This window comes from Hyperoodon ampullatus, assembly GCF_949752795.1.
Source record: "Hyperoodon ampullatus genome assembly, chromosome: 4".
In the NCBI taxonomy this organism is placed as follows: Eukaryota; Metazoa; Chordata; class Mammalia; order Artiodactyla; family Ziphiidae; genus Hyperoodon; species Hyperoodon ampullatus.
This window is the reverse complement of record NC_136917.1, coordinates 104,993,488-105,281,845: the sequence shown is the minus strand read 5'-3', so window position 1 is coordinate 105,281,845 and position 288,358 is coordinate 104,993,488. Positions and strand designations below refer to the sequence as shown.

The 288,358-nt window shown below is 38.8% G+C and overlaps 1 protein-coding gene across 1 annotated transcript; it reads right to left on the bottom strand.

Moving 5' to 3' along the window:
- Positions 1-54,528: 54,528 nt before the first annotated feature.
- MEF2C (myocyte enhancer factor 2C) lies at positions 54,529-199,723 on the bottom strand (the record flags this gene model as incomplete). The annotated part of the gene is made up of 11 exons (XM_079702527.1): positions 199,503-199,723; positions 146,331-146,526; positions 127,649-127,852; positions 93,994-94,053; positions 93,713-93,850; positions 84,059-84,245; positions 81,479-81,526; positions 63,686-63,858; positions 61,138-61,267; positions 60,408-60,543; positions 54,529-54,850 (listed from the first exon to the last, which is right to left on the bottom strand). Exons 2-11 carry the CDS (start codon positions 146,382-146,384, stop codon positions 54,529-54,531), a joined length of 1,452 nt encoding a protein of 483 aa, XP_079558653.1. The 5' UTR covers positions 146,385-146,526; positions 199,503-199,723.
- Between the last annotated feature and the right edge of the window lie 88,635 nt (positions 199,724-288,358).

Below are 288,358 nucleotides of genomic sequence, written 5' to 3'. Positions count from 1 at the left end.
CAGATCTTTCTGGCAGTACCGAAGAGTAAGTAGTCCTCCAGGATACTTTGCCGCGCAAAAGATTCCTCCTTGTATGTAAATGTGACCTGGTTTCTGTCTGTGTGTGCGGCTAGACATCCAAACGAGAGCTGTTGCTTTCAAAGTTTATTCCGAACTTTTTTTTTTCCTTTCAGCAAGTAATCTCCGGCAGCGTTAGCCAACAATTCATCTATTAATATCAGAAAATAAAGCCAGCTATTAAGGTGCAGCAAGCGGTTAAGAGTAAGCAGCAGCATCCGTCCCTTCACAGGCCTCTATTTGCATTGTAAATTGCTTCCTTCTCACGCAAGACTCTTTAGCCTCCCTCTATAGAGACGTATAAAGCCAACGGCAATTTCCAGCGCAGGTTAAGGAGGAAGGGGAAAAAAAATCCCATTCTATAGAAGAAGTGACAGCTGATTCAAGGATCTGCTCCGGATCCTTTTGGGTTAGGCACCATGAGCTTTTTACCAAGCGGTGGCAGCTTGATTGCACATATCTTGTGTGTGTGTGTTTTAGGGGGAAGATCCTCGATTTCACAGGGCTTCTAGGCTGGGGAGGAGAAGATGCCGTCTTGCTGGCGTGCTGCTGCCCCGGCTCTGAAAGAAGGAGAAAAGGGCCATCATTGGAGGGGCTTTCACTGCCAAAATGTGGACCAGCCCGGCAAGGTCAAAGGTTCGAGACCGCGGGAGACCAAGGTAATGATGATGTTATGAGAAATCTCAAGTACACGGTTATTGATATGCATCAGTGATCATCCAACTGCCCCACGCCTGCTGCCCGAGCAGAGGTAGCGGCAGCAGCAACGGCAGCATTTCAACAGCCCTATTTTCTCAATCAACATCTCTTCCGCTAGCACTACCGCCTGCTCCTGGAAAAGCAACCCGCGCCCTTTTACCTCCTCGGTGCTAGTGCAGATCGCTCTAATATCCAAAGACTGGAAGAAATCTCTCTCTAAGGACAGATAAAAGCATTTCAGATCTGGGGAACGTCTTTACCTGCATTTCTCTTCTGGCAGATTGCATGGGCGGACAGATGGAAGGCACTTGGCGATTGCTTAAAGCAGGGCCTTGCTTTCTGGGGCTGGGAATCAGATCTGTATTACGCAGTGAGTCGATGTGTGATTACATTGACAATTTGCTCTGGTGGTGTGTTTTTAATGGCTTCACAGTTCAGGCATGTTTTGTATCTATGTACCGTGGCGATAGGGCGCGTATTTTGTTCTGTAAGTTCAAAGTGAATGCTCTAAGCAAGCCGACTTCATCCTTGTTTTAAAAAAATAACTCTGTATACAGGGTGTGCCTTAGAATGTAGCACAGGTAAACACTGCAGCAATAGTTTCTAATGTTGTACACAACTCTGCTGTAATAAAAATGCTGAAGCTTTGTCTGTGGTTTCAAACATCAATTTCCATACAGAAGGGCAAAATGTACTAGTCTTCCTTATGAAATAATTTTAAAAAGGATTGTTACCTCGTTAAAAAGACAGATAAAATACCTGGATGTTTTAATTCTGCCCCTGCAATCCCCTTCCCCACCCCCACCTTTCTTCTGTCTAGAGAGGAATGTTGTTTTATTAATTAATTAGCCTCATTCTTTTTCTTAGGACTTTTCAAAGTGTGAATGTGACCACTTAAAGGCCTCTTTTCTTCTTCTCCTTCGTAATGGGTAATCTATGTCTAATGCACCTATGCCATGTACACTTCTAGTAGTCAGATGTCCCTCAGCAGAACATCTGTCCACATAAAATGCATATCCACCATGGGTGAACTTTATGGACTGTTATGAGTTATGTTTGGTGGTGTTACCATTCTTTAAATATATGCTACAAGCAAATGTCATAAATCTTCATATTCATTTCACACATCACTAGTTTATCACAATACTCTCATTTTCATAGGTTGACTATTTCCCCCATCACTAAAACACTTTCATAATATACACTCTTTCATTAATTCAGTAATTTATTCATTTAAGACATGAGTGTGAATATGGTTATCAAATTACAGAGTGCACATATGTAAATCCTATAGAAAGACTGACAAGAAAACAGAATTGCTAAGAAAAGCCTCCAATTAAGAGTTCAAACAACAATATTACACCAATTAAATATGTAACTTAGTAACACGGATGCCAACTTTTCCTTAGTTTTTTAGTAATTTACTTTTTTGGTGAGCATTCTTGTCCTGATTATTTAGAAAAGACTAAGCTATGGAAATTGCTCATCTATTTTTCTTTTCAAATTTTGAAACAAGGAGTACAATCAGAAATGGCTGCATTGGGTTGTATAAAAAACATACATGCAAACTACGAACTAAATCAGAGAAACACACACCCATAGAGTTACTGTTCCTTCTTGAACTATGAGGCACAACATAAACTACTGGATAAAAATTGAACACATCACTGAGGCACATGCCACTTTTGACATTATGTAAAACCCTAATGAGCTTTGCTTCCTTGGAAGATTGAGAGTATTTTGGCCTTGCTTTCCAAGACCTAGAAGCAGAATCATTAGTGATTTGGCATGTACTACATAAAAGAAGCATATGATCAGATGAATTCAATTCCTTAAATCAAACCCCAAGAAATGTCAGATATTTTTAGAATATCTTTTTGCTTTATATATGTCTGCATGGGGGCTGGTGAAAGTAGAGAGATGTGAGGCAGGTATGCCTGTGTGTGTATCACCACCATATTTGTGTGAATTTGCAAATTAATGTGACTACATTTCCACATTTAACAATTAAATGCATTTTTAGAACCCAAGTAACTATCATGAAAGCCAAGACACTGAACATCTGAGGTGCTTCTACAATTAGAAGCTACAGAATATACTGTCTTAAAATAGCATCTTCTGTGGCAATGCCACATAGTCATATCAACTAACTCCAGGACTGGCCCCTTACCTGTCACATATATTGTAGATTCATTATGAGAGTGCCAAAAAGTGAATTTATCCAATGTAATGATTATGGGCAGTCTGTTCATTAGCCATACATAGCCAATTAAATATTTTACCTCTCCATCATCTTTCAAGGTATGAAGAAATAAAAGATACATAGCAAGGCTTAACACTGAGCACCTGAGTATTCTGAATATTGCCAAGGTTTGTCATATACATTTCAAAGACTGTATCATTATCTAGGATGTGAGACAAGTTGAAACAATTATGTTACTCTAAAGATTCTTAGCAATATCTGCCATACATTGCTGTGAGCAACTATTAACACCTACAAGTTTTTATTTCAGTTATTTTTGCTTTCAAAAAGCTATTTAGCTGAGCTACAGAATACCCTTTTTGAAATCTGCATATTGAAGGATATACTGAATTCATATGGCTTGCCTACTCATTCTCTAATAAATTCCCATTAATGGCCAGTAGATTAGGACATGATTGTCATGCTTGTTTTCTAATCTTTTTATAGGTCTCCAGATAGTTGAAACATGAAACATCCTGGTTTCCTTGGAAATAAACAATCTCTGCTTCAGTTAAAAGTGAAAAGTTATGATTTTCCACATATTTAGATCAGAATTATGCTAGTCCATAAATGCAAATACATCAGGTTTGGCACTAATATTTAGAACACCTCTCTGAATCCTGTTCAGACCTCTGCAGAGTATATAAAGAAATTGGCCTATCACCGAATTCCCTTTTTAATACTGAGTTTGTATGATTCTCAAGCATGTAAACCACAGTCCACTAATACAGTCAAGATTACCATTTTCCACATAAAAGTCATTTAATTTATAGCGATTTGTATAGTTCAGGCAAGGTACTTGACTGGCTTATTTTCTAATAAAAGTGGCCTATTATTTCTTCTGTATCCTGAATTTCTTTTTTATAAGCAGTTAAGGTTATATTTGCATTATCCTTGATAATATAATATACATAGGCTACCTATCGGGAGAAAACTGCACATACTGGAAACTTAGATTTTTCTGGAATTGTTTCTATTGCCTGAACTGGGAGATATGCAATACACTGCAGGTCTGTCACCCAGTAAATAATATTCTGTTTTTATTTTGTACATCGCTTTAATTTTATCAAATGTAAATTTTTAAATTACCTTTGGTTGGTTGGATTGTCTATTCATTTTATGCTTCTTTGTAGTCTCATCTGAAAAACAGTCAAGAAAACAAATGATCACAGTTTTATATGTATATATACACACATACATATACTTATATGTATAATCATGGCTTCATTTACAGTACTGCAATTACCAGGATTCCTTAAAATGCCAAGAGATTCCAGAAAACCCCAGTACAAGATATCCTGTACTTCAGCACCCACAGAGTTAAATATGCTAATTTGCATTTAAATGGAGACATGCATGATAATGGGAATGCAAAATATGCAGAATCTGGAGGGGTTGGGGAAATTAATTTTTTTCTTTCTTCTTTTATTTTTAGCTTGGAAGAAAGAGGGACTCTTAAGAAACATTAGGGATTTGAACATTGTAACCTGCCATACAAAAGAGGAGGGAGAGTTCTTCCATGTAAGAATCTCAAGACTGGAACAAAAGTCATATTTTTTAAATGTTTAAGGCACTGAATTTCCAGGCCTTTCAAACAATGGGAATCCCTGGATAAATATCTAATCCATTAGAAATATGCAAATAGTTTACTGTAAGGCCACAGCACGGTGAGATGTGCATTCATATCTATGGCTCCTGATTGGCTATTTCCTCCAGTAAATCAATGAATAATGTAAAACCTGATTGCTGTAAAGTGGTGGATTTTTTTTATTCCCTTCCCCCATCCTTCCTTTACTCAATGTTCAAGAAGTCTTACACTCCCGAAAATAGGTGCGTTTCTTTTATGATTTTTTTTAATGCTTATTGTTATTTTGGAGTGGCCGGGGTGGGGCTACCGGTTTTGCAAAATGAAAGTACTGCACTGGTTCAATTACACTGACTACGGGAGCTCATTTCTCGAGACAGCGCCCGAACTACTGGTGCCAAGGTGGGGAAGGAGGGTGGCCGGCAGAGGTAGGCACCACGGTAGGGAGGAAACTGGATCCGACCCCGCCGCTCTAGGCCCAAGGCAGCCACAGCTCCCAAAGGGCCCCCGGCCGTGGCCGTGACTTGACAGAGCCTCCGGACTAACTTCTGATCAATTCCACTGCTGCCCTGACCCCTCAAGACAGTTCCCCATTCAAACACCGCGGGTACATTTGCAAGAGAAAACGTCGCAGACACTAATGCAAATACATTGCCTGGGTTCCCACCGCCCTGGGTTCCCTCAGACAATTCCAAGCCAAGGAAGGAAGGTCTTGCCTCCCTCAGCAGGGCCTGGGCTCCTAGCAAACCGCTTTGGCTCAGATACCAGAAGAGTCAGAAGCTGAAACGCTCCAATAAGTAATCGCGATGGTTGCATCTTGATGAATCTGAACTTGGGATAACACTGTAAAGCGGCCTCTCGCTTCCCTGAATCCAAAAGGCAAAGAGAAAAAGGAAGTGGAAGTCCACCAGTTCTAGTTAGCTACAGTATATAAGTTTCCACCAGAATCCCATCAGACCCTCACTTCACTGCCAGGTAACTGCAACTTTGAGGTGGTTAAAAGAATTGTTCAAAATGCGAATCCTGAATCCAGGAACGCAAAATACAATTGCACTTGGCTCTAGGTTTAAGAGGGAAAAGTCGCACTATCAACAACACAAAATTACATACAAAATTCCCCTTTCCAACGCGAAAATTTCCTGGAATCGTTCTTCAATTGGGGTTCGGGCCACTGGATAATTAACAGTCTTGGTTCAGACAACTCACGAGATCAACAGGTTTAGCATCGAAACACACAATCAATTAGCTGAAGCAAAGCCCCGGACTGGCCCTCGGAGCGGCCCGCAGCGGGGCTCTGCGGGCACCGGCTCGCGGGCGAGGTGAGGAGCGCGGGCGCCGGGCCGCGGCAGGCACTACTGGCCGCGCGCCGCCGGCCGAGTTGCCGCCTGCGGGCCGCCACGATACTCACTCGCTCTCGTCCCTGCGCCAGGCAGTGTTGCCCCCCAATCCAGCTGGGCAGGAATCAAGGCGCCGGCCAGAAGACAAGATCCAGAATCACAGGGCAGCCGCAGTACACAAACAGCCTGCTTTCGGCGTCTCGAAAAAAGAAAAAAAAAAATTTCAGACCATCCCTCTCCTTCGCACATTTAAAACTGCCGCTCAGTTCCACACGGTGATTCTTGCTTGATTGCGTCTAAAATAGTTTAAACGGATCTTCCCTTCTGGGGAGAGGGAGAAAGGCGCAAAAGACGAACGAGGAAATAAAGCCAACTTTTCCCCCCCACGCCAGGCACTTGCTCCCTGAGCCTCGGAGTGGAGAGTGAAGTGGTGTGTGCGAGGCTCGGCAAGTTTTTGGGGGGGCTGTCCAAGGTCTAGTCCAGCCCCCTCTGCCGAGGAGGACGTGCTCTGAAACTCAACCAATTTCCCCACTGCTTTTGTTACTGATGAACTGAAGCCCTATTGTTCATCCATTGCCACGGTCTTTTTCAGTCCCCACACTACGTTCTGCGTTGCCAGAGATAATGAATTTGCACCCAAACCTCTCATAGTCCCCTCCTGACAGACGGAACAAATTAGAAATGTCTCGTCTGAAGGAGGCAATGGCTACATTTTCCTATTGTAGGAAGCAAAGCACACATTTCTTTGGAAACTTCTTTTGCCTTTTCTGCCTTTTATTTCCTTCTCCCTCTTTTTCTTTTTTCCTCCAGTTTTTTTTTCCCCTTGATTTCTTTAGACTTTTTTTTTTTTAAAGAATAGCCCTGTCTTGTTTTCCCAATGCATGATTTTTATGTAACTTGTGGATCTTTTCTACCTTCCTTCTTTCCTCCCCTTCTTTCTTTTTAAAGGACTCCTTTGCAATTTTATTTACAAACTTGGAGAATGACCTTTTGACTTGCAGACTTTTTTTTTTTTAAGAGAGGTCTTTTGGTTCAAGTCCCCCTTCCTCACACCTCCTCCTCTTTTTGTTGTGGTCCTTAAATGTGTTTGGCTAAAGACAGCAATACATTATAAGGATTTTTATTCTTTAAACTCCAGAGCTATTCAAAAGGTACGAGGGACGCTCCATAGGGGTTAGCTATTTGAGGGGGAAGAAAAGCGCGTGTGTGTGAGTGTGTGTGTGTGTTCCAGGGAAAGAGGCAGAGAGATGTGGGAGGGTGTGGGTGGGAGTGTGCAGGGAGAGAAGGGTGGGAGCCCTGAAGAGAAGGTGGGCTTCCTGGAACGCGAGCCGGGAGGCTGTCAGGGGTGTAGGCGCTAGGGGGAGGTGCGAGAATCCGTCTCGCCGAGGGCGGCTTGCACCCCTGGGCCTGTTCGCGCGCCTCGGCCGGCCGCAGCCTGAGCGCGGGTGTCAGAGCGCGCGGGCGCCTGTTCCGAGCCTGCGCGCGTGCGACAGGGGGCGGGAGGGGGGCTGTAAAAATTCTGACGAGTGGCCCGTATGTAAATGCGGTCCGGCGGGAGCGGGGAGGAGGTAATGAGAGCCGCGGGCGAGCAGCCCCGCCGGCGGCCCCCAGCTTTCCCGCCAAGTGCAGCGGGAGGACAGACAGCCATGCGTGTCCTTGGCGGGAGGGCCCCCTCCCGCCGCGCGCGCCTGCCCCCGCGCACACGCACATACTCCCATCGCCTGCGTGGGGCCCGGTGGCCACGAGCATGTCAGGAAAACAAAGCTAGGGCTGCGAGGTGGAACGAAGAAACGGCAGTCTTGGCGGCCAAGGGCAGGACTGGGAAGCCAACACCGCGGCCTCCGGCGCCCCTTCCTTGCCAGCCCGTAGCCCGGCCCTCCGCCCCCGGCTCTGCACGGCCCTGCCCCAGAAAAGGCCGAGGACCGTTTCTTAGCTGCCTAGGAGAGGGTGGCAAGCAGAGGCAGGGGCGGATGTGCGCAGGGAGGTGCCAGCGAACCCCGCCGGGTGCGCGGGCACGCACACACGGGCGCGCGGGGCAGGGGTGGGGAGTCTGAAGGCCTCCCTGCCGCGTAGCCAAGAGCCACTACCTCCTCGCAAAGGCTGCCGAGCTCCAAGTGAAAAGTACACCAGGCTAAATCCGGCAAGACAGCGCCCGGGCCTGCGGCCACCGAATCGCTCGCATCTCAAGCCCCCCTCCCCAGACAATATAATCGAAAGGGCCTGGCTGTTCAGAGACAGCCTTCTCTGACCCCCTCCCCCTTCAAATGGGTGTAACTCGAACTCCAGCCCAGGATCTCTGGCCTAGATGGCCCCGAAGATAAGTCCCAGAGGTGGCCGTGGAGAGACACTGATCTCTCGCTCGTCTCGCTCACAGCGCCTGCCTCGGTGCTCACCAGCCCAAGCACCTCCCCAACACACACACGACACTCGCATCACATTGTAACTCACGCTCCAGGCATGGCTGTTAATGACGCCGACGCGCTTAATGAGTGCACAGGTAAATAGGTACCGAAACGAGAAGCCCCCACCACTCGACTGGGCGATTTACCTCTCCCTACTGGAAACACGTGTAGCTTATCGTGTTTTAGGAGTGATTTGCTCTTGTCTGAGGTCTCCCCCTCCTCTTCTTGTGGAGAGAAGCCAAAAAAAAAAAAAAAAAAAAATCATGTTCCATTGTCAGAGTCTTCTTTCTGATAAGCTACCCGAGCATTGGTCTAAAGCATTTGGGGAGCTGATTGATTTGGTTTGTTATCTGTTGTTTTTGGTTTGTTGTTTTGGGGTGTGTTGTTTTTCTGAGGGAAGCAAGAGAACGTGTGTTTGGTGGGGCTGGAGGTGCAGGACAGGAGCCTGCGGTGCGGCCTGAAGGCTGGCGAGGCTGGAAGCCGAGCAGTGGAGAAAGAAGGCGGCGGTTCGTCCTCCCCCGGGGTCGACACACGGGTTCCCTTGGGCCCCTCGGGCCTTGGATCTGCCACCGCCGTTGCCGCCGCCCGAACGAGCGGGCTCCGTCGGCTGCCGCTCCGTGTTTTCTCCCATCCCGGCTTCACGTTCAAGGTTTAGCTGCGAGGTCACGTCCATTGACGTCAGCTCCCTGTCTCCCTCTACGTCCGGCTACATTTACATACATCAAGGAAATTAGGGCATTAAAAAATATGCAAATTCTGCGCGAAGAGGAGCCTGTGCATTCCTGGCGCGATCGTCTTTTATTGAAGCTTTTAATTAAAGGGGCCAGTTGGCGAGCCCCTGAAACAACCGCCAAAACCCCCAAAAGAGAAAAATAAACGCTGTAGCCTTCGGGAACGGTTGTTTCGGCTCCTGTTCTGTGGGCGGTTGAGGACCGCCGGCTGCCCGGCTCGGAGAAGAACAGGTTAGAGGAGGCAGCTCCAGCCCATGCATAATCAGGGCTCCGCGGCGCCTCCATTCTTTCCTCCTCCTCCTCTCCTCCTCCTCCTCCTCCTCCTCTCCTCCTCCTCCCGCTCCTGTTGGTTCCAGCGTGTATTATTTTTAATACTGATGCATATGTAAAAGGTATATTTGCATTTTTTAATTCGCGAAAAATTCAGGTTTATCGTTTTATTGATTCTCTCCCCCACTTTTTTTTTTTTTTTTTTTTTTTTTGCTATCTTATTATGTCTCTCTGTCTCTCTTGTCCCTTTCTATCTGTCTTTATTTTTTGGCAAGTGTCTGCTGCTGTCTCTTGCTAGATAATATGCACAGTTGCCTCCCTGCTTCTGTTTATTTAAGGCTCCAAATATGCACATCTGTCATGTATGTAATGCCAGCTGTATAACCTCCTGGTTTGGTCATAAAAGAAAAGACACATTTTTTTTTCTTTCCTGACATACCCCCCTTGATCGGCTGTGATGCCCATCTCTCAAGGCTCAAAGTTTGATTGTCTAATTAACTTCATATTAGCAAAACAGTTTGGGCCAGTGCATTTGAGATAATGTATGTATAAAAGAAAGTGACCCCAAAGATTTCTAAAGAATTTTTGTGCTGATTAACTGAGAGGTGCAGCATTCACCACCCTATTGCTTTCTAGCATTTCTTATTGCAAAAAAAAAATCTATTTTAAAATGTGTAGAAACAGCAACGGACAGCCTTCTGCAAGGAAGACATTTTCAACCATGTTGTATGTTGTACCTTATCTGCTTCATTCAAAATTTACTGAATTTCATTTTTATCTTAATATGACTGGAAACAAGGCATATTATCTTGATTCAACAGCATCCTTAGTTCCTGACTTTGGAATTAAAACAAATAAAACAGTTTACTGTATGAAGCCAGTTGATTTGCCCTAAAATACACAGGCCTTGAGTTAGATTTCAAGCAATGGAAATCTTATTTATAGGGTCGAATTTTTCCTTCTGGCAATATGTCTATTCAGCACAATGGCTTCTGAAAAAATATATATGTATAAAGTCCACTTTTAAAATTTCTCCAAAGCTATCATTTTAAGAAGACTGAATCCACAACTGCACAGCCACAAAGAACAGCAAGAGGCACACATGCAGCTTATTCAATTAAACAAATCCGAGTACATGCACAGGTAATTAGTTTTCTTATGAATGACTTACCTGCACAGATACTCAGGGCAAGACTCACCCTCCCCAATGGCTTTCATGTATAAATATTCACATGTATTTTCCCCCATTTTAAACCTACAGCTCTATGCCATCTTTCATGCTGGACTATCCAGCATCCATTTTTAGCACCCTTAATTCTTATGGCATTTCCAGCCTTACCCTTGGCTGTAGTTTTTCCAAGCCTACACCAAAGTGCTCTTATGATATGTTACCCAATAAAAAGTGGTCAGATGGCTACACGTAAAACATTTAAAAATGGAGATGCACTTATCCTTTAGGTTTGTCCCTACTTTGCCATATATAGCAAGATTACGTTCCTAAAGTACATTTTCAGCACATTTTGTGAATAGTTGCAGGATTCTACAACCGGTTGCAGAATTGCCAGTTTCTGGGTGGCACCCGGCTGAGTGAAACAATTCAGCAGGTTAAATGTCTCTTCGAGTTTGGCTGCAATCCAATCGCGAGTGGCAGTTTGTTCCTACCTGGACTCTGGCACATACCTGCCCGCCTTTATGCAGAAATCAGGACAAACACACCAGCCACGTTGCAGGGCATACAGTGGCGGTGCATATATTTAGATGGTAGTAGCAAGGAATGTTCTTGTAGGGATGTCTGTGCATGCATCTGTGTACAGACGCGTGTGTGTGTGCGCGCGCGCGCTCGCGCTGTGTGACAAGGGACACAGAGAGGTACACCTCTTATCTCTGATCTCTCTGTAATCTCCTTTTCTGTTTCTAATCTCCCTTATTGGCGCATGGTAGTAACCTGAAGCCTCTGAACCGTCACCGTCACTGCCGTGTGCGCGCTGTAGCTTACCCCAGGGGCCTGCGGCTCGATGGCTCACTGGTTCGGTGGATGTTGTTGTGGAGGGCGGGTAGCGCCGCTGCCGCTGCCACCGCGGGTCCGGGTGCTCTGTCCCAGCCCGGCAGCCAAGCGCGCGGTGCCGGAGCCCCCTCCCACCCCGCCCTCACCCCCATCCTCCCCTCCCCTCTGCGCCTCCTCTCCTCCCCGCCCCCCCCGCCCGCCACGCATTACCATATGGAGGCCGAGTCCCTGCGAATCACAGCAGCAGCGGGCGGTATTTGAATAAGGCCCGCAACCCGCACAGACCCCTACTCTCCCGCAGGCAGCGTGCCCAGCACCAAGGGCCAACACTCCGGCCGGTAACCTGTCAGCGGCTGACACCTCCCCAAAGTGCCCTGGGAGCGCGGGAGGGAAGGTGTTGGGCCTCCCACTTGCTACTTTTATGTTAACTTGGCTGATAGGATCTGACAATAAATAAAGGGAGGGGGAAACAGAGAGAGAGACACACGGAGAGATGGGGGGGCGGAGGGGAAGAGGAGAAGGGAGAGGAAAGAGGAGAGGCGTTTGAGGGGGGGAAGGGGGAGAGACAGAAGCTGAGGAAAGGGGCAAAATCGGGGAGAGGCGCCCAGAGTTGAGTGAAAGAGGGAGCAAAATGGGGAGGGAGTGGGGAAACGATGGGAGGGGGAGAGTTGCCCAAATATCTGAATTTGGACTCTCTGAGCTAAAAATACCACCTCACAGAACTTCACAACCTCCAATTAGACACGTGTTTCTCCCCTCCTCCCACGTCACCGAATGATTAATTTGCCATCTCAATCAGAAATAATTATTTAGAATTGTATAACAGATATAGGACTTGAAGAAAGGAGCCAATTTTGGGAAACAGCGAAAGGCATGACATTTAAAGATGATGTTGGCCACCTCACATTAAAAATTTAAGGCTTGCCTTGAAGACTCAGGCACTTGCCCAGCCTTGTCTTCTGAGATAGCGAGACCGAGGCCCAGAGTCAGAAACAAGAGGTTTTCCGAAATATTTTGGACTTTAAGTAAGAATTTTTCTTTCTTCCTCTTTGGCATTTGATGGTTACATTTTTCTTCTACACGAACTGATTACGTTTACCAAAAGAAAATGTAGATAAAGTGTGGGTCTTTTAAAATTTTTACTGCAAAGTATCCCCACATCTTAACTGAGGATATGATTTTAAACGTTGGTTTAAATACACAGCCAGTTCCATTTTGCATACTAATTCCTTCAATAACTTGAGATTCCGAACTTAGCGTTTTCATTACGGTCCCCCCACCTCTCTATCTTCAAATCGGAGCAGGGATTTCCCAGTACAAAATAATCGGAATCATAATAAAATCTCCAGTCACCTAGAGGATGTACCCATTGTAAATATCCTCTCGGTATTCAGAAGCCAAACTCCCCTCCTTTTGAGACACACACAAAAAGAACGCTTCTGATTAATAATCTCTCACGCGGCACACCGAGGCTGAAGGCAGGGAGCCGCAGGACGCCAAAGAAGGGGGCAGAACTCTCAATACCTAGAATTTCAATACAGATTCCAAAGACGTGCTAACTGCTAGGTTTCCGAAGGGGAATAATACTTGGCAAGCAGTGCTTTCGGTGAAGACAACCGCCTCCAAATACTGACTCCTTCCTGGGTCGGGGGAGGGGGGAGGTCGCGGTTACCCGGCATTTCTGCATACAGACGTGCGTACAACATGGTATGTAGCTCATGCATGTGGCCAGGCCCAGGTTTCTTTCTTTTCTTTTTTTCTTTCTCTTCTTCCTTTTTTTTCTTTCTCTTTTCCTTTTTCTTTCTTTCTTTCTTTCTTTTTTTTTTGAAGGCAAGAAATCGAAACCAATCCACTGTTTCTGTGGCTAGCTCCCACGAAGCTGGGATTTCAACCTCTTGTTTATTTTTAAAGCCAGTGTGGCGCCCCGGTTGAATGTCCGGATCGGGATTTTACCAGGATGGCCCCAGTGCCCAGTCGCTGCCCACAGCACGTGAAAAGAAGAGAAAGGAGGGAGAGTTGGTGGCTTCGAGCCGCTTCCGTCGGGGCCCCGCGTTTTGCCCCAACAGACTCCTCTTCCTTCTCTCCCCGAAGGCGCTCTCTTAGGCCGGCCAGTGTCGCTGCGGTCTTGGCCAGGTGAGAGAGGGGACGGTCCCCGGGGGCAGCAGCCCTCTCTCGGGAGCTCTGGTGGGTCTGTGAACCCGCCGGGCGCGGAAGGCTGAGTGGCTCGGGGGTCCAGCGCTGGGCTCCCGGCTCCGGCCAGCAGGGGAACAGCGACACCTACTGGCCGCGTGGGCACCGAGTCGGGGCCGTCGGGGCGGCCCTGGGCTGGGGGTACCCGGCGGCTTGGACTCTGGAGGCCGCAGGAATCTGCGCCCAAGGCTCGGCCCCGCCCTCTAGGCCTCGCTTACCCCGGGGAAGGCAAAGCCTCCCCTTCTAGAGACCCCTAGGGGGACTGCAGGACGGGCCTGCACACTCGCGCGGGCACACACGCCCTCCAGCCCGAGGCTCTTTCTTCTGGGGAACCGAGGGACCCGCAGACACAGTTGGCCACCGTCTCCCGGTTGTAGGAGAGACCCAGCCAGAGGTTGGAGCCCTGACCTCTCCGGGTTCATGACCCAGGCCTCTTCTCCACCACCCCCATTTCAGTGCTGACTAAAGACGGTATCTTTACAAATTAGGAACCGAGGAGAGTTCATTATCCTCCCTTAAGAAGGGAAATGTACGAGTCAAGGACACAACACGCGCAGTGGCTGGCGCCGAGCGGCCGGCCGAGCCCTCCTGCTAGCTAGCCTCGGGTACGTTGAGCGCACCCTCACCGCCGCCGGCGATTGAGATTTGGTAGTTTTCTTTCAGAATTATGATCTTCTTAATTACACAGGAAGTAAAGGCAAATTTGGGGTGATAGTGATATTTTGAGACCTAAGGGCAGATGACTAGATAGATAGATAGGGAGAGAGAGAGAGATCCTGCTAAATGTAAATGTGAATGTTTCGATTGTTAGCTTCGGTTGGGAAGGGTGGGAGACAATGCTAAGGGAAGGCGAGGCCCGAGGAAAACCTAGCAAGGATGGGGATGAAAAGAAACCAAATCGTGTATTCCAGATTTCCTTTCTCTGCTCAGTCTTTTCTATCAAGGAAATAACTATTTCCTATGCAAAGGAGAAGTAGGTGGTCCCACACTGTGTGGAGGAGGGAGGGCTCTTCTTCCCCAGATGCCTCCGTTTCCAGTATTGGGTTCTGAGGCTCACCTGAGCCTGAGAAACCTGAGTGTGATTCAGGTGTTAACTTGCTTAAACATTAAAATATATTCCTTCTCCTAGAAAGATTGGGCTATTTGAACTAATTTGAATCCTTGAGATTTTCCATTTAAAATACTACTCATTTAAAATTCCAGAATTAAAAAAAAACTTTTCGTTTAAAGTATAAGTTCATCTTGGAAGTTATTTTCCTTAGCTTTAGATACTGGTTGGAACTAGGGTCTAAAGTGTTTTGAGGAAAAGGGGAGGAAGGTCTTGTTAGGGCTAAATTTTTGTCTGCATTCTCTACAATTACAAAATTTTGCTAATTCTGTTTTGTTTAAATACAATTGGAATCCCTTAGGGACCCTAAAGTCTAGAGTTTTAGATCAAGATATCTGCTTTAAAAAAAATCTCTAAAATGCTTATGAAGGCTGCTCTTCAACTCAGTTTTGCAAGTATTTTTTCTTTTTTATAAAATTTTTCTTCAAGTGTATCTGAATGTGTTCTGATAATGTATGAATTCACATCCCAGAGCAGGCCCTTAGCAGTATGTATGATGTACGAATAAATCCATATTACTAATAATGAATAAAACAGAGCTATATTCTAATGACATTCTCTGTCAATGAATCCTGTACCTCACTGAATATCAAAGTCAGCTTTTTCCTGGTACAATGGAAATCGCCATAAAACAGAAAATGATTACAGAAAAATTAAATTACACTGGGCACACAACAAGCAAGTGTTAATCAAACCCAGTTCAGAGGTGTCTTTGGGTATTGAAAGCACCTTGAAAAATGGAGGGGTTGAAATGTTTTCCTTTCTTAAGAAGCACTAAGTTTCTAGAATGTAGTTTTATTTGTGACCTGAAGATCTTATCTAGAATGGGTTCTTATTGTTGATATTCTTTGGTTTTATTTACTCTAAATATTGTTGATTTAACATTAAAGAAAATAGAAAAATAGAATTTAAGTGTCAAAATAGTGGAATTTCTCTGTATACCTAATCACCCCCAAAACATAAGCATGTTAAACCCTAATTAAAGGACTATTTGTTCATTTTGAACAGAAAATTAGGCCAGTGAAATTGTTTCTATTCACAAGAAATATGAATGTGTGCATATTATTATATTACATGTTGCATTTTATATAAAATGGATATATATAAAAATATATAAACCATGGATGTCCATGAATGTTACAGTGGATTGTTACAGTGTGTGTGTGAAGTAGGGTGGAGACAAGGCTTCTGATTCTGTTTAGGTCTCCTTTAATATATTTCTCTTTAAATTCCTCCTATTTAGCAAGTAAATTAAGGAATGAAGACAGGCTAAACTGTCATTAGACTGTGTCTATGTTCCTTTGTCACACCTGCCCTCCCTCTGGGCTCACCTTGGAGGGTGTGTGTGTGTGTGTGTGTGTGTGTACTTCCTTTCCTGCTTGTTGAGAAGCATGAAGGAAGGAAGGGATGCAAGGATGGGATTATTGATCAGAAAGGCACATCATTGAATGTAAAATGAGATGGAAATATTTGAAACCCTGCTAGATCCCAGCTAGATGGTTATCTGGGGTGGGGGGACTTGTGTGTGGTAGCTGGCAGGCTGATCGCATAAATCACTTGGGGAGCGGGGAGAGGCTCCCAGCGCCTGGAGTGGCCTCCCTTTCAGCTGCGGTGAAACACGCAGGGGCTCAATGACGTTTGGCTTCAGGGAGTAGAGCTCCAAGGACACATGTGTGCATCTGGTTGGAGACAGGTGTGTGTGCACACGTCTGTGTGTGCGCGTGCATGCGTGCAGTGAGGAGTAGGTACTTCATCAAAAATTCATTGAAAAAATATTGACCCTAAAATTCTGCCATATCATCAATTGGAGTCAGGCACCAAGGTCACCAACATGTCCAGGTTCACTCATGGACCGTGGAACATTATTGCTTTTGATGGTACGAATATGGCTTCTTTCATGTCTTTGGTTCTCTATGGTACTTCCTTAGAGTGGGGCGAGGCTCTAGCCTCCCCCTCCTCTCCTTTGGATCCCCGCAAACAAAACCATTCTACCACTTGAGCCATCTGCCGCAGGTGTAATGGATGGCAGGGGGCCGACCTAACCACACTTCAGTCTCTTCTAGGTCGTCCCCGCTCTGCACCAAACAAATGAGTCCTGTTTCGCCACTAGGGTGCCGAGGTGGATGGTGGATGCCGGCCCCCGCCCCTGGCAGCGTTCAGCGCTTAGAAACCAGAGCCAGCTGACAACACACGAAACACACAGGCACAGAGAAAACGCCGAGCCAACGCGCGCTCCCTGTGCCCCCTCCCTCTGCTCTGTACACACGGAGGACACGCACACAGCCTTTACACATTTAAAAGCCCTCGCGACTTCCTCTGAATTCTTGGTTACTTATGACGGCCTTTCCCACTGCACATTGCCCCTGGGGTGTGTGTGTGTGTGTGTGTGTACGCGCGCGCGTGAATGTGCGTGTGTGTTTAAAACGCTTATTGGTAGGTCATCAGCAGCTGATCAGACATAGTAATCCAATAATCTTTTTGAATGCATACAATTTTTCGTTCCAGGTAATTTTTTAAAAACAGAAAAAAGGAAATCTGTCGATTTCCTGTGCAAGTCTTGGGTTCCCAGTTTAGGTTCCAGGGAACCGCAGAGCTGCGCAGCACCCGCCTTGCCAAACTTTCCCTTTCCAAGATTTGAGCGAGGCGCAAATGTCCACTTCATGACAGAGCAGGGGCTGATTTGCACGCTAGTGTGTGAAAGAGGGGAGCTTGGGGACGCTCAGCATAGGGAGAGAAATCGGGTAGCGGTAACCCACTGTCCTGTAGTAGCTTGGAACCCTGGCGGGACGCACAGGGTGCCCCAGGACAGGAGCCGGAAGTCCAACCTTCCCAGGCGCAAAGCACCCTTTTGACCCCGGCCCTCTGATCGGATCCCTGCCGGCCGCACCTCACCCCGCCCGCCTGCTCGCACCCCACCCCCATTTTATCCTCATATGAGTAGCCCCAGGTAATGGTGCCCATCTCCCGGGCCTGGGCTCTGGCCAGAGGCTGGACCACGCCAGGAATCGAACTCCGCTGTCCCCAGAGTACTTACCTCGAGTAAGGCCCTGGCAAATGGTGGCCCTGAAGCGTCAAGTTTCCTCTCCCAGCCGTTGTGCCAGATTCTCCTTCTGCCTGCTGCTCATCTCGGCGGACTCTCTCTCTCTCTCTCTCTCTCTCTCTCTCTCTCTCTCTCTCTCTCTCTCTCCCCCTCCCTCCCTCTCTCTCCCTCTCTCCCTCTCTCTCTCCCCTCTGTCACACACGAGGATTACTTGTGACTTTTAGAGGCAAAAGCTTGCTTATTCAGAGACGCGAGGGAGGGGAGACGGAAGGGAGGCGGGAGGGAGGAGAGAGAGGGGGAGACAGAAGTAGAGGGGGATGGAGGGTGTAGAGGGGGATGGAGGGTGTAGAGGGGGATGGAGGGTGTAGAGGAGGTGGAGAATCAGAGGTAGTGAAGGCGTAGGTAGAGGAGGAGGAGGGAGGGGAGGGGTAGGGTGGAGTAACCGAAGACGGGCTGGGATGGGACGGCGAGGAATACATTGCTCCCCACCCAGCTGCAGTGCGACGCCCCCAGCGTCCCGGGGGAGCAGGTGCGTCAGATCGCGGCTGGCTCAGGCGGGGCAGTACAAAAGCGCCGCGGGACCCCCTTCGCGGGCTTCTATCCCGCCAGAGCGAGCGCCGGAGGCCGCTCCACGCTCGAGCTCGGACCGCGGAAGGCTCTCCTCCGCCCTGACGGGGGTGGCTGTCTAGGGGCTCCAAGCTCCACGGAACTTAGATTTCATTCCTGGGCTCCTGACCACCCTCGCCCTCGTCTCAGACAAGAGCTGAAAGTCCGCGCAGCCCTCGTGCGTCCTCGCCCTAACTGCCGGCGCCCACCTTAGCCACAGCCCCTGGGCCGGGCGCCGCTCATCCGGGCGGCTGCCACACTGCCCGGGCTCAGTCAGCCTCAGCCCTGTGTCTCTGTTCACATCTGGGGCTCCCCCTCAGCTTGTTATTACGGAGGTGTGTGTGTGTGCGTGTGCGTGTGCGTGTGTGTGTGTGTGTGTGCGCGCGCGCGCGCAGCGCGCAAGCTCCAGGCTAGAAAGAAGGTGAAATCCCGGCACGAAAAAGTAGCTTCGGTCTCCTGCAGCTTGGAGCCCCGCGACCTAGTCCGATTATAGCCAGTATATGAGATTACAGTCTGCAGCAAGGACCAAGGCGGGAGCTCACCGGATCATTTCAACTGAGTTTCTATACAGCAAGGATAGTTTATAATTATTATTATTAAATAAGAAAATAGGTTTTAAAAAATAAAGAATAGTTGCAGAGACAGAAGGGGGTCATGTTTGGTCATGAATGAACCAAAAGTGGTTGAAAAAAAATTTTTTTTGGACAGGAGCATCCATGATGCATAAAGGTGGAAGCCAATTCATTACGTGATGGGATTAAAAAATAGGAGCATGCTTTTCGACATAGACGACCCATTAGTTCTCTGTTAACTGCATTAAGCCAGCCCCATGGAACGATTACATGGCCGCCTTCAATGTGCAAACACGGGGATACTACAGAGGATGCGCACAAGCGTTTATAGAACTCTGTGTACACACACACATACACACATACACATTTATAAAGAGAAAAACTTTGAACATCAGCACCCTAAACTCTTAAATACGTATATTTTCTCAAACAACTATCCCTTAAATATGGTAATTTTCCTCTGCCTTTCCTTGCTGACCTGTAGATGCAATATTATAGTTATACTGTAGGCTACTCGGATCAACATAATTCTGCTTACATTTATCGTGGATGACACGTCATAAAATGCCAGAGGGGGAGAGGAAACCATGAGGGGAGGGGAGATGGCTTTTATTCACAATTATATTCTCCCCTAGCTGTTTAAATAATAGCAATGATGTCACGGTAACCATCCTCCTTCTCCCACTCCAGTGAAACTACTGGTTGGTTTGGTGAACAATGCATTGTATATTTTAGTTAAGGGATTATTATTGCTATAGAGTTATATAGAACCATCCTGTGGCATTAAAAAAAAACTCTGAACATTAAATTATTGGAACATTTGGCATGTTTTAGAACCCGTTTACCTGTCACATCTTGTTCCAGAATAAGGATTATAAAACGTTGTGCCCACCATAGTTTTGAAGGAAAATGAAACAAACGAAGTTGTTCTTTAAAAATTGTTAGTCATAGGCAAATAAAAATATTTCCCGTCATCAAAACGAGCTGGTGTGCAATCTATTAGACAAGGATCATATTTTACTAATCCGAAATGGAGTTTTAAAAATTCTTTAGGAAAGCGGCGATAGGAGGGGAAGTAAGAAACACGCAGCCCCTAGCCCAGCCTGCACTCAGGGGTCGCTGGGCCAGGAACGCACGCTCGCGCACAGCGGTATCCCAGCCCTCGCGCACCCGCGCGGTTTGGGGCTTGGTTTCTGAGAATGAGTGCAGTCTCCGTGGATCAGCCACCCGTTTAGAAATGGGTATTTGTATAAGGGCAACGTTCAGGCTATAGTACAATGGCATGATAGAGATAGAACTCATTTTTTTAAAATCATTTAACAATTGCTTAATAATTAAACTGCTCTGCTTATTGAATACCATTTTGGCTCTTTCTTTGAAATTATCAGCCACAGTTTGCTTCTGAGACCTTAGGATTGAGTTTCTGGCAGAGGGGGTGAGGCTCAACAAGGCATAGCTTTGAGGTACAGAACGATTAATGTGAAAGAAAGTAATTGATTATCTAATAGGTAAAGGAGGAAAAAAGAAACTTTGGGTCACGTTTAAATAGCGTTTACCAGTTTGCAAAACTTTTCTTTTTGCAGTTTAAACAGCGAACTTTATAAATTACATTCCTTTTCTTATTCTTTTAAATCATCTATAACCTCGGAGATTTTATCTTTCTTGCTAGCAAAATGCCCCCAAAGGCTTGAATTAGACGTCAAGTAGCCCCAACGATGTCTGGCCTGCCCCTTTTGAAGGTTTGGGACCCTTTATGAGGACTCAAGAAAACCCCAAATCTGAAACTGGTTCGGCGGTGACTGCATTGAGTTTAAGTTATCAGTCTTTTAAGCACCGCGTGATCAGACAGGAAAGGTAACTTGAAAACACAACCTGATTCTGGGCAAAATCATTTTGTCCTTTTGGCGTGAAAACATTGTTTTATTTCCAAGTTCCGCCCAGAAGCAGACGGCTGCATGTCAGGGCTGGTCCCTATCCGGATCAGGACAGGATCTTCAGCTGGCAGATGAGATCCGGCAAATGGGATTCATGAAGAAATTCTTGTGCATTTAAAAAAAACGGGGGGGTGGGTAAGGAGGTGCTGCTTCCTGATTCTTTTTGCTGAGAGCTCCTGTGATAACAATCAGTGGTGATCACAGCATCAAAGAAAGCAAGCATTCACTACTAAACAGTTTTGAACATGATGTATTTAATGGGGCTAGTTTAAACTTTGTTTTTAAAATTCTCCTGCAGATATTACTCTTCTCCCTGATTATCTTTTACAAGATTTTCTAAAATCTCATTTATAGGTAGTCATTGCTGGGGTCCTGCTACAATTAACAACACAGAGATACAGGGGCACTTTGGGGCCATGTAAATATCAGTGTAAAGGGTCTGTCCGCTTTACCTGGCAGCTTTACCTAATAAATGGGAGTGACTCCAGAGAAAGAGACATATCTTCATTTCTGTAGTTGCAACTCAAGTCTTTATGAATGTGAGTTTCTGGCTGAACTCATCAGTCAGGAATTAAGGAGTTGGGATACTTATCCCAACTCTCCTGTAAATCTCCTGTAAATAGCCACTTGGATGCCCAGCCTCTTCACATTTACTGTCACAACTCTCCAAGCCTTTGTTTTTAACCTTCTTATCGCTTTTAATATGAATTAGTCCTGTCGGGACTAAACACACAGATTCAAATTTGGCCTTAGAGTTGGTCACTTAAACATTATTCCCTATTTTATCATCCCAAATTAAGCCCACTCCCCAAAATTGAGCATTTGGCTCTTTAAGTCTCAAATCCTTCCTTAGGTCTCTAAGGGTTAGACCAGTCCTTAGCATCGAATTCCATGAAGGCAACTATTTGGTATCCACAAATAAACTGAAGGCTTGGGGAGGGAGATGCCACCAATCCTAAATTTTCTTTCGTTTCTGTCTAATAAAATGGAGGCGGACTGTATTAAATTCCCTCTACAGCTTACCAAAATTGGTAAAATGTTTTTTAAAACTCTGAGCAAGAGTCCCATGGTCTTGTATCTTAGAAAGGGTCCCGAACTGGCTCTTTTTGGATGATTTTTAGAGACCTGTGCCGGCGGAAGCAGCTCTCAGGCAAAACTACCCAGATAAAGGCGGAGCTCCCTGTTGCCTGCCAAGGTATTTTACCTAGAATCTTCTGATTTTGCGTCCTAATTCACACTCAGCCACACTTGCAAGGGGATTGGTAGGCTAATAAAAGTCGAATAGTCATGGGGTGGAACCCCACAGTTTCTACACGAGGGACTTTGGCCACAAAACAGAGAGCGAGCGGGAGCAATCAGCCCCACTTCCCTTGCGCCTGGACTTCAGGCCACGCGAAGCTGCGGCGGGCGACCTCAGGTGAGCGCCTAGGGAAGGGGGCGCTGGAGGCTCGTCCCAGCCCCCAGGCCTGCCTCGGGCCCCTCTCCGGGAGCGCCTTGACCTGGACCGCCATTCCTTTTGGTCTTTTCCTGCAAAAAAACACCTGCTGCCGCAGATCAAGTACACCTGATACCAGACGCAGTCAACAGAAAAAGGAAAAGAGAAAACCCCACCCTCCTTAATTCCGTTTGGTTAGAGTCCGGGCTGCCAAATCCATTGCATAATGCCAGCTCAAGCTGACACCTGTGCGGTGCTGCAGCTAGATCCGGTGCTGGCGGCCTCGGGCCTGGAACTGGGGCTCAGCAGCGCCCCGGCCAGAGGCCAAGGGGAAGAGGAACGAATTTCGGGCTGGAGGGCGGCGCGTCGGTCTGGGGGAAAGGTGGGGGCTGGATCCTGGTGGGGAGCCTTCAAGGGTGGCTCCCCAGTACATCCGGGACGCGAAAAAGGCAAAGCCGCGGTTTTGAGGATCCCAAGTCCTCAGAGGACATCCGACGCCCCTTGCTGCTCCAGGCTAGGGTGGGCTCCCTGGGGCGCCCCCTCCGGCCTCAATAGACGCGGGCTACTCACCTGCTGCGGGGCCCTCACTCGCGGCCCGCTCTCGCCTCCTGGGTACTATTCATGCCCATCTTGGGGGTACTCAAGGCGGGGCCTGATGGGATGCCACTTTACCCTGAAGGCGGACAGTGGCTTCATTAATCGGCCATCACTAAACCAACCCAAGAGAAACCCTATCCGGCAATGAGGGCGCGTCGGCATCTTTTACCTATAGATGAGCAGTTTGGACAAACGGTGGTTAAAGCACTGAATCCTGCTCTCCCAAAGACCTGACTGTCCAGATCTTTGGGGTCTGCAGCAATGCCTCCGTGAAAAAAGATGAGTCCCCAAACTGCTAGGATATCCACAATCCTCCTCCCCAGACCTCCTGCTCCCCAGCTAAGGCGAAAGACCTCGGACTGTGTAAACACCTCTGTCAGAACTTGTACTAATGTTTCCGAGAGTTTTCTACAAAAGAATTACAAGCTCCTCAGGTGACCCTTCCACCCACCAGGACACAGGGTCAAAGGAACTTGTCGTGGCGGTTTATAAATATCAAGGACTTGGATAGTGCTATTGGAATAAACCCGGGCTTCCTTTCATACCGTTCTTAGGGATTTAGTTGAGCCCCTGGAGACATGACTCAAGTCTCCCTAGTTCATAGTGGAAAATGCTTTTGGGGCTTTGGTTGGGGTGGGGGGGGGAAGCTAGACCTCAAGCTCCGTGTGGATCTTTCAAAAACAAAAACAAAACCTCGCTCACTCAGCAAAAAGCAGGGACCTTCCCTGGACATCGGCAGGCTCCCCCTTCCTAGCGGGTTAAAATCACCAGGATCGACTGATTTCCTTGCGTCCTTCTCAATGCCCCCCATCCCCACTTCCCCAGACAGAATCAATAGGCATGAGAAACGTCGTCGTTTGTTTCTTTCCTCTACCGATTTCAAAGACATCTGGACTTTTTTTTTTTTTTGGTACTCTACACCCTAAATAAATATTCCTTTACATTCGTGTGCCCCTAAGACGGTGTAGACATGGGCCCCTCTCCCTGGTGGCTACCGAGTTGGAGAAATCTGCCCAGAGGATCAGTGGGCTGGAGGGGCCAGAACGCGCGCTGCCCAGCCTCCAAAAGCTGGCGCGCAGAGCCGGTCCCGCCGAACCTGCGCTCGCGGAGAATGCTGTCTTCACAGCAATTTAGCAATTCCCACCGAACAAAAGTTAAAGCGTGACGGCACTATACCTTGGCCCGGGTTACTCAGGCTCCTGTCTCCCATTTTGGACATGCTGGAAGTGTTGGGTTTGGGGAGGTTTGCTTTGGCTGGGTTTGGATTGCCTATATAAGCCCTGCTGGAGTACCGTACCGAGGAACTCGCCTTGATGGACTCGGGTGTTAATTAACGCGCGGCTAATTTGAGCTGGAGGAGCGGGAGGCGGCCGGCCGCGCCGCGAGCCGCGAGGGGCCAGTGCCCTCTAGTGGACACGAGGGGATATGCAGCTCGGGCGAGTCTGCCCGTGGGGCTCGGTAGCCGAGAAAACTTCTGCCTGCGTGGATGCCTGGTGTCTCCTCGGAATCCAGCGACGAGGAGGGACATTAGTCCCCGAGTTAAGGGAGAAAAGGCCCTCAGCAAGTGATGTCGAGCGAGGGCCTTAGCTCTTCTGGTGTATCTGAAATCTAAACCAAACGCGGTTAAAAACACGCGCGCGCGCGCGCACACACACACACACACACACACAGAGTTATTTACCGTTCTTTTCGGCAGCGGAGGGAGAGCCTATGGAAGGGGTTTGAGAAATGGGCTCCAAGAACTTTGGTGAGGAAAACAGGGCTTTCAAAGCTTCGGGGGTCTTCAGCCAGTCAGGGAAAGGAGTCAGAATGTGCTTCTGTAAACAAAGTTCATCAGTACTCCTATCACCTATTTCTGCTTTCAAGAATAAAAATAAATAACGAAGACGCTTAGTTGGCTCAACAAGAGGAAAGCAAGAGAACAAATGATGTGTTGAACAGCCCATATGCCTCTGAGTTCACACCCTTCAGGCAAATAAGACAACACCACAGAAAAACTAATAACAATAATACATAAGAGCCTGTTCGCATAATAAAAATAAAGAAAAAGTCCAGGAGGATAAAATGACCTGTAACCCCCACCCCCACCCCCTTCATTTATTTTATCAGTTACTAAACTAGTGCAGAAGTTGTTTTGGAAAAGATGGTCCTCGCGCTGAGTGCGTCAAAAGCAAAACGTGGGCCTTGGTAATTCAGACCGAACGTCCCTTTTCTGAATAAATGGAATTCTGTATTTTCTCTTTCCCCATTCCGAGCACACCGCAGCAGAACACAGAAGCTGGAGAGGCCCCAATAAAATCCCACCGCCTCGGAGCTCGGAGTCCCGCCGTCTGGCAGTGGCTGAGCTAACCTTGCCCACCGCTGTGGCTGCCCGGGCCCTTCCTCCCGGGTCCCGCCCTTAAGGCATTTGAGGATTTTTTTAGTCTCCTTTCTCTCCGCCCCCCACCCCCGGGGCACTCTTTCCCTGAGAGCTGAAGCCAGAGTTACAAGTCACTCGGAGAGGGAAAGTGGGGATGATCCCCTCCCCCCAGGGTAGCCTCCAGCAGGTCGCGGGTCCTGCCTCCCTCTGTGCCAAGCTGTTAATCGGGTACCCGAATCTGTCCTTATGGACCGGGAGGCGGATCTGGGGAACCCGAGGCATTTCCTTTTCCCAAACCGTGTGCACAGTCCGCTTGGGGCTGGTTTCACACCGCCAGTGACTGAGAATCCGTGCCTGGAGCGCGGTAGTCGGGTGGCGCCGGCATGTACCGCAGGAAGCGCGTCTGGGGCCCTCTGTCAGGGGACAGCAGTCCTAGGGAGGGACAGCGGGGCCAGAGGGACAGCCACTCCTGAATAAAGCTTGGACCACGGGGGAAGGAAGAGCAGAACTGGGCACTGGGCGGGGGAGGAGAACAGTGTTATTTCTGCAAACTTTCCCCTCTCCCCTTTGTGTCTTCGGAAGCGTCCTGGAAGTACGTCGCAGAGGCCCTGAGCCTGCGGAAGGAGTAAGGCCTCTCTCCGCAGGGCTGTGTCCGGCTTTCCCAGTGGACTCTGGCCGTGGGGGGCTCAGCTCCGCCCGTCCCCTCCTCTCTGGGCCAGAGAGGTTGAGGGTCCCCTGTGAATTTGCCCTTGTGAGTGGGACCGTACAGAGTCGGATGTCAGCCACAGGGTACAGCAGTAGCTACCTTCCGAGCAAGGATGTCAAACTGCAGTGCTGGGTAGCGGGGTGGTGGTGGTACTGAACCCCAGCATGGAGAGAAATGCGTGGTGAAAGGGACCCCATGGGGGCCGAAGAAGATTTCACTGCAGGCCAGAGAGGAAGGCTTGAGAGCCGGTTGAGTGAAATACAAGCATTTTAAGTCTCCAAAATAAAGTATAACTTATAACAAAAATACAACAATAAAATAATAGATGTTGATAGATAAAAGCGAATGGTAATAGTTTAAGAAATGATCTCTTCAGTAAAGTAACCAGGTAACAGAACAATTCTCAACTTTAAAACTCCCAGACGTGACCCGCACAGCAGAGGTGCTTCGGTCGGTAGGCGATTTCCTCGACCTCCCCGCCACCGCGCCCCAGGAGCTCCCTGTAACTCCGGGGTGAGAAAACCCCACCAACTTGGGAATCAAATAAGAACAAAACTTGGAGCGCCCCAAGCAAGGACCGACTTGCGTTTCTGCCCCCTTCGCTTAACCTCTGTGCCCCCGGGAAGTGGCGCGAGTCACCCTCAGCACCACTTGGGGCTCTCAGAGCGGAGCTCCCGTCCGCTGGCCAGGCGACCGCACACCTGAGGCCAAAGCTGGGGACCTATACCTAGCTTCGAGCAGTCTCCAAAACGGAGTCCTGCCCGGCTTGGGCCCTTGTCAATGTGGGGACTTACCTTGGCCACGTAGCAGCCCTTTTCGCCCTGCCATTAGAGGCCAAGCCAGGGATCTCCTCAGCGTAAGCTGGCACTTACCAAGGGCTCACCTGAGCCCACCAGGCCCCCAGGGACCCCGTCTGAGGCCCAGATTCACCTTTGTTGGTGGCGCTCACAGGAGCCCTCCTCAGCCAACATCTAAGAGGGCGCCGATGAGGAACAGCCTCAGGCTTGTCCTGGAGAGTCAAAATAGCGAGCTTCGGGCGCTCGGCGTCGCCCTGGACCCTTTCCACCAGGGTAGAGGCGACAGGGCTTACTTCCCGGTTTTCAGTATCCCAGCAGCCCGTTCCTGCTGTTAAAGGGGTCGCCCTCTTCTCAAACGGTTCGTGTTCTGGATCTTTTCCCAGTAAGATTTAGAAAAGAATGAACTTGAATAGTTGGCCCCTAGAACCTCCGAGAACTTGGCCAGCGGGTGGCCACCCTCTTATTGCTCGTCCTCCCCCGGGTTCCCGACCGCTCGTGGGATGGAAAGACCCAAACGCAGGGCAAAGCCCCCTCCCCAACTCCCGCGCGCTCTTCCGCCTCCCCGCTGGGAATCGGAGCGACTGTCTCTCCCCAACAGTTTATTTGGGAAATGGTGGGGGGGGGGGGGGGCAAATCTAGAGTCTTGGATGTTAGATGGAGAGGGGGTCGCAGGCTCAGAGCGCCCGAGGCCTGGTGAGCCCCGAGGCCAAATTGCAGGTGGGCTCCCGGAACCGGGGCCCCGAGCAGGCAGCCACGCCGGCGCTCCGCGCAAGGGTGGTGCTGAATCCTTCTCTCCCGGATCCCGGCTCTCAACGTTTCTTTCTTGGCTAGAATTATAGATTTTACGTGTGGAGTTATTTAAAAAATAAAATTGAACTACTTAAGCGATTCTCTATACTAAAAAGAACCCGAAAAGCCTCGCGGTCTTTTTTCCTCTAATCTTTTTCCTATCTTTCTTTCTCTGAAATTGCAAAATTTTAGCACCTGGGCGGAGGGTAGGGCGGATGAACCGCCGGGAGACTGAGGCGTGGGACCCGAGGTCTGAAAGTGAACCTTTCACTACCTGTTTTACCCTCAACGTCTCATTCCATCTTAAATGACGAAGACGACGACGATCATCTGAGCGGTGACACGAGTCTATTTTGCTGATCCTCCTTTCAGTTTGGGAAAATCTTGGGAATCAAACGGCAGGAACTTCGATTCCTGTCCTGGAACTTTTGAATGAGGGAGGATACCGACTGCCCCGCTCGGACTTGGGAGACTGCACCTTCGGAACCCCTGGGACCCGCCTCCGAAACTCCCTGTGCGCATTTAACCCCCATCCTGACGTTGCCACACCACTGACCCTCCAATCTCGTCCTATTCCATTTCCTCTACGTGCTTTTGTCAGCCCATCCCTGGAGATGCTCCAGGCAGAACCTCCCTAGTGGAACTCCACGGTGCGGTTCGAAGACGCTTAGGACAGCCCCGGGGAGGCTGAGCTTTGGGCTGAGCCTCGGGGCGGACCTGACTTTGGAGCTTAGACGGGGTGCTCAGGACCTTGTGCTCTTCTGGACTAGGGCACCTGGGTGGGGAGAAAGGTGGGGCGGGTCTCCAGCAAAGGTTAGGTAGAGGCCCTGAAGAGCACCGTTCTACCGCTCCTGTGAGCGTGGGCGAGTGATAATCTCCTTTTGGCCTCAGTTTTCCTATCTGCTTTAGATGAACTTTAAGGATATTTATTCTTACTAAAGTGATTCCCCCACCCCATATATCACTTGTCCCCTCGCGCCCCCAATCATAAACCTTTTTTTTTTAAGGGTTAATTTAAAAGAACTACAAAACTGCATGTCAGGATTTACCTGCCCATATACTTCTGTTGATGGAATTTTTTTTACTTGATTTTTATTTCTGTGGATTAAAAAATATATATCTGGAAAGTATTTGGCTTATGAGTTAAAATAGTTACCATTTATTTAATAATTTTAAAACTCTAGGGATTGAGCTAAATGCTTTATCTATTTTACTCGCGTGAAGTCTCACAACAACCATGTAAGATAGTTTTTCTTCTCTCTTCCTCCCTTCCTCCCGATTTGAAAACTGCAGTGCAGAGACACCGACTGACTTTCAGGAAGGTACAGGAGCTAGTGAGTGGCAGAGGCAGAGTTTGAACACACCAGAGGTCACCAGGGTTTTCAGGTGAGGCCGTATTCCTCCAGTATTCTCCAGTATCTTCCAACCAATGGTTCTTGGTGCCCACTAAAAGGGAAAGCTGTGGTTTAGAAGTAGAAACTGTGGGTAGCTAAGTGGAGCTGACTTCCACTACAGAAAGCCTGAAACAGGCTTGTGTTCCCACCCCACTCAGTGCTCTTCACAGGGGCAGAGTCAAATCCTGTGTGGTGTTAATTCTAGTCCTATCCTTTGCCAGTCCCTCAGACCTCTGCCAGGGACGCAAAAAAATATTTTGCTACTCTCCTTGGTGGTTTATTTTAAAATGTGAGGTTAGAATTGTGAAAGACGTAATTGAATGACATAAAGAGGGAAATCAAGTACCAGAAATAAAGATTATAAAGGTGTTAGTCCCTCAAAGGTTGTTGGTAATAATACCAACACAGAGAGGAAATTAAGTAATAGTTTAATGAAATGTCATGTTTTTTTTTTTAATTACTTTTAATTTTATTAGTTCTGATATGGAGAACCTTTGTATTCAAAAATTTTTTAAATTTAGTGTATCTTTGTATTTTATGTATCTCATTTAAGACAAATGAGATAAAATTATAAAGAGATTCATCCTATACATTATGACATGAATAATAAAGTAAAATTTTAAATAAAGGGGTCAAAATATGCATGCAAAGCACTCATCTGGGGAGATTATGTACTTATTTGAATAAAGTCACTTCTCACAATATATCTAGATTCTTTTCCTTCTCTTCCTTTTCTTCTCCTTCTCTTTCTCTTACTTTTTTCCTCTCCTTCTCCTTTTTCCCCTCCACTTCCTCCTATCCTTTTGCCTTTGGAATCTATTTCTGAGACACAAGAAAATAAGCCTCATTAGTTTATTTTTACTTCCAGTGGTATTTTTGCAAACATATAAAAGAAGTATCATCTTCTGATATGCCAATTTGAATACCTTTTCCAACTGCTGCAGATACTCAGAACAATATGTGCAATCTCAGAGAAAGTCTGCAATAGCAGCTATTTTTTAAGATGTTGCTTCACAGTTACAATAGATTTACTATTAGGTTAACATTAAAATAGATGATACTACAATATTAAAAAATAACATTTTAAAGCTGCCATTGTGATGTATTTAGTACTGCAAGCACTTTTAAAATTAAGGAAAGCACAAAGTCTTATAAGACACAATCAGCAGTGGACAGAATCACAACACACAGACAAGGACATTGCACTACATTATAGCTCTAGGGAAAAACATTCACTTGCTTTGTAGTCGTACATATTCCATTGTAGCAAGGAAACATTTATGCTTTCTTCCAAAAATACTCTAGAACCGCTATTTAGAATGGCTGAAATTTTGAGTGTAAAGTAACTTTGTCTCCATGTATTTAGCTTTCCTTCCTTTTCTCCTTCATCAGCCAAACTTAGTTTTCCTTTCTTCTAGTCTTTTTATTTATTTTTTTTCACATTTATTTATTATTTATTTTTGGCTGCATTGGGTCTTTGTTGCTGCGCGGCTTTCTCTAGTTGAGTCAAGAGGGGGCTGCTCTTCGATGTGCAGCTTGGGCTCTAGGTGCACAGGCTTCAGTACTTGTGGCTCGTGGGCTCTAGAGCGCAGGCTCAGTAATTGTGGCCCATGGGCTTAGTTGCCGCGGCATGTGAGATCTTCCCGGACCAGGGCTCGAACCCGTGTCCCCTGCATTGGCAGGCAGATTCTTAATCACTGCGCCACCAGGGAAGCCCTCTTCTAGTCTTTTAGGTTCCCATTCTTTGCCTTCCAAGACAATGATTAGATCACAAGATAAAATGAATCCATATTGCGTTGATGATTATAAGTGTGTTAATGTCCAAATCCTAGGCCACAGTCCCTTCAAGCTTCCCAGTTCAGAGTTAATTCTAATGAATGTATTTGGAAGGAATACTCTTGCTTTTGCCATCTGACTTCAAGTGATGGCTGCAGAGTCATACCACATAGGCTCCGTTTTCTAAGGCTGGCCTGTCTTCATGCTTAAACTCATCTGTGCAATTACGGAGGAAACCCATTAGAGAAAGAACTGGGACAGACATCTCTGGAACATAAGACTGCTGAGTCAAAAAATGGCAAAGACAGGATTTGAATTTAGACAGCTTGGAAGACCAGTTTCTAACTCTCAGACATTAATTTTAAAAGAGCATTCAATGACATTTTAAATTATTGGGCTTGTGTGGGAAAGAAGACTGCTCTCCTCCTATGTTAAAACTACGTTCACCTTTCTGTCCCCAGAACACTTTACTCTTAGTCTTTGAAGTTGCTGTTCCCTAAGTCTGGAACTCTTCCCCCAGAAATCAATACGGCTGCATCCTTCTCATTGCTTTCTCAGGAAGCATTCCCAGGCCAAGTCTACCCCATCAGTCTTTCTCTGCCACATTCATATTTTTTAAAAAATCTATAACATTCTGAAAGAGCTTTGTTTCTCTATTTATTTGCACTTATTTTCTTTGTCTACCTCCCTTTGTTAGACTATACACCCCAAGAAGTCAGAGAATTTGCTTCCTTTACTTGTCACATGACAGGTAACTCTCTAAATATTGAATAAATTATTAAATATGTTTTTCTGTATTTTAAATATGTTTTTTGGATGTCTCTATCATTCGCCATTCTTCACTATAATATCCACAAAAAAGTGCCTGTTCTGGTTTGCTTTTCGAGTAATACAATAAACTTCCTCACCAGAAACTAAAATGCTATGGGGGAAGGCAGAACCTTGTTTAGAAATTAATGCAGAGAAGTAGCTAGTTGGAAAGAATCCTTGCTATATATGCCATGTCTCTAGAAGTCAGTTTCATGTTGCATGTAGATTATACAAAGTATCAAGAATATATTAATTGTTAGCTACTTGCATTCATTTATTCATTAATTCAACAAACACCCATAGAATGGCTATTCTAAGGTTGGTACTATGCATTCAAAGACAATTGACGTGGTTCCTTCCCTGGCAGGTTAGAGCACTACCTTGACAGGCACTATCCTTTTAGGCAAAAAGACAGAACTGCAGGGAAAACGAATTGCAGTGCATCTAGTCCTTTCTCCATTCACTTTCACTCTCCCCTTCTTTAGACACTCTTTATATCAGGCTCTCCCTGTTCCTCAATCATTTGTAGAAAAAGTATCTGATAAAGTTTTGTACTGAAGTGTAAAAGATTTACATTGGCTGTCTCCTAGATATACTTACATTGTATCCAATTAGAAAGTAAAGGACAAGCCGTTTAATTATGGACTTTCCAGACCAGAAAGGAAAAAATCGTTATTTTTAAAGCCAGTGTCCTTGAAATCACACTACCTAGGATACTGCTTACTTTGATTATTTGTAAACTTTGAGAACTTAACACTGAACAGCAAAAGGAGTTTTCTGTAAGATCTAACAGGTAAGACTCCATGGAGATATATATATATATATATATATATATATATATATATATATATATATATATATATATATATATATATTTTTTTTTTTTTTTTTTTTCTGTACGTGGACCTCTCACCGTTGTGGCCTCTCCTGTTGCAGAGCACAGGTTCCCGACGCGCAGGCCCAGCCGCTCCGCGGCACGTGGGATCTTCCCGGACCGGGGCACAAACCCATGTCCCCTGCATCGGCAGGCGGACTCTCAACCACTGCGCCACCAGGGAAGCCCCATGGATATTTTTAAAACCAAGTAAGTTTCCGCAATGCTTTTAACATTTGAACAGAGGATACTTTTAGTATGCTCCTTCTTCTTTTCTTCCTTTTCCTTTTTCTTTTCCTCCTCCACTTCCTCCCTTCCTCCTTTCTTTCCTACCTTTTCCCTTCCTTCTCACCATCCTCTTGATGCTCCTCCTCCTCTTCCTTTTTTATTTTTGCTGTCTTTCTTCTGGAAATCCAGAAGACACAGGAAATACTGTAAAAAAAAAAAAAAGTTGCTTCTCCTAAAACAAACAACAGACAAATAAAAAAAGGAAAATTCTATCTATTTCTATAACTTACCTGTAGCAAAGATATATTATGGAGAATAGCTGACTTTTACTAGGTTTATTTGTGATCATTTAATTCAAAATGTCATATAAACCCTTCATCAAGAGCAATAAGGTGTGGAAACTTACCACTCAAGTACATATATATATATATATATATATAGTAAATTTATTTATTTTTGGCTGTGTTGGGTCTTCGTTGCTGCAGGCGGGCTTTCTCTAGTTGTGGCGAGCGGGGGCTACTCTTTGTGGAGATACGTGGGCTTCTCATTGCGGTGGCTTCTCTTGCTGCAGAGCACAGGCTCTAGGCGTGCGGGCTTTGGTAGTTGTGCTGCATGGGCTCAGTAGCTGTGGCTCGTGGGGTCTAGAGCGCAGGCTCAGTAGCTGTCGTGCACGGACGTAGTTGCTCCGCAGCATGTGGGATCTTCCTGGACCAGGGCTTGAACCCATGTCCACTGCATTGGCAGATTCTTAACCACTGCGCTGCCAGGGAAGCCCACTCAAGTATATTTAAAATTATAACTTTGAGCCTTGTCTTGCACCCTTCGGGTGGTTATAACAAAATACCATAGACTGGGTGGCTTATAAACAACAGAAATTTATTCCTCACTGTTCTGGAGGCTGGAAAGTCCAAGTTCAAGGCAGATTCAGTGTCAGGTGAAGACTCACTTCCTGGTTCATAGACAGTGGTCTTTTCAATATAACCTCACAAAACAGAAGGAGGGATCTCTCTGGGATCTCTTTTATAAGGGTGTTAATCTCATTCATGAGAGTTCTGCCCTCATGACTTAATCACCTCCTGAAGGCACCATCCCCAAGGGATTAGGTTTCGACATATGAATTTTGGGTGGATACAAACAGTCTACAGCAGGCCTATTCCCCTTTCTTTAGTAATAATAGCTCTTTTCCTTTGAGGATGATATCATGCCACCTCTCATTTGGAAGACTGGTGATAGTAACTTCTCTGTTGCATTAATGTCTTTTTCAACATTAAAATAGTATTTCTAACAGTTCTCCTGATGCATTTTATTTTTTAGAACATGAGTTTGCAGAGAAACAGAGTGAAACATTTTTTTGAGCACTCTGGTCAATATTCAGACAATTTCTCCCTCTAGTTTGCCAAGCAGATTATTCCTTTGTATGTTTTCTTTCAAAGTCTCACATGTTATATAGGCTAAACCTTTTCAGTGTCTAGAAATTTGGAGGTTATAAGCCATTTGTTTTGTTCAGGCTTTGAAGGTGAACCAGATGAATAAACTGGGGTGGGAGGAGGGTTGAAGGGAGAGAGAGAGAGATGTTCAGGCCTCAGTCAGCATGACCAGGCAGTCAGTGGCAGTGGAGGAATTGCTTGGCAGGGATGGTCAGTTCTGGGGATCTATTCAGTTGTGGCCCTCTCTCCTTGGTACCACTAGGATACTCAGCAGTCTCTCCTAAGCCTAGGGACTTGAATTATTCATTAGTCAAACGTAAATTATCATTTAGAGGCAGGTGACACACATGTTTTCTCGAACAATTATTATCACTAATCATCATTTTCCACAGTAATTTGTATGCTCTCATTATTAGCCCTTGATTTCTATGTAAATCCTTTTCATAAAACTGCCACAAGATGCAAGTTTTTTTTTTATTGGCTCTCTTTACCTCTTGATATGTTTCTTGGCATTTTTGCACCTTCATCTGGCACTTGATGGTTGGGTTTTCGGATTAGGCTGACTGTTGACATGCCCAGATAAAACATTCTTTCATTGAGCATATTGCATTTGTAGGGGAAGCCACCTTCTTTCACCTTCTGCCATATTGTACCCATATTTTCTTTTACATCAATTGTCCAAACATTGACTCTCACATTTTCCCCTTTTTGATGTTCATTGTGCACCATATTTGACACTTTAACTACTTTTACTAGTTGTCCATGCCTTGTCACAAAGACCGAAGCTGACACAGGCTTTGCCTAAACAGTTGCCTTGAATAAGTACATTTGCCATACGGATTTCCCTTTCAAATCCTGTAGAGTATCTTGGAGAGTTTCCTGTTTCTCTTTTATTACAGTTATATGGGTTCTGGGACCTAACTACTTGAAAAGAGCTATCTTTCTTTGTAACATTTATTTTATATCTCCTAGATTCAATTTTTAAATGAACTTCAGAAAGAATTCTTGAAATCACCTAGTTTATGGCAGCATGGGTCCCTGTCCAGTTCATAAGGAAATGATGGAGATTTGCTTATAATTCCACTGGCTTGTGAAGCTACATCCTGATCTAATATAATACCCATAAGTCTTACTTTTAGAATAAACCTCATTACACTGGTCAGGGGAGGGGCAGACACTCTAGAAAGTGTCAGTGCCTTAATTCCCAGAATTTATAGGTTAAGGCTCATAGACTCAGATCATCTCATTCAAGTCCTGGTTTCCTGATTTATCAACTGGGTGACTTTGTGGCAAGTTACTTAACCCCTCTGTGCCTCAATTTTTTCTCACCTGTGAAGAAGGTTTAATGATTATGCCTACCTCACAAGGGCATTGTGAGGATTCCCTGAGTTAATGCATGTAAAGCACTTAGTGTCTGGCATATAGTAAGCACTTGAGTAGTGTCAGCTCTTATTATTATAATTATTATTATTATGGTGGCATGAATTTGTTTCTTGGAACAAGAGAGGGTAGAGTCTTGGTGAAATGGGTACAGATGTATAGGCTTTTAACCCCCAAAAGTCAGGTAAGAATGGCCTGAAGCAGAGGCATTTCCTGTAGAGAGCAGGCCTAGGTGGCGGTCTCTAAGAGAAAGTGCTGGGTGGCCCCAACATCGTGACATCACCCCCGCTGAGGGCATCGTGCCTGGCCGTTCACAAGTGTTCAGGACAAGTGTTCTGACTAAGCCCTCTCACGAAGCATTGCCTATTAAAGACTCAGAGGAGACGGAGATTTAATGAAGGGTTTAGTGTCTTTACCTAAAGAAATTGTGTGGCCTTAACAAAGCTATGCTTTTCAGTACTCCTTTCTGGGACCAATGCTGTGATGACACATCGTTTATGGATATCTCCAATTGGTTTCCTACATTAAAAAAATACTGTCTCAGTTTTAAGATTACCAGGCTCTTGCCTGCCACATTTTTAATTCATTAAGCCTGTATTCTGGCTCATTGTTGAGTCTTGTCATTTTGGTCAGAGATGTAACTGCAGTGCTGCTACATGAGCTTGATGGTGTCTTTAGATAAAATACAATTTTCTTAAACAAGGAAGAGAAGCAGCTGCAAGATTAGTGATACAAAGACTGTAAAGTGAGGGTTTTCACTCCAAGACCTATCCAAACAGTTATCTGTGTCACCACACACATGCATGTGTGCACATACAGACAGAAATACAGGCAGAGGAAAACACAGGATTACGTTCCACATTGTTATGGAGCTTTCAGAAACACGAAGCCTCGGGACTCAATATTACATCAATGCAGAATAGTGTCACAATATCCAGCCTGCCCCTCATCCTTTTGACATTTCTGAAGAAGAAAAGGACCTCTGGCTGTTCACCCAGGCGCTGAATGAGAGGAACATACACTAGGTATACCCAAAGGGATTCACATTCTAAGCTGGGTTAAAATAACTTCTATGACTCCACATGGCAAATTAATTTTTCTATGTAAAGTAGAAACAACAGAAAAATTTGTCATCCTAGAAATGCAGTGTTTCACAGACCCTTAAATCATTGCCATCACAATTTAAAACTCAATTCCAGCATGCTGAATTGAAAAAGAAAAACTGGAAATAACCAGATAGAAAAGATATATAAACACAAATCTAAACATAAGAAACAACAGTACAGTCATTAATATACAGCAGGTATCTTTTCCTTAATCTGATGCCCTTGTTTTGGGAAAAAAATGTTATTTAATTGAAGTAAAAGAAAATAACTTGTAGTATTTTGGACACTAAAAAGTCTTGACTTTGGGGACTTCCCTGGTGGTGCAGTGGTTGGGAATCCGCCTGCCAGTGCAGGGGTTTGATTCTTGGTCTGGGAAGATCCCACATGCCATGGGATCCCAGCTAAGCCTGTGTACCACAGCTACTGAGCCTGCGCTCTAGATCCCACATGCCCCAACTACTGAAGCCTGCACAATCTAGGGCCCGCGTGCTGCAACTATTAAGCCCGCCTGCTGCAACTACTGAAGCCCACACACCTAGAGCCCAAGCTCCACAACAAGAGAAGCCCCTGCTTGCCACAACTAGAGAAGGCCCTCACACAGCAAAGAAGACCCAACACAGCCAAAAAAAAAAAAAAGTCTTGACTTTGTAGTTATGTTTCCTTTCTTACTTTGTAGTATATATTTTGTCTTTACCTAGAGATCTGCTTTGATGATATTGCTTATGGTATAACCCATGTGTTAGTATTACTGCCATCATGTAAACAACTTGGTTAAGTTGGCAGAGGATGGGAGTAAACCAGCCAGGATGTCTGGTTGGACTACTGTCCAGTAGGAGTGGTTGGCTTGGCTCTTTGCCACAGCAAAAGATGATATTTCTAACTCTTCATGACATTCTAGTTTCAAACTGCCTTGAAAGCAAGTTCAGAAAAATTATTTTATTTGTCAAAGCACCTCTACTACCAGTGTTCTGTACCCAGGATTTAAAATCTATTTGTTTAGTGAAGGGAAAAACAAAGAGAGCATCCCAGCCATCTCTCAGTCATGTCCTTTGATCCCAAATGACTGAAAAGACTATGATTTCTTGTTCAAGTCATCATCTTCCTCAATAAAGAAAAAAATTCATGGTCAAAGTCTGAATGAAATTACATACTCAGTTACCTGAGAACTTTGTAAAGCTCTTCATTATGTTGGCTCTATTTCATGAATATATGTATTTTGTAATGCAAGAATAAGAAATTCATCAGTCCATTATTGCAAAATCCATAAAATTCGCCATTAGAAAATACTGACCTGTAGGAAAAAATGCAAATGAGCACATGATGACATGTGATTGCTTCTTTCTCCTATTCCTACTTAAACTTCATGTTGATGTGTCATAATAGTGAACAAATTATAAGTTATCTAGATAGTATCTGGTCTTTCAACTTAAGATTACTGAATATTCTAACTTGCTTTGAGTACATTTTTTTAGCCACCTTAAAGAACTCTGGCTTCTTTCTGCTTATAGATATGACTTATTGCTAGTATGGCAGGCATACATTATTAAATTAGCTAGAATTCTCTCAGAAAATCCCCCAGGGGGTCTGTGTAAAATAAGATGCAACATACAGGAGACTGGATCTGTAAGTAGAACACAACTGATAATTAAATGACTTGGGTTATGTGTAAAGTGTTAGAAAGGAAGAACGTGTTTCCATGGAATTATTCATTATTATGAATGGAGTGACCATCTCTTGCAAAGCTACGTAATCCTGAAATATCTGTGTATGATTAAGTTTATTTGAAAATTCTGCATAAATTAACCAGGAATGAGACATTACTAGCTACTCAAATAATGGATATAAGAAATGACACTAACATATCTGTAAGATTATAGGACTACAAATAAAATGGGAAATGTGATAATATTTCTCCTCAAAAAATTCAATTTAATTTTACTTCCACACAGATAAAAATAAACACTGTTGTATTAGAAATTGTTTGTTTTGAGCGTAAATGAAAATATTATGTTAGTGTACTCTTCTTTGATTGAGCTTAAGTCCTTATGTTTCAAAGAGCTTGTTAAAGTCAGAAAATACTATCATATTTTTAAAATTATGTATTTTAAAATTTTTGAGTATAAAATATTTCAAATGTTAAAAAATGCAAACAGGGGGACTTCCCTGGTGGCACGGTGGTTAAGACTCCACCTCCCAATGCAGGGGACATGGTTTCAATCCCTGGTCAGGGAAGATCCCACATGCCGCGGAGCAACTAAGCCGTGAGCCACAACTACTGAGCCTGCGTGTCTGGAGCCTGTGCTCCGCAACAAGAGAGGCCGCGACAGTGAGAGGTCCACGCACCGTGATGAAGAGTGGCCCCCCCTCGCCGCAACTAGAGAAAGCCCTCGCACAGAAACGAAGATCCAACACACCCCAAAATAAATAAATAAATAAATTAATTAATTTAAAAAAAAGAAATGAAATAAAACATTATAAATTAGCAATCCCTCAACCTTCTAATCCCTTTTCTATTCTTTCTTTCCAGAGATAACCACTGTCCAGAAGTTAGTATGTGTTTCTCCTGTGCATTAAAAAAATTCTTCTACTACATATTTATATCTAAAAATTTGCTTTTTCTCCAAAAATTATGTTTAGAATTTTCCCATGTTGTTACATGCAAACTAACTGTCCATCAATAGAAGAAATGAAAAACTATGGTTTATTCTCACTAGGAATAGTATTAGAAATAAAAATGAATAAACTAGATCTGAATGTATCAGTATATTAAGCTATTTTTAACCAACTGAAAGAACTCAAAAGTTATGTAATACTTTATGTTACTCATACCATATATTTCTTAATTAAATAAATATTTGTTGAAAGTTAATTCTATGCCAGGTACCATTCTAGCTGCTTAGGATGTCACAGTGAACAAAACTGATGAAGCCCTGTTTTGGCTAGCTTGCCACCTGGAATATGTATTGGTTAGGTTGGCTATGGTCACTGTCAGGAAAAAGAAAGAAGTATCATACCCAGGAATGGTCAGAGTAGAATCCTAAATTTACAAAATGTTTCAAATCCTTACAATATCTCTAAATGTAAATCTTATTATTTCTATTTACAGATGAGGCAACAACCCAGATAGGTTAAACAAATTTCCACACAGCTCATAGTTGACCAAGAGGGTATTCAGATTCATTGGCTTCAACGTTTGTAATCTTTTGACACTATCATGCTGCTGCTTTACCAATGTCCACAACACTGTTAATGAGACCATAAGGATTTAAGACGTTTCTTAATCCATAATAAATTATATCTTATTCCGAAGGACTTAAGATATTACTTATTACATAATAAAATAGCACTAGACCAAGACTGGAGACTATTTAAATCTATATAATAGTTTATAATAAAATGAGTATTGGTGGTTTTGTATTTCTGTGGGACACTTCCTTGCCTGCTCACCTTTTTTACACATGTGTATCTTTACATCCTTTTCTTCAGTGTGAAGAAACACTGGGAGGTAATACAAGAATCACTCTTTGATGTTACCCAGGAAAAATAGAGGAGTTAGTGACCTTATACTTTAGGCCCAAATATCTACTTTGTAGAATGAGGATTTCTTTCCTTTTTTTTTTTTTTTTAAATTTTTATTGGAGTATAGTTGTTTTACAATGTTGTTAGTTTGAATGAGGATTTCTTATGCTCTTTCTGCTTGCCCTCCAACACTGACTGGCTGCTTGGTTGTGCTCAGCCTTGTGGTGGTGATAGACAAAGGAAGATGAGCAAAAGCCAAGTTGAGAAGTATTTGGTCTCATTGAGCTTATATTCTAAGACAGATATGCATGTAGACAAAATCAAAACCTCTTTTCTGCTGGTTTTTTTTTTTTTTTTTTTTTTGTGGTACGCGGTCCTCTCACTGTTGTGGCCTCTCCCGTTGCGGAACACAAGCTCCGGACGTGCAGGCTCAGCGGCCATGGCTCACAGGCCCAGCTGCTCCACGGCATGTGGGATCTTCCCAGACCAGGGCATGAACCCGTGTCCCCTGCATCGGCAGGTGGACTCTCAACCACTGTGCCACCAGGGAAGCCCATCTGCTGTTTTATTGTATCAATCTGGTTCGTGTTCATGAACTATATACACATTATTTATGTGTGTGCATATGTGTGTGTATGTGCAGGCATGTGTGTGTGTAAGTACCAAATGTTAATCAGTTATATACATGTATTTGATTAAATGCACAAAAACAAAGTCCCAATACTTCTTGAAAAATATTTTATGTTTTAAAGGTTTGGGATCTTTTTTTCTTACTAATTAAGAGAAGAATGCAATGTCCTCCCACTGGTAGCTCCAGAGTACTTAAGCAGACAGGCCTTGCACTTAATTTCACTAAGGGCACCTCAAAATGCACCTGGGCCTTTTACTTTCATTTGTGTTTTCCTGTATTTAACCCTCAAGAGATGGGTAGATGCATGGTCAATTTTATAGGAAAGTGGTTTAATATTACTGGTTGCACTGACTATCACTTTGGGTTCTACACATATTGCAGCTTCAAATAGTTTCCCCAGGAGAAAAACAAATGAAGTCTCTTTTTGAATGGTTTAGAGAAAGAAGATTAAACATTCTAGCTTTCTTTTTTTTTTAACTTTTTTTTTAAACATCTTTATTGGAGTATAATTGCTTTACAATGGTGTGTTAGTTTCTGCTTTATAACAAAGTGAATCAGCTATACATATACATATATCCCCATATCCCCTCCCTCTTGCGTCTCCCTCCCACCTTCCCTATCCCACCCCTCTAGGTGGTCACAAAGCACCGAGCTGATCTCCCTTTGCTATGCGGCTGCTTCCCACTAGCTATCTATTTTACATTTGGTGGTATATATACGTCCATGCCACTCTCTCACTTCGTCCCAGCTTACCCTTCCCCCTCCCTATATCCTCAAGTCCATTCTCTAGTAGGTCTGTGTCTTTATTCTAGCCTTCTTATTCTTTTATTTTCTGAGGTTCAACATTATATTTAGCAAAACTTGGTAAGAATATGGTATAGGAACCCTCGATAGCAAAACAGTCATTTAATATTCTGGATTACATAATGCCTCCCTCCTTGAAGTAGTCAATTTATTTGATGTGCATTGTTATATTACATCAGTCTCAATATAATCATATTAATTTATCTCTTCAATTTTAGCATTTGTGATCATTTGATCGTGACTGAGCTGAAGTTTACCTCCCTTTATCTATGAATATTATTAATATTTGTCAACGAATATTGTGGGAAAGTAGGTTCAAGGTATGCAAGAGAAAGAATAATTTTGGGCAGCTTACCTTGATTTGAATCGAGGCTGGATGAAGTATGATTTTTTATATTGAAGGAGGCCTTACTACAGCTCAACAGGAAGCACCATGGAGTGAGAGCTCCCACTACTATCAATACTTCGTGTATAATATTCTGAATATGAGATTTCCTTTCACACAATCATTTTTTAAATTGAGGTAAAATTTACATGGAGTGAAAACGCAGATCTTAAATGTGTAATTAAGTGAATTTTGACAGTGTCCCAATAACCCCAGAAAGTCCCTTTGTGCCCCACTTCCAGTCAGTCCCCCCACCCACAGTCAACCACTGCTCTGATTTCTATTACCATAGATGAGTTCTGTCTGTTCTTGGTCTGCATATAAATAGAATTATACAGTATGACCTATTTTGTGCTCAATGTCTTTCATTCAATATAATCCTTACATACATTTTAATGAGTGATGTTTAAATAATTATTATCACAATTAGCACCAACATCGGTTACATTCTGGTGTATATAATAACTAGTTGTGTATAATTTTATAAATACAGAAGTTCAATGCATCTTGTCTCATATTTCTTGATTCTATATTTCACAGTAACTTTCTCTTCTCAGATTTTACAAAATGCATTATTAAAGGCAGGGAGAAAACTGGCCTTTAGCAAAGTAGTTGAGCTCTCAAGGGCTGTTGTATATACTCTCGTATTGTTGTCAGTACCTTTAAAAAGGATTCTGGAGAGGATGCCCGACTGAGGAAAAATAAACCATTTTTCTGAGTTTTTTTCTTAATAAATGAACTCAAAGGAAAAATACAAGCACTCACGGAGAGTTTAGGAGGAGAAGCGCTGAAAAGTATTATCCTTTTATCGTAGTAGAGCTTTGTGGTAGAGAATAGATTTTTTGATTTGGCCAAATAATTTCTTTAACATGTTTTAAAGGTAAAACTTTGTGCATACAAAGAACATAAACCAAGATATTTAATTCGGAGGACAGGAAAGTGGGGTGGAAAAGTTAGATTATTTTTAGCCTTCCAGCTCATACTTGGTAACTTAGCTGATGAATTAGGAAGTACCAGAAAGTGGTATGGGCTCCATGTCATTTCAGCTAATGGTATGGACAGAGAGGTTAGCAAGGGTGACATGTTTTCTGTGTTCTAATACTGTTGAGTTGTGTTGGTCACTTGTGGGAGCAGCTTGCAATGACCAAGAGCCAGGCAGCTGTAAGTTCAACAGAAATCCAGTCAGGATCCCTCGACTTTGCAGTCTTAAAATTAGATGGCTTGGGCTTTCCTGGTGGCGCAGTGGTTGAGAGTCCTCCTGCCGATGCAGGGGACACGGGTTCGTGCCCCGGTCTGGGAAGATCCCACATGCCGCGGAGCGGCTAGGCCCGTGAGCCATGGCCGCTGAGCCTGCGCGTTCGGAGCCTGGGCTCCGCAATGGGAGAGGCCACAACAGTGAGAGGCCCGCATGCCGCAAAAAAAAAAAAAAAAAAAAAAAAAAAAAAAATTAGATCGCTCAATCGGATAAACAGATTCTTGATTAGGCAGAAAAAATTAAATCTTATGGGATGAATTCTGAAGTCCGTCAAAAAGAAATGCAGGTAAGCGGCTGGGAAAATGGCAAAGAAAACCCAAATATTCTTAGGAAATAATATTTGTGATTTAATTATGGGAAGCTTGTTGCTTTAGTAAGTCTTTTTGTTTGGCTAGTGTAGTCAACAGAGGAGCAAACTCCTAATCTTAAGGTTTCCTCCCCGTCAGCTGAAGGTGACAGTTGAAAGCTTCTGCACCTGGAGAATCCTAAAGGCAAGCTCACCTGTCCTGAGGTTTTGAAAATTGAAATTGAAATTGCACTGAAATTTTCCAAGGGCCTCTTCAGTCAGCAGAGAGCTTTCTGTAAATCCACTGTGTGGCATTTACTTTTGTTTGGAAAGAGTTTTTTTCTAAACTAAAACCTTTCTCTTTTTGAATATAAGTAACACATCCTACAGTTCAAACATGAAAACAATATTTAAAAGTCTGTGTTGTCAAGTCTGGATTTCACCCTGCTCACCCCTTCCCCCAAACCGCCATCACTTTGAAACTACTTTGTTGTTTTCCTTGTATATACTTCCAGTATTTCTTTATGCAAATATAAGAACATTTTGATTGTCTACTTCTCCCATTTTTCTCTGGAATCAGCCTCTCACTGTTGTGGCCTCTCCCGTTGCGGAGCACAGGCTCTGGACGCGCAGGCCCAGCGGCCGCGGCCCACAGGCCTAGCCGCTCCGCGGCATGTGGGATCCTCCCAGACCGGGGCAGGAACCCACATCCCCTGCATCGGCAGGCGGACCCTCAACCACTGCGCCACCAGGGAAGCCCTATGATTGCTTTTTTTAAATCTAACAATATATTCTGGAAAATTTCCATGTCAGTACATAGAAGTTTTGTTTGTTTTATGTTTCTTTTTTTTTTTGTGGTATGCGGGCCTCTCACTGTTGTGGCCCCTCCCGTTACGGAGCACAGGCTCCGGACACACAGGCTCAGCGGCCATGGCTCACGGGCCCAGCCGCTCCGCGGCATGTGGGATCTTCCCGGACCGGGGCACGAACCCGTGGCCCCTGCATCGGCAGGCGGACTCTCAACCACTGCGCCACCCGGGAAGCCCCTATGTTTCTTTTGAACTACTGCTATGTTTCTTTTGAACTACTGCTGTTGGACCACGCAGGCCTGCAAGCTCTGTACTTGCCCAGCCTCAAGACCTAGGAAAGAGCCCAGAGTCAGCGAAGAACAATCAGTGGTTTAATGATGGGGGAACTTACATGTCTGAAGCAAGGTCCTGGAGCAACACTCCACCGTGCATGCGGCACACAGGCGGGCAGGACATGGGGCAGTCTTCGCTCCAGAAGGGAGGGAGGAGGTTACCAGTTATAGGGGGAATTGACATCAGGTGGACTCATCGGTTACCAGGGAAACTAGCAGAGGGGCAGGCCCCTCACCACCCCTTTGATAAGCTCTCAAGGTGAAGATGTTTGGATCTAAAGATTAGAACAATCACTGGCTGGGGCCGGGAGCAAGTGTGTAGGCATTTACTGATTAGGCACTACAGTTAAGAGGGAATGATCTTCCCTCTTGACTCACTGATGTCAGGTGAGCCGGGTGGAGGTGAAGCAGGGACTGCTTCAGCAGGAGATGTACGGAGAGCAAGAGAACAGCCATCTTGGGTGCCTGATCATACAACTGTATTCAATATGTTGATGTACCACAATTTATTTAAACACTCCTTTATGGATGGGCACCTTCCCAATATTTTAATCATAAATGCTACACATACCAACTTGTGCATACAAACAGGTTTGCATTTCCAAGCAGACGCTCTTGTAAAGAGAAACAAGTGTACCATATGGAATATTCGTGGAATAAATGCTTGAAGTAGGTAATTCTCTTTCTGTAACAATTACTTGTAGAAAAGTCTCTGTGTGTTGATATATTTGGCACCACTAGTGGGAAGTTTGTGGATGAACACCTGCAAAGCACTGCTTTCTCCATAGGTAGAGTGTGTGCTTTGGCCCTCAGCAAAGGGGCGTACCAAATTGTCTTTGGGGAGAGGATGTGGTATTCCCAAGAAACAAAAGAGCACATTGTCATCATCATAGAAGAAATCTGAATTTTGTTGACTTCTTTTTACTGTTATTTTACAGAGTATGGTAGCATGTATTTTGAGTAACTTTTGGGTCAAGTAAGGATCTATTCACTGATTAACACCTATGAAGGTCTTAACTGGGCCTCGGAGCAACCCCGTGAATTAGTCATAAATGAGAAAATTGGTGCTTATAGAGGATAAATAACTTGACAAATGAAATGCTACTTAGCTTGTGAGGAGCAAAGCTGGTCTGATTCTCAACCAGGAGACTAGATGACCTCTGGAAAAACTGCATCTGTGGGCTTCCCTGGTGGCGCAGTGGTTGAGAGTCCGCCTGCCGATGCAGGGGACATGGGTTCATGCCCCGGTCCGGGAAGATCCCACATGCCGCGGAGCGGCTGGGCCCGTGAGCCATGGCCGCTGAGCCTGCGCGTCCGGAGCCTGTGCTATGCAACGGAAGAGGCCACAACAGTGAGAGGCCCGCGTACCACAAAAAAAACAAAAAACAAAAAACCTGCATCCAGTGTCACTGAGCAGGCAAAATAAGAAAATAAAAGTCAACTCCATCACAGAGAAGCTACTCAACATCCATTATAATGGGTCTTGCCCTCACTCATGCACCAGCTGCAATTTCTTTTTCCTCAGGTTGCCTGGCCATTGCAACCTCCAGGCCCTGGTGCTCTCTTTGTGGAGAGGAAGGTGGGGCAAGGGAACTGACTTGGACCTTGCATTTCTGGCTGTGGAGAGTTCGGGGAAAGTGCCTTCTTAACAACTTTCAGTTTAGTGTGGAATTGCCCCACTAGTAGTTCATGATTCCTCCCTTTCAGCCTGGCCCTTGTGCCAGTTACCAGATTCAAAGGGGATTATCATCTCTGTTTGGCCTAGAGCAGAGGTTGGCTGCTAGAGATGGGTGCTTTAGGGCTGGAGGTTCTTCCTCAAGTGGGAGCCGGTCAAGATTGGGGGTGTGATGGAGCCGACGATCTGGCAAGGTTGCTGCTAACACCAGAAACCACGTTAGGGCCAGAAACTATGAACATTTTCCTACCTGTTTTCCTAACTATAACTCTCAGGCAAAAGTCCCCCAGGAAAGAGGCTGTACCTAGAAGAGGAGAGGTTAAAGGAATAGCCTCATTTTGGGTGATGGAGACATTTGCTCTCTGGAAATAGAGACAGTGGGAATTCAAGGGAGACACACAGTGGGGAAGTGAACTTGACTTTCCACTTTCATCACTGGATCTTGCTTAAAGTCTGTCTGTAAGGAGAATGTGTAGGAAAAATGCCGTAAAATATGCAAACAAAATGGGAAAAGGACTTAGTTCACAAAATGAAAACTCAAGATGCCCTGTTCTGGGTGGTTTGCCTTTATCAAATTCAATAACTCTATTTAATCCAGACTCCCAAACGTCATTGAAATAAAATAACCACATCCAAATTGGACCTAAGGAGCACAAAGTGTAATCCTCTAGGCTTTGGTTAGGATGGTTCATGTCTGTGCTCTGCCCCCTTAGGTCTCCCCTAGCCCATAAACACGTTCAATTTCTACCTGGCCTTTTAACAACCTTTCCCTTGATCCTTGACCCTGCTAGCCCCTCGTGCTCTCTCTCTTCTTCTTTTTTTTTTTGGCAGTACGCGGGCCGCTCACTGTTGTGGCCTCTCCCGTTGCAGAGCACAGGCTCCGGATGCGCAGGCTCAGCGGCCATGGCTCACGGGCCCAGCTGCTCCGTGGCATGTGGGATCTTCCCGGACCGGGGCACGAACCCGTGTCCCCTGCACCGGCAGGCGGACTCTCAACCACTGCGCCACCAGGGAAGCCCCCCGCTCTCTTCTTTTAATCACAAACATTGAAAAAGATTAGTTCATACTCACTGCCTGAAATTTCACAACATCTCTTAGATGGACTTCTGTGGTCTCTCCTCTCTCTCACACCATTTTATTGAACTAGTTCTCAGATATCACCCTTCTTTGATCTTCGTCCTCTGGAACCCCAGTAAAGCACTGCGCACTGTTGAACGCTTCTTTTTTTCTTTTCCTTGAAACCCCTCCATGCCTTGACCGCACTCTGCGGTTTTCCTTCTCACTGCTCCTTCCTGACTTCGTCCTTTTCCCTCTGTAGGTCTCCCCTCTGCAACATTCCCTTCCAAGCCTTCTTCTCCCCTCTCCCTTTGCCCTTTCTTCCCCTTGACACGCTTTTCAAAGGCATGGCTTCTCCCTGTTAGTAACATGCAAAACTTTACCTTCAGATTGACTAGTATCCTGAGCTCAAGTCTCTATTTACAAAATTCTCATATTCTTCTTGGATTTCACTGAACCTCCACAGGCTGAAAACTGAATTAATTACCTTCCTGACAAAGCAGTGACCTCTCCATATCCAATTTGAACATTACTATGATCCTAATCATTTAAGCTTAAAACTATAAACAATTCCTTATCTATCATTACTCCTACCATAAACCTAATCATTTGCTGTACTTTAACAATTCCATCTCTTGTAATCTTTTTTTTTTTTTTTTTTTTTTTTGCAGTACGCGGGCCTCTCACTGTTGTGGCCTCTCCCGTTGCGGAGCACAGGCTCTGGACGTGCAGGCTCAGCGGCCATGGCTCACGGGCCCAGCCGCTCCGCGGCATGTGGGATCCTCCCGGACCGGGGCACGAACCCGTGTCCCCTGCATCGGCAGGCGGACTCTCAACCACTGCGCCACCGGGGAAGCCCCATCTCTTGTAATCTTTCACTTAATTCTTTAAACCCCAGACTTCTTAAATTGCAATTATATAATCAGACCCCAACCAACTCTTGCAGTCTTGTGTCTTACTGCTCCCCTTGGGAGCTTCCCGGCCTCTGTACATGGAGGGTAAGGAGAGACCAAAGAAAAGAGGCAGACCACTCCAGATTGGTGGGTGGCAGGTTTAATAAGCAAGGAAACTTACACAGAAGGCTTTTCTTGAGTGGCTGCAATATAAGTGGATCTCTGCACCCACTCACCAGAAACTTAAAAGTTTTGTTTCTTGGCTAAGCAGAGTGGCTTTCCAGATCTTAGTTCCCCGACCAGGGATTGTACCTGGGCCCACGATAGTGAAAGCACCGAGTTCTGACCACTGGACCGCCAGGGAATTCCCTTAAACGTTTATATAGAGGACTTAATGGGGGGTTCAGTCATGTATACTGTCCAGATGATCTCAACACCACCTTGCTCTCTTGAGGCTGTGTTCTTGAAAATAGCTCCCACTGTGGGAACAGTGGGCAGAACGTACATTCCAAAGATGGGTGAGAGGGTGAGAGACCTCTGATTGCCCGAGTCCTCCTCTCCATGATCTCCTCCAGCACCTACACATGCTGTAGTTCAAACAGGGTGGGCCATCATTCCTGCAAATTTGTCTCTTGCTTTTCTATCCTTGTGCCTTCGTAACTACTATTTCCTCCTTGTAGGTTGCTCTCACCCAGGACTGGAGTTGTAATTTGCAGGGTTCACTGCAAAGTGAAAATGTCCTTTTTTAAAGAGCAGGGAAAAAGTGCCTCTAAAGTTCCTACAATTCAAGCCTTCCACTTTTTTTTTCTGTTAATCACCTCTGTCCACATACATGGTCTATTGTCCTAAATGACTTCACTTACAAAACACAGGCTCAAAGATTAGATTTTCAAGATGGTGACAACAGAACATGAAGCTAAGTGGAGGGCCACGTGTGACTGCAGAGGTCTTGTGCCCACAAATCAGCCCTGTCCTCATCCATCTGGGCCTTTCTCCATCCTACCCACCTCCAAAGACAAGTCAAAGACTGCTTCTGCTGGGCAGATTACGAAGTGCCTATTCTCGGGGCTTCAGCTCTGTTCCAAAGATGGCCAAAGTGGTTCCCTTCTAGCACTTTGCAGGTGTCTCTGAAAACATTTCCTTTTTCCTATTAGCCTTTTAATCTCCTATTAGGTTATACATTTATTAATAGAAAGAGCTACATCTTGATTCATCCTAGAATCTACCACGAGATACACATAATAATTGCTTAATAAATGTTTGCTGAAAATGGATAAAGAGAACAAAGAGAAAAGCACTGCTATTCTGAAGCCACAGGCAGTGTTTCTGCAGGAGGCATTCTTTTTTTCATCAGAGGAGGAGTCACTGCTAATGCAAAAGCCCAGTTCTCCAGTCGGCTGGCCAGGGCCTCCTTGTTTCCTTTTCAGTTCCTAAATTAGTCTCTATGTTGATCTTTCTAAGGACATTTCCTTTAGAAATTATATCAGTAATTAAATTTTGGTAATGGATATATTTTATAGTTTCTAAAAATAGATGAATTCACTAATTTCCTCAAATATTTAGATAGAAGCCTATGTTTTCAACCTCTTTTGGTTAAGTAGACTATTCTGATGAAGAAAAAAGAAATAAGTCTGGAAGTGCTTTTTACACACTTTAGTTTAAAAAATATTAAACATGGGGATACCTTGCACAATGAGTTTTGGAAAAGTCTGTGTAATTCAGCAAGTTATCAAAGATCTTCACGGAACTGCTTTGATAACAAAGTTGAGCCACTTGATAAGAACCTTGAACTTCCCACACTGGCTGGATACATATATCACAATGAACTTCCCACACTGGCTGGATATATATATCACCCCAAGAGCAGGGAAACAATTCACACTCTCCCTCCCCACCAAAAAACAAATATCCCTCTTTTTGAGTATTTTGAGTTGAAAACTGAGAAAGCTCACTTGTGCTTGTGGGAGAAGCTGCTTTAAAAAAACACGATAAAGTGGAATAAATTTAAACAGCAAAACATTAATTTAAAAAAATGCACCACAGACACTGCATCACTAAGAAAGCCAGTAACTTTACTGAATTGTCTGCAAAATACAAATTATACCTTATTTCCAGCAGGAGAAACTTTTGAAAATTCCCCACTTTTATTCACTACAGACAGCTGAATTAAGTCCCTTGAGATACACAGATGTGGTTTAACTTAGTTATAACATCTTGTCATCTAGTGGCGACAAAGTCCAGCTTATGCCGCTGTGAGCCTCTATTTGAATATTTGTTGCAAATGCTTGTATGCCCTCATTTACAAGCTATTTTAATTACTGTCATTTAATGGAAACAAGTCCCCAGAAAAAGAAAAAGAAGAAAAATGATACAGCAAACCATCTGAAGCAATCCAAGTCCTATGCCTACAGTGACCCAGGGCTGCTTCGCTCCAAGAGAACACTGGTAATGCATTCAAACCACAACAGAATCCATCTCTTAGCTGACCTCTCTGAATTAAACTGAGGTATGGATCAATTTGAGGTATGAACAGGGAAGGCAAAATGCAATACCCGATTATGAAAATAACCAAAATGGACAAATTTAATGTAGAAGATATGTGGCTTGGATTGCTCCACATCTTTGGTTAAAACGTATTAAGAAAAGCCTTTAATTACATCTTGTAGTCTGAAGCATTCTAACAGACACCAGTATTCCATCAATCTTCAAAAGATCTGTAGTGGCAGGAAATTAACGCCATATAAGTGATGACATCACAGCAGATGGCACAAACGGGAACAGATGAAGTACGCCATGCTTAGGCAACAGCATTTATTGAGGGTTCAAGTGGCTGCTTCTTCTTTAAAAAAAAAAAATCTTTTTTTTTTTTTCTAAAGAAAGAAATACAAAGCATTTACTCTCTGGAGTAAAAAACAAAAACAAAGATAAAGGGGGCAAAAAATGCTATCTCTAAGTTAGAAGATGGGTATGTAAGAAAAATAAATACATAAAAGTGTGAGAGGGCAGACATTTTTTTAAAAAGTGTATTGGAATTTTTTTAAATTTTCACCTTAGTTAACCTTAAAATGATCTGAGGATGATAGGTATTTTTATATTCATCATTACAAAATGCTAAATTCCACCTTTGGGAAAAAATAAGCCATTTTACTAAAAAACACAATTTTAAAAAAGGTTGAAATGAACAGCCTTCCACGCACCAATGCATACAGGTTGTGCAGCTTGCGTATATTGCATCAGTTTTACCAGTATTTAAGCTTAATATTACCAAAAAATCTTCTAAAATAGGATTAGATATAACAATAATTGTAAGCTGTGTAAAATGCCACTTATGGTTCTTTTACTTGCAATGAAGAATGTTGCCTAAAATGTTACTCTAGGATGGGTTATGTAAAATAACACTCCCTCAGGGCTCTGCCCTAAACTCCTTAATACAAAGGATTTACCATGATAAAAACCCAAAACCATACTAGCTTTGCAAATACAATAAATGGTAAATTACAGATAAGGTATAAGGGTAAAGATAGACAGTGATTGTTTACAGAAAGTGACTCATCACAATCAAAATTGTGCTTCTTCTCATTAAATCATCTTTAAAAAATTCTCAGATTATCCCTTTGCTATCTTGCCACCACTTTATACGAATTCAGTAGTGGGAACAAGAGATGACTGGCATCCATTTTCAAGTGATTCTGTTCTTTTCATGTTCTTATAAAACTATTGTCAGAACTGCTATAAATAGCCAAGGCTTCTGCTGGTACTTTAGCTTACTTTATCTTCAGCATTAGAAAATCACTTTTTCTTTCTTGCTGAGGCAAATTGCAGGTAAAAAATTAATATGGCTATTTTTTCATATTTTCACATAATGACCCTTTCCCACCCACTGGTAAGTTATTGATAAAGTGTTTTGAAATGACAAAGAACATTTGTGACATTTGCATATTTTGTACACATCAAGTTATAAGGATGGGTTGTAAGAATGGGATCAAATTTATGGCGAGGAAAATAATTTTCTTTTTTTTCCCCCTATGTGTGAATGTGTGTGTGTGTGTGTGTTCAGGGATGATTTTCTGTTTTTCCTCTGCATAAATGTTTTTCTTTCATGTTCCATGGATACCTGGAGTAGTGGGATATATGAAATGATTGATTTTTTTTGTTTGATTTAGTATATAAAACATTAGTACAAGGCAGGCTAGCATCCTATATGGATACAAACAAAGGTGCATTGTGGTCTAATTGTGGATTTCAGATCAAGTTAAGAAAAATATAGCCTAGTTAGTAAGGTCTCTTGGCTTTTGCCACCCAGCGGCAGTCTTTTGCAATGAGAAACACATAGCAACTATGCAAGAAAAAGAAAAAACTGGATAAGAAATGTCCTACACCTGATATAGCAGTGTCGATCTTACTGTCTATCTTCTTTGCTGTGTATGTCAATGTGTATGACTGGAGATGAATCGACAGATCTTCACATTCCAAGAGAAAATCATTCCTAGACTGAAATCTCTTTTAAACAATATATATCAACTTTCTTTTATGGCACTCACTTTTAAAGGGTCTGAAAATTAATCCCTTATAGACGAATATTAGACAAGAGTCATCATTATTTTTTGAAAATTAAAAAAAAAGGGACATAGAGAGGTTCTTTAATGGGATTTCTTGAAATGGCTATTAAATCTCTTTATTGAAGAAAAAATAGATGACATACATGCTTTATGCAGAAGTGACATTTGGGGGTCCTGACACACTGGGATTGTTCAACAGTCCTATATTGCTGACAAGATTGTTAAGGGTCAGGCAAAATAATTAAAAACGGATGACGAAGCAACTATCCCTTTACCTGCTTCCTTCTTATCTAGCACCCAGTCTTTCACATTTTTCTTCTGTGGGAATTTATAACTCATGCATAGAGTAAACTCCATATCACTTGTTTCTAGGGCTATATTGGCGGGACATGTGCCCCGACACAGCTCTCTATTCTGGGCATATTTCTTAAAAGCGTTATCAAATTTTAGGCTGAAAACCAACCATATCATTTAGGATATGGGCAAGTTTAGGGTATGCACTTACTGAATTCCAAGATGCCTGGTGAAATGGTGAGATCAGAAAGGGGCCCTGCATTTGATAAAAATGCAAAAACAAAAACAAAAAAAATAGCATGAAAGAAACTAATTAGTATATACAATGGATGTCAGTTGACCCAATTGATTGCTAATGGATTAAAAACAATTTAGGGTGTTGCAATGTGATATGTTCTAATCCCACAGGTTATCCTTTTGACAGCTGACCTTGAACTTATAAAATGTATGCAGAGTAAAAGAAAACAGAAAGAAAATAGTTACTCAAATGTGCAACTGCACAAATATACCCCCCTCCCGCTATTAAGATAACAAAACTTCTGCTATTACCATAATATTATATATATTAGAAAGCTATACACAAGCATGTTAATTTCACAGATTTTTTAAAAGATTCTTAATATTTTATATAATTAGAAATACACATTTCAAAAACAAAACTTCTACAAAGAGAAAACAGTTATCTTGGTTAGCAAAGCATGGAGTTCTTCATGGCTTAGGGTAGTGCTTTCTATACAAAAAGTCCTTTTTGGTTTTTTTACAGGACTGTTTAAAATATTAGCGAAGCTATCAAGGGGGAAAAAAACACATTTTGGCTTAAGTAAACTACAAAAAGCCACAAATGCTTTGCAAACTCTGTCTTACCTTTTATATGAAAATAAGCAAAATGTAATGTACATATTTTTATATTTTTATTTAATAAGAGATGCAGACCCAGATTTATTTATTTATTTAATTAAATACGTTAGCCCTCAAACTCCACATTTTTAAAAATAGGTATGGTCCTCTTTTAATGGTCGTCGATCCTTTCTCATGAGTGCCATACACCAAGGATGTGCCTGCAGGTTTGTGAGCGTTCTCGGGGTGGGTGTTAGGTGACCTGATGTGTTCCTAACATTTAACCATGGCCACCCTTTGCCGGGTCTGTCCAAAACATCTATACACTTTTCTATATGTTGCATAACAGCTGCTCTCTCTTTCAGTAAAGATCTGCCGCTTTTGGCAAATGTTTCCTTTTGTCTATTTACATGTAAATAACGTTGAACCTGCAACATGACACTATCTATTGTAACATACATTTTGCAAAGGAGCACAACAGTGAAAAGAAGTTAGCCTTAAAATCTATTTTGTACAAGTGTTCTGTTGTACAACTCAAGTGCTAAGCTTATCTCAGCATTTCTGTTTATCTTTATACTGTATCACTGAGGCAATTTAAAAGTACTTTTACAAAACAGAGTACCTGACTTTTTTTTTCCACACACAGCACATATAATGCATATCGACCCCCCTTCCCCATTAAGGTATAGCACACACACACACTGCAAGAAAAAAAAAACTATTAAGTAATAATCTGATCATGTTGCCCATCCTTCAGAGAGTCGCATGCGCTTGACTGAGGGACTTTCCCTTTCGTCCGGCGAAGGTCTGGTGAGTCCAATGGGGGAGTGGAATTCGTTCCGGTGATCCTCTCGGTCGCTGCCATCGTACGAACTGCTACAGCTGCTCAAGCTGTCAACAGGAGATCTCCCCGCCTCGTGGCGCGTGTGTTGTGGGTATCTCGAAGGGGTGGTGGTACGGTCTCTAGGAGGAGAAACAGGTTCTGACTTGATGTTGAGGCTTTGAGTAGAAGGCAGGGAGAGATTTGAACTCTGAGATAAATGAGTGCTAGTGCAAGCTCTGTAGGAGGAAAGGAAACCCAGTTACAGATGGAGGAGGCCTGGAGCCCCCAGGAACTCACAATTACATAAAACATCAGCTTAAAGATTTGCATCGACAACAGAGCATGCCCAGAGGGAGGAGAGCGTGTTTGAAAGCACCTGGGGGCATCGCCTTCTTAGAGCAATTGGGATGCCTTTGTTGATTTGCCCCGTAATAATTCCAGCATTTAACTAGTCCAGGCCTCATGAATCATACCTCTAGTCTCTCACAGCCTCCCTAAATGTACGGGTTACCGGTTCAGGAAGGTTTTAACAAGACACGCTGGAAAAAGCATTTTCTCTGTCCATGGAATTTCTCCCTAGGCTAGTTCCAAAATGTAATCCAAGACTTAACAATAGGGCTTAACAATATAGGGCTTAGGTTCTGAATTAGACTTCTTTGATTTACTAATGCCTGTGTTTGAAAATTATTGTAGACAGCTTATTATGGATATAAATGTTTCCCTGAATTTAATATGCACATTAAGTTGCATAGTCTTCAGAGAAAGTGAAGAAAGTTCAAATTTCAAATAAATAGAATCCATAAAATGCTACCTATAACCGTTTCTGGTGAAAAGCTTGGGATGGGGAAAGACGGGGAAGGAAATTTTAAGTATTGGCTTAAAAACACTTAAGAATTCCTATCCCACTAAAACTGAGAAAGAATTTGACTTTCTTCATCCCTTCTCAGTTACATGGGATGAAAATACTGTTTTTTTCCCCACAATTACCTCAATATTATTATTGCTAGTCTCTCCCTGCTGGGATACTAAGACCACTCCTCTAATTTATCATTGTCATTAGTTGATGAATCTGGATTTGCCTAAGCAAAGGTTGTTGTAAAAAAGGACCTAGTGTGATTTTACTGGGTTTATAACCCTTAATCCTCATGTATTCCAGGATAGCGTAACTTGCCCTTCTTCCAAGGTGTGGGAGAATTTAGATACTTGGAAGTTCTGGAGGGAAAAGCATTAAGCTCTTAAGTGTAGACTAGCAATCACAATGACTTTGATCAGGATAAACCATAGTAATATTGCTGACATCAATTTTAAGATGCTTGTACTGTTCTTACATTCTGAGTGCACTGATATCCACGGCTAAGAGTCAGTGTTACTTGTCCATATTGTAAAGAGGGAACAGAAATCTCTTTTACTGAGGAGAGTCACAGTAAAGAATCATCCATACAGACACACCCATTTTAAACAGGAAAGCAAACCCACCTACTCATGTATGTGATTATGTTACTTTCCAATGGAGAGAATTAGATGGTATTAAAAATGTCACTGTAAGCAGTGAGAAAATGGGCATATATTTCAGAGGAAAAAGTGGAGTAACTTGGGGCTGGGCTTTTGGAAGATGCATTTCAGGTTCAAGATATATAGAGATAACAAAATTAGAAATGAGTTTATCTCTGAGTGATGTTTTATACAAAAGCACCACCTACTGGCAAAGAATTACTTTCCTTCTCTTATTAATAGATGAGCTAATGTAGAGAATAACATAAGGGAGAATTGTTTGTTTCCCTAATAAGGCTCTCTTTCTCTCTCTTTTATGATCTTACAGAATTAAAGCAGTCTTAGCATTTATATCAAGATACTACACATTGAGTGTATATAATTTTCAATCACCTGTTTATACTTTTATTTATTTGTTTTTATTTTACATTGTATATTATTATACTAATTTTCTAAGACTTTTAATTAAATAATCTTTAAATCAAAAAGATATTGAAATGAGGAGGGGAACACCTGTATTTCAAAAGGATCCATAATGGTGGACTATTTTATCTTGGTTCAGAGTTACTTAATGATTCATTTTGATGTCACAGGAAATCATCTTTTGATTTCTGGAAGAAAGAATTTTCCTGGCTCTGGATAAGAAAGACTATTTCACTAAAATTTAATTAAATGCTTCTACTATGAATCACACAACTGTTTAATAATGAATGTCAATTAGGGGTCTGAAAATAAAGTGGCATATCAATAAATACTTTTGCCTGCCCTTTGACATTTAGATTCAGAGGCAGGGTGACACGGAAAATCAGAAAAAAACAATTTGGTGAGTTGAACCAGTATAAGCAGTTAATCTGGATAAACTGAGCAAAAAATAATATAAAAATGCTGTTTCTTTAATACAGCTTTTGGAAGCTGCTTTTTCTACTTATTCACTCCATTTCCCAAAGTCAGCTAGCTTGTATAGATTTTGCTATATCTCTTCCCCACAAAAGATACAACACTAACTGTTTATCCTTTCCTACAAACAAATAGGCTAGCCCCTAAGATAAGATAAACTTAGTTGGTGGCATTTCATTTGACAGTGAAAGCGTTTATGAAGCATTTTGAGTAGTTCTGGGGACACTAAATCCACAGTAATGCATTGTAAGTGATATCTTAGATTCAGCTTCATTATACTGTGCTATGGGATTCAAAACAGAATGAAGTTTAATTGGCTAGTCTCCATTATCAAAGAAGTATGTTCTTGAAAAAGGAGCATTAACAGCACTTCGCTGTATATATACTAGATTCAGATATAAGCATGTTGGTCTACTTTTCTTGAGAACAAAATTTTTACAGACACAGATAATTGTGAGATACTTCCTATGCGTAGGTGATGAGGAGGTAGATGGGGAGACAGAAGCCAGATATGCATGTTCCCATATCCAGTCCTGCTGCAAGCTCCCAGCTACTACAGATGCCTTCCTTCCAGCTGGGGAAACACCGATGTTCCCCATATTGTTGAGAAATGAAACATGACTGGATAGCTTTATTCAAATTTCTTACTGCCCCCGCCTGGAAATTAGACTATCAAACTATATGTAACCTAACCTTTTAAAAATCGTCTTTACTTAAAGTCATCTCTCAGTATGTACTGAATACCCACATCAACAAGGATGATGATGGAAATGCTTCTAGAAAATAGGTTGTCTTTTTTTTAGGTGGTAGGAGAAAAATACCAAAAAGTTTGAGGGTCATTTTCTCAAATATTAGTATTCAAATGACTTTTGCTAACCCCTGATGGCAAGTTCCTTCTGCCAGCCTGCTCTGCCCCCTACACAGGTCAGTTTATGCTGTTTATCTAACTTGTTTAGATAAAATCAGATACTAGATAGTGCTAACAGTATAGCTTTAAGGAGTTAAAGGTATTTCTATGAACAAAATATGAAGAGCTATTTCCTACTTCTTTAATTTTGAGAAAGAATTGTGGCAACCCTCTTGGGCTGCGAGGAATTTCTACTTAGGTGGGCTGAAAGATATTTTACTCTGCTTTGAACACTGTATCTATCCGAAAGAATGTGAGTCCACCACACAAGCATTTGGGACTACTTTGGCCTGGAAAAATATCAGTTTTTAAAAACTGATTTACATTGTAAGGAATAAAGGTAGCTCATATAATTTATTTTACATAAATATTACAACTTTGGATTTTCTTTTTAATATTTAATGGTGTGAGCATAGGCTAGCTCATTTGAAGGAATCTCCTTTTGAAAACTACTGTGTGTGTGTGTGTGTGTGTGTGAGAGAGAGAGAGAGAGAGAGAGAGAGAAAGAGAGACAGAGAAAGAGAGAAAGAGAGAGAGAGAAAGAGGAAGGAAGGAAGGAAGGAAGGAAGGAGGGAAGGAAGGCAGGCAGGCAGGTGGGCTAGAATTAGAAGGCCTGGAAGGGGTATCTATTTGAGGGATAAGGGAAGTGATTAAGTGCAATAAAAACACATAGACTAAACTCAGAGTCAACTCATGCACCATGAGAATTGGTGTTGAAAGAAACTGGAATTAAACAAAATGCTTCATCCTTGGCTGTTGTAATTCAGTTCCTCTCTAGTCCAGGGCTGTCACTTCTTTCTCATTTACTGAAGCCTCTATTAAAGGCAGCAGAGAATTTCATTCTTCCCATGTAATAGAAGAGAATTTAAAAATTGTAGTGTAGTTAAGATACGTAAATACATGTGTTTTCTATGTAAAAATGCAAATTATCGGGTGTTACTGAAAAGAAAGCCATAGTCGGAGAAAATAATATGGCTTTTGACATTAATAATTTCTAAGGAAAGTCAGTCCTATAATGGATGAATTTTGTGAAAAACGAGAAGTAAACAGCTACCTTTATTTTTGACAAGAAGCACGAACAGTGGATTCACTGCCGAACCACAGAAGCACAATGCCACGTGTATGTATTTTAAGATTGCCTGTTTGATACGATGTACTTAGTGACAACTGCCTGAAAAAGTTATTGCCATAAATGTCTATTTGGATAGTTAACATTTCTGGGAAAATTTAAATGTTATTCTAAAAAGAGACATTCTGTTGCTGTTCAACATATAACATATCTTCAAAGTTAATCTTTCAAGAAAGCAGAGCAACAGTGTCAAGTGAATTTATTTTATTTTTTACATGAGAGGTTAGAGTTTCAACAATAGTGATTAGTGAGTAAAATGCATATAAGCAAATAGTAAATGGGTGAAGACTCCACAACCAGAGCAGTAATCTATGTGAAATCAATTCCACGTGAAAGCTAGTGGTGCCGGAGCAGAGTAAGAGAGAAGTTGTGATAGCAATCAGTGATTTTTATTCTAATCAGAGTTTTATTCTCATTGTCTCCTTAGAATATGAACATAGAATTAGCTAACTATTTTAACTAACATCTCAGCAGAAAAGTAAAAGTGGGGTAGGCATACCCCACTTTTCTAAAATATAAATATAAAAATATAAAAACAGTTTATCTTTAATATTTTATATCCTCCTAGTAATTTCTTTTGAAGATTAATTGAAGTTTTGGAGTTATTAAACTGAAAGTCATGTCTTTGGTTCATATTTTAAACTTAAAAAAGGTTTTACAAGTAGTATTATTTGTGAATTCCGGGCCTTTTAAGATTTGAACTTTCCTATTGATAAATGACAGGAGTTATTTCTATAATAAAGACATAGCTCAAAAGTACCACAAGGGGGCAGAAATAGACATCTTCTGACTTCAGAAAACAACAAAAATTATTTTTATACCCAAATTTAGATAATTAGTGTATGTATGCACATATACATATATTTACATTCATACATCTATGAATATACAACTATATTATGAGTACATTATAAATATATGAAGTTTGTATATCAGTGGAATAGCTGACCCTCTGAGTATTAGGCTATGTTCATTACGTTAGCATGAACTATGTGGTTTATGCTAAGTGAAAAGGATTCTCAAATATCTCAAAAATTTAAAAAACTAATAACTATAAATGTTTTCTTATGTCCCACATGAACTATGTGAAAACTTAACTGAAGAAAAACTTATCGTTGACAGAAGTGGAAACAAATATAGCCTAAAACAACTGGGAAATAACATACCCTACTATCACAGAGTTCCCCCTCCTCATAAAGAAGAAGGAAAGTAATATTTAAGCTACCTGAAAGGTATTAAACTTCCATATTTTGATAAAGTAGAATTTTACATCCTCTAAAGGGACATTAGAGCACACAGTTAGAGACTGCCATTTGTCATTTACCAATGCATTCTAAAAGTGTATTATGAAAGAAGTAATATTGCTTACCCCAGTTGACTGAGGGCGGATGGCGGCATATTATGTAGGTGTTGTTGTTGCCAGCCAGTTACTGAGCCAAGATGAAGAGCGCTGGCGGTGTTAAACCCAGACAGAGACGACAGGTCTGCGCTACTCAGAGAGTACTCTAGAGAAGAGAATAAGAGAGTCAGGGAAAATATTCAATTTGGAAATTATCAAGTGGTGAATAATCATTTTCAATTTTTAAAATATTCTATTAGTAGTATTTAATGATTGTTATACTTTTTTTTTGCGGAAGGGAGGGAAATAAAACATTAGGGACAATTTTAATTTAAAAGAGATATACCATATACCAAAAATTAAGTATTCCATGAAAATGTCAATGTAATACAGCCTGCAATTCTAGTTTATTAGAACTACAATCTGGTATCACAAGTAGGTACATAGTATTTGATGACCTAGAAATGTTTTTTAAACAACCTTGAGAAAGTGAGCTATTACATCAAAGAAACAATAGCTCATTTTCTTGAAATTGTTCTTATATATTGAATTCAGATTGGGTTAATAAAACTTTTGTTCACTAAGAAAGAAACGTGTGGATATTCACTTTGTCTTAGTAATGAATAGGTAATGGTATAGTGCTCTGGACTCCACAGGTATTAAATCAAGCTTCCTAGCAGACTAAAGAGTAATATCTTTTTCATCTTGCTTTTTAATAAAAAGCATTTAATGTATTATTTGAACATGGCAAACTACTCACCGTTACCATATGTTGTTGAAATGGCTGATGGATATCCTCCCATCCCTTGTCCTGGTAAAGTAGGAGTTGCTACGGAAACCACTGGGGTAGCCAATGACTGAGCAGACTGGGAGTTATTTATCCTTTGATTCTTTTAAAGTAAATAAAAAGATATTACTTATAGAATTTTTTAAGAGTTAAAAATACTAGATTTCAGTATTAGTGTTGCACATAAAGAGAACTTGGTACAAATCTCATGAAATTAATCATTTAACATGTGTCTCTATGAACTCTGCCAACCCTATCATTTACAATCCTTCAAGAGACCAGTTGTTGCCATAGTAACCCATTACATCAGTATCTCCTAGGCAACTGAACTAGTAACAAGTACCATAGCTTTATTATGGGTAAAAACAGACTATGTTGAAAACTGATGAAATATGTATACTGTACTTCTATTGTTTCAGTTTTTATTCAAATGCAAATTTAAAAAAAATTAAAATCAACCATGGTGGTTTTTATGCTCAGTTGTATACACACCAGAGCAGATGGGTAGAGGGTTCATGCTATATTTTGACCAGCAGGTGGTGCTCTGACCACTTTTTTTCAGATTCTTCTAACCTTCCCTCAAACTAGATGGCAAAGCAGCTAACGTATATAATTTAATTCCTTAGAGCAAGGAGATTAAAAATTCATATAAATTTAAATATCTTGAGAATTTAATTCTTAGAAAAATAAGCATATTCATGGTTTTAAATAACTAAGGATATTTTTGTTTGTTACAATTTTAGTATAAATTAAATCCTAAAATAAACTGAAAGCATGGCTTTTACTTACAGGGGTTGACACAGAAAAATAGATAACCTGATATCTCACCTATGAGTGATACTTGAAATGAATGGCATTTAAATATAATCAATATTGACACACACTAACTCCTGAAATCTTTCCATTTTACTATTGCTACCTCTCCACCTAACAGTCACTTTGGATTTCTCCTTGCACGTGCCATTGAAGAGAAGCACCCTCACCACTTACCAAAAGCAGGTCGACATCCTCAGACTGAGAGCATGCGGAAGGAGTTTTATTAATTAGTGTCTGTAAATATTTATAATTGGGCAAAATCTTTTCAACAAAAGGAGAAGCATCTTCTGATAGACACAACAGTTTAAACAGTTTTAAAACTCAGACTCTAAAGATAACTCCTACAAAGACATTCTTTGTTTTCTTTAATGAGCTGTTTGTCTCAAACATGAAGACAATCTATCCAGTTTTCAGCACAGGTCAGTGTCTCAACGTTCATTATTTCACCACCACATTTTGAGGAAAAAAAAAAAAAGATTGTACTTTGAAACCCCACTTGCTGGAGGAAGGGGGAAACCGCACCTGGCTGCCAGTGAGAGACCTGACGGATGGCTCACAAGAAACCCTGGGAAAGCCTCAGTTTTAAGGGACTTGGAATAAATCTGCTGATAGAGACAGCCTGCCACGCATGGCCCACACTGCTTGGCTGTGGCCCTGTGGGAGGTTTTATTTATCCAGCCTTTTCCGAAGGGAATGTTGCACATTATGTGAATTTTGGGGGGTTGATATTCAAAATTAATCTGCACTGTGCCATAATAAACTAATCAGCTTGCAGGACTGTTTTACCCTGAAGCTTGCCACAGAGCAGAGAAAGAAAAAAAAAATGTGTTTGCAGAATGATCTAAATCTGTCTACTGAATCTTGGTTTTAAATGTTCTCGCTCTTAAGCAAAGCTAATTTGGAGAACACGGATGTAAGTCTCTTTGTTGCTGAATGTGGTCCCACAATGTTATCTTCACCTTAGTCCTTCAGACCCAGGAGAAAGAAAAATGATAGCTTCCAGGGATATTATTTATATTTCATATTTATTTATTCTTATAAGTGCCACAACTTTTTTTGATGTAAAATAAAAATATAATCTTTGTTCTCAAAATGCCTAGAATTTTAAAACAATTTATTTTTGAGAGGTAACTATTGGCATAAAATGCATATTTGGAAAGATGAATTGAGGCAGTGCATAGGCATGTGATGCATTAAACATTATCATTGCAATACACCTCAGAAAAGGATTGCTAATTAACGGGAGAAAGTTCATTTAGGAATTTTGAGAAAGATTTTTCATTGTCAGTACCTTAAGGACATACTTATTTAGTTCAATACTGTAAAAATCTGTTATGAAATACCTCATTCTGTGAGTGTGGTTCTACCATTGGTCAAATCAAATCATATGTGTCATAAGCAGAGTACTAGGTAATGATTTTTTTCTAATTATAAATTGCAGGCCTTAAAAGGAAATGTTTTCTTTGCCCCAGAACACCAGCCGTATAGTGGAGTTTTTTGGATGTTGGGTTCTTTTTTTCCACGGAAAAGGGAAAGTGCACACTAGTTACCAGAAATAATAGCTAAATCCAACAGGGCCCCAGCAATAGCACTGACGTGTTAATTTTCTGGGAGCATGTGAGTACTTCATAAAGTTAGACAAATACACAAATAGCAAAACATATACAAAACAGCAACATTTATTTAAAATGTAATTTCACATTACCACTGATGGCATCGTATTCTTGCTGCCTGGTGGAATAAGAACTCGGAGATCTGGTTTACGGTTATTCATCCCTAAATTCATGGGGGGAGGAGATTTTGCTTGCATATTCTTGTTCAAGTTACCAGGTGAGACCAGCAGACCTGGTGAGTTTCGGGGATTGCCATACCCGTTCCCTGTTAACACAAAACAATGAGAGGACTGAGGAAAAAAAAAAAATCTAGACTCACAAAATGTTTCTAGAGAATACACTACATGAGATTAAGGATAAAGGATTACCAGGGTGAGACAATAACGTACACTGAAAGTTCACAGGATGACTGACAGCCTCCACATCAGGAACCCAATCAGTTATTTAACATTCCTCTGAAGGAAGATTAAAAACTCTTAGTGAGAAGAGACCTAATAGATAGCAACTTGCCCAGAAACCAGCATATAATTTTTTTCTATTAAAAAAATTTTGGGGGCTTCCCTGGTGGCACAGTGGTTGAGAATCTGCCTGCCAATGCAGGAGACACAGGTTTGAGCCCCGGTCTGGGAAGATCTCACATGCCGCGGAGCAACTAGAGCCTGTGCGCCACAACTACTGAGCCTGCGCATCTGGAGCCTGTGCTCCGCAAGAAGAGAGGCCACGATAGTGAGAGGCCCACGCACCGCGATGAAGAGTGGCCCCCACTCACTGCAACTAGAGAAAGCCCTCGTACAGAAACGAAGACCCAACACAGCCAAAAATAAATAAATTCATTAATTAAAAAAAAATTGGGAAGAAAGTCAGACAGTCAGTCGTTCAGGGTCTAAGAAAAGCACTGTATTGGTCCTGCACTTTAATTGACTAGCTCGGCGGAGGTCTGGCCAGCATGACTCACTCTTCTGGTTCAACGATTTGGGTTTTATTTTGTGTATCTGTGTGTCCTTAAGTGAAGAAAGGGCATACCAGCAAGACTATAATTTCTAGGACATGCAGGAGGAGTAGCAGCCTCTCACACGCTTTGCTATTCGGTTCCCCTTGTCTTTGAGCGATTTCTCCCTATGGCTTTCTTCCATCTGGTTTGCTCTCCTCACTAAGCTCAGTGTACGAACCTGAAGCCCTGCTTTCTTGCTCACACAGAACTTCAAAAAGCAGGACTCCTTCTCAGGAGCCAAAATGAGGGGATGATGCCTCCACTAAAGTGCCGATGCACGGGCACAGGAGTGGCCATTGAGTGGGAACCATCCTGAAAGGGTTTTCTTTGATCTCTGATGCTTAGCCCTCCACTAACAGACAAATGGCTACCTGAAGGTGTCCATTTGTCATAATTCAAAATATACTGTCCTGTGACAGGCAGAGCTGCGGAGGGAGCTGATGCAACCTGAGCTGAACCGGAAAGTCCCCTGCTGGCTTCCTCTACCATCTCTGATTGGAGAATAAGAGAAACCACCTAGGTGATTCAACAACCCGTGCTGGAAACCTACCTAGACAGTTGTTTTCTAAAGCTCTCTAAAGGAGACAGTCAAATGATGTCATCAAATGATGACAGTTGTTACCGTCGTCATTATCATTATCGTAAAACACAAGTATCTATTACCCCAGGACGAATGGTACTGTGTGCTACCCAGTGGGGATGCAGAGACAAGCCCCCGGTCCTCAAAGGCCCTGCAGTCCCTTTGTGGCAATCCAATACAGACACGCATGAAACATACGCACCAAGACAAGGCAGCCTGGGGTGAGGTGCCACAGAGCAATACAGATTAAGTGCTATTGGGTTCCCAGGAGGGGAGAGATTATCCAAACAAGATTCATGGAAGAGGCAAGAACTGATGTGTGTCTTGAAAAAAGAGAAGAGGTAGTAAGATCTCTGGGCTTGTGACCGGGCACTGGGAAAGGTCCAAGGTGGCAATGTACAGAGGACGGTCAGGGACAGACATTGTGAGCATCCTGGTGAGAAGGGAACCCATGGAAAGAGGGGAGTGTCAGAGACCCTGAAGGAATATGGAGGGTTGGGCTGTGGAACCCACAGAAGTTTAGCCTGTGAATTCTAGGCTAACGTGTCTTGGATTTAAATGGTGGAAATGCAGACCCCTGAAGGTTGCAGAGCAGAGGTAACACAGGCCTTTAAGTGGACAGAGAGATCTATTGGTATTGGGATATTCTGTCATTAGGAAGGCCTGATACGTGTGATCCAGTCTGGAAACTTCTATGATGACCTGAGCTATGATGAGGAATTGGGAAGGCAAAGCCCAGGTATATTTCAGGAGATATTTATGGGTACATCTTTTGAATTAGAATCTATTTGAGGCACACTGTGTAGAGCACACTGGTTCTTCATACCCCATTCATTTACTTGTCTCATTTTATGCACGAATAAACGGGCTGAATATATAACAAATAACTACAAGATTAAATCTGTCAATTGGATTATGCATAAAATTCTCCACTTTACTGGAAGAAAAAACCCACAAAATAAAACAAACAATCCCTCCCCCAAAGCGTGTCAAGTATAAAGTAGTTGCTTAAGAAGTGTTGGTTGAATTTGTATGTAAATTACTCTTCTATAATAAACTTCAAGAAAATTAGCTAAATTCTCTAAAGCCAGCTAAATATGTCAAAAGCCCAAAACATTTTTTTTACAGTTAACTTGGATTGTTTTCTGTGGCAAAAGTTATTTTATGAAACAAATGCAATTTACCTTTTTCCACTAGGAGAAATACAAAGGATATGTTCACTTAGAAAAACGCTTGATCAAATGGAATGCTCACAGGAGTCTTAGATTTAAGGTGTCTTACTGAATCATTATCGTGACTATGCTAGGGCTTTAGTTTTAATTAATAGATTCCACTGGATAAAAAGGGAGTGAGAAAACCAAGACAAAGTTTGCTCTCTACTTTCCTGTCAGCTGAAGCTCAGACTGACAGACACGCTGAATGCCTATGTCACTTATCTATTAAGCCTGTGTGAGATCTGGTTTAAATAAACAATCAAATGGAAAATTAGCTGGGTAATTTCAAAAGAAAGGGGGAAAAAAAAGTCAGTTAAGCAGTGCAATGAAGCTTGAACAGATCTGAAGAAACTAAAACCCCGGCGTCGTAGATGCCGATACTGGTTTGCATGGAGGAGTTATTTTGCTAAAAGGAAGTAAAACCACTTTATGAAATGTGTTGTCCTGTGATATGACGAGCACTGGGCCAGTGTGCGAAAATGGAAATGCTGCACGAAGGCTCTGAGAAAAGCTTTTTTTTTTTATTAAAAAAACCAAACATCTTCTACAGTAAACTCTGAGAAATTCCAACAAAGCCTACCCCTTTTTGCCCACATTTTAAACAATGATTTGGGGCAGCAGTCGTGGGGGAAAAAAAGCAAACATATATTATAGTTTTTCACCCAATAAATGCCTCAAAACTTAAAAAATTGATTGGAAAAGCATTCTATTTTTCCCCTTGGAATATTTCCTGTTGTTTGGAAATTATGCCATTTTAGAAGATTAGTCACATATTTTAAGGTGTTTACATACTGAAGGTAAAATATTTTGAACCACGATGACACTTCTTAGATTCATATTTTTAGAGCATAAAGTTATTTTTGAGAACAAATAAATTCTGCCTTTTACCGGTGAGTTTCTGCTGTTTTTAGCATATTGTGCCAGCTAGCATTTTGGAGCCGTATAATAACCATTTCTGTTTCCAGCCACCAAGTTGTTATTCTTTTGGCATAATATAGATTCAGGAATGTGAGGCTGTGGATCCTAAACCAGTGATATAGAAACCTATCATTTGAAAATCAGTGATGAATACATTCGTGTGGTTTACTGCTAAGAAGAGCCTGCATTTAAACTGGCTCGGAAGCCGCAGCCGCCTCCCCACTCAGGACGCTTTGGCCTTGGTTGAGGCTGCTGTCCTACCTTAAGATAAATTCGCCCAAAAGAGCAGTCTCTTTCAAAGTCAGGGGTCGGGAGGTGGGAACCGCCACCCTTCAATAACCTTCTGAGATACAAATTCCACCTTCCTTCATGTTTTAAAATTACCCTCCGCCTGGGACAATTATCAATTTGGATGTGACTGCATGCAGATGTCACATTCCCCTGACCACTTAAAAGCCCCAAAATTATAAAGCATGAGTGAATGGATTTCCTGATTATAGATTATAAGAAAACGAAGAACAGACCAACTTTAGAGTTCGTTTGTTTTATCGTTTCGTTTGATTAAAAATATTGTTTCACAGAAAACAATTTAAGCATTCACGATACAATTTGTATAAAGGATAATAGAATCTACCTCTCTTGGTTACAAGTTTCTAAACACCCATACTAAAACTACTGTAAATACACAAAACTTCAAATGTGGTGTTAGGAGAAAAAAATTTTTTTCTTTCCAGTTAACTTGAAAACACTTGCTGCTTTTTCTTTTCTTTTTTTTTTTTTTTTTTAAATTGACTCCTATTTTAAGAAGTTGTAAATTCAAAGAACATATTCCTGGCTTAAGATGTTGTGAGGAGGACATTTTGCCTTGTCTCACAGAGCTCAATTGAGTATATAGCTCTCTTTGAGCCCAAAGTTCTGAAACTTTCTCTTATTGGGATGTTTAGACATTATGAGTCTTTTCACGTCACTTTTTTTTTTTTCTCTCCTGGACTTTCAATTATAAATACAAGAATATAAATCTAATAAGCGCAAAACAGAAACTAGTCCTCATGGAGCAAGGCTAATTTTTTCGTTGGCACGATCTGTTTTTGGAGTCTCTCAAGTAGCCATCTTTGACTATTCATTCCCGCTTCCTCTTCCAACTCCATATCCAATTAGTTTCCAAACCTTGCTAACTTTTCTTCAAAAATGTCTCCCTCCATTCCCATTGCCACCATCCTAATTTAGGCTTTTGCTGCCATTTGACTAGGTCTTTCCATAACCCCCTGTTTGGGTTCCTGGTCTCTAGTTGAAGGGTTCTTCACCAGGCCTTAAGATGGGCTGCCGGAAGATTGTGAGCTCCTTGAAGCTGTATGCAAATTTTTGTGCATATGTGTTATAATAAATCTAATGTACACTCCCAAGATTTTCTTTAAAAATCTTTCTCAAGTGTTGCTTCTCTCATGTTCCTTTTTCAGATCATACTTAACACTAGTGGGTCAGTGCCCTGGCTTGGCTCTCCAAACTGTGCATAGTTTGACCCACTCTATCTATCTAACCTAATTTCCAGTGGCCACAGCCAAGCTCACCATCCTCTGAATAAGCCTGAGTCTTTGCTCTAGCAGTTCAATAACTGGCAGTGCTTGATTTCCTGTTTAATTCAAATTCATTTTTAAGGATCGGCAAAGGCCCAGTGCTTTCAGGATACCTTTCAGTCAACCTCGGCCCACCTTGAACTCACTCTCCTCCAAAATCCTGCATAATTAGAGGCTAATACTACACAGAGCACTAGTCCGTTAAGCGTTTCAAATGCTCACAAAACACATATGCAGATTATGCTGGAAAAATTAGAATTATTCAGGAATGGGACTAAAAGTCAAGTTATGGAGGGAATGTGGGATGAGAACTGAAAACATAATGTGTAACTTGCTAATTTCAAACATCAAGGGTCTCTCCTCTTTATGCTACTTGAGACCATTTTCTATTTTAGATAATGATTACACACTGATGACCAAGTACACCACTGAGACAAACTGTTTATCAACCATATGATATAAAAGTCAGAAAATCATTCAAGTGCCCACCTACTAAATTTGTTAATAGAGAGTTCATTAAAGCTTCTTTTTCATCTATTGCACCTGTTAATCATTTCAAAGCACATTACCTTAGCTGACTGCAAGCAGCAGACTCAAAGTAGAAATTTTCCCTAATGAAAAAAAACTCTGAGGTACTGGATCTTTTCTTCTACACTGTCAAGTGTTTACTGCCATAGGTTGTCTCTGTATCAAGATGAATTTCAATAATAATTTACTCATACAGACCTTTCTACCAAAAGATGGGCTGAATGTTATCCTAGGAAAAAGAATGGTAGAAGGGTGGCAATTAAGAGTGCACAGGATTTTATTAGGTGGTTCAGAGAGAGACTTCCTGGAGAGAGGGAATTCATGACAGATCTCAGAGTCACGACTGTGTTTGAGAAGGATGAGTATTCCTATGGAAGTGAAATATAGATCATTTCAGAGGATGCAGTTTTCAGAAGTTGAAAAAGTAGGCTAGGCTAACGCAAGCCTGTCAGATCATGTTAACTTTCTACTGTAGACTTTATAATAAACTTTTACTAAACTTTATACCATAGAAAATGAACAGCCAAAGTTGTTTGTGAGTAGGAAGTGGCATCGTTAGCTGTGTGTTGGGAAAACAGCAAGAGTGGCAGTGGAAAGGATACATTACAGAGTTAGACGGTTATAAGGAAGCTAGTTAGGACACATCTGCCAGGGAACACATGAGGAATGAGGTCTGAAGGAGGCAGCAGAGTTGGGAAGATTTACAAGGCAGATGGGCATCGAGGACAAAGGAGGATTAAGTAGATAAATCCAGTTCCTAGTCATGAGGTCTCCATTAGAGTTCCTTCAACTATACTGAGCCTTGGTTTTCACACGCTAAGTAATGATTTCATTAGTGAGAGAAGCATAACAGTCATCTGAATCAGAGACTCCCACCTACTCTCCCAAGGCAGCTCACCAACACGACCATGCAATATGAACAACAGCAAGCATTTTATATAGTACTAATTACCAATAGTATTAACAACATCAAGCATGCATCTTAAGTACCCAGAACAGTACAGGCACCTATGCAATGTGTTTTGTTATTATGCCTGGATATAAAACACCTTTTTTTTTTTTTTTTTTTGCGGTACACAGGCCTTTCACTGCTGTGGCCTCTCCCGTTGCAGAGCACAGGCTCCAGACGTGCAGGCTCAGAGGCCATGGCTCACGGGCCCAGCCACTCCGCGGCATGTGCGATCCTCCCGGACCAGGGCATGAACCCGCGTCCCCCGCATCGGCAGGTGGACTCTCAACCACCGCACCACCAGGGAAGCCCAAAACACCTTTAATCCTCAAGACAACCCTGTGAGGTGCTAAGAGTATCTTTGTGTTACATAAAGAGAAAACTGAAGAACAGAGAGGTCCAGTAACTTGCCCAGCGTCAAACAGCTATCAGCTGGCTGAGCCATGGTTTGAACCCAGCAGTGTGTCCAGAGTCCATGCTCTGAAGCACAACACGGCCCTGCTTCTGGGAACTGGTCATACTCTGAGATTTTGAAAACCCTTCTTTGTCAAACCTCATCCTAAAATTACAGGAACACAAAGGAAGAGAGGAAACAAAGGGCGAGACCAGGGACATGAGACTCAAAGGGACTCCTAAGTCAGCAGTGATGTGGAACATGGTCAACCTGGGCATCAAAAATAGCAATTCTGGTTCAAAAGACACTGGCCTTACATAAGGGGCACAGAATGGTGATGTTCCAAACCATATTTCTAGTCTCCTTCTGGATAAATAAATATTTACAAATAGGAAATATTGGGTTTAGCTACACTAAATGCCAGAGCAGCTGTTTAACTTTCAGCATGCTATTTTGAGTGGATGATTAAGTATGCTTTTAAAGGTAGATTTTGTAATACTTTAGTCAATAATCTTCTCCCCTGTAATAGAGGGTAAAGATGTTTACCTACCTACGGTCTATTTAAGAGACCAGCTTCATCAGAACCACTCAACATGACAGGGAAACGCCCAGTATTTTATAGTATCCACTATTAGATATCTGGAAAATAATTTCTCATACACAGGTTATAAAAATTACTTTGTTTAGTACTTTGTTAATGGTATCTTATTTTTGGGAATTTGGAGCAAACTGCCACAGGAAAACATTAAGTTGAACATACAGCTGAACCTCTGATGTATTGATTTTCGGTTTTTACTTCAGCAAAATGCTTTGCCCACTTAAGGTTTTTTTTTTTCTTTCAGCAGAACAATTTTGAATATATTTACAGCATACAATCTTGTTAAACTAGAGATGTTACATATATGATAACGTTCACTACTATCAATTAATTTTTTTTTTTTTTTTTTTGCTGTACGCGGGCCTCTCACTGTTGTGGCCTCTCCCGTTGCGGAGCACAGGCTCCGGATGCGCAGGCTCAGCGGCCATGGCTCACGGGCCCAGCCGCTCCGCGGCATATGGGATCCTCCCGGACCGGGGCACGAACCCGTATCCCTGCATCGGCAGGCGGACTCTCAACCACTGCGCCACCAGGGAGGCCCTCAATTAATTTTACATTTGACTTTTTCAAAGTTTTAAGGTAAGTTAGTTTCCAGTATCAGGACATTGTTTTGTGTCTCAAATAAACCTACGGCTTTTCATGTAATTTTATTTGTACATAGTAAAATTGCTCATACAACCCACTGCTCTACTGGAAGCAACACACCTAAAATAGTTTTTAGTGGGAAAAAATTATGACCTTCTAGACTTCAGTCTTATATTCACTTTGCCCTGAATGCCTGAAACGCTGTTAAAAGCACTACCAACTATAAGTTATTCAGCTGTTGTAAATCACAATCAGTTTTTTGGGGGTTTTTTTTTGTTTTTTTTTTTGAGGGGAAAGGAGATCTTTTTCATGGGATGGCTCTAAGGGAAAAGGCAACCACAAAACATTTGGAGGTCAAAAATCTGGGAATGATGAAAATTTCAATATGCCTACTGCGGAATGGGGGCAAATCAGATTTCTGATTCTTATCCAGCTAAAGACTCCTGATTACAGATTCTTAAAAGTAAAATCAAGTCTCCAATCTATCGGGGGGTTTCTCAGGGAAATAATATAATAACGTATAATGTGAGACTAAGAAGAAACTCCTGTGAAACCTCAGTGCCTTTTGTGGTGTATTCTTAGAAAATACCCCAAGAATACACCCGAGCCAAGACTATTCTTGGCTATACCAGTTAGAGGGCAGCAGACGTTCTAAAAAGAGACTTGTCTCTTCTGCTTGACCATGTCACCCTGACGCTGAACCATGCCTTCATGGATTTCCTACTTACCCCACTTGTCCTTGATGTTTCTTAGATGTGTTTTGTTTAGTACCTTTTGTGAAATTAAATCTATCTGCCAACTAGAACTTTAAACATTCAGCACATACAATGGGCTCTGGATTATGAGGCAGACGTAAAGAATTTTTACTTATTACTGAGTTGTTTTCCTAAAAATTGGAGTCTGTGTTATAAAGCAGGTTTGTGTTGGCAGACCACTTTCATTTTTCCTGAAAGTCATGTGGGTCAGGCATTATCATCCCAAGTTTTGACAGATGAGGAAACTGAGGTTCCGGGAGTTTCTGAGACTTGTCAGTAAGTGGGAGAGCTCTGATTTGAATCCAAAGCACAAAATGCTTCCACTACGTTATTACAAAAGCCAGATGCTTCAGATTTAGAATGCATCCTTGAATTGTTCCTTCTCTTGGAATAAAGGCTCCGCTTGCAAATAAGAAAGAAATCGACAATTTGATGTTTCCCATGCACAAAGGCACTCTATCGTTCTGTTCTTAGTACTGACTTATTGAAGGGATAGTTTTTCATCGTACCACAAAAATGATATGGAACCTTGCTATCTTAAAAAAAGTTCCACTTAACAATGAATGATAGATTTATGACTCACTTAATTGTTCACTTCTTGCGATTTGGGGGCTGTCTCTTTACTAAAAAATGAGGGGGTGTCTTCATTATTGACACAATTGTTCATTCTTTCAGTCATTTTTATAAACAAAAATATTGAGACAGTTCAAATTAGAGGGAACATGACAGAAGAGAAAGAATAATTACTTGTGGTTTTAACATTTACACAACTGCTGCAAACACATCAGAAGATGATAATGTTGAAATGAAATGTGTTGCACTGCATCGCACTGTGCTCCCTTTCTGCCTCAGATTTATTACTATCTCCTCCCTACTCCCACCCTTGAGGGTAGGGGCCGCGGCAGGCATCTCTGTCAGGCCTACTAGTGCACTACTCACACCCTGCACATTTAATAAATATTACTGGGACTAGACTAAACTAAGCTTTATTTTTTGCTTAGGAAGTCAAGAATATAGATAATTATAATACTAACAAGAGCCAACATTTATTAACAAGCACTTACTCTAGGGCAGAAACTGTGCTAGGTGCTGCCTTGTATTGATGATCTCATTTAATTTTCACCAACAATCCTGCAAAATGGGAATTCACAGACTTTCCAAGGGTGATGTCATCTCTAAAGTAGCTTGTATATCATGTATTTTTCTTGGTGATTTTATTAGTCTGAATATCTGCCTCCAGAATATTTTCCCAAATTACTGCTTGAGCAAAAATTTTGCTCCATGATTTCACAGTTTTCTCTGAGTTGCTTAATACTAAAGGTTTCTTTTCCATGATTGTTATGTAAATTAATGTTATCATGTTTGAATATGTAAATTAACCACAGCTTTAGATTTGCTATTATTACTATATTATAATAACCTAATATAGCAGGGTTCTTTGCCTTAACTAGAGGTTGTAAGTGGAGTCTAAGGTCAAAAAATCATGAAAGGAGGGAATAGTGTTTAGTAAGACAGTTACTAAGTAGGTATTAAGTTCAGTTAAAATAACTGAAATGGAGCAATAATAAATAAACCTAGTGAATACTTAGCACCATATGGACACATCTATAGATGATAAATTGAAACTGTTTAGCCAAGGTTTTGGTACAATATAGTTTCCTTTAGTAGAAAGTTAACTAAAGGAATATATCTGATTTGATCTTTCAAATATGAGACTGTTTCATGACTATACACTCTTAGAATTGAAATTCAAGTGAAAGATTCTATATAAGTCTAACTAAAATTTAAGACTGGCAAAGGTTGTCTAAAAACAGCAAATTATACTCTTGGCTGACAGCCCTGAAGCCCCGAAAAGTCCCTGGTAGGTAAAACATTGATTTCCAAGAGGGTTTTTTTTAACCACATCCCTCCGTCAGGATCTGTTGTCTATTGATGTACAGTTTCATATCACTAATGATTTTGAAAAGAGCTTTTCCTTCTGTATTATCTCCAAATAAAATCTTATGGCGATGTCAAAAACAGGAAAGAGAGAAACCAACACTGTGTGAGGACAAAGAAAAATGCTAAGAGAAAAAAGACAAATGTTGAGTAAAACTAATATTTTAGGAGGAAATGTTAACTTCTTGAATCAATATTAAAAAGACCAAAGTTTTATTATCAATCACACTCTTAGGTTAAAAATCAATGGGATATGAGTGAAGAGACCAATTTTCACATTGCTTTGCTGAATATAATAGAAAGACAGGTGATAAAAAGGAATACAACTTGTGAGGTCAGACACCATGATACGCAAAAGGCTCTAAAATCTGCTGAAACACTCTCTAGGGAAGTTACAATTTGAAATTTTGTTTTTCCCTCTGGAAATCAAACTCCTTAAGAATTAAGTCAAACCAAAAGGGTTGAAAGCAGATGGTGCCCTGACTTAGTCTGTAACATTCATCTGTCTCCTCTTTGACCTGCCTCTCCCACTTCAACGCTGTACCCTAGAGAATGGTGTCAAGGTACTGCTTTACCTATCATCTTCCAGGTCTTGTACACGGGAAGTGGACACTGATTTTCTTGGCAGTGGCTGATTATCACGTGCTGTAGATTCTCCAACTAGAGGACAGTATTTCTTTTTCCTTTTAATAAATCTAGATAACCTTGGTTTGGGTTTAAAATATCATTGTTACTTAATTGCAGAGATAATAATAAAGCAATGCTGTTGGATTTTTATCTATGTTTTGGGTGAATTCCCAAGGTAAAACTGCAAATGAGTTCAGAATTTTTATTCAGGACAATTTAAACTAACATAATACTTTTTTTTTTTTTTTTTTTTTTGCGGTACGTGGGCCTCTCACTGTTGTGGCCTCTCCCGTTGTGGAGCACAGGCTCGGGACGCGCAGGCTCAGCGGCCATGGCTTACGGGCCTAGCCGCTCCGCGGCATGTGAGATCTTCCCGGACCAGGGCACGAACCTGTGTCCCCTGCATCGGCAGGCGGACTCTCAACCACTGCACCACCAGGGAAGCCCTAAACTAACATAATACTTTAAAAGAATCCAACTATTAATTCAGATGTTTTCCCATTGGCTGCTTAACAATTTTTTAAAATGTAATATAAAATTATATTTTTATACTAACAAAAAAAGTTTTCTTATTTGAGAGTAAATAAATGGTATCAACCTCCTTTTCTTCAATATTGCATTCTGAATTTGTGTTTTGTTAGACAACAAAAATATAAACTTGTTGAAGCCAATACTTTTAAACCAAATTTTTAACCACTTCACTGATAGTTTAAATCATTGAGGAAGAATTGCAGAAGTCTGTTTGTTTGATAAGAAAGTCAGCCAAGAAATTTTTGATAAGTATTCTCAAAAACAAATACTTGCAAAGCAATAGTACTAGTATAGAATAATTAAACATTGTATGACCTTTTCCTCTTCTCATTTAGTTCTATTTTATAATATGCTAAATTTTTCTTTTCCAATGCTAAATGAATTACAAAAAACTCATGTTAGGAAAGTTTTGTGACTATATGATCATAAAACACTGCTTGTAAATGGACTTGAAAGACTTTTGTGTCTTATCCTTAATGTGAGTACTAAGTTCAGAGGCTCAGTTATGACCCAAAGTCTTAACTGGATGGAGTCTTTTCAGAGTCTGGAAGCCAAGTCTCCTTACTCAGCCACCGCTCAGTGGTTTATCCACAGCAGTACACTGCCACCACCAAGTCTCCATGTATTTAGCTGATATAAATTAAGCATTCCAGAAGTGACAGTGCTTGACAACCAAATGCATAAAATAGTAAACAATCAACATCAAAATAAGGAAACAGCTGTTACTTTCTTTTTATATAAAATTATATCTAATTTACAATAAATGCCAATTAAAATTATTAATCAATATACATAAATATCCTTCGCCTTATTGTCAAATAGCTACGTAGACTGTAGAATTCTCCTAAATTTTCAAAGAGGTTCCTAAAGGGTTTTTTCTGCTCCCCTACCTCCCTTTTTTGGTCTCAATCAGGAAACAGTATATCCTTGAGCACAGTGGTACTTTTGACTCAATAAAAAAGCAACTATGTTATCCAAGTGAAAACAAAGGGTACCAAGAGGGAGGTGAATAATCCAACACAAGGCATGGCTGTGCTAACGATTATTTCTATTAACTCTAACAAAAATTCAGTTGAACCTGATCTTAAAATCATCTGTAACCACTAAGATTAGCATGTTAAAAGCTTTAATGTACAGAGATATGACAAAATGTAATTTTAAAAGCAGTGACTTTTCATTTTGTCTCTTGAAAGGAAAGGATTAAATAGTGGATGAATAACTGTCAACTGAAACCTACAAGTGTCACTATTACTAATGTATTATAATGACTTGCTGTATGTTTCACTTACATCAAGAGCACAACCCCATCCTGTGTCTTCTTTATCGTCACTTGCCTTCATCTCTGAAATGACTTCAACTTAAGCAATAAGAGGGTCACTATTTTAAGAGGGAATTTGTGACGGTCTGAGGTACCAACCTCCATTTCATTTACTGCTATATATCAGCTCTGTAGGTTTTCCTTTAAGTAAGTTAAAGTTAGTAAAACTTCATTGGTCAATAGTGCTCAGCCATTTAATTAAATAATTAATGCACTATTCATTATACACAGTATCAGAAGAATACATTATTTTTGTGAATTACAGATCAAGGGTGTATCTTTTTGTATTTAAAATTACATTATTTCTTTGAAGTATTCTTTCTTTTTTTCCACATAAACAGTATTACAAATTTATGTCTAGAAGATCAACTTTTCCTTTATTCAGCTAACAAAAATTTACTGAATATCTGCCAAGTCCTCTCACTTATTTCTTGAGCTGGGAATACAAACTGAATAGGACACAGTTTGCCCCTAGAGGGATGAATGTCCAGGAGAGAGATGTGTGCCTAGATATTGCAATTACAATGCAAGGAAATAAATAACGTAGGCACAGGCTGCCAAGAGAGAATCAAGGAGAGGTGCATAATTCCTTTTGGAAGAGTCAGGAAAGGATTGCCTGAATGGTTGAACTGAATTCTGAGGGATGACAAGCGGTGCTCAGCAGCATGAAGCAGGAGAGTTCTAGGAATGCATACACAAAGGCAAGAAGCCTTGACACTGTTTGGAAAATGGCAGCACAATGCAGTTAAGAGCATGGACTCTGGAGACAGACTGTCTGGGCTCCACCTTGGGCCATTACTTAACCTCTCTGTGCCTCAGTTCCCCCAACTGTAGAAAGGGCATTAATATGAATATATACATTAAAGGGCTGCTATGCAAAAAGATGAGTTAATTTTTGTAAGTCACATAGTAAGAGCAATTTAAATGTTTGCCATTATTAGAGCGGGAGTGCAGGGTTTTTTATGGCAGTGGCAGAAGGTAAGAAGGTTGAAGACTGGAGAGTAGGGATGGGCCAGAGATAAGAGGCTCATGGTTAATTCTGAAAGAGCTGGGAAACCATGGCTGGATTTTGAGTATCTGAACGATGACCTACAATTAGTTTAAGGTTTTGATAAAGACTCATGAGTCACGAGGAGACTAGAGTGGGATGCAGTGTGAAGCTGGGAGATGAATTAGGGATCTCTGGAAATAGTTCTGGAGTTTTCCTATAACCCTGAACCAGGGCAGTGGGATAGTAATGGAGAGAAAGGATTAGCTTTAGGAAATACCTTCGAGGCAAAGTTGGTAAGATTTGATTACTCACTGGATGGTGAGATGAGGGAGAGGTACAGTGCAGGGAGTGGATGGGAAAGATGCTATACTTTATGATTGAGCTGAGAGCTCTTTGATCTCTTGGTATTTATACGAAAACAATAAATGCCAAATTTAATTCCTTCTGAGGACTTCCCTGGTGGCACAGTGGTTAAGAATCTGCCTGCCAATGCAGGGGACACGGGTTCGATCCCTGGTCCGGGAAGATCCCACATGCCACGGAGCAACTAAGCCTGTGCGCCACAACTACTGAGCCTGCACTCTAGAGCCCGAGAGCCACAACTACTGAGCCCTCATGCAACAACTACTGAAGCCCACACACCTACAGCCCGTGCTCTGCAACAAGAGAAGCCACTGCAGTGAGAAGCACGTACAATGCAACGAAGAGAAGCCCCCGCTCGCCAAAACTAGAGAAAGCCCGTGTGCAGCAACGAAGACCCAACACAGCCAAAAATAAATAAATAAAAAAAATTTATTTTACAAATGTATTTCCTTCCCTCATGAGACTATACCCTTTTTACAAGTTGAGATGACTAGATTTTGAAAAAAAATTACAGGCCAAAAAATATTTAACTTAATTGTAGAGTCTTGCCACTTGACCTCAGACTTTCTAACTTTATCTGAGACTTTGAATTTCAGTGACAATATTCAAAATTTGGAAGATATCTTCTGGCCATTTTGCTTTAGTTTTCTTTTCTGAAAATGTAGAGACATTCTGGCTGGCCTTGTTTCCCTCGGTATTATGTGATTGTCTGACATCAGCACTGATATATTCATCTCCGACATATGATACTGGCTGGCATGAGAAAGAAGGGGCAGACGGCTGAGTCTGTGGGCAGGACATAGCAGCTAAGCTCAAGACTCAGTGGCATGTGCAACAGGTGTTCTGTGGAACCAGGGTTAGAAAGGGCTTCTTCCTCTATTTTTAAAAAGCGGGGAAGTAACTCTTTCATAACTATACAGAAACTGTGACAATTATATGCTCATGGCTACAAGATACAATTAACAAAATACAAGGTTTATTATCATCAAGGTGGAGCAACTGAGTGTTTCTTTTATTTCCTTCTATTTTTGAAGTAGGAGATTCTTGTGCTACAGCAGAGGTCCTGAAGCAGGGGGAAGAATTTGCTAAGCCTGTAAGATTTTTTTTTTAGTTCAGTGACGCTATAGCCTATATGTGGCTAACTTTTATGCTTACAAGATTGAGTGTCTTCTTTGTCCCCGGAGGGCCATTTACCCTTAGTGGACTGTCAGGGAATTGACAATGACAGCATAATTGAACAACAACACTTATTTTCAACATAGAATTCTAAAGCATTCTGGCTATTAAGCAGTAACAAGAGGCCACGTTCATCAAAGATGAGTGACCCATCCCCCCCAACCCCACGCGTTTTTGTTTTTTTTTTACTACTTCTAATAACTTTCATCACCACTACTGGCTGTTCCCACATGAGCAAGCAAACTGATGCATCGAGATACTGGATAAAATATCATAACATTGAAACCATTTTTCTTATTTATCTTTTTCTTGGTCTTTGAGACAATCCAGTTTTCAGCCCCCATCACGCTCGTTAGCCAGTGTTTGGCAGAGACTTGAATCCAAGCTACAATGGTCTAGCTTTGATCTGGTTCTGTAACTTTCAGGCTACAAACCATACAGTATTTTTTGAGGGAAAAAAAATGAGCACTTTGCTTCAATGTCCAGCAAAATAGTATATTCAGTCTACTCATTAATTTGAATCTACCTAATTTTTAAAAGCTAGATAAAATAGGAAGCTAGTGCCATTGATTCTGTTTGTTAATTCACTGTGTAGTTTTAATACTTTTCCTTCATTACTCACTGAATTAGTGAAAAGCCAACGTCAGGAATAAGAAACATTACTCCCAAATGGATATTTTTATATGCCAATTTTTTTTTTTTTTTTTTTTTTGTGGTACGTGGGCCTCTCACTGTTGTGACCTCTCCCGTTGCGGAGCACAGGCTCCAGACGTGCAGGCTCAGCAGCCATGGCTCACGGGCCCAGCCACTCCGCGGCATGTGGGATCTTCCCAGACCGGGGCATGAACCCGTGTCCCCTGCATCGGCAGGCAGACTCTCAACCACTGCGCCACCAGGGAAGCCCTATATGCCAATTTTTTAATCTTCTTTCTTATAATTAGCAGGCTATTATAGTTGAACCCAGCAAAATATTTTAATTAGGCTGTCCATAGATATTTCAATAAACTTGAATTTTTTTGACATTTCAAACATAACCTTATGTTATCATGCCTGCCTCCTACTATTTTAAATGTAGAGCATGTTCCAGCTGCAGGAATTACCACGGTTACTTGTTGTGCCAATAGTGAATTGTAGTTAGCATCAGAAAGTATTGTCCTGTCTTACAGCTGCATTGAAAATGACATCAATATCTCAATAATCACAATTATATGAATTAATATGGAACCCTGGAGAAGTGTGACTATGAGACAATTGGCCATAATGGAAGAAGTTCTCAAGAGCTGAACTATATTTAAGGGGCTTTTTCGAGCGGTACACTGTGTTCATATTGTCTAAGAACTCATTTTAATGCCAAATGTGGTTTTATTTTATTGACAGTATTGTTGAAGGGTTATAACCTCACTCCTTCCTTTTCTTTATGTAGTCTCCTTTTGAAGTGTACAGGAGTTTGGTACTTTGTGTAGAAAGTGATTCACATTTAATGTGAAATGATTAACAAAGAACACGATCAGCAAGGTTTTTTTTTTGTTTTTGTTTTTGGCAAGGCTTGTTAAAGGTACTTTTGTGGCTACAGATGGTACCTAGGATTAAATTGATTTGATCAGAACCCCCAATCCTGATTATGTTGACTAGTTGAAGTTTTATTAAGGAAAGGTCTAGTTAATAAATAGTCTTCTGAGTTACTATCCAACCACTCCTGCTTCATAAAAGTGCTTTAGAAATTCTTGGGGCTATTTACCCATGCCTCTCACTGATCTCTCAACTTGACTTTGTTCAAAAGACTCTCTTCTGCAAATCACCAAGTAAAGGAACCCTAAACAATGAAATGTGCTCTAGTACTGAAGTCTCCACTCACCTGCACTGGTGCCTGCACCGGATGTGAGGTCTCCACCCATCAGACCACCTATGGATGAAAGAGGAAGATCAAAAGGAGAAAGGCTAAAGGCCCACAGAGCAACACACTTTACCTTTAGCAACCTTAGTATTCTGTCCTCACCCAAGAGTCCTAAATTTGTCAAGTATTATCTAGGTCAGATGGCTGATATTCGTTTCACTGTGACATGCTGTGCTCAAATATTAAAAATACATTCAATCACAGACTGACATTTTGCAGAATCTTTCTTTCTAAGAAAGATTACATTTAAAAAGCTAGCCTTTAGGACTTCCTGGTGGCGCGGAGGTTAAGAATCTGCCTGCCAATGCAGGGGACACGGGTTCGAGCCCTGGTCCAGGAAGATCCCACATGCCGCGGAGCAACTAAGCCTGTGTGCCACAACTACTGAGCCTGTGCTCTGGAGCCCACGAGCCACAACTACTGAGCCCACGTATCACAACTACTGAAACCTGTGCGCCTAGAGCCCGTGCTCCGCAGCAAGAGAAGCCACCACAATGAGAAGCCCGTGCACCGCAATGAAGAGTAGCTCCCGCTCCTCGCAACTAGAGAAAGCCCACATGCAGCAACGAAGACCCACACAACCAAAAATAAATTTTAAAAAATAAATGAATAAATTTTAAAAAAATCTAGTCTTTGAATGGTCTCTAAATTTTTATATTTCCAAGTCTAGTTTTCCCTAAGGTGATATTTTCTAGAAAGTGAAGGAAAAGAGTAAGGTTTACTCTATGCTCAAATAACCATATATTTGATGTTTAATTCTTTGTAAGTGTATTTTATACAATTAATTCTGTGCAATGCTAATTGTCTAGAACTTTGGTCATTTCATGAATCTTCTAACAGTGAATGATCTCATTTACTATCTGGATTTTACTTACTAACGCAATAAAACAGGTTTTACTGACTACAAATTTAGAAACATATGTCTATTCACTGTTAGCTTAAGAAAGTAGGTTAAAATTTGGCAGTGTTTATTTATGAGAGTTGGGATGTTTCAAAAAGATACTGAATATAATAATTATTTTTATTTTTTAAGGAACAAAATTTAGCCAAAAGAACAGAATATCAGCTAGATTATTCTCTAATTGCTATAATTATTATTTGGTTCTGGGTTTAGAATTAGAAGAAACTGTTCATTACATTTTAGGAAAATGTTTATTATTTCCAATCAAATAAATATTTTGGAAATAAACGATGAGATTTTTAAAAACAAATGAGCATGAGTTCATCAAATAGAAGATTCAATAGCATTTGAGTATGATCTGAAAGGAATACATATGGCTATTGAAAATGCTTATGAAAAATTTCAGCATATTCAGAAGTAGAAAGAATAGCATAAGTTGTTTATACACATCTCTCAGATTCAAGATTTATCAAGTTTTTTTTAATGTGGCTGATTTTGATTGTATTCTCCACATGAAGTTTCTGTACTAAAAAAGTAACACATGTTTAATTCTAATTAGAAGGCAGATAGTCAAGTATTCTAAAGGAAAAATTCTGTGAATAAATCGACATTAAAACTTTCCTATTAAGTGCTTTTAAAGAAATAAAATGTAAATATATAATGATTTGCTGTATGTGATTTAGAAATACAATGACTTTTTGGTGCTTATTTTAGAAATATGAAGGAATTGTTTAGTTATATTCAACTCACATTTATTTAGTTCTTACGGTGAGTCTGACAAATCAAGAGGACACTCTTCCCTTCAAGGTTCTGTAAGTTCAGTGGGGAAATGGACACATACTCAATACAGTACATCATATTGTGTATCATTTGATCTGAGTACTAAAAATGGTCGAACTTTTCCTGAGCGATGATTTTTCTCTGGGACACTGTGAATTGTATAACGGTAAGCATCTCCTAGAAGTGTAGACACACATTTGTGGCAGGTGTATACGTCCTTGTGATGTGCTCTTAACTACTGACTTAGTTTTGTTTTTAATTCACTGTTCTTATAAATTATGCTATCCTATCACATTTCTTTCTCTACCTTAAATCCTTCTGTGCTATAAGTTACTGTATAAATAAATAAATATTGACCAAAATAATAAATAACTGAGATTATTTATACAGTTATAAATAATATATATATAATATATATATATAATAATATATAATTATATATAATAATAATTTATATTATTTATACAGAGGACACACAGGAAGGTTTCACAGAAGAGGTGATATCTGGCTAGGAGGAAGAGGGAAAAGGGCATTTTAGGCAGGAGAAGAGGAAAAGCAAAAGCATGGAGACAGGATATTTGATGTTCTGTTTGAGAAAGTGGTTAAAATATAGCCAGATGAGGAGATTGGCGACAGATAGGCTCAACGGATAAACTGCAGATTATGAAACATTTTGAAAGATATTCTGAGTTAGGTTTTATCATGTGGAAGACCTAGCTGGGGATGGTTATTAAGCAATGAAGGGACATAAGACATAGAAAACTGGAAAACGTGACATCTTGTAGGTAAAATAGCCTTTTTTTGGCCAAGGGTGGCTCCTTCCAATGGTTTGTTACCATTGCGTTCTTATGAGAACATACCTGTGTTACCCGCACTCGGAGGTCGATGTGTTACACCAGGAGACATACTATTCCTCTGCAGAGAAGGGTGGGCCAGTGGCAAAAGGTTGGGGTTCCCCAGTGAGCTGACGGGGTTGCTGTATACCAAACTGTTGTGGCTGGACACTGGGATGGAGACTGGCATCTCAAAGTTGGGAGGTGGAACAGCCTGTAGGAGCAGGAAAAAAAACCCACGGGTAAACGAAATGAACAGAAACAGAGCCCTCCAAGTACAGACAGCTTTTCGTTTTCTAAGAAAAATTTCAAATTCCAAACTGCTTGGTGTCTAGAAGACCATTAAGAAGAAGTCTCAAGATGTGCCGGATCCTAAATTGATTTCTTTAATGTGCTTAGAATGCCTCTTTGCAACTATTAGAAAACGTTTCACTTTTGTTTCAAACAAAGCCCCGTTTCATTAAACTCCGTTGTCTTTGAATTCCGTTCTATTAAGTAGTGATTGTTCATCTGTGATATCTGAATCTGGTGCCAGAAATGACTGCAAGATCAAAGGTATATGATTGTGAAGACTTCACAGAGAAAAAGGATTAAAATGCAAACTGGAGCCTTGGGTTTAATTGCTTATTGAAGCATATTTATGCAGAAGTTTAATGATATAAAATCATCTCCAGGCGTGTGAATAGCACATATACTTTAATTATTATTTTTAAAAGTCTGTCTTTTGAAAGTTAACTCTAAAGATAATAGACATTTTAAGATATAGGATTCAACAGAGCATGTATCATTCAATAATTCATATTTTAACCTGATAGTTCAGAATGTACATTACACTTCACATTTTGGGATATACTGACACTGACAAATGGCAAGACCTATATCTTCAATGAGAGAGTTGCAAGCATTTAGTGAACTGAGGTTTTGTGGATGTCTAGTTAGAGTAATTCAAGTCCCAATCATTGATTTTTTGGTATTATTTTGGCAATTTAATCCAAACATGCTTATTTTTCTGCTTGCATTAGCTAGATAGTCACAGTTGTAATTCCCTCCCTCTTTTTCTTCGTTTTTAACATTATAAATGAAAATACTGTTTCCATATATTGCCAGAGGACTCATGATGTCAGAGCATACAGCATTCTTAATATAAAATGGATATATGTATGTGTATGTGTGTGAATCTAATATGTATACTAGGGTTTATATAGAACATTCCCTCAGGGAGTCTCTAATAAGCCACTGTACAAATTTAAATACATAAGTGCATACGGCTCAAAGTTTTCTTTTTTTACTATTTTTTTCCGTAATCCTAACATCAAGTTTTGTTTTGTTTTGTTTTGTTTTTCCTGGTTCATTGGCTGGCCTGCATCATACATTGTGCTCTGCAATAGTTCTTTGTTTATCCTGGTGACGAGTACAATACTGTCCTCTTTCTATGCTTCTGCTCCCTTTTTCTTTATTTTTTCTATTTGTCTTTTCTTCCCTGATCTGGACATGGCGATACTGACAAGAACAAACGTGTCATAACTCTTTTCTTTTACATGTCTTCGATTCTTCATTTTTTAGAGGGAAATAAAAATGTTCAAGTGTTATGTTAACACAGTCATTCTTTTTATTAGGCTTTATCTGTTGTAAACAGGGTAACAAAAACAATTTTGGATAAACACCATGATATAATCGAACATGAATGTTTGATAAGACATCAAAGAATGAATATATCCAATTCCCAGAGTCTTTAAACAACAAAAAAAATTAGTGTATAAAATAAATGTCTATACAGTCAATAAAATATTGCATTCTTTTATTAAAAGGCCAAATAAGAATTACTCTAGGGCTTCCCTGGTGGCGCAGTGGTTGAGAGTCCACCTGCTGATGCAGGGGACAGAGGTTCGTGCCCAGTCTGGGAAGATCCCACATGCCGCAGAGCGGCTGGGCCCGTGAGCCATGGCCGCTGAGCCTGCGTGTCTGGAGCCTGTGCTCCGCAACGGGAGAGGCCACGACAGTGAGAGGCCCGCGTACCGCAAAAAAAAAAAAAAAAAAAAAAAAAAAGAATTACTCTAGCACACCTAAGAAAACGAAGTAGGCTTCTAGGTTTTCACCATTTGCCCCTCCACCCTCTTCACTGCTCTGGGCCCAGGAGGCTGATGCTCCAGACTGTATCCACCAGATTCCCCTGGCCCTCTGGCTTTGGCTGGGCCAGTGGAGGCACCGTCAGAAGTACAGAGAGTAGGAGGAGAGAGGTCAGGGTGTTCTTGTACTGTAGCATCCCTCTTGCTGGGCCACAGGATGGCAGAGGCTGCATTCCCCTAGTGAAGGTCACGCCCCTTTTGGGCCCTCTCTCCTACAGACATAGATCTTACTGTGCTCCGGTAACTTCTTCCTCCTCTTGCGCCTTCAGACCTAGATGTGGTAATAGCTTCTAGGTTGTAAGCCCTAATGTACTTCACTATTTCTCGAGTTTCCCTGATCTCTACCCATCTGTAAATAGTCCCTTTATTAAACTCTCTTCAATTACCCTTTTGAGTTTGCCATCTGTTTCCCACTGGAGCCATAATAGTAACTCTAGATCTAGAATAGTGGTACTCTCTACAGGTGGACTATCTCCTTAGGGAGCATTTTGGAAATCTGTGGGTGTCACAATGATTGGGGGGCATGGCTGGTATTTTCCTGGTGGGTAGGTATGCTGTATATTCTATTACATGTAGGACAGTTCTATACAACAAAGAATTGTCTCTTACCCCATCCAACTTTCAAATGTCCCAATGGACATTCATGTGGGTGAAAAACCTATTTAATAATGATCTGAGTCAGAACTAACTTTGTTCTGCACACACAAGGTATTTTTTATACACCGAAATGCAGATTTTATTATACACTGAAATTCCCAGAAATGCAATTGCTGTGTATAGTGAGGGAATGTTTCACTTTGTTTGGTATGGAACTTTATTAAAAATTATTCAGCACTTTGGAAAATCATGTCATCCATGACAATGCTGCTCTTGGGACTTTTGTTGTAAATACAGCACACTGCTTTCTCTTAACTCACTCTATTAAAAAATTTTCCTCACCACTTCACTGAAAATGCTCATGTCATAGTTGTGAATAACCTTCAAGTTGCTAAATCCAATGGTAACTTCTCAGTCCTCAACTAGGACACAGATGGTCACTCCTTGATAAATTTCCTCCCTTTCCATGGCCCTGAACTTTGCCTTCTATCTTTTTTTTTTCCGGTACGCAGGCCTCTCACTGTTGCGGCCTCTCCCGCTGCGGAGCACAGGCTCCGGATGCGCAGGCTCAGCGGCCATGGCCCACGGGCCCAGCCGCTCCGCGGCATGTGGGATCCTCCCGGACCGGGGCAAGACCCCGTGTCCCCTGCATCGGCAGGCGGACTCTCAACCACTGCGCCACCAGGGAAGCCCTCCCTCCTATCTTGATAGCTGCTCCTTCTCAGCCTTCGCTGCTGGTTCTCCTCTTTTCCCTGCTCTCTGAATGTAAGAGTACCACAGCCCTTTTTCTATCTCTAGCTCAGATCTCTCTCCTGCCTCCAGCCTTGCATATCCAGCTATACCCTCAACATTTCTACTTAAATGTCTGATAGACATCTCAAAACTAGCTCCAATGTAACTCTCCCCACCTCCAGCTGATGACAGCTCAATGCTTTTGTTTGCACACAATAAAATCCTTGGAGTCATCCCAGAATCTTCTCTTTCTCCCACTCCCCACATCCAGTCTACCAGGAAATCCTACTGGCTTAACTTCCATATAGTCTCCAACCACCTCTCACCTTCTAATGGCTGGTTCTAGCACCATCATCTCTTGCCTTAATCACTGCAGGCACTTCCTAATAGTCACCCACTTCTATCCTTGCCCTCCCATCTATTTTCAACCTTGCAAACAGATAGATCCCTTAAAAGCATAAATCAGATGATGGCACTTCTCTATTCTAAACCCTGTGAGAGCTCCCATCTTAGCTGGAGTAAAGCCCAACTTCTTCCAATGTTCCACAAGGCCCTATAAATTCCAGTTTTTGCCAGGCTCCATTACTGATTTCCTATCATCTTCTTCCTCCCTGCCTCATTCCTGTCTCATTTCTCTGGCTAACTCCATCACTTCCTTCAAGTTTCTGCTCAGAATCTGGTCTTTTCTATAAAGAACAGACTTGTGGTTGCTGGGGATGGGGTGGGGGGTGGGGGCTGGGGAGTGTGGAGGGAGGGGTGGGAGGGAAGGATTGGGATTAGCAGATGCAAACTATTACATATAGGATGTTTAAACAACGTGGTCCTACTGTATAACATAGGGGACTATACTCAATATCCTGTGATAAACCATATTGGAAAAGAATATGAAAAAGAATATATGTATAACTGAATCACTTTGCTATACAGCAGAAATTAATACAACATTGTAAATCAACTATACTTGAATAAATTTTTAAAAACATCTACTCTTCACAAGGAAGCCCACCCTGACTACTCTACTTAATCCTGCCCCTGCTTCCCCATCTCCTGATCTCTTTCCCTCTCTCTTCTTTTCCTATTTTTACAAGATCAATTAAGGTGTTGGTCAAGAACCTTCCCTTCCATCAAGGTACTAAAGGTCTTTTGCTATGAAGTAATACATACCCTAGTCTACTTCTTATTATATTAATTGAATATTTTTATTCAAAGGAGAATGTTTAGGAAGATACTATATTAACATAAAAAAGTACAAGCTTACAACTCACTGTATATTATTTTCTGAGCAGACACTATACTATAATTTACATACATGATATGACTCAACCATTTCAACATCCCTTCCCTATAGATATATAATCCTTCCTTTTTAAATTGGTGAGATTAAGTAAGTGGCCCAAGGTCATCTAACTAGTGACTGAGCCTATTGGTTTTGCTACTAAATCACTGTGCAACACAGTATATGTTTTTGGATAGAAATAAAATATTTCAGTCAGAAATTATACTGTGAAGTGAGTATGGGCTGCATATTCGTAGCTTATTATTTATGAACCACAAACATAATGAATTAATTGGATTCTCACGGAACGTAGCTGAACGTCCACGTTGGGGTGCATGCTTATGCCCACTGATGCCAGGGTGTGACGGAGGGCTTGGGGAAAAATACACCCTAAAGACTCCTATCATTCATATTTACTCAGATTTGGTATTTTAAAGCTTTCTTTTGGTTACAAAGGTTTTATTCTGTATTCACTATTACTACTTATAAATGTTTACCTGGGAACCTAAGGATCTGCTGTAAAACTACTTCTCCCCTGAATATTCTACAGAATATCGATTGTGTCTCAGTAGAGAGCAAAGCCAATACCTCCCTCCTCCCCCATGCTTATGTCCACATCCAAAATAAAGAGGATGATTAATAATCATTTAACAAATTCTGAACCACTCTACTAACCAATTTAGTGAAAGTCTCTCTACTCCTCTCTTCTTCTGACCATCATCCCCAAGAGTTATTCAGTTTCCAGAATTCTGGACTGTAAACAATTTGATGAGAGTTATTATAAAACTCTCTTGTGATTGGCTAAACAGAAGTCAGATATAATTCTGATATCAGGGCATACTTCAAAAATTCACAATTCATAAAATATGGTGACATCTGTTGCATTCTATCTTTTGCTTTGTTTCCTTATCTGTATCAGGAACTGGCTAAATAATTTTGAAATCAAATTATAAGCTTAAATAAGACCATAGTAGGTGTTTTAGGGAATGAGAAAGAACATCAGCCTTTGTATCAGAAATCTCAGCTGCAGTCCAGGTGGTGTAATAAAAAGCAACTTAACCAGGCAAGTCATTTAATCTCCCTCGAACTTATGTGGGACCTGAAGTGGCTGCATCCATAAAAGAGACCAACCAGCTCTAGATGCTTTAGGAAATGCCAAGGCTATAATAATGTACCCATGCCTATTAGAAATTGGCATTTTTCTTTTTCTTCTTGACTTTTCAAAATTAAGGAACTTAAAAGCACCTAAATTTTTAAAATTTTTGTCTAAAAAGCGAAAGCCAATAAGTCATTAAAATCTCCAAAGTTGCAAAGATTTCAGGGCCGGGCTTCAAATTTTAGAACCCTCAAGATAGGAAGGAAGAAGGAATTTGGGGTGATTAAAATGCTATAGGTAGGACTGGCTGTATAATTTGCAGGGCTCAGGGCAAAATGAAAATGTGGGGCGCTTGTTAAAAAATTACTAAGAATTTCAAGATGGTGATAGCACAGCATTTAACCAAGTGTGGCCCTAGGAGAGCAGGGCCCTGCGTAACTGCACAGGTCACATGCCCATGACACTGGCACTGGCTTTTTCATAGAGGCATGAGAGCTAAACAGTTTCTAGTTTCTATCCCTGAACAAACTGATCATGGTTACCAAGGTGAGTCATCGTGGTCAGAAAGGTATCAACTCTTATCCAAACCCCATGATTTTCCCAAACTTACCACAAGGAAAAGTCCAATAAAATATTTTTAATAAAATATTTTTACTTAATAGGCCCTCTTTCATTCAATGTGAATGACTGAACTGAATCCTTTTTTTGGGCCACTACTGACACCCTTAACTTTTTTTCTTTTTTTTTGCGGTATGCGGGCCTCTCACTGTTGTGGCCTCTCCTGTTGCGGAGCACAGGCTCCAGACGCACAGGCTCAGCGGCCATGGCTCATGGGCCCAGCCGCTCCGCGGCATGTGGGATCCTCCCGGACCAGGGCACGAACCCGTGTCCCCTGCATCGGCAGGTGGACTCTCAACCACTGCGCTACCAGGGAAGCCCGACACCCTTAACTTTTGATCAACCATTACCAGGCTGCTGAGAACTAGCAGAGAAAAGAAGCACACAACGCTGATGACTAGTGACTGCCGTGTGCTGGTATCCAAATCCCCTCCAGGCTGCCCCACGACTCTGGCCTGTGCTCACTCCCCCCTCCATCCCCAGTTCCTCACAATATCTACACCCACGTCACTCTCTCCCAAGCCCCTGCTCCCCCATCTCAATAGCTATAGAAGCCGAGTTCAGTATAAAAACAGAGGTCATTAGGTGGTCACCCCCTCAATTTCCCTCTCCCACCTACCACCCTGACTACATCTGCAAGTCCTTCCCGTTCCCACCCAGCCCCCTTCCCTTCCTTGAGAAGCTTTGCCATTTTATCCCCATTGCACCTACACGTCCCATCTTTTCCTTCCTTCAAGCGTTCCTCCTCTACATATAAATCATCTCAAGTGCTTTTCCTTTTAACTCCCTCCTTGATCCTAGTTACAGTATTATTTCTCTCTCTTCACAGCCCATTATTTGAAGAAAATGCATCCGTACTGTCTATTTCCACTTCCTCCCTTCCTCCTGGTCTCTCTCAACCAGTCCTGCATTCGCCCCTCCTTCCCTCAGCCCATTTCCTAATTCCTGGTTCCTCAAATGGAGCTGTTTTTTCTCACTGTGAAGCCCAGCATGAACCATGGCAAACCCCACATGAGGAAATGCTGGTCAACATGATTCCAAATCATCCATGAATTATTTCATGTAATTGAGGAATAAGGGCATAAATTAGATTATACTGACAGGTGACTGCAATGTTAAATTTTTCTATTTTAAAAGGGAAACTCTTCAACCGGGGTCTTTGAAATAGAAAAACAGTCTTGTAATGTTTTTAAAGAGGTAGAGACACTCTCTCCATACAAAGGGCAGAGTGTCCTTGCCCTGCTGTAAATGTTTTAGCAGCTGTGGAAACTTTCAACAAAATTTACTTCCAGCAACTGAAAGCGATGTGCGAAAACTGGGCTTTTCATCGTGGAGACTGAAGCACTTACTGAAGAAACGAAGACTTGGAGGCACAGCCTGGAGCTGGGTGGCTCCTTCTCACAGCTCTGCCTGTAAACTCTAATGTGGTTTTCCATCCCCTGCTGCACAGCACTGCACCTCTTAAGAAATCATGTATCCTGATTTTGAACTCTTTACACGACAGGATGAAATATGGTGAGGGAATCCGGGTATGCATTACACCTCTTTCCCCCTAGAGCATGGGTGAAAATGATCCAATGTGCAAACACGGGAGTTCTCCCAGAACTTTGGGGGTTAAAGCTCCACACACACATGGCGAGTGATTACCAGTCTTACATACACCACCCTTTTCCTCACTGTGCTGTGGATTCCTCCTGAGACACCTAACGTGCTTCACCTTAACATCTTACATTCACAAATCTGCCCAGCAGCTCTAAACTAGTGTATTATATCGTGGGAGAAACTCAGGCCATCAGAACTAAAAATTGGCCCAAAGGAGCTGTTTCTTTCCTCCTTCTGGGCAAGACAGAATCCCAATAGACTTCATTTAAGAATTCTGGGTATAACAAGTATGCACTGCTGCATCTGATAGGAAATGTTTCATTTGACCAAGTGCCCACTGTGGAAATGCTGTATGTAGTACTCGGTTTTAGGAAAGCCTTTAAGAATTCACAGCAGTTAGCTGTCCTTCATGATACAGTGTATTAATAATTCTGATTCAATAAAAGATTGCCTGTTGACATTATTTCATTTAACAAATGAAGCAGACATATATTTATGAGGACATGAAGTTTAATATGCATACATTTTATAAATAAGTTTTTAAGTATTCAATTTAATCCATACAGGTTGATGTGCATCTACTATGTGTAAAGCATTAATTTATCTTGTGAGTGCCGTTGTGGATTTGGCCTGGAGCTTTTGTCCCCAGATACCTGCATTGAGGCCTGTTTGCAGTCTCTCTCAATCCTCAGGTTTAGGCTGTTTCCCTAACTTACAACAAATGTACTTTTTTTGAGAAAGGGATTAATTATCTACTGAGGAGCTTGTATACAATGACAGTTGGGACACTAACAGAAAGTTACTCAGAAGGCACGTGAACCTTGAGTTGTGTCACTTTATGTCACATAATGAACATCACTTGACTGATGACAGAATAGAACAAAAGGTATGTACTTTCCCCCTCTACATATGGGCAAACAAAATAATACATGCAGAGTTATTTCTCTTAAATATCTGGCAAGGCATACGATTGATTGTTAGGAATTTTTTGACTTGGTTAAGACAAAATTTAGCCAAATGTTAAAGCATGGAAAATGTTGGTATAGGCAAAGCGAATATTCTGACAAAGCTTTAAAATCACCCCATCACACAAACATGTTGAAATCTTACCATTAGGTTGTCATGCAGTCTGTTTCTCTGCAGCGAGCATTAGCTTTAACCCTTCAGTGCTGCTGCTGAATTTCATGTTTAGGGAGAGGGCTGAAGCTTCATTCAGGAATAAGCTTGTACTTGGGTGATGAGCGTCAGTTTACACGAGAGAACTGCAGTTTCACCCGTGTATCTTTACAGTCAATCCTCGCTCAGAAGGAGACTTTAGTGTTTGACGAGTGCCTGGTGATTTGTGCGGACTGTGTGTTTAAGAGATTATGTAAATTCAGTGTGTGTCGCACAGATCTTTCTCTTCCTCCTGTGAACTTGCTACCTCTGAATGAACTTCTTGATGGCACATCTTTTAGATGACATAGTTTCAGCAACCCTTAGGGTTTGCTTTCTAAGTGACTGCCCTTGGGATGAGATGGCTATTTTCTGGGTTTGACTTTGCAGTGTTTCTTAGAGAAAGCCCTCACTGAAAGGGTTAAGGTATGTTACTGCAGCAGTTATCAGCAGACCAGCCATCTACCTTTGGTACTTACAGGAATTTTATGGCTCTTGATCATATTATCAAATTCTTCATTAATTTTTTTGTATTTTTCTTCAGTGCGTGGGGTGAGTGCATAAGAGGAGTCGGGATCGGGGCTTTCACAGCCTTTGTTTTCTTTCTTGTTCAAGGCCTGCCAGGTTCAGAGAAATATCAAGAGTAAAAAAAATGAAGGGTGTTTTGAGTACTTACACACAATCTTTGCCTGCTGATCATTAGATCAATATCTTCGTTAATTTTCCTGTACTTGTCCTCAGACTCAGGGCTGTGACCTACTGAATCGTCTGCATCAGGATCTGGGCTGTCACAGCCATTAAGGCCCTTCTTTCTCAACGTCTGAAATACATAATTTGGAAAGTTCAAACCTAGACAAAGGCTGTAAAACACATGCAGGGGTGTCACAGACGTTCAAGCTTGCCAGTATTTTAGGTTATTACATTTGCTATATTACATTAGGGTAAAGAAAAACCGTAGAAAGACACCATGAGTCATTTCAACAGTGCACTCATTACTACTTAAAAAAAAAGTAAAAGGGAAATATTCCTTCTGCAACCAAATTCGATGAACAAAGATGGTATGAGGATTGAAGTTTCATGATCTGGAATTCATATGTGCTCCAAACATCTAGTGACAGACGATCACAGAATATAAATAAGGGGGCAAATTGCAACACTATTTTCCCACAGAAAAATTAGAAGTTAGGACATTACACAATGATTTCAGAAAATGTGATCATGACAAAAGCAGAAATGGTGGCAACAGATCCTTAGTTTGAGTTTAACATAATGGTTGGCACTAGAAGTGTCCTGCCAACCCTTTGGATGTGCACTTGACAGCAAAAGGTGGTAGGAGAACCCAGCCAACATTCTCATGAAGTACCCATTAAGAATGTTCACACCCTGTGATCATAAGGTGAAGCGCCTTTGTTTAGTCTGGTTAGAGTTCTATATGTGTGAAAACCTGTATTGAAATTGATAATACTGAGAAGTTGTCTGCCTAAACAGAGACTGGAAAGAAAAGGTAACAGAGCTGAGCTTAGGGCTTCATTATCATGACCTGAGTAAGGAAGCCAAAGAACACTGCACAGAGGTAACCAAGTCAGTAACTACTGAAGTAGCATAAGTTCCTCCTGGCTGCAGCTGAGGAGGGTCACCCTGAGACTGCCTCCTGACACATGAAAGTGAAAAGTCAGTGCCTCTTCTCGAACCTCCTGTCTCCTGAATGCATGTCTTGGTCTAGTTTCAGCTGTCACAGAAGGATAAATACTCATGTAACACTGTAACAGGAAAAGTATGAGTCAGGAGTTTTACTTTCTTTTTTTCTTCTTTTTAAATTGATGGTTGTCAACTTAGTTGGACATGATCCTATTTTACAGAGATAGTTATGTTTTTAGAAATTATAAAACTTCTGATTAATCAATCACACAGCTTGCCATGTTAACTTTTAATAGACTAGCAACATTTCTGAATTTTCCTGGTACTACCCAATCGTTTATAAAGAGCTGTGTACCTAAGTGTCTCTTACCAATGGAAAGTTCAGCAGAGCTCATCTTTATTAAAGACCGAATTCACATACAAATAAAGCAAAAGCTGCGACATCAAGCTAAGGAACTCAAAGCTGAGATAACACTCCATTTTTAATTCATGCAATTGGGGAAAACAAAACAACATGAGTTAAAAAGGGGGAGTCGGTCTTAAAAATTTAAACTCCTTGGCTCTTACTGATGTGTAACAAATGTAACATTTAAAAAATTAGTTTCTGAGGCACTAAAGATTTTCAGTTAAAATCAAACTGAGACCATTTTGAATATGTCTATGATACACTGTGGCTCTGTAAATATTTATTAATGTTATAGTGATACAATATAACAAATAAACATATGGTTACAGCTTATTATGTGGTACAATGTTTGAATATTAAAATGAATATTTTGACACACGGTGATAAAATATACATTTACAATCTTGGGGAATTTATAACTGGTGGGGCCACCTGGCTCCCTATCATGGATCTACAGCTATCATTTTTCACCCAGAATACGTACTCCTAGAGGGTTCCTACAATAATACTATAGAGGATGTCACAACACGTTAGAATAACAATTTTATTTGCTAACTTAATTTCCTATATCTTAAACTCTTTTATTAGCATTATCTCAATCACAAAAGCATTCTTCCGGGTGATGACTATTTGTATTATGATGTGGTTCTGCTTTGATCTCCACATATCCTTGAGCTTTTAAGAATAATTTCTGAGAGTGTCTTGCATCATACTCCACGAATTTCTCATAAAAATTCACTTATGCAGAAAAAAATATGTAAGATCAAGAACATATTATCTGATATTTTTTCAGAATTTATCTACTGATATTTCTCTAGGGCATGTTAAGAATATTCTTATATAAACCCCTCATTTAAGGTCTTATCTGGTATAACATTAATTTACAGTCTTATCTAGACAGTAGATTTTTCAATGTGCACCCGAATCTTTTATCCAATAAATCTTCTTGTGAAAACTATAGTTGTTTTGATGTGCAGATTTTTGACAACAGAACGCAAGGGTTAGGAGAGGTCTATCAACTGTCATTACAATCCATCTGGCACATACATGTGTGCTAAATATTCTTACAAAGCTTTCAGGGGTAGATATTGTGTTTGGTTTATAAAAATTCAAACATCAATTATACTTTATTGAAAGAGCTCCACAAATATTAACTCATTATCTCTCACAAATCTTCCATGAAGATTTCAGGAAACCTTATGCCAGGTCTCAGGCCAGCATGGCCCAGCACAATGGCCCAAGGCTCCCGCCTCCTGCCAGGCCACTGTGCGGTCACTTTGCCCCTGCCTAGGCTTTCCCACACTTGTGAAGTGCAGAGTGAGAGATGTGGAATAGACCTCTCCCACTCATATGTAACTACAGCAGTGGACTGAACACTGAAGTAAATTAGGTAGAATTAAAAAAAAATTAGGGTGTGGGAAAATTGTAAGTATAAAAATATGGCTAAAATGTTGATAGTTCTTAGATGTCAAGTTTTAGACCAAGTGGGAATGCTTGTTGTTCAATAAAACATTTCTCAGTTTATAGGTTAAAAAATGAATTAGATCAATAGCTCCTTTATACCTAAAGACTTATATAAACTATTAAGTAAACAAAGCAAGTGGCATGAAGTCACAAAGGAAATCGCAGTGATGGGAATAAGAGGGGAACAGTGGCTCATTTTCTCCCAGTAAATTCTTCTTATATCTGACTACATCATCCTACAATGAATATCACCACTATTTAAGTAATGAAATATCTCTACCATTTAAAGGCACTTACAGTCTTATTTTAAGTTATATTATGTTGTTTAAAAGAGGAGCATTTTGAGAAATACAAACACAAAACCCAAGAGCATATTAAGCTCTAAATTCCCATAATCACATAACCAGAACATTGAAAAAACTGTTCAAAAATATTACTCTCAGCTGAGAGCTTGTAGAACACATTTCTGCTAAGTACAAATTATTACAGTGGAATTATAAAGCTCTGAAAACGGAAGTAATGGCACAAACTTTACCATAGTTTGAATGTGGAACCGTTAGACTAATCTTATCTTTATTATATAAAAAATCTACAGCTGTTTAATTATGACAAAAGAATTAGTATTAGATTCAGCCAAGTCTGTCTTTATCACAGTAATAAATAGCTAATATTAACTAAAGGGATTACTAAATGGATAAATAAGCATTATTCCCTACGGCCTTTTTCTAGTAAAATCACAATCTCTGTCACTGGCCTTTGAAAGAGTCTCTGATCTTTTATAAATGTTACTGGTCAGGTAATGTAGGCACTTAAATCATTATTCTTTCACAGGGGCTAGAAGTCCTGGATGTATATATTTTAAGTGTCTCTCAGCTGACTATGTTTTGAGAGATTTATTCTGTATGTCAAGATAAGGCAAGAGATCTACTGAAACCACCAGCTTCCCTTGCTTCATATCTAAAGAAACTCTTCCCTCAGAGAACTCTGTAAATCTGGAGTCAGCCTTCCATGTGAGAGTGACACTTGTGGGGTAGATCATTGACTGCAGAGGCTTCTGGGATGTTTTCACAAGGCAGCGACTGTCATGCAGTGAGCTGAGAACAGCCTTTTCTGAGAGAAGTAATTAGATTGACAGAAGGTGACATACTCCAAACAATAAATGGGAAAAGGAGTGCAGACAGGTAATCCAAAAACCACGTGGAATCTCCCCTCCCAGACATGTGGACATATGGACACTGCATTATTACATTTGTTCATTGGGAAAACTTGAAATACATATAAACTGACAATGATAGGTGACAGGTGCCTCAAAAATTCTAATGAAATAGATGTAGGGAACAGATTCTATTTCATTACTGAAAGGAATATAAATGACAAAGAATGCCACATGGAGCTCTCATATCTTGTCTTAGACATTATGTTATCAACTAGAAAATCCCTTCTGTATACAATGGTTAAAACTGGCTTCCCCTTCCTAATTTATTTCTTGTTAGTAGAAAAGAAATATCTAATTATTGGCCTTTTTCAATGTATGAAGACTATAATATTTTACATTGATGCTATTTAAGTAAAATTTAGCTTCTTTCAGAGACCCACCATCACAGATTAAATGCTTCCAATCATTCAATTTCTTTCCAGGTCTGCAGTCTTAGTTCTCAAGAATATATTATTTCCATCATCTTTCTTCTTCTGTGCCTCCCCATTTCACAGCAGAAATTTCAAGTCCCCTTGTGAAAAAACCCAAAATACTCTTACTAATTTTTGTTAAAATTCAAATAATCACCCTTTCTTGCACAGCTAGCATTACCCTTCAAAGGGCTGATGTATCAAGAACACATGCAGGAATTGTTATTATAAGTTGAGTGAATGTCCTGTTCACACAAAAGCCAAGAAAAAAAAGACATCAACTTAGGAAAAATGGCATCCTTTCTCTGATATTAAATCATTTTTGTGCTTGTCTATCACAGCTTTATGAAGATAAGTGTCTACTCTTCACAAGCTGAATAATCTTTAGAAAGCAGTGAATCCACACAGGCACAGGAGGTGCAGTTGAAATGGAGACTACCCTTCACTGAACTTTCTAAGTGCATTTCACAAATACCCTCCCACCCTGGTACTGATACTCACAACACTGCTGCTTCCAGGCCCTTCAGTATCTGTGGAGTGGCTGCCACCCTAAGGACTGTGCTCAATGACTTACTTCATTTAAAACACGTTCAGCAAATAATTACTGAGAACCTACTATATACCAGACACTGTTTTGTGCACCTGTAGAGAAGCAGGCAATACAAATTCAAACTAAAAGCTCTGACCTGACCTATAATATTGTATGTGTTTTGGTGATTTCTAGCACAGATTACTTAGGCTGGGGGAAGATCAGGTGCCAAGAAATTCCTCCACAAGTTTTCATAATCAAAACTGTAAGCATTGTCTATACTCTTTCCTTGTTCCATCATTCTTCTTTGTTCTTAATATAGAAATGAAAAGGCACATTAAAATACTGTGAATTTAGTAAATCAGTAGGTAGACTTTAGTTAGACAAGCAAATCGTAGCTAGTATAGAGTATGCAAAAATTAAATATTATCCTAAATTATCCATTTGTGGTGAAAATTTTCATAAGAAATCAAAAACATAAACCTTAACAACACTACATTTCTCTAGGTTATTAATGCTCATTCTAACCAGATATTAACTCCTACTCGGGTAAGGCTGGGGAGAGCTGGAGAGTTTCACTGTTTTGTTTTTGTTCCTCTCCTCAAAAGACAATCTTCATATTGGACTTGAAATTTTTTTCACTGAATAATTTTTCATCTTTAAATACTGGAAATAAAAGACTGATTGAAGATTTGAAGACTTTTAATGTATAGACCTAAAGAAATATCCAGCCACTCCTCCTAATGGCCACAAATTCTTTCATGTAAGTATTTAGAGGGTGATAGTTGCTAGAATTACTGATACTCTAATACTGGATGAGACCACCAAGGACCATCTGGCTCTTCCCCATGCCTTCCAGAGGGAGGATAATGTTGCACGAGCGCTGGCTTTTCATATCTCATGCCCTTGCTCAAGCCAGGCTCTCCTACTGGAATGACCCCACCAGTATCTGTTCCCTGTATGCAGACAGTCCTCCTCCAAGGGAGAGCTGACACATCCTCTCCTCTCTGTAGACTTCTCTGATCACCAGGAGTGAATTAATTTCTCCCTAATTCATGCACTCATTTATTGTATACATTTTTCTATTAGAGCTTTTATCACAAATTATTGTTTATGTGTTTGTCTCCATTGCTAAATCGCTAGGTAATTAAAGCAACTTCCTTTATTCATTTTTTTTTTTTGTGGTACTCGGGCCTCTCACTGTTGTGGCCTCTCCCATTGCGGAGCACAGGCTCCGGAAGCTCAGGCTCAGCGGCCGTGGGTCACGGGCCCAGCTGCTCCGCGGCATGTGGGATCTTCCCAGACCGGGGCACGAACCTGTGTCCCCTGCATCAGCAGGCGGACTCTCAACCACTGTGCCACCAGGGAAGCCCCCTTTATTCACTTTTGAAGTTGCAATATAGAACAGAGCCTGACACACTGTAGGTGCTCAGTAAATGCTTGCTGAATGAACAGAACACACATTCCACTTCAGTGATACTGCACGCAGAGGTTTTGCGACTGGACAGAGGCTATTTGGCTGGCTGAAGGTGAAAATGGTAGTGGGATCTAGACCTCTTGACACATATTACTAAGTGCTACTATGTCAGGTGTTGTCTGTGGTCCTCTGGATGTTAAGAATGCTTTTTCTGAACATATGATCAAGATAATTTGTTTACTTGTTTTTCTTCCCATGAGTGAGCTCCTGGAGGTTAGGCATTGTTTACTAGTCATCTTGTATCACGAGGACTTAGCACAGGGCCTGCCATGAGGCAGAAGCTTAATAAATGTTTGCAGTATTAATTCCAGACTGAATGGATGGATGAATAGAACAGGAAGAAATGCTAGAGGGAGAAAGTGTAGTCTCAGTGTAGGAGTTTTGCAACTGTAATTTTCTTTTTTCACATTTTATATTATTATTTCACACTGTTAAAAGTCAGTTATTACTTTAGTGTTTTTAAGTAACTGTTACAAAGTGACTATTTTCTGAAATGTACCATTTTAAACTTAGAAAGCAATGCAGTAGAGGCATAATATGTACTAGGAATGAAATTGATCATAACTTATCAGGAGATTTATATCATTAAACACTTAAAATCTGGTGTATTGGTCTACATATGGAATGTCAGAAAAACTGAGCATTCATGAAATCTTTAAGGGAGAAAAGCCATTAGTCTATCATCTCAGTGATGAAATGGGTAGCCGGAAAAAGGGGTACAGAATTCAGCACAGAAGGAGAAAAAAGGGAGTGGTATTTTAGGCAGCATGTATAAGGTTAGAAAAGGAAAAGCAGAAAGCTTAAAGAAAGGAATACAGGGAAACTTTTGGGAACGTGAGTCAGATACTATAAATTTGAAATGAGTATGTTTCAAAATTCTTGGGCAAAGTTCATTTTTTTTCCCCATTCCTGGATACTGGTTGTCTGCTCCACTGTTCTCTCTGGCTTTCACATTGGTCTTATTCTGGGCCAATATTAGCCTGGAGGATTCATGGAAAATCAGGGTGATGCTAGGGCCAAGCAGATGATTCAGGCTTCCCCAGGATAGGTCAGTGGTTTTGCATTTTTATTAAGGTTTCTTCCACCACACCTCTTTTGGAACCTGGACAGGCATGCATCAAGGAGGCTGGCCTAGAACAGGACTGAGAAGGGGAAGTTTGGCATGAAATGTCTCCTGACATTGTGAATCCAGGAGACATCTGAAGTGAACTATGAAACAGGGAACGTTTTAATATACAATGACTGAAATGCATGCTCAAATATGCAGGTAATCCTGATAATCTCTATAAAGCAGGCTAAGAAAATAAAGTCTGGAATACAAAACAAAAATCTGAGATATTAAGGATCAAACTGTAGATGAGTTTGAAAAATGGATGATGTTAGTGATTTCTTAAATAAGGAAGGAAAAGATAAGGCAGAATTATAAATTAAACAAAGGTTGAGAAAGAGAGGAGAGAAGCAAATGAACAAAGACCAGGAAGCAGGATTTTTGAAAGTACAAAATATGAATGCAATTCATCTACTAACCTTTTTGGACTATGGCATTTTACTTGCAAATAGGTTACAGGGATAAAAAAGCAGATCTTGGGGCACTGATTCTTTAAAAATAACATGTTGAAGCATAATTTATAAACCACTAATGACTTATTTTAACAAAAGAAGATGTATATGTTATCTTGAGTAATGACAGTCAGGTCAAATCATTATTTTTGTTTCCCTGTAGCTCTTATCTAGCTGTAAATGCCTTTTTATTCAAGTTGGGCCAGTGCGTGATTAGTCATTTGAAAAGGGAGTAGCCTTCACTGCCTTATTTATCAGTCAGCTCAGGATTATACTTAGTCACCCTCTACTTCCTCATTTCTGTAGGATTCCCATGATCTCTGCTACATCGTTGATTTTCCCATTTATATTTTTGATTCCATCCTCTCCTTTCACCCATTCCCCTCCCAATGTTCCTTTCCTAGGAAGCATCACAACTTAGTTGCTGGAGCTGGAGACCCAGAAATCACCTGAGACTCCACCATCTCTTGACTCAACCATCATTGTTTTTCTACTTGGTCTCCCATCCTTAGTCTGTCTGTCCCCTGACCCCCACTTTCCAGTTAATCATTCTTCCTTCTTTTGGCAGGGTCTTATTAAAATGCAAATCTAACTGTATCACTGTTCTCCTTATAAACCATGGTGGCTTCCAACAGCCTCACCCACTAGTTTTCACAGGAAGCCCTCCGCCTGCCTTGCAGACACGATTTCCCCTCTTCTCCCCCAGCACTCCAGGTTTTGCCAAGGGGGAACTTCTCACCAGTTCCCAAGTTAGGGAGCCCCTTTAATAACACTGCTTCGATATGTATCATTTATTCTTGTCTGGAATATCCTTCTTTACTCCTCTCTGCGACACAAACCACAGTCATCCTAGGACATCTATTACCTAAGGCATCACTTACTCTGCGAAGCTTCTTCCTAACTCTCCTAGGCACTTAGAGACTCCCTTCTCTGTACCCCTAGAATCCTTACCTTTTTGTGTTTTAAATATTATGTGGTGCTTTATATTGTTATTTATCTTTTAACATGTCTGCTTCATCACTTGACAGTGAGTTCTGTTAGGGTTGGATATTTCTGGCTCCTGAAAGAGGGTCTGATTAATATATGTGGGCTCAATATATGTTCTCAGTAACTGTTCATCAGATGAATGAATAAGCAAACAAATTTGACAGTCATACTTTCTAACGGTGACAGACTAACTGAAATGAGTTGGGTGGTCTCCTCAGGTGACAGTGTTTTTTATTTTAATAAGATCGGTAAGTCAAAATTCAAGGAGCATGAGTTCTGGTAGGGTAAAGCAACCTCTGTAATTACTTCATGACTGTGGCACAGGATATCTCTGTGGAGAACAGAGGGAACAGTGGAGGTAACATAGAATATTGTATACGGGACACAAAGGGTCGGGATCCTTTGTGTTTAGAATTGCTGAGTCCTGGGAACCACGGGCTGATCCTTTCCATGCTCTCAAGTCTTTTGTGGCTATTGGTGCTCTAAGTTACCACCAGGAGGACATACACACAGTGAGAACCAAAAATACTGCAAGAGGTGCTTCTGTGCATTCCCTTCTCTGTTTCTAGGTTTTCCCTCAGAAACAAGGGCACTACCTTTGATGTAAGTTTAAGAATCTTTGTTAGTTGGGATCCATAGTTTATCACTAGCTTATCAGAAAAGAAGAGCGCTCTGTGTACACTCATAAAAGGCAACACAAAATAAAATAACACAAAATAAAATGATTTGAGGTTGACAACTGACTGACTCAAGTCCTGACAATTTTGACCACACCTGAGAATGGTACCTGAGATAGCCAAATCTCACTTCTGAGACAGCCAGCCGCTCCCAGATGAAGGTTAAGTTGCTTCCTTTCCTAATACCTCTCGCCCACCCTGAGCCTCTGCCAGGCTGAAGAGAGGTAAAGAGCACCAGTGGGCTTGGCCCTGGCCCACTCTCTCCTGAGCTGGCCCTTGGCCTGAGAGGGAAACCCTCTCTTTGTCATTCATTCTTACTGTTGTAGTTGCCATGTCTTAGGTCACAGGCCAGCCCAACATGCACCATTAACAGGCTTTAGCCTGAGATATCACTGAAAATACTTTACCAAGTTTTTTTTTTTTTTCTGTACCTCAATTTATTAAATGATGGGGAGAGAGATTTTCAAGGACCAATTCTGGATTGCGAACACAGATTTTATTTATGGTTTTCTCACCTTCTTCCCCATGATACCTGACATTCAAACTTTTTTCCTAATTGACTTCTCTCTCTCCCCAATAAACTAGCCTGCTCTCCAATGAGTGGCCATAAGCCATTCTCTATTGACACTTCTCAAGAGAAAAGTTTTGATTTTGGTTATTCTGTAGTGATTGGGCAGCAACGATAGGAAAGGGCCTCTTCTACTCCAGCTCCCCAGTCAGTATACCGTGTGAAGAAGAGCCTAAATACCAATTCTGAGGGTTCTGCCTGGATCTGTGATATGCCATCTGGAAGACCAGTATTGACAACTGTGTTAGCACATGCTGCTCAGTACCTATACTGCTCTGATATGTCAAAATGAGGTATCAGGGGCTTCCCTGGTGGCGCAGTGGTTGGGAGTCTGCCTGCCAATGCAGGGGACGCGGGTTCATGCCCCGGCCTGGGAAGATCCCACATGCCGCGGAGCGGCTGGGCCCGTTGGCCATGGCCGCTGAGCCTGCGCGTCTGGAGCCTGTGCTCCACAATGGGATAGGCCACAGCAGTGAGAGGCCCGCGTACCGCAAAAAAAAAAAAAAAAAAAAAGAGGTATCAGGACTGCAGAGCATTGTATGAGAACAATATGCGAGTCACAGCTACTGTGGCTGCCTGGGGAGGGAAGAGTCTCAATGTGTTAGAACACACCCCCATGAGAGCAGAAACTTATTTTTTCACCTCTGTATCCACAACAACTTGAATGTGCTCAGCACATGGATAACACCCAGTAAATATTGTTGTTAATAAAAGAATAATGGAATCCAAGGCTGCAGCATCAGAGGCTCTTATTTAAGATGGAACCACAATGGGATCTGAAAACACACACAGGGAGCAGTTGCTAGGTTTGTACTCAGGGCGTAGGCTGCTTTCACCCCTACCAACCACTCTCTCTAATTCCACGTATGAATTTAAATTATAAACGGAAAGAATCATGAACTAGAGAGTTAAAGGAATCAATATGTCTCTCTTTTATGCTTCCTCAGAACTTTGTAATTAATAGTTATTTTATAATGTTGCTCTCTGTAGTCTTGTTTTATTTTATTTTCTAGATTATAAGATTTCTGTAGACAGGAAGTGTCTCTTGAGCGCTTTCTTTTTATCCTTGGCAACCAGTGCAGTAGACAGTAGAACGTTGCAAGAAATTGGTTAACTCTTTTGGATGGGTGTCATACATGGGAATACCTCTAAGGAGAGCCTGGTGACATATAATAAGGAGGCTCAGAAAGATTAAGCAAAAGCTAGTGGGGATCCAAGCTTTTCCTTTCCTTTAACACTGAACCTTCTCTCTCTCCATTCAACATTAGCAATTTTTGTGAGGTCTGTCAAAGGCTAGCGACCTTGGTCTCTAGCCTTACTCTTATGACTTGCCTCTTTCAATGTAGAATCCCCTGGAACTTGGTTAATACAGTATTAATATTTTCATTTTATTGGCTAATATACTGGAAAACTTTCTGCTTAACAGAGAGTGCCCCAAATATCATATGGGTGGGATGGTCACTGGTCAGGGACTGGGCCAGCTACACCAGGGGCTGGAAGGACACCACGGGGCTTCATCAGTCTTGGTGTGTGGACAGGAAAGCAGGATGTACTCCCAAGGAAACAACAGGCCAGCACTGGCAGCCGGAAGTCAAGATGCAGGGAAGAAAGGCTCCTTATAGGTTCCAAGGGTTGTCCTGGAAGTAAGGTAGTTGTGCTAGATGTTGGGTTTGCAGGATGTTATCAACTGGTCAGGGAACACAACTCTACCTGTCACACTCACATTAGGCATTAAGAAAAAGTCCCTCAGACTAAACCTCCAAATGCACAGCAGTACACTTACAATGCTCCCTCCTTTCTTTTCTGCAAATACGTTTATTTTGGTTTATACCTCGTATCTCTCTCGCCACATTAAAAACTACTGTGGGGGGGCTTCCCTGGTGGTGCAGTGGTTGAGAGTCTGCCTGCTGATGCAGGGGACACGGGTTCGTGCCCTGGTCCGGGAAGATCCCACATGCCGTGGAGCGGCTGGGCCCGTGAGCCATGGCTGCTGAGCCTGAGTGTCCGGAGCCTGTGCTCCGCAACTGGAGAGGCCACAACAGTGAGAGGCCCACGTACCGCAAAAAAACAAACAAACAAACAAAAAACAAACCAAAACTACTGTGGGGAAGGAAAGGGTCTAATCTATTTATCTTCTATAGCTGTTATGTCACTATCACAAACCTAACATGTGGATTGGCAATAAGTGGTGGACTTTACATTCAATTACCTTGGGTAGGTGTCCAATGAAGAAAAGTTTGTTAAAATTGTACTTCTTAGTAATCAAGGAGCGTCAGATAAATAAAAGGTGCTTAAAAATAAAAGTGCTTCAAAATCCTCAGGCAGTTGCTCAGTTCTAGCCCTTTTAAGGCTTTTGTTGTATTTACAAAACACACTGCTATCATTCTAGTCACGGTCTTTATTTAACTAACCCGCCCTGCAGTCTCAGTGTGGTTCCCTCTATGGGGTCACTATCCGCCTGCCTCAGTGTCCACACAAGACTGGGCTCCTGGAGGGCAGGGCTGTGCCTTTTATCTGGGAATCCCTAGGACCAAGCAGAGCACCTGGCACCTAGAATTTCATAAATTAATATGAATTTTGAGTTCATTAATCAAAGGGCCTCTCTATTTGCTTTCCTAACAATATAATTATTTCCGGATGGTACCAGAAAAATAACCAGAGCATCTATGGGACAGACATCAAAAATGCCAGTAGCATTTCAAAGTCAGGACTCTTTATTCAACTTTCCACAGGGACTTGCCCTCTAGTTTCCTGGCTCTTTTGTTATTGGGGGTTGTTATCTCCTTGACTCACATTGTAGTTCCTGCTATTTTATAGTTTTGATGTGAAGGGCCCTTTCTCATTAGTGTAGACAATTATGAATTGAAGGTAATAATTAGAAATAAATAGGTCATAGGTCATCTACAAATGGATTCCAAAAATACCTAAGATACATTCCATTATGGCAAACTAGGATCTTCCCTTCTGGATTAAATATTTACAAATAAAATAAAATTCATAAGAAATGTTTTAGAAAGCCTAGTATTATTATCAAGTGCTGATCAAGGCCTACGTACGCTGTCACCTTATTATTTTATGTGCAAATTTAAATTTTTGTAAATTTATGTGTCTAAATTAAATGACCTAGTAATTAAAATCAAACTCATTTCAATTCACTTTCCTTATGCTATGAATGTGATCTATATATGAATCTGTGGGCCCAGAACCTTGGACCAACTGGTAGTTCATAAAATCACATTTCCCATGATGTCATACATTGCACAGATAAGTAACATTCTTAGCTTTTGTATTCGGTCACCTTGCATTTCACAAGACGCTACAAAAGCTAGAGAGAGTACTGAGAAATGAAAACCGGAAAGGCAAGGAGAGTAAATATTTAAGGCAAGTAATGACAAGAATGAAGGAGAGAAAGAGAGGATAAATAGGAGATAGATAGAAAATACATAGTGGGAAAAGAGGGAGGGAGGGAGTGAAAATGAGTGAGAGAGACAAGCTGAAGGTGTTGTGAAAGAGAGAGGGAAAAAATAATCAAGTGAGCACATCAAGTGATCCCCCTTGGTATGTAAGCTGGCCTATCCTGGTATGCGGGCTCAGCACTTTATGATCTAACATAAAGCTTTATCACGGACCATCAGCCAGTTTACTCATCCTGATACCCACCCCTGGCAGCGGCTCAGCACCTGTTGTCTAACTCAGTGAGGCCAAGTGGCAGCTGCCGGCCTCACAGACTGCTCTGTCCTCTGGCCCCAGACGGCCTTCTCTGATGAGTCTGTGTGGCCTTGGGCTCCAGGCCCCTGTGGCGGTAGCTGCTTGCTTTTGTAGCCAGGATGGCTTTAATAACTTCAGGCATTATCACTGGAAATGTACTGCAGCCTGATTTTTAAGTTTGGTATTTCAACTTCCGTAACTTATGAATTCTCAGTGATTTTGTTAGTTCAGTGGTGAACTAAGATTTTTCATTTGTGCAATAATTTCTTCCATATTATTCATTAGGTGATTATAAAGACATTTCCTCTTCTATGGCGTGAAGAGGAAATTAAACCAGTCTTCCCGTACTATCAAAATATTAATTTTCGCCTTAACTGAATCTGTTCCTCAGCAATAACACCTACCATTTATTGAGCATATACTATGTGCCAGGGACTGAGCCTGTAGCTTGGCATGGATCTTTTTTTAATCCTCACAGCCACTCCTCCACTATGACTGTCATTCTACGGATGAAGAAAAAGAAGGGCGAAGTGGTTCAAGAACTTGCTGAAGTCCACCAAGCTAGTTAGTGGTAGAAGCAACTTAACCAACTCATGTCCAAGCTCCAGAATTAGCTCTCTTAGCTATCTCACTATTCCGCCTCTGCAAATTCGCCCCATTATAAAGACTGCCTAAATTATGCCTATGTGTCCTTTGAACACTTACTCTCAGGTGAAATTGGTTAATGTTTGACAAATCTTATTTTTCCCTAAAGGGATACATTTGTAATCGAATTCATTTTCTGATGAATGAGCTTATCTAAAATGTTTTCCCTGTTGTGCTATTGGAATATCCACTGCAGAGAGGGGAAGGCCCCTTCAATAATATTTTGGATGCAGCTACCTAATTAAAATGAAGGGGAGATTGTTGAAAACCTAAGGAAAGAAAGGTGACAATTTTTTCAACCCCTATATTTTTAAGATGAGGAAGGAAGTCCTTTGCAATAACGTTTTGGCTGTATCTACCTGGGTGAAGTGTAGGTTTGCTGCAATCATTAAAACAATACTTCGCAGGAAAAAGTTTCTGTTCCTAAGGAAAAAAGGTTGCTTTATATTTTTTGGTGCGTATATTCTTTAGATTCACACTCTGCTCAGCCCTTCCCTTCAATTTGCTTCAGTAGATAAGTGATGCAAGGCTGGTAACTGTGAGATGACATTGTTGTTGGGTTGGAGGGGGGTAGGTTGGGGAAAAGAGAAGAAATGCATGTTTTTATGGAGAAACTATTGTTTCTCTCTAGGCAAAGCTACAGGATCAAGGAGAAATCTTGTATGCGTTATAAAAATTCTTCTTTTAAAACATGGGTACATAAGCTCTTTCCTTTCCTTTGTCTTCAAAATGATACTGATAACCCCGTTACTTTATAGGCCGGATGGGAGGAAAAGTAAAAGGAACGACTGTAAAAGTTCCCAATTTTTTCCAGCAGTTACAGGAAGACAGAGCAAGCAGTGAGATCTCCTTAAGTGAAAATTTCCCAGTCCCAAGGAAAAGGGGAAAACTGCAGGAGAATTTCAAGAACCACAAGACTTGGGTTTTGCATCTTGTCAGAAAATCCTCACTGTTAGTAAAAGCCTGGGGAAGGGCTGGCACGGACCTGACTCAGCAGAGAAATGCCACCCACAGTCACCCACTCTGCTTCCGTAGTGGCTTAGCTGCCCTGTTTTCTCTGGAGGATTCCCCAGCCAGGCCAACACACACAAGTCTCTCAGATGGGAAACTGGACTTTTTGAAAATTGAAATTAAACAAAGTTGCATGACATTTAAAAGAAGTTTACAAAATTATGATACGTGGCTTTTTACACAGGCTTAAAGTCAATTTTCTGTTGAATAAATAATATTAACCACATATTAACCACCTAATGGTTTAAAAATGCCTCAAACAGCCATCACCATCATTCTGAATAGAGTCCCACTTCTTTTTAAAGTCCACTGTTAAAAGATGAGGGGAAACAGTATCATTACAAGAGGAAGCAAAACACAGTCCAAAATTTGTTTCCATAAGATAATGCACATAATGGACTAATGGTCAGAGGAATCCAATCTATACGGAGGTGGAATGAAGTCAAAGCAGATGTCTGGGAGAAGTTAGGAAGCGCCCCTACCCCAACTTATTACATTACTCCATTGCTGAAGCTAAAGGGACAGATAGAAATCAATGAAAGTTTTGTTGATCTGACATAGGAACTGGTACACAGGAAGATGGAAGTTATATATCTGAGTTCATCTGCTAGAAAAACTGCCAGTCTCACATGCACTGCATATGTGTGTGTGTGTGTGTGTGTGTGTGTGTGTGTGTGTGTGTGTATGCACTATACCATGAAGCTAAGAATTCTGAAAGGATCTTCAGAATTATTTCTGGGTAGATGTATTTCTGCATAGCTGTTTTAATCTTTTCCCCCCAGAAGGAAATATTTCACTTTCATAATTTAAATTCCACAAAAGTTAGGTTGTTTTATTTTAGGATGTTTGCTAACTGAATGATGGTGTCTAATGGAAAACAAATTTCTTTCCCTAATCATAATATAACAAATAGTTTGCCATCATATAATTTACTATATTTTTCTCTGATATAAATAAAATATCTCATGTTTGTAGGAACTCAATCATGGAAAGCACTAAAATGTTTCCCCATTTCTTCGAATGTTGATTACCATGTGCTTTGGCCTCAGTAACCAGATATCAGGTGCAGAGTTCAGAACTATAAATTTGTTGCACCTCCTATAGGTAATATTAGGGCTCTGCTGGTTGTCTTTCCTCAAATCACAATTCATCTTTGCTAGGTCTTCAGGGTGCAAAATAGGTGTGATTCAGAGGAGAGTGTCAGGCAAACATCAGAAACAATATCCTTTCCCCAGTAGCAATATACATTGTGGGTATGTGACTGGAATATTTAAAACACCTGTTCACTTGGAACTAAGCCAAATGTGTAATACTTTAGAGTGCTTGGCTCACTTCCAAGAGCACGTATTGTTACTTCCATCAAAATACTGAGGGAGTCAGGGCAAAGATACAAGCTAGAAATGATGTAAGAGAGATATATTTTATTGCTGACAACATCATCATAATAAACACTGTTGGCTGGCTAGTATTTTAATGAAATCAATTATTTGTTTTTGCATCAGAAAAGAAACTAGTAGTGTAGGGCCCTCTTGTCTTAGCTTTGCTAATTACTTTCATTGCCTTAAAACCTCAATCAAGCTCACCCCCTCATGCCCTCCCTCCGCCCCCCCAACCCCCCTTCTCTCTTTTCACTCTGTTCTTCCCTGGATACATAGTAGTTCAAAAGGAACACCAGGGAATAAATTCTATCCTAACTCTATTTACAAGAGTTCACCAACAGAACTTGGGCAAGCCCCTCTATCTGACAGGGTTCCACCAATTTTTTTCAATTGTTTTGGCTTTAGTTAATAGAGTTACTTGTGACTCCTAGTTTTTCCCTTTCTTTTCCTTTTCCCTAGTTTTAAAATCTGTATAGTGAAGATCTTATCTCTGAAGAATTTCATGACTTTATTACACAAGTATTACATGTAACAATTTACAAAGTGTGACATTTTGTTTGAATGTAATCACAAAACATACTGAAGAGTCAATGTCCAAGGTATGAATGTGTGTGTGTGTGAGAGAGAGAAAGAGAGAGAGAGAGAGACAGAGAGAGAGAGTAGAAAGTTAGAAAATATTGCCTACATTTACACATACAGGAGGAAGGAGCAACAAGAAAGGAAGTAACATGTTTACGGGCATCATGCGCCCAACATGTGCTAATGGCTATATATGTACCTTATATAAGCTAATTCTTATTAAAAAAAAACCAAAAGCAAGATTTGCTATCCCTGTTTTACTGCTTACGAAGCTAAACTTCAGCAGAGATTAAGAAACTTGCCCAAGAGAATGGAGTTTATGAAAGCGGGAGAAACCCACTTGTCTGACTCTCTAGAACTTGCACCTGTTCCTTCTCCCACACCATGCGCTGTCTTACAGACCACACTGGAAAAGAATATATGAAAAAAGAATGTCTCTACGTGTATAACTGAGTCACTCTGCTGTACAGCAGAGATTGGCACAGCATTGTAAATCAACTATACTTCAGTAAAAACAACAACAACAAAAAGGCTGGACTTTTAGATTATAGACGTAAAAGTGTAAGGATAGAATTTTTACATTTGGCGGTATTGTATCCAGAATCCTGACCTCTTTATGTGGTCATTCAAAGTGCACATACTTCATTAGGAACTTCAAAATTTATAGATTTTGATTTCTTCTTCAATTTAATCTAGAGAAGCTAATATAGTTTAAATACACCTGCTGAGGTCTCTATAATTTGCTCCTTTGAGACACTACAGCTGACATATCATCTTCAGTCAGAGAAATCCGTGTGCATGTTATCAGTGCAAACTGAAATTACATGCGTATTTCAAAAACAACTTTTTTATATTATAATCATAGATGCTCATAGGATGACATAAATGGCTTAAAATATTTAAGTATAATGAAAAGTTTTAGGCTTTGTAGCATGTACACATACACGTTACTTATAAAAATTAAAATGCTTTGGCACGTCTACATTTTACAATTATATTGCTTCTATCTATTTACATTTTCCAGTAGAATCTTCCTCAAGAATTGGCTGTCATTATGCTATTCTACTGCTTGAGACCATACAGTATCATTCTCATACCTCCCGTATTGCACCTAATTCTGCACCAGACATTTACCTGTGATTTACCTGTTTCCTCCTCTTTCTCACTTCCCTTGCCATTTTTCTTACTTCTCCTTCTGTATGTGAACCTTCCATTCTTATCAAACTAATATTTTTCATGCCCTTGCTCCTTTCTTCTTGTGGATCTTTGCATAATTGGTCTTTTGAAAGGTTTGCCCCCATCCTCTTCATCAATTCATAACCACCGTTCTGCACTTGACTTCTTTGTGCCTAAAAGTGACTACCTATCATAGCCATCTTCCCTGACTTTTAAAATATTCTACTTCCTATAGTTATTACTTGATTACAAGGTATCATCAGCATAAACCTTACTATGGGCCAGACCCTGTTCCAAGCATTTAAAAAATGTTCAATCATTTAATTGTCATAATAACTATGTACTATTATTAAACCCCATTTACAAGTGGGGAAATTAAGACGAAGAGTGCTTAAGTGACTTGCCCAGGGACATACAACCGGTAAGCAGTGGAGAGGGATAAGAACTTAGGCAGTTTAGCTCCAGTTTGCGAACTGATTGAAGCTCCCAAACACTACGTTATATGCTGCCCCCCCCAATATCTCATAATGCCTGTTATGCTGTTTTGTCTGGTTGATTCACATGTGTATTTTCTACCTTAGCTAGACTGTAAGTTTTGTGAGGTCACAGATCATGTCTTCCAAACATATCTCTCCTAGCATCACTATAAAGTTCTGTACATCCTAGGAGTTTAACAATTATTGCTAGAATAAAAACATCTACAGATAAAAGTGGAAGTAAACTTCTAAAATATACATATTGGAAGCCCACTTTTAAAGTTGGAGGTAAAAATGGAATTAAAACCTTGCATGCTTTGATAATTCACAAAATAAATCTAATGTCATTGGTTATCACTAATGAAATAGCCATATTAATTTCTTTGCTATTGTATTTAATAGTTTTCAACTGTCATTATAAGCATTTGATGCATAGAATAAACACAACTTCTCGTGTTTAAACCATTCTGCTTGTGTTATTTTGGCTTCTATTACAGGTAACTAATACTGTAGACATTGCAAATCCTCAGTGATTAGGAGGTAGTCAAATCAATATTGGTTACAAAATAGATAAAGAATGGATGCAAATTTTATAGCAAAGAAATAATTATTAATTTATATCTGCTCACTGTAACAAAAATTTGTCAGCTTTTTCTGAAGTTTAACAATGCTTGAGCCAAGACAGATAAATTATACATGAAAATATCCCTATGTAAGGTAAAAATGCTAATAAAACAATTATATTATTTAATGTTTATGAATGTTATACAATCTGTTCTATGTAGTAATTCATGCACTGGTCTCTCCATATGATAGTCTAGCATAGTTATTCTAGCTCGTATCACTGTTATCTAGCAATATTAAAATGATTTTTTAGCAATTAAAATAGCAATATTTTCCATATTACAAAGGCCTTGCTAAAAAGTCAGAAGTGAATATATTATCAAAGGTAATTATTTCCAAAACTGAATTTATCCTGCATAGCACAAATGACTCAACAATGAAAATTTTGTTTAAAAAGTGTGCATATAAAAGGCTTTGTCCCTGGGATGTAGCTCTAAGTGGCTCACTATCTAGGTTGAAAATGGCTATGCAGGGATGTATGTCCTATTTTTCCATGCCTGCAGTAAAGATACAATATGGGAATTCAGCTTGGTAATTACTAATACACCACACAGACACAATTACACCCTGTATGCGGCATGAAGGAATCACTTGTGGTCTGCATCCATTACAAAGAGCAGTAGGGGGCCACCATGCAAGATGACAAAATGCTTTACAAGACGGAAGGAGACCAAAAGAGTCGATGTACACAGATACAAGGACCTTGATTCTTCTAGCAATGATTTAAGTCTCTTTCCATCAATTATCGTCCTTTGTCTCAAGAGTCTTATCACCAGCAGCATTACAGGAACTGAACATAACAATGCTCAGACCCGTATAACCCCATGAACTGTGCTGACATTTCCACACCCTGTTGCTATGTTTGACCTGGTTATTCAGATTACTGAAGCAAAACAAAATGGAAAAAAAAAAAAAAGCGTTACCATTGCAAAACTGGCTTATGTATTTTTTTTTTTATGGCTTACGCAGAATTCCATTTTTCTAAACTGAAAGCCATCCTACTCTCAAAGTGTTCTTTTTTCAAAGTAGTTTCTACTCCATTTAAAAAATTAAAAGTGAAAATCTGCTTGGATGAAAACTATAGTTGTAAGAAAGAGACTAAGTATTGGTATATCAAGGGGATATATACTTAACAAGAGAATTTTGCATCTAGGGGAGCTAAACTAAAATAAGTCAGCTGCTCTCTTTAGCTACAATGAGTCACAGGATAATTTTCTTTCTGCGAAACTCTAAAGTTTCAAGTTTAATTGCAAGCAGTAAGCGGTTTTTATTATAACAGTTTCCTCCTAATTATTACACTATGTACATTATTTTACAATACTTTCATTTAAGATGCTCTTTTAAAATACATGTTATAAATATGAATTTTTAAGACCTTAGGAAAGTTAGTTAGTTATGGCAGTTTGTCAGGTTCTGTGAAACAAAGCCTTGTCTTTCAGAAAATGTTTACAACCTATGAGAAAGAAAAAATGTGTCCTGGGGCTAAAATGTTTATTGGCACCTAGAAGTCTGAAGGGAGAGTCAGGCCTGTGGTTTTTGGAGGGCACTTTATCATCGCCCGCATTCTCAAAGGTTTCTCTGAATGAATAGAACTGGATTACTCAGCCTTCTATTCCACGCCTATTCCTCTCCATTTTCCTTGGCTCGAAAGAGAGCCAGGCTATTTTTAGTTAGGCAGTTTTCTATTTTTAGACAACTACCAGTTAGAAGACATTTGTTAGGAAAAAATTTTAACACACACACACAAAGGGAGGAGGGAAAGAAGCGTCCCTTCACATATTGTAAAGCAGCCTTCAACCTGTAACTCCAGGCATTTCAGCTGCTTTCAATCTTGGAAAAATAAAGAAAAATTCAGAGTTCAGGGTTTTAAAAATAAACCTTCCCTCTGGCAAACAGACCAAAATACAACAAGCTGTTACTATGAGAAACAGTGACTGCAAAAACAAAGAACATTCTCCAATGATTAAACTGCGAGAAGAGTTGTAGAACTATTAGGTTATAAGAATGTTACACAGGCATGTAACAATTTCCCAGCCTCTCAGCCAGATGTAGCATGATTTAGAATTTAAGGAAGAGGGGTGGGGGGAACCTCATCTGTAAAGTTCAGAGGAGGATGTCCAATGTAACTTTAAGGTTTCCTTTCTCAACACCAGAGACCCTTTTATCAAACTTAAAGGTAATATATTGACTGCATTTTTCAAACATTTGTATTCTATAGAATTTCCCTAAAAATTGTAACCACGTTTACAGAGAAACCATATATTAAAAAGTCCAATGCCAATGGGAAACAAAATTAAAGGCTGCTACATATATCGGACTGGCCAAAAAGTTCGTTTGGGTTTTTCCATAAGATCTTACAGAAAAACCCAAATGAACTTTTTGGTCAACCCAACACATATACACATAGATATGTGTGTGTGTACACAGGCATTTATATATCTCTATATCATTACCTTTATTAGTCTCACTTTTACTTTAAATGGGAATAAATGACTTGCAGATTGGCTTAGCCTATCAACCTACTCTACTTATCAAAGTTGTGCTTTCATCTGTAATCCAGCATGAGGTGGATGCTGTCAGATGCGCACAGTTGTAATTACTTTCATTTCCTTCAGTTATCCCACTGTACTCTCAGTCTTATCGTGGTTCAGACTGTTGGGTAGGAGAGTCACGGTGCATCACCAGTAACTAGCACAATGTTTGGCACACGGCCTTCACATTCATCAATATCTGCTGAATGAGAGAACAAATACTGTGCACGTTGTGTCCACAGTGGGGTAGCTGCCCTGGAGGGCAGTGGTGTGTCATAATCAGTGCCGCATTTCTTTTCTTTTTTTTTTTTTTTTGCGGTATGCGGGCCTCTCACTGTTGTGGCTTTCCTGTTGCAGAGCACAGGCTCCGGACGCGCAGGCTCAGCGGCCATGGCTCACGGGCCCAGCTGCTCTGCGGCATGTGGGATCTTCCCGGACCGGGGCATGAACCCGTGTTCCCTGCATCGGCAGGCAGACTCTCAACCACTGCGCCACCAGGGAAGCCCAGTGCCGCATTTCTTAATGCACTCAGCACAACGCCTTGCACATGGGGAACATTTCACAAATGCTTGTGGAAGAAAATCAATTCATTGGCCTTTATTAGATCTTCTTAATTTATATAAATGCTATAGTTACTTAAGAATGCAATATTTATTAAATGATATACCTATTAATATAAAATTAATATACCTATTAATTTGTTTCTTCTTTGTCCTTTGGTAAAACAGCTTTAATTACCTGAACTTTTCCCTTGATGTTGAAAATAAAAACACCTTATCTAACAGTTGACACTGGGCTCTGACATCTTTTATAGCCTGTAATCATCACCACAGCCCTGTGAGGAAGGATGGGTCAGGGTCGACAATACTCAGAGGAGGAATCTGAAGCCCAAGAACGTTAAAATAACTCGCCCCACGTTAGAGAACTAATGTGTGGTGCCACAACTGGAACTTAATTTCTTTCCAAATTTGTGGGAATTTTAAAGTTCCATTTCCCAAATGTAAAATTTAAACTCTCATGATAATGCATCAACAAACATTCTTTAGGAGAATCACTCTGCAGCTTTCTTTTTCCCCATGTGAAATTAATTCAGAACCACCACACTGAAGGAGAACCCAATCACGAAGCCCAGGTGAAGATAAAATTCCTCGCATACGTAATTAGGAAACATTAGAAGAACCTGTGCACGCCTGCGCGTTCCCTTCCTGGTGGAAAAATTTAGAGTTGACCTGTCTTGCTTCTGCTCCCCTATGTCTCTTTCCTGTCCCTTCCTCCATTTTTTCTTCTTCCTCGGGTTAACTTCAGCTTCAGTGTTCCCTCCATCCTCTCATCTCACTCCACAGAAACCCATTTACTTTAACAAATATTCTGTTCCTGGGAGTAAACGCTGAATGACCCAGCTTTCCTAATTAGTTCTCTCTGCCCTGGCACAGACCTTGACACCCAGTGGGGACGCAACCAATGCCTGCCGTGGAAATGAAAGATGGAATGGCTGGGTGCAGCCTCTCCAGTTTACGGGTCCTTTATTAGGCTGTATCCATCAACCATCATGCTAGTTACCTCATGAATAAGAACACTAGATTTGCCAGTTTCACCCCTACATCAGGGCTGCTCAATAGAAGATTTCCGGGGGTGATGAACATTTCTGTACCTATCCTGATCAATACGGGAGCCACTAGTCGCATGTGGCAATGGAGCACTTGAAATGTGGCCAGTGAGACTGAAGAACTAAATTTTTAATTTTATTTAATTTCAATTAATTAAAACGTAAATAGGCACACGCAGCTAGTGGGTACCTTAATGATTAGTGCAGATGTTTCATTTCATCTGAAATCTGGTTATATTATCCAAAGAGAATTCACATGATAGAAATGACTGAATATGTAATTGTCAGCCATAAGCATTAAATATACTACTTATTCACAAATGTGTACAAGTAACCTTGAAAAGGGTTTGGTTACTTTTCAAACCAAAAGTTTACTTTTCAAACCAAAAGTTTAGAGAACAGAGAGTGGGGAACAGAGAGTGGGGTTGGATTTAAATTTGCAGCTCATTCTCAGGGTAACTCTGATCTTAGTTTTTCTCCCCTAAATGGTTTTCTTGAGGTCATAGTGATGGCACTTGTTTATGACTAAGGAGTAATTTGCATGGTATTTCAAAAAATAAAGTTTTTAATTCAGAAATTCTTGAATAAGAGTTACTATTCGTAACTCATACATAAAGTTTTTTGTAATAATGTTTTATCATATGTGAGGGAAAAAACCAAATACCCATTGTAGGGTTTACTGTCTACAGCATTTCTTATCCTAAAACAGTAGCTCTAAACAGTTACTGAGTTTATTTACTAAAACATAAAGATAAGAGATTTAATTGATATGAAGAGGCTTTCAGAATCTAATTAACCTCCCAGCTAGTCATTAACTCTATGACCTTTAGAAATAATTGACAGGGAATTTTTTTTTCCTTATTCAAAACTTCCATCAGGTGGCTAAACTTCAGGGTAACACAGAATACACTAAATGCCGCTGAGACATGACTGGATAACATGCCAAACAGCTATTAGTAAAATGGGATATATTTCCAATAAGATAATCTATCCACCCAATCTGTTGTATGCATATGCAGCATTTGCCTAATTATAGTCCTTTTAATGATCGAGTCTGGAGTCTTTTCCCAGAATGTCCTATGAATTATTTTGCTCATGAGGATAATGAGGAAAGCATAGCTGCCACTACTCCCTGTACCCACAGCACACACACCCTGCCGAGTCTGGTCTGGAACTCAGAAGCTCCCTCAACACATGCTCTAGGGAGCCACTACCAGCTGATGGGTGCTCACAAGGGAGGTGGCCAGGAGAAGCAGTGCTCACCTCACTGTGTGATGACAGGCCTTTTATACTGTAGTACTTCCAAAAATGTAACGCACTTGCTTTCAAGAGTCAGTTTCACCAAATAGCGGTTTTAAAAATCTTTGTTTTACGGTATGATAAATGTTCAAAAATGTACTTTCAAACTCCATGCTGGAGAAAATAGATATTTGGAAAGGGAAGTCTGGATGCTTGCTACTCGGAGCTTGGTTCACAGATAGCAGCATCAGCATCACCTGGGAGCTTGTCAGAAATACAGACTCTTGGGCCCTGCCCATGTTCACTGAATCAGAATCGGCCTTTCAATTAGATCCCCCAGTGATTCAGATGGGGCTAGAGGCATTTTGTTGGAGACCCTCTGATATCTCTTGTCAGATCCTGGCCAGAGTACTAGCATTGTATCTCTTTTTTCCAGGAATCCATATCGGTTGGTCTGAAAGTTTTTTGCTTTCCACCAGGACTACAGGGAATATTTCTATGTGGTCTCCTGTGCCTATTTGTTTTATTCTTACACAGCAACCACCTTTATTCATCTCTGGTTCTCTTGAAAGATTCTCACTTTTATTACTATTAGAACCTATCTGACTTCAATGAAGAAAATTTGGTAAATTTTAACATTTATACCATAATGATCATCAGTAAGTTGTTTTATACATATTATATATACACATAAGTATGTATATATATGTAAATATGTATGTGTGTGTTTATATATATATATATATATATAATATTTATTAAATGTCTACAATATGCCATACATTGAGCTGGCAGTTGGAGTTACAGAGATAAATAAAATATCATCATTTCCTTTAGGGAAGGGAAATAGATTTATAATAATAATTTTAAAAAATGCAGTGAGGCAGTTGAAATAATAAACATCCTTTGATCAAAGACTCATTATCTTCTATTCTGACTCTAGGAAGGGCTCTGAAATTGTTACTAAAACTTCACTTTTGAATATTTCACAGCCATATATTTAATACCAATCCTGAGGAAGTAAAGATGTTCTACTCTTTGATATCTTATTGGACATGTTTTAAACCAAACAATGTTACTTTTACCTAGGGGCTATCAAGGGCTAGAATGCAACATTTGGTTCAAATGTGCTGTCGAACACCAAGTTCTACATGTCATGAACTCTGTAAATATCATTAAATATTGACGATTATGATCCAGGCTAAATACGTTTCCCCCTTTCACTTTAGTATATTGAGAAAAAAAAATCATGAGGACTTTGGTCTGCTCCAGTTCAAGGTGGTTCATATAAAATAATAATGACAAAATGGTGATGTTGATAATGATAAAGTAGTTTCACTACTGACAAAAGCCTGCATTTTGAAACCTATTGTCTTTTTTGCTCCTACTATTATTAAACAATTTTCTGTTGACTCTGTGTTAGTATTAAGCCATTAGAGCTGTGCAATGAAAGAGATGAGAGGAAATTCAGTTTTATTGCCTTGTGCATATAACTTAAGTAATCTAACACGCACTTCATTTGTTCAACAGTGATTTTCTTAATAACTGAGATGTGAAGCAGCTTTTCATGTTTACAAAACGTATGCAAATTAAGCAAGAGCATTATTTTTAAAAAGGAATGGATTTTCAAATGTGACATATAAAAAATCCATTGTGATAGAAATGAGAAATATGAATATATTTTTAGACATGTTTCTCCTTTTAGACTTTGGGGAACAAATATAAATATGATTTACAGGGACTAGTAAAAGTCTTTTAAAGATATAGAAACAAAAATGAGCATTACAGGGCTTCCCTGGTGGCGCAGTGGTTGAGAGTCCGCCTGCCGATGCAGGAGACGCGGGTTCGTGCCCTGGTCCGGGAAGATCCCACATGCCGCAGAGCGGCTGGGCCCGTGAGCCATGGCCTCTGGGCCTGCGCGTCCGGAGCCTGTGCTCCGCAACGGGAGAGGCCACAACAGTGAGAGACCCGCGTACCGCAAAAAAAAAAAAAAAAAAAAAAAAATGAGCATTACAATTTAGGAGAAATATACAAAACTTTTTTTTTTTTTTTTTTTTACAAAAATCATTTCTTTCTCGTTTTCCTTAGAAGCCTCAACACTGAAGGTTTAAATCTTTACAGAATATACTCATCCTTTCTTCATTTTTCAATACTATCTATTGAAAAGCAATTATATACTTGGTTTAACAGAGGACAGGGCAGTGTTACTGAGCTACTCGCAATAAGAACTATTTTAATTATAATTTATAGTAACCTAAGAAGAATTTTTAACGTAGCTCAAGAATATTACTTTACTAAGTTCCTGAAAAAACTGCTTTTCTAAAGAAATTAATTACTAATTATAAAGTTAAATTACTGGCCCACGTTGCTTCAAGTAAGTTTAAAACAGTAACAAGAAAGACCTAACTATCTTCCCCTTCACAAGCTTCACATTTTAAAAAAAAGCAGCACACATTACCTAGCTTATGTGGCTTGTGCTCCCTGTCAGCCTGGACAACTCGAAAGTGCCTTTCAGACCAGATAGTGAGTTTACCGATCGACTGCGTGGTTATTGGTGTGAGGGGTAAAATGTGCTTTTAGTTTTACGAGGAGTGTTTAGTTCCAAACTGGTGTCTCTCGAACATTTATGTTCTGGATTCTAAAATCTCAAGGCTACACAGTTCTTCACTTCTGAAATGCACTGCTCAAATTTCATATTGAAGGATTAATCCTGGTGTTGATTTGAAAACACCATTAGTTTCAATGCCTCCCTTTTCATCTTTCAGTCTAGACCGGTGCTGTCTCACAGAACTTTCTGGATATCAATGCATTCTACATCTCCCCTTGTCCCACTTGACAGTCACTAGCCGCCTGTGGCTAGTGGCTACTCTATTAGATGGCACAGGTCTAGATTACTGTAGTTTTTGATTGTGCTTTGATAAAATTTATAAAATTTTAATAAACTGTTTCATTGGAGCTATACAAATATTTTTCATACTTTAAATGAATAACATTATGCTGTATGATAATCATGTGGCTGAATCCTATTATAACTGTCTTCTCCTGTTTATTTTTTTCTACAAATATATTCTGATGGCCTAACATTCTCTAGACCTCACATTAAAGCCCAGGAGATGTGATAATAAACAAAATGTGCACAGTCCCCGCCCTCCAGGAGTTTAAAATCTAGTGTGGAACAAGCAATTGAATAACAGCTTCAACAGTGCCTTGATAGGGAAAATAGAACATATTCTGCCTGTAATACAGGAAAAGCACCTAACACAAGTTATGAGGCATCTCCAGGATACTTCCAAAAGTATAAATTGGGACCTGACTTGAATGAAGGATAAATAAAAGCCAAGTAAAGGCCTAGTAAGGAATGTTGAAGACAAAACAAACAAGGTTTGGAGAAGTTGAAGGATATAAACATCATTAGGTGGCTTGAGTATAGGATGGGAACTGGGGGGGTTTGGTTGGAGGGAAATAGCAAAAGGTGAGGCTAGAGAGGAAGAGAAATACAGGGGCCAGATCATGCATGGCCTTGTGAGCAATCTTAAGGACCAAGAGTCCTTGAGGGGCCTTGTTTATGTTCATATCTCCAGGCATTCCATGGCACATAGCATATGGCAGGAATTCAGCCAATCTTTGTTCAGTGAACACAGGAAAGAATGAAAATTCAACAAATGACCAAACAAATAAGTGAATGTGCTTTTTCTTTTAAGAAAAGTAGCTATGTAATATACATCTATAAAGTATGCATAAAAATAATGTCATGTATCTATATTTTTATATAAGTATAAAATTGGAACCTATTTAATTGGGTTAGATACAATGAAAGCTCAAGTAAGAGACATATTTTTATATTTTACATCTATTTACGAATTTTGTAATATAGAGTTTGTAAAGAAGTCCAATTCCACTATTTACTGCATTTGCTTTTCTACAAAAATTGTTCTTAATTTTCACCAACCATGTAAAGGTAGTTAATTTATTGATAACCTCCAGTACCACTGTGGAACACTGAAGTTTATAAGCTATTTTAAGGCCTTTTCAGACCCAATTCAGGCCTTAAGTATTACTGTGAAAGGAGATATTTTGCTGGAACAACTGTTCTTAGAAGTCTTTAAATCTAAACAGGAATCAGGTAACAGAAAATAAAGTTTCACATAAATATCATCTCTTATTCTCCCCTTACTTTCTTCCCCGCCCCCGCTCTTCTCTCTCTCTCTCTCTCTCTCTCTCTCTCTCTCTCTCTCTCTCACACACACACACACACACACTCTCTTCTTGCCCATCCTTGCATCTGAAAAAAAAAATAAAAGCCAATAATCTTCTACTGAGAGAGCTGTGGATCAAAGGTTCCTTCTGTAAGTGTTACATCCATCTTTTTGATTTGCCAGGGAGCAGCATGGGGCATTGCGTTTTATTCCACGTCCACACTTAGTCTCTTAGCCACTGGCCCAGACTAGACGAGCAGCTCAACAGAATCACTGAGTCACTGAGCGGTGAGAGGCTCCCTCCTGGCAGAGTGCTAAGTGATGCTCCCATATGGGTTTTGCAGTTAGAAAACACGTGCTGGATATGGAGGTGACTTGTCTGGGACTTCTGTCACTCCAAGGGTCACCTGGAATGATCTGGTGATCAACGACCTGTTTGAAAGTTTTATTGAATTGTTTAGCTTAAGGCTTCCTTTCAGTAGCTTGTACTACATTAAAGAGATTATTGCTCCTTTGCCCTCCAATCGTTTCCAAGCTGATTTTTATATATTTTTTATATCCTTAACACAAATGCCTATCTCCTGGTTCAGAATTCCATGACCAGTGCTGAGCATAAGCTGGTGCCTGCTAAATCATCACTGAGTGAAGGAATGGCCTTACGGGCTTACAGCATGTTCCGTGGGATCTGCCATCTTCAGGTCATCCTGAAGGGCTCAACCCCACGTCTTCTTCCAGAATAGAGCTCAGCATCAACTGTGAGAGCAGGAAGGCAGCTAAGAGAACCAGGAGTGGCGCTAGACAGGTGGAAGAGATGAAGGGGGCAGTTCCTTAATACCATCAGAGCTCCTACTGAATTTCCACAGCCTCACAGGTTAGCATTTTGGATAAATATCTAGTATACTTGTCACAGAGTTAAATAAAATGGACTTTCTTCAAAGAAAGTGCTTTTAATACAATAACTGTTTTTTGGGTTTTTTTCTAACCAATGGATTAAAAATTTAACACATTTACAAAATCTGGCATATTTATATATTGTAGCTAAACAGATATTCAAGCTGCATTGTAATGTAATAATAATAAAAAAAGATCCCAGTTTGTCTATTAAGTCTTTGTAAGTCTTTGTGCCATTGTAACAGTAGTGCTAATTATCAAGCAAAGATATGATAATTACGAAGAGCTTTTTTGCTAAAAGAAGGAATCTTTTTCAACACCCACGTGCTGCACAATTTCCTATGACCTTGTAACACTACTCTGGTACGGCCCAGAAATTTGTGTTTCAGTCTGAATGCTGGGAATCATATTATTTCTCTCTCTGCGCCAATCTTTTTTTCTTGTGAGTAAACTGTTTTCAAAAGGTTAAGGGAGAGGGGTAATGGTCCAAATGGGAAATATAAAACTAATGACCCTTCATTAAACATATTATGTTCCTCATTAAACTTACTCAGTTAACTGTATTACATTAAATTAAAATAAATAGGATTTAAAATTTTACCCAGGAGTAGTAAACTACCCTAACTTTCAACTTTGTGTTAGATCCACTCTAAGAATGGATTTCTCAAGTCGCTGATGTATCACAAGTTCTTAGCCTCCAACACAATTACGTCTTAGTCTTCTAGAGGTTTTCAAACTTAGTGTGTCTAAGAATTACTTGGGAAACTCGTTAAAAACGCAGCTTCCTACCCAGATCCCCTCTTCTCCACCAAGTATCTCAAGCATACTGATTTCAGTGAAATGCACTTTGGAGAGTACTCTATGTATTTTTATGGTATAAACTTTGTCAAGCTTAGGGGTCCCACTTGACTTCTTTCTCCATCATCTCAGTTATTACTAAAGTGTGGGAAAGCCGAATGGGTGAAGACTGTGTGATTCACTTAGTTGAGCAGGGCAGTCCCACAGCGTGTTAGACTTATATGTTATTTTCATCCAAAGAATCAAACCATCTCTAGTTTTGGTCTAGGAGCCTCAGAATGTCATTTTGAGAGATTCACAACTTTTATCTACTGATGTTAAGTGCAGGATAATAGTGGAGTTGCTACTTTACTCTCTTTTTGCTTTTTAAAGAATTACATTGTACAGACTTTCAAATTCACTGCCTTCATTTTTGAGATGAGAAAACTACCCCCTCCCCCGCCCCCCCAGGAGAAGTAGCTCATTTGTCACCCAGTAAGACTGTGCAAGGCAAGGGTTCAAGTGCAAGCCCTTTAACTTTCAACCCAATGTTCTTCTCATGACCTTGAAGAAGTCTACCTCAGATACCCATCTGTCCAAGAATATGAAAATCTCTAGAGTATGTGAAGTTTTAAATCTCCTTTAAACCACATAGTATATTCCCGAGCAAAGCCCTCAGAATACAATTTTATAGATTTTTTAACTCTTTAGAAAACAAATTTTAAAAGTCAACAAATTTTCAACTAGTTTAATATGGTTCTACTTCACTTCCCGTCATATTAAGAACTGGAGCAGTTCAAGTCTGATGACAAATTCCAATTCAGATTTTTTTGTTACCCTGCAATGTTTGTTGTAATGATTTTGGTAATGAGGTGGAGTTTTGAGTATAGAGTTGTTTTCTGTTCAGAACTTATGTTAAGTGTGTGTGAATGTACACAAGCATGCACATGAAAGCACTCATGAGGTTTGACAACTGACAACTGTCTGTTAATATTTATGTTTATGTATTTTCACACTTATATGTGTACATGAATAAAATACTATCTGAAATACATACTAGGTAAGTTTTATAAATGATCTTAAATTTCAAGATCAAGGCAAGCCCACAATTAAAATTATCAGTCAATGAAAAACTAAATGTGTAGTAATGCAAATCTGAAAGTATTTAAAATACACACCACATTAGGTCTACTCATCATCTACTTCTGTTTCTCTGAAATTATCTGCTTGGCCTTACTAGGCAAAAAATAAAAAAATTTAATTGATCAGCTCAATACTTGTAAAAAACTTCCAAATAAAAGTAAAGAAACGAGAATTAATCTTAGACAATTATAACAGGTAAAGAGAAGATGGATGTGAGAGGCAGATTAGTTGGATCAGGATTAGAACTAGATTTTTTTAAAACCAGTTTAAACAATTTAAGCAATAGCAAGAATAACTTGTATTCTGGCAGACTGATGCTGAATACATACTTTTGAAACATTTATTTTCTCTTAATTCTGGGAAAGCAGTCACACTCTAGGAAACCACAAGGAGATAGATAGGTGAGGAAAATAGACAGATGGGGGGCATTATATCTCTGTATAACGGGGACATATACCTCATTACACCTCTTCCTTTTAGGTTTAGTATTCATTGCTTACAAAGGGTACTATAAGGCAGTAACATTTAAATAGGATACATGTGAGAAGCATTTAAAATTGTACAGCAATGTTAGTTATGCTAACAAATCAAAAATATTTTTTTTTTTTTTTTTTTTTGCGGTAGGCGGGCCTCTCACTGTTGTGGCCTCTCCCCTTGCGGAGCACAGGCTCCGGAGCACAGGCTCAGTGGCCATGGCTCACGGGCCTAGCCGCTCTGCGGCATGTGGGATCTTCCCAGACCGGGGCACGAACCCGTGTCCCCTGCATCGGCAGGCGGACTCTCAACCACTGCGCCACCAGGGAAGCCCCAAAAATATTTTTTGAGTTTCAACACCATGCTTATTTATTTTTGGCACAATGGGACAACGTTTTAAATCTAACTTTGATAAAATACCAAGTAACATTTAGAAATTCATTTCCATCAGATTTCTGATTCCATGTATATTAACAGTGCTATATTAAATGATATAATTTGGGGGAAAAGATTTCTAGGAGACTAATTGTCTTTACTCCTTCAGCATGAATACATTAGGAAGAATGAATTAGAAAGAAGAGACATAAAACGAAAAAGCTGGGGTGAGCTCATTTTAAAATATTTTTTTTTTTTTGCTGGGAAACTAGCATATACTTAAAAGAAATCATGAGAAGTAATCTAAAATGTGGGCGAGCCATCCCCTGGCCACACTTCCCCATTCTGGTGGCCTGACACTGCGGTGGACAGTGACGACTCTTGAAGGATGAGGTTAATAATTTGACACAGGTGCCTGATTCCTAGCAAGGACCAGATTCATGTAGTCCCTATTACCATACCGCTCTAACTTGCATTTGGAGAAAGAGAGAGGGTGGAGTAATAGTTGGGGCCATAAACCTGGGTACACCTGTGGGAATATAAACATCTTAGGTAAAGGAAGATGTGCTTGTGTGGGGGAGAAGGGAAGGGGGAGGTCTGAACACCCACGGCTCTGCCTGTTTGGGGTTCACCAGGCACGCATGCGCACTCACCTCCACGATGTCTGAGTTCGTCCGGCTCTCGTGCGGCTCATTGTACTCGGTGTACTTGAGCAGCACCTTGTCCATGTCCGTGCTGGCATACTGGAACAGCTTGTTGGTACTGTTGAAGATGATCAGCGCGATCTCACAGTCACACAGCACGCTCAGCTCATACGCCTTCTTCATCAACCCAAATTTCCTCTTTGTAAATGTCACCTGGAAAAAAGAAAGCAGACACTTTTTTTTTAAAGAGAGAGAGAAAAAAAAAGCATGCCTTTAAAAATAAAACAGTACTTTTTTTCTTTGTAAAACAACGTGTGTTGTTGTCAGAGCCCTCGGGCACTAACACATTTGGAAAGAAAGCAAATAAATCTAAAACTAATTTCTGCTTAGAATTCGAAAATGTGTGATTTCTAGCTTGCTGCTGAATGTGAAACTGTAAATGCCAGATTTAATGTAGGGCATTTCAATGAAGGTGACCAGAGAACTGTTCATGTTTCTTTGAGCAATTCAAGATTTAAAAGAGTCGATTTCAGCAGCGTTAGCATATTTCTTAATTATAAATTTGGAGCTTATTTTTTGGCCACGTGAAGACTGGACATGACATTATGGACATAGTATTTTAGATCTATGTTCAAAATTTCTCAAAACTGTTTAGTCTCATGCCATTGAACTGAAAACGCTGAAGGGATCTGACTGCACTTTCAGACAGAGTTGTATTCTGTTTTCTAGAAATCCAGCAGGGAGTTGGGAAGTGCTTTAGCCATAAATCTGTTAGGGTTTTGGTTTCATTCTTCTGTGTATCTTTCTTCCTCTCCCAAGCCAGAAACTGTATTGCCATCCTTGCCTTTCTCTTCGTTTACTCTAATCTATTACCAAGTCCCACAATTCCTTCCCTCAAAATGTTTCTCAGGTTCACACTTTCTTGTCTATTTCCCAGGCATCTCTATCATTCATGTATTTATCAGCTTCCTGTCCTAGATGATGTCCCTGTCTGAAACCATTCCCTCCTCGATACATCCTAATCTTCAAAACCTCACTCTTGTCACTGCCATTTCCTGATGGGCCGGCTACAACAGCTCCCCTCTCTGGCTTCAAATACTTCGACCTGCCAGTTCAAATATGCATTGTACTATTCCCAGTTTCAGTCTTCTCTTGATTAAACTCCAGTCTGCCCACCAAAAACCATGAACATTCTTAAATATAAGCCTTTATACTTCATGGTCCAGCGTTTCCCAGCAGGTCTTTTGTAGAATATTATTTCTACAAAATACTCCTTAAGACAAAAAGTTCAATGGTCCAATATGTTTGGGAAATGAGGCACAGCAGTATATTAAAGGCTGAGGAACTTTTAAAACTTTAACCTGCTTCCCAAACTTATTGCTGACAGAACGTTGATTTCTTTGCTTATTTATTTATTTTGAGGAACACTTACTATCATTCTTCTGAAACAGGTTTTTGAGGCGTCTACCCTGGGAAATGCTGACTGACTTCTAAATAGTCACCTTTGAAAATAATAACTAAATTTTTCCCCTCAACTTCAAATCCAACCCATCTTGCAGAGGTCACCTCAGTTTTATCTACTACCTACTTGGGTGTAACTCCTAAATCTACAGTCCCTCTGTTTATCTTTCTCTTTGTCTCCAGCCACCCCATGGATGTCCTCCACTCATGTGTCTATCGAAAAGTCCTAGGAATCTCAAACCCCCAAAGCCCAAACTCACCTTCACCCTCGAATCTGCTCCCCTTCCTGGGTCCCCCATCTCACCATAAACTCAGTCACCCAAACTAGAGACCGCTGAGTGGACTTGGAACGTTCCCTATCCCACACACCTAAATAAATGTGTTGACAGGAAGTGTGGACTAGCAGACAGAAAAGCTGACTTCCTGGTCTCCTCATTTCCCCACACTTCTGTTAATACTTATTGTTTTACCCATCATGCTTTATTTTTTCTTATAGTACTTATCATATTTTATAACTTGTATAATTTTGTGTGTGATCATTTGTTTGACGTCTGTCTGTCTCCTCCACTACGGTGCACGTTCCACAAGGGCATGTACGATTTTTATTTTGCCCACTGCTGTATCTCCAGTGCCTAGAACAGCAGACACATGGGCACACGTTAAAAATCTGTAGTGTAAAAAATGAAATAGGGAAAACTATTATGTCATTTTTAGAAATATCAAAGTGATGTATGTTATATAAAACTGTGATAGCTTTCCCCACCAAATTTTTATTTAGCAACTCATAAACAGAATTTTAAAAAGATAAATCTATACTTTAATAATGATTATATTCTTTAATCACATCTGCACTGAAGGCAGCATGATAGAAAGGGCAGAACATGGGGTCTGGATTCAGGGGACCCTAGATTTGAATGCTGATCTGCTATTTATTAGTCATGAGAAATTCACTTAACTTCTTCAAATTTGATTTTTCTCCGAGTTTGATTTTTCATCTATAAAATGGAGATAACACCTACTTGTGGGGTTGCTGCAAGGATTACATAAAATAACATATGTACAGTATCAAGCTTTGTGTTTAAAGTAGAAGCTCAATAAATCTTAGTTCCCATCCCTTTCTTAGTTGACTTACAGGAAAAGAACTTACAAAATATACCTGTCTTAGTGCCTCAAAGAGTCCTGACCAAGGCTATTTGAGGATCTTACTACAGTCTTCCGATAGAAAGATAAAGCTGAACTATGGAATTCCCACTGATCATTCTTTGGAAAATACAGCATTTAGGTATTTACCAGCCCACATTGGCTAGTCAATATCTACTCAGATATGTTATTTACGTTGCAACTGGGATAATTTTTCTTTGTAATGATTGCCAATGTCTCACCTTCTGTTTTTTTTTTTTTTTTTTTTTTTGTGGTACGCGGGCCTCTCACTGTTGTGGCCTCTCCCGTTGCGGAGCACAGGCTCCAGACGCGCAGGCTCAGCGGCCATGGCTCACGGGCCCAGCCGCTCCGCGGCATGTGGGATCTTCCCAGACTGGGGCACGAACCTGCGTTCTCTGCATCGGCAGGCGGACTCTCAACCACTGCGCCACCAGGGAAGCCCTCACCTTCTGTTTTATGTTTATTGGTTGTCTTACTAAAGTGCTTCTAATAAAATATAGCTAGTGTTTTATTTCCAGTGTCTCACCTTCTGTTTTATGTTTATTGACTGTCTTACTAACCTGTTCTTATAAAACATAGCCAGTGTTTTATTTTCATATCTGATTATCATACTACTTTAGAAAACTTTTTTTATTCTGGTTCATTCAGGTGAGTCATGATTGGTATTTGGAATGAGCTAAATAAAGACTATCTTTTTGCAATGGATAAAAAGTATCATGATTAATTATATAGATTTATATAAAATGTTTTTTAATAATTCTCTTAGATGCAATTTAGTTATGCAAATATACTTGCACATTGGTATTTTGTTTAGCAAAGTAGGCTACAGAGCACATTCAATGCAGAAGGCACTGACCCAAAATACTTTCATATATCTAAAACCACTTTTAATCAGACTTTCATGACCACAAACTGTAGGTGGAATGTCTCGATACAGTATGGTTTCTGTTGTACTCAAACCTCAGAATTTAGCACGTTACAACACTCACCCTCAAAGTACATTTCAGCACAGAAATATCATTAAAGCCACTATTTGTGTTTACTTTTAGGTACTCCTCAACTTTTGTGTAACCAAATAGGCTGTTGGATAATGCATACTTATTTAATAATACCTGTCAGAAAGTCAGTGCCTATGGCTTCTTTTCATTAAAACTGCAAACTGAAATGACGATGACTATGTTAAAGCATTTAAGAAAATATCTTCAAAACCTACTCTTAATTGCACTAAGTTTAATTCTGTATTATGTTCATATTCTTCATAGCATACTCAAAATGTATTTTATAATGCTTTTTCTCATTGTTCACAGTTAGATAAAATTGTTTTTCAGCATTAAGCTTTCTTAAGAGAACTGGGATATTACCCTTCGTTTAAAATATGCCACTCAATGACAAAGATTGAAATTCAGAGCTTTTACACTTAAATATAATAATGTATTGTAATGATTACATTTTTCATAACTTGACAATTGTTTGTAATGGGGACAAGTCCATTTCTATTTCAATAACATATTTTGAACCTTAGGTGAGATGGAAAACTGTTTTTTCAGCAGTTAGGCAAAGAGATGCTCTTTTCCAGTGTTTACATCAATCAGGGTGCACCAAGAAGAGAATAAAACCAATATTATTTAAGTGGGCACTATAATTTACATTTAGTTTTCAAAATTAAAGAGACTTCATATGTAATATATGTATGGAAAGCAAGATTACTCTGTAAACATTGAGCATTTTATGTTTTTTTTCTTTACCTCTTGAAACAGCCTCAAATGTCATGATGATGTTTTAATAAAGACATTCAGTATTAAGTTCTATATTAACCTCGAGTTTTAAATCCTAGCGTAAGGGCAGGCATCACACATCTCATGCTGACAATTACTCTCGAACTTATTAGGTATGAATCAATAATTGAAATTAGAATTTGAAATTGAGAAAAGGAACATTCATTAAATACAGCTCCATACAATTTATATTCCTTATAAAGAAATAAGGAAAATCTATTTACAGAAACATGAAAGTAATTCAAGCAATTTTTACTGAGCATTTTCTACATGCCAAACATTGTGCCGACCAATACTGACTGAGCCCTCTCCACATCAGACATTGGTGCTGGGTGTTCGGGCTTCTACTACATGTAAATATATATCTCCCTTGTTCATGTCTCATCCTCATGGCTGGAGGAAAAACAGTCATTTAATTCCTTAAAGCTCCAAAGGAATTTCCTTCATTTGAATCAAAATATATTCCTTGGCTAATAATGTTATATTTCCAGTCATGTGTAATGATCTGAATTGTATTTTTATCCAGAGTTGGGTGAATTCAGTTTTTGTTTTCTGACCAATCCTTCTTCTAGACTGAGCAAGAAAAATAACAGTAGATGTTAACCCAATCAAGATGAATATGAAATGAAACCTACCATATTGGTTATTTCTTATCTTGTACTCAGAGAAAGCTGATCATGGCATTACGTCCCTCCCCCTTTCCATCTGGCCGCTGGCAGGCTCCCATGGTGCTGTAAGGCTTCCTTTAAATGTCAACTTCTCCTATGAAGCTTTCATTGTCACATTCAGATAACACTCATTCCTCTCTCGTTGTTATCCTCTAGAGCTTTTTACAAACCTTTATTATGAGACTTATTCTAATATTACAGAGTTGATTGGTTGTTTGAGTCTGCCTCTCCTGCTGGCTTTCTGAGCTCCCTGAAAACCCCACCTCTGGCCTCACAAAGACTGACCAATGGATACTCAATGAACGAATGGATTACGGAATGGAAATACTCTATTTTAAACCGAATGTCTCAATAAAATTTTCTGCTAAAAGTAGATAATTTTTAAACTTGTCTTTTTGACAATTTATTGTTTTACTTTTCTTGAAGAAAGAAAAAAATAATTCAAAAAGTTCAGAGAAAAGTGGCCTTTATTCCTTGCCCTGATGACTCATCATGAAGGAGAGAAAAGTGTGAAGGTAAAAACTGAATTTTACAATCACAGGATACAGAGGTAAAGGGGGGAGGATCTAAGAATTCAGATAACTGCATTCATTGAGCAAAAATTTACTGGACTTTCTAATGAGATCAGATTTTTAAAGAACATGTATTTGGCAACGTATTTGATGAAATCCTCATCACAATATTATATATTTGAGATTAGCTAGTAGTAATGTAGATGATTTAAATATGAATTAATTAATTGGTGTTAAGTTTAAGGACAGTCTTTTGCAAAGGGCCACAGAGTTCAAGGGTAACTTTCCTGTCCCAGGCACCATTTTTATCAGTGGTGTAGATGAAGATGTAGCCTGTATGCTTATCAGATCCACACACTACACAAATCTGGGTGATAACCCAGTAGATGGTAGAGTCTTTATACATAACATAGCTCTCTCTACAGAAAGCTGGGTCACAAATGAAAAGAAACGGAGGTAATATTAAAGTCTTCATTCTTATTAAAAAAGAAAAAAAAAAAACCCAGGGCTTCCCTGGTGGCGCAGTGGTTCAGAGTCCGCCTGCCAATACAGGGGACACGGGTTCGTGCCCTGGTCCGGGAAGATCCCACATGACGCCGAATGGCTGGGCCCGTGAGCCATGGCCGCTGAGCCTGCGCGTCCGGAGCCTGTGCTCCGCAGCGGGACAGGCCACAACAGTGAGAGGCCCACGTACCGCAAAAAAACACAACCCCCCCCCCCACCGAAAAAACAGAATTGCATAATCTCAGGTTGGAGGAAAACTAACATGATAGCTATTTTTGGGAAAAGGATCTAAAGTTATAGTGTTCCACAGTGGGAACTAATTATCCTAACGATCTCTTAGTTAGTCAGCACTAACTAATCTTTGGTACTATATTCAGCTCTGAGAATTTTAAGAAGACACTGGGTGACACCGACAAAATTAGAGCATCTATAGGATGGCAAACAGGTCGATGTAGGGTCTGAGAATAATTTTGCAGGATAAATCATTGAGGGAATCTGGAATGTTTAACCCAGAAAAACAGAGTTAAAAGAGAAATGCCAAACACTTTCCAAGATCTGCAGACTTTGTGGCCACGTGAAGAGGCAGATGAGTTATTCTGTTTTGTTCTATAGAGCAGAGTTAGAAAGCATTGCTGAAAATCATAAAGAGGTTCAAAACAGGGGGAAACCTAGTGATAAGAACTGTCCAAGAGTGGATCTAGTCCCATGAAGTAAGAAGCAGTTCATGCCTGAACATGTTCAAGTAGGGCTGCATATCAAGGAAGGTCTAGAAGGCATTCCTGAATTAAACAGGAAGCTGGACTAGACACCTTTAAAAGATTTATTCCAGATTTAGATGTTCAGATTCTATGCCTACGTAGCACAGACCTTTGGGTAAAGGGGAAGATTAGAGTGAATGGAATACAGTTTACAACAAGAATCTATTTCTGCAATTTCATTCTGTAGAATGTCTTAGGTTTTGGTTACTCAATCTCATCAATATGTTACCATAGTCATTCTAATTTAATATTCTAAGAAATAAAACTGGATCACTTTCTTTTTGTAGTTAGAGGAGATATAAAAGACTGTAAAGAATTGGAGTAGACAATATTAAATTAGGTATAGTGCTGAAAATGCACAGAAAAACAACTGTCCAGATTGATCAAATAGCAAATTCACATTAAAATATTTTAAAAGAAGCAATATATATGCATCATTACTGGGGCTCTGTACTGTGGAAGCAAAAACATGGGAATTGAAAATCAAGTCTAAGCTCTGCCATGTATGAGCCATGTGTCCTTGGCCTCAGGTAAATTGTTTAACTTACCCATACCCCAGTTTCCTCACCTGTAAAGTGGAGGTAATAACAGGTATCTTACAGAGTTATGATGAGAGTTAAACTAAGGAACACACAAGTGTAAGTGACTTGTTGACTGTGAAACACTATACAAGGTAGGTAGTATTTTTTTTCTGATGCATCAGGCTCAGTCACTTCTTGTTACATACTGTAAAAGATTGCTCTCTCAACTAAACCTCAAGCTTCCCTTCAAAGCCCGGAACATCTCCTGTCTGCTTTTGTAACCTGAAGTCCCAGAACAATACTTGGCTAAATATTCGTTGAATGAATGAATGGATAGATGGATGGAATAATTACTCATTTTTTTTGCAATCAAAACTGAATGGCTAAAAATGAATTTCCATGCATGCTCAAATTATGTTAATAAGAAGTTTGCCCCTGAGAGAGGAAAATTTCACATAGTTATTTTTCTTTTTTGTCACATTAACTTCTAGTAAAAATGTACATTTGGTAAAAATGAATAGGAGAAAAATTAGATTGCGTCAAATTTTGTGTGGGGGTTTGTTGGTGAAATTGGAGCATATCATATTTTTTATAATTGTTTTTAGATAAGAGTGTTGACTTTATTTGGTGACTTTTTTCTAAGAAGTTTTCAAAGACTTTCTAAGCTATCTTGCTCCATTTGACAGCATCTCTTTTAACTTATTATTGGGCACAGTTTATCATCCCCATTTCTCAGATGATACTGTAAACAAAGGCATGAACTACCTTATCCACAGTCACAAAACTAGTCGCTGATGAACTAGAAATAGAACCCTCTTCACACAAAATCCATCTTCCTTTCCATTAGTCAGTGTTCCTTCCCTCTTTTAGACAACTGTGCATTTCAGGGGCTGAAGGTCAGTACAGCATGGACCCCTCCAACCACTCATCAAGCACTGTACAGGTACACTAAGAACTGTCAGCAATTCTGATGAGCACAGCAGGGTAGTGCACAACTTATTAATTAGTATAAGGACAGCTTTCTAGGTTAAAATAAAAAAAATAATACTAATAATACTAAAATTGAGAAGAAGTTGGTTTCTAGGTTCTGACAATAAACCAAAGCTCCTTTTGTGTGGACTCTGCAGCTACCTCTGCCCTCAGACCTCCAGACATTCCCACTAAAGCCAGTGAGAACCACATGCATGCACTAGTGGGCACACACTAGTTCTATATTTATGGATGTTTATTTAAATTTCACAGAATGAGGGGCATTTTGGTTGGTAGCAAATACAAGCCTGTTTACAGCCAGAATAAAAAAAGGTGGGTCTCTGATTTACACACAGTCAATGTAAATAACAAGTTCTAAAACAGAAGACAAGTCCTGTATCATTTCGTACAGGGCACAGAAATTAGTTAGACTACTGTGTAACAGAAAGGGCATTTAATCATGAGTCTCCACACCACACGCAGGCCTCTGTTCACCCTCCCAATCCTGGCTCCATTCATAAAGTCACCTCAGGAGAACTTTCCTACCATATTTTAACGGTAGGAGTCCTTGCACCTTACAGGAAAGAATAAATGAAAGAAAAAGACCTTTGGAAACAGCAGCTATTCACATCTCTGAGAATAACTGAGGCCTAACGCTATATGACTTCAGATGCATTACTAAGGGAAGCAAGGATACTTTTACCTGTGGGTCTCCAGTACTTCATCCCACCAATCAGAATTCTTTCAGCCGGATCTTATTGAACTTATCAGTGAGTCTGCTCCGTGAGTGGGGAAACTTTTTACTCGTTTCTTTAAATCGTAAAGTAACATTAGTTTCATAATTTTAGAATGCGTTTGGGACTAATATACCTAGCTAATTGTATTTTCAAAGTTTTGAGGTTTTATCAGGGTGTTTTTCGTCCAAATAGAGTTACGACGAATACAACTGTAATCCTATGGAAATATTTTAGATCCAGCCCTCCTCACCCACAGCCTAAAGAATCTCCCAGTTTCCTCCTAGCAGAGGAAAAGGAGTGACTAATGAGGGACAAGATGGGCAGTTCACGGATACAATGCGCTCTCTAATCCAGAGCCACTAGGTCTTCCTATGTGTTTAAAGGGTTAGGGATGGAGTCAAGAGTCTGCAACGACAATCTTTAATTGAAAAAAAGGGAAATGCCCTCTTAAATGCTCTTTTTCTTCCCATGGCTTGTTCCTGACAGTCAGTAATGGTGCAACTGTTCTAAAGTATTCCTCTTCAATTTTATTTTGTTTAATTCAGTCTGTCATTAGAAAGGCTTGCGAGCTTTAGGCTTGATGATTACTCTCGGTGGGAGGAAGTAGTGCCACTGCAGACTTGTGTTCTAGACAAGCGCTCCTTTATACAATGACGGGGCCTGCCACCATAAATGAAAGGCTCTTTAAAGAGCAGTGAGGGACTCTTTTAAGCAGACTGCTACCATGTGCTTGTAACCCTCCAGCATAACTTGCGAGGATGAGACAGCAGTGTGTTCTGCTGCAAAGAGGACTATTGTCCTCGTTAGCCTTCAGCAAACTGAGCCGCATTTCACTGCAGTGCAGTAGGATTTCCGAAGGGTTTCAAGCAGTAGTTCCTAAAATTCTGAACGCGATAGAAGGATTCAAATAGGGGGCTTAGCATGTGGAATTTAGGACTCTACCGACCTCTCACCCTAAGTCAACACCCCAAACCCCAAAATAAGACTTGAAATCTTGTGCATTGCACACTATTTCAAGGAAACATAATAAAACAATGGGTTAGATTACAGTTAAATAATTGAACGCATATTAATAAACCTGAGTGTCTATTAACAAATTCAAAGTCTGGGTTTTAAAACTTGTCATAGCTGATTTCTGATATATTTATGTACATGAGGAAAAGGTAGATGATGAGTTATAATTATTAAATTTAGGATTTAAAACATTTTATTGTGGTCCGTTTTTAAGCCTAAGAATGTTTTGGATTTTAAAAAGAGAAGACTATATATAACACAATATGTTTTAAATTTTTTTATACATGCTGTTGAGGTTTGCTTGGTTTGTTAAGGGGCTGATTTACATTCTAAATCCAGTCTGCAGATGCAGTCATAAAATAAATACTTGTTTCTCTATACCTCATGTACATGAAATATATAATTTGAGTCTGAAAAGAATCAAATAAACCAGATTAATATTTTGGGGGCAAAAACATGTTTACTAGTTTAACAAAGCCAAAATGTACCTAAGGTAAAGGTCAAAGACTACTTCATTCCCTGCTGAGCAAATGCTCAGGAAGCACATTTGTCTATGTTTCCTGTCATAACAGGAAGAGTGTAACTTCTTCCTTTCCACAATGGCTTCAGTTTTACCTCCTAACTCCAATATTTTCTCCCTCAGGGCCTTCCAAATCAATCCTTGCAAGACAGAAGGCAGGAGGCGGTCTCCGTTGTAGTTTCCAAACAGTTACATTTGTTGAAATGTTATTTAAATGTTAGTGATTTCTTAAGCTAAACTGTTCCAACTTAAAATTAAAAATCAAATATCCAAACATATAGAGTGGTTCTCTTATTCCTATTAATGGTCCAACATATTTCAAAAGAAACACAAATACATATTCCATACTATGGAATTTCATTTACTTTAATTTAACTAACAATGTTGTTATTGTTTTATTTTGTTTTGTTTCCAAACAAAGCCATTATTCTTGGTGGGGGCAGGAGTTCCAATTGTTTTCAGTAAGACTATGTTGGGATGTCAACTTTAAAAATACTCTTACTATAATAATTTTCGAAGGAGCTCATTTTAAGTGAATAAATTACAATGTTAAAGGAAGTCTAGACTGCAAACTATATGGCTTTTGAAACAATCAGCAACATGTTCTTTAATCTACAGTTTGGAAGAAACCTCTTGGTTTATGCGGTCTATTTAAAATGTTAATATTTTTAGTGTTGGTTTCTCAGTAATACAATGTCATACAAAGTTCGGACATTTGCAAAGCAAAAGGGGATTTGTAGCACATAGAATGGTGTGTGTATGCACTTACAGGTGGAAGGTGCCATTCTGTGTCAACTTGCTACACAAAATGATTGAGACACAATAAATATAAGCATTGGAATATTTCTAAATTACAGTTAATTAAATGGAAATTATGTGAAATACACAAATTAGAACTGAAACAACAAAAAGTCTTGAAGCCCTCAAGTTCAAGGAGGAGCTTCTATCTTAAATCCAGTGACAGAATTCAAGAGGAGATAGTCATGCTTTTCCTTGTGAACATTTTGGCCTCTCTTGGACTTCCTACTAAAGGAAAGCTAATGAATAGTTTGATGGCAGTTGAGACAATACCTTTTTGGCAGTAAAGGAACAGATCTAGCTGTGTAAGTATAAAATGTCCCACACATGACTGGGATTGACATATATACACTAATATGTATAAAATAGATAACTAATGAGAACCTGCTGCATAGCACAGGGAACTCTACTCAGTGCTCTGTGGTGACCTAATTGGGAAGAAAATCCAAAAAAGAGGGGATATATATATATATACATATAGCTGATTCACTTCCCTGTACAGCAGAAACTAACACAACATTGTAAAGCAACTATACGCCAATTTTAAAAAAAGTCTCACACAACATGGGATGTACAGAAAGTACGCTGTGCACTATCTCTATGATTCAACTATAGAGTGGGGAAACCATTTCTGAATTGTTTTCAAATTGACAGGAACAGAAGAGAAAGGGGTGGCTTGATGTCACAGCTGTTATACATCTGAGCACTCTGGCTACCGCTTTCTTTGATTTGGAATCTCGCAAAAATACAGTTTGTCATTTTTCCCTTCTGGCTTTCTTTTTCAGTCTTTCACCAGTTAATTCCAACTCTCTGAAAAAAATTTTCCCCTTGGTGATTTTAAGATTAACAAAAGAATGATTTAACTTATATGCACGGAGAACCTTTAAGTAGGCATGCACAGCATCAATATACCCTGCAATTCAGTTCTGAGATGCATTACTGTGTCCTAAAGTATTACTATGATACACACTGCTTTTAGTTATTTACTCATTTTATAAAATGAGTTTAATAAAAATTTTAATATGAGTATAGGGGAGGCAGTCAGCTGTAAAGAAATGATATTGAGGGAAAAGGAGTATAATGATCATTGTCATGAGTTATTTGCAGGTTTACTTTGGATTTAGAGATTTAAAAACCCAACACTTTTGCACTGATTGAACTTTTTATTCATTTGATTTAAAGCGAGGTTCCAAATATTCACTGACTAACATGGATAACTATTCTACAGTATTTAAAGCATAACTTCCTCTCAAATAATGTGTATTTGCTTGATATGCATACAAGCAAGTGACAAGTTTGGACGTTCTCTTTGTGGAGATGACAAAATAAAACAGTGTGTCTGGATGACTCTGTTCTTTAACTCATGGTTTAGAATTCATCAAAAAATTATTTTCTTGAAGGAATTTATTTGTATTTCTATATTATCCTCACATTTAAAGACTGAATCTATCTCAACTTCCACAAATTTTATATTAGGTTAGTAGGTTGTAACTCTCAAGTTTAGAACTGTAATTAGCCCTTTTATTTACGGATATTCTGGATACCACCTTGAAGGAACGTTACAGTAAAAATTCCATTGAAATTTTAGTTAAAATTCTAAGAAGAACGTAAAATAGAGGAAAACAGGGGAAAGTAAGGAGTAAAATCTGTTTCTTTTTAAAGAAGAGTCATTTGAGAAAATCAAGGCAACTCTTTATTTTTCAGTTTAGTTTAGAAAATATCAGATTTAGTTTAAAAACCTCAGTATGTAGAAACTGTCAGAGGCTGCATCTACACTGAACTATTTCTCCAGGTTTTTTTTTTCTGAGCCCATTTAAAATAATTTATAAGTCATGTAAAGAAACTGAGATAGGACATAAGAAAAGGGAAAAAGTTAGAAAATTTAACAGCTATGACTAATCCCCTTTAGTCATAAGGGGATTCTCCTTTTCTATTAACAAGAGAATGCTGCTAATTGTCTTTAATTTGTGCTCCAGTTATTGCACTGATAATTACATGATATTTTGTTTGCTGGCAAAAACTGCTGGTGTGCCAGGTCGCATAGAAGAAAAGAACTTAAGACATTTAATAATCTCCTTTCTTTAACTTACTATATTAGGCTGTAACTGTGTTATTCGGCAAATATTTTTCTCTGGTAGTTATTCAAATATTTAAATGTCTTTTTATAATAAGTCACACAAATAAATTCGGGTTTGCCTCTCCTATCCTTTCAAAGTGAGAAAGCTGAAAATTTTAAATACAAGCACACAAGTAAACAGATTTAGGTTAAGCATGCCTAATTTTCATATATCTTTCTTCTTGATATAACAGATTTCTAAGTATATTCTGTTTGCAAAAAGAGTCATATGAGGACAAAACTCATTTAAAAATATGGCTGTTTCAGAAGCACAGTAACAACTGGTACCATATGAAGGGGGGTAAGATTATTGCCTAATTGATGAAGGTAACTCACAAGTAAGAACAAAAAATGCAGATGGAGAGATTGAAATTGTAGTGTGAGAATAAACTGGAAGCTAGAAGTGATTAAAAATGGTGATAAGTAGTTCAAAATAATTTGGTCAGTAACATACATTTGAAAATAAGTCCCACAAGCATAGAAATTGGGAAACTACTTCTCCCCATCCTTGTCACAAGCTATAAACGTTCTGTGTGATTTTCCTTCCTGTCCACAAGCCATCCTCTGCCATCATCTGGCTCTTGCTCTGAAATGGTTCTCTTGCCCCTTGTTAGCTTCCAAAGGCTCCTTTGTGCCCCAGCTCTACTCTGTTCCACTCTTCCATCTCCCTGATACCCTTTTAAGGTAACACCCTATTGAAATGAAGGTTTCAGGTACCATTCTTTAGTGTGTTACACAGCACAGGTGTTGTTCTGACAGAAATCACATTAACTATAATAGCTAATGGTGAGTCTTAACAGGAATAGCTAACAGGTAAATTTATGGAGCATTTATTATAGGTTAGGTGCCTTACATTCATCCCCCAATTTAATCATCTCAATGACCCAATGAAGTGGGTACTATTTTTTAATTTCCCCTCTACTGATGAGGGAAATGATGAAACTCAGAGGGGTTAAGCCACTTGCTGGAGGGTCACACAGCAAGCAGGTGGCAGAACTAGGGCCAGAACAAGGTTTGTGTGTCTCTAAAAACCATGTTCTTCACCATGGTATTACACTGGATGCAGTATGATGTAACTGGGGAAAGCAATGACATACAACCATGCTCTTAGCCATTATATTATACAGAACGCAGCGTGACACAATTGAGAAAAGCTTGTTTTGTTTTTGAATCTGAAAGATTTGGGCTCAAATCTTGGCCACCTCCTAGTATTAACTATCTGACTTCAAAGCTCTGCGTGATCTGGGCCCTCCCTAGCATCTAAACCTTTTCTCTCATCTCTCTAAAGTTACACACACCGGGCTCAAGCTCCATAGGCTTTCCTTAGACTCCTTAGCAAGCTCTTTACTTTCTCAGAAGCTTCGCAAACACTGTTCCCTCTGGAATGTTGTCACCTGCCTAACTTTGAATCATCTTTTAGCTCCCATCTTTCAGCATTTCCTCAGGAAAATCACACAGAACATTTATAGCTTGTGACAAGGATGGGGAGAAGTAGTTTCCCAGTTTCCATGCTTGTGGGACTTATTTTCAAATGTATGTTACTGACCAAATTATTTTGAACTACTTATCACCATTTTTCATCACCTTTCTCCCACCCGCAATCTAAATAAGGCACCTCCTGTTATTCCTTCATAGCATTTGGATAGCTGCATTCACAGCACATGTGAACAGAATTTTTGTTATATATTTGCATATTTCATGTCTGGTTCATCCCACCAGGCCAGGGGTCCACCAACTATGGCCCATAGGCCAATCCTGCCTGCCCCCTGTTTTTGCCAGTAAAGTTTTATTCAAACACGGACACATTCATTTGTACACACATTGTCCTTTGCTGCTTTCACTAAGAGGGCAGAGACGAGTAGTTGAGACATAGACTGCACGGCTCACAAGGCCAAAAGTATTTGCTATCTGGCCCTTTACAGAAACAGTTGGCTGACTTCTGTGGCAGACAATAAGCTGAATGAGGCTCTTCTTGCTTACTGCTGAATACTTCATGTTAGGCACATTGTAAACAAGTGATATTTGTTGATTTAATAAATAAATGAGTTATTCAGCTGTAAATGGAATTACTAAAGATTAAATGGAGTAATATATATGTAGTTCTTGGAACACGTAGCTTCTTTTAAGTTATCTGAAAATTTCCATAAGACAAATTGACAATTCATGATTTTATTTATTTTTACATTCTAGCTTAAGAAATCCACCTCATTTAGCTTAGAGATTGAGAAATAAGTAGTTTTCATAAACTTGGAGGCTCTGGAAAATTTAAAAAAAACAACAACTAGCTGTTAATTTTTTTTCCTCCCCTAAACTTTTTTTTTTTTTTTTTTTTTTTGGTACGCGGGCCTCTCACTGCTGTGGCCTCTCCCATTGCGGAGCACAGGCTCCGGACGCGCAGGCTCCGGACGCGCAGGCTCAGCGGCCATGGCTCACGGGCCCAGCTGCTCTGCGGCATGTGGGATCCTCCCGGACCGGGGCACGAACCCGTGTCCCCTGCATCGGCAGGCGGACTCTCAACCACTGCGCCATCAGGGAAGCCCTCCCCTAAACTATTTTATGTATACAATTGGAGTTTCTGATTTTTAGCTGTTGCTACTGCCATAATGAAAAATAAAGGGCAAAATTCAATTTAAACAGTCAGCCACTCTGTTTTACCATAGTTTTATTTCTCAGTGATATACAACTTATCACATCAGCTCTGTAATATTTCATTTCACACTTTAAGTAAGTATTTCTTATTCTGTAAAAACACACCCTGTTCTCTGTATAGCCAAATAAACACCTGCAATGGCAGGGCAGGCTTTTACTGCTTTTGGGAAAAGATGACAGTGAGCTATCATGTGAGGTTCTGTTAGGGAGTCTACAGCAGGGAAGCTTCAAAAAGGGCAAAGCAGTTAATGTTTATCTTTTCAACAGGTGAACACATACTTTAAAGGGAGCCTAGGTTAGGGGTGTCTCCTCACTTTGTATGACATGCTCTTGCAGATTTGCTGGTGCTGATTATCAGAAGTGACCTACACCTTTTAGGTTCTCTCCCAAATGGCTCTTATGATCACTCTTACAGTAGATGAGAGGCACGCATGACAAATATTTATAAGTAAGATGGCTGTTTAAGATTGTCAATAGCCATGTAAAATAATCACTGAAATATATATATTTAAACATGGAAGTTTTCAATTTTACCAATTCCATTTAAGAGTATTGAATTAAAGGGCCAACTGAACCTAAAGACGAAGAAAAGACTACACAGATCCTAAATTCTATAGAATAAAACCAAGAAATTCATCTTCAGGATTAAAAAAAGTAAGATTAACTAAACTGAATTTAAGTAAGTTTTCTTCTCTTAAAGTTATCATGACTTCTAACATGGGTGAGAGTAACAGCAATTGTAGATGCAAGTATATTTAAATTACGAAAAAACGTTCAATTGTTAGCTCAAAAGTATAGTGTTAACATTCTCGCATGCCTGTGTGAGTTTTATATTCCTTTATAAAGCATAATGAAAGCTCATGAATTCAACTGCAAAAGCTTTCTTTTGTCCTTGTAAGCAAAAGGAAGATACAATAAATTTCATGAACCCCCAAATCAACTGGCATTATTAATGAAGTGTAGATGCTAATTCATATAAAGTTTTGACTGCACCCCAAATAGGTGCTAGTCCAAACAGTAAGATCTAAATAGTCAGTGGTATATGATGTTCAATATTTCAGTTTTAATTTCAACTTCAACCTATAAATCAATTAAAAAATACTGTGGTTTTATATTGACAGAATTATTGCTTTTTGGCTTGACCCATAGCAATACACAATGTGTAGGAAAACACTGAAGGAATCCATCGTAAATCTTAGCATTGTTCATCCTTTAGCTCAATTTTCAGCCAAAAATAGTTCAAGTCATATGCACCTTAAGTGTAATAATTTAAAGGAGTATAAATCTGAAAATCTAAAAAGTTTCTTTACCTCTTAATGGCATACTGGATTTGATGGCATAAATAACAACTTCTATTCATTATAATTTACACATGTAGCAATAAAAAGTTTTAAAGCACGAATCAGTTCTAGTCTCACTAGAAGGTCCAAGAAGCTAGAAAGGCACAGTAGGGCAGAAAGAGTGTTGGGGGAAATTACAGTCTGGTGGGGCGTCTCTGAGGCTGTCCTCTTAGCTTTCCCCAGTGTAAATGGGCAACAGCCAAAATGCTCTCCTCCCCCGTGGTCAAGGAATGTCTGTTCTGTAGGTTCCATTATCCATTTGCAATGGTTGGGATCTGGCAGTACATAATCTCTCTCAGGAACCATTATTTGCTATTTAACATTAGGTTAAACATTTGTTATTTAACCATTAACATTTGCTATTTAACCATTATTTAACATTAGGATGCATACAGACCACCCGGCTATTCTTACTTCCCCTAACTGAATCCACTCTCCCCAAGGGTGAAGAAAAATAGAGTCAAATCACAGATATTCATAATATACAAGTCTCCACTGAAGAGAGCATTTGCATGTATAAAGTCTTTAGAATAGATTAATTGTATCATACAGATATCACTGGAGTTCTAGAAAAAAATGATAACATCATGTGCCTTTATGTTTATAAAATTCAGGCTTTAAAGAAAATGGTGTGAGTTAACTGATAGTTCTCGCTTCTATGTTTGAAGAGACTAATATGTCGTGGGGGTTGTCTTCCTTGTTGTCAGCACAATGTTAAACATTTTGGATGTATTTCAAAGTCTCTTTTACTGTGAATAGACTGGAAGCCATTTTGATACAGGATATTTAAGTCTATATTATAAACCTCTAAATGGATGACCACAAAAGGCCTCGTTCCCACGAATATAAGAATATCTTTGCTTGCTGATGCATGCAGTGGAGCAATATTATGCTTATTAACTCTTAATTATTAAGCTATTCATGTTACGCAAATGCAGTTCCCATTTAAAATTCATGTTGAAGTAAAAAGTGAATAATCATCAATGTGTAAAGTATATTTCTTACAGATAGAGTGATTTTTTCCCCTTTACTATCAGCACTTAAACTGACCACATTTAATTCACTAAAACTTCTCTTCATGGATGTTTATAAGCTCAAAATGTTTTCAGTACACTTAACATATCTGGGGGGAAGTGTAATAAATGGCCCGTGTAGATAACAACACACACAGAAGTTTACCCCACTCACCTGTCTGTTACGTTCATCCATAATCCTCGTAATCTGAATCTTTTTTCTCCCCATAGTCCCCGTTTTTCTTCTCTCTCTCGTCCCTGAAATTATGTATTTTTTCCTTCCTTTTCTTTCTCTTTCCTGTTTCCTCCAAACAAATCTCCTTCTTCAGCACTTGCACTGCTCAGTTCCCAAATTCCTGCATTCGTTCCTGCTGAACAAAAAATAAAAATTAAGCACCACTTTAATATTCCAATTTTCTAAAAATAAAACTCTATGGAACTAAACAAATTAAATGAATGAAAATAAGCATTTGTTAAAGGTACATGGTATATCACATGCAGGAGCATATCAAGTAGGAATGGTTTGTTCTTATGATTAAAATAATCTGGTAATTTAACAAGTCATTTAAATGATGAAAACTATACTTTAAAGCCCAACACTTGAAATGTATCTTTTGCAAAGAGTTTCTTACTATTTTTTTAATGAAACTAGGTGACTATTTTCACCCTTCTGTTATGAAAAATTACCTAAATCAGAGAGTTAATGAACCTTTATGTACCTGTGTATGCTAAGTAGGGCAGCTAATTCATTTCTGAAGGGAAAACAATCTCGTGTTTTGACAGCAGAGGTGATAACGTCCCTCGTTATGCAAATAGGATGGACTATTATGAAAGTGCTATTTGATATATGTAAATGTCAACTAATTTAAATCTAAATCCTTTAATCTTATTTTTAAAAAGTCACTGCTATGAGAACACTGTAAAAATAATGTGGGATATTTAATCTTACATAACAAGCAGCTATCAGCAGTGAAATCTTTTCCTTTTGAAAGCCCTTAAGCTATATCTTGAATACAAGAATCAGAAAAGATAATCATTCATAGAAAAGAAAGAAATGGTGTGAAAATTAAAGTATTATTCCATTTATGACTATATTTCTTATAAGCCATCAGTTCCTTAAATTTAAATATTTTAAAAAGACACATCATATCTCTTTGGGGAGCAAGATACAAAATTATAGAAGCTTGCCATATACTGGATATCTTTAGGCCATGAATTAAAATTAAAGAAGTGATCATCAACAATGTAAGATAAACCCAGAGAATCCAGTGTATTAAAAGTATGTATCTTTCTTTGTTTTAAATTATATCTGAAAATATTTGAATGAAAGTGAATTGCTGTGAAATGTGGAAGTTAACAAAAAGGCATTCCACAGTGGCTTCTTCATTTGCAAGCAATAGCTTCAATTATTCTATCCCATCTTATGTCAAAGAATGCAACTACTTCACACATTGCTCAGAATTTCCCTGTTTACTTTAGTTGGTGTCTGACAACCGACCTGATAAATTCCCACATGTATCATGTAATACTAAGCCATTGTCCTGGCTATTTAATAGATTATTTGGCTCCAATTCAAAGTTATTGGAACAGGAATTGGAACTGTTACACATTTGGTCTGATCACATCGGCTGTCTTTTGATTTCTTTAATTTAATTTCTAAATTCTTTATCACCTTGAGTAAATTTTTAAAATTTAAGTTTTCTGTGATTATCTAATTGCAGAAGCTATTATGATATAATTAGTTCTGGTGGATTAAGTGCTGCTTAAATACTAAGATCATCCATTCTCTTTTGCCCAATGCCTTCTATTAAACTGTAGCTCACTTCTACCTCTGAGAATATATGTATGTTGAGTAGTATCACGACCACACAGTGCTCATCAAAACTATTACTCCAGCGGTAATTTTAAATGTTGGAAGTAGTTCAGAATTTTAGAGTTATATAAATAACACACATTTGACAAATAGACAGGAAAAAATTAGCTATAAGATATATGAAAAAAGCACATTAAAATATGAAAAATCCACAAAGCAAACTGCATATTCACTGTTGCCGAACACAGTCCATCTACCTATTTTTAGTGACGGTCTTAAATATCACTCAACTGGACAACTTTCCAGTGTTTCCTATAGTCTTACCTTAGAAGCAAGCAGCAAGATAGAATGTTATTTCCCATGCATGTGCAAGAACCCAAAGAGACAAACAGGCTTCCTCGATCACAGAAAAGCCAACCCATGAATCCACAGCAAATGCATATGGGACAATTTCCTTTCTTTCATTGAGCTGAGGCCGTGGCACTATCGGCTTACAGGACTATGCCTGCCTAAGCGCTTATTCACTTTAAGGTGGAAGGTCAGGGTGAACAGATTAGAGTGTGGAAGAGGCGGGGAAGAAGAAAACTTCTGCGGATCCTGATTTCAAAATACAAATAACCAAACGAATAGAGAAACATCCCTGGAGAAAAGTCTCCTTGGAAAGACAGAGTTCTTGATGAATCAAACTTAGAAGAGTTCCTCCATCTCACCACCCCTTATTTCACAACTTTGAAACGAGGGACGCGTCTTAAAAAGAGCAGAGCAAGGATTTTCTTTTTTAATTCTTAAAACATTATGGGAAATATTTTGCCAGAGAGAACTGATATGTGTCAGTATGTATATATATATAAAATAATCGATTAAAAATGACATTTTGAAATATGCAGGGTAATGTAGAGAGATGTAAGTCTAAATTTCAATAAAATTAAACTATTTTCTTATTTCCCATAAAAATGAATATTTCTTGAAGTGTGCTGCCTTTTGAACATTTCTCAAATGCAAAATTTGATATGATTAAGTACATATGCAGAGTAAGATATGGTGATGATGAGACTGTTTGCATGAAGTAAAATGTGCCTTGGAACATTCTGCTTAGAACGTTAGATTATGGGTCACCAGGTTTCAAGGCTGTCAGTAAAAATTCAGAGTTAGGAAGGTCAACAACAGCTCAGTAGCTGTTTTCTTAGCATAACTATTTTTCTAACATGATTTTTATGCAAAAATTGTATTGTAAGGTTGGTTTCAAGTATTAATTTGTAGGAGGCCTAGAGAGGCTGAAAAGAGATTATATAACTTCAGTAATCTGAAAAATTGTTTTGTATGTATATGAAGAAAAGAATATAATAGCTAAACTGCACATAGTAGAATTTGAGTTACACTGAGAACTTTCATTTATGTACAATCAACCATAAGCTTAAAATAATTCCAGCAGCCTTACCGCTACTTCTTTCCACATGAAAGAAGAATTCTTGGAAAATGACAGAGTTACAGAGAAACAATCAGTAATTAAAAAAAAAAAGAAAAGAGAAACAAATACTCTACCATAGTTACACTCTATAGAGCTACAGTCTTCTGCATTTTTTCTTTTTGCCAACCTAAATAGAAGAAAAATAAAATCATGCTGCTTACTAAAAAGGGGAACTTCATTATGGGAGGCTTCTGTTCACTTTGAGTTTGGCATGAGCAGACAGACGAAGGCAAAGTGGTTTGAGACCCAAGGAGAGAAGAATTTCTTGTGGACAGACGCTAAAGATCCTTCTCCCACCCTGACTCTCTCATTTACAAACAAGTTCCCTGAGTGACACACACCTCCCTCCCTTCCCCCTCTCCTCCCCTCACTCCCTCCCTCCCACAAATCCCTCCCAGTAACACAGAAGAATCTTGACAGAATGGCAGGAAACACGCACAGACTGGTCAGGGAAGGATATGATGTCAGCAACCACGAACAATAAAAGGTGTAAAGGTGCTTCCTTCCCTAAACTGTTCCAGAAGTGTAAAATGGGAACCAAAACTCTTCACTTCCTTCTCTGAGCAGAACTGTCTGAGTGTGCTGGGCTGCTCACCCCACACAGAGAGGCCTTTGAGAGGTTCAGATAAGGGACAAGGAGAAAAATCCAGACACGGGGACAACATTTCTAACTCCTATTTTTAAAACACCTGAGAAAAAAATCCATTTCAGCTCTAGGTTAGTATTTTATATGACTGCTTTAAGAAATAAAAATAAGAAAACAAACAAGTTCATTTTGGTGAAGTAGGAGATACACTGCAATTACCATTTACCATACCTCACCAAAATCATCTGACACAGCTAATGCAGCCATATAATCTTAATTTACTCCCTCGAGGCAAATGAATTCTATACAGCAAAGAGCCAAATGGATACTTTTTTTGGTAAAAGACAGAATCATGAAAACTGTTAAAAAAAATCAATGTTTGTTGGGAAAATACACGGATTACTTCTTTGCCCCCATAGTTAAAAAAAAAAGATATACTGGGGTGGTGGTGAGGCGGGGGGGAAGAAATTCCTATGTTATTGGAACTTTCAAAGTTCTTTAAAAAATTCAGACTAAGAACCAAAGTAACTAACATAAACTTTCAGTATACAGTGAAACTATTTATTTTAGTCTCATCACTATTAGTTTCTTTCTAACATGGAAATGGCAGTCTACCATAAGATTTCTGTAGGAAGAAAACCACATATCAAGTGGATCTGAGTCATCTTCAGATTTCAATCATCTTCCCACAACACTTTGATTTAGAAATTAAACATAACCTTCAGTTTTGTGTTTTGATCTTAGAGTGAGACTGCCATGCCACATTGAAAGATGTGGGAAGAAATTAATTCTCTGCTGCTAAACTTATCTGTGCAAAGCATGTATTTTGCTACAATAAGCACCGTGCAGTCACTTAAATAAAAACAGCCTATGAATAATGACAAAACATTAAAATATGTGATGTCAGTTTGCAGTAAAGAATTCTGGTTTTCTTTTACTCATATGAGCAAATAACTTTTTCACTGACTCACATTTTCCCTAACACTAGCATCTTCATAAAATGTTTTGTAAAAACTCCAGGCTGAAAAGCAAGCATGCTATATCACACAAGAAATTATATGGTTAAATAAATACAAGCTGGATACTTAGCAAGGGACAAAAATGATCATAAGCCCAGTTGCTGCAAGCCTGGTATTACTAATTCAAACAATTAAATGATTCATTATTAGTTTAAGTGGAAAACATTGCTCATTATGGTGCATCTAGATACATTTAACTTGCTACTTTATGATATGTTTGAAAGACACATGAGGCATGTAATTATATTTTGGTTAAAAGGAACAAGTAGATCTCTTAATTTTTTTCCTCTTAAGAATTCTGAACTTCAAAAGATATAATAATTATTAATCTTACTGTTATTCAACTACGTTATGTCTTATGAGTTAGGGAATATTTCTTTGGTCCTGAAAGTCACTCCACTTCTCTCTAAGCTTACCATGTATTATATAGAATGTTATACTACCCTAGCTATGAATGCAAGCTGAATTAGTCCTAAAGACACATAGCTAAGACATCCTCTTAAGGGTAATAAAATTACCCATTCTCCCCCACTGGATTTCACTATCATGAATATAAACAAAGTTATTTTCTCAATTTATTCCAAGTTAATACGATGAATTTTTTTTTTTTTTTTTTTTTTTTTTGCGGTACGCGGGCCTCTCACTGTTGTGGCCTCTCGCGTTGCGGAGCACAGGCTCCGGACGTGCAGGCTCAGCGGCCATGGCTCACGGGACCAGCCGCTCCGCGGCACGTGGGATCTTCCCGGACCCGGGCACGAACCCGTGTCCCCTGCATCGGCAGGCGGACTGTCAACCACTGCGCCACCAGGGAAGCCCAGTACGGTGAATTTTGAGTCAGCTTCAGAACAGTAACATCATGTCAACTGTCTTTCAGTTCCCCACACCTGCCAGGCTCCTTCCTGCCACAGGGCACATGCAATTCCTGCGGCCTGGAGCGCTCCTCCTTCCCCTCTGTGCCTCCTTAACCTCTTCCCTTCCTTTCTGTCTCAGCACATTTCATCTCTCCAGGAAGCACTTCGCGCTCTCCTGATCACATCAAATTCCCCTATAAGGACTCATAGCACCATGTCCTCCTTTGTAGCACTTGTCACAACTGAAATTGCCTGTCTGCCGTCTTCCTCAACATCTGTGGGCCAAGTCTGTTTTATCTGACTTTTGCATTTTCAGTTTCTACCCTAGTGCCAGGCATATAGTAGGAGTTAATAACTATGAGTTGATTAATGAATTAATTCATTAAGCTTTTTATCTCTCAGGTGAATATTTTCTTCGGTCACTATTTTTAGTGACTATTAAGAACATTTTCATTTATACAGAAGCAGACTGATAACCTCACTTAACCTTTCGTTATATTTATATAGCATCTCATATATGGAATAAGAATAATTTATACTGAGAAGTGGAAGTTGAATGGATTTTGGAGTCAGAAAAGCTCAGGGTATGAACTCTAACTTGGTACTTAGAAGCTGAGCGACTAAAGACTAATGACTTAATCACTTGGAACCACTCTTCCCTTGCCTTACAAAAAGTTGGGAATGTACTTCTTCATCTGCAGGATGGTTGTAATCATTAAATGTGGTACTATAGGTGAAGACTAGGTACACAGTAGGACCGGGAACATGGCTTACTACTTGCAAGATTGCTTCAGTTTTGAGGCATAAACTGAAAGTCATACACAATAAGGTTATCAAGTGAATCATAGTCTTTACATATACCATGAAGACCTCAGTTTGCAGAGATGATGATGGGCAACTTCTAAAGGTAATACCTCATTTATCCATTAACAATAATCATTATATGAAGAGAAATTTACAGTGTTATAAAAGTTAAGAAGTTCCTCATAAGTATCAGTCATGGAAGAGCTTCAGGCTGCAAAAGTAGAAATAACTAGGGAAATACATCAATTTTCCCAATGACCACGGCTGCTGAAAACTCTACATTAATGTTTCTAGTCCTACTTTAATATCTTTCCCCAAGGACAAAAGGAGATGAAATGTATGTCAGAAATATAATAAGGCTAAAAAGGAACTCGTTTTGAAAACCCCTGCAATTAATTTAATAAGTGGGCCTCACCTGCCATTATCACTGATATAAATCATTTTATTTACACAATTCTAGAATTTAGGAGACACTTACCTTTAAACAATTGTATTGCATTCTGGACAACTTAATAAACACAGGGAAGCACAGCTTCCCAGTCATTATCACCCACGGTATATTTTGCCTTGGACATTTTTTTCACACTGGAGCTTAAACGGCATTCTCCAACCCCCACGCTAAAATAAACTCCAAATAGTCTAAATATGTCAAAAGCCTTGTGCTATCCAACCACACCACAGTTTTTAGTCTTTCTACATCATATTGAGTAATTAAGTCAGGGTTCTAGCAAGTCTTTGTTTTCCTAATTTTTCACCATGTTTTCTTCCAAAGGCCACTCCGTGATGTGGCAGGGCTCACCACAAGGTAAGTCCGCACTGTCCTCATCACAAAGCAAGAGTTACTAAGCATCACAGAGTGTGTTCTGTTCCCCGGCTGTAACTTTTCCAAAAGCACATGCAGCTGGATTTTTTGTTGCTATTATTGAACAAAGCAAGTTAAGCACTACACAACACCAAAATCAGTGAAACAAAACTGTCAGCCTTCAACGCAAGCTAGGCTTGAAATGGGAGATGTTGCTATTATAAATTTTCATCTTATGACAAAAATCTGAATTCCCAGGCATCTAATGATCCTGTCAGAAAAATCTTACATTCATTATTTTCTTAATCTTTAATATATCATATTTCATTATTAAAATGTAAATATTCTACATATTTTTTCCTCAAACGTCTGAGTGTATTAGACACAGTCTTCAGCCTTACTAATACATTTGTGTGTGTGTCTGTATGTGTTTGTACAGAGGTAATATTTTCTTATAAAACTGCAGCAAATGGAAAAAACATATTTTAGTCTTTCACAATATGTGGGTAAAACGAGTACATTTTAAGATATCTGAGTAGTCCTGAGTATTATCACTAGTAAATAATCACAGTATTATTAGGATTGTGATATGAATGGTTAAAAGGACATTCTAAGTAAAGGCTAAGTAATAAAATAATACTCTGTATTCAAACATTACATTAATGATTGAAAATTATGTCCTTGAAAATAATTTGTCTCTGTTGTTATTTACCTTACCAATTTATGTAACATTTAAGGATGACCTTGAAATGAGAAGAAATACTATTGTCCTCCTGCCAATGTTTTTGTTCTACATTAAGAAGAAAATGCTTGATAAATCATCTGCTATTTACATTCACTGAATGTCATTTACTTTGTCTCTAGCTAAACTTTAGAAATTTAAAACATTTATATAAAAACCTTCTATGCTAATTTATATAACATTCAAAATGCCAGTCATACCTCAAATCAAAAAAAAGATATTTTATATTACTATTATATTATGTGGCTCAACATGGAACCCAGTGATTCATCAAATTTTCGATTTCTCTTCATCTCCTTTACAGCATCCTAATCAACCTAATTAAGGCTTTGTTCATCTGAAACCTCTGATGACAATTTGTTTAACTCTATCCCACTGTGGTCTTCTTATAAGGAGAATTACATCTGATCTTCTGACAGCAATCATTAAATGATCCCAACTGGCCCCAATTAAGCCACATGGCTCACGGCTTCCATGTAGTCAAGTGCCAAGTTCTCTGTTTCATTTACACATCATTCTTGGTTTATTTTCTTAAAGCCAATTAAGTATATGTGTCTTATCAAGTGGAACTAAATTTCCTTGTGTCCACTAGCTCAAGACAGGGCACCGCCTGACTTCAGTCACACTGAAGATCATGCAGGACCCCTGAAGCCTTTCTCTCTAGCAGTAGTGCTATTAATGAAAAAAAAAAAACCAAAAAACTTTACTTACTCAGGATGAAATTCATGCACATGTACCTCCTCAAAATAATACACATGTTTAAACAGTTCTGGCTAACATAAATCAATAACAACTTTTCATTTGGCTTATTTACGAGGATCTTTTAATAGAGTAGTACCTGCATTTAGTTGAGTTTAATATTTCTTTCTTTTTGAACATTTGAAATGATCTCTTTAAGACCCTCTAAAACAGCAGTACCAAAGTAAGACTTCTGAAGTTAACCTTTCTTACCCTTAATTTCTGCTCTAATTTTTTCACACATACTCAATTGTAAGTTCTATAATGATGTTCCCAGGCCTTCCTATGTGTGCAGGTAGCCTCAGGATTTAGAGCTCATTGATTGTGTGCTACTCCAGGGAAATGGCTGATTAAAAACAGCCTCTTGAGGAGTAGCTCCTATTCACATCTGGCTCATCTTATTCTAAACTCTTAATACCTGTATGGAAATATGACCCCTAGCTTTGGCTTTGGAGAACCTCAGTTCACAGATCCTTTACCTTAGGTGGCAAGGCAGAAACAGTGAAATTCATCTCAATATGACTGGTGTTTGAAACAGTTTCTGAAGACCTTAATCACTGCCCTGACTACTTTCCTGTGAATATAAACAAATGCACTGTATTTTTATATCTAGTCTAACAATAGCTATCACTGATCATCTGCTGGTGTCTGATGCAGGCTATCTGTCACAGTTCTCAGAGTAGAAGAATTAGAACATATCTGTTCATCCTAATCATACATTAAAAACTGACATTAGGACAGATGACTGGATGGATGTTATGCATCTTACAGGACATTAACCTTGATGGAACATGTAATTCTTTTTATCATTTGACCAACAGATGGAACTACAAAGAAAAAAGAAATACAATGGAATCTTTAGCATACTGATGTTTGGCAACCCCTGGAAAAAAAGAGTATGTGCATTTTCTTTATGATAGCTAAATACATACTTGATCAGCTCTCAATAAATAACTGTTCTTTTCCTCATGCAAAGAGGAAAATTCAAAATATGTATTACAAAATGCTGATGATTTAGAAAACACCAACCCCACAAATGACTGACTTGGCTACAAAATGTCTAACAAATGTATTAAAATTTTAGTAAAGCACAAAAGACGCTCGGGTATTGTATTATGAAATATTTCTCACTGTATTATAGTCATCTCCAATAAGATTTGATGTTAATTTTAGAGCATGCTTCTGCTAAAAAGGGCAAACCCTGCAACAGATTTAGTACAAAGAAGCTGAAAATATCCCGTGGAAAAAAAAATCTGTAGCGAAATCAGCCAGCCCAAATCCTGCCATTACTCAGCACTGCAGTGACGTGCGGATGTTTGTAGTGGTTTGAGGAGCCAGCAGGGGTGGAAACTCTATGTACTCGACTCCAACATGATTGCAATTGAACCTCATCAAAGTAAGAGCTCATAATTTGTCACAGAAAACAGCCAATTAACATATGTTAGAAAAAGGCTTCATAAAGATAATATATGATTAAAGACCCAGTGCAGCTGTTGAAAATCAAAACTATGCATTTAAAAAAGAAATCTCAGCCTGAGCTTCCGTATGGTTAAACTGATAATGGCTACTATGATTTTTTTTTTCGTAAGTAGAAAAATATAATTACAGTGCTTCTCATAAGTTTGGGGTTATGGCGAAAGGGAGAACTGGGTACTGTGGCACTATTTACTATGCCTTACTTACTTCTATAAATAGTTGAAACCCTTGCCAAAACTCTGTAGTTACTTTGTTATAGTGCTATTTTAAAACACAGACCTTCATTGTGAGCTAAATGGCCTTCAGGATGCACTTTGTAGTTGGAGCATTCCTCTCAAAACTATATCCTCCCTTTATCTGTGTAAAACTCCAGGACAAGAGGACTCTACATGACTGCCCCTCTGACTGTAAAACACGCTAGGGCTGTGTAACGCATGGCTTGAATACATCAGAACTTTTGTTAGGGCTGGTGGTCAGGAATGGTGACAGTTAAATGTCAGAAATGTGATTAAGGTGCCTGTACGCAGTGCAGATCCTCTAACAAGACACAAGGCGGTCTATCTGCCCCAGCTTTGGAGCAGATGAACTATACGTAGCTATATGTATTTGGTGTGGTCTCATTATAGATGTTAAATTAAACTCTAGCTTGGACCACGTGGGCAATCAAATCCTGGCCAAGTTGATGTCACCAGAGGCCAAGAGCCAAAATCATGATGTTTAATATTACAGATATCAATGAAAAAGTCTGATCAACAGTCACAGAGACATAAACGCATCGAGCCCGATTAAGAGGTGCCAGAGACACCACTGTGAACCAAACAAAGGTCCTGGTCATCATGAACCCGAGGCTTTAAAGGGAGAATGAAGCAATAAACAAGAGAACTAATACAATGATTTTAGAGAGAAAACTGCTACAGAGAAAATACCACAGCAGAACAGGCTAGGTAGGGGTGACTAAACAGGAAAGGGCTGACTGAGGTGAATAATGCTGTCAGGGAAGGTTTATTTGAAGAGATGACATCTGAGGAGAGATGTAAACCATGGATGGAGCAAGGCTGCATTTGGAGGGTGAATACTCCAGTACTCCACCTGTCACTGGTGGTATAAATTTGGCCAATTCATAGTTTCCTAAACCTGAAGTTTCCTCAGCTATAGAATGGGAATAACAACACATATATTCTATAATGAGGTTGTGAGGCTCAAATAAAAAAATAGATCCACATTCATTTGTAAAAATTTAGTTGGATGCAAGTCAATTTCTGAAATTCTCTGTGTAAACTTGTTTAATTTTATGGAAATTATAAATACTTTGAAACACAGAGAATATAGTATAATGCAAAAGGTTTCTAAATTTATATTAGTTGGATCCAACAGTGTGTCCTCCCTTGAGATGTGGTTATTTCACTGAAGTAATGCCCACTGGTTGAAATAGGTCTTGTGGATATAAGTTCATTTTGCAGCACTAAGTATGGATAGTACCATGAGCAATCTGACAAACACAACACAAAATTTCTGCAAATGTAAAACACAGAATTATATTTTTTAAATCGTATTTTAAAAACTCTTTTAGAAATAAACAATCTTACAACATTACTAACGTAACAGTCATTGTTTTGGGTTGATTTATTTCCTCTCTCATAGGGCTCAACTCCCAAGCAATCAGCACAGTTTTGATTAAGATCTCAGTGATAATCAATGAGACAATGTTTCCCAGTGTCTTGTTGTACGGGAAACATTCACACATCTTTGGAGTAAGCTATGTAGCCTCAAGCCAAACAGATTAATTTCCAATTTAGAATGAATAGACAAATTGAATCATCTAGTATTTTTAAAATTAAGGCATTTTTAAGGGAAAGATACAAAATTTAAGGATTATGAATTTTAATAAATAGGAAATTAGAATGAAGGACAATAGACACTTTAATTTTAAAAGCTGTAAAATATAAATGTCCAATGAAAAACTATAGTATTTTAAGTACGGGGAGGGGTCCAAATTTCCTATTCAAGGAAACCTTACTTAAGGAATAATGGGTATATATTTTCAATTTTCCCTCCCCTGTCATGTTTTGGGAGAGTGGTATAAATTTGATCCTTTATTCCATCATATTTGGTGAACATAATTTATTAGTTTTAAAGTACGGTAAGTTGTACAATTTACCATGAAGCCTAAATTAACACTAATCTATTTTCATTATTATTGGTTAAATGCCCTGAAAAAGAATCACAAATTTGCAAAGTTTTTTTTTTTTTTTTAGTCAAGATGCCTTTTTTCCTTTCCTAAATGAATCACAGTATAGACATTATTCTAGTAAAAACTAGCATAGTGTTTTATTTTATTCTCAGTGCTAACCAATACTTCACACTGCATACTCACCTCCCTCCCTATCTTGTAAGATGACCTTTGGAGGACACTTTCCTCCCCCTCCAAAACCCAGTCATAGCCGCATACAAAGCAGGCACATAAATACGAGTTTCTTCCCTCTATTTGAAGCATTCTCCACTTGATTTTTTCATTTCATCACCTTTCTTTATCTCTTTTTCCACATGTTTAGAACTGAGGGGTTATGGAAAGTGAAACTGTCAAAGAGCTAGGAATAGAGGTGTTCTCAGACGAACAGAATGTTTCCTCTGTAAGATGCAGGCAGGGCAGGCAAATGAGCTGCACAGGGCGGGCACTGCGGGCAGGGGGGCAGCAGAGTTGGGTCCTGGGCTGAAGGCCTGGCGGGAGGCTCCTTATCTCAGCATGTCTACACATTCTGTCCCAGGTTCTTTTCAAGGAAAGCCCAAGTCATCCTTGGCAGATAATACTACATGGAAAGTATTACAGTACTTTCCCTATAAAAAAGCCATGTTACAAAAATCAGAAGTTACTGACACGGACAGTTTTTCATCCTGATTCTCTAAAACCTAGGGTCTAAAAAAAAGCAACCATTGGTGGAAGCAAGTTCATGACTCTCCTTAGAAATCCCAAAGTGGATTCCAAAGATCACTGGTTTCTAAGGATGCTAACAAGTGATCCCCTGCCCACCCTACCCCTCCACACCCTAAAAAAAAGTCAGGAAATCAAAAAAATTAGGAAAATAGATTTCTTTGCTATAGGACTTTCAGAGTCTTTAATATGCTGGATGCCAGAATCTGGAGTATTTACAAATTTATCAGGAATATCCCTTGGGAAATGGTAGCTTTAAAGAAAGGATCAACCTTCTTTCCTCTGACTACTGAATATAAATGCCCCAAACCAACACTTAGCTCGGTGCCGGCTCATAGAAAAATCTAACTCTATTGTTGAATAATTGATAAAACAACAATCTATTCTTTTAGCTTGACAAAGGAATACAAGCATAACATCAGGTGCAAAAAACTGTTCTTTTAAAGTAAAAATATTAATAAAAATATTTAGCAATTAGTGCGATTTGTTTCCAAAGCCCAAAGCACCAGAAAGCAGTAGAGTGCAGTGGAAAGAAAGCTCTATTTGGAAACAGACTCTTGGGTGGGTTCTGCTACCCAGAAGCTGCAGGTCTTTGGGCCAGTCAACTCCCTTGAGTCTAATTTTCCTCAGACATATAAAGGGAGCTGGGTTCAATTTCTAAAGCCCCCTTTCAAGTTCCTAAATGGTATAAATTCAATAAAGGTGTAAGACACAATGAAGTCAGAATGCTTCTCCAAAGGATATAGTTCTAGAGAAACAATAAGCTGACAAAAATGTTTAATTGCCTGGTAAATATAATTGTTTTTTCAATTTTTTTTTTTGCATTGAAAAGTTGGTTCACCTCAGCCTCAAGCAAAATAAGCAGTTAAGATCAAGGTTCTATTATGCACTTTGGACTACTAATCATATTTAGAAATTTAATAAATAACTAGCTATAAATTATAAAATATTATGGCACTGAAAACTTTACATATATTGAATCTAATCCTCATAGCAGCCTATGAGGAAGGCACTACTACCATTTTCATTTCACAGAAACAAAGGCTGGAGGATAGAGAGGTTAAATTACTTGCCCACAGTCACAGTGCTAGTGTTAGAGTTATAATGTGAACCTTTTATAAATCCAGTCCTAGACTTAGTATTCGAATCACACACTCTGCTACTTCTCCATGCTGCAAGGTAATATTCAAAAGAGTACTTTAAAGTTAAAATTCTATACAGAAAATGTGATGTTCAGGGGGATTTAGTGGAATCTAAGAAATTCTTTTAAAATCAATGTTCTTTAATGTATCTAACATTCTCTTACTCTTGATGGCAAAAAAAGAGTTTACTTCACTGTACTAGCAGGGGAACAGGATGAAACTTGAGTTAGATACTTTTCATTAAAATATCAGTATTTACTGGCTGATCAGCACCAATGGTATTTTCCCCCTCCTTTCTACAAATGAATGTGGTTGCTCACCAGGGAAAGCAGGTGAGTGTATATGAATCAGCATATATTCATCTCGACTCTTGGTGAAAACCATCAAAACAGGTGTCTTCCTGAGGATGGGTCAGAAGAGTCAACTTCATTTATGATAAGATGATGATCACAGAGAGTATTACAGATATCTTGCCTCGAGGCTTGGGGCAGTCATCTTGCTCTCCTTCAAAGTACCTCGGGGAGGTTTCTAACCCAGATCTAACCAACCCTGGTATTACCCTGGTCATTATCTCTTCACTCTCCTACGTTTCTACATCTCCTCAAATTACGGTCTACTACAATATTCTTCTACGGGCAGTAGAGTTTCCACTTTAGAATTTTATACATTTACCTACTTCTTTAGAATTCTTTGTGTTTGAGACCTCTGGGTATAACTGCAATGCAACCTCTTTAAATATATTCTTTTAGAAGTAATTTTATGGCTATCAACTTTATAAGACACACACCTAATAAAATATACAAATTAACTGTACAATAACAGTTGACATACTTGGCAATATATTTATGATGGCTGGAAGAAAAATCACACACTGGTGTGTTACAGAGATTCACATCATTTTTTTTCCACAATGTATCTCAGAGCTTGCTCTATCAGAGCTATAGAATATGAGGATGTAATTGTATATTTTCAGCATGTATCAGCCTTTTCTCCTACTTTCACAGGCAGAATACTATGGTACATATGTCTTCATTTATATATTTACACATGTTTACTGTACCAGTTGATGACCACTATAGGTCAGTGCCACTCAAAAACTCCATAAGCAACAATGGCACATTATATCCAAGCCTGAATTCAATTTAAGATGCTAGGCAGGTGACTGCAAAGTGAAAGCTCAAAATGGCTGCCTATGTATCCCAGGCACTTTGAGAGGGCTTGTGGTAAACAGGAAATCTCTGAGATTTCCAACTCAGTAAGAAAGGACCTGTTGGCAAATACTGCCTTTCACAGCGAAGACACCTCTGGAATAACTTTTATGTCGGTGTCACTCATGCCTGTGGGTGGATCCAGTAATAATAGAGTTCTGAGAAGTGGAGGGGGAACACGTTACTTTTAGATGTTAGAAAAGTGGACATGATCATCAAGCAACTAGTTAACACACCAAATCATTATTTGGCCACATTCCTGAGGATTCTGAAAGTCAAGACTGTATAAAAGGGCTTCCCTGGTGGCGCGGTGGTTGGGGGTCCGCCTGCCGATGCAGGGGACACGGGTTCGTGCCCCGGTCCGGGAAGATCCCACACGCCGCGGAGCGGCTGGGCCCGTGAGCCATGGCCACTGAGCCTGAGCGTCCGGAGCCTGTGCTCCGCAACGAGAGAGGCCACAACAGTGAGAGGCCCGCGTACCGCAAAAACACACACACACACACACACAAAACAAAAAACAAAAAAACTGTATAAAAATGTTCATCTTTTATAACTTATGAATTGGAAAACAATGAATAATGGCACAGTCTCTATCCAGTTCCTTTGAAAAGAATTAGTGAAGATGAATATTTAATAACTGCTTCTCTGAATTTAATATGGAGAATTTCAGGGTGGGCTTGGACATTTCACTTGCCTTAAAATGCTCTTTATGAGAAAGATAAATTTTGCTATGTTACAGAAGAGCAAAAAAGTCTTTTTTTTTTTGTAGAAATACATATCTACATTTCCATTCAGCCAAGGTAAGAGCAGAAATGCCGGATATTAATAGTGGCAGGGGCCATGCAAGGTCATATCATTTTTCCCTCCTTCGGATAATGCCATACCCAAATTATTTCATAAAGATTCCACCTCTCTTTTAAGGCCTTCCGGAAAAGGAGCAACATAACCTTCCTCACTAACCTATTTTGATATCTCACAACTCTCACTCTCAGGAAATTCTTACTTATAGCTAATCCCTCACAGAATGCTTTATGCCCAGTCCTGTTGTTCTAGCCTCTGTAGAGAGAACAACACCGGGTGATCATGTTTTCATGTCATGTGCTTTAAGACTGTGAATTGAATTATATCTATTTTGGTCGTGCTTTCCTTGCTTTAGTTTCTCTTTTTTCCCCCATCTTTGTGGCTCTTCATTTCAAGTCATACCTGCCTTTAGCTCTGGAGTCCAAAAATATACATAGTACTAAAAAGAGGCTCTTGTATACTCCTATCAGATACATATTTTTAATTATCCACACACTGCATGAATTCTAAAGTAAATGTTTACCTTTTCATTTATTCCAATTTTGTATTTCTTCCCCTGCCAGATTTGCTTCCAGCCAACTCTTCCACAGTTTGTATTTAAAGAGTTTATTTTTTTCTTCCTTGACTTCATGATTTCTGACCAGTTCTCCAGTCTACCAAGGTCACGCTGCGTTCTGATCTTGCCTTTTCAAGGGCCAGACTTCAAAAACTCTCTTTACACAGAACCCTTTAAATTTAATGTACAAATTATTTATTTCACTATTCCTTTAGCTACCATTCAAATCTGCCTGATCTAAGGAATATTTTCCCAATTTATGGATGAGGATGTCATACAGAACAAAATCAAAAGGCTTGGAAAGTTGAGATTATACCTATCCCTTCTCCTTCACACTCTACAGTGAAGGTTAAAATATTCTCATAGGACCAGTTTTTATACTCACACCCAGGGTGTTACAGGATGTAAAACAAATGTATAACAAATCATTGTGATGTTTTTCCTTGTATGTATATATATATATTTTCCTTGTATATTTTTAAGTCTGCAAATAAGAGAGTTAGTAATGGTGGTTCCTTGGGTCACACTTTGTTTTCTTTTAAAAATGTCATCACTGTGATAGTTACCTTCTACCCTTTATTAAAAAATCCTTAAGAATAGTAGCTTGTGGCCTTGCAATGGCATTATGTTACAAGAATTCCTGCTACTAAAATTATCTTAGGCTTTAGCCAGAATTGCTCAGGAGTTCCATGAAACTTGCTTTGTTATTTAATATCACTTGATTCCTTAGGTCATATGTACATATGTTACATATGTAAACATATGTTACATATGCAAAAAATCATTAAATTCATTCCTTTATTCAACCATTTTTTGGGGGGAGGGTAACTGCTATGTTCCAGGCACTATTCTAAGGGATCTAAAGGAATAAAAGGAATAAAACAGATAAAAAATTCATGCCCTCATGGAACTTATAATATTCCAGATATTGTCTATATTTACTTTCTCCTCCACATGAAAACTGGGCTACTCTTTATCCTTTGCTGTTGTTTTTGGTTAAACTGAATAAATTCGTAAATATTGTATCTTAATTCTGACTCTCCTTATTAAACTTTAAGCCTTTATTATTTTCTTGGAACTTTCATTTCCATATTATTTTAAATTTCTTTTTTTTCTCATAATACTTTTTTATTCCCATTCATCATAAGGTCTTTCTTTAGCCAGCCAGATATTCTCCTCCCTTTCTAAAAGTTTGTGATACAAGCTGAAGTAGTCTTTGACTACTTGTGCATCCTCCATCCTATACACTAAATTTTCTAAGAATACCTTTTAAGTATTTCCAAGTTCTTTGAAAATCTGTTCCATTAAATTCATCTTTTTCTATTGTTGAATTTTTCAGATCTTTAATTCCTGCCTGGGATTGGATCCTAAAATAATGTAAATCTTTGGTCAATCAGCAGGTTTGATAAAAACTAAACTAATTAATGAATAATAGTCTTAGCTTTATTGAAAGAGAAATAAATTCTAATAAATTAAGAAGGCCACCCATTTTCACGTTTCCTGATTGTATGTCTGGGTAAGGTATGACTGAAATATTTGGATATTTCTATTATACTAGTACGGAAACAAGTGATCAGTGACTCTCTATTGTATAATAAAAGATAGAAGATTAGAAACGAAGTGCAATTACAGATATCAACTATATGGAAAAAAAATAAAAGACACACAGTAAGAAAAATCCTTCCCTGAGAATTTATGGATATAGCATCAGCCATCAAAATGACGGTAAACAAAGAAGTGGGAGATACTGTGATAATTCTTCATCAAAATTTTAGTTTTCATTAAGTATGCTGAAAAGATTCTCAGGAGGAGAAAACAGTAAGATAAAGGAGAACACACCTCTTCCGTGTGGCTAGATGTGTGCCAATATGCCAACTTCCTTGGTAAATTTTTCATGTATTTATAAGAACCTAAATAATAATAATTTAAAAAAGATGTTAACCTAGAATAGGATTTCAATGGTTTTTGAAGGAAAGCAACTTTTCCTTTCTAGAAGCCTTGAAATCGAGGCACCATCCTATAGTGAAATGTATGAACTGGAGAGGGCACATGATGATGCTCACCACAGCCATCTACCCACAGAAACTTACTGCCCCTCCTCCAATCCTGCCCTAGAAGGAGAAGAAGACTATGGTGCAGAGATAGGCACATCACTGACAACCATCTGGGGAACTCAACAGACTGAGCTACTTTAGAAGATCCTAATGTCTGGGGTAGTGTTGCCTTGTCTACCTTAATGCTCTTCCTATCTCATTTTTTTTTTTTTTTTTTTTTTGGAATGCAAGGCTTTGCAAAATGTCTCTTTAGATTTCTTTTGTGTTTGTTTATTTTTTTAAAAATCATGTCACAAAAAGCATTTCTATTTAGGTCTGTTTTTCCATTAGCCATTTGCCTTTTGCTAAAACTTTAACTGTATTCTATGCTTAAACACCCAAACACAGACACGTTCCATCACTTAAAATATTTTAAAATATTTTGTGTGTTTATGTATTATTTAAAAAATTCTATTTTAAAAAATCAATGGTAAACCAATAAATTGTTGGAATTAAGTTAAAAAAATCAAGGTCTATCTTTAAAATTCTATTGAGACATTGTGCAAAAATCAGACAGACCAATTACTAGGTAGACAATGTAGGCTACACAATCACATTTAAACTAAATTTTTAATATTTCTGAAATGCATTTTTTCTAATACACAGTTTCTCCATGACAAAGTGAGAGGCGTTAACTAGATGATATACATGCTTCTTTTATTTTTAATGAAAGATTTTATAATCTATTGAAACTAATATCTATGACTTTCTTTAATCCAGAAAATTATCATGTAAGGAGAGTCTATTTCAGATTGGAAACATGGAAGGAGAAAAAGATTTGAAGAATAAAATTTGAAATTCTGGCAACAATTTTAATTCGTGTTTGATAGTTTATTCCTGTGAAACAATTTTTAATCATCCTAGTAATAGTGATAATGATAGTTCATTGAGTGAACATGTCCCAGGAATATTATCTCTATTATTTCAATTGAACCTTACACCTGGATAATTTTGTACTATCATGATCATTATTCATATTATATTTCTGGTTCAGAAAAAAAATCAAGGCACTGAAAAAATACAAAACTTGCCCAACTTTACACCATAACTAAGTAGCAAAGCTAGGTTTTGAGATAAGGGAGGCTGACTCCAGATTCTAAGCTCATATTCCTCTGCTATATTGCCTCATCTATTAGGGGGCCTTACAAACTTCTAACGAAATATTTTCATCGTCTAGTTTTGAAATTTTATATGTGAAAGTCCTAAATCAGCTGACAGTAAAATATATAAAATCCAGTACATTCATGATCTGAGCTTTTATCTAAATATAAACCTAAAAGTTGACTCCCCTTAGATTAAAGAAGGGTGTTTCATTTTCTCTTTAACTTTTCCATGTCATTTTTTGAAACTGGATTAACTTTTTTTCCTGATTGAAATTACAGTTCTTAATGTTTTTCTACTACAGTTATTTCAAGAACAACTCTTTTTCCCCATGGTTAAGATTTTAAATAGTATTATAGGCTGCCAGCAACCATTTACTTATAATTTATAGCCAGAGATAAGATACCTCTAATTTTCCATTTGGTGGGTTCCTGGGTAATATAAACATAATATAGAATTCTGATTATATAGATCAATTTGACAATAAATTGGAAATAGGTATTGCTAAAGGTTAAATTTATAGGTAAACTGATGAGAAATGCAGGATATTGTAATCTACTGAATATGCCTTACCTAATAAATTTCCATGTCCTTCTTATCAAATGATTCTTAAGGGTGCTCTGTAGGAAAATAATTCACCTTGTATACTATAAATGACTCATTGATTGAAAGCAGCTTTCTAATTCTCTACATATATGTGATACGCAAAATGTAAATGACCAGTGAATTTGCTTTAATTCCAGAAATTAACTAATTTGGCCTGCTTCTAAAAGTTAAACTAGAATTAAAATTACAAATAATGAACACCAAACAGAAACTGTCATATCCTCCAGTGTCAATGGCTCCTATAAATGCTGTTGTCAACAGCTGGTTCAAATTGCCAAAAGACCCCAGAAACAATTCAGGAAGGAATAGTTTTTAAATGGATCCACATTTGTGGAAAAAAAATGCTCTTCCTTTATAGTCACTGTTCATTTCCTGTACTGAAATATGATGTAGAAGCAACTGTAAGAAATTACGACCTGCTTAGAGGCTTTTTACTAAGCCCAACTTCCATTATGTGAAACTTCTTACATATTATAGGCATTTCAGTACAGATTGTTACTAAATATGAGATTACAATGGCAATAGGATGTTTTAATAAGATGACAACTTTACTATTTGTCATGATATCTTCCATTAATTTACCTGAATCTTTTCTGTGCCAAAGTTCCCTTCTTATGTGACAAACTCACCTGAGGTAGGAAGAAATAAACAATGATGCACTTGAAATTTGTATTGCAAAATCTAAGAAGTTATGATAAAAATACGTTTTAACTTATATAATCCAAATAAATCCTAAATGGTAATAATAATAACGGTGCTGAGAGTTTTTATAAAATATATAATAAAGGAATTTTTTCAACATTGAGTTCTCAACCTATATCTTCTCTATATAGGTTTTCTGCTTTTTAGAACTTTGGTTATGAGTGGTATAATAAAATTTGACTATAGATTTATACCTATAATAAAAATAAAATCAACTTCAACTCTTCATGAAAGTGATACCAGTATACAGTAGTTCCCCATAATGACAGAAAAATGACAGCAACAATGTTTTGGATAAGCTGTCAATTCAGAGAGCAAAGGGATAAAGAAAGTAATTAAGGGATCATTTAAAAAATATATTTGTTAGGATAAAAGAAAATTAAAGGGTAAAATTCCAAAGAAACTTCTCTTTGTGCTTAACATGGTAGAAATATCATTCAAATAGTTTAACCCCGCAAGGAGATTACCTGTAGTTCTACCAAGGTCACTGCCAAGTTGTATTAATGGCCATGTTCAGTACATGTCAGTCACATGAGTTAGAGCTGCCTTCTTCTTCTTTTTCTACTGCATAATGACCTCCCTCTTAATGCACACTGACAAATTGAGGTGAGTGAATATGTTTTTCCAAAATATAGATGGAAGAGTTCCATTCCTTCAACTCTCCTATTTTAATTGTACTAAACATGTGGAATGTAAAGTCTGGCAGGTTTTAAACATTCCATTCTGAAAATTGAACCATTTTTGAAAATGGCACTTTGAGTCTTAAAGGGAATTATTTGTGGCTGCATTGTGAATTTTCTTTCAAATGCACATTTGCTTATATTGCTGCAAAAGCACAAAATATTTTTTAAGTGTAGGAATGACTTTTTTTTAAATCTAGAAAATGTCATTGGAACACAGAGTTAGTAACAGAATGATTTAGTGTTCAGTAGTTAAGCTCTATTGCAGATTTGTAATTTTCATTTATCAATATTATTCATCATTTACAGAAGAAATGTGAGAGTGGAGGCATATTGGCTTCTGAATACATCTACTGACTAGAATGCAACAGACATATTTGTGTACTTAGAGTAAAAACAGATTAACAGATCTCCTTTACAGGGCTTATATTTAAATAGAATAAATCACACCCTCAAAGAATAAATGATATTCTAGTATGTTATAATAAGACCTGCTTGTAAGAGACATCTCTATTAAAAATTTACCACTTTAGTCCTGGAATACCAATTTAGTCCTGGTTTTGAGATTAGCAATATATTAAAAATATCTGGGGAATTAGCAGTTTCAATTCTCAGATTAATATGAGAACTTGGTGTTGATTTCTTTGTTTCACTTATATACTTTAATTCATCAAAACATTATTGAAATGATTGGGAAAGAAAGAAGACATGAAGAAGCACTCCCCCGCTTATATCAGCTGACCTGAACAATATTTTAAAACTATATTTAGAAAAAGATAAAAGAGCTGAGTACAGTGACAATTCTCCATGCCAACTTCCTCTATTACCACTTTTCTTTTTTTCATTTAGTAACTCATCTATAAAACGACGACTTTGAAAAAAAAAGAGAGAATAATTTCAGGACCTCTAGATTTTAACAGGCTGGTAAGATACATAGTTGAGACTAGATCAGACACCAATCTATAGCTTTCATATAAGATCCCTATTTCTATTTTGTTTATCTCATTTATAGTTGCACAACTCTTGGTAATGACTTGGATCACAAATGCATTACAAAGCAGTTTCTCAAATTTGAAGTTGAATACAAACAACTATTATCTAAATTACAAAAATCAGATTTAAATATATTGCTTTTAAAAAGTACATGAGTAAAAATTGGCAATACACAAAGTGCAAATAAATTCCATTCTGCAAACTTATAACTAGTAAATGGGCACATGGTGATGTAACTAAAATTCATAAATAATATTTTAGCGAAATTTATAATCTTACTACGATAACTTTTACAAAGATGATGTAGAATAATTTGCTATTTTAAAAAACTCCCCAAAGGCACATAGCAGAGGAAGTGGTGGAGAGAATCTGCATGATTTAATAACCTAATAATGAACTGTATTTGAAATCCAAAGCTATAGAGGCTGAAAACTGTTTAGTAGAAAATAACAAACCTACTTCCAGAAGTTTGGTCAAATGGGTACAACTTTCTAGCTATGAAACATCTCTTACTTTGCAGAGTACTGGGTAAACCATATGTGGATGAAAATCATCTCCTTAAGATAAAAATTCACATTTTCACATATTTACATCTTTCTACATAGAAATAATAGCAGGAAATAAGCTAAATGCTTTATATATAATATTTAATTCTTGTTGTAATTATTTTAGTCACAATAAGGTAATAAACTGAGACACATTTTGAAAACTTTAAGTAGTGTAACTTCTCACTCCACAATGTTAACTAGTTATTTACAACTTCAGCAAGCACATAAAAAAAAAAAGTCATTAATTCATTCCCACTGATGAGGGGGGCACACTGATAAGAAAAAATAAAATTTAGATTTTGGTCAAAAATTGACATACTTTGGGATAAAATTCTGTTTCCTAATGACACTTCTCTGTGAAAGAGTTGGTTGAAAGATTCCCTCTGCCAATGGACTGGTTATTTAGAGTTATAGTGGCCTGTGTGGGAGTATTTTGTTTTCCCAGATGGATACACAAGTTCTTCAATGTTGTAAAATATTTCTTAGAAGAATATGGCTGTGCCAAGCACTTTAAAGTACTTTTAATTTACTTGTTTCTAAATCAGTTAATTTGAAAATAAATGACATTCACAGGCTTCAACTGTCTAAATCTTAAGTATTGCATTTCTAAAAGCCAGCCCCCCATGAGTTTGGCTATACTACCGAATGCTATGGTAAATCTCTCTTGTTTACAAGGATTGTGAAACCTGTTTGTTTTTAAAAAAAGTCATACAGACATAATAAAATACACTGCAAATGTGTGATATTTGGCTAGTACAAAATGTTGTCTAAGGCTTAATTTAAAAATCTACAATAAAGGTTTCAACACATTTATCCATTTGATTTATGTCTAAATGTTTAACTTAATTTCAAAGGAATTAATGACTGACCACTATTAAAGTTCAGTTTTCTCTTATGTTTCAGGGAGATGAATCTGCAAATTCCTTCAGGAAATGATCCATTGTTCATCAACATTTCAAAACTAAGAAACTTCTAGAAATTGGTAATTCTGGTATTCCCTAGTTGTATTTCAAATTTAATAATATGAATTGAAACCTTTAAAATTCCACTACAAGAATTAAAAAAAAACTTTGAAAAGATAAAATCAAGTAGTAAATCTGCCTTTAATGACTTTAATTTGTAGGATGATGTAGGTAATTATAAAATCTATTTCCTAGACCTTCCTCCTCAAAAGGCAAAAACCAAAATCCCTTTCAATGCAAAATTTCTTGATTGTAAAAATTAAAAAAAGGATAACGATTGTTAATCCTTGTTTTGCATCTAGCACTGTTCTATTTACATGTATTAACTCATTTAATCCTCATAACAACCTTATGGTACCATTACTGCATCCATTTCACATATGAGGAAACTTAGACAAAGAAGACTTTGCTTGCACAAGGTAAGTGTGGCTCTGGGATTGGAACCTACACAGTCTGACTCCAGCATCAACCCTTTATGTCATGCTAAACAGATTCCAACATTTTAATGAAATATGAGGTCTTAATTTGATTGCTTTAAGAACACAACATAGGAATGGTAACTGCCAAAGTAGACAGAATGGAGGAATTTAGAGTTGGAGTAGACCCTAGAAGGCCATTGCTCTTTAGGGCCGCCATTATGTTTGGAATGCCCTTCATTTTAAAGTGGAGTAGTGAGCGAAACTTCCAGTCTCACGTACTGGCTCTGACTCTGGTGATTCCTTTGACATACATACATACATACTTACATGCTTACATGCTTAGATATGTATATACGTATATATGTGTGTGCGAATATATATAACATATCATTAAAAACATACATAATGAAATTTTAAATGAAGAATATATATTTTTTTCAATTTAAACTTTGTTCTGTTTAATTATTAGAATAATGTCAAGTCTTTGCTTTATCTTCCAGTAAACATCCACACATTTTGATATCAATCAACCTGTCTTACAAGTACTGGATATAGATTTAGTGAATTTACTCAGTGAACATCTATCTGCTAAAATTCAGCTGATTTTTCTGTTAACTTTCAGCTTCTACATGCTAACATTCTATAAACCACCAATGTTAATTTCACATTCTGACTGGCCAGCTAGCTAATTTAAGGTATAAAAATTCAATATTTAGTAAGGTATACTTCTCTATCTTATATTTTAAAATTAAAATAATAATTTATGCATTTATAGTTACGTAAATAGACTGTAATTATTTATCCTAGGTACTTGAAATTTTAAAATCTATTTTCAGCATCTCAAAAAAGATTAAAGAATTCTAATTGTACTAAAATGTACGGGGGTAATTATTACTTGAAGCTTTATAATGCAACCAATACAATCAGACTCAATCTGTAGGGGATTTACATATCTATTAGAATACAAAGTATCAAACTGTATTTGTATTTTTAGGTTGCAACATCTCCAAAACGACAAATGGAAATTTAAATGACTAAAAGTGATTGTATATGGAAATAATTTATGCTGAATTCTTTATATTCATTAGTAGTATAGTTGCGAACAAAAGGTTATTAGCATCTTCTTAGATAACATGATTAAAACAATTTTAGAACTATATATTGAAGTGTGTATTCAATATTCATTAGCAACAGAGTCAAACTTTATATTTAAAAAAAATCACACACCTTTTACTATGTATCTTATATCTCTTTTATATAACTAAAACTTTAATTCTAAAGTTATTTCTATTAATAAATATAAGGAAAAAATACATATCTAAAAGTACCAGTGGTAGAGATGGAGGCTGAGATGAAGAAAGTACATGAAACACAATAAGAGAAGAATCAGAAGAGTCAGAATCATACTCTAAAGTCAATTCCTATAAAAGAACATGCAAGGCAATGTTCAATTTATTTAAACACTGGCTTCTGGCTGCATTAACTATCATTTGAAATAAGTGTACTATACAACAAGAAAAAAATTGTAACAAGGATTTTTATCATAATTATTATATTTCCAAGTGATAATTAAAATGATATGTATGCTGCTCTTAAGAAAGCAGTGTTAAAATGTAGCTCTAGCTGAGGTGGGTACCTAATGGATAATGAGGCCTTCTAGGCTGGACTTGTACACCCTTGAACAAAAGTCAATTATCAAACAACTGTGTACTCTTGCTAGCCAAATATCTTCCATTAGGACAACTGACAAGAAATGTTCTGTAGCTACATAATGCCTAGACATTCAATAAATTGACACCAATAGTAAGTTGCTATACTTAAATGAATACAGGTAATTAGGAATTGCCTGAATAAATGAAATCTATGCAAAATAAAAATGACTATCATTTCTAGATAACAGTGTCATTGAAACAAATGTGTCATGAAGATTGCTGGTGAAGAATAAAACTTCATGATTTGACTATCATTTTGTTTTTCTTACTCCCATCATATACCGATGCTAACTAACTAGCAATGGAATAAATAAAAGGCTTGAATAAGCTTTCATTAGATGTTGACCTAATGGGTTTACAAAAGATATAAACCCTTTCCAATGTACTTGGTTCCTCATATATTTATGAAATAAGAGATCAACCTAGTCAGAGGCATATCACAAAACAAAAAACCCCCAACTTACGTGAATCAGTTGGATAAAACTTAAACTCCAAACTGGGCCAATGAGATACACTATGTCTTTTAATGAATCACAAATGTGTCTCTCAACATTGTTTTATCAGCTACAACAGTATTATCTCATGACTTTCACTCATGACATAAACAAGAACCACAAAAATAATTTTTACATGGTGGGCAAATCTAAGAAATATAATATTATAATGTAAGAAAGATGCAGAATCATCATTCATCTATTACCGCATATGAAATGAAATAAAGGCTACCGATGGCAGTTCTTTTGTAGCTATATAAGAACCATACTTTCTAATCAGAGACCAAAGTTTTAATCTATGTGACTTCTAAATTTCAGTTTCCTCAGCTGTAAAAATATGTATTAGTATACAATAAATAATATCATTACCATAGGTTCATAGACTAGTATGCAGTAGTATTTCACAAAAGGAACTGGACGCCTACCCCAAGGAAGTATCTTTGGTTATGATCAACATCGTTCAGCCAGTCAGGTAGTATAGCAGATCTGGTGCAAAAAGTTAATTTGTTAATTTAGAGATTATAAATCCATCAGAGAGTATATCCTGAATACAAAGACTAATAAAACTTCATCTCTGTCCTCCGAAGAGCTTAAATTTTACAAAACTGGGAAAGATAATTTAAACATGAACTTTAGTACAAGGCAGAAATTAGTCCCATAAAATAGGTATACATAAAATTCTACAAAAGTCAGGCATAGGAAAAATAATTCCAAAGGGAAAGGTTTCATAGTGGTAGCACTTAATTGTTTTTCCTAAATCTCTCTCATTTGAATTAGGAACAATTATTACCCTTCATTCACTTGTTTCAATTTAATTCAACAAACATTTATGGGACATCTATTATGTGTAACAGACTTATTTAGACCAGAGAGAGAGCAAAGACGAATAAGGTGCAGTCCCCAAGCCCAAGGAGTTTACAGTCTAAGGTAGGTTAAGAATAACAGATATTTGTACAGGATTTCCGTTTTACAATGCTATGGTACATATATCATTTCATTAAATCCTTGAGAAGCATGGTTACTGAAGACACAAAAGTTGACATTCTTTCTATTGTGATAAGAATAAAGGACTGCAATGAATCCTAGTTGTCTTTAGTAGAGTCTTTAAGGTTTTACTTTTGTGTTTCTGAGAACACATTCCAATTTTAGTACTTATGTGAATGGAATGACCCATTCTACGTGTGGTTTACTCTCCAAAATGGCTCTGTATGCAGGAAGAGAGATGAGCAGGCAGACCGGGAGGCACCCTGCAAGCGTGTCAGTCCCAGTGCTGTCCTTGCTGAATAAACCTGAAGAGCAGACACAAACTTATAAAGGGGCTTCGGAATTCTTTCTCTGGCTTATATTTTATTTTTACTCACCGTTATTCATTTTTGGGATCTTAAGGGGTCTTGATAAATGCTATAGAGAATACTTAGAGAAACATTTAAAAATGTTTAAAATATATTCCATATTCAAGCTTATTTTCTTAAATAATCTGAAAATATTTTTATCTACTCGCCCAAATCACTTTACTTTTTAGAAAAGAATCATTAAAGGTTTTTTTTTTTTTTTTCTCTTCTTTTTTTCCTTTTTTGTGGTACGCGGGCCTCTCACTGTTGTGGTCTCTCCTGTTGCGGAGCACAGGCTCTGGACGCGCAAGCTCAGCGGCCATGGCTCACGGGCCCAGCCGCTCCGCGGCATGCGGGAACTTCCCTGACCGGGGCACAAACCCGTGTCCCCTGCATCGGCAGGCGGACTCTCACCCACTGCACCACCAGGGAAGCCCGTCGTTAAAGTTTTTAAGAGAGTACTACATGAAGTAATAAGGTGATACCTTTCTTTTTAATAATTTTGGATATTTTTCCTTTATTCGTCACAGTTTCTTTTTCTCATAGAGAAGAATAAAATACCTAGTTGAGTTTATAAGTAGAGTAATTTAGAAGGCAGTGAATAAAATAATGTACTTTGTGTTGCCATGAATTTTTTTTTTTTTTTTTAAAGAAGATGTTGGGGGTAGGAGTTTATTTATTTATTTATTTATTTATTTATTTATTTTTGGCTGTGTTGGGTCTTCGTTTCTGTGCAAGGGCTTTCTCTAGTTGTGGCAAGCGGTAACCACTCTTCATCGCGGTGCGCGGGCCTCTCACTATCGCGGCCTCTCCTGTTGCGGAGCACAGGCTCCAGACGCGCAGGCTCAGTAGCTGTGGCTCACAGGCCTAGTCGCTCCGTGGCATGTGGGATCCTCCCAGACCAGGGCTCGAACCCGTGTCCCCTGCATTGGCAGGCAGCCTCTTAACCACTGCGCCACCAGGGAAGCCCTGCCATGAATTTTAATTCTCTTCCTTCATATTCCTGCAATTTGAATTATGCACAAATTATGGTCCAAGTCTAGATGGTGCAGAGAAAAATCTCAAAGGAGGATTTTAAAAACCATGAAGTTAATAAAGCACCACCAACAAAAACTCTGAGTTAAATATATGGAGTACTGTTTTTAGACTCATAAAACTATGCAACAAGGTACTCTCTGTTAACTTAATTTCAACAAATTTAGGCATTTTCTGATCATGAAATCCATTTTGTAAAAGTCTAATTCAAATAAGCTCAATGCATAATCTCCACTTTCTTACATATGCAAATCACCTCAAAACCAGGGCTTAGAAGAAATTCTAAATTCAAGTCCCACCCAAATTTTCTTCAATTCAACTCAATTTATGTAGAATATCCATCTACAATATGTTTGAGGCACTTTCCCGGTCATATCAGGGGTCCTAAGCGAACAAGACTCCACAGAGATTATAATTCAGAGGAAGTGAGTGGCAGAATTCATTTGCTCATTCAGTAAGTATCTATTAACCATATGCCTGGCAGCCATGTGCCTAGATTCTGGGAACCTGGGCAAAACCCCTCAAATTTGACCTCGTACATTCCTGGAGAAGGCAGTGCAGTAAGAATTTATTAGGGGCCACGGAGGACAGCGGAGTGCAACTGATAAGGTATGGAGTCGGAGCCCAAGTGCCCGAGTCCTAATGGTAGTTTAGTCAAATCCTTCTCAGGCACTCTCATCCAGGCACACATGCTTGTTACTCGCCTTCTGTTCTCTTCTTCTTGTTCAGTTATCCCTTGAGAAATTCTCTTTCTTGTATGTTCCACGTGTTAGCTGAAGATAACTAATAAAACATTTAGAGTGATGCTTATTACATATCTGAACAGAAAAAGCTATTCTAAAAAGAAATGATAAACTAAGAATACTTGTGATCTTTAAGCAGTGATCCTTAAACTCCAATAAACATCCTAATCATCTGTTAAATGTCTCCCCAGGAAGGTGGCGGTGGGAATTCTGCACTTTAAAGGAACACTGCATATGATTCTGAGGTCTGTATGTACTAGACTACATTGTGAAACCTAGAAATTATTTTAATTATTTCCACAAAAATTCCACCTGCCTCATCAGAGACTGCTTTGGCTAAGCATTACTGGTGAAGGGAAGTTTGGACAGTGTAATTCAGTTATTTGTTTTACAACACCTGTATGGCTTCCTGCTATTTAAAAAGAATTACTGTAAGTGTACAATGGGTTTTTGTGGGCTCATGTGAGAAGTTAACAACCATTTAAAAACTGTTTCCATGAAAAATAAGTTATGTTTCCAATTATAAAAAAATTGAGGGGACCAAATTATTCATAAATGGGGGATTTGACTGTATTATTGGGTGTGTAGTGACACACTAGAGTCTCTACTCAAAAGGCAAGACATGCAGCGACAACACAAGACACATTCAAGATCTTCCTTTAAGATCCACTTCAAGTGTTTTCTCCTCTGTGAAATATGTCTAGAATCCTCATGCAGTACTGATTGGGCCTTTTATTTCCTGTGTTATCAGAGACTGTAGAACCAGCATGCCAGAAAAATCAAGGGGAATGTAGTTTAACACATGAAAGTTGCTATATTAAGTAATTCAAGAATGAAGGAATTCTATTCTATAATAGAAGGAGAGTATTTTTATCTTTTCAATCTCCTGCACAATATCCCAGTTCACAACAGATAGAATATTATACATCCACTGCTACCTCATCCTAAGAGACGTCAATAACTTGGAAACTAGACTGATGCAACTAACTGTACACACTGCAAAGTTATTCTGGAAGAGAAAAACTTCTTTTTGCAGGTATGACACAGATGTAAAGCTAATGGCGACAAAGACCGCAGCTGCAAATATATGTGCTCATTTAGGAACAAGTCCAAAACTCTTTTGAGTTTTTTTTTGGTGGGAATGAATTCAGTAGTGTTTAACAAAAGACAGACTTTAGCTTTTTTCTTTGAGAACATAACAGACACATGGGATACTATGACATATATTCATACTTTCCTTACACAACTCAGTAAAGTTCTCTAGTGCATTCCATAATAAAAATGTTTAAACCTTACAGGCCTTATCACTTTATTAAATACTTTTTGCAAGTAGAAAAGAGTATAAATTTCTGTTATGTAATGGAAATAAGCTATATTTTTATGGCCAGTCCAACATTCAAATAATGAATAGAAACACCCATGAAGTACTATGTTCTGCAGGTACGAAAAAAGCAGCAGTTTCTTTTACATAATGGAAATATATTGCATTTTACAGCAGATTCAACGTTCTAGTAATGATAAGTGCCAATGAAATGAATGAAGTGCCTTCTAATTTTCTCCCACATCCCTCAAGACTGGAAAAAGAACAATCCTGCCACTTCTGTGAACAGGTGAATACATGAATGAAACTATTATTTGTAGGTTTCTTTCTTTCTTTTTTTAATGGTGAGGTCGTTCTTTGGCAACCTCCTCCTAATTACCAGGAAGCTGTGCCTGCAGGCCACTATACTAGATTTGTCCATTCCCTGTTTCCTTTAACATTTTCCCCCTCTAGAATCATAAAGCAAAACAAAATGAACTGTTATGTGATTTTTTTTAGAAACTGTAAATTTTTCACCTTAAAAAAATGCCATATTCCAGAGCATACCTTTCAGACACAACCTTAGGTCACGTCATGTCTGTGTGCCAACTGCAGCCTAACTGGGTTCGGTCAGACTCAGTCAGCAGAGCTGGCCTGCTCAGCAGAGCCCCACAGCCATGATCTGGAAGCGTCAGCCTCACCACGTGCGTGACATTAAGATGATCCACAGCAATCCTGCAAGACTACATTTGAAGTAGAGCTTCCAAATTTGCTGTGGTTGGCATGACCTAGTTTTGGCTTGAAAGGTACATTTTTTTCCCTCTGGGTTTTACTGACTACACATTGGAGAAAAAAAAAAAAATTATGTTCTTAAAGGGATTCTTACCCTTCCCTTTCTTAAGGAAATTTAGGGAATTTAACAACTGTTGGCCTCTGGCTAACACACAAGCTAAAGTCTTTTTCCAGCTTCGCCTACATCTTGACCCCTCATGCCAAATATTTCATGCAGTCTATTTATAAAGTTCATCACTTCCCCTGTTACTTCATCTTTAGAAATGCCAATAATTTAGAAACTGGAATGATGCAGCTGGTCTCATAAACTGGTAAAAGGAAGATTCTACAGCGGAGATAATTTCCCTTTTATAACTTAAGAAATCAATTTATTTTCTTCTCAGTTTTATAGCTAGAAGGGAGGTAATCCTAATGTTCCTTATTTATACTTCACCTTAGTGTTCAAAGGTGATCCAAAGTTCTAAAGATTTTGAATGTCAACAGTTCTTAACGCGGACTGCACATTTGAATCACTTGAGATACTTTCAAAAATTACTGATCCTTAGATCCATCCCAGACCAATGAGATTGGAATTGTTGGAGCTGGTTCCTCAGCATTGTAAAAGCTCTCCCAAGAATTCGAATGTGAAGCCAGATCTGAAATCCACTCTATTAAAACCTCTTAGAAATACAGCACCCCTTTACAGGTATATTGTAGCATTATTTAATTTGGGTGTATATGTTCTTGAAATTTACTAGTCTATTTATGAGCTGATTACTATGAAAGAGCTTCTCAGCTATTGCACGATGTGAGAAAAAAACTCATCTGGATAACCTCGCTGACTCTCAACAGATTTATAAGTTGCAATCATAGAAAGCTCTGCCTTTCTGAGATAAAACAGTACTGATAAATATGCCCCTTTCCTGCAAAACCAGCAATGAGGACTTTCGAGGGCTTAATAAAATCACTTGTTTTCATCTGGATCATATTGAATTTTTGGAGAGTTTCCGGTTGCATTAAAAAAATAAACTCACCTTACGATACTTAATGACTTCTAAATCTCTAATAATATGCTAATTGAATTCAACGCTGTATACTTAATTTACTCAAGGTGATAATTTTCTAGTTGTATGTGTGGTATTAATGCATTATCTATCTAAGACCAAATTCAGTACATTTTATGACTTCCAAAAAAGTCAGTCCATTAGATCAAAGTTCCCAGTCTTTCATAACGAATTTAATTCTCTACTCTAGTCACTGGGATATGATTAATCAAACAGTGCAGCCCAGTTCCCCCTCCTCCCTCCCAATATGAAGCTGGGCTTATCTCATGAGGAATCTGGTTTGTGAAAATAACATGGCCTAGAAGCTGGAATGAAAAGTTTGTTTACAGACTTGGAATTTTATTCCATTATAAAATTAAGACCACTATCTAATCCCCCCTTTACATAAAATTGGATGTGGCTCATTTTACAGTAAAGCTTCCTATGAAGAAATGCAACATTTTCCTATGTAACTTGTAGTACCAGTATATTTATTTCCTCTGCATGTCTTGCCTCTTCTGTCTTCTGAAGCTGGGTGTGTGTGTGTGTGTGTGTGTGTGTGTGTGTTTTATGTTTGTTTGGCAATGTAGAAAGAGCAAGTCCAGTTTCTTGGATTCTACGTGTCTTATAAAGTCATGGTTTCCTATGTTCTTACAAGCTTATTCTCTTCTTTTAGAGTACCTTTACAGAGTAATTTTAAAGTACACAAGATTTTTTCATAAGGGTATGACACCCCTAAAGACTTTTATTTATCTATTTTTTATTTTTTTTAGAACAAGAAAAAACAGGAAAATACCAAGTGAAGTTTTTTTAAAATGATTTTTTGTAGGAGGTAAGAGTTGAGTCTCCATTATATGAAGTGTTCTTGGTAGCATCTCACTGTTGGTGCTCTTCTTCCCTCATTCATAACTTGTTCCACACGCCCTGTCCAAACAGTGAACTGCAGGGGAGGACCTGGATCAGGCCCCGCTTCCTTTCAGCTGTGTCCAGGAAACAAGGCCTGAGTGGGTGTGGAGGAAGAACAAGTCCTTCAAGTCACCTCCCGATCTGTAACAGGGAGGTTTTCTGTCATACCAGAGAATGGAAAGCGGATTAGCTAGGCTCTTCCTACTTCCAGTACCATCCTCTTAGCTTCATTAGCTGCTCCCAATTTCAAAAGAGACTGAAGTCTTGGACAAGGCCTGGGCAGCCTCTCCAAAAAGGAAGGCAAAGTTGAGAATATGGCAGGCCATATAAAAAACTTATAAAATGCTGTTATACTTTGGAGGGGAGATGAATCAAAAAAATTCCATTTTCCAGAATACTGCCAATGATTTGACTCATCATTTAAGACTCACTTTAGGTGTCCTTTCTTCTAGTGAAGACTGACCTGACCAGTCATCTCCTGAAAAAGTTGAACATTCTATCACTTAAGCATTTAACCTTCAACATACCTGTAAGATAGTGGTGATTACATTACATTCACAATTTCATCTGGCACGTTCATCTCCCTCATCAGACTGAATTCCTCAGGGACAGAGACTCCATCTTTCACTTTTGTATCCCTAACACCTAGCAAGCCACCTCCCATTAAACACTTAGTGAATGAACTGACTGATTAATTAATAAACTCTCAGTTGATGTCCAAGAGGGAGTGTTGGGGAATAGCAGTAGACATTTTCTGGGCAGAGCCCAAGATCGTTTTCAAATTATAAGCTTACTCATTTCTTTAACTTTCAGAATGCATGGAGTTGTATGACCAAGTTCAAAATTCACATTTATCTTCTTCTAAATAGTGGTTCTCACCCAGACTTCACGTGAAAATCACCCAGATAGCTTTGAGAAATAGCAAAGCCGAGACAGCAGGCTGATTTAATCCAAATCTGGAGGTGGCTGGGCATGAGCATTTTTTAAAAGCTCTCTTATAGTCACGATTGAGAACCACTGCTCTAAACTAACTGTAGGAAGGACACCCAATGTTTTATACATATGACCCTGTCACTTAACATATACCCAAGATCAATTACAGCTCAGTTTTTGAACGGATTCTGTGAGAAATCGTTAGCTGATTGTAGTCCTTAGATGATCAAAATTTTTGAGAAGGCTTTCGAAATGCGATATTAAGTACATCACAATCCACTTCCAGAAAATATTACTAGTAACTGTATTTAATTATCGTTTACAGAATTAGCCAAGAGCTATGACTTCCTCCCCAGTTTTAGGGTAATCCAGGCCTCAGTAGTGAATTCTTGTTTCCTATGCATTTAGAATACTTGTTGCTGTATATGGATACTAAATAAAATCTGGCATTTTATGGAGTCTTAAGAGTGTGCTCTACAGTTGGAAGGTTCCAAAGAAGAAATTCAAACAACTATAGTCAAAATCAAATTAGGAAGTACACTAACTAGCCTTAATTGTTTTGTTTGAAAGATAGGAATGAACGCAGCATTACCAGTGGCACTTAATATTGCATAAAGCACACAAAACTCCCCCTTGCCAGTGGGCACCACAAAGTGACATGGAGGCCATTTATCGTTGTAACCAATTAATTCCAAATTACACATCTAATTTTCACATCTTCAAGTCACATTGCTACTGAAAGCATTGTGAAATACAGAGAACACAGATTATTTTGGTGTTTGCATGGTAATCCAAATACGCATTTGATTCTCCTCAACGGTGAAATAAGGTGGAACCAAATGTAGTTACTTAAGTTCACTGTAGAAATTTGTCAAGGAATCCATGATGTAAAGATACAGTAGCTATTAATCTTGCAGTTCAAAGTGTATGCATTTGGAATTCAGAAGTATCTGAGTCTGACCTGTGACCAGCCTCTCTGTCTGTCTTCACTTCTAGTCAAGAGCATGGTAATGCTTTTATGAAAAAACAAGAAAACTGTTTATTAGAAGAAAGAAAGTTTATATTATTTCTCCTAGTAAAATTCTAAAAGCGATCCTTTTCCTTTTTCAAAAGGCCTTTTACTGGACACAGAAATATTCAATTAAAAAATAAAAGCCATGCATTTGATGAATAAACTTGATATAACATTTCCTAGTTTTCAAATATGATGCAAGTTGTTCCAACTTGTCAGTATTCCAAATCTATCTCTGGTTTTAACGTTTTGTTATTTTTTTTTAAACTATAATGAGAAAATTAAAAGGTGTGCTTGAAATAAAAATTCTCTAGAATAGGCACCCGCACTAGTTAAATTAACTAACTCCTGAAACCCATTTAATATCCATGTACAAACTGTCACACAGCTTACATTCTTAAATTAAAACTCTATAAATTACTATGATTCCTACAAATAAAGGTTAAAAATTAAAACAGCTCAAAAAGTGAGAAGCAAACTGTATGTCACTAGATGGAGACGACATAAAACTAGGCGTTCACATTTCAGTTAAAGCTAATACTATAACTGGAAAAATCTATGTTCACAAATAGTAATAAGACATTGCTTGTGAAAAGAAAATCTATCAAATAGTTGATAAAATATATATATATATATATTTTCCCTTCCAGGTTAACAATATGGAACCGTATCATGGACCAAGAACTAATTCACTTCTTTAAAAACCATACTAACATATCACGCAAACATAGTTATAATCATGTCATTCTGGGGTTACTGAACACTTTTCCCCATGACGCCACGCAAAATTAAGTTTCTATAGCTCAGTCATTTCCTTTTTCTTATCTCATTGCTGAGAGATTTTTGGCACAGTGGGTAAGAGAGTGAACCCTGGAGGCTATCAGTTTGAGGCTCTAGCTCTGCCATTAACAAAGTAGATGACTTTTAGGCAAGTTGTATATTTTTGTCTTAGTTTCTTCATCTGTGAAATGGGGATAGTAATATATATAGTGCCTATATCGCTTGGTTTTGAGGAAAAAATGAGATAATGCTAGTTGATGTTCAAGCCCTTAGACCAGTGCCCATACAGTAAGCTCTCAAAGAAAGTTAGCTATGATTGTCATTGCCTAAAAATAGCTATAATAATGCCTTCAAATTAATAATACAAGCTTTTTACACATATCATAAAAGTTATTGGAATTTAGAGACATCTTGAGTAGTGATGCTGAATAAAAGTAAAAGTGGAATTCCTAAGTCATAGTTGAAAGTATCAATTATATTTATAGAAGATCAGTCTTACTTCCAGCCACCAAGCCAGCAAGAATTGAAAACCAACTGGTCAACATATGTTGATGCAGATGGAAAAAGGCTACAACTGTCTTTAAATTCCCCAAAGAAAGCTGGTGGAGAGCCTTCTGGTCACTGCAGTCTAACCTATCATTACCCGTGCAGTGAGACTCTTTGATGGGTTTCTTGTCTATGAATAATACATATTTTGGGGACAGCTTTACAAAAATAAGCTTTCTTTGATCCAAAAAGACCTATGACTAAGCAAATGCAAAGAAAGAATTACCTCCCAACCACAAAGCAGGGTGGTATCCATGTCGGAAATTGAGGCAACTGGCAAAATTCAAAAGTATTTTTGAGATAAACCGGCCCCACAGTTTATATTCTAGAGAAGCAGGAAAATTTCAAGCTTAGAAATGGCTCTTCCCTTAATTTTTAAAAATAAAATTAGGAAAAAAAAATCTGATTATTTCTTTGTAAGGAATTATTAAATAAAAGGGCCTATCTTTTTAGAAGATCTGGTATTTAAAAGTATTTCACAGGGAATTCCCTGATGGCACAGTGGTTAGGAATCCGCCTACCAATGCACAGGACACGGGTTCGAGCCCTGGTCCGGGGGGACCCCACATGCCTCGGAGCAGCTGAGCTTGTGTACCACAACTACTGAGCCTGCGCTCTAGAGCCCGCGAGCCACAGCTGCTGAGGCCTGCACACCTAGAGCCCATGCTCTGCAACAAGAGAAACCCCCGCTCGCCGCAACTAGAGGGAGCCCGCGCGCAGGAACAAAGACCCAACACAGCCAAAAATAAATAAATAAATTTATAAATAAACAAATAAAAGTATTTCACTATGCAAACCATACTGGCAAATATTCTTTAAGTTCTGTGAATCTCCCTAAGAGGAATAAGCGTTTTTTTTTTTTTTTTTTTTTTTTTTTTTTTTTTTTTTTTGCAGTACGCGGGCCTCTCACTGCTGTGGCCTCTCCCGTTGCGGAGCACAGGCTCCGGACGCGCAGGCTCAACGGCCATGGCTCACGGGCCCAGCCGCTCCACGGCATGTGGGATCTTCCCGGACCGGGGCATGAACCCGGGTCCCCTGCATCGGCAGGCGGACTCTCAACCACTGCGCCACCAGGGAAGCCCGAATAAGCGTTTTTTCCCCAATGAAATTTAGAATTGTATTTACACTTTGAGTGATAAGTAGCGGATTTTAAAGATTAGTTCTTCAGGATAAGTACAATTAAGTTTGCCTACGGAGTTTTGTCTCGAAATGATCTTCTGTATATTCAGATTGTAGTGAAAGAAAAGATTCTGGTTGTTCTCCTGTCCCTGTGACTCCTTCCCCAATACCAGCAGTAGTTAGTGAGTTCAAGTCTACCATCTTGTAATGCACAATGGCTATTTTACTCTCCCAGCCCCGCTGCTGATGGCTTTGAGGGGATGAGTAAGAGGCCCCGACATCTTATGGGGTTTGACCAAACATTCTTTTCAGTTCACTCTCTGTGATTCTTGGTATAGAATAGCCTTCTTATCCCAAGAGCAAATATTCAGGATTACCAAAACTAAACAATTCAAATACCTACAGACTAGTTAAAAACTAAAGTTATCTGACATGTAGTGTCATGAATAAATTAAAATGTTGGCAAGAAAAAGTGACCTCCAGAATTGACCTTTGTCACTCATCTTAAATATATGTGCCCTGTTCCCATCATCAAAAATATAACAAAATCAACTTACGATAGACATGTATACATTACTATATTTGAAATATAATCAACAAGGATTTTTCTTTCTTCAGGTATTAAGAAAACCTACTATAACAGTCATTTGATATAACTCTAGAAAGACAATTTAGCAGTTAATCTACATGATGTGACAACAGAGCCATTGAGTGCCAAGAAAATTATTTTCTTGCTAAAATCTGCAAAGTTGTTTCAAAAAGGTCTCTTTATGTGTATTGCTTGAGTTCTATATGTGGCAATATATCAGTTTCATAATCAGAAAAATGACAAATTACATCTTAACATGTATTTCATAAATCTTCTTTATGTAGAAACCTAATAACTAATTTTCCTATATAAATATATATAATTAATGCTTAATTTCTATGTGATTATTCATTGATACAGTTTCTGAATCTTTATTTTTAGTTCATATGAATTATAACTTTGATTTAAAATGTTTAATTTTCCTGAACTCTGAGTTGACCTTCATATAAAAAATTATTTTAAAAATCTACAATTAGCACTTAAGTACGTTTAAAAATCTTCAATTCTGGAGATACTTAAATACCATGATCTGTACACAAAATGTAAATGTGTCCATTATCTATCTGCACGTGCATATATATGCAGTATGTACTAACTACACATAAACTTCAAATTCTGCTAACTTATTAAGTTCATTATTTCAGGAATAAATGTAAGTTTCCATTGCTCAGTTTTTCTTTAACAGAGAAATTGCTTTATATGAAGAAGACAACAAAACTCTGAATTTTTATTTAGAATCTGTGATAGGAATAGAGACACTTTAGCAAGTAAAAATTAAGTGCAGAAATATTTACCTATTATGCTTTTAAAATGTGAACACCTACAAAGGAGAAATGTTACATTACTTTGAGAATACAGTTTATCAAATGTCTTTATACAGAATAAGAGTGTATTTGATAGTTTAACTGCTTCTGATTTAATTTAATGATATCAAAGACTTAAGGAAATCAATACTGTCAAGTCAAATAACTGATACTAAATAGTATATCACAATATTTAAAAAAATAAATCCTTGAGTTGAGTAGGAAAGTAGGCTTGTTTTTAGTATATGTAATTTAATGATTATAAATTTTGTAATTCGAAATTTGATTTTTCATAAAAATCTTTGGTTTATTTTAAACATTCCTATAAAAATCTACTCTTAAATGTAAAAACAATACATTCTGTCCATCATTATAGATGTTTGTGAACTTTTAAAATTTTATTTTTAATTAAAAGTAAATATTTGGTCAAAAATATGTTTGGAAGAAAGCTTTTGGCCTTTGAATATTATAAAAGTTTCTTAGAAATCTCTTTAAGGCTGAGTACAATAAAACTAGGGCAACGCATATATTCTCAGTTACTCTTAAAAAAAAACCTGTAAAAGTGACTATAGTGGCATGTTCTGACACATTCTTTTCATAAACTGAACCCTGTTAGTGACAGCAGAACAGATTGTGTGCATCTGCTGGGAATGAGCCAGATGACAGTGGAAAAACGCACATGGATACCTTGGCACAGCAAATAAAAAATGGAGAAAAAAAAAGACCTGGAAGAGAAAGTGCTCAACTTTAATTGAAACATTCTTTCCAACATGATGAACTTCATCCAACCTCCTCTTGGAGCCTGTCAATTTAACATATAAGAATGTGTTTTAAAAGGGAGGGTCCTTTGTAAATTAGAACTGTTTGTCCTCTCCTTGCACTAAATATTGACTCAGGTTTTGGATTATTTCTTCAAATTATAGCAAATATAATAAGCATTAGGGTAGAAAAAGAGGCCAAACCACTCTACCACAGTCTGGTAAGAGAATGCTAAACTTCTAAAAACCTTTTCAGGTTCAAGTCAAATTTTAAATATCTGGGTTAAGTTCTGAATTATATGGGTAGTATATTGCCAAGTGCTAGGGATATCACACTTCAAACGTTCTGCAAATGTGACTGTTGTAAATGCTGCTTGCACTCAACAGTCCTACAATATTTGATTTTATGCTGATCTACCACAGTATTGTTTAAACAGTTGGCTCAATAGCGCTAGAGAGGTCCATACATAAAAACAAATGTGCTTCTATAAATCATATAAGGAAGTTCTCTTGGATGCTCTGATTACAATGAAAATTTATTCTATACAGTATACAATGCAAATTTTAAACTGGAGACGAAGTTGTTTAATAGATTAGTAGTCTGACTGAAGCAGCTGCAGTCAAAAAAAAAAAAAATCTGGTGATTAACAGCCATTTTCCAGTAATCATAACCCTGGAAAGGGCTACTAAGCAGGGGGAGGGGGTTGCAGATGGGAATAATTCTCTAAGCCCATGTGCCTTAGAGGGCTCCATCATCTTCATGCAGACTTATTATTACTATTATTATTATTTTTAAATTAAAGCTTTTAGAGGCATCCTTGATTGCAGTGTTGGGAGCTGTCCATGCCGTTTTACCATAGGGAAGTCCACTCTGCAAGTATTCCTTGCACTGAGCACTCTTTAGCCAGGCATTAAAACAGGGCTAGAAAAGAAAGCCAAAATGCAAGGTGCACACTGGAGGGGTGTTATTCAAGAGCATGAGAGTAATTTCAAGTGGTTGCAACTCCACAGGCTGTCTAAACGGGGCAGGCCTCATCGACACTACCTGTCATCCAAAATATGAATTTTTTTGAGAAATTAGGTGAATATAAAAGCAGAACAAAAAAGTGGTAAGCAGACTCTGAGACCAGATTTATTCCCATCTTCAACCACATCTTACCTAAATTTGTTTATTTGTGTTATCAAAAGGTGTAATCCTCAGGTAAATTTCTGCATTTTCTGTACCACTTTATATTTCTTCTCACACAAAGAAAATACCCAGATTAAGATAAGTTCATTTGTTTGTCACCTCAAAGTTGACAAACTATAATTAAAATGGACGATCCCTCAAATCTGGGGAAAAAAGGATGATAGAAGTGTCTTTTACTTATTTTTTAATTCTTCCAATAAAAATGCATTTTATCTTTACAAGTAAACAAAATTTATTAATTTATTCAACAAATATCTATAGAATACCTATTATATGCAAGAGTGATTGTGAAGGAATAGAAAGATGAGTAAAATGACATTCATTCTTCACAAATTAATTTATCTCCACATACAATCAAAATTATGTAATAAGAAAAATAAAGAATACTAATAAATCCTTCAAAAATGGTTAATACTAATGCTAAGAGAAAAAAAACCCTTTAGAACCCTTGGTGAGGCTGTTTTCACTATTGAAACCACACAATAACTCTATGTACCTCAAACACTTCCTCCAAACTGAATTTTTATTAAAACTAAGCAATAATCTATGTGGAATTCAGAACTTTCAATAAATGACTTTTAAAAATCATAGATGAAATTATTTTGTTTCTTTGCTTCCATTTCTAGTTCTAAAAATAATGTGATATTTATCTAATAACATCTGATCTGTGAAAGATTTTGATTTTCTTGGAGTATACTGTACTGAGGGATCATTAGCATTGACCTCATATAACATCAGAATTAGAGACTTGCCCTGAAAGTGACTCAGTTTTAATGGTATGAAAGTATTATTGAAAAAAGAAAGTTCAAAATAATTATTCCACCAGGCATTTCTAAGTGATCATCATTGGCAGGAAGATAAAATGATTAAAATATAGTGTAATGATATGATAATAACTTACTAATTACTTATCACTTACTTTCATTTTTATATGTATTATCCCATTTAATCCTTACAACAACTCTAAGAGGTGGGTGGTATTATTATCCCCATTTTACAGTTACTGAAACCAAGGCTTTCTGGTGGTTAAATAACCTACCTACAGCCACTAACCAGTAAATGGAAGACTGGATTTTGAACCCAGTTTGGTCTTTGCTCTTAACCATTACTCTGTATTGCTTACGAGTCTGTTTGTCTAATAGCACACATATGTAAAATTAAAGAAATGGTATTAAGTATGGCAATGTGGTCTTCAAATTCTTTATGCCTGCAAATCAAAAGAACTGATTTTCTCTTTCACTTGCATTCATCTTCATCCTCTCAGGCTTTTTGTCTCTCACTCTCTTTGCTCTTCCCCACGCACCTCCCCCTCTACACACACACACACCTTGGAGGTTTGGCCCAACACTTCATTTAACATAATCAAGGCCATAATTTGGTTCAACTAGTGCAATAACTGTACCATCTCCTCAGACTTCATAATGCTGTGCATTTTTGCCGTGGACATACCATTCACTGACTCTAAAGCCATCAGTGCTTCCTTACGAAGACACCATTCTGCAGCCTTTGTTGCTTCAAGATCAGTGTCTGGAGCTCTTTCGTGACATGGCATTGGGCTGTGATGAACCACATCAATCTCTCAAGTGTAAGAAGGTAAGTTAACACCTGAAACAATTCTATGATCTCACACGTGTAGTCAGAACAAGTTAAAAGTGCACTTGCTTTCTCACAATACCAAATATTCTGAAGCAAGATGGGAACTCAGGAGAGAATCCAAAAACAATAAAAATTGAAGAAAAGAACGAAGTCAAGAATTCTTTGATTTCTGAAGCTAAAAAATGAGAGAAGTCAAAAAATATCATATAGTGCTCACACTAACTCAAGAAAGATCAAATAGCCCTAGCAGGGACATTGCCCATTCATTTCAACCAAAGGACAGTAAGGAAACAAGCAATGGTTCAGAGTACCTTACCCGGCCCTTTACAAATCCATTAATGCCATTGTGAAGTTTTCTTTTTGGTTTATATAAGGGGGAGAAAAACTCAAAGGTGAAAGAAAAGAAAAACATAGTCAAAATTATTTCCTTAACCTATAACCTAGACAGACTCTAGGTTAAAAGTGGTCTTTTGATAAATACTAGAAATGAACAAATAGATACACTTTAAAAAAAAATAGCCAGGTTTGTTCGTCTTCATTTAGTTAAGAAAAATAATCCTGACGAAACTATGTCTGGGTTTATACCTTTTAAACATATTTATATTAACTGTTACAGAAGAAGGGTGAAAAGATCGACTTTCTGGACCACAAAACCTTTACTTAAAGACCATCTGAGAACTTAGTAAGGTTTGTCAAATGTGAATAGAAATAAGGCAGCTTAAAAAAAGTACTTGGTAATTTACTCATTAACAGTTTAAAAAATTTTAAATTCTTGCCCAGAGAATTACCTACTTCAGGAACCTCCAAGAGATTAATGTTTTAATCACATATAGTTTTATAATATTTATAGAGCAAGATAATCCATTTTCAATTAAAAATTTATCCAGTGCACATACTGAACAACTGAAACTTTGCAATGTGTCTAACAATATTTATCCAGTGGTGATGATTCAAATTATCCTATGGTTCAAGAGAATTCCAAGAAGATAAAGAAGTCTTGTACCATATCCTAAATGAAAGCATAATTTTAAAGGTTGAATCTTTAAATAGGGTGTTTAATTTTCTAAGAAATAAATGTCAAAAAATTATTGACTCCTATGTATATTAATATATGCAAAAAAAAAGTTTAACATTTTTTCCTCTTGCTAATGGGCCTTGAAAGTGTGCCAGGTGTAGGGCACTTGCTCATAACACCTACGGCAAGAATAGGCCATCGTGATCATACTCTTATGAATTACCTTTTACATTTTAAGATCCATGTTGTGTTAATTTCTTAACATTTTATTAGGAAATATTTGCATCCACAGAAAATAGTTGCTTGATATTCAAATGTAATTAAAATTATCTTTCTTATCTATTTTAGTTTAAGGAGAAATAAAATTAAATTACGTTTAACTGTTGGTCTTATCTGGTAAATTTTATATAGGCAATTAATAATCGGTTTAGTGGGTTAATAAATAAACTAACATTTATATGCTATTTGTATACTATTAAATCAATAATCTAATTTAAAAATAAAGTTGGAACAAATATTTATTATGTAGTAACACTTTCTACTTAAGGCTCTCACTTAATACATTTCTACAAGAGAAGGCTAGTTTTAGAAAGGTGTGCTGGCAGTAATTTGACTACACTTCACACAAATAAGAATTCTACCACTGATTGAAAGGTGCCATGGCAGCTAGAAATTATTTTTAAAAATCACACTGTAACGGCTGAAAATGTAACTGGTAATTAAAGACTGGTTTTAACAATTTTTTACTCTATTTTACAAGGAGAAGTACGAGTTTTCAGACTACAGTTTCAAATGCAAAGAATATTAATGCAGATATTTAGAAGCTGATGTATTTTGCATAGTAATAAGCACATTACTTACACGGTACCTTTCAAATGAAGAGTATAAACCAAATCTGAAAACTAAAGCCCATATTTTCTCCCTTTGTATTTTGACCTAGTAATCATTAAAAGTGTGAGTGTTTATCAATAAAAATTACTGTAGTGCCACGTATTGTGGTAGAACATTGCTATTTCCCGAGATAAGTACAAAAACCATTCAATGTTAATTTGCATCACAAAATGACCTAACATATCTGGAATATAATGCACAGGCTTCATTGAAAAGAAACCATTACATTTTTCTCTGCAAAACAAAAAAATACAGACATCTGATTGGGCCTGCATGTGCTGGAGGAGGGGGGGTGGGAAGAGGGCTCATTTTCTATCTTACACCTATTGTTTTAGGCATTCTAAACTGCTCTATGGGAAGAAAAAGGAAACATACTGAATCCACTTTGCAGTTAATGTCTTAGTGATTTAAGAGGCAGAGTTTTCAAGTTATAGAAGGGAAACGTTATGCTTTTCCTTTCCCGAAGCGATTGCCCAGGAAGAAGGCCCTCTGGTCCTTAGCCTACGCAAGGGGAAAAAAGGACATTACATCGGGCTGAAATCACTCCGAGACAGAAGAGGGGAAGTTTATGATGTGGCACTGTGCGCTGTATCTGGTCTGCAGCCAGGAAGTTTTCATTTTGTAGCTCTGCTGCCAGTACCTGTCCTGCATATTCAGGAATAAAAATACATCAGACCTCTACCTTAGAAACTGTGGATGTTACAAAGAATTAAAAGAGTTTATTTTTCTTTCTTTATCCTGAGTGTAATTACTATTTTTAAAAAGAAAGAGCTGAAACTATAGTAACTGGAGGGTTTTTTTTCCCCTTTTTAAACTCCTCAAACTACCTTCACACAAAGCCATTTAAGTTAAATGGTACATTTACAGACTCACCTACATGAAGGATATAACTTAAAACATCTTCTTAGACACATACATTCTGTTCAGATACAAAGAATGTGGCAAAAAAAATTGAAAAATATAGGGCCATTATATTCTTAAAATGTGTGTTCTTCTGTATGTGTGTGTGTGTGTTCATTCATTAAAGAGATTTTTGACTGCAATTAGGTAGTCGGTCCTATAAAGGCTTCCTTGTGTGACCATGATTTCTAAAAATAAAATGCTCCAGTGAATATTTCTGCTAAATAATCACATCTTCAAAATTACTTTAAAGAAATCCCAATCCCTCATGTTACATTCAGCAATAATACCAGCTTTCCATAATAAGCCTTGGTTGTATACCTCACGCGTGGTCAACAATTAATTAGAAGGTTAAAAAAAGTCATGTTTACTCTATTAAGTAGTAGACTAATTTCCTTGTCTGTCCCCACTTATTTACATTTGTGAATCTATTTTCTAATTTTGCAAATAAATAAGCATATCTAAGCCAAAGCTGCCTATCTTCGGGGTTCGGGGAGAGATGCATTCTCTTGCTATCATTCTAACTCGCTGAAAGAATCACAGATGTGTGAAAAAGCGAGAGGGATAGTTGTTAGCTGTTTTAAAAAACACTTCGCATTCTATCAAGACCATTATCTACTGCTTTTTATATCCAATATACTAGAGATCCATGGTATCTAAGAACAATTTATATGAATTCTTCCTGTGCATCTTATCTATGACAACAAGATACAAGAGGAAAACCAGACCACACTCGGGATACTATTTGGAAAAAGCAGGTTCTCACCAGGGACTGCTTCAGAGATCAGTTTCTCCAGTCTCTAGAAACAAGTTTAAGGTACTTTACTTAAATCATTACTAGAAGATTTGCACTGTCATTCTACATGAATCGCAACCACTTGCAGGATGAACAACATTGCTCCATTCATTTCAGATTTACAGCATTAAGAATTAATAAAGTCTCTATAACATCTGCGTTATTAAAGAGTAATGATTCCTGTGGAAATCTGCCCATAATAAGTTTACTGTTTTTATCGCTTGTAATATCACCAATTTCGTTTATAATGTCCTCAAAAGATAATCTTCATGTATACTTTGAACTTTGTTTACGACTGGTTATATTTTTAAAATAAATACAGAGATTTAACTTAGGCAATACAATGACAATGTACAACAAATGCATTATGGTAATGACGAATGCTACTCATGTTATCACCTCAAACCCAAATATGTATACAACAGGTATCATATAATTTCTATACTTAGTAGGAATTTGACTTTCCTTTTTGTAGTTAATGTTAAAATAATACCAAAGAAATGTGAGATAATGCTATATTGGATAATCTTTTTTATAATCTTATTTTTTCAATGGTATTCTTTGTTACAGAATTTTCTTTAATTATTTTTCTTGCACAGACAAAAACTAACATAAGAACATTGATGCTATCTATTTATTCTTAAGAGAGATAGGAAATGGATGCTTTTAGCTCTCTTTACTTCTTTATACCTCAATACATCTGTAAAATAGTTACTACTGAAATCTTCTTTTGAGAAAAATTAATTCTAGTGTACTTTATATAAGTTAATATTAAAATAACAAAATTTTCAGACTTTTTTCAGCATAGACTTTTTTCAGTGTGAGAAAGGTTATCAATAAGACCTGCTTTTAAGAAAAACCTGACAGTTTCCTTTGCTCACTAACTATAGCACATGATTAGAAATTATTTTCTTTCTCATGCTGTTATTCACTTACATACTGCATACTTGCTTCAATTCTCCAAGGGAAGAAATGTGGCTCTTGTGGGAAAGGTCCACCCCTTTCTACATGCTTGCTTCCTTGAACGAAAGAAACACACCCCCTAACATTCTTTGAAATGTGTCCAACATGCACAGAATTGGAATAGCACTGTATTACTGACCAAATTAGAAAATCTTAAATGAGAGTCAAATATTGTTAAAGTGCGTGTGTCCTGAATCAGGACAACTAACTGATGCATACAGAGGTAACGGAAATGAACTATGTTCAGTCTCAGCCTAATGTCTATGTTTGGATGCTCAGAACACTTGTGTTAGTGGACGAAATCTGTGAGTGTTTTTGTGCACTTGTGTGTGGTATGACAACTCAGGAGGAGGCCCATAAATGTTACAGGTTTCTGAGGGCATCCTTTGAACTTAAGACATTAGGCGAATGCCTCCTCTCTTTCATAAATACTTTAAAGAAAAAATGCTCAGAAACTGATGTATCCATCTCTTGTAAGCAGAATCAGAAAGTTGTCTGAAATCACAGAAGTGCATGAATATTGAAAGTCTACGCTCACCATCCTAATGACAGAAAACTCACATCAAAGTTGGTATCCACTAACTTCCACCTCATTTGACAATTTTCTGGTCATGAGAAATTGTCTTCCAACAAGTTTTCCTTCTACTATGTAGAATACTATGCTCCCAAAGCAAGTTTTTTTTAATTGTTATTTTCTAATAAGGAGACACACTCCATACTTGTGGGAATCTGTGCATTTATCTTTACTTTTAATTTTCCTAAACCCTCTTTTATTTTTTATTCCATTTTTACATAGAAATTTACAAGTGTAAAGACACAGTGTGAGCAAAATTTGATATCTCTTTTAAGGTATTCCAGTGTTTAACTGAAACGGTTAGTCCTTTTGCAATTTGTTCATCAGGCATTTGCGGATGAGCTCAGCTATATAATTTCCAGGCCTACAAAATGGAAGCTCTGCTACTCCGCCTATGTTTTTCACTTGGAATAAGAGTGGATATAAAGTGAATATATAAACTGGACCTGAAGGTAATAAACTTATTAAAACTTAATAAGATATTGTTATGGTCAAAGAAAACCTGCTAGTGTGTGCCACAAATCCACTCAGATGAAACATCTCATTCACTGGCACTTCCTATCTTATTATAATAATGCACAGAAAATTAAACACATAAATATTAATTTTATGTATCACAGAAGATGTAGGCAATGAAAATGCAATGTTTACATTTATGGGTGACTCATTAGTGTTTTATTGTGTGAAACACTAGGAGGCATCAGTTGGGTAAAAAAGGACTTCAAATTTTAAAGAAGCAAGAAATTACTGTAGAGTTGGATGCGTAAAGAGTAGGGGTTTTCAAAATGTTATTATGTAAACCAAAACTTTATTCTCTGAAAACATCATATCTTATAAAGAATGGCCTTTATAAAACATTCATGAAATAGATATAATTTGACCAATAAACACCTATCAAGATCTATTTCAAATGTATGGATTCATTAACTATGTAATTTCACATTTTTGTGAAGAATATATTTGGTAACAGAATAACATAATGGCTATTGGCTACCATGCATTTTCTGCTCGGTTACTCAATACCATGAGAGTATCTTTTATTTCTGGCAAATTCTGTTTTGTGCTCTCTACAATGCCTCTGAAAATGTTTACTGCAATTAAGACGTATAATAATAACTTTCACATAGCATCCAGAACTTTAAGTCTGTTCAGAAGGAAGTGATGGAACTTAAAATGAAAGCAATGAGGATGTATATAAAAAGTACATGTTTTCTCTTATTTCACTATTGAAAGCCTGTCATTTGAAAACTGAGTTTTCTACTGTTTGAATGGCTCTTCATAATGATGAAGCAACAGGGTCGTGGTATACTTATCTAGCAATCATTTGAAATTGGAGTGTCTTGCCGTTCCTCAACAATCAGCTTTTATCTTTGACCTATCAAAATAACATGTGAACTGCGTAATCCGCCTTTTGTAAGGTGCACAGACTCTGTTGTCGCTCCTGGTTTTGTGAATCGCCTCTGTAATCTGGTTTGATTTCCTAAAGATGACAGATCTCCGTGAACAGTCAGGCTTTACTGAGTGCAGGGCAGTCCACGCGCCCATGAGATTAAGGTACAGTGCTGAGGACGGGGATCTTAATCACCTACCCTTCCACATGCAGCACATAGACTTAGCACCAGTGATTAAATCTTTTCATTATGCCCAGGCAATCACTGCATTCATAAAATGAATATGTGCATTTTTATAAGTTTTAGATATTAATTTGTGTGGTGTTTTCTCAGAGGATGTGCTTTGGAAAAAAAAAAAAGTAGAACTTTATTAATAGTCTCTTTAAAGTCCACTCTGTGATCCTTAATTGCATATGAAATTCTTCCATGTTGTTCTGAATCGTGTCCCTGAAGCCAGGGTTCTCTGTTTAATAACTATTTTTTTGTTGTTATGAAGCACAAGTGTTGCTGCACAGATATTTCCCCATTTTTGTCACTTTCTGAGATTTCATAGACTCAAAATATACCGCACGTAGAGTTGGGAAATAAACCCACAAAATATACTACAATAAACAAGAAAGTTTTGAAATATAATGTGAACATATGCCGAGCAGTTATTTAGCTCAGTTTTTTATAAAAGAAGTTTAAATACAATAAATCACTTATTGGAAAGATATGGTTGTAGTGTTATGCAATTTATTGATTTGGTAAAGTGAGGGCCAAGGAAGAAACTCACAGACATCTGAAAGATATAAAACATGATGCTTTTCCAGGATTCAATTTTGAATCATTAGATAGCCCTTTTCCCTAATGGAATGAACCCTTTCCCCCAAATTTTGAAAATTGAATATGTTTACAAAGAAGAAAAGAGGCAAGGTACAGTAAAGTCCTTGTTATTTAAATTTCATGTATTTAATGTTGATATGTTTTTGTTCTGAAAAGTTAACATATATGATTGCATACTTTTAATGCATGAACAGCTCAGGAAAGCTGGAAAATTGACTTTTTATTATAAAGTGCTAATTTGTTACTTAAACCCCAGAAACAGATTAAAATTTAATAAAAGTTACATCTTTAATATTCTCTTTCACTATATTCCACAGCAATCAGAATGTAAATAGTGTAATTAATGAATGAGGTAACATACTGTCTTTAGTAAGAAGTATGGAAAATATGCCACAAATACTCCAAAGCCGTGTGAATTACATTAGTAAAAAACAGATTTTTATAAAGTTTAGTAAAACCTGAAGTAAGGATAACTGCCAACTATTGCCTCCTTAACTCGACTAGGGGACCATATCTTAAACAAACGTTGAGTTTAAAGTGTGTTTTGATGAAAACTTTTAGATATGAGTTAGAAGTCTAAAACAGCCAAATATACTTTCCTACAAAGAGAATGAGATACTTAGCTTTAGAGATTTTTTTTCCCTCTTGAGATAGGAACATTAGACATGTACATCTTTTACCTGTCAAGTTCTGAATCTACTTGCTTTAGAACTACCTCTTTAACTTAATAAATAATTTCATGCATACACTGGGAGACAAAAATATGGTTTATTAACTGCCTTATATTCAACCAAAACTCCTTGTGCCATATTGGTACATACTCAACGTTTTCAAAGACTGGCCAAAACTTATATTATTTTTAAAATTAAATACGATGTTTTAGTTTCAAATTGGAGATTGTCAATCTCTTTAAAGCTAAAATTAGTATGCATACAGAGGTTAAATGGGGTTCACAGGTGGTCACATTTCCATCTTCTACCAAGTCTCTAGGGATTGGAGTTATTATATTCTACATAAACATCTTTACTCTGCAACCGCAGTTCTATTGCAAGATGCCAGTGAAAAAGAGGCTGGTCACTCTTTTTGACTGGTATAATGAGGTAGCTAGAGTTCCTTTTATAGCACTTAGAAAATACAGGCAGTCACTAACTATTTCACAAGACAGTTACTATTAGAGTTAGTATCAGATTCACAATAGTAAAATGCACTTTGTGTCAAAGCAATTCTCCACTGAGGACCGTTAAAGAACTGGCAGAGGGCCTGATTCTGCTTTATACTGTCCGCATTTACATATAAAGGAATTTTATACAAAAGACACACATTCCTAAAATGTGAAGAAAAAGGGCTTTTCTCCCAAAATGGTAACTAGTGGACCTAGAATAGTCTCAGACATGTTTCAGACATACAATTTCCTTTAAGAATGAATAGCCATATTCTGGGAAGGAGATAACACTAACATTAAATTTAAATACTTGCATAATATTTAATAACACAATAAACAATGTGCCATGTCTACATATACTTCCTTTGTGCCAAACTTTATCACTGAGTTTGGTAACTTTCATCCAAAGTCCAAACAGAAGGCAATTTAAGTGACTTAACCTTATTTGTTTTTAAACAGCTATGTATTTGACTTGACATAAAGAGCAATGCACATACTGAAATCCCAACAAGAATTGTGAAATGTGTAGACTGCCATGGCCAGTGTATTACTTTTTGTCTACACCAGTTAAGAAGCCCTCTATCAAGCCAGCACTTTGGTAATGGAAGGAGATGCACAAAGGTATACTCTGACAGACAGCCATGCTTTAGCTCAAACTAATCCCAAGATTTAGTGGCTCAGAAGCATAACCCAAAGCAAATCAGTCTTTGGTGGGACCCATAGGAGCATCTTTCCACAGTGAACTAACGGCTAAATCTTAAGGCATGTACTTCAAGGTCACAGAACATTCTGTGAAATATTAAAGTCCACCAGGCTCCACATGCTCCACCATATCAAACATGCTAATGATGTGAACTAACTTCATGAAACTTTAAACACACTGATGTGACAAGAACGAGTCAGGAGTGATTTCAATAACTGATGGCAAACAGATAGGACTATCTAAAAAGTTACTTTCAGCAACACACAAGGAAACCATGGAATCTAAGAAGAGAACGCACAACAAGCCTCAACTTCAAGCCTTCAAAGAGGCACAACGATAGACCCAGTGCCGTGGAATATAATGATGCAGATTTCAGAGACAATACCCCGGCTACTTCTATTTCCTGGAGAAATGTCAGAGGTACTTACATGAAGGAAGAACCGATCAGATTAGTCCTTGGGATATTTTCCTTTCTTAAGAGAGAGACAGAAAAAAACAAAAACAAAAACAAAAAAACACAACAACAACAATAATCTTTACTTCGTCCAGCCTTGAAGTGCTTCTCCACCTGATTCAAACATGCAGTCACGGCGACCCACACAGAACCTTCAAAGTCAATCCAATAGCAGCCCGAAGATGTCTGGGTGTACGCGTGTGCTCAAGTGTCTGACTGCGAGCAGAGCGAGCAGAGAGCTGGAGACGATGTGTGTGTGTGTGTGTGTATGTGTGTGTGTGTGTGTGTGTGTGTGTGTGTGCGCGCGCGCGCGCGCGCGCGGGGAGGGGAGGCGCGCTCGGGGCCGCGCATTCGCGCGCGCCGAGGCCGCTCCAAGCAGCAGGAGGAGGGGGAGGAAGGGGAGGAGGAGGAGGAGGAGGAGGAGAAAGTGGCTCTCAGCGGCCCGCAGGATTAAAAGTAACCAGACTCGTCCAGAAAACTGCGTCCAGGAAGGAAGTGACAGAAGACGAATGGGAAAAGGCGAGCCGCTCTCAGCCTTTGAAACATCGCGTAAAAAAGGCGGGGGGCGGGGGGAGTGGAAGGATGTTGGGAGGGGAGGCGGGGGTGGCAGGGAAAACGGAGCACGCGGCTTGGGGTTCTAAGCAGCACATCCCATGAAGTGCCTCTTGCCTTCTTGTCCTTTATTTTATTTTGTCCTTGCCTTTGCCTTTGCCTCGCGCTGCCTTCTTCCTCTCTCTCCCTCACAATCCCAAACCGTTGACTCTCTCTCTCAAGAGCTGGAGAAATCATCAGTTTCACTCTTGCAAAAGGGGGGCGGGACCAGACCTCGGAGCATTTTAATAAAACAAACATAACAGCAGTTCCCTCCTCACCCCTCCCGTCTCAACTAGATTGATAAATTACTCCACTACACTACTTTAATTATGTATATGGTATGCAGAATAAATCACTGAACATCAGTACCTCAATCAAGCACTTTTAAATGATAATTGCATCTTGGTGAATCAATCTTTCCATTCCTGACATTTTGCTAATTTTAGTTTTACGGTGGGGTAATGGCACATGCCATACGCAAACCTAATGACAATTCTTTATTGCTCGAAATGAAGACAACGCCGCGAGCGCTGGCTCCCTGCTCACTACCGGCGCCGCCGAGGACTCTAGGAGAACCGTCTCCGGCTGCTGCGCGCTCGCTCCCCAGGGACGCTGCGAGCCAGCCTGCAGGAAAGTCCTTCTAAAGTCGGGATCTTTCCTCTGACCAATAGGAGCGCGACCCTAATAGTTGCTCTTGTGACTCCCCCCCCCCCCCCCCCCCCCAGTTTGGAGACGCGTTAACCACTTCGTTCTTCCACCGGTCCGAGCGCTCCTCCGTTACTCACGCGTAAAAGCCCCAGTCCAGGATGTCTGCAGCACTCGATTCCAGCGCGCTTTTCCTTCACGCCCAGAATACGCGGGTTTCGGCCCTGAGAGGCTGGAGGGCTAGAAAGGGAGCCGAAACGCTTCTCAAGTGTTAGTAATGTACAAAATAATAAAAGGATTACCAGTATTTGAACTCTCGACTTCATCTCCGGGCCATGAACTTTCTAATCAGGTTGGAAATATTTACCGAGGCGGCAGCTTCCTCGGAGATTTCCCCCTCCTTTCTCCCACAGTATCTCTTCCACACCTTACTGGATTTTATCCAAGGCATTAACATGTAAACTAAACCAACTTCCCAAATGCATTAGGCTTCCCTATCCGATAGCTGATGACTTCACTTATCCTGAAGAGTTTCAGCTGCACAGGAAGCAGCAATAGGGACTGATCAGGAAGATACTTATATTAAGGTTTAAGCCCAGTAAATACTTTTCCTTATCAAAAAAGAAAAAACGGTTAATATTCAAGATTTAGGAAAGGCTACTAGGGATTGAGCACCTCCCCTCCCTAGCCAATTACACCACGGCCAATAAAGCCAAAGATAAAATATACCAACTAGTAAACAAACCATGAAAAGATAAGATTACATGCCACTAGAACTACAGACTATATAAAATGTTTAAACCAAATTAAAAATTTTTAATATTGTGAAAAGAAGAAGAGAAAATACATTGGGGAAATAAAAATACTGAATGTACCAGAGTACACAATAGTAGTATACTGAAATATCTAGCTAATTAAAGATATTTCCTCACTTTAAAAAAATTCCTCTCAGCACTATGTGTTTAACTCAATGACTAGTTCCATTTCCCGTTAAATTCTGCACTGTGCCTCCAGACTATTTTAATGCATGAGGGCAGTGTGAATCAAAAAGCCTCCTTCTTCATTATAGGGGCTATTTGATCTGAGTAGCTTTTCTCAGAAGAGTGGGCTCAACATTTAGGTGTCTGCCCCAAGGCTTCACTTGAAAGGGGAAGGTTGATTTTACAGGCAAGTACAACTAGATCTGAATAATCTTCAGGCTTCTGGCTCATCTCCATTGTGACTATCAGCCCAGAATCGATGAATCTTTTGCCATTGTTATAGGAGAGCATGGCAAACTGTCACAAAGCAAAAACTATCTGAAATACTATTATTTCTTGCAGATTAGTATCTACAATATATTTGTTTGCCTGTTTGCTTTTCATCAGGTGAGTTTGCTACTACCATGAATTCATTTTAATAATATGGCAGAGATAATCTGTATCAGGTTTTCATTTAAGGTACAACTTCAAAAAAAATCCAAATATTTAAAGGTGCATTGACATTTTGAATACTAAGATATGTCTATAAAGGCTGGAAGTTAATTTTTCGAGATTCACAAACGTCCTGACAAGGCAAATTGTTTGTAGGAACATTTGTTTATTGCCATAATGTCTGAAATTAACATAATGAATTGTAACAGCTTATTTTACATGAACAAATAAGACATAGGCAATACATGACTTTCACCACAGTACTCTTTAGTTTTATTTTCCTTCAAAAAGAAAACTGTTTTACCTTTTAACATTTTTAAGAATTATTTAATAATAAACATTATAACAAACCCATAACTATCAATGATAATACAAGCATTCAAATGTATGTATAACCCCACATTGTGGATAGTTTGAAAATAATTTAGATCTGGATTATATCACAGTTGGCCTTTTAAAATATAAGATATTCCCCTCAGCAGATTTAGCTTCTTAATTATGTGTGACCTAAGTTAATATTAGCATTTGTTTCCCTCCCATGAGCCTTTATAGTTGAAGTGGAACAGAAGTGTGCAGAAATATACAATAGAAGAAAGCCACCTGAGACTTAAAATTATTCACTGGTAATCCACAAAGTGGTTAATCCAAGACATGCTTTGCGTTCATCTTTAAATACTTCTGATTTTTTTTTTTTTAAACCAAAATCATCCTGATCCTGGCCACCAAATGGTACTTGGCTGGGATGAGAGTATTTTCTGGTGTCGGGAGAAGCACGTACTAGGTGTTAGGAGGCCTGGATTCTCTGGTTCAAGATTTGTGCCCAACTAACGAGCGTGTCCTTTCTGGGCTTCAGTTTGCTTACGCATTAAATGATTTCTCCAATCTATTCCAGTTCTATGATTGGAAAGTAGAAAATTCTTGTACCCTTTAAGCCAATTGGAAGCTAGTGGCCTATCCTGTTAAATAAAAGGTGATACTTCCTGTAAGAGAAAATGATGTCTGGGACTGATGTACTATTTAAACCAGCTTTTTTTCTTCCCAATCACCAAATATTTCCTTCATTAAATAAGTATCATAAGTGCTTTATTAAACATGTAAATATATATTAACTTGTTTTTTCCTCCCAAATAATCGTTTAGCAATATATTTAACTAAAGTGCCACAGAGGTTACAGAGAGCATGACTCAGGATTTAACTCTAGGGAAAGCTCATTTCTAATTTCTGTTCAGGGTTGCATATCATCTTACTCCACCCTCCACTTCTTACTACTTCCCTACATTAAATCAGCAGTCTACCTGTGCTCTGGGTCTGCCTGCTTTTAAGCTTGGCCCACGCTGGGTGTAGCTCTTGAAGTGAGCTTTAAAAAATTATTCTAAAGTAAGCTGGGGCGGTTGCCACAGCAACCCACCCTAAAATGCAGAAAGTCTATAGATTAATCTACCCCTCAATATTATTCAACTGTATAGTATCTGTTCTTCAGCCAGAATACTTTCAACACAAACATGATAACTGAACATATAAGTTCAGATATAAAAAGTAGTAAGATACAAATTCCAAGAGCATAAAAAAAGTTATATCTTTTTATAGTTACAGTAGAGATGACACACAAAACTTCCCCTGAAATGGATTAATTGTAAAACAGACTTGTAAAGGTATGCCCTGAAAGGTGACATGAGAGCTTTAAGCAAAATGGTATAGTATTGCTATATAATAAATCACCTAATGGTTATGCAAGACTCTATCACTTTTATACATGTTAACATTGTAAGTACCTAATGACAAAGAGTTTGGCAGTTTTACCTTTATGAATTAACTTTGTGATGGATGATAACAAACGTGAAGCACTTACCACATACACATACAGTCATTTGCCTTCTTCACTTCATCTCTTCATAGAAGTTACTTCACAGTTTGCAACTCTTCTTTGGCACCTTAAGATGCATAAGTACAAGGTAAATAGTTAAAAAAACATTTTTTTAAAGAATGTTGATACCAAAATACATTCAGATTAATTTATTTCTAAAATTTCGAATCTGAACTAACATTAATGTTAATTCTAATTTTAAACCAAATGAACGTATACTGAATATAAAATAATTAAAATGATCATTAATTGTGATAATACCTATAACCTGTAATATAAGTAGTGCCAAATAGTTAAACTTCAAAAATTCTTTAGGTACGGCCTCAGTCCATGCACAGTATGCACCATATGGACTGCTTGTGATTGAGAATCTGCAATATAAAAAGGATTTGTTATTCCAAGCCAAGGTTTAATCATATCCTTTATCTCATATCTAAAGATCCTATATTTATCTTTATTTTTGTATATTTTAATATCTGATGAAGAATTATAAGGAAGAAAGTCAAATCCATCATATTCCAAGCTAACAAAATTTGTCTAGTTGGGATACTGAAGTTGCAACTAAAGTTGCTGAAAGGGCTTTTTTATATGCTTAAAAGCCAATTTTAATACTTTGGGATTAAGGATGTGAATTCAGTACACTTAATGAATTCTATTACCAATAATACCTGATCCTTCCAAGGAGTGTTTAACTGTACTGAGTACAGACAAGGGCTCTTGTGTTCTAGTCTCCGTTTGAAGCCAGCTTTCAATGACTCTGAGCACACAAATGGACTTTTCCTTGGTTTCAGAATGGTCTAGTCCTCCCAACCTTGAGACATATCAAACCATGAAGGTCAATAACCATTTTCCCATTTGTATTAGCAAGAAGACTTTTCATAGTCAAGAGTCATTAAGACTTACAAAGCCTCTATATTTGGGTTGACATTCTTAAGTTTATTTTTATTTTTAAGTTGCTTCACAGTCAAGGAGAAATGAAGAATTTTGGCCACTTTTATTTTAGGGGTGTTAGGTGAGTTTAGCCTTTTAGACTCAGGCCCACAGTGAGTTAGTCTCAACTTGGTAGCCAGTACTAGGTGACCTGGTGAATTACCATTCTCCCAGCTCTGCTTGGTTTTACAGTCTATTAAGCAGGAATCATAATACACATCTCCCAGGGCCTTTTCACCTTACAGAAATGCAATCTTCATGAAATAATGTCTGAAAGCTATGTTAAAGCTTTTTAAAATGCCACTACAAATTATGATACATTTCTTCCTTTTCCTGGATCAGTATGCCCAAATAAGGCTTGATCACTAATTTTCTTGCGAATGTATAGTTCATTAAAAAGTAACCGTATGCATGGCTAAATTTAATAGGCTTTACGTTTTATTTACAAAATTGTTAAATGTTCTTCGGAACATTGATTCTAACCCATTTCTTGAAATATCACAGAACACTTCAATTCAAAGAAAGGATTTTCACACTTCCCCTTTTAACTGTTTTTTCTAGATACCTCTATGTGTGTGCCCTTTAATTTTAAAAGATCTTTACATGGGATCGGGGTAGGCATGGGGGTTAAAAATACCGCCCTGCGTTTTGGCGCCCACTCCTTTGTCTGGGAAGAACAAGGCTGGGATTCAGTCCGGACAGCCCCTTTTAAAGACCCAGACCCGGGACGCCTCTGGTTTCAGCAGCTCAGTCCGCTGAGTTATTGACTGCGGGCAGCGGCAGTCCCTCAGGTTGATTTGTGTGGAAAGTGAATCCTCGCTGGCTAGGCGTTCAGCAGAGGCGCAGCAGCCGCAAAGCCAGCCAATTATTGCCGGTCTTCCCCTCTTAACACCGCTCTCACCACCTATACCCTCCTTTCTGTGTCGGTCTCCACTTACCCCCACCCACTTTTCCCCGCGCGGACGGAGCTGAGCGGGGGCTCCCTCCCGGGAGCGTGTCTAGAGCTTGGAGGCAGCTGGTAGGGGGTGAGTGCGCCACGTGCGAACGCCCCAGGCGAGGAGGAAGCGGGCTCCGGCCCTTCTGGGGGCCTGCTGGGCCTGGGCGTGCGGAGGGGAGGCCGAGCTGCCTCGGCGGGGCGTGCACCGGGTGGCGTCTAGAGCGGGGAAGTCACCGCTTGGGAGCGGGTTGGCGGGGGAGGCAAACGGCCGGTGGCTTGGCGAGGAGGCCGCGTGGCGGGCTCCCGGGAACGGAGGAGGACGCAACGGTGGTGGGTGGGTTTTGGAAACGGGCGGTGGCGGCGTCAGGGGAGGTGCCCTACTGGTCTGGTGGGGGAACCTGGAGGATATTTACGCTCGGTTGGCGAAAGACGACCCCGCAGCTCTGGGCGCAAGCGCCGAGCCACGCACAGAGTGAGCCCACCCACGCACGTGCACAAAGCGCTGGCACGCGGTCGGCGGCCGGCGGCACAGGCGGCCCGAGCGCTCCGCTGCAGCACTTCGCAAGCCTGGGAGAGTGAGGGGGTGGTGCGCGCAGGTCGGGCCGCCGCCCGGGTCCAGCGCCAGCCAGCCTGCTTTCTCACCTGGCACACCGGGAGGAAAGGACGGGGGTCCCTGAGCTGGATATATTAGCCCAAGCCCTCGGGGGGTCCATAGGACTGTTTTAAAAAACCAGCAACCAACCGTTGGCTCTAGCAGTGAAGCTCCCTCAGTGGATATGTACGCATCTTGGCTAGAGAAAGGCCACAAACTACAAGGAGAAATGGGATACGAGGGAGAAAACAAAAAATCCCCCAAATTTCCTTTCCTCTCCCATCTCTCTTTATTGGTTTGCACGTGAGAACAGTACGGGGATCTCTTGCTAAATTATCATCACGAAGTGGAAATGCCTGTGCTGTTTTTCTGTCTGTCTGTGGAGCTCTGGGAAGATTAGTGCTCCAAAGGCGTAGTGCTGTACCTGGCTGAATAAATCAAAGATGTAGAATGTTTATCTTGTCATGTTCTTGAAGCTATAAGCTGCTACCAATATGGCAGCCCCTGGTCACATTGTGGTTCTTTGAGTTAAATAAACTTAAATAAAATTTAAAATCAGTTCCTCAGAAACACTAGTCACATTTCAGGTGCTCAATAGCCACAAGCGGCTAGTGGCTACCTTATTTGACTGCCCGATTTTAACGTTTCCATCATTACATAGAGTTCTGTTGGCATGTGCTGCTATAGAATTTTAAATGAATATGGTTTAAAAAAGAAAGAAAGAACCTGCTTTATGATACCAGTAAATTTTAGGACACTCTTGGCATTTGTATTTCTTGGCACTAGTGTGAAAAGTTGTAAAGTCAGAATTTCAGTATCTTCCCGCTGAAAGAGGTCTTAGGGAACACTTAACGGAGTAATTAATTTTTTACAAGGAAGGGAAGTTAAGAGATGTGCCCCCAAATCATGACATCAATTTGGAAAGGAGATAAGGTCACCTGACAGGGTATAGTACACTTTGTGCCAGCCCAGGGCAGTTGCCTGGGGTTAGTGAAGCAAATTAACTCTACAGAAAGGTGACCTGACAGAAGATTTTAGACAACAGTACCCTTTTACAAGAGAAAAATATTTCTAAGTATTCTTCCAGGAAGAAATTCCATTTAATAAAGAATAAGGTGTATGGGGAATGATGCTATCTCCCAAACTAAAAATTTGTTATTGGTAGTGTCCTGGATTTATATAATGCCTTTTTAAAGAGACTAATTGGTACAATATTGTACTTCTATTTTAAAAATTCTGATGAAACAGAAAATTCTGATGAAATGGAATTATCCTTTTAAAGTAACAGCTGAAAGCACTCTTAAGGGCAAGGAGGAAAGGTGTTACATAAGGTGAGAATTGTTAGCAAAGCATAATCTTCCTCAAATTCGATGAAGGTGTTATCGGATATATTGATTATGTCTTAGACTGATATCACTAGGGTGGCATTTGACTGGAAAGGTTTATAACATGAACAAAACTTAATTACAAATCACACTATTTGAGACATGAAAGACAACAGAAGACCTCATACAGATTTAGAGGCAAAGCACAAACTTTCTAACTTCAATGCTTTGGTTGGTTGGTTGGTTTTGCCATGATTATCCCCTATATTTCTTATTGCTATTTCGGGGTGAAATGTTGGTATTAATTCTGGCCATTTATGGTAATTAGCTTTTAAGTTAACCCTTAGTGAAGGACCCCTAAGTGTTCAGATAAGAGTACTCATGAATGATAAATAATTTTTAAAAATAACAAGAAAATGTTTTTTAAAGCTTGAATTTCTCCTGAGCTGATGCATATTTGAATTAATGTCTTATTTCTCTTACAAATTTACCATTTGCATGTGGTTCATGGTAGAAAGCATTCTTCCCATTTTCCCTGAAATCTGATAGCCTAAGAGAAAATCTTTTAAATTCTTCAAGTGCTTGCAGTGTGCTAGAAACCTCAACCTCTCCATGGCTGACTACTGAAAGGCTAGTCTGACTAGGGAGAATCTATGTGATCAAAAGCCAGTTGGGTCTATCCCGTGGTAACTGTATGGTTATGCACAACTTACTGAACCTCCCTTTGGCCTCAGTTTCCTCATGGATAAAATGTGGAACATAAAGTGCTTACCCTCAAAACTTTGTTATGAGGATTCAGCAAGCTATTCAGTGTGAAGCACAGAGCCAGGAAAGTGGTAAACTGCAGTAAAAGTTAGCCATTCTTATTCTCCTGCAAAGGATTTCTACTTCTCCACCATTAAGTTCCATCTTCACCCATACTGGGCTGTCACAGTAGAAAAAGTTGGAGAAGTAGGTTGTAAGAGAGGTGGGGATTCGTTCTGGATGAGATCTGTTTGTGAGTTTTACCTTCAAGAGATAGAGATGTCTTTAATCCTAAAATTTCCTGACTCAGTGACTATAGGTTGCCTTATTTCCCTTTCACAGGAATGGTGCCTCTAGGATACTTTTGGGCTTCCTTTGTCTTTATTTATTTGTTTTCCTGAGGTATGCTTCCTTATACTTGTTAGCTGCTTGGTTGTTGAAAAGGGGCTGGAAACTCCACGTCCATCCTCTTTTCACCCTGGTTGACCTTTTTATGCTGTTGTCAGCCAAAAAGACATTGATATCTTTGGTCTCCTGCTAGCTTGAATTCTTTAGGGCAGAGCTTGCTCAGATTATCTCCTGATGTCATTCCAAATGTCTGATGGCCATCTATGGCAACGGGGCTCAGCAGAGGCCTGCTGGGAAGGGGGGAACTACTAGAAGTAGTTCTGTGTTGGACACATAGTCAACTTTACAGCTATGTCTAGGAGACTGTTTGCCACTTCTTGAAAAACAGAAACCATAGCATTTTGCATTTTTTGGTTTATTTAATAAAGTCCCACTTGGGATGTGTATGATTTCTGTTGATGTCATGATAGGTATAAATATGCACTACAGGAAGAAAAACAGGCTCAAAGATCGTTAATAAGCCTTTTATATGTGGTGTTCGTGTTAGCTCTCCTCACTAAGAACACCAAGTTAAGACAAAAGAGTCTTGAAAGGAGAGAATAAAGCTACCACATTACCTTGTTTCCTCTCTCTAGGTAATTTTCCAAATGATGGTTTTTTACTTAGCTGAGAACTTAAAAATTATTTCTAAAATATTTTATTTATAAGCTAAAATTTTAAACCAAACAAAGCAATATAAAATTGTATTTTTTCAAGAAGGCAAGATCACGCATAGATTTATATGCTTCCAATACTCACTAGATTTAAAAACAAGGAGATAAATAATTATATCTATATTCTAATTTACTAGGTAGAGAGAGAATTAATTTTCATTATTTGGGATGAAGTCTCTCTAAATTATTTTGGAATATGATGAGAACTAAAAGTAAAATGCCATAAAACTTTAAAATTTAGGTCAGTGATTAAAACCAGTTTGTTTTACCAGTGGACACTAGTTCATTGGGTCAAAGGCCCAAACCAAAGAGGTCTGATTTCTTACAGAAGGTTTTTAAAATAAATGGTAGCTAAATATTTCTATATAAATAATATTCATATTATTAATACAAATATATTTGCAGTATATGTGCGAAAATAACACTATCTTATTAGAATGTGGGTTGAAATAAGTAAGTTCAGAGTGCATAATATTTAATGGCCACTCACTACTTATCAGTGTTGGATTAATACTGTATTAACTGCTTTATAAGCTTTATTTCTTTTTATCTAAACAACAACCTTTTAGAAGGTACTGTTCTCTCCATTTTATATAGGTTTAAAACGAAAACTTAGAGAGGTAACATTACCTGCCCCAGGTCACATAGCTCTTAAGTGCCAAAGGATGTGAAACTATGTTGGTTTGTTTTCAATAGATGCCTTTAGCTACAATGCTATACTGATTCATTATACTCATAAACTTTGCTCACTTACAGGGATGATGAGAGCAGGAGATGATATAATCGATATTTTTTCCCCACCAGAAAAGATTTCACAAATATGTGTCTAACCCTGTGTCATCCTCTTCAAGGTAGATGCTTTAGGAGGTTATTTGCTTATTTCAGTAATGACGTCTTTGCATTTAAGTCTCAACAGAAATATCCTTAGGAATTTGCTCTGCAGTCTTAACAGTCTGATTGTTGGCAAATCATTATCATTAGGGATGAATTTGTTGCTGAAACTAAATCCAAACCAAATGTAATGAACAAGGTGCTTGATAGAAATTATGATGTGATTATAAAGCAGCAGATGATTTGATATCTGCCTCATAAATTGACACTAATCGCAGATAAAAAAGGGAAATTTCAAGGGTGTCCCTAATATGAATGTGGTGTAGCCTTTAAGGAGACATTTTAGTGACTAACACTCATGAAAGGTCTGATCACTTTTTAAAAAGTCAGTTTCACTAATGAAAAGTTGTGCATCATTGTATGAACATTGTGGGAAATCCCTTTTCAGAGAATGTGCAACAGACAGGAAAGAGTAAATCGGAGACCCTGGGTTAAAATCCAGGCTCCGATGCTTAAAAACTGTTTGACCTTAATTTTCTAAATGTCCTCATTGTAAAATGGGGAAAGTGGCGGAACCTCCCCTGGATGATAATTTTGCTGACAAGAGGACATGAAATTGTATTTGTGTAGCCGCTTAGTGCTTGGCATGTAGAAAATGCTCAATAAATGTTAGCTATCATTATACTATTTCATTTTCGAGGGCTATCACATATTCTTGAAAAACATCTCAGTGTCAGTTATCTAACAAATTTTAGAAGCTGACTTCTTTTCTATCAGCTTTCATGTTTCAGAGCAGTTTTATTTCATATTAGAGCATTTCATATTTGAAATAAATATAAAACATTTAAGACAGTATGTTGATCAAACCAATATACATCATATCAAGAAGTCTTATGTTTTGGGGTGATAATTGATATTATCCTCGTCAGTGTTCCATATAATATTCTTCTCAGAGAATTTTTTTTGTATTCATATTTGATTTTATCAAACTTATGAAAATAATTGTATATCCATTTGCCCAGAATAAGGCTACATCAGACATCTTCTAAATTGCTTATTGATTATATAATCTTACTCTTAAATTTAAGGAAACTTAGCATAAATGTAGAATTAGTGGCTTCCTATTAAATCTGAGGTTTTAAGTCCTTTCAAATCAACATTATCTGTGTGGTAAGGCTGCTGAGGCTTGTCTTTGTGTCACCATCTTCCCTCTACTCACCTTCAGCTTGTCCTCCTTTCACTCTGGCATGCTCCACTCACCCAGCAGCAATTCTTAAAATCAATAATAGCTCTCTGTTGAGCACAGCCTTCCCTGATGTGACCCACAAGGTCCTTTCCTTCCTCAGAAGTCTCTTTATGTTCCAGAATTCTCTTGGACTGTGTTCTACCAGAGGAGACAGGCACTCCAACCCCATTTACTTAATGATGCAGTAGAAACGTGTTACTCCTTTAAATGAACTTCTCTTCAAAAATTTTCTGAAAAAAAGTTTATAATCCAAAGGAGTATCTGTGATTACACAGATTCCACAAATTCCCTGCTGTGTTGGTCAGGAGATGCTTTAGGGAGGAGACTCTCAGTATGTCTCAGCTCCCTCCTGCCCGCTGCCATTTCATTTGCTGACATAGGTATGTCCTGGGTGCAAATCAGTGAGAAGCCTGGCTCTTACTTGAGGAAGAAATTTTATTGTTTTTGAAAAGGTTGGGATTGGAAAATGTGTTCTCTATCAGCAAAATATCCTGATCCTTGAAAAGTTGTCCACTTATTATTTAAAAAAAAAATTGGTGCTCTTTAGTACCTGTTGTTCTGGTCACCATTTCTGTTCCCTCTTTGCATAAGAGGCACACAGTTACTGCAGGTCCCATGGGCCACAGCCTACTGGGTTGTCACTTGGTCTCATTCTGTGTGCACTCCCTTCTATCCCTACTCCAAAAGCTACCTGAGGTGTAATTAGTGATTATTCTTCCAGAAACATCTTGAAGGGGATATAAGAACCCTGTGATGAGAATAGCGTTGCTACCTGGATGAGGGAAGAATTTGGAAGGGCTGGGGAGAGATACAAGCTTGGAGGGAAAAATGCATTCTGCCCTTTATCTCCTCCACGAAATCACTGATAAAGCATCTTCCTATGTGCAAAGATGGGGCACATAAATATTTCCCAACCTTGTATAGCATTAAACCTGTAAATATGGAGCATCCATATCAAATGGAATCACTTTATTCAGAAATGAAGAAATATGATTCTAAGTAAATAATTTTGAACACTACTTAAAGAGGGATGCATAAGAAACATTCTACAATTTTTCTGTTCCTTTTGACCCCTTCAGAAATAATTAAATAACTCATCAATAGATTTACTCCCACCTTTTCCATTTCCTTCCTCTTCCCCTTCTTTCGTCTTTCCTTTACCTTTTCTGCTCCATCTCTTTACTTTCAGCTGTAAATCTTTTATTTTCAGTTGTAAACTTAGCAAAGCCCCTCTACCCCCGACACAACTGGTTATTAACAATGAATCAGATTTTTTTCATTGCTTTGGAAAGCTACATTTTTTGTTTCACAACCATAGGGTTTCATTAATAATATTTTTCTATTTCTCTGAATCACTTCAAAATAAAATACCACTAACAAAGGAGCTTACTTCTAAACAATCGATGATGTATACTGTAGACAATATGGTCATAGAAGAGTTTCTATGATGATTTTTGTTATTAATCACTCTTACATTACAATGGTGGTTAACTCACAGCGAATAAAGCACATGCTTGTCTTGTTTATCTAGTATTTGCAAAGGATTCGTGTTCATCCATCCACACATCCTCACCTCACCTTATGTAGCTGTGAGACTCTAGTTTGTGTAGCCTATGGCCACAAAAATGACTTGCACATGGGAGACTAAAGCCTGTGGTTTCCTTACATTATCACTAGGCTGTAACCTCTTAAACTCCATAGGTCAGCGATGATTAATTGAGTATTCCAAAACTTGAATGTGTATGCATACATACTTATAATAAGCACTATCTGTGCTGTTTTTTCATGACTTCCCTGAAGAGTCAGTTCAAGCCATTCTTCAGATTTCAAACTATACTATCTAGTGCCTGAAACTTAAGTAGAACTTGAGAATGATTTTTGACTTAATCACTAGTATTGGGTGAACCTTATCATTTGCCAATCCACATGCAAATAAGTAAAATAAATAAACTACTTAAGCACAGTTACATCAGACAGTAAGTAACAGTGGACATGTAACATCTGTAGCTGTATCCACACGTTCGTTTTGATCTTTCAGGACCTGAGATCCCTAAGTTCTAGTTCTCTTGCTACTGTAGAGCAGAACTGACCTCTTTTTTTTTTTAACATCTTTATTGGAGTATAATTGCTTTACAATGGTATGTTAGTTTCTGCTTTATAACAAAGTGAATCAGCTATACATATACATATATCCCCATATCTCTTCCCTCTTGAGTCTCCCTCCTTCCCACCCTCCCTATCCCACCCCTCCAGGTGGTCACAAAGCACCCAGCTGATCTCCCTGTGCTATGCAGCTGCTTCCCACTAGCTATCTATTTTACATTTGGTAGTGTATATATGTCCATGCCACTCTCTCACTTTGTCACAGCTTACCCTTCCCCCTCTCCGTGTCCTCAAGTATATTCTCTAGTAGGTCTGCATCTTTATTCCCGTCTTGCCCCTAGGTTCTTCATGACCATTTTTTTTTTTTTTTTTAGATTCCATATATATGTGTTAGCATACGGTATTTGTTTTTCTCTTTCTGACTTAACTTCAACTCTGTATGACAGTCTCTAGGTCCATCCAGCTCACCACAAATAACTCAGTTTTGTTCCCTAAAAATATGGAACGCTTCACGAATTTGCGTGTCATCCTTGCGCAGGGGCCATGCTAATCTTCTCTGTATCGTTCCAGTTTTAGTATATGTGCTGCCAAAGCGAGCACCAGAACTGCCCTCTTAAAGAAGAGAAGGCTCTAGTGAGGACTGAACAATCGAACACAGAGAACAGCTTATCAGAGCGCCCAGGTTTCTGGCCCCCACTGCAGGCCCGCTGAGCCTCAACCGCTGGAACCTGCATTTTAACTAGCTCCTCCGCTGCCTCTTAATGTACATTTTGTTTGCAAGCCGCTGCCTTAATGTAGGGGTAAGCGTAAAACCTGTGAAGTCCTAATTCCATAACCTTCCCTTTTCTCCATATTCGTTCCTGTTCTCCCAACTCATCTTAACAAGTTTTATGGAGCTTTTAAGTTAGTGAATGCCTTTCAAAATAGTAAGAAGGAGAGTTCAAAACAGTATGAATTTTTCCATTGCCTGTCTTGGTTCACATTATAAACAAGAAAAAAAGACGTGTCACGTATACTCTGCCCATGGTAATTAGAAAACTGATTAAGCAGTGTGAGGACCTAATTCACTTAAATTTCTGTACACTTCTTCATCTTCACTTATCTAAGGGGTAGTGCTTATCTTTTCTTGGGTGGATTATGCTCCTTGGATTCCAGAATCTCGGCAAAACCTGTAAAATGAGCTTTGGATCCAGGAACCTCTACCTTTAGTGACAACTGGCCTACAAACACGTGCATGCTTCAGTGACTGCCAGCTGCTGTGAGCCTAGATTCCCTAAACCCAGGACTAGCATTGTTCTTGATCACTTAAGAAATGTGACTTTTCACGAAAGAGGCGTTCAGTCAATACAAATGTTCCTTATGTCCTTGTAATTACTAGGCATGAGGGGCCTTTACAACACAGGCATCCCAGGCAACACAGGGATCCACATTCCCAGCCTTTTAAACTCTCTCCATACCCAGCTGCTTCCATTAACCTCTCTTGGATCCAGATATTTATAACACTTCAGATTAGGGGTTCTCTGCCACGCCTGTTTCTTGTACCAATGTTTTTCTGACACGAACAAACATATTCACATGCTGGCTTGCAGCAGTGAGTGTAGTGAATGTTTTTTTGGTTAAAAAAAGTCTCCCTACTGTATAGCACAGGGAACTATGTTCAATATCTTGTAATAACTTACAATGGAAAAGAATCTGAAAAAGAATATATGTGTATGTATAACTGAATCACTTTGCTGTACACCTGTAACACAACATTGTAAGTCAACTATACTTCAATAAAAAAATTTTTTAAGTCTCCCATTTCATAAAACTGAAAACATTAAATGACCGTTAAGTCCTTTGTGTCAACTCAGCCTTATAGAATACACTGAAAAGTTCAAAGCTATGAGTGATAATATCATTTTGAGGCTAAGACCTTTCATGTTCCATTTACCCCAGTGGGAAAAACATGGCCAGCTGGACAGTAGTGTATTACAAAGTGATTTTGTTTGGCCTGCTGATTTCATAGGTTAATACTGGTGTTTTAATTATTTGGAATACTGACATGGTGGGCTACTTACAGCAATAGGGAGAGGGCAGGGCATGCCATTGCAGGCAGAATCCCACCAGTATGTCCTAGAATCCTTTGGGGACTTCACACCCAGCAGAGGAAACCCCTTCTATTGGATAACTAAAACTTCCTTTTCTATGATTTACACACAGCCCAGCAAAGAGTCTCATCTATTCAGTAGCCTCACAGAGGTTACATGAGTTGTTTCCAGTTACAAAATGACTTAAGTAGTAAAACAGATACTGCAGTTTAGCTGCCTACTTCTGCTCTGGTGCTCTTTGGACAGCAGTCTTCAGCTCTAAGGAGAAAACATTTATGATCCTTCAAAGGCAGACGAGGAACAAGTCATTCACTTTCACTAACGCCCCTTTGAGATGCAGGGAGATGATTGAATTTATTTGAAAGTCTTGTGATTTTGCATATTTTGCCATGACACCCCTGTCTGTCCCAGTTGTTAGAAATGGATATTATTGTACTGATTATTTTGCTTGCAATTGATTTGCATACTGTTATTGCATATTGTTAAATGGTTTGCTGATTAATGACTAATGTTGATTTGGACTAAATGTAATAGAATAAGCAAATTCATTTGTAAATTTAGATATATAATTTAGTTGCTAAATGGTATCACAGAGCTGTTGGAGATTATTTTAGATGAATTCCTTGCAGGGAAACCCTGCCCACATTTTCCTCCCGTATCCTATATCAATGTTTTAAGCTCCCCACTCCTTTTTAAAAAAATTCATTTCCAAGTCTGGATTTTAAGCAAACACTTCTCAAAGGCAAATATTTCTCCAAAGCCCAGGGTTAATATAAATTACTCTAAATTCAGAAAGTGGTAGATATCTCCTAAACCATTTCTTTTCTGAAGGGTCAGAAAAAATTTGAATATATTTTCATGACCTTGAATCAGTGTGTTGTGCAGCATTATCAAAAATTATAACAATATAAATTTTTATTAATATAATTAATAATTATATGAATAAGTATCAGATACTTATATTAATACAGGATTATTGAGTTATAGAATTTCTTAGCTGTTAGGAAACACTTGCTGATGAGGCCTCTGAGGTCCAGAGAGGTTTAGTAATTAATACACATACATACACAAGCTAGTTAGTTGTTGAGTCAGTTATGTGAAGGTTTAATATATTCTGCACTTCAGTATTATACATATGCTTATACTTTGGTATATTTGGTATTTTTAATTATCTCCTAATATATAAAAAAAATTTCAACCTGACTTTTCATTTCTGCATTCATCTTCTAAACATATATGCTGCCATTGATTATATTTTATTTCTGCTACTTCATATACACCATAAATATTTTCAGTTTGGAAATCAGTTTAAATGGTAAAGAGAAACTAAAGAAGAATTTATACCATAGCTATTTTAACGTATTTTTGCTCTTTGTTAAAACTACATTTTAATATGCTCTGATAAAATTGTATCTCTCTACTAAGGTATTAAATTTGGTAACTGAAAATGGTTCTCCAAAGAAATGTAACTCACATTAATTTTCCATGTGCTCTTTTTTACTTATAGTTTTACAGTCCACATGTTTTAAGTCTAACAGAAAAAAAAATCATGAAGTTGTGAGACAGTTCCAAGTCTGCATCTACATCCTCAGGTTGGTGACCTTGGGTAAATATCATTTTTGTGCTTCTGTTTCGTTTTCTTTAAAATGAGTAGTTGAAAGCTTTAAAGACTCTTTCAAAGATTCCATGAGCTTAAAAGGAGATTTGATTGAAAGAAATGTGTGGCCATCATTACCTGGCTGCTCAGTATTTTCATGGACACATACTTGTTACTTACATATGAAGTTTCCTTAAGGAAATTAACTCTTTGTAGGTGTGATGTATGGACATTGAGAGAAATGGGATAAATAAGAAAAAGAAGGGGAAACAAGTTAGTGACAAAGGAGGCATGGTAGGCAATTAAAATGATTCCTCTTTTACCTCTTTATATCTACAGTCTACTTATTCCTATTTGAAAACCTACTGGCACCAGGTATTATCAACAGGGATGAGTAATATGTAATTTTTATCTTTACTGGGTTACATTTGGCCCACAGACAGTTGACAGCTGTCAGTCAGGTGGCTGGTCAATGAGGAGATACATATAAAGCTGCCAAAATATTTTTGTTTCTTTAAATACTTACAAGTAAACCATTTTAGCTGGAAACTTCTTTGTCCTGAAATTAAATAGATTGGTATTCAGAATAAAATTTATTGAAGTTAGTTGTGGGGAGAACCAAGATTTTCCCTATGAATATACAAGATAAACAAAATGGTTTTCAAATGTCTTTCTGAAAGGGGAGAATAATTAATTTTTCTCCACTATAAGCTGTCCTTAAGATATGAAGATGTATTGCAAATAATGCTTAAAGTGCATGTGTTTTACAATTAAACTTTTAGTCATTGCAACTTTAAGCCAAGTTTCTAACTAAGGCTTATTAAAAGAAACCATTCCCATACATTGCGGTCATTGGCATAGGTATTTTACTGACATGAAAGTTGAAAGTTTATCAGAAAGGACAAACATGTAGTTGCATGTCAAACTAGGAGTTAAAGCTTTTTCTTATAAGTAAAAGAAAATATCATAGAATTTTAGATTAAGCCAACAATTTAGGGCAAGGTTAAAATTATAAATTTTAGTTATTTAGAAATATTTGGGCTATACCTAACATTGTTTCTAATAGGTTCAGTCACACTTAAATAATTCACAAGAGTCATAAAAATAATTTGGAAGAAGCTTTTGCATTGTTTATACTTAGTGTTAATGGCAAACAGTATTTATAATTATAGCCAATTGTATTGCACACAAAAACTTAACAAATGTAATTTCGAAGTTGACTTAAAAGTGTATGTTCAGTTTTGCAGTACTTAGTCATCTTTAAAATCGAGTACTTTGATTCTTTCAGAATATAGTATTTAACAGACCAGGTAAATAAAAAAAGTTATGAAGTGCATGGAATACATATTCATTCTTTAAGAGACTAATGAAGTTATCTAAAAATTTCAGTGACCATGGTTACTCAGGTGCCAGAATCAATATGACGAAGATGACAAAATATCACATAAAAATAGCAGTTTGAAACCACAATAAGTACACTCCTTTTTAAAAAATAAAATATGCTTTAATCTTCTGAACCATATTCTACATGTCATAATTTTAATGAAAATCAGTTTTTAGGTTTCAAAATATGGTTTCATTAAAATGAAGATAAGATTGTGTTTTAAAAATATTAGATTTTTTTGATGGGGTGGATAATTTCTGGTAACTTTTTAAACCACAAATATTTCATAATTTTGAACAGTAATTAGGTTAGTCTGAAAGAGTATGATACATATAAATTTGTGACATATCTGTGTCATCATTGATCTGAAAATTGTTTTAGATACCAGTGGTCATTAAAAAAAATCAGATCTTATTATTTTCCCACTATGCGACAATGTGTTAAGCATGTAGATTGAAAATTATTTATGGGATTGTCTGAATAAAACAGTTGCCTCATAGTGTTAATTTATATTGGTAGGAACGTTTCTCTTCTTAAGCACCAGTTTTGCCCCCCACAGCCGAGAAAATTGATTTTATGCATAATAATTTATAGCATTCTTGATCAATGTATGCTGCGCATCCTTTACATTCATTAGTCCATGTTACTTGTGAATATGGATTTTGGTTATTAAAATGGTTTCATATGTTTACTATGTATAGTCCCTAGCTTTAAGCTCCCTACTTGCTTAAATGTTTTCAATTTGCTATAATACAACAATTTGTAGAGAAATGCTGTGAAGCATGGTTAAAAGAATGAGTCCTTGAAATAGAATCACTTTTTAAAAATATGTCCTAACATGTGGTCTCATTTTTCCATATTTTGCATTAATTAAAATCCTATTCTGAAAAAAATATTTTTGCCTAAACTTTTGAATTCACAAAATAAAAATACCAATTATATAAATGTACTAATTTTGGAAATCAATGACGTAAAAACATGCCTTAGTAGTGTGTTGATTGTTTATTCTGAAGATTTTTCTCTAAAGAAACTCTTTGTAACAAGAAAATGTTGCCACTTCTAATTATTAAATATTCTGTGCAATACATGTTTTAAAATTGTATTAAAAATAAAATTAATTTCATATTCTCTCTAATCATATTCCTGTCACATGTATGCATAAAAAATTCTAGCCCATGAAACTTTTGAAAAGAGCATGTACCATTTCACATTTTTACTTGGAGATATATTGAAAAATAACATTTCATTTAGAATGAGTAGATTATGACAGAATTAGATAAAAAGGAGATGAAATGATATTTGTGTATTTATTTGAATAGTCTAGTATCATATATAATTAATTCTTCATCTTTCAGATACTGAAGATAGTAATGAAAGAGACCAACATTTAAAATATGAAGCATTTTCTTTTAAAAAAACTTTTTTTTTTCACTCTAAAAAATTGTCAAATGGTAACAGCCCTACTTTCTACACCAGGAAAACCCACTGTTGAGTTAGTTGGCTCTGATTCCAATGGTCTCATCAGCTTTCTGAATGTAGGTACCTCAGCAGTGCCTCTTCCAAGGTAACAAAATCAACTTTTAGAGATTAAAAAATATATTTTGGCAATTGAAACTCACCAGCGCCTTTCTGCTTCTCCAGGAAGTTGTACCCGTCAGCACCTGCTGAGGGCTTTGTTGTCCAAACTCTGACAGGTAAAAAAATTCCTGTAGAATAAAGCCAGACCAGCTGGCTTTGAAGAGAAACCCCCAGTTTGGGCTTCCTTTGCCTCCTCTCCTTTTCTATGAAGACCCAGGCTTTCCCCCCTTGATCGTCAAGCCGTAAGATGCGTGATCCCTGTGCACAAGTGTCTGGCAGGCCAAGGTGCACCTGTTCCTGTCACTCTGGAGTAAATTTAGCTGCAAAGGTATCACTGACAACCAGACCTTTGTCAGTGCTGGCAAAAGAACACAGACTTGCTTTCCTCTCCTCCCCCCTTGCTAGCCCCTTCGCTGCTAGTTCAAATGGAAAATATCAAATCGGAAGTCTATCCAAAAATCATTCTTGAAAAATGAGATTGCTTTCATATGGTAAAAAGTAAGTTTCTTATTTCACACAGACTTTAAAATTACATTTCCAAGAATGATCTTGGAAGAAGACGAGTTTTTGTTCAATTAATTGTGGCTGGAAACTTTTTAATGGAAACATAACACACATTTACTTCATTTCAGGTTATGAAATTGTGTTAAGCATTAAAGTTAGTTGCCATTCTTTGCTGTAGCTCATTTGTTCTTTTTGATCCAAAGATATATTAGAAGGTTAAAACTCATCACATAGGGGGGATTAATCATGCTACCAAAATTAGAAAGCATGTAGTTCTGAGAGACTGAATGTCAAAATTGTATGCTCATAGCACTTAAACGATTGGGAATCTGGGATCCCACTACGACATTTAAAATGGCAGCTAATGTCTGTGGCAACCTGGGTGTTTAGGAGCGGGCTAAAGCTAGAGTTCTCTTACTCTGTGATTACGGTAAGGACATTTATCATTTATGTGAATTTTTTAGATTAATTTCCTTATTGATGCTTTGAGAGCAATTCCTCTTGAAGGAAAAGAGAGAGGCAGGCAGTGTTCATTGATACATCTGACATAAATATAGTAGTCAAGATATATAAAGCAGCCCAAGGAGTAATGTGCTTAGCCATGGCATTCGGAGATTTTGCTTTATTAATTATGGTTTCTTAAGTGGTATTTAAAAGAGTTGTGCAAAGTACCTGTTCTACCATATTTTTATTGCCGTTTACCAGGGTTGGGTGTGATGAGAAGAAGAAATCTGGGTCAAAATCAAAAGTGCTTTGTAAAATAAAGTTCTTATTTACTTACTATGTATAAACAGCCACTCACCAAGCCTCATTTCTCCACAGGGCACCACTTTCAGATAAAAACATAGACCTGAATGGCATCATCCAGTATCCAAGGAAACCATGTAAGTACCTCTCTCACTGTGTACTTCTCTTATTCAGAGTTTAAAAGCTAGCTGAGTACTGAATAAGTGAGTGTTTTTATTTAATAATTATATGGGAGGTACTTTTTAGGAGCTTGCTAAATAGAAACAGGTTCTTGATTGTTACATGCATCATAACAAAACCCTTATGTTTTCATCATATTTGAGAAAATTATGTGTTTAGTCCCAACTTCTCCATCAATTCTCATCCTTTGGTACAAAACAGCTACTCAAAGTCTTAATGAATTAAGAGTTTCAAACTTTTCCAAGACCCATTAGTGTCTGAGAAACAATGTTTCAGAGGCCTTGTGCCAGGAGTATTTACCTAATTGTAATAAAACTTTTTAAATTTCAAAAGTTAAGAAAAATGACTTGGAAAATAATATTTTGTTGGTAAACATTTATAGCAATTTATTTGGTTTTAGACTTGCTTGGGGAATGAGCAAGTGAGCAAAGAGATGAGGTTAAGTATTTAAATGACCCAAAGAATCTTGAAAGCAAGTGTAATTTCCAAAATGCAAAAATCTGTTGGCAGAACGGTTTGGGAGGTTGGCATATTATTTTCATTCATTCTTTCTTTCTTTTTTTTTTTTTTTGTCCCCAAGCTAAGGTACATTTCTGTAGCTAATTTCAAGGCTCTAATTAATTTTCAGGAACTATGGAATCTACTATGGAAATTTAGTTTTGAAACAATATGCTATTCTGGAGAAAGATCCATTTCTAAAATAATTGGATTGTTCTTTCAAGTATTTCTTTTTCTTTTCTTTTTTTTTTTTTTTTTTTTTGCGGTACGCGGGCCTCTCACTGTTGTGGCCTCTCCCGTTGCGGAGCACAGGCTCCGGACGCGCAGGCTCAGCGGCCATGGCTCACGGGCCCAGCCACTCCACGGCATGTGGGATCTTCCCGGACCGGGGCACGAACCCGTGTCTCCTGCATCGGCAGGCGGACTCTCAACCACTGCACCACCAGGGAAGCCCCATGATGATATTTTAATAATAGTACTAGTACAGTAGTATTATAGACAGAATAATTACATAAAATACTGAGAATTTAAAAGTTACATTTTTTTAAGTCAGTAAATCAACTCATTTCTTGCATATATGTAGCATATTGGTTATTTGTAGGATATTGAACTATAGACCATGAGGAATTTTTTTTTTTTTTTTTTTGCGGTACGCGGGCCTCTCACTGTTGTGCCCTCTCCCGTTGCGGAGCACAGGCTCAGCGGCCATGGCTCACGGGCCTAGCCGCTCCGCGACATGTGGGATCTTCCCGGACCGGGTCACAAACCCGTGTCCCCTGCATCGGCAGGAGGACTCTCAACCACTGCGCCACCAGGGAAACCCCATGAGGAATTTTTTTAAATGGAAGATGTAACACTCATCCTCTTAGGAGCTCCCTTTATTGGACTCGGGCATATCCTTTTGGAGGGTAGGATTCAGATAAGGTAAAGAGAGAGAGGAGATTTCTTTTGGCAGAACCTCGGACAAGCTACTCAAAATATCCCTCCTACCGTTAAAAAAAAAAAAAAGAAAAGAAAAACAGTTTTTAGATAAAACATATTTTCTAATGAATTATTTGACTTGAGAAAGAATTTTGGACATCTCCAAAGATTCCTTTCCCCTCACCTCAAAACCCAGAAACTAAAAAGTGTGAGCAGTAAGTGGAGTTGTTAAGCAAACGGTAGACATGGGAATGGCCAAATTGAATGGAATGAGCTGTGTTGCAAGGATGCTGTTGGAAGGACAGCAGTTAACATGCTCTATTAGACTTCTCACACACCTTGCCTTATTAAAAGAGCAGGAAGAAGTAACAACCACATTTATAGACCCAGTTTTTTGGTCTCTTTGATATCTTTTGGTGTCTTAGATTAGGTAGTCAACCACTTGTATACTGTCAGGTTTTCAGAGAGAAGGTCTATCCTTGCTTAAAAGACAGTGTTCTGTGTGGAGAACACATGGTCCTCTAGTAAGGAAATCCGACAAATCACAGTCTTCAGTGTCCTTGTAAAATATCGTCTCTGATCTCTCTGTGTCTGAGAAATTGTTTTCATTCAGACTGTGACCTCTGAGTCCTTAACTGCCACCTCAATTATGTATTTATTTGTGTGTTTTTAAGTTTATTTATCTAAATTTGTTATATGAAAATTCCAAACATATTTAAAAGTAGAGAGAAGGGTATGAACTTGCATACAGTTACACCTACTTCAACAACTATTGTCTTGTAGGCAACTTTGTTTCATCATATCCCCTTACCACCTCTCACCTCATCCCAAATTATTTTGAAGCCAATTCCAGACATGGCATCACTTCATCCTTTAATATTTCAGTAGGTATCTTTAAAAGATTAGGACTTTTTTTTTTAATTGAGAAAATGAGCCACATCTAAAAAATAAACCACACTGAAAAAGTCAGTATTTCTTATTGTTGTCAAATAGGTACAATCAATATTCAAATTTTTCCAATTGCCTCAACATTTTTTATAATTACTTTTTACTGTTTGAAACAGAATACGTATAAGATCCATACTTTGCAATTGGTTGATATTTCTCTTCTCTTTTAATCTATAGGTTTCCCCCTCAGTGTTTTTATTTTTCCTTATTTGTTGAGAAAACTGGATTGTGCTTGTAGAGCTTTCCATAGTTTGTATTTGCTGATGCATTCCTGTGGAGTTGTTTAATAAGGTCCTCTGTCCCATGTCTATCCTATTAGTTGGTAATTAAGACTAGGAACCTGACCAGATGCATTTGGAGAAGGCTGGGCAAAACTACTGGTTCTCTCTCTATTTGAGATGTTAGCAGGTATTGATCATTGCTTAGATCCATTTATTCCTTAGGGTTAGGAATACCCAGCCTCGGGTAGTTTCCTCACACATTTGCCCAGATCAATACTCTGCTAAACTCCCGAGTGGGACTCTTTGCAGATCTTAGGAGAGCTTTCTCTGTGCAGCAGCTCTCTGTCATGTCCTCTGACCTGTGAACTGTAGCCACCCTGTTCTGCCATGCCTTCAGTTCTGTTTCCTCAACTCGGGGAGTTTGTGTCCCTTGAGTTACCCTCCCTGTGCCACTGCCAAGAAGCCCTCAAGACAGTAAGCAGGACATTCGTAAGATTCACCTCCTTGGCTCTTCATCTCTCAGGGATAACTGTTCTTTGTTGCCTGATGTCCTGTGTCTTAAAAATCATTGTTTCATATAGTTTGTCAGAGTTTGGTGGTTGTTGTTGTTTTAGGAAGGAGGGTACATCCAGCCCCTCTTAATTCATCTTGGCTGGATAGGAAGTCTCTCCAATTGCTTCTTAAAAGAGTTTAACCATAGCTTATTAATTCAAACACTATCTTAACATGAAGCTCAATACTTGAAACAAAGTGAAAAATGTTGGAATTGAAGTGTATGTATGTGTGTGTGTGTGTGTGTGTGTGTGTGTGTACTTTGGAACACTGCTAATGTCTTTAAACTGTCTGTGCAACTTCCAGGACCTCTTCCTGATATTTTCCCTCCCAACTAATTACGTTTTTTCCACAAGATGAGCTCTGTTTTACTTCCTGCCATTTAGAGGCAATTTTGTGGTTCTTTCATTCATTCCTTCAGCAAGTATTTTGAGTACCTACTGTGTGTTCTATAAAGTGTTGGAGATACAGTGATGAATATGACACAACCTATCCCCTTAAAAATCTTACCATTTATTTTCACACTGAAACTTGTACATGAATATTCATAACTACTGTATTAGTTAATAGCCCCAAACTGGAAATACCTAAATGTCCATAATGGATGAATGGTTAGACAGACAGTGATATAGCCATAGTATGTCATACTACTTAGCAATAACTAGTAATCAACTATTGCTATGGGCAACAACTTGGATAAACCGCAAGGAAATTGTGCTGCATGAAAAGAGTTTACCTTAAACAGATACATTATTGCTTGTTTCCATATATATAACATTCATAAAATAACATAATTACAGAGATGGAGGACAGATTAGTGGTTGCCAGGGGTGAGAGGGGAGGGGAGGGAGTAGGTGTGGACATGGAAGGGTAGCACTGGGAGTCTGTGGTGATGGCCCAGTTCAGGGTCTTGATTGTGGAAGTGGTTACTCAAAGCTACAGATGTGATAAAGTTGCATACAGCTACACACATATACACACACATACAAATAAGTGCATGCATAACTGGTGAAATCTGAATAAGCTTTATGGATTGTACCAATGTTAATTACCTGGTTTTGCTACTGTAGTTATGCAAGATGTTAACAGTGGGAGCGGGGAAAGGGTACACAGCACAGGCACAGGACATTTCTTTGCACCTTTTTGTGAATTTTTAATTATTTCAAAATCAAATGGTTTTTCTTAAAAATCTTGCAATTTCGTGTAAGATACAAGGAACGAAATAGACAGTTACAATACATTGTAATAATACTCAGTTAATGGAAAGTACTATGGGGTATGTGTATGGAGGAGTACCTTATTCCCAAGTCCAGAGGCAATGGTCTCTACTGCTCCTTTGTCTCCTACAACTTCCCAGTCAGGCCCTGCTTCTATTTGAGAGGCATGTATTAGTGGTAATGGACTTGCAGAAGGCTTGTGAGTAACCCTCCTCCACCCTTACCACACAGAGCGATGTGCCCTACTCGTTAAGGCCTCAGTAAAATATCGTCACCGTACAAGGCAAACATTTTATAAGGATGAGCCTGTATACAGTAACAGGAGTCTCATGTTCTCATGACATGTTCAGATGTAAGTTCAAAGACCTATTCCAAATTTAAGTATCAATGAGTTTTGGATTACACACAGTTTTGGCTCATCTCAGGTCCTATCCTGCCATCAACCCCCGTCAGCCAGAGCTTTACTCTGACCTGTTTAGAAATAGCCTTTGTGTGTGAGGACGAGCACAGAGCTGCAGTGGGTTTTGTACATACATTGTCACTTGTTACTGTAATGTATTTTAATTCAGTGACAGATTGTCACATATTTTGAGTATTCTTAAGTTATAAAAGTTTTTCCCCGTTGAAACTAAGTAGAATATATATATTGTTTCTGATATGTTGGGAGACATATTTTGGTTCTATTCATATTTAGTAGGAAGCACTAGAAAAGCCATTCAGTGTGAATTTATACTCTTGTCACATTGTGACAACTCAGTTGTCTTCTTAGCATTTTATTAGGCTGTGTCTGTATTTCACAAATCCATGACTAGGTAGGCTTACAATGTATAAGCTGGAAATATATGTTGTTGTTGTTTTTTTGCGGTACGTGGGCCTCTCACTGTTGTGGCCTCTTCCGTTGCGGAGCACAGGCTCTGGACGCGCAGGCTCAGCGGCCATGGCTCACGGGACCAGCCGCTCCATGGCATGTGGGATCTTCCCGGATCGGGGCACGAACCCGTGTCCCCTGCATTGGCAGGCGGACTCTCAACCACTGCACCACCAGGGAAGCCCTGGAAATATTTTGATGTTATTTGTTGTTGTTCTTGTTGTTCCAAAAACTCACCCCTCCTCTCAGTGTGAGGAAGACCTCCTTGGAGTTGCCCTTGGACTAAGGAGGGTGTCTGAGTCTGTACCTGTGTGTGTTACTGGAATATTCACTGGATAGCAAACTTCCGTAGACTTTTTAATCCAGTCTGAGTCTCCCTGAAATAGAGTCTCAAGGTGTATGATTAGGCAGCTTTGTTTGTGTCATTTACGTTTATGAACATAGCAGCCGATATGAAATTGCCTATGTCTACTTTGTGAAATTCACACTTAGTTCTATCTTTTGAACTCAGTCTTCTTTTTTTAAAAAAAAAAATGATGAAGCGGTGGGGTCTTGATCCATTTTTTTTCAAATTTTGCTAAGATAGAAATAATATATTTTAGATTTAACAGAGAGTTTATTATTGATCAGATCCTGAGACTTTTTCTCATTTTTTTTGTGGTGTCCAGTTGTGTACTACTTTTTATTTTGACATTTTATTAATTTTGATTTTCTGAAATAAAAACTTGTTATTTGTGTGCTAAATCCTTTAAAACCATTTATGAAAACAAACCAGACCATGTCAATGATACAGCTGACTTAGAATATTTCTTTCTCATTTTCTGGTAATTTGTGCCAACTGGGTGGTCCTGATTTTTTTATGGCCATGATCCTTTCTGTATCCTATCCTATCTCTGTATATCTTAGAAAATTATTACTTATTTCTTATTCTTATTTTTTTTAATGTATTTATTATAAGGACTCTTAAGGTTACATAACATTCCACATGTTGTGTACTTTTCCTACAACCTTAAGATTGTACCATGTGAGTCTGGTTCTGTAATACTGTTAAATAATATTACAAGCATTTTTCTTGGAGAGGTATAGGGATTAACAGGAAGCAGTGGCTTTTTCATAGATTTGGGAATCTCTGAAATGGTTTTTTCTAGGTAGCCTAAATATCCTTGAAACATTAATTTTGGAATAAGAGTTGAATGAGCACCAATGTAATTCCTCCACTTTCTAAAGAGAGAGGCACTGCCACCATCTGACTTCCTTGCCCTGTGTGTACCTGAACAAAATTGAGGTGAATGTACTTATGCTCCCACCTGTAGCCAATCCTATCAGTTCCTGGACCAAACCCAATGACAATAGGAAGCATGTTTAGAGCCTCTGACTTTTTCTCCCTCGGTGGATACATCTGGTGGCCCAACTACAACTGCTGGGCTCACCGCTCATTCTCAACTCGAGCCTCTGTAGTCCACTGGATCTGGGAGGCCCTGACTCTGAGTCTAGCCCCAGGGGCCTGTGTGGCCTCACAGTCACAGAAATTATCCCCTTTTCTCTTTTTATGGGACTAGGTCTCTGCTAAGTCTACTTGGATCTTTGGATGCTGTCTCTGTCTTTAGTCCACACTGTGGTGGCTTACAGAATGTGATCAGATCTGATAACGACCACTCCTTTCCTGATTTCTAGGTATTCAGGTAGTCGCTCCTTCCTCTGCCTGATTTGAGACGATGTTACCTACAGCTGCATGGGACTGCAGAACTCACTGTGCCCTTCGAATGTTATGCCTGTCTATCTCACTGACCCTTGGGTTGGAGGACAGCCTTGGATGGGGCCCGCTCTGTATTTTTTTTTTTTTTTTTTGCGGTACGCGGGCCTCTCACTGTTGTGGCCTCTCCCGTTGCGGAGCACGGGCTCCGGACGCGCAGGCTCAGCGGCCATGGCTCACGGGCGCAGCCGCTCCGCGGCATGTGGGATTCCCCCGGACCGGGGCACGAACCCGTGTCCCCTGCATCGGCAGGCAGACTCTCAACCACTGCGCCACTAGGGAAGCCCCCCACTCTGTATTTATGGTCCCAAATGTGAGTACTGGCCTGGTATTGCTAAAGATCCATTTGGTCTCACACCTTTAACAGGGAGAAGGGCCACAGACAGAGTGAGTCTCTGGAGAGTGGCCTCTCACTGATTACACCGTAGTCAGAGGCTCACTTGCTTTCTTATTTGCTATTTAATTCTTCCTAGTTCCAAAGAGCTTTTTCATAACTTTCAGTAAGACACATACAGTAAGGAGCAGAACCTAGCCAAGTAAGAAATAAGGGGTGGGATTAAACTGAACCAGAAATTCAAGGCCTTCCTGCAAAAAAGGCTGAAGTTGAGTAACTTGAATTTTAGACTCAAGTGTTCTGCCAGTCGGAGAAAAAGGGAGATGTGAAAACCGATGCCACTCACTGTCAGATCAGAGTGGGGCAGGAGATTCAGTTCATCAAGAGAGATGCTCTTGGGGTTTCCCTGGTGGCGCAGTGGTTGAGAGTCCGCCTGCCGATGCCGGGGACACGGGTTCGTGCCCCGGTCCAGGAAGATCCCACATGCTGCGGAGCGGCTGGGCCCATGGGCCATGGCCGCTGAGCCTGCGCATCCGGAGCCTGCGCTCCACAACCGGAGAGGCCACAGCAGTGGGAGGCCCGCATACCGAAAAAAAAAAAAAAAAAAGAGAGAGATGCTCTTGTTTCCTAACTGTTCATTTTGGGGAGGAATGTACTGAGTGGTTTGTTACATAAAATTTTTGTATCTGACCATCATATCAAAATGCCAGTGCATGTTGCTGAATCCTTTCTAGCATGAAACACTTCAAAAAATTATTCTTCTTCAAAATGCCTTTAGACTAGCACAGTTCAATAATTTTCTAGTATCCACAGTAAAAAGTAAAAAGATACATGTGAAAGTAATTTAATGATATACACATTCCACTCAATATATCCAAAAATATTATTATCTCAACAGGTAATGAGTATAAAAATTATTGGCACATTTTCTTTTGTAACTAAGCCTTTGAAGTCCAGTGTATATTTTTACCCTTACAGCACAACTCAGTTTGGACTAGTCACGTTTCAAGTGCTCAGTAGCCACATGTGGGTGAGTGGGGTAGTGGTGGAAGGGGCAAGTCTTGTTTATTGTAATATCCTTGTGATAATTTCAGTCTTGAGATTTCTCAGCTACAGTTATCATCAGGAACCTTTAAAGGCAAATTCTTCAGTGTTCCTTGTACTGAGTGGTTGGTCATTAATCTAAAAGTTATCATTTGATGTCGCCAAAATGAATTTGATGAGAAGAACAAATAGATTCAGTCATTATCAAGAAAGCAAATAACTTGCTCTGAAAACTTATGGACCCTTACTTTCAATCCTTGTCATTAGTGAATGTGCTATAATTTACATTATCTGGGAGATTCTCTTGATCTATTTTTATGCCACCTGTTTCCTTAAGACTTCCATGATTTCACCAGCTTTCTCTTCTAGGGTTCCAATGAGAATTAGTTTGTATTTTTTCAAAGATATTCATGACTTTTTGCTTGACGTTCAGTTACTGGTTCATTTCTTTGATAGCCCCTTGTTGAGAACTGAGACTTGTTGGCTGTCCTCCTCCCCTTCAGTGCCTTGCATGGAGTAAAGTGTAGTCAATAGTGCTTGTTGAATGAACACATATGTGTCTTCTCCTCTGATTTATGGTCTGGAAAACAGGGGCATGTTTTGACTCCTTTGGTATATTTGTAGCATAGTGTGGGGAATGTACTTGATGCTTAATGAATTCTTGCTGACTGGACCCAGGACTTATAATTGGCCTTCCTAGTCTTGGTCCAAAACTGTATCCATTAAATTACTTCCCTGAAAAGAAAATCACTGTTTTCATTTGGAGGAAGAAGTACAAAAACACTTCACCAACCTTCCTTGCTGGTTCCTAACTGACTCTATGAAAAAAGGAAAGAATTAATGGAGAAAGTGACACTAACTTTAGTTAAATGCCAATAAAGTATAATATACAATTTTTGCCAGAAGGAAAAGTAGGACTATTTTCCTAGGTCCTAAACATTATGATGAAAGAATCTAGTCTGTGCATATTTGAATCATTCATTCTTTCATCCAATAAATACTGAACACCTGTTATAATGAAGACATTGTGTTAGGCACAGGGGATTAAAAAAAATGAAGCATTTTGACCCTCAGGTTGCTCACATTTTAGTTGGAAAGCCAAAACATGACAAAGACCTTTTTAAACCATTTGTAAGTTTAGAGCAAGCTAGCTACTAATGGGAAGAAGATTCAGTAAATCTAATTTTCACTCTGTTTTTCCTTCAGTGGTGTTGGCTAATAAGTATTTTTAGAATAAATGTGTATATAGTGGTTTGTTTTTAAAGACGTTACATGATTTGGCATTTATTACATTTTATTTATTTCTTTGATTGATTAATTGCAGTTAAATTACCTTAGCATGCTAGAACAGATTTTACAGATTTTGACATATGATTAAATAGCATAAAGCATAACTAATATGGTTTTTAGTGGCATGCTATGTATTAAAGCATAAAATTTAAACACACACTTCATCAGAATTTTTACAGTTACAGTGAATTAAAAAGATTTAGATATCGGAACTCTCCCCCACTGCTGCCTGCCTTAAGGGAGGGGCAGGAATTTTATAATTGAGATTATTCTAGAAGAGTGTCCTGACATAATTGATTGACTTTAGTGATGTGCCTTGAAAGTTCAAATTCAAGGTGTGCACTTATTTCAGTCAGCTTATGCTGAATGTTTAAATAAGAAATACTATTTCTGGGTATTCTGAATAACTCGTTGTACATTTATTCCTAATAGTGAGCATTTGGACTAATGATGGATTACTAATGAGCATGTAAATGTACCACCTGATTACATTAATATATGATCTTCCATGACGAGGTCTGAAATGAACATTTCTAGCGTGTATTTCTTTTCCCCAAATGGCACTGTAGTGTATACTGAGCAGGACCGAGACAAGGGTGTTTTTCTTAAGAGCCACTGATTTAGTCAATTATCAGAAATCACATTATAATAAATGCTGTTCTAAGAATTTCGATTAACCTTTAAATAAATGTTACTTTGGAAAAAAAAATCTGCCAAATGTGTTAATGATAAATTGTGAAGTGGTAGTAATTGCAAGTATGGCTTCATAGATAACAGTTAATTGATACCACCCTCTCAAACATATATAGCACATCAGCTGCTATGAGGCTGCATGAATGATAGTAATGGTGTCTGTGGCATTTTTGATGTATTGAGGATGATATGAGCAAAGTGGAAACTTAGAGTGCTCACCAGGGTCATTCTCTCATGGACATCTGATGCCCATGGTCAAGTAAATTTTTAATGACACATAGTCACTACACACCTTTCAGCCTTCTGAAGAGGTAAGTGTACATTGATCTGTGCTAATTAGCCTTGCAGAGTACTTCAGACATCCTTGCATGAACACTATTATTTAATAAAAATGGGAGTTGTTTTTTTCACAAGCTCAGCACTTGCTCCTTGGATGGCTGTACTGGTTCTGTTTTTCTTTTTTTTTTTTTCACTCAAGTTTCATGTTCATTCTTGTTTTTGTCTCGCTCTGTAGTATCAATGCAGCTGCATAAAAAAGTAAGCAAAAATTAAGGAGTGGGTCTGATGATGAAGGTTCATTGTTATTATAAGAAACCCATAAAGCACACATCCATTCCTTTCCTTATGTATAGGGTGCTGACTGCATAAAATTGCTTGGAAAGACATTAAGGATATACAAGCAATTCTCTTGAGGTGTGCAGTGGGATGCTTTTATGTTTGGCAATAAAGGTGGCTCTGGAATATCTGATTTGCAAAATAAAAGGTAGCCAAAACAATGTGTAATTGTTCTAGGTTGGAACATTAGGGACATCTACTTTTTTTTAAGAGTTTACTTTTCATCTGAGTTTGGGGTCTGTAACCAAGAATCCTGAGTTTGCTCAGTGTTGGGGTATATCAAGTATTGTTTATAATTACCTGATAGGACTTTGAGGTAGGGGAATTTCTAGTATAGATGCTTCTTATTATCCTGGTGTTATTCAGTTTCAAATGCGATACAGACCAGGTGGTGTTAAATCCCATCGCAGGGATAAAGTCTACAGCCAGAACTTCTTAGAGGCACAAATATCACTTGGTGGATGTGGTACACTGGTTACTGGATTATTTTGTTCTTAAGAAAATGGAACCAGAGTAGGTTCCTGTCGAGCTGTAGGGCTGGCCATTGATGACAATGTTTGGAGTTGCCCTTGTCTGCAAGGAAATCAGGCATCTCTCCCTGTTGTTTCATCACCACAGAGTTGGCTATCGGGCTCCACAAATGCCTCCTTTACCTGCTTGCTGATATCTGAGGTTGCACAGAGATTAAAATTTTTGGATTTTGCAGGTATCCTTAGAAATGATAACACTTTGTTTAAATCAGATCCATAGAACTCAGTGTGAGTGAGCTTACTGGCTTTTTCTGGAGAGCAGGTTTTGAAAGTGGGGTGGCTAAAAAATACGAGGACCCTGGGTAACAAGGGTGTAAAAGGAACTGTCTTGTGAGCATAGTAGGGGCGACATAAACGGCTATGAGTGAGGAGGATTAGAACGGCAGAGGACAAGATTTGCTTTCTTTACCGTATAGGAAACCTCTGCAAGCATCATACTTTCTAATTACGGTGTTTTGTTTTGTTTGTTTTTAATTAATTTATTTATTTATTTTTGGCTGCATTGGGTCTTCATTGCTGCGCGGCGGGCTTTCTCTAGTTGCGGCGAGTGGGGGCTACTCTTCATTGTGGTGCGCGGGCTTCTCATTGCAGTGGCTTCTCTTGTTGCTGAGCACGGGCTCTAGGCGCATGGTCTTCAGTAGTTGCAGCACGCGGGTTCAGTAGTTGTGGCTCGCGGGCTCTAGAGCGCAGGCTCAGTGGTTGTAGCACATGGGCTTAGTTGCTCTGCGGCATGTGGGATCTTCCCGGACCAGGGCTTGAAGCCGTGTCCCCTGCATTGGCAGGTGGATTCTTAACCACTGCGCCAGCAGGGAAGCCCCTCTAATTACAGTTTTAAAACACTCTTAAAAATTCTGTTTGAAAACTGAATTTGTTTTCAGTTTTCTTAGGTACAAAATTTATGACTTCATTGCTATCGGATGTTTTCTTTGAATTACCTAGTTCATTTATTTAAGAAGGATTTATTGAACATTTGCTATGGGCAAAATAGTATGTTGGATGCTAAGGAAAAAAGACATGATTCTCATCTATAGTGTTTCTGTCAGTCACTATGCTTTAGGCTATAGGTAACAGAAAACCCAGCTTCAAATGTCTTTAGGAATAAGGAAATTTGTTGGCTCCACCACTGAAAGTCCAGAGGACAGAATTCAGGTACATTTTAATCCAGTTGTTTTGACTTAGTTTCCCTTTCATTCTTTTTCCTTACCTTTTTGGTGGAACAGCTTCATCAGTGGCTAGTAGCAAGATGGCTATCAAGTGACAGGGCCTATTTCAGAGCCTTTCTAGAAGAGCTAGAAAGGCTTTCCCAGAAGCTTCAAAGAAACCTCTTCTTGGATTTTATTAGCCCAAGAGGCCAAGCCTATACAGGCAATTACAGGACTGGTGGATACAGATATGTATGGGTTCAGTGGGAGCATTGGTGGGGCGGAGGGGGACATTCATTCTAGATTGATGGAGATGGGGGATTCAGGAAAGAATTCCTTGAAGAGATGCTGCCCAAACTAAATCCAAGAGGCTGAGAAGGAATGAGGAGGTGGGAAGGGTATGCAGGGAATGAGGGAAATGGGTGCAAAGACACAGAAGTGAGAGAGTATATTACATAAAAGCAGCTTCCTTACTCATTCCTCAAGTCTCAGCTTCACCTTATCTTGCCTGGGAGGTTTAACGGAGCCTTGTGTGGTCTCCTGGTTCCCTGTACTTATCCCGTCTTAACACTCACCACACTTCATTGTTACCCATTCACTGCCTGCTCTTCTCAACTAGACTCTGTGAGGGCAGAGTTCATGCCTGTCTAATTGCACCTCTATTCCTGGTGCCTAGCATGCTGCCCAGCATCATAGGGAGCTAGTAAATTTTGTTAAATGTAGAAATGAATGAATGATTTATTATTCTTTTACTAAATGACAGCATTTGGACCTGTTCATTTCTACATTGATAAGAATGGTAATAACTTTTTTTTTTTTTTTTTTTTTTTTGCGGTACGCGGGCCTCTCACTGTTGTGGCCTCTCCTGTTGCAGAGCACAGGCTCCGATGCGCAGGCTCAGCGACCACGGCTCACGGGCCCAGCCGCTCTGTGGCATGTGGGGTCTTCCCGGACCGGGGCATGAACCCGTGTCCCCTGCATCGGCAGGCAGACTCTCAACCACTGCGGCACCAGGGAAGCCCTAGAATGGTAATAACTTTTATGGTCCTGATTAGACTTACAAATAGTCATAAAATGTGGGCAGTGAAACTGAGTCTTGTGGATTCTAAGGAGTTTTTTGACTCTGATATGACCAACTATTTTGAATAGAATTTTCTCAAGCATAGTATGTGTATCTATACAATCCCAAAGTAGGATGAGACCTTAAAATTCATCAAGACTCATTTGTTGGATGGATGAGTCTTTGTCTGTTGGAAGACTGAGTCTTTCCTCACTACATTCTTCAAAAGATTAACCCATATGATAAAACTCCAGCTCAGGTGACTTTCTTTCTTTCTTTAATATTTTATTTATTTATTTTGGCTACTCCGGGTCTTGGTTGCGGCACGCAGGATCTTTTAGTTGTGGCATGCAGGCTTCTAGTTGTGGCATGTGTGTGGAATCTAGTTTACCGACCAGGGATCGAACCCAGGCCCCCTGCATTGGGAGCGCGGAGTCTTACCTGCTGGACCACCAAGGGAGTCCGTCAGGTGACTTTCTGATGTTTCTTTTAGTTTTATGATTTTGGGGATTTCTAATTAAATCATTAATACATGATTTTATTGATATTAGTCAGAAATTACCTTTCTGTCTATTCTTTGATGTGTATTATACTAGTGATAGGCCATGGAGTTGGGGAAAGGTTTTGCTAGATTCTACTATGATGCATTTTCCATTTGAAGTTTTAAAGTAAGCTTCATATATTGAAATAAATTAATGAAAAGATGCTTTTGGATAGAGTTGTATATAGTACTTGCTACTCATTATCATTGGTATTATAATATATAAATATAAAACATACCAAATATTAAAAATCTGAAATGTTTAACTTGAAGAAAAAGAATAACGAAAAAATATATAATGATGTCTCATAATGAAATCTGGCCCCAAATCCTATTTGTGATGTTAGAGACCTTTTGCAGCTGTCTAGTGAGTCTCTAAAGATCTCTAAGGCAAATCTAGATGTTTTCCCAGAGTATGTCACAAGTCCATTTTGTGTAGTCTTTCTAAGTACTTCTAAATGTACCCTTACAAGTTTGAAATCTCTTAATTTAACGTATTCCTTATGATGCCATCTAGACAAAATTGTTTTATTAAGACCTCAAAATGTAAATATCACGTTCCTGTAATAAGTTCTTCATTGTCAATAGGATGAACTTTTTATGGTACATTGTGATTATACAGTTACATGTAAGAAATAGAAAGAACTTTATGATTAACCAACACTGCAAATCTACCTGTCATGATTACATAAGTTTCCCATGTAATCATGACAAGTAGAAGCCATATTCTCTAACTGAAGGGAACAAAGGAGATGAATGACCTTTGCCATTACAAAGTATGATTGATTGGGACATCCCCTGCTTTAAGAGCCTGGGAAGGAGAAGGAAATAACCTTTACTGAGAAGCTTTTTGGAGGTTCTGCCGTTTGGGGTAGAATCATGGGACTGCTGGAAATCTTTGGAAAGTAGCGGTCCACTTCTCCTTCTGCCGAGAAGAGGACTGGGCTTAGCGAGGTTAAGCCACTTGCCCAGAGCCTTGATTAATGAGCCTGCAGAGGAGCCCGGCCTAGTGCTGGTGTCTCCTGTTCTCAGACTTATGGATGTGCTTTGCACAATGTCATGCTGCTCTCTCGGACTCTTCATTGCTGAAGAAACTTAACCAGGTGTGAGAAGCAAAATCCTTTCGCATGAATTCATTAATAAAAATATTACAGTGGTTTTGCAGTTTTACAGAGTGGAGATTTACTGACTTCAGAAAGTTAAGGAGTTAAGCCCCCCAGATACTAAACGAAATCTACTCATAATTTAAAAAAAACAAAACTTATTTAGGAAACTTCTCCTAAGTTCACCAGAAGGCCTGTCTCCTCTAGGAAAGAAAGCAGGTCGAGGCTGTCGAAGCTCGGCTGTGCATTGTGTTTTTCTCCTCTGAGAGCGCAGGAGATTGGCATTACTCCGCAGTAGTGTCACAGCCCGCAGTCATTTAATGCCTCTTCTTGTGAGGCCAGGATTCCACGCCCAAGTGCATTTAGTAGGTCAGTACAGTAATTTTAAATGTCTTTCTTTCAATCTTTTGCCATCTTCAATTATACCTTTCCACCCTACTATTTGTGTAATTTTCTTCTGTCTGAAGTCTCTTTACTGTTGTTCTCTATTGCACAGCATGACAAATTACCCATCAAGCCATATCTTTTCAGCCCAGAAATGCACAATAACACGGAGTCATGGCATTATCGCATGTTGTGCACTTTATTTCCTCACAGTTCATTCAAGTGTGTCACTTTATTTTCCTGGCTTCCTTTTGTCATCATGGAGATTAACCATTTTATCCTTCTTCAACTTTAGAAACAATTAGAATTTCATTATAGTGGAAGCTGAGAGTGAATGCTTGCTCAGTACTATATGGAGTGTACTTTTCATATTATCGGTGGCAAAATTAAAGCCATGAATCCTTAGTCCTTTTCGAAGGAGCGACTTTAGAAGTCATTATACAGCTGAGTAACCCTGGCTCTGGACAAGAGAATTATTTGAGCCTGTGGCCACCAAACACATTAACTGTAAGAAACCATTTAGCCTGACATTGAGTACCTGATTCTTCTGTTCTCCTGGGAATTATGAAGCTCTCTGGGGCCCATGTGTTCTGTACACAAAATCTTTTTTTCCTCTTAGCTTTGGCTAAATACCAATAGTGTACAGTGTGCAATGAGATACAATAGACATTGCAAGTATGTGTTAGAAAATCAATTGGTATTGATGCTCTAATCAGCAGGGCTGCAGCTGGTATGTAGACACATCACTGCAAATGGTGATTAAGATCGTATTCAAAAGCATTAAAAAAAAAAACCCACAACGTTTAGATCACTTTTCAGATAGATTGCTGTTTTACTGGGACAGATGAGTTGGGCAGCTAGTGATACTTCTAGATTCTGCTACTTTCTAAGATGTTTTATAACTTAATATATTTTATATGTTAAATTTATGATTTAAGTATTGTATTTATAGGATGCAGGATAGTGGTTGTTGGTAAACAAACAAAAAGTTCAAAATTCTTTTGCCGCAGGCAACTTCCAGCCTGCCAGATACTAGGTACAAGCTGCTCTAGAGAAAGGGTAGGGGAGGAAAGGGCTGTGGTTACAGTGTGGCTTTAGGCTGAAAACACACCTAGTGAGGTCGCTGAGCAGACAAGGGGAAGAGAGAGACAGATGGAGAGAGAGACAGAGGGAGGGAGAGACAGAGGGAGGGAGAGACGGAGGGAGAGACAGAGGGAGGGAGAGACAGGGGGTGGGAGAGACAGAGGGAGGGAGAGACAGAGGGAGAGAGAGACAGGGAGGGAGAGACAGAGGGAGGGAGGGAGAGAGAGGGAGGGAGAGACAGAGGGAGGGAGAGACAGGGAGAGAGAGACAGGGAGGGAGAGACAGAGGGAGGGAGGGAGAGACAGAGGGAGGGAGAGAGAGACAGGGGGAGAGAGAGGGAGAGAGAGAGACAGAGGGAGGGAGAGAGAGACAGGGGGAGAGAGAGGGAGAGAGAGAGACAGAGGGAGGGAGAGACAGAGGGAGGGAGAGAGAGACGGGGAGAGAGAGGGAGAGAGAGAGAGAGACAGAGGGAGAGACAGGGAGAGAGAGAGGCAGAGGGAGAGAGAGACAGAGGGAGAGAGAGAGAGAGGGAGAGAGGGAGGGGGAGAGGGAGAGGACGAAAACGAATGTAACATAGTCTGGAGGGGAAAAGTCAGTAAGGATCATAGTATGGCAAAGGAGGTTTCCAGAATTTAAAGCAATGGAGCAGTGGGAATATGAGGTGAGGTTTCCTACCCAGGCATTTCCTACCCATGAGCAAGTAATTAGCTAAACATATTAGCTGAAAAATTCTCCTAGGAAAACTTAAGGATGAAAAGAGACTCGAACTAGAAAGGGTGGTTGCTTTCATAAAACTCTTCATTTTCTACTCTAAATCCATGTTTTCCTGTGAACACCTTTAGGTTGTACTAAGAATAGAGTGATTGAAATTTCAACCGCATGTATAATTTTCAATCTTAACTGTTTTTATAAATAGAGAATAAGCTGGCTGTTTAAAATAAATCTTGGTATGGACGTCCTACCTTTTTACCTCTGTATTATCTTTGACACTCAGCTAAACTCTAGAAGTATCAAAGCCCAGCTAGAAGACGGAAGAAGGGTACCAGAACCAGGGAATGTAAGTGTCTTTTAGAAATAGTGATCATCATAGAAAAGGCAAGCTATTGATATTATCGTAAGCTTAGGATTTCATGAAGGTAAACTGCTATTGGGAGGGGAAAGACTGATACTTTAAGCATTTGACAGTAGTTTTTTAAACCATAAAACACATCAAGGCTTATCATATATGATTTTTAACTAGCAGCCAGTAAAAAAAGAAAAAAGAAAAAAGGGATGAGTGAGGGATTTCTAGGGAATGAAAGAGGAAGTAGCAACAAAAAATTAAAACGAGAGAACTTTCTAGCTTTCAAAATACTTTTAAATGTGTTTTTCCATGTGTTCATCACAAACTACCTGCAGATAAAATAGGCCAGAAATTATTAAAGCCCTTTTAAGAGATGGAGAAAACGAGACTCAATAGAAAAGAGACTTACCTGAAGTCACATAAGCAAGTGGACAGAATAGTACTGCTAGAACTAAGGTCTTTAGAACTCTGTTGTCCAACATGGTAACCACTAGCCGCTGGGGCTGTTGAGCACTTGAAAGGAGCCTAGTCCTATTTGAGATGTGCTGTACATATAAAATACACACTAGATTTCAAAAAGTTACTGCAAATAAACAGGAATATTTTACATAACATTATGGATATATTGGGTTAGATAAAAATATTATTAAAATTAATTCATCTGGGGCTTGCCTGGTGGCGCAGTGGTTGAGAGTCCACCTGCCGATGCAGGGGACACGGGTTCATGCCCCGGTCCAGGAAGATCCCTTTAAAAAAAAAATTAATCTGTTTCTATTTATTTTTTGATATGGCTACTGGGAAAATTTAAATTACCTATGTGACTTGCATCTATGGCTTGCATTATATTCCTGTTGCTACTCTCGGCACCTCATCCAGTACTCGTCCAGAAAAATAAAGGGAAGAGAAAAAAGAGGGTGCACTGGCTATCATGGAGTTTGAAGCATTCGTTCTCCAACTGTGTCTCAGTTTTATTTATCATTTCAATTCAGTTAAAAAACCATTGAGTACCTAATATTTACAGAGGTGATTCTAGGCGATACGTTCAGCATATTTTGAGGAGAGGGGAAAAGAATCATAACGGGGGAGAGAATATCTTTTCTGGAATTCTCTAACCAGATAGACCCACATGAGAAGAAGCATACAAAAGATTCTCTCATTAGATTTTGTCAGATCTCTTCTAAAGGAACATAAGTAGTGTAGATGTGCAGAACCTGAGATTTTCCTGGCTGGGTGGGTACGTTGGTCTCAGGCACCCAAGGGCATTTTATGGCAGGTGGAGGGAGGAGGGTACGCCGTCTGTCATATGGCCTGTCCAAGTGAATTCCACCCACACGGGGGAGGACCTTGGCTGAGGACAAACGTGTGAAGCACATTAAGAAAGAGCTGTATGAAAAATGCAGCTCAGAGCAGGAATAAAGGAAATGTTGAAAAACTAATGAACCATAAGATCTCTGTAATCGTCTCTTAATAGGCACATTGTTGAGTAACACTGGAGTGCGCTAGGTTAGTTGTAACTTGTTACATCCGATTTCATGAGCTGCATGGCAGTGCACACCTAGTTCTGGAGGAAAGGACTGAACCCACAGTTGTCACTTAAAACACACCCCAGTAATTACTGCTACAGATTCCCGTCTCAGAAAATATTAATATTTTTACAGTAACAGTTTTCAAAACCTGGAGTGCAATGAAAGAAAATTGAACGACTATTGCAATTTTTCAAGGTTTGAGCGGAAGGGAGAAAAGAGACTTCTGTGATTTTTTTAAATGAAATTCCACTTTAAAAATTCTAAATCTATTTGAAATCTGTCATTTTAAAATTAATAACTGTTTTCCCTTAACGCAGTCTGTGTAAAGAAACCGAATCCACTTCTGAACAGTTCTCCTGCCTTCCCAGATACATGGAAATTCACTACTGTTGCTGACAAACAAAATGCCACAAGATTTGTCATACAAATCACATTATAAGAGGTTCCAAAAACTTGACAACGTTGACAGTTGTTTTCAGCAAATGGCTGCTTTACTCTGTACTGTCAATGTTGATGTCCTTGTGCACATGTAAAAGAGCAATGTGATTAAGGCAAGCTTGTCCACGCTATGTCTGAGCCAAGTTTTCCGTCTCCGCGTGGCACTGAAAGATTGCTCAGCTGTTGCAGATAAGGCAAGAATAGCTAGCAGATTTCTGCCATTTAAAAAAAAAAACATTCTCTGGGCATGCATTTCTGTAGGAATTTACCAACATCTGCTGCTGACCTAAAGTTTTCTATAGAAGTGGCATATTTAATTTACATAAGTAATTCACAATGGTGTTGGTCAAGCCTGATTTCCTTCAGAAATAATGAGTTGCGTTCACCAAGAAGAGATGGGTTGACGTGTAATAACATTTATATTCTCTAAATTGTCATTGTAGTCTCAGGCCTCATACTTTTTTGGCCCATCTTACATTTATTTTCTGCATGTTCTCTAAATTATATTTCGGCAGGAAACTTTTTAGAAAGAATAAAGTGCTGAGAGATTTTGGTGATTCCACAGAAGGCCTACACTTCACACTTATCTTTTTTTTATAGGCTCTCTGAAAATGTTTGATTTTTGGAAGCTAATTTATTCTGGGAGAATTTTGTAGTTGAATTTTAGTGTGATTTAAAATGGTCATGTATGCTATCCTCAAAAGAACATACAGGATTTAGGTATTTCCCATTGTCAAGATAACTTTTGACTTTGGACATGATTTATTTACCATTTTGTTTACCACTGCTCATTTTTGAAATTTACTCTACGTCTGTTTATATTATTTTAACTCAGTTTCTTTTGAAATGTGAATGCTCTTCAGGTAAAAATACAAAACTTAACTTAGTCCTGGCAATTCAGACCTGTCTCGTAATGCATTTGTTATTTGATTCATCTATTCTTATTCTTGGTCACCTTCTAGTGCAGCTGCATGCTTTAACTGTCTGACTGGTCTTTGAAAATCTTAAGCCACATTCTTTGGAACAGTTGCTTCATGTTGGTTGAAATTCTCTGTGGCACTTTTTTCCATTCACAGGAGCCAACAGCCACCATAGCAGACACATAGTTTCCAAGAACTTAGGCATGGTTCATGATTCCTGAATCTCAACAATTTCTTGTAGGAATTGGAATACCATTTACAGTGTCTAAAATCTTTGTGCTATAAATTTTTAAAAAAGTATACATTTATATTGCAGTGTTAAATTAGCATACATAATTTTAAAATATTTTCATTCTTGTAACTAGCAAAGGGACACCATTTAAAAACTCACCATTAAAATTCATCCAATTAACTGAGCGAGTTATTTGCTAAACATATTAGTGAAAAAATTATTTTAGGAAAAATTAAGGATGAAAAGAGACTTGAACTAGAAAGGGTAGTGGCTTTCATAACACACGTATGTATTTTCTAATCTAGATCCACGTTTTCCCGTGAACACCTTTAGGTTGTACTAAAAGTTCAACCTAAAGTTGAAGTTCAAATTTTAAGCCCCAAATTACTGCCTTTCAGATCCATTGAGGCATCTTCAAGATGGGTCAAGGTAACAATGCATAATTTGAAAAGTTAACAAAAAGTTGCTAATGGAAACAAAATGAAAATTGATATAATTGTGGTAACCTTTAATACCTGTCTTATTTCTGTTGTCAATTAAACATTTTAGGAAGCAGAAATCCTTGTGAAAAATTTGCCACAGCTAGCATCTTTATTTTCATGTAGCCAAGGGATAAGAAAGGAGAAGTTTCCCATAGAGTGTTTAGCTCCTCTGATTAAGCAACTGATAAAAAAAACATGACTGGTTTATAAAAAAGGAGATGAGTAAATAAAGAGAAGCAAAATGTGTATCAATAGAGGAGGGCATGCAGGCAGGAAAAACATGGACATGCTCTTTTCTTCCTGCAGATTTTCATTTTCACAATTTTTTATTTTGTAAAATTTCATTAGAATTATATTGATGATGACTTTTTGTACTTGAATGATGGTATCTCATTTATGAGATTTATGAAGTTCTGGTCTTAGCCTCTTCCTTAATTTTGATTTTGTGTGTAAGTCCAGAAGTGCATAATCTGTCTGGAACTCAGATCTTCTCACTGCCAATATGTTCCCAAGGCTTTGGTTCAATCCACTTATAGATATGTTATTGAAAGACAAAAGCAAAGTGTGAGGAAAATAAAACCGTTACTTGTGCATACAGTATAAATAGAAATTCCTTTCTCTGAGTGAACACTTACCATCATATTCTTCAATACACATTTTGAGTTCATGTCCTGACACAATAGCTAGCAGGAGAGAAGTGAAGATAAGTTGTTCTTTAGGGACTTCTGTGCGATATCAGAAATATATCATGTAAGTAGCTCAAACAATTGCATTTCTCCTTACCCTATCACTCCTGAAGGCCATAAAACTACTCTTTGCAAGGTGACTGGATTTTACTTGTGGATGAAGGAGGATGTGACTGCTTCTCATTTGCTTTTGAACTTTCTCATGATACTGAGAATTTCATGAGACAAAAGTGATGTTATCAATCATGCTATAAATACTTGTATGAAAGTTTTATTGTGTTTTTCTGAGGCGTGCAAGATGAAATCCCTTTTACTGAACATTTCTAGCGTCCGGAAATATTTTACTGGTGGGTTGGATTCTGTGTCTTTTGGGTATACTGCAAAATATTAGCCAGGGTTTGGGGATGAGCTTAGGTTTAAAATAAATGGCCACCTGAGGACTGGCAAAGCTTTCTCTCCAGGGCCCAGATCCTCCAAAAGAGGCCCAGGGCCACTCTGCTCTGGCTATATTTCTGGGGAGTGGTAATATGAAAAGACTTGTAAATGGGGTGAGGGTAGAGGGTAACTAAATACATCACAAAATTTAAAATTGTATGTTTTGTGTTTTTGACGGATTATCAATTATGATTAAAAAGATACCATGACCTGCTATCACCCCCAGGATAAAGCCTAGATTCCTCCGTTTGGCACAGAAAGACTTCATGCACTCCCACTTTTCAGACTCTTCTACATTACTTTTTCATAGCTGCGCCCAAGCTAAGAATGATTAAACATTACCATGTTCTGACCATATCTGGAATGTCCCTTACCAGGAAACCATGTCAGTTTTATCCACCTTTGGAACATGTATTCACTCTTTCAAGATAGGGTTCAAATGACATCTCCTTGGCGAAACTTTCTCTGACCATCCAAGAAAGTCAGTAGGTCCTCTGCTTTGTGCCTATTTTGGCATTTATTCATACTGTATCACACCATACAGGACTTGAAAATATCTTTATCCCTCAGGCTAGACTGTGAGCCTTTTGAACATAAGGATTATATCATATCCATTTTTGTATTCCTTTGATCTTGCATAGTATGTGGGCTATGGTAGATGCCATATAAATATTTGTTGATGGTGATGTAGCTTTTTGCATTATTTGTGCCTCAGCCTCTGATCGTTAGTGAGAGTTCACCTATCGTCAGAATCTCTCATATACCAGACATGTTGAGAAATCTATCTACAAACGAAACACTCTCTATGCATATAATTGACATTCAAGAGCCCTTACTGGGTTCATTTACCTTAAATAATGTGCTTATTTTCATGTGCAGTTCATCATTGCTTTTAGCGTAACACTTCATACAGAAGAGCTAATTGAGATACATTGAAACTCATAAAGAAGTAATAGAACCACATGTCCACTATTTTTAAAAGTATTTACTACAGTTCAGAACTAAAGTTGGTAGAGAAAATTAACTATAAAGCCTGAAATACTAATACCTTACGTAATAACTGGTCAATTTTAAACATTAAGACCATAGCCAGGAATTAAGAAATAATCAAAAGGGCATAGAAATGCAAAGGAAGTAAGTCCACAATGTCAATCATGGTAGAAGAGCTCTTCATTCTTCCACCCAGGCAGAGCCTACTCATTCTTATGTTACAGTTCTAACGAGCTTTCGTTTGTTTCTGTGCCTTTAGGAGATTGGAAGGGACAAGTTACTAAAATTGGGATTATGGGACTTGTACTTCAGGTAAATGAAAGAAATGAGAAATGCCAGCTGATAATCTGATTCTGGAATGTTAGAGAAGGCAATATTGAAAAAGTAGAAGATGAAAAGACTTAATTACCTGTGGGACATTTCAGTATAGTTCTGGCTAATCTAGCCTCACCTCTGTAGAGGGCCAATCTTGTTTCCTGGCCTCCTTCACTACTCTGTCACCTACCTGTTTATCCCTTTCTGTTCTAAGGTCTTTTGCCCTGTTTCTGCTTGGTTAAATAGACACCATTCAGTTTTCCAGAACCTTAGTGTGGGCCTTTAGAGTCGAGCACACATTCAAGCACAGGATCAATCTATGATCTAAACATCTGGATACTTCACTACCACCCCCCTGCCCCGCCCACCCCACGTGACCCCACCCCACCCCAACCATATAAAAACTTCTTCTGAATCCCTGTAGTTCTTGCTAGTTCTTCACGGAACTCCCAGCATGTGCCCAGTCTTCACCTGACTTCTTAGTGTACTTGCTCCTTAGATGCCTCCAGTACCTGTCCTGCAAGACCAGTGGTCTGTCTGGTCTCGGGACATGGCCTTCCACTGTCAACTAATTCTGAACAACTTGACTACAGAAGTTCGTGGTGATAACGTTTAAGCAGCTCTGGATTTTGTAGCTGACTCACTAGAAATCTCCAATGAGATGTACACAGCGGCAATGGCTTTAAGAAGCTCAGGGGAGCGGTAAAGATTGTTGCAGAAACCGTGGAATTTTCACAGCAGTATTGTCCATTAGGCCATGGACTACATGGATACAATCTCCCCTATCCAAAGGATAATTCTCCTCTAAAAACTGCCACGTTGTGAGTTTCTTTGCTTGCCTCGCTGGCTGTTATAAACCTCACAGACAGAATTCTTCAGCATGGATGTGTGATTCTGTACCACTATGCCACCCAAGTGAAGCACATGCCTGGGGCTTTCATTGTGTAGCGCTGCTTTGCTGACTATGAATTTTGAACTACTAGTGTTACTACCTTCCACTTAGTGATAATTTACTATTGTTATGTTATTCCACGCTTGTGTTTTAGATCAAGTTCTTATGGTACAATTTAGGCGCTTTTATGTGCATTCCTGCTTGCTTAGATAAAATTACAACACATGGCTTAATTAGTAAGATGCGTATGTTCTTGAGGGAAGGCATACTTCCCATCAATCTCTTTTCCCATTCCCAGCAAATTGCATCATGAAAATGTTGTGGAGAAACATTTTTTCTTTTCCTGAGTGGTATTTAGTATTATTTAGCAGTTCTACAAAGTGAACAATTAATAATTGAGTAATTCTAACAAAACTCTCCCATTCATCTTGGTTGCAAACATCATCGCTATAATCCAGTAGCTTCCACCATCAGGACTGTCACAGGTATGTGACTAGATGGCCGCCCCCGAGGACAAATTTGAAGCCCTTTGTGAACTAAACATTATTCTCATTATTTGTCAACTTTAAAACTCTTCTAGTCATTTCTTGGGGTCTTGAGAGCTTGTAGTCTTCAGTGGAAATACCTGTTGCAGGATTAACCTGCTAAACTGCTACAGTTAACAGTTTAATTGGATCATTGATCAGTTTGGTGAATATAGGCCTAAGAAAATAGGATACAGAGGTGTTGCCTGGAAGAGACAACAAAAGGTGGAGAGAGAGGTTTTAAAAGTAGGAACTGGAAGCTCTGAATTTGCCTATTATTCATTTTATCTAAGTTAGAAGAATCACTAAACCCTAGTTATATAATTAATCTACTGAATCATGCTGGAGCTATTTCTGATGTTTTCAAAGGACCTATATTTTCAGAGTACTTTATTTGAACTTATATATTCATGAACTTTTTAATTATAAAAATGTTATGGTTTCTTCAACTCTTATCTCATTCCATGAAAATAGCTGATTTCCCCACCAGTGACCCTCAAGTTCCCTTCAGCCCTCACTTCCTATGATCTTTCTTTGTATTTTTGCCTTTGGGAATTTCTCAGGATGTTTGGTTCTCATTCTCATTGGGTAGTGGTGCCGAGGTGGTGGCTTATCTCTCTGAGGTTGTCAGTTTGGGCACAGCCTTGATGGAGGGAGCTGATCCCACCAAGATAACCATTCAGTAAATTTTTGGCATGAGTCTAAGATTTCTAACTATATTTGTCTTAGCATATGGCATTGTACATAGATTTTCTTGCCTTTCTCTCTATTGTATTTCTAAATTTTTACAGATGATGGGAAGTACTGGTACCTTTAAGAGGGATTTATAATACACTCACTGATGGTTTCCTGTTGTGTTTCTTAAAACCTGTGTCAGTAAATACATTGCCTAGGACTAGGCAGACTGGAGATTTTTAATTTTAAAGAACCTTGTGAATATTGGTAGATATATATATATATATTTTTATGTTAGAGTAACTCAGAATTTCTCTGTTGGCTGGAAAACTTGCAATAAACTTTTAGAAAAATGGAAATTCAATATTTAAGATGAAGAATTTTTTTAATTTTTGAAAATTTTCCAGAAAAAATGAGTTCACTTTATAAAAGTTATTAATTTCATTGACATGAAGTAAAATGTGTCATCAATAGTAGGTATTTTGTTATGCTTTTTTATTGATTTAAATAAAAAGGATGTGACTTAAGAAATCAGTTCATCAGATTTGAGGTACAAATAGAAATCATGAAAGTTGCATCTCTTGAAAATTTAATAGGGCTTCCCTGGTGGCACAGTGGTTAAGAATCCACCTGCCAATGCAGGGGACACAAGTTCGAGCCCTGGTCCGGGAAGATCCCACATGCCGCGGAGCAACTAAGCCCGTGTGCCACAGCTACTGAGCCTGCACTCTAGAGCCCGCGAGCCACAACTACTGAAGCCGCAAGCCACAACTACTGAAACCCGCGAGCCTAGAGCCCATGCTCTGCAATGAAGAGTAGTCCCCACTTGCCGCAACTAAAGAAAGCCCACGCACAGCAATGAAGACCCAACGCAGCCAAAGATAGATAAATAAATAAATTTACATTAAACAAATTTAATAATTGGAGTAGAATGGAAGAGAAAAAGAAGGTGTTACTAACTGAATACATTATGTGTAAAATTACTGGTGAGACTGGTGGATCCTAATCAATAAAATCTTCATAATGATTTTCTAACAAATGAGCATTTACTAAATAACTATAAAATTGCTATAGTCAGTGTGACTTTATGATATTAAAGGAAAACTGTCAAAGATATAAGAAATTGTGGATATTTACTTTTGTTATAATAAGCACACAGAATCAGCTCTGCTATTTTGCAGAATTAATGCTTATGTATGAGAAAAAGTCACAAGAAATGTCCGTTGAGGCAAATGTTAGGACTCTTAACTGAAATTAAAAATGTTTTACTACGAACTGCTTGCTGTGGGTCTACTGCCTTAACTCTATGGTGAAAGTCAGCAAGAAAGTATAATTTTATATAGAAACATTAACTTTAAACAAAACTTCCTCAGACTGTGCCAGGTACATAAAGTGAAGTCAAGCAGCTTGTCTTTCAGTCATATGCCAGTGGTGCAGGTTCCCCGGAAGGAAGACAGGGTGCAAGTTTTCAAAAAAGTGAGCTTTTGCCTGCAGTGCTTAGATGACTCACTCTGTCACAGGGGATAATTTCACTGCGACCATTGAGATTTTTGCTATTTTCTTTCTGGGAGAAGGAATAGATGGGTTTATTTTAAGTACTGGGCAAAGGGATCGTTAGTGGGAATTTTGCATGAAACAACCCAAGATGTGAGCTGGACAGGAATCATTCATACTCTTAAGATAAGTTACTTCAAAATATGAGTATAATTACCCTTGAAATGTTACTTTTGAGTTTTTTTTTTTTTTTTAAGCTTTTTCCTTTTTTTTTTTTTTTTCTTAGAGGGTGAAGGAAACACTTACAATAATGACTGGGGTTAGTGGTATTTATAGGCCGGAATTGTCTGGCAGTCCTTCTTTTCATCTTCAAATAAACAGTGACCGTATGTAAAATAACCATTATATACTCTGAGTATTTTAAATCTGCCTTTCATGTTTGGAATGCTCCTGACATCACCTGCAAAGATCAGTGCTGCTGTCCTCAAGTTTCTGCTTTGCTTGCGTGTCCACGGAAGGCATAGAAAACTAAGCTTCTTCATGTGCTCCTGCCTTCCCGTCAAGAAACTCACCTCAGACTAATGAATGCAGAGAGACTGGTCTGTACTGTGCCAAGGTTGTATGCAAACTGCTCAGGATCATTTGGGGCCCCACTGGCAGCTCTCAGAGCATTCCTGGGTTTACAGCCCCCAGAATATCTTGGGCAGTGCTTGTTTCCCTAGCTCTGACCTGTTGCTAAGAGTCAAGCCTCTATGTAAAAAGAAGTGCCTCATTTTCACAGGGGCTGCTCTGCAGAGTAAGTGGCCATGAATTTGCCTTTTCTGTGACCATGGTACTGCTTGGGTTTACTCTCCATAAAAACGCATCAATACATTTGCAGCTGGCGGGGGCACTGCTTTATTGCCCATTGTGGAATGCATACCAAATAAAAACCACCACGATGTGTAATAGGCAATCTTATATGCTTTTCAGGTTACTCAGATGTTCAAACACGCATAACCAACCATCAATATAAGAAATTCTCCTCTAAGCTCTTAGCATATTACAGTCTGTGATTTTTCAACTCAGGGAATGATACTCATTTCTCTATCTGTCCAATTCAGAACAACTTCTCCTTTATTGCATTTAGAACAGTGTAACTGAAAGGCAATAAGGAAAGGCAATATCACAGAATGGTTCACATTACGCTGAATTTTACTGTAGTCTGACATTGTGAGTGAACCTTTGGAATCCTTGAAAGCAGCATACAAGCAAAACCTGCTTCTAATGGTTTGGAGAAAAATATTCTGACATAGTGATAAGTGGGGTGACTTCTAGAAATCATGACTTGAAAACGTTTTTTGAACAAGTGCTATTTCTGTTGTTCCAAATCACAAAATGATATTAAAACAGTCTGCCATTGCCCAGACTACTAATTTTTTCCCTTTCATTTTTAAAGATATAAAGTGATCTACAACTCCTCCAAACTCCTGCTAAAAAATACTTATCTTCCATTCTCTGCCAATTCTTCTCTCCAGTGATTATGTCAAAAGTATTAGACTTCAGGTGCTATGAAATATTCACTTTAATTTGTTTATTTTTCTAATCATAAAATGGACACATAGTGGTAATTATAATTATGAAATTTATTTTTTTTTACAAAAAGCAACAAATCATTTTATTCATTATTCTCTGCTCTTGAAATATATGGAGTTGTGTATTCTTTAGGTCTGAATTATTTCAGAGAGCTACCATAGATTTATTTTTTAACTACTATGGGAATTTCAGTGAGAATAATAAAGGCCCCATCAAAATGGGGTCATTTCCCTAGAATCTTATGGTTCAAATAGAAATGAATTTAATTAATATGACTGACACGTTACAGTCAAAGTTTTTACAGGATGTCAGGAAAAGAATCTCCCCTTTTATTAATATAAACACAAACTATTTTTTCCCTTTTCCTCCCTAGCTACCACTGCCATGTCCCTCATCTTCACTTTTCCCCACTTAACCTCTTCTTTTGTTGTGCCTGGCACATAGTAGGTGCAGGGTAAATACTGGTGTGTGTGAATGAATGAATGAGAGACGCTCAGGACACAAGAGCTTCTTGGTTCACTTGAGTCAGCTGGCTCTTTGCAGGGTTCAGTGTATAAACTGGACATGTCATCAACGACTTTCTTTGGTCTTTGTGTGCATAAGCTAAGGATAAACAGCGCTGGAGGGAGGGAGGGCTTCATTCATCGGAGGAGTACACCATCATAAACTCACCAAAGTGTACCACACAGAGCCAGTGATCACAGAAGACAGGCAACCCAGGCCCCATCATTAAATATAGAAGCCTGTCTTCACCTGTTTGTATCCAAACAGACTCTCTGTATTTTGGAAATTTCCAACACACTTCCTTTTGAGTTGCTTCTTAAGATACCAAGACTTATGCTTTATAAAAGTAGACTTGGTCAGGGAAGCTGGTAAAACGATGGCTGTACCTTCCCTTATCCCCCTGAGGAGACTGTGGTGTTAATGCTTCTTTGCTGACTTTTATGTTCCTGACAAATCTCTATATTCTGGTTGAGATTTTTGGGTTTCTCTTCTAAAAAAGTGGTCTCTCCTAAGTGAAAGCACCTCATATAAGAGAACGCTCAGTTTGCACTCAAGACAACAAGCAGACTAGAAACTGACGTTTTAAGAGTTGAAGTTCAATAATTAAATGATTCCTCTTTCTCTGGACCAAATAAAAGGTATAACATCTCAGATCTGTATCTTTAATTGAACATCAACCATGTAAGGAAACTCAGGTAGAAATTGCCAAGTTATTTGTGGCTTACCAGAAAGGTTTCACACACAAAGGCTCAATATTTTTTCTTTTTAGTGAAACATTTTGTATGTGTGTGTGTGAGTGTTAAGTACCATCTTTATTTTTAGTTATTTAAAGTATGCAACATTCAATCCTTCGTATAGTAATGAAAACATTTAAAATATTTTTATACTTTTAAAATAGTTAATATTTTATACAGTATTTTTATTAAATTTAAAAATACTTTAAACACTAAAAATTTTTAAAATATTTTATTAGGTTGTCTTGAATATTACTAAGAATTCACTAAAGTAAGAAAATAGGTGAGAATAATGGTGAAGTCATGGCAAAAGGAGAAACGTGCACCTGCTGTTGAGGTGACAATGTGATACTAGACTCTGTGGATTCACTGTACTTTGAACTGTTTTCCCATCTCTTAGTAAGATCCAGTAAGATCCAGTAAGTTTCAGTGTCCATTTGGCTTGTTTTAAAGATTCTGTAATGCCTTATACTAATTTAAGTTAGCTTGACTAGGTTTCTATTCCTTGTTGCCTGAAAAAGCCAAACATATTCACGTTATGAAAGTAAAATGGAATCCTACATTATGTGGAAGTTATTTGTAAGCTGTAAGCTAGTGTTCAAATATGAGGTGGGATTAGAGAAGTTTAGGACCTAAATTAGCCTCAAAACTTAAATGCTTATTAAGGAAAAATGTATTTGGTCATCACCTCAAGTTTCAGTTGTGTATGTATTCCTTGACTTTCTGAAATAGTCTAAAGGCAGTCAGAACTTGCTACAATAACTCCTTACCTGACTACTGAGCTTTTGGCAATGTAAGCTCTTTGGCAGAAAATGTAGTTGCAAAACTTGTAGGGAATTTCTATAGTAGATTTTTATCCAGAGTCATATTGATGATTATTTAGCATAAATTGACAAATTTAGATCTGTTTTTCTATCTCAGAGCAGATTGGAAGAGAGAAGGTAAAATGATATTAGACATATCGTCTGTGAGAGACACAGTAGTAGAAATGTCTTAATGGAGAGCCTGGAATTGAAGGAGAAAGCAGCCAACTTTAAGGACAAACAGGACACACAGTTGTGTAATACAATGTGGAGCTTCACAATGATGACATATGACAAAGAATTTTAAATTTGTATTCTAAAAGATTTTTTTTATGGAGGCAAGGGCATTTAGAAAACATTTTAGAAACTATTGAATAAAAATGGTTAAAATTAAAGTGTTTAGTTTATATACTCAACAAATATTTATTTGGAGAATGCATGTCTGGGGCCAGCTCATTAATGATGTGGTACTCTGTTTAGAATTGAAGTCAGTCCCAATCACTTCTTTCAAAAAATGATCTTCCTTCTTTCTCTTACAGCCCCTCCAAGATTAATTCTCAGAGGTTTTGATATAAATCAAAAGCATTCTTTGGTAGATTGTAGTATCTTTTTTTCATTGAAATACATTTGATTTACAATATTATATTAGTTTCAGGTGTTCAGCATAGTATAGGTTGTAATATCTTAAAACAGTCTTGAAACGCACAAGAATCTATATCTGTAATACCTGGAAAAAAGTTCAGTAAAATGTATATTTCTTCTACTCTTCCTTTGTTGCTGATATGTTCACTATTACACTGATGATGTAAATTATGCAGGTAAATCTGGGTGGCTAAAATTATATTAACGCCACTGCCACTACAAAAAATGGCATCTGAAGAGTGAGTTTGGGGATCCTGTGGATGTGACAATAAAAACCCAGTTTTTTTGATATTATATTGAAAAAAGAATTCAATATATAAATCATGTTTTTTAGTAAATGCTTTATTTTATGCCTTCCATGTAACAACGGCCCTCTGTAACGAAAGAGCTTTTTTTTCAGTGTTTACAAGTTGAGAAGGGAACTAGAATTGGTCTGTGGAGGCCCCCAGCTTCTCATCATGTTTGACCATGAAGACTTGCTTACTCTCTGCTCCCCTCCCCCGATATACCAATCATTTCCACCTGGGAAATCTACCTTCAACATCAAATTACTCCTGAAAACAAAATAACACCACCAACATGCAGGGCTGTAGGCAGCTAAGAGGAGAGGGTTGAGAATGATGAACACTTGGCTTCCTCCGTTTCCTTTCCCCAGGTCTGGGCATGGATTGTCAGGTACCAGTTAGTTATAAAGCACCTCAATTTGAACCATTTCATTTTCTGCTCTCAGATTGGGAATTTATTTTCAGTGAAGGTCATCATTATCACAAACCTCAACTGTATTATAGCAAAAATTTGGCTTATCCATGAAGAATATTGTAAGGAAAATCTACCCACGATCTTGAAAAATACCACTGCAGATTCAGTTCCACAATTTTGAAATCTTAATGGGCTCTTCAGAGTGGCCGATCACCAATCTGACTGATTATGCCGAAACTGGTCATCAAGATGCCTGCCGCTAACAAACTGGTGCTGTTACTCCGTGTTACCCAGCTTGGCCTTAGAGACCAAAGGCCAAAAAGCATGTTGAGTTTTTATGGTAAAAAAGTGCATGAGGAGGGCAACTACATAATAGGTTACCCTTCCAGTTTGACCCCTGTCCTTAAGTTTTTATTGCCTGAACTGGCACCAAAGAAACGCCTTGAAAATAACACATTCCCTGTCCATTCAGTGGTTAATGCTGCTTAAAAAAAAAAATCACAGTTTGTGACTGTGACCTAAATTATGCCAGAAGCTGTAAAACCATGGTTTCTTTAAATTCAAATATGACCCACATGCTTTAAAACCACTACACTGACCCTATAGTACTGTTGCTGGACACACACTCTCACTCTCACACTCACACACAAAACACTTGACATTAAATGACTCAGTATAAGAAATGGTATTTTTCAGACTTCCATGTTAAAGAAAAGGCTCATGAAAGAGATGTAAGTGAGCTTTAAGCCAAACATTTGTTTGGCTTTGCTGCAGCAGGCTGCAGGAATGTAAACTTTTTTTTTTTTTTCAATGACTTCAGCTCCTAATTTGAAAGCTAGGATTTTTAGGAGTGAGCAAGAGACTATATTTGGCCAAAAAATTCTGCTGGCTTTACTTAGCCACTCTGCACATTCAAAACAATACTTCTTTATCAAAAAAACAATAGTCTGTTTTATTCACAGCACATGTAGAAGTTGGAACATCGACTAAATTCCACTTTCTTCTCTCGCAGTGTGTCTGTAACCAGCTAATGAGCTGCAACAGAGCCTGGCCTTCATTTTCAGCAAATTAAGTTCATCCCTCATAGGAATTGTGGTCTGGCTATGGCACCGCTCCTAGGTATGGGTGGGATTTGTTTCTTCTACCAGTTGTAGGTTGGCCACAGGGGTACGTGCTGTCGCACCACACAACAAAATCTTCTCTATAATAACCAGTCTAAGTAGCCTTTTACCCCACAAAAGTAGATCCCATTTAATTTACTTTGTGTTTATAGCACTCCCTCCCAAACCGCATCATTGGCACAGACTGATATTTATACAACTTTTTATTTTAAACTATTTATTTAGAGTTGAGACTTCAGTAGCACTCCCTGTCAGATTCATTGAGCATGCTTAAATTCAGGATACTGAAAATGTAAATTGGGAAGAGTGATGTGTGTTTTTGGAATTCATTTCTCCAGTGCGCAGACACCCACCCAACTCTCGCTGAAGTAAAGGGAGGTTACACATGTGTTGATAAAATTTGTGATACAGATGGCTGGTAGGAAACTTTCCATTGATGGGTGATTAAAAATAACTGCTTGTGCCTATTGCGTCCCCATATTTCTTTGACAACAGAGTCGATCAAACATACAGTTATGTAATATGGATCTAAAAATTTCTAGTTCAGAAGTATCGGTGTCATTAGGGATCCGTTTTCATCCATAATACAATGTTTCATTACTCAATTATTCTAATGGAAGGCTCAGGTCAAATACGTACTTGCCACAGAAGGAAAAGAAAATAAAGTTCTTGATTTTGTATCTGACCTCTGCTTTGGGGCCTTACCCAAGTTATATTTTTCTGAAATGAAATTTTTCAGTTTTTTAACTTTTGAAGTGAGGAAGGGATGTAAATTTAAAACTGACATTTAACCACATAAAATAAAGTGGCATATGGTCAAGTTTTTTACTCATGGTGGACATTTCATACTGTTAATGATATTGAACCTTCATTTTCTATGAGGTTCCACAAATTGTTCTTAATTCCCATACTATTTAGTGATGTAAAAATACAGGTAAAGTCTTGCTCACATCTTTGATCCTCTTTTACTTTCTTCTTTTGGTGAACTGCAATCTGTTTTCAAGTCCTGGCTAACATATTCTCTTCTTCATATATTGTGAAAAATGTCCCATCTTCTCAAAGGAAAACATAGCTGAATTGTAGTGGGATCATTTTTTGAGATAGTAACCAGTGCTTCTATCCTCCTAGTATTTCCTATAACCCCTACCCTTCCTCTGTGTTCCGGAAGCTAGGCTACTTCAGGAAGAAGACAAAAAGCAAAACAAGTGACAATAAAGGAGTCAACCTCATTATGTTTGTAACTTAAAATTAAGGTCCCAGTTTAGAAAATAGATTTGAAAGAATAAGGGGTTAGTTTCTGTTGTGCCCTCCTCAGCCCAGGGTAGGTAGCGATTTCATGGGTTTCAGGAAGGGAAGAGAGTTGAGAAAGGAAAAAGGGAGGTTAGATGCTAGTGGGACCTGGCGAAGTCTTGCTTCTCGAATACAGAGGATGCCCCCGCCTCTTCCCCATCAGCTCAGAATAGATGTGGGCTTTTTCATAGTGTCTAGTGTGGAGGGATGATCCGGTGAAGACTGGATTTCTCAACCCCACTCTGCACTCTAGACTCCTTGGCACTTTTTTTTTTTTTTTTTTTTTTTTGCATTACGCTGGCCTCTCACTGTTGTGGCCTCTCCCGTTGCGGAGCACAGGCTCCGGACGCGCAGGCTCAGTGGCCATGGCTCTAGGGCCCAGCCGCTCCACGGCATGTGGGATCTTCCCGGACCAGGGCACGAACCCGTGTCCCCTGCATCGGCAGGCGGACTCTCAACCACTGCGCCACCAGGGAAGCCCTCCTTGGCACTTTTTAAGTCCCCTGGAAGTTAGAGACAACCCAGGGGAGAGGGGTTAGAGGAGGCGTTATTTCTACCACTGTGTTAGTGTGGGCTTGAAATAATAAATTGTTATAGAAAAAAATAAAATGATACCGTTTTTGCATGTCTGAGTTTGGTGGCTGCAGGTTTGTATGCAGCAAAAAAAGGAACTGTGCTGTTATGCTCCTTTGTCAGAGTATGTGATACATAGTAGGTACACAATGAACAGTTGGTAACAGAATGAATCATAGAGCCTGAGCTGCAGGCCAACTGCTCCATGCCTTTGATCTGGTTTCTCTGTTGGGTCAGGAGAAAAAAGTCTTATTTTTGCCTGCTGCAGGCCAGCTTGGCTTGTTTACTCCTGTGGTTTTCCAAATTCCAAAACAATGCGGCATGGCCTGAAATTACACTTCAGTGCTTTCTGGAGCATTTCTGCTGCCCACCCTTTTTTGCAGTGACTCCACTTCAGCTCCTTGTGTGCCAGCTGCTGCGATAGCTTGCTGTCACTGAACCTCTACATGCGTCCACCCCAGAGGAGTTAAGTGGGACCACATCAATGCTGGGGAACTGGCTGTCTTCCAGGACTGCACTGTGGGTCATTCTGTCTTGTGCTTTGGTGAGGTCTATTTTCTCCATGGCCTTTCAGTAGGAGAGGGGCCTGGGATAGGGCAGAGCCCAGAAAATAGAAACAGAATGCCCAGCGTGGGTGGAGAGCTTTTTTTTTTTTTTTTTAATCAGAGGTTTCCACAACCCCTTCCTAGGTTTCATTTATTTATTTATTTATTTATTTATTTATTTATGGCTGCATTGGGTCTTCCTTGCTGCGTGCGGGCTTCTCATCATGGTGGCTTCTCTTGTTGTGGAGCATGGGCTCTAGGTGCGTGGGCTTCAGTAGTTGTGGCACGCGGGCTCAGTTGTTGTGGCTCACAGGCTCTAGAGCACAGGCTCAGGAGTTGTAGCGCACGGGCTTAGTTGCTCCGTGGCATGTGGGATCTTCCCAGACCAGGGCTCGAACCCGTGTCCCCTGCATTGGCAGGTGGATTCCCAGCCACCGCGCCACCAGGGAAATGCCCCACTTTCCCTCTTGAGTAGAGGAGATCCGATCAGAGGACGTTCCACTTATACATTCCCTTCTAGTCTAATTTTTCCTCAATTTTTTTTTTTGTTTCTGGCACCTGTAAACCAGATGGGATATCAACTGACATACTGAGTTGTGTAGGACGAGGGGGGCTGTTCTGTTTCCTCCTTCAGCTCTTGTAAAGGCATCTGCTGTTTCCCTCGTACACTGTTTAGACCTCAGTATCCACGTCTTGTGAGTCATGTTTGTGTGATCCACGAGGTTCTCAGGCACTTTTAAACTTTAATATATAAAGTGATGACTTTTACATAGAAGGCTGAAATTAGTGAGAAAGTGTAAACTGTCCTTCACTCCTACTCCTTTCCTGCATCAGTTCATATATTTTTGGTTGCAAGAGGAAAAACCCCAATTCAAGCCGGCTCGACAGGAGTGAAAGGGCCTGTTTAATGAAAGGTGGTGTAGTGTAGGTGGCTCCATTTCATCAAGAAAACTGGGTATTTTTCTGTCTCTTACTTGGCCTCTTACTGCTTCCCTCACGGTCACAGGATGACCACCAGCAGCTGACACCGGGCTACGTGTTTTCGTGTTCATGTCCTGCAGAGACATAGGAGCGTCTAAGGAACCTCCTTTCCCAGAAGAGCCCTCAGCAAATTGTCCTGAAGTCGTATCTGCCCAATTTTGAAACATACATCATACACATGCAGCATGTCACTCTCCTCCTTCTTCATTTATCCCCTCTACCATCTATTTGGTTAAAGTAGATAAAAGGAAATGAAGACAATATAACACATCAGAATGGGCCTGAATGAGACTACAGTGAAGAATATACTCTCAGTGACAAGGCCCCAGCTGCTTGCAATTAATCACTCTCACTTAATTAATCAATCAATTGAAGCTGATTGGGGTTGTGAAAAGAGTTTAGCAAAGCTGTGTTCAAGCTCCGGCCTTGCTGTTTACTAGATGTGTAATCCCAGTCAATTTGTTTCACCTCTGAGAAACCCAGTTTTCTTGTGAGTATCAAATGAGATGCTTGTAAAAGCTCACCGATAACTCCCATGTTCTCCAAGTGCCAGTTATTATTGTGGTTGTACGTGTTATTATTATTTTCCCTGTTTCAAATAAAATAAGGAGCCAGGTCCTCACTATAAGAGTTACTCCAGTTCTACACTGAAAGGTTTTGTAGCATGTCAGAGTCTTCATTCATTCAAAAATAAAAGTTTATGGACAGCTTGAAATGGGCAAAGGACTGTGCTAGATGCTAGGAATATGGTGTGTATACATAAATATGAATATTAATTATCTCTATAGAGAAAATTAATATAAAATGATACGGAAAATTTAGTTGCATCTTTCAAGGCATACTAGAGAATTTATTTGTTTCTCCCTGAGTAACCAGCTCGTATTTGGTGACTTTTCCCCATTCATTTTCTTTTTCCTCATTTGAGTGAAGAAAGGAAGATTCAGTTAGCTAAGGACTTAAGTCAACTAGATTCCAATTGATTGAGTTTCTAGTATTTATGCGTTGTGTTAAGAAACTTGTATGCTAGGTATTTTTTGATTTACAGATAATGTTGTAATGTGTGTTACTAATACATCAGCTTTTTTAAAAATCAGAATTTTTCAGCACTTCCTTAGAAAATCTTCTTATTCTGTAACTAATTTCAAAATGTAAAACATGACTATTAAATATAATGTAAATTGTTTTAAAATTTTGAGTTCACGACCATCAAAATAATACCTGTCTTTCTACTTGAACTGCCATAAAGCATGTACACACTGTTATATTTAAAATGGATAATCAACACGGACCTACTGTATAACATAGAGAACTCTGTTCAATACTATGTAACAACCTAAATGGGAAAGGAATTTTAAAAAGAATAGATACATGTATATGTACAACCGAATCACTTTGCTGTACACCTGAAACTAACACAACATTGTTAATCAACTATGCTCCAATATAAAATAAAAAGTAAGAAACAAAAGCTCAGTGTTAAATGGAGACCTTAGCTGAGAAATGGTCTATCAGGTTCTTCTAATATCTCTCTTTGCTCCTTTTGCTTCATCTTTATTTGATTTAATCTTAATTGATTCATGTTTTATATTTCCACATTTTAAGTTTCTTCATATTTTTTATGGAAGTTAAAAAAAGAAAAAGAAAATATGCAGAGAGGGAGAAAAGAAAGGAGAAAAGATGGGATGAAAGAAAAGTAGAGAGGGTCTTGGAGAAAGGAATGAGCAGCTCAGAGCTCAGAAGCGGTTTTCAAATGAGAGGGAATCAAACAAGACACAGGTAGTTGGTTAGAAGGTACAGGTGCCAAAGAGAAGAAATGAGATCCAGACTGAAGGTCATGGCAGTGAGAATTATTCACTGAAGGTCAAGGGTAAGAACTATTTCAGGTGAAGAACAAAGAAGACTTGCCAATTCAGTGACCAGAGTTTTGAAATGGTGGTGACGGAAAGTGGAATGGCAGTGTTGCTGAAGGTCTGAACCTGGCTGATCTCAGAAATGTTAGGAAGATGGGGAGGGGGAGGGGATGGAGAGACCCGTGCCAGACACTGTGCTAGCCAATTACAGGAAGCCCTTAACGGCACATACATCATTGTATGTAATTCCAAATAACCATGCCAGGTATTAGTGGTCCCTTCCTACAGATGAGTAAACTAAGAAAGAGCAAGTTTTGGGTTTTTTTCTTTGTTTTTAAACTGGTAATTCTGACTAATACATACACAGAAAAACCAAAAAGGAAACCCAAATGGCTGTTTGGTCAGTTTGATTAACATAGTCACTCACTGGGGATAATTCAGGTCAAAAAAGACCACCCCAGTCTCCCCAGTCACCAAATACCGTATGGTGATCTTGTATGTGTGTAAGAATGTGTGTCTGGAGAGGGAATTATTTTTACTACAGAAACTTTCTTCTTTGTGTTGGTTATGTAACATTGACTTCACTCACACAGCAACTTGGAAGTGCTTGGAAAATGTAGCTCCATTATTTTGTCTATAACTACTCTGGCTCTCATATAAAGTCCTATGCAGTTTAAATTCAGGCCAATCCAATAATTAAAACCATCACCTCAGGTAATGCTGCCCCTTTAGGAAAACATGCTTAGTCTCCCAGATTTCCCAGAGTTCTGTCACTCCTGGTGGAGTGGTGAGGGGAGCTGGCATCTTTGGGCATGGAGTCTTCTGATCCTCTGGTTTTCAGGGTGATGTCCCTTATCTGTTGTCTTGCTGGCACAGCTGATTTATCTTGGTCGTCTTGCCCTCGCCTTGGCTTTCTCTGTTTTATTCCCCGGGTGGCTCCCTGGTGGAAAGCCCAAACTGAGCCTCTACCGTGGAGGCACCTTGCCTGCTAGCTCTCAAATCAGCTGCCTCGTGAGTCCCCCATGGGATGGGATGGGGTGCTGTGGGAAGGCCTGGTTTCTATCCAGGCCACATTGAAACGAAGCAGAGTCTAGGAAAGCCATTCCTCAAAGCCAATAGATGAGCTCTCAGGAGTTTGATGTGGGCGGCCCTGGGATGGGGGAGAGGTTCATTCTAGAGTTAGATATGGAATTTGAGGTCGCTCTTCTCTTGGGCTTCCCACGCCTTACCACTCAGAAGAGTGAAAGCCAGAATGGGAAATTGGGAAGCAGTCTCAGATTGCTTTCCATGCTCCACCATCCTCAGCCCCCAGAAACAGAAGAGGTGGGCTTTTGCTCCCTTTTCTCTTTGTCCTAAGCCCTTCTACCATAAGGTAGCCAGCCGCATGGCCTGGAGAGTTCATAGGTGGAAGGTATACTCTCTTCATAATGAAAATTCTGCGATTGAGTCCTCCAGGCTTAGTGCTTGAAATGTTCAGTAGGAAATAAAAGAATTTAGCAAATCCATTTACTTTCCACAAAGTCTTGCTCACAGACTGAATTCTTATCTTCTCCTGATCTAGGGCAGTAAGTTTTCTGGCTCTGCTTAGAAGGTGAGAGACTGCAAAGAAACATGATTTAGGGGATGCCATGAAATGCATTGGTTTAATATTTGCAAAATACTATCTGTGGTACACTTACATAGACACAGTCAAAAGTCCAGAAATCTGTGTAGCTGCATGTGCAGTTTACACTGTCTAGCTTCTGGTAAAATTAACATGAGAATCACTTTCTGATGCATTGTGTCTAGCAAGTAGAAAAGGTGGAGAGCTAGTTTCATTGTGAGCTAAAAGTGGATAAAAACTAGTAGATTATATTTAGAATACAGCCTATAAAAAATAATTACAGCCGTCATGACAAAAAAACAGGCAAACACTTCTTTTATCAATAAATAAGGAATTAACAAAAAGGTGACTTTTACAGTGTAATGTTCCTGAGCTGTTTTAAAACCGGCATTTTTAGAAATTGTTTTCTAAGTGTTTTGTCAGGAAAAAAAACCTTAGTAAATTTTATTTTATGAATGCTACAGTTTAGAGTTCTGTTTTATGTGATAGCAAAACAAACTCACTTCTTTTATACTTTTTTTCCCCATTAGATTTCACTATTCGTAGCAGGCCTTGTCAAACAGGTGAAAATGAAATTATGGTAACATGAAAAGTGTACCTAGAAAATCATGTGAATTCTTTAATGAAGGCTCAACATTTGCTGTACTCGAAGGAGTATTTCCTTCATGGTACAAACTGATAATTAGAAGTATTGAATTAGATATTTGTAAAAGAATAGTGGGAATTACCGACTATGGCACTGCATTGTATCTTTTAGTTTTGTATTCTAATTATGAGCCAAAATTTCTCCCAAATTCCAAATTCACCTTAAAAAGAAACACATTTAATGACCACATCTCTTAAAATAATCTCTGAAGTTACGAATACATTTATTTGTGTTAATGTGAGCTTTACGTTTCAATTTAGATGATGGCGCTGTGGATTGTTTTTCTGAATAATTTCATTTAAGGACAGTTTGTAAGAACAGATAAAACCAAAGGCAATTGTGAAATGAACCCTTCTCTTCTCTCCTGTATGCATGGAACAGAATCTTTTTTTTTTATTGTGCTTGTCCAATTTTAATGTTTAAAAGGTTTTCTTTCAAATATGCATATATAAAATTACACATAATGGATGGAAGAATTATGGCAGTGCTCTTTATTTCCTCTTCTTCAATAATTATATGTGTATCTATCACTCATATGAAAGCGTAGATCTGTAACTGCTTTAGTCTTGTTTCTTGAGAGATGCCAGTTCTTTTTTTTCTTACGAACGTAGAAGTATAGATGTAATGTAATATTCTCACCCATGTAATATTATTATAGGCTTTTTCTGCTGTTTTTGGTGACTTAATCATAAAAATGAAATTTAAAAAATGATTTCAAAAAAATGTCTTCTTCTGCACGCAGAACTTAGACAACACCTCTGGAATGCGATTTGATTTGAGGAAATGATACATATTTTAATAGTGGGCAGAGGAAGATGCATATTTACATGTGATGCTTATAATCACTTTAATTTCAGGACTATAATTTGTCATGATTTCTGGAAAGTTTTATTTTTTATTTTTGGAAAAGGGAATTTTGTTGACTGTGCACACTGCTTTTAAAGGAATATGTCTCTTAAACCTGAACATTCTGACAACCGAGCCGGGGCACTGATGACATTCTTTAATTCTCCTTGTCCTCTGTGAGGTAATATACAATTTGGTATCTAAAACTAGTTATGTATCATTGTCAAAAACTTTTTCTTAAATATATGAAGAAAAATACATTTTCAAATAATTATACCTTCATTTTGTAAAGTGTTATCTTAAAAGCAACACTAATATGAAAATGTGAAAATGAAGATCCCTCTTTTTTTTAATGTGTTATTCTTTTGGTGGCCTAAGATTTTTAACATGATTTTTTAATTTGTCTCAAGGCCTGTGGAAAGAAATTGGCTTTCTAGAATGTACATGGTTGAGCATTGTACAGAAATAAATATCTCCCCCTTGGAATTTAAATTGTACCTAGTAGTACTATTTTTATACCTCTTACTAGGAAACGAAATACCTCTAAATTTAGTGCTTTGGAATTTTATTTCCACTAAAAATTTCTTCAGATATGTGAGCACCATAGTAACAGCTTTGCAAGCTGATTCTTCATTACAGTTCCCCGATAAGAGCTTCACTCAAGACAGTTCCTTTGGGATGACTGAGACTAAAAATCAATTCTGATAACATTAGAACAAATTTAAAGATGAAAAAAAAACAATCAGAGAAAGCATGCCTGCTGTGGATAAACAGAGCTTCCCTTACTTTTTTTTAAATCAAAAGCTAAAATGCGTTTTTTTTCAAAAGTTTTTATTTCTTGAATTATTTTATATCTAGGTAAGATTTTTTGCCCCCTTTGGAAAAAAATAACTCTTTTATCAGAGATATGAAAGATTCAGCTGAATTTATTTATGGCATAGGTAAATGTCTTTTATATCTTTATAAAAACGTTTTTGCAAAACCTACAGGTAAGTAATATGGGGTGTGAAAATATGAATGCAATGAATCTATTTTAATAAAAAGTTAATAATTCATTATTTTCGGGAAAATCATTGCATTTTAAAAACCGTGTAGTACACTAGACTGAGCTCTGATCATTTTAGAAAGAAGTCTGTCAAAATAAATCAGGTTGATAACTGATTAGTAGAACGTGTAGTCTGTCATTTTTAAATATGTGCCCAATTTCTTCACATAAATCTTACCTTTAAAATCTTCAAGGGGAAAATTTATTTTGGGCACATTGGCCATGAATATCAGTTGACATTTATACAGTGCACAGAATTTATACTGTGGGTTAGGATGTCGGCCATAATTCCAGGCTGATAGTTTGTAAAGGGAAGATTCCATTTTGTACTGTTTATAAAATGTTACTCTGAAGTTCCGTGCTCCAAGACTAACAAAGTCTATCCAAGTATAGTCAAGCGCTGCAGTTTAACTTATTGCATTCATTAAACTAGGCTTAGATTGTCCTAATTATATGTTATCAACAATTAAGAAATGGATCACATGCCACAGACTGGCTAAAACATTCTGTATTCTTGGCTGGATGCCAGTGGAGGTGCCAAGTTCCATTCTACCTTGTCATCAGCTGTATCTCTGCTTTTGCAGTACAAGCAGCAGCTGTGCTAGACAAAATAATCTAAATTCTCACATGTACTTTTCCTTTAGGAAGTAGCTCACGCTGAATTGCATTTCTGGTGTGAATAGTACTACACCTGAGTGAGTTTGTGCTGAAAAAGTATTTTATGCAAATATAATTTGTAACCGATATAACCTTTCATGACTTTCAAATGCATTTGTCCTATCAAAATAATGGTCTTACTTTCCATGCTGAAATTATTACCAAATGGATTCTGTGGGTAGCAAAGTACTCTTTGCTCGTTCGGCAATGATTTTCCTATACCTCAAATTACATAATTTTATAGGTGCTCTGTTTCAAAGGAAAACAATCTTTATTGATCCAGGCAGTCAGAATTAATCATGGATCTCTGATCTCAAAACTCCTGGCAAAATCCTTTTATTCAGAGCACTCGTGTGCCAGATGCTCAACACTTCACAAATCCTTGTGGGATGATGGGTTTTTCAAACAGTCTGATTGTTCAATCTAGTGTGGCTTCTGGAAGCGGAGATTCAGCAAGGCTTTCCCCTGAGCAGAGGCAGGCCCAGCCAATTTTATGAAGAGCTAAATTTGACCCAGCTTTTGCTTCCAACTGTCATCTTCTTGGTTACGTAAAAAACGGATATCGGAAGTTGTTCTCCTTTCCACGTGTTCGATAGAGGAAGATCCTGGAATAACAGGTGTGTCCCAGCAGGAGCAGAGGTTAATGGTGCCGGAGTGCCATGCTAGGTACATAAATATCCCAGTAGCCTAAGGTCCTGTACTCCTCAAACGGATCCTGTAATAGACAATCATGGAGAGCTAGTCCCCATAAGAAGAACTGACTTTCAGGTTCACCACAGAGCTTACATTTGGGTTGACATGTATTTTCAAGTTCCCAATTTACTCGGTTTTTAAAAACTTTACTATATCCTACATGAATCAAGGTGGAGGGGTCATGCTAAATTCTCAATTAGAATGTGAAGATGTCAAAGAGATTCAAAAGATCCAGGTAAGGTCTCTAATTTACATACAACTTGCCCTGTGCCGCTTTGTAATGGCATCTGCTGAGTCATTTCTTACTGGGCAGTGTAACTTTTCAAATTTTACTTCATACTAGGAAATCCTTTACAGTTCACAAAAATATGCCAAGAAATTCTTTTGCCAGAACCAACTTCCTGGAATAATTTTCTTTGATTTCACAAAAGATTTTCCCTTATTTTCCCCTTTAGTAGATGATCCTTCTAGAGATTCAGATGAGTGCTCTCAGAGGAGAATCTATTCTGTTTGATCTGGATAATATATTAGCCTTCTCTGCTCAAGAGCCAACCAATCTAATAGTCCCATTATCTATATGCATCCGCTCTCATCGCTTTGCTCTTGATCTAATACTACGCACCAGGCTATAATATAAGAAATGCAAGTCTAAATAATATTCAGGTTTTTTCTGGCCCTTGAGGACAAAGTCTCGGTGAGGCGACGGGCTTGCCTGTTTTGGTCGTCACAGCCTTCCTGACACCTAGAGCAGCATCTGCCCTGGTAGGTTCTTAGAGTCTGCTTGCCGACTGAGGCTCTCATCTGGTTGGCTTTCTGTTCAGATAACCTATTGTCTAGGTGCATCTTTCACTCGTGATTTTTGACTCTTTGGCGGGTTACTCCAAAGATGTTCTCTCTTTTTTGAGCGGTTAAAATTCTCTTCCTTCTTCAGACTTACTTTCCTTCTAAACTTCTGTTAGAAATAACTTTTTTATTCTCCTGTACTTCTTTATTATCTGTTGCTCTTCTTACATCTTTTCTTTTTGAACCAGACTCTTTTGTTTTCCTTTGTCAATTTTTTTTTCTCCTTTACTCTCTTTCATGTTACCATTTAGGTTGAGGCTAAATTGCTGGGACAGCTGCTCTCTTTGACCTGCTCTAGACTTTGCCGACCACATCACCAACTGTCAGGGTGTGGTGCCTTGAGGTCTTCCAGGGGACAGGCTTCCAAATGGAAATAATGGAGTAACATTTCTGAGTTATAATTTATGCTCAACATGAGAGAATCCCAGTCATCTTAAGCATTTTTAAGCACATTCACTGTATTACTGAAATGCTTATTAAAATTTCTGAATCTTAAAATCAGTCTACCCCGTATTGAAACTGCATATGAATACATGATTCAGAGGGTGGTCATTGGTTAATAACAGGACCAGAAGGAAGCCCTAGAGACTCATGTAGTATACTCATCTTCTAGGAAGCTATTCTTCATAGAAGACTGTCTTTCTTTTCCTTAAAAACACGGAAGAATTTTTATTATATGCTGTCTGTTGTCTCATGGCTCGTACAGCTACTGAATTATTTGAGCTAAATCCTATTCTTTCACTAGCTTACTCCTTCTCAAACACATATGCTCACAAATATACATATGTTTACAACATAGTGTATATGCTTACAACATAGTGGGAAAAATAGGTTTTTTTGGTTTATTTGTATCATTAGGAGGAAATTTTTTTCCTATCATAGGAGTAGAGGTTAGTTTGGTTTGGCTTCAAAATACTTAGGACTAGGACCAAAGTATACTTGGTTATTGCTGAGAAAGATTTCTTTTCTTTTTTTTTTTTTGATTCAAGATCCCAGTGGGTCATTTTTGCCACTTCCATTCTTCTCCACTTTATCAGAACCGTCTCTTCAGCTGCTGTGCAGTAAAAATGTGTGCAAGTGGTGTTTGGTACTTACATGGAGGAAGCCAGACTGCTTCGGGGAATGCATGGGACAAAGGGAGGCCCTTTACACTCTGTAGCCACCAGGACAAATCACTGAAATCCTCTTAGATATTAGAGGGGAATATCCTGAGCTATTCTGAAATCTCAAAAGGACTAACAAAGTTCATTCCATTTGTCATGGAAATGTGACAGTGATATAGAACAAAACCTTTCCGCAGTGGGGGCTGGCTGCACCGAATTCCTTTTGCAACAAGGAAATTAGGTCAGAAGAAATTTAGGTCAACACCTTACAGAAATGCCCCTATGCCTGAGAGGAGCCAGGAGAACTTACACTGTTACCAACACAAAGGTTATTGTTTTTATATTTAATTTGAAAAATGGTACCTTCCAAAGCTTAGTGTGATATAAACTCAGTTATGATTCAGCAAAGAAAATTACCCCTTACATCACTGGCACTGCTCCTGCTAAATCAAGGGGTGATCCGGAATCGCTTCTAACCAAGCCCAGCCTGGCTGACCCGGTTTAATCATGCAATTCAAGAAATATTTATCAAACCTTCATTATGTGCAATGAACCTATTAGAAAATTTAAAGGTTATAAAGATTAATAAGCACCCTACTCCCACTAACTCCGTCTTTGCCATTAAGAAGCTTAAAGCTTAAGGAGGAGGAGTAGGCTAGGGAGCAGATGAAAGTGCAACATAACCTATAATTCTTTGATTCACTTATCATACAGTAAATGAGTTTCTATTGTGTGCCAAAAACTATGAAAAGTGACGTACAAGAGTTAAAGCAAAGTGACTGGTTGGAGAGGAGAAAGAGATAGGGTCAGTTTGACATGGACAGGAAGGAATAATTTCGTGAAAAGAGGGCTTTTTTTTTTTTTTTTTTGCGGTACGCGAGCCTCTCACTGTTGTGGCCTCTCCCGTTGCGGAGCACAGGCTCCGGACGCGCAGGCTCAGCGGCCATGGCTCACGGGCCCAGCTGCTCCGCAGCATGTGGGATCTTCCCGGACCAGGACACGAACCCGTGTCCCCTGCATCAGCAGGCGGACTCTCAACCACTGCGCCACCAGGGAAGCCCGAAAAGAGGGCATTTTAACTGAAATTTAAATAGGTGTAATTTCAACAGATGGTGATCTGTAAGAGGTGCCTGAGTGGAAGCCTTGGGAAGAAGGGCACAGTGGGCCGGGTGCCTGGAGGAGGGGAAGCAAATGGAAGCAGTGGCTGAGAGCTTCAGGAGGAGACAACAGTATGTGCAAAGGCAAAGGGGTAGAAAAAATTGTGTTGTACCTGGGGAACAACCAATGATCCGTTTTAACAATTCTGAGCATAGAACACAGAAGGTGAAGTACAGTCGGGGGTTAGACGAATCGACCCTCCACATAGTCGAAAATCTGCCCATGACTTTATAGTTGGCCTTTGGTATACACAGTTCCACATCTGAGGATTCAACCAACCACGGGTCGCTTAGTACTGTAGTGTTTATTGAAAGGAATCCGAGCATAAGTGGACCCATGCAGTTCAAACCCATGTTGTTCAAGGGTCTACTGCAGTTAGAAAAGGGGAATTGGAGTCCTATATAGACATACCTTGAGTGCCAGACTGAGGAGTGGCATGCATAGGGCGAACCATCCCACAGCCATGGATTCTGGTGACTTGGATGGCATATCTGACCAATGAGATGGCTGAATAAAGTCTAGCAATACTAAGCCATAAATCTTGATCCATTATTCTAGAATGTCTCTAGATATTAAGTTACTTGATCAACACCTATACTATAAATGTAGAATATATATTTTCTAAAAGAAACAAGTGGAACTTTACTACATCCACTTGTTACCTGAAATCTAATTTGGTGTTTGGCCAGTTTAAATTGAAAAAATGTATGAGAAATATAAAAACTGAGCCTGGTTTTTATTTTCACTGGTTACATGACTACCTTCTCACTACATACATCAGTTAGCAAAGTCTGCTTTCCGCAGTGGAACTTTCATTATCACATCTAATTCCGGTTTGGTAGCACATTAAACTTTCAAACAGTTAATGAGTAGGTTTTTTTCTGTTCAGCTTTACCTTTCATAAAAGCACCAGCAAGAGGAAAGAAGTGACAGTAAGACTGAATTATGAACTTTAAAGTTGAGAACAAGTAACTGCTTGTCCTGTGAAAGCCGCTCTCTCTGCTCTTGATTACCTGTCTGCGATAGGTCAGTGGTGAGCGCTGTGTGCCTGCGATGACGGTTGTAGCAGATGGGCAGGTGAGGGACCCAGAGGGAAGAGTTGTTCTTAGGCTTCTGGTTAACACAGAGGCTACCCGAACTCTGCTCTAATAAAATGGCTCACTTCCTAGACTTACTTCCAATATCTTCTGTAGGTCATCACTTTAGCGAAAAACAAAACAGCATTTTTAATGAAGGATGGATTAGTTTCCTAATTGCTCACCTCGAAGTTCTTTGGAAATTGGTGAGTGGGCACTTTCTGAATAAGGTTTTGATTCCAGAAATCGGCTTTGTGTGTATGTGGCAGTTGGGGTGGAGAGAGAGGTTGTGCATATGTGTATATGTAAATATAAACGTGTGTGTATGCATATATATTTCTCTATAGATGAGATGTCTCTATAGGCACAGTTTCATCTGTAATATACACACACACTCACACACATATGATTTAGATGTTGATGGAAGTATCAGGAAGGATGAAATAAACTAACATTAATTGATCTCTTATGGTATTTTCTCCATTGAGGTAGGTACTAATATCCCTCCATTTTAGATGAATTTGAGGCTCAGAGCAGTTAAGTGAATTACAAGTTAAGCAATGTGCCCAAAGTCAAAAAGCTGGAAGGTAGTGGGCTTCCAGTCTGGGTGTGACTGAGCTCCACAGCCCAGAACACACACGCATTCTCTTCCTCTTTGTCCCCCTTGCTCCCTGCCTTCCTCTCATCCCCCCTTGGTCTTTTGTTGAAGAGTCAAATGGTTCACAAGCAAAATGCCATTAAGTAGGTAAAAATGACTTAAACCCATTAAAAAAGATATCACATAGACAAAGTGAAGACCAAAATAAGAAAACACAATGAGGCTAGATGCGAGTCTAGTGACAAAGGTGACTCTGATTTTCTTTTAGTGACAAAGATGACTCATCTTTTCTTTTCTTGTGAGCCATTCAGCTTACAACCAGTTACTCAGAAGAGCCCAAAACAACAATGTCACTGTTTTATACAGCTTGATTTTTATGATGTCCTTCGGTTACAAGTTTCGGGTGATCTGGCTTAATTTCTTTCTTTATCCTTATCACCTCATATATAGGTTTATGCTTGGTGTCCACTCAGATGCCTTGGCACAAAGAAACAAAATATTGAGGGATGGGTTCACACCTCAGGATGAGTGTTCACCCTCGCTGGAGCTAGAAGCTGCCACCGCTAAGGAATAACTGTCCAGTATGGGGGCTGATCAGAGAGACTGTTGAGAGTCCTTACACGGCAGTCATGCCACAGGCATGCATGTGTGAGTGTGCCCACACATGTGTGTGTCTCACAATACCCTGTCCTACGTCTTTCTCTTACTTTGCTTGCCATCATTTGTTTATTATTCTTCTCACTGTTGTTCATGAAAAAGCCTTTCTACATACCTGCAATTATCTCACAATTCTACACAGTTTTCATCTAGACCTTTACACATTCTGGGAATGGAGTGTGTGCCCTGGGAACATTGTAACACAAATGAATGCCATTTTGTGTCCTGGTTAGATGGGATGATTCATAGAGCTGAGTGCTTTCAGGAAGCATTTGTGGACTAAAGACTGGCTATAGGGAGTAGAAAACTAAGGTATGAGGCCTGATGCAGACTCCAGAAGTTGTCAGGCTTGCTTTTAGTTTATAAAGAAAAAAGTGGACTTCAGGTTAATTTTGTGTGATTGTTTGTAATAGTGTTCCAAGAGAATATGATAAGATTATTTTCTCTCTTGTCTGCCTTCATATATACATATACACACTCTATAGAGAATAATAATTATAGAAAAATTACTTTTCCTCTTTATTAAAATACAATTTAATTAAAACTTGCTATTTAGAAAAAGTACTGAAAAGGAGTTTTACTGGCCTGATTTGTTTTTACAGAAATACTGTCAATCCAATAAAACTGAAAGAGAGATCAAAATATTCTTACATCCATTCTGAATCTAAGATTTTCCAGTAAATCAGAGTCAGGCTCCATAAAAACCACTAAGCAAACTAGGTCACAGATAACAAGGTAGCAATTAAAGTGACTGTATCAATTATTTGGTTAAGTTATTTCCTAATATTTCACTCTGTAGGATATTTTATATAGGACCCCCATTTAATACTCTGTTTTAAAGAGAAAACTATCTTTTTAACATGAAAAAACTATTTATAGAATCATTTAAAATATGATGAAGGGAAAAAGAGCACTCATTAACAAAGAGGTGGGGGAAATTACCAGAGAACTCTCATCTAGAAATCTCTTCAACTAAATTATAGTTGATGTGGTAAAGAACAAATTTAATGTCGCCTAAAGAATATAATTTGGAACATTCTAGTTTCCCTTATCTCTGTTCTAGAAAATATGCTTCCTCCAAGAGTTGATTTCCTGCTGCATTTTGCATCAGTGCTTTTTCCATTGTTGTATCTTCCTTTCTTAAGCCTAGATTAACCTATTAATTTAAAAAGCCGTATCTTTCACAATGTGCTAGGAAACCAAGCCTGAGCAACCAGAGACTTGCACAAATGATTTTATCAAGTGTGCTCTGTTTATTTAACTGCCCTACTTGCCCCTTATAATTAAATTCTTATACCTCCCCCAAAAGACAAAACTATGTACTTTGTATTGCACTACCGTACACTAAAATGGGTTGTTCACAACATTTGCAGTATTACCAAACCTCTTTTTGGCCTTTTGGAGCCACTTCTCCTGAGCGTATGGACATCTGTTTGGCCGTAGGATGGAAGTCAATAGGAGAAAGGATTTCAAAATGCATTAAAGAGCTGAGTGAGATTCCACTGATTCAACATTTGTCCTCATTACACTAGGGTTCACTGGCATGTATTCTGTAAAAAGGAAGAACTAGGGAAAGTATATTCTGCCAGATCCGATGGTGCGCTCTGGGGCATACAGATTTGGCCCTTGCCCTTGGGGATTTCACTTTCTTTTGGGAAGGAGAAGGCATATCCAGATCACCAAGATCTGAGGTAGAGTGTGCAGCCAGCAAAGGGGGAAGCTCCTTGCCTGGCCAGGGTCTGGGCACGGCAAGTGGGCACAGTCAGGGACAGCTCTCTGGATGAGACCCTGTTGGGTCTTGAAGGCTGAGCTGCAGTTAGCTGGGTTAAAGGAGGGGAGCAGTTATAAGTGGGAGAAGGAAGGGCATCCTCACTGGGGTGGAGGAGGGAGGTCGAGCTAAAAGACAAAGGAGGAAGGAGAACTCTAAGCAAGTGGTAGAAGTACTTTCTTCTTTCACTACTTAATAAAGTTCTTCCATTTGAGAAAGAATCCAATGAATAGTGAAAAGTTAAGAAATATCACTTCAGCTCCTCTTGCCTTTTTTTTGTCTTTTCCATTGAAAAATGAGAGGATAGGCTAGAGTATCATCCAGATTTGTTCAAATTGTGGTACACAGACACACAGAGGAATATTATTCAGCTATATAAAAAAAGGAAATCCTATTATTTGCAACAACATGGATGGACCTTGAAGACATTATACTAAGTGAAATAAGTCACACAGAGAAAGACAGATACTGTATGATTTCACTTATATGTGGAATCTAAAACAGAACAAAACAACCCCGCCCACACATACACGCACACCAAACTCACAATAAAAGGAAACAGATTCATGGTTACCAGAGGCAGGGGCTGGGGGGGAGGGAAATTGGAGGAAGGTGGTCAAAAGGTACAAACTTCCAGTTATAAGATAATCAAGTACTAGAGATGAAATGTCCAACATGATGGCTATAGTTAACACCGCTGTACGATCATACAGGAAAGTTAAGAGAGTAGGTTTTAAGAGTTCTCGTCACAAGGAGAAAAAAATTTTTTTCTTTTTATTGTATCTATATGAGATGATGGATATTAACTAAACCGATTGTAATCATTTCACAAAATATGTAAATCAAACCGTCATGCTCTATACCTTAAGCTTATGCAGTAATGTATATCAATTATTTCTCAATAAAACTGGAAAAAAAGATTAAACATGAACAATATCTCTTCAGGGCTCTAATATTATGTGATTTATATATTTAATTAAGATAAGAGAACAAACCCTTAAAGTGTTTGCTATTAATAAATGGATATTATCATCAGGAAAACAATAAAACTGTGTTTCTTTTTAGACACAATTTAAAATGAAAATATTGGACTAGTACAGGACTTTCTCAAGGAATCTGATTAAGATCAGTTACCACACAGAGATTTGCTTTCACAGGAATTTCCCAGGGAAGCATTTTTCAACATAGCAAGCAAAGGCTGTGGTCCTACTGTCACATTCAGAATTTGACATTCCTTTAAAACTGGGAGTAGAACACTTAAACTATGTTCCTACCAATGAATGATACATTTCTATTGAAAAAGCTTTACACATTTGGGGTGTTGTTATCATGCTACTTTCAAACTGTGGGAGAAATTGAAGAATTTTTACCATATGTTTTTGTACCAAGGTGTAGGATTGTGATTTTTGTTCCAAAGGTAGGACTGTGATTAACAGCCAACAACTGTGAGGAAAGCGCAAAGTTCCAGGGCTGGTGTGTTAGTGCCATGTTGTCACCCGTGCCTAAGGATCCTTCTAGCTTTCTGCTCCACAGTTGTGATAGAGGAAGTTCTGTACAAAACATGACCATTTTAGGCAGAAAGAATAGGGAGGGGAAAGGACCAATGCATGTGCTGAATCAGCCCCACCCAACAGCATCTGCTTACATTTTATTGGCAGAATTTAGTCATAGGGCCACCCACCTGCAAGGGAGGCTGGAAAATAGTTTTTAGCTGAGCACGTTGCAGCCCCCAGCTAAACTGGGTCCTGTTAGTGTGGAATATAAAAACCCGTCTGCCCAATACTTAATTCACATGTATAACATCATACATAGCCCATGGGGAGAGTAGTAATGTTTTTGCTTCAGAGGTCACCGTAACAGGAGGTCAGTGAAAACTCAAACATGGCTTTAAAAACAGGAGAACAGAAAGACACCCACAAGCCTGGGCATGTGGATTGAGTGCTAGATGGGTGGTCAACCCAACCCAGACAAGCCAGCAATAGTCCAACCACATAACAGACTGGGAAACTCCAAAGTTGCTAACTAAGAAGCCAGTTTTATGTTGTTTAATTTTTTTTCAAGAATTCTATTTCTAGTCACTACTATCAAGGGGTAGTAAATGTGCTGATTTCTTGTGCTACTTCATATTCACCTTTTATATAAGGTGATTTTATGAAAATATAAAATGCATTTACATTTTGGAGTTTTACGAACAGAAAGCAGTATTTCACTCAGCATTTTCCTAGTACACCGATTGAAATCACTATAAATATTCCTTATTTTTGCATAATACATGTTTAGAAATTAAAATAACACTTTTAATGAACGAGTGGTTAGTATAGTTTCTTTAGTTTAATTCTTAGTAGTCTGAGTAGAATCTTAGACTTTTAAAATCTTATCGCTTTAAATTTGCCTGTTAAATCAAGGTTTATGAAGAATTCCTTCTTTTGGGAAGGGTATGGAATCATAAGTTTGGAGTTAATCATATTTAAAACATTCCAAAATTTTCAAAATTAATTTGGAAATTGGAAATTGTAAAGTGTCTGAATTGCTGAACTTTGTGCATCCATTCACATAAGAAAACATTGCACAGTGACCGCTTGTCTTTTTTCATTAAATAAAAACCCCAACATGCTTGTTTAGTTACTAGAGCCCATTATTTAGAACATTTGGCACTCACATCCGTTAATGTTTTTTGGCCATTCATCTTTAAGATGGAGGCAGAGACAATACTTTTTTCATATGTAAAAAGTTAAGCATATTAAAAATGTTCATTACTTTGTTTTCTTAAAAATTATATTTGAATATATCTAGCTTAGATCTTTTTTCCATATTTCTAGACACATATATAGTAACTCCTTCACATATGTGATGGAATTATTATTGGAGAAGGATGAATAATCTAAAAATGCATTTATTAAAAATAATTTTCCTGTAAGAAATCATGGTAAAACTTTATGATATAATTTTCAAATCTGTGTAGTTGCCTGTTAATTTTCTATGCATTGACAAACCAAACCAAAACCCCAGGGACCACAGCACAGTTCTTCACCTCTGGGTACCGTTTCCTGCCCTTACCTGGTTATGCTCATGGAGCTCTGGCTAGTAAACGTAGCTGTGGAGCAAGATTTCCATGACTTTTTTTTCATTCTCTCACCAGACTTCCCAGGAAGCAAGACAACAGGGATAGAGTTTTTCTGCTGTGATTTAAGGCTAAATGAAAAGTGACTGAAATTCCAAAAGCAGATATTGCAGTGTGGATAATTCAGGCATAGTACAAACTACATCAGCCAGGTATATTACTACAAAACTATACAGCAGAAAGTCTGGAGTTAGCAACAGGCTTATGGTGCACCAGCTAGTTTACTACTTGCACTGAAAACATGCAGTTTAGACTGAAACTAGGGATGGCTAGAAGGGGAAACGATACAACTATAGAAACCAGGAAGTGTTTATTGTAGTCAATTTTCTAGCAGCTAACTCAGCTCACCCCAAGCTGACCTCAGCATCTTCCATCCCAAACAGCTCATTTCTTAGGATTCCCTATCTTACCTGAATTACTGCAATAACTCTCTCAATGGTTCTTCGTCCTCCTTTAGACTTCAGCCAGAATGACTTTTCTAAAACACCAATTTGATCCAGCCACTTGCCTGGTAAAATTTCTGAAGTGACTCCTCATCACTCAGGGAAAATCTAAACAAGGCCCAAGAGGCTTTTGACCATCAAGGCGTGCCTGGTAGTCCAGCTCTATCTCTCTCTCCACCCTCATGTACACCCCAGCTCCAGCTAATCGAAAGCCTGAAGCTTCTTTTTTTTTTCCATACTATTGAAATTTTATTATTTTTTTAAGAAATAGGATTTTATAATAATCTCTTTTGCTGTGTAATACAGGTTTTACATTGTATGATGTTTTCTTCTTAACATCTTTATTGGAGTATAATTGCTTTACAATGGTGTGTTAGTTTCTGCTTTATAACAAAGTGAATCACCTACACATATACATATACCCTCATATCTTCTCCCTCTTGCGTCTCCCTCCCACCCTCCCTATCCCACCCCTCTAGGTGGTCACAAAGTACCGAGCTGATCTCCCTGTGCTATGCAGCTGCTTCCCACTAGATATCTATTTTACACTTGGTAGTGTATATATCTCCATGCCACTCTCTCACTTTGTCCCTACCCTCCCCCCTCCCCGTGTCCTCAAGTCCATTCTCTACATCTTCGTCTTTATTCCTGTCCTGCCCCTAGGTTCTTCAGAAACTTTTTTTTTCTTAGATTCCATATATATGTGTTAGCATATGGTATTTGTTTTTCTCTTTCTGACTGACTTCACTCTGTATGACAGACTCTAAGTCCATCCACCTCACTACAAATAACTCAATTTCATTTCTTTTTATGGCTGAGTAATATTCCATTGTATATATGTGCCACATCTTCTTTATCCATTCATCTGTGGATGGACACTTAGGTTGCTTCCATGTCCTGGCTATTGTAAATAGTGCTGCAATGAACATTGTGGTACATGACTCTATTTGAACTGTGGTTTTCTCAGGGTTTATGCCCAGTAGTGGGATTGCTGGGTCATATGGGAGTTATATTTTTAGTTTTTTAAGGAACCTCCATACTGTTCTCCATAGTGGCTGTATCAATTTACATTCCCACCAACAGTGCAAGAGGGTTCCCTTTTCTCCACACCCTCTCCAGCATTTATTGTTTGTAGATTTTTTTGATGATGGCCATTCTGACTGGTGTGAGGTGATACCTCATTGTAGTTTTGATTTGCATTTCTCTAATGAATAATGACGTTGAGCATCCTTTCATGTGTTTGTTGGCAATCTGTATATCTTCTTTGGAGAAATGTCTGTTTAGGTCTTCTGCCCATTTTTGGATTGGGTTGTTTTCTTTTTGATATTGAGCTGCATGAGCTGCTTGTAAATTTTGGAGATTAATCCTTTGTCGGTTGCTTCATTTGCAAATATTTTCTCCCATTCTGAGGGTTCTCTTTTGGTCTTCTTTATGGTTTCCTTTGCTGTGCAAAAGCTTTTCAGTTTCATTAGGTCCCATGTGTTTATTTTTGTTTTTATTTCCATTTCTCTAGGAGGTGGGTCAAAAAGGATCTTGCTGTGATTTATGTCATAGAGTGTTCTGCCTATGTTTTCCTCTAAGAGTTTGATACTTTCTGGCCTTACATTTAGGTCTTTAATCCATTTTGAGCTTATTTTTGTGTATGGTGTTAGGGAGTGATCTAATCTCATACTTTTACGTGTACCTGTCCAGTTTTCCCACCACCACTTATTGAAGAGGCTGTCTTTTCTCCATTGTATATTCTTGCCTCCTTTATCAAAAATAAGGTGACCATATGTGCGTGGGTTTATCTCTGGGCTTTCTATCAAATTCCATTGATCTATATTTCTGTTTTTGTACCAGTAACATACTGTCTTTTTTTTTTTTTTTTTGTGCGGTATGCGGGCCTCTCACTGTTGTGGCCTCTCCCATTGCAGAGCACGGGCTCCAGACGCGCAGGCTCAGCAGCCATGGCTCACGGGCCTAGCCGCTCCGCAGCATGTGGGATCTTCCCAGACCGGGGCACGAACCCGTGTCCCCTGCATCGGCAGGCGGACTCTCAACCACTGTGCCACCGGGGAAGCCCCCATACTGTCTTGATTACTGTAGCTTTGTAGTATAGTCTGAAGTTCCAGGAGCCTGACTCCTCCAGCTCCGTTTTTCTTTCTCAAGATTGCTTTGGCTATTCAGGGTCTTTTGCGTTCCCATACAAATTGTGAAATTTTTTGTTCTAGTTCTGTGAAAAATGCCATTGGTAATTTGATAGGGATTGCATTGAATCTGTAGATTGCTTTGGGTAGTATAGTCATTTTCACAATGTTGATTCTTCCAATCCAAGAACATGGTATATTTCTCCATCTATTTGTATCATCTTTAATTTCTTTCATCGGTGTCTTATAGTTTTCTGCATACCGGTATTTTGTCTCTTTAGGTAGGTTTATTCCTAGGTATTTTATTCTTTTTGTTGCAGTGATAAATGGGAGTATTTCCTTAATTTCTCTTTCAGATTTTTCATCACTAGTGTATAGGAATGCAAGAGATTTCTGTTCATTAATTTTGTATCCTGCTGCTTTACCAGATTCATTGATTAGCTCTAGTAGTTTTCTGGTAGCATCTTTAGGATTCTCTATGTATAGTATCATGTCATCTGCAAACAATGACAGCTTTACTTCCTCTTTTCCAATTTGGTTTCCTTTTATTTCTTTTTCCTCTATGATTGCTGTGGCTAAAACTTCCAAAACTATTTTGAATAATAGTGGTGAGAGTGGACAACTTTTGTCTTGTTCCTGATCTTAGAGGAAATGGTTTCATTTTTTCACCATTGAGAACGATGTTGGCTGTGGGTGTCATATATGGCCTTTATGATGTTGAGGTAAGTTCCCTCTGTGCCTACTTTCTGTAGGGTTTTTGTCATAAATGGGTGTTGAATTTTGTCAAAAGCTTCTTCTGCATCTATTGAGATTATTATACGGTTTTTCTCCGTCAGCTTCTTAATATGGTTTATCACATTGATTGATTTGCGTATATTGAAAAATCCTTGTGTTCTTGGGATAAACCCCACTTGACCATGGTGTATGATCCTTTTAATGTGCTGTTGGATTCTGTTTGCTAGTATTTTGTTGAGGAGTCTTGCATCTGTGTTCATCAGTGATATTGGCCTGTAGTTTTCTTTCTTTGTGACATCTTTATCTGGTTTTGGTATCATGGTGATGGTCACATCGTAAAATGAGTTTGATAGTGTTCCTCCTTCTGCTATATTTTGGAAAAGTTTGAGAAGGATAGGTGTTAGCTCTTCTCTAAATGAGAGAATTCGCCTGTGAAGCCATCTGGTCCTGGGCTTTTGGTTGTTGGAAGATTTCTAATCACAGTCTCAATTTCAGTGCTTGTGATTTGTCTGTTTATATATTCTATTTCTTCCTTGTTCAGTCTTGGAAGCTTGTGCTTTTCTAAGTATTTGTCCATTTCTTCCAGGTTGTCCACTTTATTGGCGTATAGTTGCTTGTAGTAATCTCTCATGATCCTTTATATTTTGCAGTGTCAGTTGTTACTTCTCCTTTTTCATTTCTAATTCTATTGATTTGAGTCTTCTCCCTTTTTTTTGATGAGTCTGGCAAATGGTTTATCAATTTTGTTTATCTTCTCAAAGAACCAGCTTTTAGTTTTATTGATCTTTGCTATCATTTCCTTCATTTCTTTTTCATTTATTTCTGATCTGATCTTTATGATTTATTTCCTTCTGCCAACTTTGGGGGTTTTTTTGTTCTTCTTTGTCTAATTGCTTTAAGTGTAAGATTAGGTTGTTTATTTGAGATGTTTTTTATTTCTTGAAGTAGGACTGTATCGCTATAAACTTCCCTCTTAGAACTGCTTTTGCTGCATCCCATATGTTTTGGGTCATCGTATTTTCATTGTCCTTTCCTTCTAGGTATTTTTCGATTTCCTCTTGATTTCTTCAGTGATCTCTTGGTTTTTTAGTAGTGTATTGTTTAGCCTCCGTGTGTTTGTATTTTTTACAGATTTTTTTTCCTGTAATTGATATCTTGTCTCATAGCGTTGTGGTCGGAAAAGATACTTGATATGATTTCAATTTTCTTAAATTTACCAAGGCTTGATTTGTGACCCAAGATATGATCTATCCTGGAGAATGTTCCATGAGCACTTGCGAAGAAAGTGTATTATTTTGTTTTTGGATGGAATGTCCTATAAATATCAATTAAGTCCATCTTGTTTAATGTATTATTTAAAGCTTGTGTTTCCTTATTTATTTTCATTTTGGATGATCTGTCCATTGGTGAAAGTGGGGTGTTAAAGTCCCCTACTATGATTGTGTTACTGTCGATTTCCCCTTTTATGGCTGTTAGCATTTGCCTTATGTATTGAGGTGCTCCTGTGTTGGGTGCATAAATATCTACAATTGTTATATCTTCTTCTTGGATCGATCCCTTGATCATTATGTAGTGTCCTTCTTTGTCTCTTGTAATAGTCTTTATTTTAAAGTCTATTTTGTCTGATATGAGAATTGCTACTCCAGCTTTCTTTTGATTTCCATCTGTATGGAGTATCTGTTTCCATCCCCTCCCTTTCAGTCTGTATGTGTCCCTAGGTCTGAAGTAGGTCTCTTGTAGACAGCATATATACGGGTCTTGTTTTTGTATCCATTCAGCCAGTCTGTGTCTTTTGGTTGGGGCATTTAATCCATTTACATTTAAGGTAGTTATTGACATGTTTGTTCCTATTATCATTTTCTTAATTGTTTTGGGTTTGTTATTGTAGGTCTTTTCCTTCTCTTGTGTTTCCTGCCTAGAGGAGTTCCATTAGCATTTGTTTTAAAGCTGGTTTGGTGGTGCTGAATTCTCTTAGCTTTTGCCTGTCTGTAAAGGTTTTAATTTCTCCATAGAATCTGAATGAGATCCTTGCTGGGTATAGTAATCCTGGCTGTAGGTTTTTCCCTTTCATCACTTTACATATGTCCTGCCACTCCCTTCTTGCTTGCAGAGTTTCTGCTGAAAGATGAGCTGTTAACCTTATGTGGATTCCCTTGTGTGTTATTTGTTGTTTTTCCCTTGTTGATTTTAATATTTTTTCTTTGTATTTAATTTTTGATAGTTTGATTAATATGTGTCTTGGCATGTTTCTCCTTGGATTTATCCTGTGTGGGATTCTCTGGACTTCCTGGACTTGATTGACTATTTCCTTTCCCATATTAGGGAAGTTTTCAACTATAATCTCTTCAAATATTTTCTCAGTCCCTTTCTTTTTCTCTTCTTCTTCTGGGACCCATATAATTCGAATGTCGGTGCATTTAATATTGTCCCAGAGGTCTCTGAGACTGTCCTCAATTCTTTTCATTGTTTTTTCTTTATTCGGCTCTGTGGTAGTTATTTCCACTATTTTATCTTCCAGGTCCCTTATCCATTTCTCTACCTCAGTTATTCTACTATTGATTCCTTCTAGAGAAGTTTTAATTTCATTTATTGTGTTGTTCATCATTGTTTCTTTGCTCTTTAGTTCTTCTAGTTCCTTGTTAAATGTTTCTTGTATTTTCTCCATTCTATTTCCAAGATTTTGGATCACTTTACTGTCATTACTCTGAATTCTTTTTCGGGTAGACTGCCTATTTCCTCTTCATTTGTTTGGTCTGGTGGGTTTTTACCTTGCTCCTTCATCTGCTGTGTGTTTCTCTGTCTTTTCATTTTGCTTAACTTACTGTGTTTGGGGTCTCCTTTTCACAGGCTGCAGGTTCGTAGTACCCATTGTTTTTGGTGTCTGCCCCCAGTGGCTAAGCTTAGTTCAGTGGGTTGTGTAGGCTTCCTGCTGGAGGGGACTGGTGCCTGTGTTCTGGTGGATGAGGCTGGATCTTGTCTTTCTGGTGGACAGGACTGCACCCGATGGTGTGTTTTTGGGTGTTTGTGACCTTATTATGATTTTAGGCAGCCTCTCTGCTAATGGGTAGGGTTGTGTTCCTGTCTTGCTAGTTGTTTGGCATAGGGTGTCCAGCACTGTAGCTTACTGGTCGTTGAGTGGAGCTGGGTCTTAGCATTGAGATGGAGATCTCTGGGAGGGCTTTCGCTGTTTGATATTACATGGAGCCGGGAGGTCTCTAGTGGACCAACGTCCTGAACTCGGCTTTCCCACCTCAGAGGCACAGATCTGACATCCAGCCAGAGCACCAAGACCCTGTCAGACACACAGCTCAGAAAAAAAGGGAGAAAAAAAGAAAGAAAAAAATAAAATAAAAAAATTTTAAATTATTAAAAAATTAGAAAGTAAAAAAAAAAAAAAAAAAGACAGACCATAGGACAAATGGTAAAAACAAAGCTATACAGACAGCATCACACAAAGAAGCATACATATACACACTGACAAAAAGAGAAAAAGGGAAAAAAAAAAATATATATATATATATATAAAAAGAAAGAGAGCAACCAAATCAATGAACAAATCTACCAATGATAATAAACTCTAAATACTAAACTAAGATAAACATAAAACCAGAAACAAATTAGATGCAGAAAGCAAACCCCAAGTCTACAGTTGCTCCCAAATTCCACCATCTCAATTTTGGGATGATTCGTTGTCTATTCAGTTATTCCACAGATGCAGGGTACATCAAGTGGATTGTGGATACTTAATCCGCTGCTCCTGAGGCTGCTGGGAGAAATGTCCCTTTCTCTTCTTTGTTTGCACAGCTCCTGGGGTTCAGCTTTGGATTTGGCCCCACCTCTGCATGTAGGTCGCCTGAAGGCATCTGTTCTTTGCTCAGACAGGATGGGGTTAAAGAGCAGCTGATTAGGGGGCTCTGGCTCAGTCAGGCCGGGGTCAGGGAGGGGTATGGATGCGGGGCGAGCCTGTGGCCACAGAGGCCAGCGGGATGTTGCACCAGCCTTAGGCGCACCATGTGTTCTCCTGGGGAAGTTGTCCCTGGATCATGGGACCCTGGCAGTGATGGGCTGCACAGGCTCCCAGGAGGGGAGGTGTGGAGAGTGACCTGTGCTTGCGCACAGGCCTCTTGGTGGCTGTAGTAGCAGCCTTAGTGTTTCATGCCTGTCTCTGGTGTCTGTGCCAATAGCTGCGGCTCACGCCCGTCTCTGGAGCTCATTTAGGCCGTGCTCTGAATCCCCTCTCCTCGTGCACCCTGAAACAATGGTCTCTTGCCTCTTAGGCAGGTCCAGACTCCTTCCCAGATAGCTGTGGTGCACTAGCCCCCTCAGGCTGTGTTCACGCAGCCAACCCCAGTCCTCTCCCTGGGATCCGACCTCCGAAGCCCGAGCCTCAGCTCCCAGCCCCAGCCCATCCCGGTGGGTGAGCAGACAAGCCTCTCGGGCTCGTGAGTGCTGGTCGGCACCAATCCTCTGTGCGGAAATCTTTCCGCTTTGCCTTCTGCACCCCTGTTGCTGTGCTCTCCTCCTTGGCTCCAAAGCTTCCCCCCTTCGTCACCCGCAGTCTCCACCCGCGAAGGGGCTTCCTAGTGTGTTGAAACTTTTCCTCCTTCACGGCTCCCTCCCACAGGTGCAGGTCCCGTCCGTATTCTTTTGTCTGTTTTTTCTTTTGCCCTACCCAGGTACGTGGAGAGTTTCTTGCCTTTTGGGAGGTCTGAGGTCTTCTGCCAGCGTTCAGTAGGTGTTGTGTGGGAGTTGTTCCACATGTAGATGTATTTCTGATGTATTTGTGAGGAGGAAGGTGATCTCCACGTCTTACTCCTCCACCATCTTGAAGGTCTCTCAACCCTGAAACTTCTTAATAAACACCAGGCTTATGCTTTCATGCTTTCGTATCTGTGGTTGCTACTGCTTAGAATTCCCTTCCCCATTATCTGGCCTAACTCTTACTCATCCTTCAAAACTTACTTAAACACGAGATCTTCTAGGATACCTCCTAGGTGTTTTCCCTGGAGCCCCCTCTGGGTTCCTTAAGTATCTTCTAACATAGCTCTTTCCTCAGGTATTTGTCATTATCTATGGACTCACTGTGGAACTCCCTGAAGGTAATGCGTGTTCTATGTATGTTAGTATTTATAAAGTGTAGTTTAGTGCTTGACCCTCAGTAGAAGCTCACTAAGTATTTGTTGAATGAGTGAATGATCAGAAACTATAGTTAGGCTTCAGGCTCTCAGTTAGCTTGGAATAGGTTGCTTAGTAATTTGCCTCTTGGGATATGTAGAGTCAGGGTCATAATCTATATCCAGATGGACTAGATTTTTCGTCTCTGTATGTGAGCTGTAAAAACTAAGGTGCATGTATGTAAACTAACTTAAGTTGGTCTCTGGGATAAGTAGACCCTAAAAATATTCTACTACTCATGATAGTGGTAGTGGTGGAGATGGGAAACCATTAATCACAATCACAGATGTTAAAATAAAGATATGATCGTGGTGCTATGGAAAAATTAATTTAAATATTTCCCATTCAGTTATATTCAGGAATTATAAAAATTAGGAGGAAAAGTCCAAGTCTTTAATTTTTGTTTTTTAAAGTTGCGATCAAGGAAGAAATGAAAGATACTAAGGAATTGTGTGTGGGGGTGTGTTTGGTTACTAATTCTTCCTGACGTTTATACATTTATATAAATTGTGTGAATTTCCAATAAGTGAAAAGCAGCCATTGTTATTGTTTATCTAATCTTTTTATTAGAGGTTGTCTGAATATAAGTAGTCCTTAGGGAAAGCTAGAGGAGCATGGAAGCCATATGAAAAAACAAATGGCATCTAAAGTATGAGCAGAGTCAGATGAACAACATACCAGGCTGCCGGGATTTTTTGTTTGACTTCTCAGGAGTGGTAGCTAATTGTTTCTTCCAATCCCCAAGTCCTTATAGGACCCGGACCTCCTGAGCCTCTCAGGACTCTTCAGTGTCCATCCTGTGTATCCTGAACCTGATTCACAGAGTAAGCCAGCCAACTTTCCTCCAATCTGCCTCATTTTTTAGAGTTATTCTTAAGAATCAATTGGGACTTCCCTGGTGGTCCAGTGGTTAAGACTTCAGGCTTCCACTGAAGGGGGCACAGGTTCAATCCCTGGTTGGGGAACTAAGATTCTGCATGCCAGCACAGCGTGGCCAAAAAAAGAATTAAGCTAAATAAATGAAATAAATAAATCTTTTAAAAAAGAGTCGATTAAAAGAGCTTTTTAGCAACTTTCCATTTGAGTCCTGAGAAATGGCTTCTAATGTGGTCAATAAATATCATTATGATCATCCAACTGAGCCAAATTCAGCTTGGTTCAGTTACTTCGTTTGTTCATTGTCTACAATTTCCAACCAGCACACCAGGCGCTTAGTGGTCTAGAGGTAAAGGTAAGTGTCTGAGTAAATATTTTTCAACCAATAACATGTGTGCCATTTTAGAAGTATGGCTAAGAAATAGAATTAACATGAATGAGGATGTGATTAGTTTAGAAAAGAGGGGTGGGCATGAAGGGCCTCACAGAAGAGGTGAATATGGATCTTCCCTCGCACTCTTCTGTCTCTTCTCCATCTTCTCCCCCTTCCTTATTCACCTCTTTCCCTCCCCAACTCATACTAACACTTCTTTTGTATCCTTTATTTGTCTTCTCCTTGGTTATATAATCATATTCAAGTATGTGTGAATATGTATATATATATATATTCAGTACCCATACACACAGCTTTTTTTGCCCATTGTTTTCTTTACAAAAGAATACTTTGCATATTTTTCTGCATCTTGCTTTTCTTACTCATCTATTCTTAAAGGAAATGTCTCCAAGTCCATAGGGTGAGCTCACTGCAGGGACTGACGTGACCAGAATTTTTTTTTTAATTAATTAGGCCACATAGGGTCTTAGTTGCGGCATGTGGGATCTTTGTTGCAATGTGTGGGCTCTTACTTGCGGCACATGGACTTCTCTCTAGTTGTGGTGCATGGGCTCTTCGTTGTGGTGCGTGGGTTCTCTAGTTGTGGCATGCGGGCTCCAGAATGCACGGGCTCAGTAGTTGCAGCACCCGGGCTGTCTAGTTGTGGCATGCGTACTTAGTTGCCCTGTGGCATGTGGGATCTTAGTTCCCCGGCCAGGGATCAAACACGCGTCCCCTGCATTGGAAGGCAGATTCTTAACCACTGAACCACCAGGGAAGTCCCAATGTGACCAGAATTTTTTATCAGAGATATCATGTTGGAGTGAACAATGAGCTAGAAAGAGGATGAGAACTGGAGGAGGGGAGTAAATTGATAGATAAGCAGGTAACAAATGATGGGGCCTGAGCTAATGCAGTCAGTTTTGGCAGGGACATATTCTTAGCACATACAAGCCTCAAGTAAAAAATGAATTACCATATAACATGTCTCAATAAAATGCCAATGGCCACTGTTATCTAGTTCTAAAATTTTGACAGTAGATCCTCTGAGTGTGCTGCTTAGAGAAGCATAGGTTCAAAATATTTACCACTAGCTTAGCTGGAGTTTTTAGAAAGGTGTATTATTCACTCATATAAATGCATGTTTCTCTATTTTCTCCTCTATTCTGCACATTTTTCTGCAAAATATCCTTGATCTCAAACTTGTTTTGGAATGCAAATGGCTAAATCCATTGGTGGTTTAGTTTAGAATGCATGCCTACATTGTCTTTGAATAAAAACATTTTCCATCTTCCAATCACACTATAATCTTCCCTTAGGTTGCTCAGTATTGGGTGTGATTACACTACTTTTTACCCATATTGCAATCAATGCAATCATGTAACACATTACTAATGCCGACCAGAGTGGCCTTAGCATATTATAGTATAAATTTTCACAGTTTTTTTTATATTTGAAAATGTCTTTTCAACATCCAAACTGGGTAAATATTTCATTGGAACATCCAATATATAATTACCAGTTCTGTTAAACAATTCTGGTTATCCTGCAAATATAAACCCCATTTATCATAACCATGCTAAAGATAACAAGACCTCCTCCAACCTTCTGAACGCTGGTGTAGTTAGTAATTTATTACAAAACACAAAGTACCTAGATTCTAATAATTTAATTGTTTTAAAAAATACTTTAAAAATGTAAATATTTCAGAAAAATACATAGAATAATAGAACACACATTTTCATAATTAACAATTGTTAAAATTGTTCATATTTATTTACCATTAACCACCAGTGTCAGTCTTGTTCTACTCTTCTGGTCCCCACAGGGAATCTCTATCACGAATTTGGTGTGTATCTTTCTAGTTCATTTTTATCTTATATACATATATGTATCATAAATAATTTATAACTTCTTTGTTTAAAAATATTTAATATTAGTTGCATCACTGCATTTATAATTTTTTACCTTCCTTTTTCTCTCAGTATTATTTTTTTGACAATTACTCAATATAATTAACTCTATTTTGGCAGCACTGCAGGGATTAAGCATGTTTGTGTCTCCACTGACAAATATTCAAAAGTGGTCCTTCATCAGTGTTCTGGCCTGAGTGTTTGTACCCCCACCCCCCCAAA